The 288358-nt window shown below is 32.6% G+C and overlaps 1 protein-coding gene, 1 long non-coding RNA gene and 1 other non-coding gene across 6 annotated transcripts; 2 read left to right on the top strand and 1 right to left on the bottom strand.

Moving 5' to 3' along the window:
- Nucleotides 1–12752: 12752 nt before the first annotated feature.
- On the top strand, nucleotides 12753–52002 carry LOC143258587 (uncharacterized). 4 transcript variants are annotated; one of them, XR_013032398.1, is made up of 3 exons: nucleotides 12753–12889; nucleotides 49047–49134; nucleotides 51805–52002. It is a non-coding gene; the product is annotated as an uncharacterized LOC143258587 (long non-coding RNA). The 4 variants fall into 4 exon arrangements; XR_013032397.1 differs by lacking the exon at nucleotides 12753–12889 and adding an exon at nucleotides 45253–45396; XR_013032399.1 differs by lacking the exons at nucleotides 49047–49134; nucleotides 51805–52002 and adding an exon at nucleotides 25238–25376 and having other exon boundaries at nucleotides 12756–12889.
- Nucleotides 42749–42869, bottom strand: TRNAL-CAA (transfer RNA leucine (anticodon CAA)). Its single transcript has 2 exons — nucleotides 42832–42869; nucleotides 42749–42794 (listed from the first exon to the last, which is right to left on the bottom strand). It is a non-coding gene; the product is annotated as a tRNA-Leu (tRNA).
- Nucleotides 52003–69296: 17294 nt separating the features above from the next.
- Nucleotides 69297–264027, top strand: LOC143258590 (dystrophin-like). Its single transcript, XM_076517774.1, is given in 73 exon segments — nucleotides 69297–69459; nucleotides 92493–92554; nucleotides 93974–94066; nucleotides 95369–95446; nucleotides 98500–98592; nucleotides 100417–100508; nucleotides 105591–105671; nucleotides 106228–106343; nucleotides 107338–107459; nucleotides 109051–109221; nucleotides 110522–110703; nucleotides 112670–112814; nucleotides 116486–116576; nucleotides 117191–117429; nucleotides 119615–119797; nucleotides 121430–121546; nucleotides 122156–122341; nucleotides 123644–123731; nucleotides 125628–125875; nucleotides 126360–126519; nucleotides 127063–127235; nucleotides 129917–130132; nucleotides 132043–132156; nucleotides 134730–134873; nucleotides 135402–135581; nucleotides 138620–138833; nucleotides 139126–139229; nucleotides 139749–139901; nucleotides 142389–142550; nucleotides 144693–144821; nucleotides 147068–147241; nucleotides 149072–149227; nucleotides 149516–149680; nucleotides 151206–151388; nucleotides 154527–154682; nucleotides 160579–160737; nucleotides 163112–163348; nucleotides 165596–165901; nucleotides 167351–167734; nucleotides 168558–168730; nucleotides 169699–169849; nucleotides 172893–173068; nucleotides 174460–174607; nucleotides 177132–177242; nucleotides 179394–179558; nucleotides 182412–182673; nucleotides 186260–186393; nucleotides 201982–202096; nucleotides 221403–221614; nucleotides 223480–223634; nucleotides 223890–224079; nucleotides 236625–236797; nucleotides 237950–238218; nucleotides 238800–238975; nucleotides 240364–240498; nucleotides 242449–242674; nucleotides 243395–243455; nucleotides 245920–245981; nucleotides 246817–246891; nucleotides 247721–247925; nucleotides 249883–249971; nucleotides 251312–251391; nucleotides 251946–252023; nucleotides 253014–253180; nucleotides 253973–254088; nucleotides 254750–254931; nucleotides 254933–254955; nucleotides 255192–255239; nucleotides 255423–255492; nucleotides 255855–255946; nucleotides 256544–256778; nucleotides 257390–257531; nucleotides 261049–264027. Coding segments are annotated over 73 exon segments (11028 nt in total). The 5' UTR covers nucleotides 69297–69311; the 3' UTR covers nucleotides 261177–264027.
- Nucleotides 264028–288358: the final 24331 nt, after the last annotated feature.

The raw sequence follows: 288358 nt of genomic DNA, 5'->3' as shown, positions 1-288358 counted from the left end.
ATCTCTCATTACAATTTTCATACACCATTTTGTCAGGCATCGCCAAATTCTTAGTGTAAGCGAATTGTGAATGTGGATTTTTGGGGCATGTGTACATTACAATGGTAACGGTCATATCTCAATATTCGAGTAGAAAATAATAACTCACAAGCAGGTGATTGGTGCTGTTGGTTAGAGACGTTCCGTTTATATATCAGTTCGACATTAGAAACGGTTATGCCAAAAAAAAAAACTTCTTTTAGTCCGCTGGTTTGCGTACTGAACTGTAAATTTCAGGGTTCCATATTTCGTTACCACCAAACAACAACAAATAAAATCACGCTTTACACTTTGGAACAGTGTGTGTGTGTTATAAAAGTGACAGTAAAATTCCACTATTTTGGTCTGACAACAGCAGCCTCGGAGTTGGTGGTAGATGATGTTGACTGACTGCCTTCCCTCTGGTCTATCATTTCAAAATTAGGGATGGCTAATATAGTTAATCCTTGTGCAACTTTGCGCAAAATTCAACAAACAAATAAAGATTTGTGTAGCTTCTGTACAAGAGAAGTTTAAAAAAATATATTCCATTGTATCTCCAAACAGAAAATTACGGCAGAACTTCTACATCTGACGTCATACAGACATAGTTATATTCATGTTTCATAGAAAATGGCTGTATAGTTTTCATATTGGAAGTCATATCAGGACTGCACGTTTCTTGTGTCACAAAAAATGGAAACATAACTTTCGTATCCTAAGTCACGCGAATGTATCGTCCTTCTGTCTAATACTTCTCAGAAATACAAAGCTACAACATTATCGATTCACTTTCTCTAAAAATGGCTGTGTTCTGTAAATACATGAAAAGAGAGAACAAAACACATTGATTTAAAGGTAAAAGTATCATATTATGCATATTACTAAAGCACCAGATAATATAAAACTTTCACTTTTTATTGTTTTGGACTGTGGTAATGCACATTTAAAATATAAATTTAAACTGGCTTAAAATTAGTTCTATAAGTTCAGAGAAAACCTGCTATTAAAATTGTGATTTTATTTATAGAATTGGCAAATGTTTTACGAAAATATTTGCGAATATTTTACATTTAATTAATGAGACTGTTTTTCCATTATGTAATAGTATTAGTAATAATACTGAACAACAGATGGCATGGCAATTTGTTTTTGGTTTTCACATCTTCCAACTTTCTGTGATACCAGTTATGTAATATTTTTTAAATTAATGAAATGGTAAATAAAGCTGTACAGTGTTTAATTTTTTATTACTTGTACAGAAACGTCTTTCATTTCTATGTTCAACACCAACATGGTAAACGTAAGAAAATCGTTTAAAAGTGTCCCTTTTGTAGGATTATTCAGTTTCTCAATTTTCATGTACTTTGAGTTTATTTGAAGTTAAGCTACACAATGAACTCTCTGTCTCTATCTATCACGAGTATCAAAATCAGGTTTATAGCGTTGTAAATCCGTAAACATGCTGCTGTATCACTGGAGAGCAATATTTCTGGCAAAGTTTTGTTTGTGTTGAAACATTTCTTGGAGAAATGCGCATAGAAGTGTTTGTTTGTTTTTTATCATAAAAAGAACTCAAATGATTTTTTAAAAGCATAGTTTTTAACGAAGTTGTTTTATATTTTTCGAACAGACGAGTGTACAGATGAAACGTTCTTGTGTGTTTTTACACGTAAACCGAAGGTCGTATTTTATATGCCAATCATTTATGAAGAATTCAGGGGCGTGACCTTAGCTTTGAATTAATATAATACTTTTAGTCTGCTTATTACGCGTTGCTTTCTTAAAACAAATTAAAGAATTAAAACTAGAATAACCTGCTACATATTTATTGGTTTAAAGTTTGTCCATGTATTTAGTAAACAAGTTAACATAATATTAGTTGTGAATGTTTGTTTATGTGTATCGCGCACGTGTCTTCACTGGATAGTGTTAGGTCAAAAGAGTTAGTAGTCGTTTTCAAGGACGTTCTAAACGAATATGTGGCTGTCCAATTAGTAATTTATATAAATAAATGAACATATTTTCTGCCTCTGTAACGCGGAAGTCATGTTCTAAAGTAGAGTAGGCCTAAGTAAAAGAACTTTATACGAGCAATCGGTGTAAAAAAAAAGTGAAACATCACAACGTAACATCACTTGAGAAACATAACTTGACGAAACAAAATTCTATTTCAATAAATTACTTTATTTTCTTAAAGTGGTTCGAATCTTATTTAAGGATTTTTCTAAACAGTTTCAATAAATATGTACAAAGATATACATATATAATAAAGAACTAGAAACTATGTATTCAGTATAATTTTGTCTCTCTTAGCCAAGGTGAGCTAAGGTTGGGAATTAAATATAGCAAAACGTTGTGAAAAATTGCTGACATAGACAATAATTAAAACAGACATACACCGCAAAATGTAGTGGTAAAAATAAATTAAGCAGAATGCAGCCTTCTAAACACAAAAATACGTGAAGTAAGGAATTATGTACAGTATTGGATCTCCATAAGCTATTTCAAGACAAAACTTCACTAGTTAGCACTACAGAAACAAAAACAAAAACATTGTAAATCCACATACTAATTTCAAATATTAAATAATCCTCATTATATATAATATAAAAAATAAAACAAGAAACAGATACATACAGTACTGTGCAAAGTGTTAGGTCAAGAGAATATTTAGTCATTCTTTCCATTTTATAGAACTAGTTCTCCCATGCCATTACAGAATATAAATTTCAACACTATAGTAATGCTCCACTAATCCTCGTTGACAACTGAATGAACCAGAGTAAGAATACTTATAATTCATTGGAATTCCCATAACTTTATACCAAGGGTATGTCATAAAGGTTCTGGTTGAATGAACATACTGATCAAAGTTATGGTCGGAACTGTCATGGTACCCTGTGCAGTGTCTTAATTATATAGAAAGAAGCTAGCACATGGTACTGGTACATGCAAGATGAAATCAGTTTAATAGAACTCCACAAATCAACTTTGATAAAAGCAGTGTGTAACACTATATATCGAGTTTTCTTGTCATGCCATGGCCCCAAAACCGTGAAGAATTGACAGTGGAGCAGAAAGTTTGTATAGAAGTCTTATGTAACTGATTGGGCCCTCCGACAAATTGCTGTAGACTTGAAATTCTCTTCAAACACTATCAAGTATACCCTAGATCATGAGATCAAGACAGATAAATTTTAAATTAGAAAAGAAAGAGACAGAACACTTAAACTCAATTATACTGATGTTAATTATCTTTGTTTATGCAGCCTTCGGAACAGAAGGAAGACTGCTACTGATCTCAAACATGTGATAAACAACCATGTATCAAACGACAGAAAAGTGTCCAGATCTACAGTATCAAGACGACTCAATGAGAGTAAAATATTTGGACATGCAGCAGTTAAAAAAATCTTTACTTCAATATTGAAATGTTGTCAAGAGTCTGAAATATGGTAAAATGTACAAAAACTTGACTGCTGTTGACTTAAAAAGGATGTTATGGACAGAAAAATCCAATTTTGAAATATATGGTTCAAAGCGTAGGTTGTATATGTCAGGTGGAAGAAAGGTAAAAGATACTTAACTCAATGCATATCACTTACTATTAAGTATGTGGGGGTGTAACGTGATGGTTTGGGGGTCTTTTCTGTTGAGGCGACAGGATATATAAGATATTTGGAAAATGGATGGAATAATGAACCAACGGAAATGTCAGCAGATACTGATCATTCATAGCAAACCCAGAGGTTTATGTATTATTTGTAAAGGATTCTACTACCAAGAAGATAATGACCCCTAACACTCATCCAACCTATGTAGAAATTACTTAGCTAAGAAAGAAGCTGCTGGAGCCGTTCAAATGATCAGTGGCCCCCACAGATCCCCAATCTTAACCCAATAGAGCAGACTTTGATAAATAAATGAAAAGTTACTTCCAAAGAAACTTTATAGGATTGTATTAGAGAGAGATTTGGAGTAGAATATTAAAGGGCAATTTGATTAAGTATGTTTCAACAATGCCTGAAAGACTGTCTGAAGTTATTAAAGCAAAAGAAAGATACACATAAAATATTAACTGTTTGCTGCCACCGAGTTTCTGTTGTACTGAATATGAAGATTAACACAATGTTAATGTTTTAATTATGATTTACTTTCAATTGTTCTTTAAAAGTAACCTGAAACCTAATTTTTGGCTTTGTCCTAGCACTTTTGCACAGTACTGTATATAGTTTAACCAACATTAAAATAATAAAATATAATTTACTGATAAAACGCATAAAAACTTGATGTATGATTCATGCACTTCTCCATTCCTTGTCCCTAGATGAAAACCCCCCGCTAGTACAGTGGTATGTCTACGGATTTACAACGCTAAACTCAGGGGTTCGATTCCCCTGCGTGGGCTCAGCAGATAGCCAGTTTTCAACCTTTTCGCAGTTAAAAACTTTCCAAGTAAATCCACAAAGCTCGTGAAGACGATACTTTCATAAACGTGTCTTGTTTTGATCCAAATCACGCTACATGCTTCTAACAATAACTTCTATTTACATTTTAATACTGTGTGAAAGCTATGGTATGTAATAAAAATAAATTAAACACTATGTGGCAGCACTGCAGACTTTTTCTAACACGCGTAGCGAAAGTATCACAGGTTATTAATTGCAACTCTTCGAACAAGGCCCAGAATGTTGGGGGAATTTCTTTAGCTTTTCGGGGACCACTTGTATATTATATGATCCTGTTTGTTTTTAAAAATCAAAACCTTTGAATTCTCGAAATTAACTATGATAAGGTGTTTTTGTGTTTGACAGTCGAACAGGATAATTGGCTACTGTGCCTTTGATAATCTCGATTTTATAAACTTATACTAACTAATTACATGTTATCTCTCCTGCTCTATCATTTCATTTATTATTTTCAATGTTACTGTTTTATAGATGGAATATATTCAATCAAGAATTATATCGGTAGATTTGCTATACTTTATCTCATAGGTCTTAAATCAGAGGATTCTAAATTGAATCACCTAGATGTTTTGTTTGTTTTTTGAATTTCGCGCAAAACTACACTAAGGCTATCTGTACTAGCCGTCCCTAATTTAGCAGTGTAAGACTAGAGGGAAGGCAGCTGGTCATCACCACCGACCGCCAACTCTTGGGCTACTCTTTTACCAACAAACAGTAGGATTGACCGTCAAATTATAACGCCCCCACGGCTGAAAGGGCGAGCATTTTTGGTGCGACAGGGATTCGAACCCGCGACCTCTAATTACTAGTCGAACGACTTAACCCACCTGGCCTTGCCAGGCCTCACCTAGACGTAAAGCTCTCTTCGCCTAAAAGACATTTCGTCTACTTTTAACACTGAAGATTTGCTCTAACAGGATGAAAAGATTCAAACATATTTTAGAATGTCTTTATATGTCAACTGAAATAAATTCGGGATTTTGAAAACGACTTCCTATCATATTTTGGTTTTACTATGAGATATGAGAAAACAAGTTTATGTTGGCTTCTTTGGAGATGTTTACTAAATAAATTCAAGAAAAACGATTTTCAGTTGTCATTTTTGTATTTACCAAGTAAATCAACAGGATCAAAGTTGCCTTCTGGCGTTTTGTTTTTAGGGTTTACCAAATATATCCAAAAGAAAGACTCCTTATTGTTTTTTAGGTGTTAAACTTGTAATGCAAGTGTTGGTTAGGGTTGTAGCAACACATAAATAAAATATGAAATATTTGACAAACTTTCATATATATTCTGGTATTTAATCATTTCTTTCAAGTTATAATAACATAACAATAATACATTATCATTCACTTTTAGTATAATTTTATATAAGAAAAAGATATGAAAATCATTTACCACAGTTATTAAGCAATTATTCGATACTTTCCGAAACGTGAAACTTAAAACAATATATATCTCTACACGTGGAAACTGTGCCCTCATTCCACGCTATTAGTAATGGAACAGAAAGTTAAATATAATGAAACGTCAGAATAAGCCCTCCTTTCGGGGAAACGTTACTGGTATTATTCTTTTTTAAGAACGCTGTAAAACGAAACTGGTCGACAAACAACACGATTACTGTGTGCTACGGTTCACGCACAAACGTCTTGTTGAAATTTATACATATAAAATTATATTATGTAACTTGAAAACACAACGAATATTTAAATAAACGAAATTTTAAGTTGAAAAGTGCAAATTGTCTGTGCTGTTGTAAGACACTCTAACTTAAGTTTACATCGCCTATAACTTTGTCATAATTCAGAAAAGTGTGGAATAACACAGTGTTTGTACAGAACGTTTTGCTTTCTCATTTGTACTATATAGGTGTAAATTAAAGATATTCGTCTTTAACGTATAGTGAAAGTTAAAGATATTCATTTTTAACCGTATAGATGCAAGTTAAACATATATACGTATATATATATTAGTTTGTTATAACCAAAAAACAAGCCGAAACAAAAATTAAAAACGCTGCCTTGATTAAAAGGATCCCAGGGTACAAACCATAAAACCCCAAGGATACATTTTGTATCCTACATTATAGCTTGCATTCTGAGATCCTTTTAATTAAAGCAGCGTTTTTTTAATTTTTGTTTCGGCTTGTTCTTTTGGTTATAACAAACTATTACAATTAGTCAGAGGTTTGGATTTGTTGTTTTTAACGCAGTCCTTCCTCCTCATTTCGTTTGATTTTACTTAACTATATCAGTATTAATATTCTCTAAATATATTACAGTGAGATGATTCATCAAGTCTGGCCTGCTAGGTCTAACTAATGTTTTCAAAACGTCGTCTTGTCCCACCCACACTTGCGAAAGGTTCGTCACCGTGTTCTCAAGCTCCTTGAAATAAAGCAAAGAAAAAAATACCAAAAACGAACAAAAAACATGTAATGTCAAACAACTGTGTCGTTACTATGAACAAAACATTTATTTATACCACAAGATCTGTTTCCACCCTCATGGTCAGAGAACTTGCTAAGTAGCTTAAGGACCAATATTCACAATAATAAAGGTGTAGTAGTTTGATTTGGTGTTGTTTCATGTTAAGCTCAAAGCGACACAATAGGCTATCTGTGCTCTGTCCATCACATGTATGGAAATCCGATTTTTGCTTTAAATAATTTTACCCCTATCATATTGCTGTTGAAGTGCTCAGCCTGTCGTCGTACTATGTTAACTAATCTGAAGTATATAACGTTCCTGTTGAAGTTCTCAGCCTGTCGTCGTACTATGTTAACTAATCTGAAGTATATAACGTTCCTGTTGAATTTCTCAGCCTGTCGTCGTACTATGTTAACTAATCTGAAGTATATAACGTTCCTGTTGAAGTTCTCAGCCTGTCGTCGTACTATGTTAACTAATCTGAAGTATATAACGTTCCTGTTGAATTTCTCAGCCTGTCGTCGTACTATGTTAACTAATCTGAAGTATATAACGTTCCTGTTGAAGTTCTCAGCCTGTCGTCGTACTATGTTAACTAATCTGAAGTATATAACGTTCCTGTTGAAGTGCTCAGCCTGTCGTCGTGCTATGTTAACTAATCTGAAGTATATAACGTTCCTGTTGAAGTGCTCAGCCTGTTCTCGTACTATGTTAACTAATCTGAAGTATATAACGTTCCTGTTGAATTTCTCAGCCTGTCGTCGTACTATGTTAACTAATCTGAAGTATATAACGTTCCTGTTGAAGTTCTCAGCCTGTTCTCATACTATATTAACTAATCTGAAGTATATAACATTCCTGTTAAGTTCTCAGCCTGTCGTCCAACTGTGTTAACTAATCTGAAGTACATAACGTTGCTGTTGTGAAGTGCTCAGCCTGTCGTCGTACTATGTTAACTAATCTGAAGTATATAACGTTCCTGTTGAATTTCTCAGCCTGACGTCGTACTATGTTAACTAATCTGAAGTATATAACGTTCCTGTTGAAGTTCTCAGCCTGTCGTCGTACTATGTTAACTAATCTGAAGTATATAACGTTCCTGTTGAAGTTCTCAGCCTGTTCTCGTACTATGTTAACTAATCTGAAGTATATAACATTCCTGTTGAAGTTCTCAGTCTGTCGTCGTACTTTGTTAACTAATCTGAAGTATATAACGTTCCTGTTGAATTTATCAGCCTGTCGTCGTACTATGTTAACTAATCTGAAGTATATAACGTTCTTGTTGAAGTTCTCAGCCTGTCGTCGTACTATGTTAACTAATCTGAAGTATATAACGTTCCTGTTGAATTTCTCAGCCTGTCGTCGTACTATGTTAACTAATCTGAAGTATATAACGTTCCTGTTGAAGTTCTCAGCCTGTCGTCGTACTATATTAACTAATCTGAAGTATATAACGTTCCTGTTGAATTTCTCAGCCTGTCGTCGTACTATGTTAACTAATCTGAAGTATATAACGTTCCTGTTGAAGTTCTCAGCCTGTTCTCGTACTATGTTAACTAATCTGAAGTATATAACATTCCTGTTAAGTTCTCAGCCTGTCGTCCTACTGTGTTAACTAATCTGAAGTACATAACGTTGCTGTTGTGAAGTTCTCAGCCTGTCGTCATACTGTGTTAACTAATCTGAAGTACATAACGTTGCTGTTGTGAAGTTCTCAGCCTGTCGTCCTACTGTGTTAACTAATCTGAAGTACATAACGTTGCTGTTGTGAAGTTCTCAGCCTGTCGTCGTACTATGTTAACTAATCTGAAGTATATAACGTTCCTGTTGAATTTCTCAGCCTGTCGTCGTACTATGTTAACTAATCTGAAGTATATAACGTTCCTGTTGAAGTTCTCAGCCTGTCGTCGTACTATGTTAACTAATCTGAAGTATATAACGTTCCTGTTGAAGTTCTCAGCCTGTTCTCGTACTATGTTAACTAATCTGAAGTATATAACATTCCTGTTAAGTTCTCAGCCTGTCGTCCTACTGTGTTAACTAATCTGAAGTATATAACGTTCCTGTTGAATTTCTCAGCCTGTCGTCGTACTATGTTAACTAATCTGAAGTATATAACGTTCCTGTTGAAGTTCTCAGCCTGTTCGTCGTACTATGTTAACTAATCTGAAGTATATAACGTTGCTGTTGTAAGTTCTCAGCCTGTCGTCATACTGTGTTAACTAATCTGAAGTATATAACGTTGCTGTTGTGAAGTTCTCAGCCTGTCGTCATACTGTGTTAACTAATCTGAAGTACATAACGTTGCTGTTGTGAAGTTCTCAGCCTGTCGTCCTACTGTGTTAACTAATCTGAAGTACATAACGTTGCTGTTGTGAAGTTCTCAGCCTGTCGTCGTACTATGTTAACTAATCTGAAGTATATAACGTTCCTGTTGAAGTTCTCAGCCTGTCGTCGTACTATGTTAACTAATCTGAAGTATATAACGTTCCTGTTGAAGTTCTCAGCCTGTCGTCGTACTATGTTAACTAATCTGAAGTATATAACGTTCCTGTTGAAGTTCTCAGCCTGTTCTCGTACTATGTTAACTAATCTGAAGTATATAACATTCCTGTTAAGTTCTCAGCCTGTTCTCGTACTATGTTAACTAATCTGAAGTATATAACATTCCTGTTAAGTTCTCAGCCTGTCGTTCTACTGTGTTAACTAATCTGAAGTGCATAACGTTGCTGTTGTGAAGTTCTCAGCCTGTCGTCATACTGTGTTAACTAATCTGAAGTACATAACGTTGCTGTTGTGAAGTTCTCAGCCTGTCGTCCTACTGTGTTAACTAATCTGAAGTACATAACGTTGCTGTTGTGAAGTTCTCAGCCTGTCGTCCTACTGTGTTAACTAATTTGAAGTACATAACGTTGCTGTTGTGAAGTTCTCAGCCTGTCGTCGTACTGTGTTAACTAATATGAAGTATATAATTGCTGTTGAATATATCCGTTAGTCGTTGTATTGGGTTTGTTAATTCATCTAAACTATATTTAACATGTTTCGCATCACAATAAATTTTGAATTTATAACATTCAAAGTAATATAAATATGATATTGGCTTTCATTACCGATGTAAAAATGATTACATAGATTCTGTTGTTTTGGACAACAAAAATTAACATATACTTAATAAGATGTTAAATTGTATTTTAACGTTTCAACATACTGTAATTTAACACTTACTACAATTTTATGTTTATGATAAAAATCACATTAACTGAAAATGTCTTTTTTAAAGCATTCGTCTTAATTTATTCTTTTTGGATGAAAAATAAGAAGCGTGTAGAAATAACGTTTCAGATCTGTATTTTTGCTTCTCATAAGTTACTGCCCAAAGGAGCTTTCGTATAATACCAGAACTCTTGTCTTTCAGGCTATAATTATCGAATGAAATGCAAAATATTCTTTGAAATACAATTTGTATATGCAGCATACTACTTTAAAAATTAGTGTTTCTTCCTATTTTAATAAGCAGTAATAATAGCTCTTTTTTTTCGATTGTCAAATCGACATAAATGTTGAAAATAAAAACCAGTGTTAAACAAAGAATACCACTGTTTTCAGTTACACACTAGGCCTTTAATATTTTCTTTATTTCAGACATCATTGTGCTATGGCTTTGACGATACTATGGCAACATAAATACAATGGTAACAGTTAATTTCGGTGTTATCAAACATTGAGGGCGAAAGGCAAATCCAACTGTGATGGTGATTCATTTTTCAGCACAGGTTAAGGTAAACGTGTGACTTTATGTAACTCTGTGGCTATGAGTCAGGGTACTGTCAATGATCTTCGTATAGTTACCGATGTTTTAGGATGAAACCATGTTTCTTGCTCTTATTTTGTTTTAGGGTTACGCGTGAAAATGATTCCAACGATAGTTTAACCACACTAGCGTTGTTTAACATTGCACGGGTTTCATTATTTTATACAGTGCCTACGTTATATCGATTCCTGGATATTTTGCTGTTAAACATGCAAATATACAGTATGCTACTTGGGCTGTGACATTTCAAGGATCGGACCTCGAATCTTAGAGTTATAAACTTGGAAAAAAAAAATCAAACCGCTAAATCAAAGGAAGATATACCTTTGTCAGGATTTTAAACCGTTTAATACGTCCATCGTGGAAATAAAAAATAACTAATCTTTGTTTATTCGAGCATCACTTTTTAGTTAGATTAATCGTGTATCTATGAATTTTGTATCTTACTCAACAAACAATCTAACCTTTCTCACATAAAACTAGTCATATATTAGATATGGTTTTGTAAACTTTCTATGTGTGTGTGTATATATATATACATATATTGACACTAACCTTAGTTCATAAGAGTTCAATCGACCGTTGTTATTCCAGCAGTATGGTCGTGTGCACTGTTTCCCGTACGCGCATGACGTCATTTGTATATTATAGTAACATAATCCCGCTATAGAATTTACAGTGAATAAATACGTTTCGAAAGTTTAAAATTTTGTGTGTGTCATGAGGCATCGTGAATATAAATTAAAAACAAAAATGTCATACGTAACAACCCTCTGAAGGTTCAAAACTAAGAACAGATCATGTATCATATGTAACAACCCTCTGAAGGTTTAAAACTAAGAACAGATGATGTATTTTTTATTATTTCAAGAATTCGGCTTGATAAACAAAATGGTATCTAAGCCTTTACGTCACACACGTGTGAGGCACGTGGTGTATTTACATTCCGATCCTTCTTTCTTGACTTCCCACAGATTAGGTTTTACTAAACCATGTGCACTGTCATCGTGTGTATGTCTTGTTGGAGACACAATGTAACTAAGCGTATAAAAACTTTAACTATACATTCATAGATATATATTTAGTTTAATTCCTTTGCTCAAGAAATATAGAAAAAACATTTGTTCAAAAAGATACTGAATATAATAATAAGTATTTACATGAAAAACAACAACTAGTTAATAAAGACATGTATAATCTAGTATGAAATATGGCACACACATAGTGAAAAAAGTCAAAAGTGTGGATTTTGATAAACTAAAAATATGGACTTTCTAACACATCGAGTAAAAACAAAGGAAATTTTGGTTATTTGTGAAAAAGATGATAATATTATTACAGTAAGAATACCAAACCATATGTATGATTATTACAGTAAGAATACCAAACCATATATATGATTATTACAGTAAGAATACCAATCCATATGTATGATTATTACAGTAAAAATACCAAACCATATGTATGAGACACTTATTTATTCATCTTGGAATTATTGCTTTTAGACTTATTGTTTGTATAAAACTAGTTGTTTCTAGGGTCGATGCACAAGAAAGAGACAAGGAGTTATTTACATCCCTAAATTGTAGCTAAAATCACAAGAAATATAAGACGTTGTGTTATTCAGTGTTAAACAGTGGAAAATACGACTGTTTATTCTCTCTCTACATTTATCAAATGATTATATTAATTGACAAACAGTATACAATTTTTAAACACCATCGTTTCAAGAAACCCTAAAATAACCACTTGCCCCTTACAATGAGACCCTAGAACCGCCTCTAGTTATTTTTTTAGAACGACGGTGACTCTTCGAAATCAGCTTTCATCACACTTACGAGTGCTAATTTGTTTTCAGCGCCATCTATATTTGTGTTTACTTCCAGCAGCGAACGCGGTATCAGGCATGCACGACCCTCGAAATGCTAAAAACATCCCACGGGGGAGCCGCACACGCTCGCCCACAGTCTCGAATTAAGTGTTTTCACTGTCCATTCCTGACGGCATAACTGCGCGAATGATGTGAGAAATGCACAACCGAACTGGCTGGAGCAAGTATCAGAGGATTTATTCTGGCGATCAACGTTTCAAGCTTCCGAAACCGGACAACCGGGTTACACTGTAACGACAGAAAATGAACCAGAAGGAGGATGAATGTAAGTCTTTGTATGATTGAAGAAAGTATTGTCAAACATTTGCAGGTCGAATACAAAGTACTTTAGCTCTTCTTCAGCTTGTATAGGGAGTATTTAGAATATTAGTTGAAACAGCTACAGTGCGTTTCAAACAAACTAAAACAGATATTTCTCTTCTGGCACCACGGGGCATCCGAATGGGAATTGTGTTCAACTATACTGTCTCTTTTTATTTCCTCCGTTCTTTCTCCCGAAGGAGAGTTCTAATTTAGGACTTACGTCTGTCAGACTGTGTTCTGCTATAAGCATGACTCAAGTTATTTTCTTTGTTGTTCTCAGCTTTCTCGTAGTATTTGTGTTTTAAAGCTCGTTCGTGAGTCGTCGCAAACCGTGTACGGTTAGTTGTATAAAATTAAAAACTAGACTTACGTGAGATAAGCCTACCATCAAGGGGAAAAAAATCTCTCGTTATGAGACATAAAACTGTTCCATACCAGTAAATAATATAACAATAATATACTTCATGTAAACATGTATGAGGACTCCTGAGTTCTAATAACAAAATTATATTCTACTTTTTAATTACAAATCTAATAATTTCTCTCTGTTGTACAAGCACTAGCGTGAACGCAATAAGGAAACGCAATTTTAAAGAGAACAATATGGAATTTTATGAAACATTACGAACATTTATTATCAGTTAATACTCGTGGAGCTATCATTTACTTATATAAATGAAGTAATATTAAATACATTCAAAATTGTTACAAACAATCGTTTTAAAATTAATGTAAGATCTGTTGGCAAGTTTTATGCTAAGGTTATGTAATACATGTATAAGTTTTACTTGCTTTCTTTTAGCGTAGCAAAGCTACACAATGGGATTGTGCGCTCTGTCCAATGCGGGAAATCGAACCCCACACGTTAGTGTTGCAGTTTTGCGAACTTACCTCTGAAACACCAGGTAGACATGCAGAATACATAAATGTAATAGGTTCTACATGGTGATGACTTTTTTAAACGACTAACCTCAAATTACGATAAACGTTGAATAAACGTTCATGAATATTCTGAGAAAGGTCCAGTACTCAGTCTGTCTAAGTAACCTATATATATATATAATGTTTTTCACCACGTTGTTGCACTTGGTGAATATCAGTCGTTCTTATTCTTGACTTTTGTCGACAATATATTGTAGCAGAGCTTCAAGTATTCCCTCTCCTTTTTTGAACTTCATGTGTTCCCCTCTCCTTTTTGAGCTTCAAGTATTCCCCTCCTCTTTTTTGAGCTTCATGTGTTCCCCTCCTCTCTTTTAAGCTTCAAGTATTCCCCTCCCCTTTTTTGAGCTTCATTTATTTCCCCTTTTTGAACTTCATGTGTTCCCCTCCTCTTTTTTAAGCTTCAAGTATTCCCCTCTCCCTTTTGAGCTTCAAGTATTCCCTCTCTCCTTTTTGAGCTTCATGTGTTCCCCCTTTTTGAGCTTCAAGTATTCCCCTCTCCTTTTTTGAGCTTCATGTGTTCCCCCTTTTTGAGCTTCAAGTATTCCCCTCCTCCTTTTTTGAGCTTCATGTGTTCCACTCCTTTTTTTTTCCTGCACCCAACTCATAAAGCATTTAAAAATAAACTAAAATAAGACAATCGTTGTTTTTATTTTATTACAAGTTACAGATTTTTACAGTATGGAAGAGTATTTGTTATAACAGGTACGACGTTTCGTTCACTGGTGCGATCATTCTCAAGTAGTCAAGTTTTAACACCAAGGGAGATGTTAAGTACAGCTCTTACTACACAGGGGAACAGTTATATCTATAGATAAATATACTGGTAAACAAGCATGTGTAGCTATGGTAGTGACCTTCTGGTATCGATAAAACCATGGTATATATGTTTATTGTTTGAGTTATAAATGAGTGGCAAATTTTTCATTATTTGTTGTTTTTTTTGTTTTCAATACGATCCTGGACCAAACTTGCCTGGTTTACGGATTGGAAGGTCCAAGATTCAAATCAGTGACATATCGTTGAAGATTGATGCATAGTGAAAGCCAATCAAATCTCACCATTCAGTTACGAGAAGTTGCTTGGACAGAGTATACTGCTGACTCATTGCTCTCTGATCGACAGCTCAAAACTAGATATGGTTATACCTGGACTTTGCAACCTTTCATCTAGCTCAAAACTAAATATGGTTATACCTGGACTTTGCAACCTTTCATCTAGCTCAAAACTAAATATGGTTATATCTGGACCGTGCAACTTTTTATCTGGCTCAAAACTAAATATGGTTATACCTGAACCATGCAACTTTTAATCTGGCTCAAAACTAAATATGGTTATACCTGAACCATGCAACTTTTAATCTGGCTCAAAACTAAATACGGTTATACCTGGACCTTGCAACTTTTCATTTGGTTTAAAATTAGATATGATTATAACTGGACCTGCAGCTTTTCATCAGGCTGTTTAACCTCTACGTCACATCATTTGCAGAAGGTTCGAAAATCCCACATACAAATAAAACGATGTATTAGCTTTAAATTTAGAAGAAAATCAAACGACCTTAGTCCTCCTGAGGGATATAAAACAAACAAACTTTCTATTTCAGATAACGTTTCGAAATTACTCTTCATCAGGACTAGTTGTATAGGAACTGTTCTTGTACTATTAACTCTGATGACGCAGCAATAAGGAATCGTTGACTAAAAGAAAGTATAATAGTATAAATATTTTTTTGCTTGTTTTAGAATTCCGCGCAAAGCTACACAAGGGCTATCTGCGCTAGCCGTCCCTAATTTAGCAGTGTAAGATTAGAGGGAAGGCAGCTAGTCATCACCACTCATCGCCAACTCTTGGGCTACTCTTTTACCAACTGATAGCGGGATTGACCAACACACTGTAACGCCCCCACAGCTGAAAGGGCGAGCGTGTTTGGTGTGGCAGGAATTCGAACTCACGACCCTCGGATGACGAGTCGAGTGCCTTAACCACCTGGCCATGTCGGGTTAATATAAGATATAAAATATAATAATATAAGATACAAAGATATAAGATATAAAATATAATAGTATAAGATACGAAGATATAAGATATAAAGTATAATAGTATAAGATATGAAGATATAAGATATAAAGTATAATAGTACAAGATATAAAGATATAAGTTATAAAGTATAATTGTATAAGGTATAAAGTATAATATAATTGTATATGGCTCCCCAGTGGCACTGCGGTATGTCTGGGAACTTACACAGCAAGAAACCGAGTTTCTATACCCTGGTGGCCAGAGTACAGATACCCCATTGTGTAACGTTGTGTTTAATTCCAAACATAGTTATTTATTATCTGGAGAATAAGGATCTTTTTATCTTCTTCTTCTCATTTTAGCGCCAAAATGCTTAAATACCTTCAGTGTGTACTATAAATCACGTATAAACTTTATTAAGCTTTCAAATACCAGAAGAATGTTGGACGGAGCTAACAAGTACGTCAATTGCACATCTTTTATCTGCTCTTTCTTTTTAATTCTGCAGCATTAATTCACGCGACCATAAAGTTCATTTTATAAACGTTCATATCAAGGTTTTCTGGGTATGTAATAAAAAACCCTTCTATTATGTTAGGAAAAAAAACTTGATAGTTTCTCTCGGGTTAAAAAACTCTTAACTGAAAACAAGAGTGAACTTCAATTGAAAATACTGACTGCGTTCTGCGCAAGCGCAAGGTCATTCTTTTACTGCCTTCATTTAGAACAGAAAGTGTATCTGTCTAGGAGTTTGTGTCTCTCTGTCTCACCAGTAGAATCATTCCACGCGCATAAACGAGTGGATCAAAAACAAAACCATCCTCGGAGTTAAATGATGACCGAATATTTCAGACGATATAATTATGTCGCTGTGATAACTCCGTGTAAGGAAAGTTTGTTTTTCTTTCGTTGGTTTTTAATTTCACCCAAAGCTACACGAGGGCTATTTAGGCTAGTCGTCCCTAATTTAGCAGTGTAAGAGTAGAGGGAAGGCCGCTAGTTATCACTACCCCACGCCAACTCTTGGGCTATTCTTTTACCAACGAATAGTGAAATTGGCCGTCACATCATAACACCCTCACAGCTGAGAGGGCGAGCATGGTCGGTGTGAGGACGATTCGAACCTGCGATGCTAATATTGAGAATCGAGCTCCCAAATCACCTGGCCATGCTGGGCCTATGTAAGGAAAGTCTCGCCGTAAACACATTTTTTTGTTGTTGTTGTTGTTGAACTGTCAAACTATCGATTTAATTATTTACCGTTCACTTTGGGTTAAACACTATTATTATATCGAGTGTTATTATGTTTTTGTCTGTTACAGCACACAGTGTAAAGAAACACCAACCACCATCACCCCCAATGTTAATGTAAGAGGTCAAAGCTTTAAACCTTGTGTTGGTTACGTCTTTTATTGGGGGAGGATCGCAATTTCGTCATAACGTTACTTAAATTTAAAAGTAATTTATATTAACTATAAATAAACCTGATTAAGTTTTTAATGTTTTTAAACATCTTAAAACTCCGACCTTAATATGTCGTAATCTAAACACCTTAACAATTCAACCCTATATTTTTGTAATTTAAATATTTTTCTCTAACGTAAATATTTTTCTCTAACGTAAAATCTCAGCCGCCTTGGCTAGCCCAAGTGGTTAAGACACTCGAATAGCTTTGCGCAAAATTCAAAACAAACCAAACTCTTTAAATGGTAATCTGAGGGTTGCGGGTTCGAATCCCCGTCACACCAAACACTTTCGCCCTTTCAGCCATGAGGGCGTTATAATGTGACGGTCAATTCCACTATTTGTTGGTAAAAGAGTAGCACAAGACTTGGCGGTGGGTGGTGATGACTAGCTGCCTTTCCTCTAGTCTTACACTGCTAAATTAGGGACGGCTAGCACAGATAGCCTTCATGTCGCTTTGCGCAAAATTCAAAAAACAAAAATAAACCCTCTAATGTAAGCATGTTTCCTAAAATCAAACATTTTTAATCCTGACCTTTCGAGTTAAACCCTTTCTCGTGATTTAAATCTTACCACGTTGTCTAAATATAACGATTAATAATTCCTCTCAGGAATTATGACGGCATTTTAAACACTAATTCCTGATCCTGTGATCTAAACTCCATGAACTAAATAAATACCTTAACTAATGAATCTATGACCTAAACACCATCCCCATGATTCATGACTCTCAAGCCCGTAGGCAGAATGTTTTAAAGAGAAATTCTCATTTGTGAAATCAAAAGCCAATACGTATTATTCGAAGTACAACCAGCATGAAATGGGGATCTGGGGGACACACCCCCTGAAAATATGTAAAAAAAAATAGGTGCTGTGACATTAAATGTGGAAGCAATTTTCCTTGAAATATAATATAATTGCATGACTGTTCACGTAAAATCCACAAACAACATCCAGTGAAAAGTTAACAAATATTTATACGTACGTTTGACTTGTTTTAAAATCATATTTTAAAACAAGTGGCCTGCATTGGTGTTTGTGTATTGTTGGATTCACAGCAGGCTTAATTACTACGAATCAAGTCTGTGTTTCTATCCTGTTTATTTGTCTTTTCTCAAGTGTGGAAGATATAATAATTGAAACTTCTCACTCTCAGACTGTAGTTAGAAGGTTCATTAAACCATATAGCTCCTCTCAAGATTGCCTATCTTAAAATAATAACGGTTAACACGTCTTATCGTCACCTCTTAGCCAACGATATAACGGTACAGTTATTATCATCAACTCTTAGCATAGGATATAATAGAACACTTCTTAACGTTACGTCTTAGCCTAAGATAAAACATAACAACTTTCATTGTCACGCCTGAGCCTAACATATGTAGTGTAAATTCTCGTCCACTTTTGGTGAGGTAATATCTTCTTATGTCCACCACCGAAGGTGGACAGTGGTTATGTTTCTCCCCTGTGTGTCTATATGTTTGCTTGTGTGTATGTGCATTCATCAGCAAGATTTCTCAGAAACGGCTGAATGGATTTGAAAGGGAATTGGTATACGTTTGCACTATGATTCAATTTAGAAGTGATTAGTTTTTGGATGGTCAGGGATCAAAGATCAGGTTCATAACAAGGTCACGGAAAACGCATCTATTAATATAAGAGATCGATTTTACACAATATTTTTTCTCCATAGCACAACTGGAAATGATTGGATTTTGATAAGCCATGGTGGACATATGTACATTATTATTTCCTATTGTCCTAACAAAAATTTTGTGTGCCTAGACAATAGATATACGGACACATTTTTCTTTTTTTTTTGGGTAGAATATGATCAAAGTTACGTGTTGGAAGTATGCACTGTATTGAGCGCCCTCTTGTTGTTGTTTTGCTTTTCGTTTACATCACGTTTCGCTCAAACAGATGTAGTAGTTATGTCTGATAGTTGGAAGTAAACATATAGCCCTTATTATTTGACATATTTGCTAGTTTGTTTTTCATGAACAAATAGAATGTTTCGAAAAACTCGGGAAAATAATAAACTGATGGATCATATACAAGTTTGTAACTTAATACCAAACAAGATTAATTAACACCATCGTACATTTTATTATTATGCTCTTCCTTTAATAGTATGATTAATATCAAATTTCGAAACCAACGGACGATATGCCATCCATATTTGGAAATGTTGGACCGACAGGGATAACCTACTTCTCACTGACATCTTGATTTCGAACAAACCATCGAAGCTCTAATTTTATTACAGTATATTTTAGCGATGCTATATCCTGAGTTCCCGAGAACCACAACTGTCCCTTGTACTCTGATTTCTGGCCCGTAACACTCGTTAATATATGAGAACAGTTTAGCAACGGGAGTTTTTGTTTTTATTTTTGAATTCATTGAATGAATATATACAATAAACTACCTACTGGCAAGGATGCATTTCCCTCCCGTAGCATTCTTGTTATTGAACAACGTTATTCAATCAAACCCAACTCCCAGGGGTGCAGTGGTATGTCTGCGGACTTCTACTGCTGGGTTTCGATACCCGTGATGGGCAGAGCAAATAAAGCCCTTTGTGCAGTTTTGTGATTAATAAAAGACAACAACAACTTCATTTATACCTCTAATACCCCCCTTTCTCAATCACTGTCTACCTATTCATAATAATGAAGCGGTTCTCGACAAAACACAATTAGAAACTGGAGAGTGATATGATTTTTGTTGCAACGGACAAAATAACTGTTATTGTTATGAGTTTCAAATTATCTAGAAACCGACAACGCCTCAATCTGTCACGCACAAAAGTTAAATGTAAAATTGAATGTATTAAACAATATCTATCCCCATAAAAAACTCACGAGTTGCTGGTTTCTTTCATCTCATTGAGCTAATCTGATTCGATGTAGAATGGTTTAGAAATGTAATAATCTGCTGGTTATGATAACAGTGTTCTTATGTAAAGAGAAGAAACATATAATTTCTAGTCTTATAACACTGACATTTGGTACGTGACTCTCAGCCAGTTTAAAGGCTTTTATGAGTTAAATATAAACATCGATAATGCCGAGGAACCCACTTGAAGTACATATACATATATAGCAGAGACGACTGATATGGGTATTTACAATTTGTATTTAAAACACAAAACAAGTAACTACGTTTCGACCTCCTTAAACCGATGGTGGCCGAAGAAAGTCGAAACGTTGCTACTCGTTTTATATTTATATATAAAAGCTTTAATTATTTATATCAGCCGTCTATACTTAGTATATAAATATAAATATGTTCTCACCCAGCTCGCTAACCCTACTTAAACACTTACTACCTTATCAACTGTTACTACATGAGGTAACTGACTCTTAAGTGTCCATATTTATTTTTATGCATGATTTGTTCAAGCATAAATGTTATATCAATAAAGGTTAAAAAGATAGTTTATCACTTTTAAGCCTAAACTTAGAAAAGGCGAATGATTCACTTTGGAAAAGTCAAAATTTGCGAAAACTGATGTTTTGTTATAATCAATCCTGGTAATAAAATATGATTTTTACTGATGACTTATTTTAAACTCTTTTTTCATATATTAAACCTTTTAAGATTTAGCAAAGTTCATGAATTTCAGTTCGACATACTTGTGCGTATAAGCAAAGGAAACTAAAGGTGTGGCTATTGCTTTCCGACGGTTCTGTCAACAAGAGGAAATGTCAAAAACTTCAAACTATAATGAGTAAAAAATTCAAATTATGTTCTAAAATGTTTACAAAAACTACAACCTACTTACTGATCTAGAAAGTGAAGAATCATTTTAAGAAAGTATTAGCCTAACTTTGGTGGTGCAGTGTCTACATGAAACACTCATCTTTGAAAACGCGCAAGTTGATAGATTTGTTTGTTTGTTTTTTCATTTCGCGCAAAGCTACACGAAGGCTATCTGCACAGCCATCTCTAATTTAGCAGTGTAAGACTAGAGGGAAGGCAGCTAGTCATCACCACCCATCGCCAATTCTTGGGTTACTCTTTTACCAACTAACAGTGGGATTGACTGTCATATTATAACGCCCCCACAGCTGAAAGGCCGAGCATGTTTGGTGCGACAGGGATTCGAACCCGCCACCCTCAGATTACGAGTCGAACGCCTTAGCACACCTGGCCATGCTAGCCCAAATTAACAGAAGTGAGAGAGATTGTAAAATTCATGTAACCATCAGTCGAAAAGAGAAATAACAAACTACGTTACTATTCAAGAGATTGAGCTCGTGCTTTAGAGATGAGTGATTTGAGGAATTGGGAAAACACTGTTCATTAACGATTTATTGGTGATTTTGAGGAAGAACAAACTGCTGATGAAACACTATCATAGCCAAAAGAGATCAGTATATTGATTTAATCACATATAAATATTTACTGTTATAATATCATACTGCTTGAGAAACACACAATAGGCTAAGACGGTTGTGTGTGTAATTTTTTTTTTCTTTCATCATGATTGAGAATATGTGATAAATGTGTTTGTTTGTCTTATGAGTGTTAATACTGTCATGTTAAATGTGATTTATGTTTGTCTCTGGTCAGGGGCGGTCTTAGTCTTATGAAGCCATGGGCAGAATTCAGTAAATGGGGCCCATAACGATAAGAAAACTCAGAAATAGACTAAAAAGCATAGCATCTGGCCTTTCCTTGTATGAGACCCCAGATAAATGTATAGTTTGCCCAACAAATAAGACAGGTTATGTCTCTAGTGAGTAAAATAGAAGATTTAAAAAAACAGACTGAGTGTCGATTTATTTGTAATGTTCGAAATATCCACCATCCCAACTTTCGTTCAGAGCAACATTCTTTGTGATTAGGAGTCGAATAAAATGGTTGTACTGATTATGAGAAAAAAGCTCGATTTTATTTCACAAAGTTTAGACAAAAAGGGAAAGTCTGTGACTGTAGTTTCCAAAGTTAATGTGTTTTCATGGCTGTTATAGATTACTCTACATAAAGTCCTATCTACAACGGTAGTAGTAACTTCTTTGTAGAACTTATTTTCATAGAAGATGGAGGTTGATCTTTTCAGAGGTTGGCACATTTTCCTTTAATATCCTTAACTGCCGCTTGAACTGAGCGTTACAAGCTTCCTTTTATTACTCAGTGCTTTGTTTCTTTATTAATTTTGTGTAACACTGCTAAATTAGGGATGGCTAGAGGGAAGGTCGCTAATCATCACCATCCACCGCCAACGCTTTGGTTACTCTTTTACCAACTAATAGTAGGATTGATCGTAAATTATAACGCTCCCCCGGCTGAAAGATGGAATGTGTTTGGTATGACGGAGATTCGAATCTGCGATCCTTAAACTGTGAATAGAGCGCCCTAACCACGTGGCCATGCCGGACCACACTCAGTGTACTATTATATCACAATCTCCATTTTAGAAACAAGCTGATTATTGTATAAAGGTATAACGTTAGATATTAAAGATATTCAGAAAGTAGCTAAGTAGATTTCGAACTACAGCCTGTTTTCCATGGGATAGAGGTAAGTTTACAGATTTACAACACTAAAATGGGGAATTTAATTACCCTCGGTGGACATAGCAGATAGCCCAATGCGGTTTTGCTATAAAAATAACAAAATACAAACTATACTCTTGTTACTATATGACTGTGTTTGTCAGCTAGATGTCAGACCACAAAATAACAAAATACAAACTATACTCTTGTTACTATATGACTGTGTTTGTCAGCTAGATGTCAGACCACAAAATAACAAAATACAAACTATACTCTTGTTACTATATGACTGTCTTTGCCAGCTAGATGTCAGACCGCAAAATAACAAAATACAAACTATACTCTTGTTACTATATGACTGTGTTTGTCAGCTAGATGTCAGACCACAAAATAACAAAATACAAACTATACTCTTGTTACTATATGACTGTGTTTGTCAGCTAGATGTCAGACCACAAAATAACAAAATACAAACTATACTCTTGTTACTATATGACTGTGTTTGTCAGCTAGATGTCAGACCACAAAATAACAAAATACAAACTATACTCTTGTTACTATATGACTGTGTTTGTCAGCTAGATGTCAGACCACAAAATAACAAAATACAAACTATACTCTTGTTAATATATGACTGTGTTTGTCAGCTAGATGTCAGACCACAAAATAACAAAATACAAACTATACTCTAGTTACTATATGACTGTGTTTGTCAGCTAGATGTCAGACCACAAAATAACAAAATACAAACTATACTCTTGTTACTATATGACTGTGTTTGTCAGCTAGATGTCAGACCACAAAATAACAAAATACAAACTATACTCTTGTTACTATATGACTGTGTTTGTCAGCTAGATGTCAGACCACAAAATAACAAAATACAAACTATACTCTTGTTACTATATGACTGTGTTTGTCAGCTAGATGTCAGACCACAAAATAACAAAATACAAACTATACTCTTGTTACTATATGACTGTGTTTGTCAGCTAGATGTCAGACCACAAAATAACAAAATACAAACTATACTCTTGTTACTATATGACTGTGTTTGTCAGCTAGATGTCAGACCACAAAATAACAAAATACAAACTATACTCGTGTTACTATATGACTGTGTTTGTCAGCTAGATGTCAGACCACAAAATAACAAAATACAAACTATACTCGTGTTACTATATGACTGTGTTTGTCAGCTAGATGTCAGACCACAAAATAACAAAATACAAACTATACTCTTGTTACTATATGACTGTGTTTGTCAGCTAGATGTCAGACCACAAAATAACAAAATACAAACTATACTCTTGTTACTATATGACTGTCTTTGCCAGCTAGATGTCAGACCACAAAATAACAAAATACAAACTATACTCTTGTTACTATATGACTGTGTTTGTCAGCTAGATGTCAGACCACAAAATAACAAAATACAAACTATACTCTTGTTACTATATGACTGTGTTTGTCAGCTAGATGTCAGACCACAAAATAACAAAATACAAACTATACTCTTGTTACTATATGACTGTGTTTGTCAGCTAGATGTCAGACCACAAAATAACAAAATACAAACTATACTCTTGTTACTATATGACTGTGTTTGTCAGCCAGATGTCAGACCACAAAATAACAAAATACAAACTATACTCTTGTTACTATATGACTGTGTTTGTCAGCTAGATGTCAGACCACAAAATAACAAAATACAAACTATACTCTTGTTACTATATGACTGTGTTTGTCAGCTAGATGTCAGACCACAAAATAACAAAATACAAACTATACTCTTGTTACTATATGACTGTGTTTGTCAGCTAGATGTCAGACCACAAAATTGTTATTATTAACCTACCCACGACCCGCAAAATATTTGTGGTAATGCTCATACCCTTAGCTTGAAATTTTTCTTGTTCTGTTGTTTTCACGCCTGCCATTGAAGCTACGCTTTCTTGTGCGTATTACGTTGCAATAAATTAACATTTTCGAACCTTCTGTGTTTGCGTTACTTAAAGTTCCTCTGAAACTGAAGTTCTTAATATTGGCTAAGATTATATTCTTTTTTATCTATTTTTCATTCGCTCACAAGAGACACCTGCGAGCATTAAGTATAAAATGAAGTATTTTAAAAACTGAATTAAAATCTGATTGACTTGATCTATTTGTTCCGGAATTTGCCCGTAAAGCTTCGCGTACCCCGTCCATAATTTTGAACTGTGGAAAGACAACTAGTCAACATCGACCACCGGTGGCTTTTTCTACTGCTGTTTGGCCTAATAGTGAGATTTGACTGTCACCCTTATAACGCAACCACGACTGTAAAATGCGGAATGCAACTGCACTCGCCATTAATTTTTGTTATTGTTGTTTTGCAGTAAAGGGACACGAACCAGGGATACTCAACTAACACTGGGCCACGCTCAGTACCTGGATAAAGAAAGTGTAGGCACTTATCTGCTCATCTACCGAAACAAGAACTCTCGTTTTCCTTCCATAATTCATCATAAAAGCGGGTTTATCTGTGCGGCATCCCTCGCTTGGCACTAATCTTAACTCCACATAACACAGCAGCTGGTACCGCTTCCAAGAATAATTACGTCCTTGAAGACAAAAGTTCGCTGTTAAGCCTAAAGAGATCTACTGTTTTATACTGCTGTTTTATTCTATGTGAACATGATCTGAGAAAATAAACGTTGCGTTCATTCGTTGACGGACGAACGCAATCGTAGAAAGCACCAGATAAACACAGCAAGAGAAATATGTTTGTATCAGGTTTTCTTAATCACGTATGATTGAAATATACTTCATAATATATTTTAAATAGACATATTATAGCCTATTTCCTGTCTACTCTGTTTTCATGTATTTTATTCTAGTTTATTTCTGTGCATGAAAAGTTCAAAGTACTGGTTTCTTTTGTTAGCACATGTTTGGAGGTGCTTTAACTCCGAGTTTAATGTTAATATACATTTTTACTTCCTCTGAAAAGGACGTGCTTTGCAGTTTTTCTAACTAAGAAAACCCTTACTTAGGTTTACTACTGGTTTATTTCAAACTTCCTCAATTTTATTTTCATTATTTTTAAATGTACGAAGGTTGATGTGCTATATTAGTGTTGAAACATCATCACTTTTATGTTGCTTCATCCGGTTACGCTCTGTCTGATGACCATGCGTCTTGGCATTAACGTTGCAGCGTAGTTTTCATTGTAAAAGGCTCCACTGTAGTTTACCAGGCCTGAAACATACCCTTCTCTCTATTGCTTTTCATAATCCACATAGTGTATAAGGACGACAGATTCCCAGAGCCTGTTTAAAAAGTCCTTTCTCACAAAATCCAACTTGACTGGTAAGTCTTTGAATGAAAATACCATAAATACTCATTTCACTCTATAGCTGCTTGAGTTACGCAACACTTGCGCAGATATGTTGTTTAATAAAATTGTGGATACGTGGCTTGTGTCGCTTTCCAAGAGAAAGATATATTTTGATTATGTTGTAACATTTGCCACTGACCTTTGTGTTCGTGGATTTCCACTTGTTACAAGCCATACTTTACTTGACATAGTTGAAATACGACTCGTTGCAAGTATCTTTATGAGTGGTCTTGATACCCCACGTTGATCCGTATTCATTTGTTTTTAATACCATTAAATGCAAGAAATGTTCTCGTCTACTTAATTATGGATATTTTATCTGAACACTTCTTTATTGTCTGAGCCTATAAATATTTTGCCTCAAAAACAACTTATTTTCAGTGGTATCTCACTACCAACAAGTCAATCAAGAGCACCAAAGTACAGTTATAATATATCCCATTCCACGATTGTGGTATTCACGTGACTTGCTAAGTTACAAATTAAGAATTGTTTTAATGTAACGTACTCAACCATCTATATCTCCTAAAATGCTTTATTATTTTATTTTAATAATATTTGTCTACTTTGTTGTTGTTTTTCAAAAGACTATTACAATTTAGAAAATCCTTCACTTGTAAATCAATAACAGATTACTGTTACACAGTTTGAGGTTAAATACGAGGTGAGTTTTAACAAGTTTAGCTACATATTATAAGGCTTAAATGTGGCAGTTTAACTAATTCTTCACAGTATTTCGAACTAGTAATGCAAAAAATACATATACCATTTTATAAGTGAACGCAAACATTTTATACATTACCATTAATTACAAAATGCAAGTTCCGGTTTCCCAACAAAGCTTTAACAAAGATAACTTAGAGAATGCGAACTCATTGTTTGTAATATATACTTGAAAATGTTTTTTCAATAATTCCTAAACAGACAAAAAAAATTAAGAAGCATTATCCCACAATAATACTTTTGTAATTAATATTTTGAAGTTTTCAGTTGTGTTTGCTGTAATAATAATTAATAGTTAGTTAGTTTTGAAATTAAGCACAAAACTACACAATGGGTGGCCCCTGCTAGTACAGTGGTAAGTCTAGGGATTTAAAACGCTAAAATCAGGGGTTCGAACCCCTCGGTGGGCTAAGCAGATAGCCCGATGTGGCTTTGCTATAAGAAAAACACACACACACACACACAATGGGCTATCTGTGCTCCGCCCACAACAAGTATCGAAACCTGGTTTCTAGCGTTGTAAGTCTGCAGGCGTACTGCTGTGCTAATACTTAATGGCTCTAAAAACAAATAACACGAGTAGACAAAGTTTTTCATGATTCATTTTTAAAGTGTTAATAGGTCCGAAAAGAGACCCTAGCATGACCTAGTGGATATGTGGATATGGTGCTGGACGCTTTGTCAAATATTCTCGTATTTTCAGTTGTGAGGACGTTATTTTGTGACAGTCAATCCCACTTTTCGTTGATAAAGAACGGCTTAAGAGTTGGCGATGGGTGATGTTGACCGTATTCCTTCCATTTAGTTTATCAATTTGAAATTAGGGAAAGCCCTAGTGGCACCTTGCATAAAACTCTGAAACGAACGCAACAGAGCAAGATAAGATTTATATATAAGACATATGGGAGAAATACTAGTTCTTGTTGGCCCGACATGGCCTAAGATAGGAGTGTTAACGGAAAACGCATAAAGATAGGATCGTACATGAATACATATCTGTTGTTGTTCAGTTTATATTTATTGCTTTATATATCTATTATATACCTGCATAATTTTATTATACAGGTATATAATAGATATATAATAAATAAATGGATTTGCACTGAATTGAATATCTCTTCTTTAACACTTCTTATACAAATGGCAACTGTCAAAAGACACTCATTCTGTAATGATCTTTTCATGCGTTAAATGAAATGACAAGGAATTGTGGCATCCAATGGGAAAAATCACCGCGTTTACTTAGTGAATCGGAGCGTTCTGTTGTGCTGGATACACCAATTGCATCGAAATTCAAACATTTTTGCCAACAATGCATTACAGTCAGTATGTTTAATTAAAAACAAACGCAGTGCAATTTTCCTTATTGAAATAATACATTGTAAACGGTTTTAAACGGTCCATTTGATAATCACATTGCTTTTAAGCTATAGAAAAGAAAATTTGGGGAGATGTATATTTCTTATTAAAATTAACAAATCTCACTATTCGGTTCATCAAGAGTAACCCTGATATTTGTGGTGTGATTTATTAACCAGTTTCCTTCCTTCTAATCTACTGATTTAAAATTAGGGATGGTTATTCACAGATATGACTTAGATGTGACTTAGCTCGAATATTTTGAACTAAGTAAGTCATTACTTAGAAAAAACGAAAAGAATTTTAATCAATACCAACATGAAAAGTTACCAAAAATCTGAAGAAAAAAACACATTTTTTTTTGTATGGTTACTCTCAACTGAATTGTATGGACATTCTTATTACTAAAACTATTCAAGTTCCCCACTGGTACAGCGGTAAGTCTACGGATTTACAACGCTAAAATCAGCGGTTCGATGTCTCCTCGGTAGACTCAGCAGATAGCCCGATGTGGCTTTGCTATAAATAAACACACAAATTATTCAGTTTGTTTCATACCGAATGATGTACTTTAGACTAAAGGTAAATGTTTTTTTACTTACCAATGTATTTCATACTATACAGCTGTATCGCTATATCAATAACTCACTTCTTTTCCAATACATATAACAACGTTATACAAAACTTTTGTACGCTTTACATGAAAAAATACAACCAGTTAACCCAGTGTAGAGTCCCCGGATTCTATTTTATAATTGCAGAACGAAATATCTTGTTTAATGTGGGTATTGCTTATGTTCAGTTTGTGTTTCAAAATTGAACATTTCGTGTGATGTGGAGATCGTCTGTAAAATAAGGGCCGTCCTTTAATAAAATAGTATTTACACTGTTTGATGCCACACGTAAATTGTGTAACAGTTTGTAACTGTAAAATAAGGACCGTCCTTTAGTAAAATGGTATTTATAATGTCTGATGCCACACGTAAATTGTGTAGCATTTTGTAACAAGGTGATTTAGCGAATGCTATGCGTGAAGTCATCGTATTTTTGCACACGTGTTTTATATTTTGTTCCTGCCAATGGAAAACAGTTCGTTTTCTATTTATGCTTGTTTACAAAAAATGGATAAATTGGAATGAAAGATTAGCTATTAAAATTTTTATTTCAGAAAATGTTTAAAAATTGACTTTAACACACATTTTCAATATTTAATGTTGAACAGATTAGATTGAACTAACAGTTTTAAGATGTAACGAGGAATGGGAAAAATTAGAAAAGTTTTGAGACGAAATCGAAGAAAAGAGCACTTTGTCCTTTGAACTTCACACAAGAACTAATTCTGTTTAACAGCAAATATAAATCGTCTCTTTCAGAAAGGAATTATCACGTGACACGCAGAGCTAAATGCACGTGCTCTGTTCTTTGAGATCAGGACAGCTTTGACATGTCAAACATTCAAACAGTCATTCATGTCAAGCACACAGAAGTGTTATATATATATAAAATATTCTATAGTGTTAAAACAAACATAAAAAGTGTGTATATCTAGAACACTTTATACCATCTTTTGTTTTTTAATTTTAAAGAAACAACCTCAGAAAATTAGTGGTATAATATATATAGTACGAGCAAATACAACTAAAAAAAACTATAGGAAGTGAGAATAGCAGAATTTATCTTATTGTGAAATGTATATGAGAAAGTTTATGCACACACAGCGCCGTCTATGAAAGTTAAAGTTAAACCTTTCCTCACGAACTTGATGTGATGTACAGAAATAGAAATTTAAAATTTGCAGTCTGCCGGTAGGACAGCGGAAAGTTGATGGACTCATAACGTTAAAGTCCGGGATTTGATTCCCCGCAGTGGATGCAGAAGCTAATTCAATGTGTTGATCAAATAAACAAGCAATTAAAATTTTCAACTTAAGAGTAACTATAGATGTTCAAACAGAGTTTCATTTATTGTGGGTAACCGAATTTGGAAAGTCAGTTGCTCTTAATGTAATAGAATAAAAGTAAAATACAAATAATTAATATAATAAAAGCTATCAGGCTGATTATTAAAACAAACCATTTAATGTTTAAGAAAGATGTATGTCTTATACATGACGCTTTAGGCCTAATGATAATTAAATATCTTTATAGGTAACGTATCGTAAACTTAAAGGTACGAGAGTAATATATTTTTAACGTGGTTTAGTTGTTTATCTCCCACTAAATAGGTAAGAAACGTCTAAGCGATCGACTAGGTAAAAGGTAGGTAAGTAGTCAGTGACACCTTCCTATATATTTTGGGCTCCCCTGGTTTAGTGGAATAACGGAATTTGACTGTCAATCTTACAGAGTACCACTGGCCTCAAAGTGCAAAAAGTGTTTTTGAGATAGTGAGCCTCAAACCATGAGTCCTCTGATTCATATTCGAGGTATACTTACTATTAGGCAATGCACAAACTTACTGTTATGACAAACGAATAGTAATAGGCTGATTAACCGAGTAATTGCGTGTGTATTCATGATTCCTAAAAATCGCATATTTTTCAATGGAAAGCTGTGGGCTCGAGACTGACACCCACAAGAGTTTAAACGTCTCTGTTGTCGGAAATATATTGATAACACATAACCATCTTTAACAACACTCACTAAGTTTCCTGAAAGTCACTTTGGAACGTTACTAGAATCATAGACATTTATTATTGGACGCTTTAATTACTAATAATGATGGGCAGTTTAAATAAAACATTTATAGGTTTGTATTTCAACATTACAAGCTTCGTTTCAAATATATTTAAAGAAAAGTTGGTCAAAAATCACAATTCATTTTTCGTATGAAACATCTGGCGAATGAGTTTTTACATGAATAATTTAATAACATCAAAGAATTCATATGTAAAAATGATTTTCCGATTTTCCATTTTTAAGAATTTAAAGAAGCGAAGTGTTAGTATACTATGTACAGTTAACATGCCATAATGTCGTTTCGTCGTCAGTCTACCCTACTCGAATAAATATTCTTTAATCGTCAAAAATCAGTTGAAAAATATCATTCGAAGGGTGTATCCGTAGATACAGCTAAGATGTGTGTTTAAATCCAATTGTCGCCTAGAGCTGTTCAAGGAGAAGAGACGGATACTTATTCCAGTTATGGAGCAGCACAGCTTTAAGGCTTCTGTATGAGCTACCAATCAAGAGGCGCCACTCGTTCGGGTTGCAGGCAATTCCAATTGCCTCGCACAGACCGGATGCAATATGGCAGAAGAGCCCATCTTGACGAGTGAAGAAGCTTGAAAAATGTCGGTGACGCTTCCTCTGACTTGCAACTTGCACACTTTCATCCAACAAATCCCACTCCTTGAGCCAACATGTTAAAAGCTTGGCATTCGACTTTGTTAGACCAAGAACTCTAATCAAGTCATCAAGGTCTCTTTGGTTGGTGTAGTATGAGTTTCTATCACCAGCTATACCTCTGAAGTTATAATCTGGATCTTCATCGTCTACCTCCTCTTCTGATTTGCTGCTCTCTTCTGAAGATGGCTGCTTTCTCTCTGGCAGAGTGGGTACAGAGAGCTCAGGGCAGTTTGGCACTGGGACGATGAACGATGGAAGGTCCAGATACATGATTGCAGATGCATTTTTGCCAGCCCGACGTTTGGAAGGACTCACCATGCAGAAGTAGCAATTGCTTGAGTGGTCAGTGGGTTCACGCCAAATTCTTGGAACTTCCTGACTCTCTTTTCCCTTTGTACCTCCTGCAAAAAGCGCAAAATAAAATTATTATTATGAAGAATAAATTAATTTCATTCACAACTAATGTGTAAGACATTCATGCAAAATATTTTATATGTGATATTTTTTCTATACTATTGGAAATTGAAAAATAAATTAAAAGATGTTTAAATTTTAAAAGGTCTAAAAGTTGTATAATATAAAATATTACTATTCAAGCAAGAAAAAATTGTCCGTCTCACCTTCTACAGTTGTTTTCCAGTGCTCGCAGGTAAAATGAGGTGCCTAGGGTTTGTCTTGATCCCCGACAGGCATGCCGAAATATGCCTTGTAGACTTTATACATTTTAGCAGATGTTGTCGCAGGATGCATTTTCACTCTTGTCTTGATAAATTGGCCACATACATAGTAGAATGCGTCTTGGAGAATGCTTGCAGCTTCTTGATGCCATCTTTAATAAAATCAGATAGGTCTGTATGTTCACTTAGGCAGCTAAAGCTGAACTGAAGTTGTGAGTAGTGAGCCCCTGTATAAATATTACTATGGAAAGTTCTAGAAAATTCTAAAAGGTTCTTGAAAATTCTCGTAAGTTCTACAACATTCTAGAAAGTTCTTGAAAATTCTTGTAAGTTCGAGAAAATTCTCTATTAGCTACTAACCACTGAATCTACCTGGAATGTTATGGAAAATTGGTAAATTTAAAAATTTCATTACCCAGGTCACAAAAGCAAAGTTTGAAGAGAAAAATAGGTCTTTTCCATTGCATAGGCAATTGGGAAATAACACTTTCTGCCCAGGAACAAGAAAAAGTTAACATTTTTGTTACATAGTGTTACCACTGAAATAAAACGGATTTATTACAGTGAATGTAAAACCAGATAATCAAAGGAACAATACTATAAAGAGATATCAGTTATGTTTGACGTCATCGTCTATAATCAATTCTGTGAAAATAATGGACAAAACGTTTTATCAAGATTTGTTGTGTGTGTAAAGTTTACATAAAATATCTATCTGCTACGATGTTGAGGAAGACAAAAGCACGTGCACAGTGCAGGAAAACAAATATATGAATGTTTTATTTTAATGACAAAAAATGGATAATTTTATGCACATTTTATCTACGTACTATAGAAAAGTTATTTATTACAGAACACGGTAGCCGTATTCGTTTTAAATGTACTTCATTACAACTTTCTATTCACTGTTATCATCCCTAAAAAAAAGGTTTTCTTGTAATTTCAGTGTAAAAAATTGTTCTTAAATCAGAGTTCTAGTTTTAACTCGTTGTCTAATACATCGATACGATTACGTAATCTTACTGTTACAGAGTTCAGTAACCCTATACTTACGTGTACTGTTTGATCTGAATGAATGGAACCTCTGTCGTGAACAGAGTATTCACTCGTCAGTATAATAAAACTGTCGTTTGCCTAACGATATCAGTGACAGTGGTGCTATCCAACTGATTAAACAATGTATTCTAATCATCATAAATAGTACAGTTTGAGCATTACAGTTAATTAGGTATGCTCATTACTAGGTGTCTATATATATATATATATACGATTAGTTGAGAACCGTGTAGTTAGATCGCTTTGATCGGAAGTTACACCCGATGAAAGATCAGTTTCAATTTGTCATATGAAAGTTTAGACTAAGCCATAATAAAGTAAACTTTTAGTGGAGTGGAAGGTGTACAGTATTTGTAAATGGCTTATATAAATAGTATTCAAACCACTGTTGTGTTTTATGTATTCCAGCCAACCTGATGAGCTCTGAATTAAGCAAAAGGCACTGTCCACTATGATAGAGCAAGTACATATAATTTAAAATAGTAATTGTTAAAGCAATGCTAATTACATGAAACCAAAATTGAAAATTAACTGCTCTGTTTATTATTCCACAATTTTAAAGGTAAGTTGAGGAAATGGACAGCAAGATATACAGGTAATGAAAGTATCGTATGTAAAAAGACATCAATCAGACGCATCAATCAGAAGTAAATCACTTAAATTTGTCGATATTTCGACATTTTATTAGATTATACAATTCGATAAATTTGTTTCATATAATTCACGTGTTTGTATATCTATATGTATATCGGATGTTCAGTTCAGGTTTGCAGAGTAACATTGTCTCACTTTTAAAACAAATTGTGAAACTAGAATATTATTAGACTATAAAACAAAATTTTTCCTCTACTGCCTACGGTGAAAATATATATGGATCAAACCGTTTACAACCCAGTTTTCAACTGTAATTGGTTTTCCAGCCATCACATTATTGAATTGTACAATTGTAGGATAGTTTCTTTTATGGGTATCTATTACTATATAATATAGTTATAGAAAAGTCTCTTTTAAGAGACCAATGGTGGATGGTATGGTTGGAGGACAGTTTCTTTTAGGTGTACCATTACTAGATGTTATAGTTTTAGAAATGTTTTGGAAAGAATTGTTGATAAAAACATTTCAGTTATGTATTTATTCGCTCTATCGAATCAGATTTAGGTGGAAACTATACCCGCGCCTGATAAGTAACACGTTACAACTGAAATTATTGTTGCAATATTTATTCAAAAGAACTAAATTAACTCAGTTCAATCTGAAAGTAGTACAATATCCTGAAATATCTAAACATGAATTTTTAACTAAATCTCAGTTCACCCTGAGCAAGAAATAACTTTTAATCACGTTTATTGTTCCAACAAATGTTACGTTTCAAGTGGTGTAGAAAGCGGAGGGGATGAACACTTTTATGTCTGTCCAAATATAAATATGCATTAAGAAAATCACTCTCAGGAAAACTGGAAAATGGATAAAATCTAATCCAGAATCCAAAAGCTTTTAGGATCCTAAGACGAGCCTTGGACCCTGGGCATAATGGCCTTGCATCTTTTCTCTTTCTACAAGAATCTTCCTTATGAGGAAGTAAATTGAAGATCTGGATTCTTTGAAACCAGCTTAAAGATACCTTGGCAGAGTGTTTGTGCATTAAATATTTTAAGAGACAAAATCACCCTGGTGTGCTTTATATGATCGGAAACTTTCTGGGCCATACGAAAACGTAATTGCTAAAACGAAGAACAAGCATCACATCTCAGGAATTACACTTCAAGAATCGCTCATCCTATCTTTCAACTTCTATTTTAAGTGATTAATAGCTCAATTAATTCATTTCGTATTCGTAATCCGAGGGTCTCGGATTCGAATCCCCGTCACACCAAACATGCTCGCCCTTTCAGCTGTGGGGGCGTTATAATTTGACTGTCAATCCCACTATTCTTTGGTAAAAGAGTAGCCCAAGAATTAGCGGTGGGTGGTGATAGCTAGCTGCCTTCTCTCTAGTCTTACACTGCTAAATTATGAACGGCTAGCGCAGATAGTCCTCGTGTAGCTTTGCGCGAAATTTAAAAAACAACAACAATCTTTTCGTATCACCTGGGTACACTTCTTTCCCTTCTGATAAAGTTTTTACGTAGTTTCTGGGTACGACTTTCAGTACGTTTTGAAAATATTCAGTCCATTCAGCGACTCGTGGGATCATAGCCGTTAAAGTGGTTAAAGCTCAATGAAGTTTTAGCCAGAACTCACACCCAATACGTGAGATAATACAACAAAAACCTTTAAACAGCCTAGCATGACAAGAGTGTATAGTGGATTTTCCGTTTAAAAGCGTTTTTTGTAAACGTTCACAAACTAGTGAACGTCGTTAATTTATCATTTGGGGGGGGGGATTATTTCAGTCAGTGATTCTTACTTGGCTTGATATGATGTAAACACAAAAGTACATGATTTTACTTTACAGATTTTGTCTCGCATACTGTTAAGTACCAGATCCATCTATGGGCAGTTGAAGTTCCACTTGTATTAACATAAAACATCTAAAAATACCATCTGTAGCCTGCAGATTAGAAACTTAAGCAAGACACTTGCCATCCGAACATAAGTGCTCTCATGTAGAGAATCGAATTACGTGAAAACATTGTGATGGTGGTGTTGTCCGACGTTACAGTCAACAACAACTTGATAACCTTGAGTCTGATGGCGTACTAAACCAACAGCAAACGGAAATACAGACTAGTCTTCAACGGTGTTTACGAACCGACGAGTGACGAAGATATTTAGGCTTAATAATTCACGAGTCTCATGGTATAACGTGATGGTTCTCAATCTGTGGTTCGAAGACCATTGGTAGTGCGAAGTCTCCTTTCAGATGGTCCCTGAAAAATCTCCATATTTATGGAAAGGGACCAGCAGTATAACTAAAACGTTTCCGACGAAATAAATAATAATTTTAAAAAGCATAATCCAGTTTGGGAACCAGTGGCCTAGCTTGATGAAATACGAGCTATTTCGTAAATTGAAAAACCTCTCAAAAGTTTAAAATCTATAACATTATCCGAGTGATAGTGGAGTTTCTCATCTCATATTGAAATAATACAAAAATATGTAGTTTGGTTCAAGAGACGCTTATTTGGAAAATGCTAACGAATTATCCTGCAACACTATATATTGAATATATATCAATAGTAAGTGCAAGATATTAAAAGCCATTAACAAATCTAACCTATATAACGTAATACTGAATAATTTAATATAGAAATACATATTATCCTCTATGACAATAAGTTGACAACCTGGATCGTTAAATGGTAGCACGACATTCATATATATAGAGGAAAACCTTTTGAAAACAATACATCAGAGTAGTCGGTTGCTGAAAATTAATTTTATCTTGAACACTTTTTAACACCGTATTGAAACAACTCTTAAAGAACGTGATTTCATAACTTCAGATCAGTGATGTTTGGCTTTTAAAATGTAAACTTTAGGTCGTACAAAAATGGTGCTGCAGAAATGTTTGGTTTTGTTCATTAGGTGGCGCCACAAAACGATAATATTGAAATACCCAGTTCATAAAATTAGACCGGCTTCACGCACACAAAAATTGAAATATTTAATTGAAGAAAAAAAATACGAAAAAAACCTTGAAATGAGCATATTAGTTTCAGTTGGACAATGTCTCAAATACTTAACCTAAATCAGAACTCCCTTGCATCAAAGCCTTGTTTTAGCCACTAGGTTGCATTTCATGTAAAGAAATATCCAAAGGCCACATTTCTCCAATTAAAGATTTGATAACCTATATACACAAAATACTAAAGTTTATAAGTAAAAAATAAATTCTGAATGTTGCTTTTATGTTCTTTTAGGGTTTGTTTGTTTCTTTCTTTGTTCGAAATTAAGCACAAAGTTCCAAAATGGGCTATCTGTGCTCTGCCCATCACAGGTATTGAAACCCCCAATTTTAGCGATATGACTTTGTAAACATACCATTGAGTCATGGCTGGAGTTGTATGATAAGTAGTTTAGTAAATAATTAGCTCAAATAATGTGTATGTTATTTCAGGTCTACAAAAAACTACATATACGCACTATGTCCATATCTTAGAGTGGGCTTAATTGTTAACGTGCTACACTATGAATATGAGGGTCAACTATTCGCGTTCCCATGCCATAAAGTATCGCTCCGCACTTCGAAGCCATAAATGTATTAAACGAGTGAAGATCAAATTTCATAATTCTATTAAGGTAGCCTTGCAGATGGTGGTGAATGGTGTTGACTAGCTGCCTACCATCAAATCTATCAGTTCAGAATTAGGAACTATTAACACATATAGCCGTTGTGTAAGCTTGCACGAATATTCCAAACAAAGAAAACTATGTTTCAGAGCTGAAAAAAATCCACAATATCAATACAATAAATTTTATGTAGATAAAAGCATTGTTTTCCCTATGGATAAATCTTTGCGTTTAAGAAATCAACTCTTCTAAAAATATAGTTGCCAAATGGACGTCCGCAGAAAGAGGAGAAATGAGAAAAATGAGAAACTTAAATCTTTCTTTATTTATTCACCATATGTATATGAATTTATAAATTTATTATTATTATCATTCAGTTTTAATTTCACACCATTTCCCTCCTGAAAAAATATTTCTGCAGATACCAATGATTTGCCATGTAATAAAATTCCATTTTAACATTTTATTTGTTCCTCGAAGCTGAAATAATCCTGAGACACTAGTTGATGGAGATCAGTATGAGTCTTGATGTGATAAATCTCTCTCTCTGGGGATTGGGGTATCATATTTACCCTCGAGAGTCAGGTGCTCTTTGACCTCTTCCTCCTGGTAAATCTCTGGAGCTTTGTTTGTTTGTTTAGAATTTCGTGCAAAGCTACACGAGGGCTATCTGCGTTAGCCATCCCTAATTTAGCAGTGTAAGACTAGAGAGAAGGCAGCTAATCTTCACCACCCACTGCCACCTTTTGCGTTACTCTCTTATCAACGAATAGTGGGATTGACCGTCACATTACAATGCACCAACGGCTAAAAGGACGAACATGTTTGTAGGGGTGGGGATTTGAACCCGTGACCCTCGGATTGAGGGTCGAGTGCCTTAACCACCTGGCCATCTCTGTAGCAGTTTCCAAAATGATCTTTACTAGGGGTAAATTGTATATGCATTAAGAAAACCACAGCCGCTAAATATTCTGTAATAACCAACTTCGTGAGAAAGCAATTCTTGCCTCGTGACCCTTGACTGCTATTCTAAAGAGTGTTCTCTTATGTCCACATACAACTGAAAAAAAAACAATAAAACATGAGCGTTTTGTTATTATTATTTAATCAACATGTTTTTAATATATTTCTTATTTAAAAGTGTAATTGTTACGCTAAGTTCTGAAGCATATAATCAATCTTACATTAAAACAATATTAATATTAATTTCAAAAATGACGTAGCTGCGTCATTTATTTTTAATGTTTAAATTCCTCGTGGTATGAGTAATACTTGTTTCAGGCTACGTGTAAACTACTGTTTCTTATTGGATACTCTGAGACCCTCACCTGGTCGAATAGCTAGGAATAGAAATCCTTCAAAAATGACGTCATTTCTTTTCAAGCAAGGATAGACACAAACGCAGATGTAGCATGTCGACCTGCTGCAGGTGCAGTATGTTCACGTACCACGTGAACAACGTTATTTCCTTTTCGAACAGATTAGTCTCAACACTGGATTCGTTGCGTGAATAATAGACTCTTTTTATGTTTGTTTATTTTTTTTATTACTGCTCTTTCAAGCATATACGTTTCAGTAGTTAAAATATAACCAAATAAATGAAAAGCAAATTAACAAACAAGTTGGCTTAAAGAATAACAGTACGGAAGAGTTTAAGAAGCACAAAAATGGGTTCATTCTCTGGTCTACCAGACTTCGCGCCAGAGAGGGGAGAGGGGTGTTAAGCGTTACGCTTGGTTACCTATATGTACATTTATATACAACGTTTCAGGTCCAGTTGAAAGCTATCGTATTCACATTAATAAAACAGTTGTGACTGAGGTCTAGAACAGGTGGGAAACAACAGCAGGATAGCAATTGATTGGTTAGGTTTTCATCTTGACACCGGAAGTAAACAAACTGAGGATTTTCCGAACTGTTTCTTTGTATCTCTGTTCGATAGTACACTGGATATTAGTAGCTAACGATAGTTGTTTGTATTTTGCTCAATCTCTGTCATTTTCTGTCCAGTTTCTTCTACACGTGTATTAATGGACCGAATTGAGCAGGTACACGTGTGTCCTTAGATTTCCTTGCACTTTGGTATGTGTTGTGTTTTCTTACAGTAAAGCCACATCGGGTTACTTGCTGTGTCCACCGAGGGGAATCGAACCCCTGAATTTAGCGTTGTAAATACGTAGACTGCACTTTCGTAAATAATTTTACTTTTTTAAAGTAAATTCAAAGTAAAATATTACCGTAACAGCAAGTTTTCTCGGTGAATGTAATGAAATCAATATCATCTTTATCTAAGTTATGCCATTCGGTTATTAATTCCAAACTCTGTTTGCATGTCTTGAAGAACGAAGACCGACCTAAAAATTACTCATAGAACTTTTATTAGCGTTCTGTTTAGTACTGAGGAAACCCATTGGATATTCCTGTTGTTTAAAGTGACGTGTCACTCCCAGTTTCAGTTATGTCACTTGCAGCAACTCTAAAATATCGGCGACGAAAAGGTAAGTGTTACGTTTCGCAGCATGCTTACGTATCCCTTGTTTACATCAGCGTCTTCTACTAAGTTTTACCTTCAGAGTTTAAAAGTTTGATAAAATATTATGCTATTTTTTCTGATCCCCGTAAGTAACTATATGCGTCGGAAATCATAAGTTCCTTCCGCAGTTGCGTCTTTTTGTTCGTATCTTTTTAGTTCGAAAACTAATTGATTAGTTTTTAATTAAACTTAGCAAATTAGCGATTCTCAATCCGTGTAAAAAATTTGATACCTCTTTAAATTGTGGAAACGCAGTGATTAGTTTGGTTCAGAGATAATATTCATCCATCGTACACAAAACATATATTTATTTATTTTTTCAATGATATCTCTCAGCATCAGCTTGTTATATATTTTCGAAATACGATAACTACTCGATTTTCATTGTGTATTGTAGGACGTGCCTTAGTGGTCAATGTACTGGGCTATAAATCCGAGGGTTCGCGGCCGGTTGCCTCAAAATCGCTCTCTGTACTTGGAGCCATATGTGCGTTATAAGAGTGATAGTTAAATCCCACTGTTCGATTACAATAGCCCTAAAGTGTGTGGTGAAGTGTTGTTGATTAGCCGCCAGAAAGGTACAAAGTGTTGCGTGAATTATGCAAACTAAAATCTGTGATCGAGAAACGTTGGGATGGTTTATTTTTGTGTTTTCGAGCGGCCAGAATAAACAGTAGTTTATAAATCATTTTCATTACAAAGGTGTTCCTCCATATTTGATAATAAAACATATTATAGGTTGAGGTAAAATACAAGGTTTATAGATGTCACATCAAGGTCTCGCTTTGATACAGAAAACTAATGAAAAGTAGAGCTAGGCTGAGCCAATTCTTACCAACGATATTTCAGATTATTTGTACCTAAAAACTATGAACGTTTGGGGTTCCACTCTCAACCGTCACTACCATTCCGACCCCTATTTGATTATTATTAACTGTACTGTGTGTTCTGTTATTCATCTCAAAGTTGCAAAAAAAAAACAATAATTAGCTTATTAAAATTTTTTCTTTCCTTCTTTTAAGTCTGAAAAGCTTCTTCAGTTCAAACACCTCAAGTTATAACCATCATGACTATAGTACTTACATTTTTTGCCTTTTCATCCTTTATTCTGGGTAAGGCATGCCTACAAAAGTTTTCCAGTTACCGGTCGGCCAAAACTGATCCTCATGTGACTCCATGGATAATTTTTTCTGGAATGGGGTGAATTTTATTTGTTTAACATAATTTTTGCTGTTTTGTTAATTGATTGTGTGGTGTTTGGGCTCACGAATATGTGTATGATGTGTGGAATAACAGACATGAGGTGTTGTTTAACTATTTATATTAAAAGTATGAAACCGTCTGTGCTGTTCTGGAGGTTTTTTGTACTGTTATATGAAATCTAAGAATGTATTTTAACTGCTTCGTATTTCTTTCGGATTCAACTAAGTTTGTTGGTTGACTTTCTGTGAACTGGTTTTTGTTATACATTTGAAGCGTTAGATCGTTTGTTGGTGTTGGCGTTTCTTGATGTAGTAGTTGTAATCGCGCTGCCTATGTATGTGTAAATGTACGTTGTTGTTTATACGGGCATATTGTGTGTTACAAGTAATTGTATAGTGGTGTTGTTTTGTTGGTGCTAATTCAAGATTGTGTGTATTTTTTTCAGTATGCTTTGAGTTATTGTGTAAATTGCAGGTACTAGTTTAGTATGCTTTGAGTTACTGTGTAAATTGTAGGTTCTAGTTTAGTATGCTTTGAGTTACTGTGACCATTGCAGGTTCTAGTTTAGTATGATTTGAGTTACTGTGTAGATTGTAGATTGTAGTTTAGTATGCTTTGAATTACTGTGTAGATTGTAGGTTATAGTTTAGTATGCTTTGAGTTATTGTGAGCATTGTAGGTTCTATTTTAGTATGCTTTAAGTTACTGTGAACATTGTAGGTTGTAGTTTAGTATGCTCTGGGTTACTATAAATATTGTAGGTGCTAATTTCGTTTGCTTTTAATTACTTTATACATTGTAGGTTATAGTTTGATGACCTTATATTTAGGATATTCATTATTAGTTTTGTGTTGCTGGTGGTCATTACAATGTAGTGAATTATGATGATCTCCATCACAACCCATACATTGTGTGAGAGATTTACACACTGCAGTAACGTGATAATATCATTGACGGTTGTAAAACTGGGTTACGACCCAAAATTTCTAATACCATATACTACACGAGAGCCATCTGAGCTACTCGTCCCTAAATTAGCAGTGAACGACTACAGGGAAGGAAGCTAGTCAGTAGTACTCACCGCCAACTCTTGGGCTACTCCTTCACCAACGAATAGTGGGATTTAACGTCACGCTATAATACACAACAGCTCAAAGGGCGAGCATATTCGATATGAGGGGGATTCGAACCCGTCGTATTCAAGTTGCAACTCGAGTGCCCTAATCGTCAGGCCCACCAGATATGCGATGCATGCTTTAAAGTAAATATGTTGTTAACTTTGGCTGTTAATTAACACTTTTAACACTTCGATGGCGAATAGAAACAAAATTTACACGTACCATTGTGCACAAAAAGGGAAGAGAAGTACGCAAAAGTATTGTCAGAAGTGGGATTCGAACCCACGCCTCCATCCGGAGACTAGAATACGCAATATCGTTATAATAACGGAAGGTTTTCATACCTTGAGTCTGGCGCCTTAGACCGCTCGGCCATTCTGACCTTGGAAAATAATGTTTTAAATTTCGTATCTAAATAAAATAAACATAATTATCTTTCCTCTTGTTTCTCCTTTTTTTATCTTTTCACAAATTTGTCGCTTTTATAGAGCTCTACAACCAATAATAAAATGTCACATTTGCTTTGAATACAAGCCCACACGAGCAACGTTATTGAACAAAAACTGCCCAAATTTCACCGAACTATTTGCGCAAAGACACGTGACCTATCTGTCTAAAAGTTTTACTGCAGTTTCACCTGAGAGTGAAACTGGACAGTTTTCAGTTATTTCTTATTCGGATTGAAGACAACTGATTTAGAGTATCAAAACCATAGAGTGAAAGGAATGGCAGATACATGAGAATTCGTTAGGCCAAGCAAACTAGATTACTAGCTTCTGGTTCGAGTTTTCAAAAGAATCATACGGTCATTATACATTGTCAGCTTCGAAGCATAAATTCGCTAAATTTAATGAAACTGTCCTTATTTAAGAGTGTTTAGCGTCACATGATATTAACTGAATAAAACATATGGCGATATGATGGTCTTAACAATGTAATATGAAGCGGAAATTAAACGATTTGTTTTATCATTTTCGATACGAAGTACCCCCTCATGTGTTATGTCTAAATTATTTCCAAATCACACATTTTATTTTCTATGTTTATGCTGCTGTTAATGTTGTGCGTGTTGTTTTTTTTTGCGAAATATTACTAACTAATTAATTACTATAATTGTAAGAAAGGCAGCAGGGGAAAAAAAGTTTCGGTTTCCAGTTTTTGGTCAGAAGGTTTGATTTTGTTTTTGAATTTCGCGCAAAGCTAGACGAGGGCTACTTGCGCTAGTTGTCCATAATTTTGCAGTGTAAGACTAGAGGAAAGGTAACTAGTCATCGCTACCCACCGCCAACTCTTGGGCCACTCTTTAACCAATGAATAGTGGGATTGACCATCACATATAACGCCCCACGGCTGAAAGGGTGAGCATGGTTGGTTTTGTAATTTGAAAACGACGATGATAAAAATCATATTTACAAATCAAGAGAAACAGCGGCTGTTGTTTACACGACTAAGAAAGAATAGACCAAAGTATGAAGCAAGAAATAGGGCAATGTTCATTAATAAAATTCAATACATGAGAAAGTATGTGCGTGTTTTCTTATAGGGAAGTCATGTCGAGCTATCTGCTGTGTCCACCGAGGGAAATCGAACCCCTGATTTTAGCGCTGTAAATCCATAGACTTACCGCTGTACCAGCGGGAGAGATGAATTTTCTGCATATATTACTCAGAATCAGGGATAACCGATGAATATTTTTCTTAATTTTTGTTAATGAATTTGAATTCTTCCGTGCCATTTCAATGTTGTGAAATGTAAATATGCTGCAGTATTATACTGCCAATACCAGATGATTATTATTATTGAAATATTGTAACAGTATATGTACCTCATTACTATATATACATCCTCAGAATTAAATTACCACAATATCAACGAAACAGCATATACAGAAGTTAAGAACTTGTTGAGAATATCTCAGTGTTTCAGTCTAGTTGTTTGACGAATTTGAAAATTAAATGCAATTCTCACTCACGAAATTAGGGTCAGTGACGTTTTTCCTTGAACGGGCAGTTAACTCAGTTTGCTCCGTTTGTTTGTTTTTTTCGAAATACCATTCTGTTGAGGAAACGAGAGCCACCTTGTAGCGGTCTCGTTATTATTCTATGCATGAAATCCGCGGCTTTTGTACTTTTAGCATCTACGTTGAATGCTCCCAGGTGATTGGCCGAGTATTACGTGATACGTACACTCCGAATGGGTTAGTTATTCTTGGAGTGTATAAAACAAACAAACACTTATATGACAGGTCAATTTTATTAGGCTTATGTTTGTTTCTTCTGATGAGGAACGGTCATGGCCCGTTTTAGTGCTTCGTTAATCCTAAAATTATCGCTGAGATTCTAGTAGATAGCTTTGACTTTATAAAATGCACTTATCTCAACTACTTGTGTGCAAACTGTTTGTGGGTCCATGACTTTTGTTGGTTTTGATTAGCTAAATTTTGAAGAAAATAAAGATAAACATCAGAATAAGGTCACAGCATGTTTGGTGGATTGTTTAGTGACGTACGGTACATAAATCTTATTGCCCACTTCTCGTTTTTTGATCTATACGCTTATCCTATCTACCTCTTAAAGTGTACACCTTACATTAGCATTTGAATATCTGTATTATTACCAGTTACAAAGTTATTCTAAGCCTGGGGAGTTAAAAAAATGCTGGTATTACAGCGTCATATGTACAGTGACCTGTTCTTGTTTATTTATTTGTTATTTAATACTAAGTAACTTACACATTTCATTCTGGGTTGTGTAGAGGGGCTTGGATTACTTACTGTCTAGTATCGAAACGTTTCCTGTAGGCTTAGGTTTAGGCCTATGAGCGACGTAACCTTCGGCCTGGAAGACGCAGGGTAAATTTTTGAGACTTATTCTGGGGAAAAAATGGCGTCTTCGATGCCGGGAAATACGGTAAGTTACTTCATCGTTATAATCACTGTTGCTATTGTACTTTGCTTACCTGTTTTAACTTAAATAACTCATAATTTGTATAGTATTATGTACAGGCCTGGCATGGGCTGGTGGTTAGGGCGCTCGACTCGTAATCAGAGGGTCGCGGGTTCCAATCCCCGTCACACCAAGCATACTAGCCCTTTCAGCTGTGGGTGCATTATAATGTGACGGTCAATCCCACTATTCGTTGGTAAAAGAGTAGTCCAAGAGTTGGCGGTGGGTGGTGATGACTAGCTGCCTTCCCTCTAGTCTTACACTGCTAAATTAGGGACAGCTTGCACAGATAGCCCTCGTGTAGCTTTGCGCAAAATTAAAAAAAAAAACAAGCAAAAAAACAAAATATTATGTACAAGTACCTTTTATATTTGCTTGTCGCTTCTTAAAGTGTAACGTTCAGTAACGACGTATACAATTTAAGTACCGTTCTTTAATGTAATACTTATCGTGAACTTTATCATGTACGTAAAAGTTAACTTCAGCGTGTATCTTTAAAACATTATTTGTGTAGAATATTATAGTAGGCGTAGACTTTATCTGCGAGAACAGTACGTTTTGTACTTATTAAAACCTTTTGGTGTGTTAACAGTACTGTAATATTTCAGGTTTTTCAAATAAAAAACATGCATCTCTTGAGGAATATTTTTGTCTAATTGTGAAACATCAATCAGATCATTTGACCTACTTAAGACACACATGTACAAACTTGATTTTGTACCTAAATTATCTTCGCATGTTGCAGGTGTTCCTAGTTCGTTCTTGACTGGTTCTTCTTAATTGTTCATCATTCGTGATACCATTGTATGAGGTGCTGCTCATGGTGTTTCTGATTTTGTTGAACAGAAAACGCACCTGCACGGAACTCATTTAACTGTGAATAAAATAAATCGTAATGAACTTGTAAGTTATGATTAGACATTGTAAAACACAATACTTGATGATTATTTCCCAACAACCTGTACGTTTATTATACACGTGTGAAGAATGACACGAAACGTCTTGCTGTATCACGCACTGCGCCGCGACCTCAACTTCGATTATTATTTTTAATATTAAGATATAATAAAAAAAATTATAAATTGCGCGTGCTCTGTAGCTAGTTGCAACAATGATGGTAAGCTACCCTATATAAAACACATTACTACACAACTTACGCAGCTGTTTAAAGTTTACTTTACTTTTATCAAAATAATTAATTTTTGAAGTAATCCCTCTATATTTCAAGGTGAAAGACGTGAGGCATGTTCCTTATTTTGAAACTGAGAACATTTTTTACAAGAAAATCCTTTTAAAAAATCATAATTTCATTATGATAAAAGGTGATTTTTAATATTTTAAAAGGAAAGTAAACATTTATTTGTGAAAAGGGAGCTCTCATAAAACAGTAAGTGTGCCTAAGATAATAGTACTTTGTATATGGCTCAATGGATTTGAATTTATATAAATCGTGCATAGTCACAGATACGGCAGTGCTATCTAGTGATGACTAGACATCACGAACACCATACACGTTTATATCAAGAAATATATTGGCTTAATTTCCATACAGCAACAAATATTGTATTGTTTCTCTTCAATACCTTAAAACCAGTATGTACTTTGGGACGTGTTTTCCCAAACTTAACCAGGAGCGTAACTAGAGTGTTATAAGTATGACAGTGAAAATTGAATACTTAGACTTATTCTGCTTATACGTTTATTTGACCAAACTGGGTAACCTTTAATAGCTGATAGGAGTCCAGGCGAGTCCTCTCCCCCAGCTAAGAGCCTAATACTTTTCCACTGAGTTTGTGTATAAATATCATTCGGTTAATTCCTTTCAGATACATTATCCATGGAAGTCAAAAGTAATATAGAAACAGAATGAAACGATACCATGCAGCATATATTATTGTGTGAGAAACAGTATTAAGATTTATTTCGTGTTGTGTAAGTTTGGCGGGTTCAATTACCATTTATAAAACAAAACTCATATTAAAATACAAAATATCTATAAACACTGCTTATACGTTTAACTCATTAACTTAAAAAAAAAACGTTTGTTTGTAATTAAGCACAAAGCTACACAATGGGCTATCTGTGCTCTGCCCATCACAGGTCTCAAAATGCGGTTTATAGCGTTATAAGTTCGCAGAAAGTTAAGAAATAACAATAAGAGTTTTCTCTTAATTTCTTAGTTACAATATATTAGAAAATATTAAAGAGTAAATGTTTAGCATTGAAATTTTATTCTAATTTTAAGACGAATTATAGTTCGTAAACTAACTTTTTTTCATAAATAAAGCACTAATAAAACGTAGAAACATGTACCTGGGTACCTTTTAAATGAGATATATTATGCAAAATATATTATTTAGGTTTAAATTACGTAGCTATTTTAGAAATACGCCAGCTCACTGTGACACCTTGTTTATTAAAATACACTCGCATCATGTACTCTAACTACAATATTCACCAAAGTTGTTCTAAAATTTATAAATCGCCACTTATTATTATCCAAGAAAATTATAGATAAGAGTAGGTTACACCAGTTTCATTTATTTTTATTTTAGTTAAAACAATACGTCTTTGTTTACTGAAGACGATTTTGTTGTCTTTTAATGTTTTATACCATGGAAATTAAATCCGAAATAATTTATAAACTCACATGTGCACATGCGTTTGATTAAATTCTTTCCTAGAACAGTAATACGATAGTGTTGTACTTGAGTTTATTGGAGCCCACTTTTGACCTTACTGTTTGTTTGCTTGTTTTTGTTTCTGAGTTTCGCGCAAAGCTACACAAGAGCTATCTGCGCTAGCCGTTCCTAAGTTAGTAGGGTGATACTAAAGAGAAGGCAGCTAGTCATCACCACCCACCGCCAACTCTTGGACTACTCTTTAACCAAGGAATAGTGGGATTGTTCGTCCATTTATAACGCCCATACGGCTGAAAGGCCGAGCATGTTTGGTGTGACGATGATTCGAACCCACGACCTTCAGATTACGAGTCTAGCACCCTAACCACCTGGCCATGCCGGCCATTAACCTCAGTATAACAAGTGAAACAAACTTCGTCAGCCATAAAAAAATATGAAATGATCTCATGGGGATATACTAGTATGTTAATATTATAATTTTTGAATACATAAGTTGAAAACTTAAGTTCCACTAAAATCATATACTACTTCTTTTATGAGTATTCTTACATCTATCTCGTAACTGCCATTCATATAATACGGTTATTTTAGATCTATACTGTAAGAATAGAAACTAATTTAGTATTGGTACTAAAATATTTCCGGTAGATAGCAGCACAAAATACAATATATTAATTAGACAAAACACATTGAAAGGATACAGACAGATTAATAAAACTGGATCAGTAAAAATCTTTTTTCATATCACCTTGAAAAAACTGGATCAGTAAATATCCTTGTTAATATGAGTACATCTAGATGCTTATCAAACCTAAGAGAGTTCATATACTGCGAAACATATAATTACCAAATCGGGCAAGAAATTAAAGTTAGAAATTTGAATATGTTTAAAAAGTGCCTAAAGTGTCACTTCAACCTTCTCTTGTACAGATTTAATGAGCCTCTTGATGTCTAACCGTTTCCTGTTTTTAGATACTTACGTTGACATGTCAACATTCTGAAAGACGTGCGAGTTCTACTCTTAAGAAAAATATAGAAGACAACTATTCAACTGCAATAGGTGATCTTTTTCATAATTTTATTGTTTATAGCGACTTCGTCGGCATTTCTTATAATTTTTTGATTCAAAAGTGTGAATCTGTCATTTAAACATCAAACTTTTGTTTTCAAAGCATTTTTAAAGATGGCGTGATTCGAATAACCGCTTTTGTTAGCAATAAAAAATTATCAAAGCTGGTTAATAAACTCTGCAGTATTTTATACCTCCCTCCCCCGACTTTGTGATTAGTTTTTATTTTCATTTGTGATTGATTGATTTTAATTAAATTTCTCAATAATTCTAAAATAAACAAATAGCTGAACTTGCATATCCCAACTCTTATATCTTAAAAAGAAACCGTGTGGACAGTTAGTAGGAGTTAAACAGTTTGAGGTCAAAAATTCAAGCTGGAAGCACTCTGTGCTCTGTGTCTGTTTATCGGTATTTAGGTCTTTTTCGTGGACCTGTGAGGATCAGGTACAATCTTGACCTCTTTCTCCACTCCATGTTCTTTGAGGTTCGTTTTTACGGTTTGGTCATTAAGAACTTGAAAGTCTCAGGTCTTCTAATTCTATTTATCGGTATTTACTTCCTTTTTGTGAGGTTGGGAGGATCAGGTACAGTCTTGACCTCTTCCTTCCCTTGACCTCCTCTGCGGTGACACATATTTCGGTTTGAATTTCGCGCAAAGCTATATGACGGCTGTCTGCGTTAGCTATATCTAATTTAGCAGTGAAAGACTAGGAAGAAGGCAGCTAGTCATCACCACCCACCGTTAATTCTTGGGCTACTCTTTAACCAACGAATAATGGGATTAACTAGCACGTTTAAAATCGTAATGTGCCATTCCATGTGTTATTTCAATAAGAAAAATTGCACTGTGTTTGTTTTTAAGTAAACCAGACTGACTGTAATGCACTGTTGGTAAAAATGTTCGAGTTTCAATGCAGTTGATACATCCAGTACAACAGAACGTCGCGGTGATTTTTCTCGCTGGATGCCACCCTTCCTTGTCATTACACTGAACGCAAGAAAAGTCCATTATCGAAATGAGTGCTTTTTGACAGTTGCCATTTCTATAAGTGTTAAAGAAAAGATATTCAATTCAATGCAAGTTAATTTATTCGACATTGTATAATAAAAGTATGCATGAATATAATACTGACAAGAAAAATATAAACAGAACAACGATGAATATATTTATATATTCGTGCACATTCCTCTCTTTATGCGTTTTTCTGTTTTCGAAATATTTCCTTCAATCAGTCGAAGGAGGAAGTCCTGTTTTTTTTCTGTGTGTGAAATTCTCTCATAAAACAAACAGTTTTGTATCTAAATAAGTTTTTTCTGAAACTGATTGCTCAGTGCACACAAAGACAGATAGATCGGTGTTGATATCTATATGAACTTTTTAGAATTGCAAGAAATTATAGTTTTATTGTAATACATTTTTGGAAAAAAATATAACTTTGGCATTTATTTCTACAGTTAACAGTTAACTGACACCTGGCTATTATATAAATATATATAGATTATTCTGAGAAAACCAGTGTCATAGAAGAATCATCTTTGGTTTCACGTTAACGTCTTCTTGAAATGAATATTTTCTTGGATCGATGGCTGGAAGTCAAGGTTTCCAAAGACACTACCTTCTTTTGTTATTGAAATCAAATTTTATGGTCGCTCACAAGCTTTGCAGGAAGCTTATCTTTATTTCTATATTGTATATTGTGTTTCTTTCACAGTTGACTTTACATATCTGTACCATAAGTATACTTGCATATTTTTCGATATAGTTTTACCGTTATTACACTGACATATTTTACCATAATTTACATTGTATGTTCTTACTACTAATATAATTGCATGCTCTTTCGAAGCAATATTTTCCCTATCTGCTTGGGTCACTATTTCACTTACATGTTTTACCATCATTATCATCATGTTTTGGTGTCACTATTATCTTTACTTACAAATATAAGCTCAACACTAAGGAATATTTATTGATACTAGCAAAATAAAGTTCTCCATGATGGGAAACGGAGGCGAAAAACGCTTTTATTACGCGATGTCCAACCCTAAGTTTGCAAAATTTTTATCCTATGTGCATGAAAATTTGCAATAGGAGTCACGATTTTTTTGTGTTTCGCCTCCGTTTCCCATCATGGAGAACTTTATTTTGCTAGTATCAATAAATTCCATTACACTGTGATGTTTGTATAACTGGTAACTGACTTCCTCAAATCAAGAGCCCCCTGCTAGTACAGCGGTAAGTCTACGGACTTACAACGCTAAAATCAGGGGTTTGATTTTAACCATTTTAAATGGTTAACCATTTTTATTTCTTACTTATATAAATGGTTTAATAAAATATTTATTTCTGGTTGACTGTCTTCGTGTTGATTGTTATTATGCAGAATTGGAGCATTCACTGCAAAAGTGTCAAATCTATTAGAAATATTTTGTTCTAGTGCACTCTGTAGTGTTAGTTATTTTCTTACAAAGTAGAAATGAAATATTCATTCTAAATGTGAGAAGTTGGAAAACATGAAAATCGATTGAGAAATAAACACAATTATGATAGCAGATCTTCTCAGCCTTTTTGTCAATAAATATCTCTCCCGCGAAATAAATAATGTAGTTTACTTTTCTCTTAATTTCTATAATCTATATATCTAATTTCATTACCAGGACAGATGCGATCATGCAACATGTGTACTTGGGAACATTTGCAGGACACGATTTCCAGAATGACATTTGGAAAAGGATAATCGGTTATCTATCTGATGCTTACGCCATTATTATTATCCAGCAATCAACCAGTCTCTACAAACCCTGTATTTGAAGGTGATGCCTCAAACTATGATGCTATAATGCATATTGATAACTTTCCATTTGAACATGTTATTGAAGGCGGACTTCAGAAAGTAGTAACAGCACAGATTTCACATTGCTTTTCTTGATACTGAATAGCTAGAAGCAAAGCTATTTGACCTCCTCGATTGATGACTTCAGTGCACACATTCAACACGTGAATAGTTGTATCTTCATGAACCTTTATTGATGGCTCAACTAAAACAAAATTTACCGCCCCGTTTTTAGAATCAGTCAAAAGCTTCAGAGCACCCAATTATTTCTCGTCTACCAATAGTAGTGAGAATGTCATATACTATAATGTGTAAACCCCACCAAGCTGTATTTACTCCTATTTCTGCTTAGAACTTTTGATGTCAAAAACCTGATCCTTATTCTTGTACCAGATCTGATTAATATCCTTGCATCTACATCTTTCTGGAAAGCATGAGAAAGTATCAAAAGATCAATATCTGTTGCGATAATGAGTGTAGTTAAAGTTAATGTTGCATGAAGAAGGATGAAGGTGTTTGCCTCTTCCTACCTATGTCTGGTTATTCTGGTGCAACTTTCTTTATATGTGGTGTAAAGAACCTTGTCTTCAAGTCTATGTCTTTCAGCCTTTTTACAATAAACTTTATCAGCCTAGTTTTGCCACTATCAGACTTTCTGACCGAGTACAATATTATTGAAAACAACACTTGTTGCTGATCTCCTACTTGTTCTCTGTGCATTTGTATAGTATTACTCAGTATTTATCAAAGGCTAAATCGAGTTTGAAACTTTAACAAATGTACTGTTATCCACTTTATGAAAAGAATTAATTCTACCAGTGTAGTAGTAGATTATATGAAACATAACCTGCTGACACGATTCCCTTTCTTAAGTTCTCTTGCTTGCAAGTGCAACTTTTTTTCGGCTTCTCATGGTACCACCACAGTTAGCTAAAGTCAATGGCACAAGGCCAAAAGGACGTTTTAGGACGTTCCTCATGTGCTGATTCTGCTTGTAACAATAAGAACCATATGTCCAAACAGTTTATGATCTGCTCTCAGTACTGTTTCCTTTTGTCCCCCGCTGGTACAGCGTTAAGTCTACAGATTTACAACGCTAAAATCAGGAGTTCGATTCTCCTCGGTGGGCTCAGCAGATAGCTTGATGTGGCTTTGCTATAAGAAAAACACACAAACACACATTATTTCCTTGTTAATTGGATTTGTATTTTTATACTTTTTAATATTGGAAAACGTCTTCAGATAAGAGGAGAGTTACAACCTCGAACCTGTTTTAACCTCGAACCAGTTTTTCTTGAAATCGTTATAAACATTTTATCCCTTTTCGGAGACACAAATATTTTCAGCAACAGGACTTGCTGATAAATTCATAAGATTTGTCGAGACAAATTGGTTTTTCCCTCTCTTCTCCATGATGTCAATCAGAGACTGGACTTTTGCCTTATATTTTCGAACGTGTGAGCTGTTAAGCTCAATGTGTGCAGTTAATAGACACTTCAAAAATTTCACTCGGATGTTTGAAATTCATTCCTCTGTGTTTTGTAGTGATATTATATCTTCTCACAGCTGTAGGGCCCGGCATGGCCACGTGGTTACGACGTTTGACTCGCAACGTGAGGGTCGCGTGTTCGAATCCCCGTCCCATTAAACATTCTCGCCCTTTTAGCAGTGGAAGCGTTATAAAGTTTCGGTCAATCTCACTATTCGTTGGTACAAGAGATTAATTGTTACATGTTTCCTTAACACAATAAACATCTGCTCAGCTCCTTTTAGCTATATTTATATGTGGAGGTATTTATTAATATTTTCAAATATCTTCAGACTAATCCAAGTCTAGGGGACTACGTTATAGTGATACTTCTTCTCTAGTAGCTAAGCCTATTAAAATAACGACTGATACCAAAAAGTATGATTAATTGTGTCTAATAAAGTTATAAAATTACTACTGAAATTTTAAGCCATATAGTGACATTGGTGGTCAATCATCGACTATTATTACTATTGACTTACTATAAAACATTCGTGTAAGATATAATTAATATATCTATTGCTTCAAAACATTGCTATCAAAATCATTATTTGAACTCCAAATTGTAGATGCACAAAATTTAACTACTATTATGTAATGTTAAGCAATGTCTCAACATTTTTATACGTGAATATATTAAAGAATGCTGTATTTATAAACTGTCTTTTAGTTGAAATAAGTAAAAAATATCAAAAGTAAAAATCTAAAACTAAATTAGTTTTTAACCCAATTCAAAAAATAAAAATGTTATACGAAAATATAGTAACAGTGTGAGGGATATTGTATTCACTATAAAATAAATATCACCAATCTATGAAAAACAGTCAGCAACTTATAACTGAATATAATTAATGCAATAGAACTAGTTTCCAGGTTATAACTGGACATCATCAATCCAAAAGACAGGACTTGCAAATCATAATCTAACTTAATTAATCTAAGAAACAAATCGAGAGTTGTGAATAAATTCTACCCTTTTCAGTAAAACAGCTGGCATGTAAAACATGACATATTTGTGTCATCACTTCATTATTTCGCTTTGGAATTATCATTTTCTGAAATTATTAAATAGATTTCTTTAAACCTTTTAATGTCTTAATGCACTAATATCTCGTTTTTATCTTCTGAATCATATGCAATGAAGCTGTTGTTAAATGTTACTTCAGTATTTTAATTTATTTTATCTTCGTGACGTATAACCAGATGAACTAAAAAATGGTGAAACGAAACTGTGCAAACCCCGCGTCATGTTTTGCTGGAAAGAAAAGGAAGAATTCTGTATCATTAAGTAGCCACCGTCCAGTTTATTTATAATAAAATTTATGTTAATCCTTGAAAATGTCAACGTACAGCTCGTTGAGTAAACTTTAGGAAATGTTAACGTGTAACTAGTTATGCTCACTCTGGATTAAAACACAAGACAGCACATTTTACAATTTATATTACAGAAGTACAATACCATTCTTTCTTACATGCATGCTGTACTTATTGATTTTCTCACAGCACTTAAGATTAATCAAACAGATCCTACTCATGCAGGTGAAAAGAGTGTAATAGCGCTTTTAAATTGCACCAATGTATAGACGATGTTATTACTAATAACGTATCTAAGTAAAACTTTCCATCACGCTAGAGCGCGAACTACAAAGGTTTCATTCCTTTTCCCCTGTGTTGGTTTCTGTCTCAGTCCCCTGCTACCTATAAAGAGGATTAATCAAGTATATACTCAAGATACAGATAACGAATCAAATATACCCTCCTGACTATAAGAAATAATCACACGGGTACTTCTTACTTACAAGATTAACCAAATATACCTTCTTTACTAAAATAACTCGTTAAATATACCCTCCTTGTTATAAGAACTCATCTACTATACTCTCTTTACTATAAGGACTCATAAAATAAATCCTTCTTACTGTAAAGACTTATCAAGTATACCCCTTCTTACTTACAGAATTAATTAAATATACCCTTCTTACTTATAGGATTAATCAGATAGACGAGTCCTTACAATAAGGACTCATCAAATAGACCCTCTTTACTATAATGATTTATCAAGTATAACCTCCTTACTGTAAGGACTCATAAGATATACCCTCCTTACTGTAAGGACTCATAAGATATACCCTCCTTACTTATAGGATTAATCAGATAGATCCTCCTTAGAATAAGGGGTCACCAAATAGACCCTCCTTATTATAAGGACTCATCAAATACATCCGTCTTACTTGTAGGATTAATCAAATATACCCTTCTTACTACAAGGACTCATCAAATAGACCCTCCTTACTATAATAATTTATCAAACATAACCTCCTTACTATAAGGACTCATCAGATATATTCTCCTTACTTATAGGATTAATCAAATTGACCCTACTTACTATAAGGACTCATTAAATAAATCTCCTTTACTTACAAGAGTAATCAAATAGATCATTTGCCTCACAGGGTCAATCATACAGAATCCTACTCACTGAAAAGATTAATCTAATATTTTTCATCGTGTACTGGAGTAATTAAATGGATAGTCACTACATACTGGGTTAATAAAGTACACAACACCTAGACACATACACAAAAGATTAATCAAATAGCCCCCCCCTTCACATTTAATGTTTTTTATCAGACACAAATATATATATTTTAATGACAGTACTGCAACCACGGAAATACCTAATAGCATCGACCATAGTGTGGCCTATAAGTTAACTTATGAAATGACAATTAATTCCACTGTTCAGCTAAGAGTAGCCACTACAGGCGGCGAGTGTTGCCGACTAGTTGCTTTCCATCTGATCTGCAATTCAAGCTAGGGACGGCTAAGCCTGTACCACATGACGTATTGCATGTACAAATCGTTCAGGTGAATAAACAAATATACAATGACATCCATTTTTCGTTAAAATTCTACGGAGTTCATTCGAATGGGTTTTATTCGATTTGCACTTGTTTTAATAATTTTGAAATATGCACATTCATAATTAGTGAACAGATCACAGCATTAACCTAATTATTGTCGACATTTATCTGCAATAATTCAGTGGTCAAAGTCACTAGGAAAAATAATTCTAGATTTATTTTCAGGATCTTAGCTTTAGCTCATCAAACCCCCTCTATCTGCTTTATTAGTGCTCTAATTAAACAAAGCTTTAATTTAAAAACCAAAGTCATATTATAATACTTTTATATTAGTTAAGGTCGTTAATTAACTGAAAACACAGCAAGCTCTTCAATCATAGTATATAAAACAAAAATCAACGTAGAAGTTAATAATTTTATTAGTGATATAGTTAATAAGATATACAACTACAGACACATGTGACGTAAAATATAGTATATTTAATGTAACTCATTCTAAATGTCTTACTTCTAGATTTATTACTGGAATGTTTAATAAAAATAAAGAGATTAATTCCAAGCAATAAAATGTAGCACTCAAAAAAATAACAATGATAGAGGTTGCGCCATCTACTGATTCATACTATAACTATTTTATATATTTAATAGTATTTATTTTGTAGAATCACAAGTATACGCATACATATATGCAAATTGTCAACTGAAAAATATTGTATTTTGAAGATATAGCTAATCCATGAGTTTTTTTTTACAATGACGTACAAATTAATCAGCATTTGCTTTCATCACAGCTGAATAAGCTTACATATTGTTAACATATAACTGATAATAACAGTGAAGATGTGGAAACTTATGTGTTTGTTTTTGTCATGCGTTATTTTCTATCTGTATTTTACTCAGGACTCGAACCTTTATTTTCGCATCGTAATAAGCCTAGTTAATGAAAAAAATAATACGTTTTTATGAATGCAACTAATCTTACTTACATCATTTGAAGAACCTTGAAAGTCTGTTGTGTTAACGTAAAAGAAAAAAAAAACACATTTTAAGGTTGTGAAATAAATACACGAAGACGGACAATATTACACGAAAACAAAAACATATAACATCTATCGCAGTTTCGTAAAATTGAATATATTCTTACAATGTTAGCTAGTGTTTCTGTACAAATAAACACAAACTAAAAAGCAGTGTATCATAAACTGTACTTGAACAATTAAAGTATTTTACTAAGATTTTGTTAAAAACATCTCTGCTGGTATTACTAAAATAACAGCAAAAGTGTTTTGTTTTGTTTTCAAATAAATAAAATAATCGTCCCTGTATAATTCTGTGGTGTATTTGATGCAATAATACTCCCACCATTATTAATACAACCGTGATTATCAACAGTATAACTGTCGAAAATGACGTATGCAGTTGATCCTGCAATGTGTAGCTTAAAAATCGTTCAGCAGTCTTTGGCAGTATTCTCTCCTCCATTACGACATAACCAAATAAAATACCCTTCACTCCCACCAATGAGCTGGCTGTAGAATAACATAATTTAACATAATGTCCTCGTACATCCATTCTTGAGAAATGTCAAAATTGAAACCAAACACTTGAGAAATGTGAACATTTAAACCCGGCCTCTATTTTTCAGGGATCGTAGTTTCTTCTCTCAAACTCGTATATCTTCAAAAATGCTTTTGATGACCAAAGCTTATGTGTAACCTTATTCATTCAGCAATGGACGCCGCATCGGATAACATCAAGTTGTTATTCCGCGCCACGATTTCTTTAAGAGACTAAGACTAGTTTCGATTCATCATAATCTCGACACTTTCAGGGTGATTTTGCTCAGCCGAAATCAAATTACTTATAGTTGTAGGGTCAGAAAACGAAAGTAATTATTCGGCACCCCACAGCTCGCTCAAAGGAAGCAAGTATTGGGGTTAGGTGGATATATTCTGAAAGGAGTTTTATAAGTCTCCTTGTACGTTTGTACAAATGGTTATCAATAATAATGGCACAGCCATAAATAGTACCAGTAATAATACAAAGGGAGAAAATAACTACACGCTAAATACGTCACCGATACTAACAAAACAATGGCAACAATAATAAAGCGCAAAGTGAGCGAAAATTTTGTAAGGCCTATTTAAAAATCATTAACATGCATCTTTTAAACGAATAAACGGTGACATTTTTTTTTCAGAATTCCTATGAAGCAAATTAAGAACGTAGTCTCGACTCGTAATCCGAGGGTCAAAGGTTCGAATCCCTGTCGCACCAAAAATGCTCACCCTTTCAGCCGTGGGAGCGTTATAATGTTACGGTCAATCCTATTATTCGTTGGTAAAAGAATAGCCCAAGAGTTGGCGGTGGGTGGTGATGACTAGCTTCCTACCCTCTAATTTTACACTGCTAAATTAGGGACAACTAGCGCAGATAGTCCTCGTGTAGCTTTGCGCGAAATTCAAAACAAATCAAAAACTAAAATATGATTATATATGTAAAAACGGATCGTTCGGGTTGAGAAAATTTTTAACGTATAGAACGAACAACGTTTCGACCTTCTTCGGTCATCGTTGTTCGCTCCTCTACGTAAAAACCTTTCTCAATCCAACCAAGCCGTTTTTACATATATATTTTTCTCTACAAATGGGTTTTCTCGACATCACTGATTAAAAGATAATTCATTTTCATAATACTGTGCTACTCCCTCTAATTTGTTTTATTTATTTTGCAAGCAATATGTTTTTCACTGTCTGGTATTCAGATAATTTATGTTGCATGTATTCTGAGAAAGGAGCAATAAGAAATCGAAGTAATGGTTGTTTAAAATACTAAAATGTGACGGCCATTTGTAATTTACTATGAAGTTTGTGAGAGTGATTTATGATGTTTATGTAGTATCATAATAGAAAGCGATTTTAAACTATCATATTAATTTTTAGTGTGTAACGTAGGAGGTAAAAATAACAGACGTTTGAGATGTGTGATACATTGACTTACGCTCTTATTATGGTATGTGTTGGAGAGAGAATTTAGCGTAGGAGATGTTTCGTTTATTTCTTCAACAGCATCCGGATTAAGGAAGACAAATTACTTCTGTTATCTTACCACCAACGTTATCAAACGTAAAATATAGCTTCTGGCTTTTAAATCTTCGCGCCTTTCTGTTCAAGCTTTTACTTATCAATGTTACAAATGTATTCATCATTTGCTGCGGGAAAACAGACCGATATCAAAACAATAAGGCCTGGTATGACCGTGTAGTTGAGGCGCTGGACTCGTAATCTGAGAGTCGCGGGTTCGAATCCCCGTAATACTAAGCATGTGGAAGTTATAAAGTTACGGCCAATCCCACTATTTGTTAGTAAAAAAGTAGCTCAATAGTTGGCGGTGGGTGGTGATGACTAGCTGCCTTTTCTCTTGTCTTACACTACTAAATTATAGACGGCTAGCTCAGATAGCCCTCGTGTAGCTTTGCATGAAATTCAAAAACAATAAAATAGATAGCTCTATTTTAAAAGGAATATCCATGAGTAAATGTATTGTGGAGAATCAGTACAAGTTTGGAATTGCATCTCAACCAACGTCAACAGTGCACAAGAAAGGGATGGCAACCTGACTGCAGCTAAGTACAGTTACATACTTATTCATCATACCAGTCTCTCAAGAACACGGATTATTAGGCAAGACAATGATCGTAAGCATAAAGCAAATCTGATCAAAGAATATACTTATGGCAAAACATCTGATAAAACTCAGCTATGCAAGGCGTTAGTAAAATCTTAATATGAACATTCTTGATGTATTTTATCTATGATGTTAGAACAACACATAGTTTCAAGAGTCTTGATAGAAATAAAAAAAAACCTATAACCCGAGCACTTTTGAAAGGTGGACCTTTCTTCTTCAGGCAAAAAATGTATTTGATCCTGTACCAGAAGCGAGCAATGGAAATTAGTACATTTTGACAAAGAGATACTCTTTTACATTGTTTTTATTGTACATTTGATATACAAGACGATAACTTGAAACGATGACAAGCCTTTAATTACTAAGTTTGTCTCGCCATGTGAGATGCTCTAAAACTTTATTCATGGACAGGTTATGCTAATGCTTCTCGAACGTTTCAGCTCAGAGCACTCTTCTAATGTCCAAAACCTTTTGCGGTACATGTAAATAAGACCTTATGGCAGGTCTAATGCCTCCTGTTTTCAGAAATTACTGCAATACACTGTATCAGGGATAAAATAAATCAAATTTTAAATTAAAAAACTATTAAATTCTTAATAAATTTAATTTACGTTAATAAATAGAAATTACTTAATAATTACTAAAATTCCTTAGCATACAGTTTGGGAAGCACTAAATTCATCTAAAAGGCATCATCGAGAAACCAACCAGTAACCAAAATGTATAACGTTAGAGCTGATATGGTCAAAAGATGTAGATATAAAAAATAACACACACACACACACACATGTATATATAAACAATATTGTAAGTAATAATGAAAACAAGAAATAAGATGAGAATAAAGCCCGAATATGGGATTTTTCTTCCCCTATTGTATGAAAATTAATTGCACTAGAATGCAGTCACGTGTTAATAGTTTACCTTGTGATTGGCCATAATCTAACCAATCAGAAAATGCCGCACCAGAATAATGCCTGAGAAACCTCAGACATTCATGCCATTTCCAGCAGTAGTATAGTGATCCTCTCTTATCGCCCAAGATAGAAATTACACGTGACAAAATTTTGGCATGTGACAGATTTAAGCGAAATTTCATGTTTCGATAAGAGCTGTAAGAAGACTCTGAATTGAGTACATGAAATTAGTGATATTAATAATAGTTGCGAATATAATTGTTAAGTAATAGAAGGTGTGCTATTTATGTTATACACAACAATTCAGAACAAATACTGCCAATAATACAACTGTAAGTATTGGTATGAATGTTCTATCTAGAACAGTAAGATATATATCAGCATTAAGAGGTTGTGCAACTACTAGAAATATCACTGCTTAAGAGAAAAATAAGTATACTATAAAACAGGATTAGAGTTTTTGATCTCATTTAAACTGTGGGATGAGAAAAGCTGGTGGAGGGTGCTTTTTTACAGATAAATCTAAATTCAAATTGTTTGGTAACAATGGACAATTTCTTAAATGTTAGAGAGGAGAACAATTTTACGGTCTCCATATAATGTCTAAAGTGAATAATGCAAGGAAAAGCAGTACAAATACAGACTTCAATTCAAACAGTGGTGTGAGAAATCGGCACAAAATTGATGGCACCTTGACTGTTGATAGGTACAATTTAATTCGTACACATTATTTTATTTACTTAGAAACAAGACTTGTGTTGCATGGATTTATTTTTCAGCAAGATAGTTATTTCATGCAGGTGGTAAATGTGGAGAAACGATATCTGCAGGAGAAAAAGAGGCTTATCCAACATCAAAAAATACAACTTAACCTACACAGAGTTCTGATTTAAATACCATTAAGGCTTTATGGGCTTGTTTGGAAACTGAGAAAGTCGACCAGCAAATAAACAACTTACCTCAACTGTGGGTAGTAAAACAAAAGGTAAAGGACAATTTTTCACAATCACATAGTAGAAAAAAAAAGAGAGGTTTACAGATTTTATTAAAGCAAATACAAAGCAGTGTATATTGTACAAGTTATTCTCTTTTCCTTTGTATTTTCTGTTATAATATATTGTATTAATGCCAAAATAATCACGTAGTTGCATTATTTATGTGTAGTACCTGTGCATCTCCATAATTATTTTCAATATTGTATATCTTTAAACTGATTTAGCAACGGATTTTCCCATATGTAGTTAAACGTAAAATAAACAATGTATCGCATTCAAAGGATGCCATGCCGAGCTGATGATTGTATATTGCTGGAGAGATACCACGCTGAGAGAAGTGTATATTGCTGGAGAGATACCACGCTGAGAGAAGTGTATATTGGTAATCTTCAGAAGTTACCAAATCACTGAAAGATCTTTCAAACAAAGAACGTAAAAACAGTTTTTATTTGACTGATAATACGATACCTTATCTTGAGTACAAGACAGCTAAAAAAATACGTATGATAGAGAACAGACCCAAATTTTCGAATACAACAGAAACTTAGTAGTATAAATCCTGAATAGATAGAGCTTGTATAATGCCACTTCTTAGAATAATAATAATAATGATACACTGGTAAACTATATAAATAAATTTTAAAGTAATGAAAGTGGGCCAACGGTGCCTGACTTTGAATCTGAAGTTCCATGGCTCGCGTTCTATTACCGTGAGAAAAAAAAAATCGGACTGCGAATTCTGGAGCGGTCTATACATTGAAAGAGTAGCAGTAAAATCCCACAAATATCTGTCGTTTAGCTTTTCTGTGCAATTCAACCAACATACAAACTGAAGAAAGTGAATTATTATTGTGATTTGAGATCATACGACTTTCGAATGAGATAGCTGTTAAAGATTGTTTGTTTATTTTGAATTTCGCGCAAAGCTACTCGAGGGCTATCTGAGCTAGCCGTCCCTAATTTGGCAGTGTAAGACTAGAAGGAAAGCAGCTAGTCATCACCACCCACCGCCAACTCTTGGGCTACTCTTTTACCAAGTGTGATTGATTGTAACATTATAACACCACACGGCTGAAAGGGTGAACATGTTTGGTGTGGCGGGGATTCGAATCCACAACCCTCAGATTACGAGTCGAGCGCCTTAACTACCTAGCCATAACGAGCCAAGTTGTTAAAGAATGTGGTAAAAGTTGAGTGACTGAGGTACTATTGTTGTCTCAGAATGTGGCGGCACGAAACAATATCAATTTTGTCCAGCCACGTCATCAGAATCAATATTTTACCGAAGTGAAACTTGGTTTCAAGTTATAACTTCCAATTATATATCTATGTGTGTTTGTTTGTTTGTCTATGAGTGAGTGAAGAAAGCTAGAAAAATATATGTATTTATTTGCGAATGAGTGACGAAAGCCAAAAAAAAAATGCGTATTTGTCTGAATAAATGCCGGAAGCCAAAACAAGTGTGTCTGTGTGTGAGTGAATGATAAAATCCCCCCCTCCAAAAAAAAAAAAAAACAAAAAAACAGAAAACGAAAACATGGTCTCGGTATCCTAGCAACCAGTTATGGTCGTGGCTTTGTATAAATATGCATAGCTATAAAGTTATAATGGTTTAGGGAAAATCGTGTGCGTTTTTGATAATAAATAATTTATAGTACACATTTCAAACTCCGAAGGCTGGGAAACAACCGGCCTGATATTTATAATGAAAATAACGTTGGGCGTTTGTCAAATTATCTTCGATTTCTGACTTTTTATAAATATTAACCTTATAACATTACTTATATGACTGTAAGTTCGGTAATACGGAATTCACTCGCTGTATTTATGTTACTTTTATAATTCAACTGCAAAGGGGTTTTGATTTTAAAGTAGATAATATAGTTTTTAATTCACAGGTATGGGTAAATCTTCCCCGAAATCATTATATCAATCTTAGCGAAGACTTTACAAGTAAGCTTAAAATGTTTTAATAAACTTTCACCACGTGGATATGTGGAGGGTCGTGGGTTTGAATATCTATCCCACCCAACATGCTCATCTTTATAACAGCGGGGACATTATAATGTTACAGTCAATCCTTCTATTTGTTATTAAAAGAGGAGCCCAAGAGTTGGGGCTGTGAAGTGATGACTAGTTTCCTTATTTCGTTGCTGAATTGGAGATGAATTATGCAGACAGCCCTCGTGTAGCTTTGTGCGAAAATCGAACGAATTTTAAATTCACACTAAATAGGTGTGTCATTTGTTGCCAGTGATTAAACTGGAACAACGTGCGCTGTATGCGCACAAGCAAGAAGAAAAACAAGGCTTTGTGAAATACCAGTGACGTTGTATATATTCTGCTGCAAAACACCCTTTTCACATCTCATTTGGTTTGCACACTCGTTTGATTTTAGTATCTACACTTACTGCCGGAGCATGTTTCACCTCGGGTCACTGACCTTATTCTTCAAGAACCCCTCCCCCAAAAAATTAAACAAAAAAGAAAGTTCATAGCAGCACATTTTTTTCAAATTTGAAATATTGATTTGTTTTCAGTCCCAAAAGGAAACGGGTGAAATCCCCATGACAAGTTGCTTGTACACCTCACACTTACTTTTTCAACGGGTGAAATCCCCATGACAAGTTGCTTGTACACCTAACACTTTTTCAACGGGTGAAATCCCCATGACAAGTTGCTTGTACACCTAACACTTACTTTTTCAACGGGTGAAATCCCCATGACAAGTTGCTTGTACACCTGACACTTACTTTTTCAACGGGTGAAATCCCCATGACAAGTTGCTTGTACACCTAACACTTACTTTTTCAACGGGTGAAATCCCCATGACAAGTTGCTTGTACACCTGACACTTACTTTTTCAACGGGTGAAATCCCCATGACAAGTTGCTTGTACACCTGACACTTACTTTTTCACCTCTATTTTACTATTACCCTACAAGGATTATAGTTAACGTTCTGACAGGCAGTTTCATGAAATCCATTATGAAAAAGGGAGAGGTTAGTCTAAAGGAACACTACATAACACCAAACCAAATGTCATCGTATCGACAACACAAGTGTTTATTTATATGAATAAGAATGGATTTTCTATAGTATGAACATTTGTTTCAAGTTCGATTTCAAACTCAGTCTTACTGCATCACGCATTTTATATGTATATATATGAGTTGCTTATAAGCAGATATGCCAATCGATAACAGGGTAAATAATGTTCACATAACCGAGTATAGGGTAACTAATGATAGTGTGTATGTGGTTTTTTATAGCAAAGCCACATCAACCTATCTACTGTACCCACCGAAAAGAAATGAATTCATAATTTTAACGTTGTAAGTCCATAACTTTACCTCTGTCCCACTAGGAGACTCTTAATGATAGTCACTCCGTCCGGTGTGCTAACATTAAAATAAATTAGTACAAATGATAGAACTTTCAGTGTTACTAAGACATTCTGAAACAATAATAGTTACGTTATCCATCCATTTTTTGTTTAAATTTATGTCCATCACACCACACATGTTCGCCCTTTCAGCCGAGGGAGCATTATAATGTACGGTCAATCCCACTATTCGTTGGTAAAAGAGTAGCTCAAGGGTTGGCGGTGGGTGGTGATGCCTTTCCTAGCTGCCTTTCCTCTAGTCTTACACTGCAAAATTAGGGACGGCTAGCGCAGATAGCCCTCGAGTAGCTTTGCTCGAAATTCAAAGCAAACCAAACCAAAATTCATGTATTTATTTTGGAGACTACTAAGTTGCCAAATAAATGTTAGCAACACCTAAAATATTTTTTATAATGTGATCTTTTATGATTTCGGTAAAGTGAAAACTAATCCAATGTTTAATCAAGGTTACCAGCTTAGTTCCAGTTACTATTTAATGACCTACAATACATTACAGTTAGTTGCTAGTATTTCCGTTTTGAGATGCCATCTCAGTAACCGGAAATGCTTACTATCAGAATAGAAAGTAAAATAACCAAATTTCTGAACTTTATACTCAAACGAACGTGAATAACATGCTGAACTTTCTCTCAGTTATAAAAGAGTCCAAAATACTGAGGAAACTTTAATCATAAAGTAAACATATTGAAAAACTTTTAAAAACGAAAATAAATCAAAATTCCACCAAGTGACAGCGCATAAAACAGTTACCAAAAGGTATCCAAGCATGAAACTGCATTTTTAGAAATAATTATTACTTAGGATGAAAACATTTTTAAAACTCATTAAAACTCCGTAGATTACTTAAACTTTTCAAACTTTTTTTTTTGAATAACAAGTAACATTTCAACATTTTGTCACAAATTCAAGTTAGATCATTTCTGATGCTTTCTCGGAAATATAATTTTTTAAAGCGCGGACCACAGATTGTTAGTGTGTTTCGGGTATTCGTTCAAAACCACACAAGAGATAGCTGCGTTTGCAGACCTTAATTTTGAACTGATATTCTAGAGGGAAGGCAGTTAATCAACGTATACAATATCAACGCTTTAGCTATTATAATCGAATAGTGGGATGCAACTGTCACATTTATAACTCGCCGACAGCTCGAAACTATGGAGCGCGATTTTACAACAACAGGACGCAAACCATGAGCCTAGGAATTAACAGTCTTGCATGCTAACTGCTAAGAGTCACGCTCGACCCACGAGCCATAGGAGGTATATTTGACTCCTCATCCACTTCATATTTGAGATGAAGCACTATCGTAACTAAAAAATAAAGGGTGCCACAAAAAGTAATTGGGCCCCTACATTTATTTCCCTATACTTTTAATTGCGATTCGAACCCACTTTTGGCTCGGGTATCCTCGCAATTGCGGAGGGCGCGGAGGCATAATTACACCGCTGAACTGAAGCCAGTGTTTTTCTTCAGTTCCTTCTATTATGTTTTTCTAGTTAAAATTTGTTTATTGTTAAACATAAAGGTATACAATAGCTTTTCTATGGTGTGTATACAATTTTTAGCATTATAAAATTCAAAATTAGCGCTAGCCGTCCCTAATTTAGCAGTGTAAGACTAGAGGGAAGGCTGTTAGCCATCACCACCCACCGCCAACTCTTGGGCTACTCTTTTACCAACGAATAGTGGGATTGACCGTAACATTATAACACCGTCACGGCTGAAAGGGCGAGCATGTTTGGTGCGACGGGGATTCGAACCTGCGATCCTCAGATTAAGAGTCGAACGCCTTAATCCATCTGGCCATGCCGAGGCTAGGGAACTTAGTTACAGACAAGTGGGAATATTCAGCTAGAGGCAAGAAGTTAACAAATAAATCGAGGATTATTATTAGAGAGACAAATTCTTATGTGAATTGTAGTACTGGGTTTTGAAATAACGTTTATTGCTTTTCAAATTAATAACTAACTTTACCTTGTGTTTATAGAGCAATAGTGTTGGAATTATACCTTCATTTAAAACTGTATATTATTAAAACTAGTGATATTATTCATTATAAAAATAAACTAATTATAATCATGCATAGCATATTTTCTAATTTTGAGTTTAATAATTTCATAAATTTTGACTAGAAATTTTAGGCCATTGCATAATTTGACCTTCACCATATAACACAACGTATATTACTTATTTAAATATAATTTTGTTAAAAAAAAACCTCCTCCTCCCACTAGCTCAGCTATAAGTTTGGTGCTTACTTCCTCAAAACTGGTTTTTTTAGTCGTTTTGGGCGCAGTACTTTAGCCCTTTATGTAGCCATGTGCTTACTTGATTATCATTCGCTTCGATTTTCCTTTATGAGTATGTTTAAAATTTTGTACCCAGGAGGGTCATGTACAAAAAGACCTCTTCCTCCAATGCTTACTTGAAAAACAAACAAACAGTATTTACGAATCTGGCGATCTTTCTCTTTATTTTGAGATTTGACGTATTTCCTTTCGTTAAACTGGGAGAATTTATTTGTTGTTGTTTTTTTCATGATTATTGACAGGAAACATAATTTCGAGTGTAATAATTGTCAAATTATTATTGTTGATAGGCTTATAAGCCGGCTTCAGTACTGCAAACTATATGCAATTTTTATTAAACTGTAAATTTATTAACAGATGTTTCTGTGTACTTTGATGTAATAGCTCCTAAATCAATCATATCACGTGATTTCAGCTTGTGCAGGCGTGGCGCCATCAAGTAGTATTAAATTGCAAACACGACTTTTCTCACTCAAGCGGACGAGTTATATAAATGATTTGAAACAACAACAATTTAAAATCTGAAAATAAATATATAATAATGTGTAAAAAAATTATTATTTTGGAGGGTATTTTACACCAAGAAAATTAAATGTCTTATCATAAAATTTAATTTTAACGTCAATACAGTGAATTTCTCTTTAGGTCTGTCCCAGTTCTAAAGAATGACTTCAATTGTTAAAGATTTTACAAAAATGTAAGATTTGCAGTATAATGAGGTCGTACGTTTTAGAAATTATCAATCTTAATCCAACAGCTTGCAAGCCTCCACTAATAAATGTTTTATTAGGATGTAGGTCTGCGTTAGGGGTCGTCAGATACCAGTTTTGTAAACACTTTTCGTTTATCTGTGATCCGTTTTGCTTTTTGGTTGAGTAAATTATTTGGGTATGAACACTTAACATTCGCTATGGACCTCCGTTGTATAGAATCGTAACAACGTGACTGGTTATAACAATATTCAATAAGATAAAAGTTTCGTGCTACTGGTATCTAGTTTTGCATATAATTTTTTGATGCCTAATATCCTTGGAGAAATCTGATGGTATACAATTATTATAATTCAAAGTGGTGGTTAAACTGTATTCGTGATTTTGTATTTATTTAGATCATTACAGGCACATTTTTTCTCACCCATACAATCAACAACATCGTATACTTCTCAGGCATAAGTGACACTATGAAACCACATATTACAGAACGCATAAATACTGAACATATGTTCATACATTTATTTTTTCACCGGATGTCTCGCATTGAGTCTAATAAAAAGTGTAGCGTTTGTGTGATGTAATTTTTAAGTGTACTCATGATACTCCAATAACGGCATGTGACATGTGAGTCAGATAAGAATTTTTGTAAAGATGGTTTTTACAAATAAGAAACTTGTAAACAGAAGTTTCATCTTGTGGAATTGTGGGATAGCTTCATTTCCCACCTCGCTCCCGAGTTTGACCTGTAGTATAGTAGTATGAGTGCATTTGAGATCTGTGGTACACTGAATAACGTGAATGGATGTACTACACCCAGTGAACTTTGAATAAAATGGATGTCGTATTCCTTGGTGAGTCCAAAAATTAAGAAAACTACTCATACTTATTTCTAAATTAATGTTGTAAATAATGCTGAAAGAAGTTTCTGGCTTGTGCATTCTTCACTCCGGTAAACGGAAGGTTTACGGAAACGTGTCTTCCTTTGCAGTCTATTCCGATCGGCGTGGACATTGGCTTAAATTGAGGTTAACAGTAGCAGTCAGAGGGTACAAATTTGGTAGTGATACTCTTTTTAGTTACATAAAAATTATTCCTAAAGTAGAGTTAATTTTAAGTGTTAACTTTTAGAACATTTTTCATAAGTTCCCTTTCTATGACAGGAGAAGCAAAGTTCAAACACCTAAATTGTTTTTTTCTGAACTAGTTGGTTAGTATTACTACAGGGTGTTCGGAAAGTCACTGTGCACTTATATATTTATTAACAGACATGTTTCAATATAGAATACAGGAGGTAAGTATGAATGACAATTATAAACAATGTTGAAAGTGAACCCCGTTGGCATCAGTACAGGCCTGGATCCTTCTTATTTTGTTTCTAAACACTGCTCTCAGTTGTTGGTTTGAAATGGACTGAATAAATTATGATTACAAAACTGCACAGTGACTTTCTGAACACCCTGTATTATTAATAGTAGTACTCACTAGTATTACTCTCCTTTTGAACTTTTTTTTTTTTACAGTTTGATAATGACTAACAGTAATGAAATGACTATTAATAACTATTATGTATGCTTTCTGGTGTTACTAGTGAAAGCATTATCACAATATCAACATCAAAATGCCATAATTAATAATACTGTATTATTTCTTACTCATTTCTTAAGATACTTTCATCTTTCAGTTTAATGGATGTGACAGTCAGTATCAGCAGTCATCTCTACAATTATTAAAAAACCTAGCTGTTGCTTTCACTGTGTTAATGATTTTATCATCTGGTAATAAAACTTGTATTTCTTTTTAGTGTTGGAAGTCATATAGAAAGAAATTGTACAGATACATTTGTACATTTGCAATAAAGCAAAAATTTCACTTTTAAAAAAGGGTTCTTGAATTTCAGGTTTAAGGATGGGGAGAAGTCTGTTTGGAATCTGAGCACTGGTAGCATAATTAAAAAAAGCATTTATTTCTGAACACTAGATTGGGCTGAGAGTCTTGGGTTAAATTTCAGGCAGCAGTCAGGGCAGATTCATAACAATTTGATTCATCATACTGGCATCAGTTAATGGTCATACTTCTCGTGAGGGCTATCTGAACCAAATAATGGCTGTGCACGTGCTTGGCTTGGCAGTTTACTTCATATGTTGTCTGCTTAAAAGTGTTATGTGGAAGAGATATGCTGGTATGTAGTTATTGGTTTGAGATTCAATGTTCTCATAAGTGTTTCAGTTACTTAAGATAGCAGGTTGTGATGGAGGCTTGAGAAGTATGTATTTGTGGTATTGATATGCTGGAATATTTTGCAGTTGTTACTGTCATAATGTATTTCAATACATTGCATATGTTGGCTAAAGAACAAGTTTGTTTTAATTTCTTCTCAGGACATAAGTCTGATAACATATTTGATAAAAAAAAGTTTCAGAGCACTGGTGTGAGCTGAGAATCTCAAGTTCAGACCTCAATCCTGATATAACATGCTTAACAGGTTATTCATTGGAGTTGTATAAATGAATATTGAATTAAGAGAAAGAAACTGTGTAAATATTTGGTTAAAAAGTGCTTTAACCTTTTTTTTATTAATTAGAAAGGAGTTCACCATGTTTTAAGCACACTAACAATTTAGCCACTTGTGTTAGGCATAAAAGTGGTAAGATATTTCCTATTTTGCTAGTATGTTTTATGTTTTTATTTCTTTTTGCTGGTGAAAGTAGTTATACAGCAAGAAGATCTTCCATTTGCAGTAAAATATTTTTAAATTTTGTTTGAAAAATGTTTTGATATTTATTAAAGAATTACATCTGTAGTGGCCAGTGTGCATGTGATAGCATTAGTCATTACCTCTAAAGCATGCATGTTACATAAAACTATTGTTTTATAGTGTTAGACATGAAATTGGGACAATTTTTCTCCTTTTCCTTTGTAGTTTGTAGAGATAGAAACTTCATACAGTATTGGTTAAGTGAAAGAAAGCAAAAATTTATTATTAAATGGAATCCAATTAAACTGGACTGTTGCTGCTAATGGAATTTCTCATGGATTAGTGTATGAACATTTACTAATACTTAATAACAGTAATGATATTAATAGGGAACTACTAATGAATTAGTAAAGTCTGTGGTTGACAAACTCTTGGGTATTTCTAGCTCTATTTATGATTTTCAGGAACAACATAATGACTTGGATCATTGGATTAGGCTTTAGCAAATAACAATTATAGTAAGTTCAAAAAAATGCATTTAGCTTATTGGAAGTTGTCACTTCTGTAGTTTAAAAAAGGTAGTGATGGTTTACTGAAAGAGAGGTTTTTAAGTGTATACTTTTCTCAAGGTTGGGTATGTAACAGTTTTGAAGAGTCGAATATTCTTTGTTGTTTGTATGTTATAATCTTAAGTATACTTCTTTTATCGTGCAAAATAAATATATAATTCATAATAATCATATAAACAGTATAGTTGGATAAACTTGGCAAATTTATTATAAAATTGTGAATTCATTACAAATGTTTATATTTAACAAAACTGAAATGTCTTTTGTAAGGCATAGCTTTACCCTTCTGTATGCATCTGAATAAAGTTTCCTCAAGTGCTATTTTTTTCCCAGTCTGTGTCTACATTTAGTCCAGAAAGTCTTATAATGTTATAAATAGAGTATTATGTTCCCTCTCTACTTTATAAACAAGTTTGTTTGATAATGTTTATTATTGCAGTAAACGTATAAAGACTGAAACAGAATGCAACATTCAAAACTTAATAACACTTAAAAAACTTTTATAGACAAGTGTGGTATTTGGTTATACAGATACCTTGTGCACACCTATACAAAAGTCATCTTGGAATAAGTAATGGAATACAGCACATCATCGGGCAAACTGTTATTTTTTAAAGGCCAAGTTGAAATTTTAGTGCCGAGAGTTTAAACATATTCCTCTAATATTCATATTTGCATGACCATTAGGGGCAATACATGTATATTTTGAAAGAACAGATTTAAACTTCCTTTTATACAAAGTTGTTTAAGTTTAAACTTGAAGAATGGTTTGTCTAATGAAGTGATATATGTTTGTAGTTTAGATTAATTTTTTTGATTAAGTTTATAGATGCATAAGTTAATTTTAGTTTGTATAATTGTTTTATTTGCCTGTTTAATTAAGAAGTTGCATGATGTCACTGGTGTGTGTATATATATTTCTAATAAAAAAATCAAAGCTTTCCAGATGCTGTAAATGAAGCTTTACCAGTCTTACATAATATTAAAATAACGTTTGTTTTTACTCTTCGATTTATAATTTCACCATACAATACTGTCAATGATCATGGACAGTTGCTAGTTGTTACATGTAAACCCTTTTTTGTTTTGTTTTTCTCTACACAACACTGGTGTCTCTCTTACCCAAAATCTATGCTGTTAGCTCTTTCAAAATTTCCATAATTCAAGTGCATCACTTTACTTTCTATTCTTAAATCTTTTTATGTTTTTCAAAATTATCAAATTGAAGCTGTCCACATCCAACCTAGATAAAAGTTCACCATTTAATTTCCATTCTTTACATTTTGTTCCCTGCTGGGACAGCAGTAATTCTATGGATTTACAACACTAAATTCAGGGGTTTGATTCCCATTGGTGTACACAGCAGATAGCTATGTGTGGCTTTGCTATAAGAAAAATACACAAACTCTCTACATTTTAGTTTCATCAAAAAAATTGGAAATTTTAGCATCCAAATTTATGAAACCTTAACTGATCAATACTGTGAGAATGCGAGTTATATTGTAAGAGAAGTTGAACATAAGTGACAATATTATTTACAAGGGCTTCAGTAGACTAAAAGGATAAAAGATTGTAAAATATTGAAGTGATAATGGTGAGTTCTCTGTATAATTGTGAGACTAATTTTCAACTTTTCTTTAGTTTTCAGTGGTAGGAAAAGTGGAAATGTTATTGGACAGTCAACATTATTTCACTCGCAGTAATTTATTCCTCGCTAATCTTTTAACATTCTTTGAAGAGGTTACCTTTCAAGTAAATGAGGAGTAATTTTGTTGATTTGGTATACCTGGGTTTTCAGAAACCATTGGATAAGGTGCTACATTGAATAGAAAACTGACTGGATGAAAATATAGATGAATTTTATTTAAACTGTATTAATGTTTAAAGTTTGGTACCTTGAGATTCAATGTAAGGACCTGAGCTCTTTTGGTACACATTAGTGACATGTATGTAAAATGGTAAATAAGTAATTTAAATTTGTATAAGGTTTGATGAAAAAAAAGGATCTTAATGTTCTAGTTTTTAAGTCTCTTAAGTCATTCAGTATTCTGTTGCTAGTGGTCGGGCAAATAGGATTTTAGGTTGCATCTACAGAAGTATTGAATACAAGTCTAAAAAGGTTATAATTCCAAAACACATTTACTGTCTGCTGACACTATATCTATTTCTCAATTACCAGAGTTTTCACTGTTTGCTCATCTAAGCATTAAGAATGCTTGCTCCAGTATACTCAATTTAAATGCCTTAGGTAAATTCTAATTAGCAAATTTCTCCACCATCTTCAATGAATCCTCTATCTAGATACTGTATATGATCCCCTCATTCAGATAATGTAACTACTTTTTCTCAACAAAGTATTCAGCATGGGTTTCTATCAACAGGAGTGTTGTGATTATTTACTATTTATGTTGTGGATTTGAACACAATTGACATTTATACAGATATCTTTTTGTTTATATTTAAAGTTAAGCAACAAAAACAAAACTTGTTTGCTGATGGGTATGAATTCCCAAGTAGAACAGAGGTATTTTCTTCCACCTCTGCTATCTAGTATTTGTCAACATCCAGAAGAGAAGCAAATTACCTGGTAACAACAGTTAAGAATTTAGACTTGCTTTTCCAAGCTCCTTGTTTTACCAGGTTAGCCTCATCAGAGGATCATTTTGATCAGCCACATACAGCCCTTTTTCTTCAGTTGTTTACCTAGGTTTATGAAGTTTTCGGAGTCTTTCCTATTGCATTTGCCTATATTCCTTTCTTGTTAGCTGAAAGGATGGTAAGTGACTGTTTGGTTTTTCCTGTTCTTCATGATATTGCTGTTTATGCTGGGAGATTTGCTTTTTAGTTATGTGATGGAACAGCTATGCATGTTCCTGGTTTATTGCTGCCAGAAAGAGGCTTCTTTAGATTCTTAATGGATGGATCCACTTTTGGACCTGTGAGGGTCTAGATTAGGCAGATCACTGTTTTTTCTGAATTTGTTTTACTCTCACGACTTTCTTTGGTATTTATCTTCAACTTTTTTCTGAAGCTTGTCGATGTTCCCCTCATTCTTGATGATGAGAAATCCACTTGGAAGTAAAAATGTAATTCAGAATGGTTGGTATGTGTATTAACACTTTTATTAATAAAGCAGAGAACAATGTTTTGACCTTCCTAGGTCCTTTTCAGGTTAACAGAGAGAGAGTTTACAACTGACTGTTGCTGGGTGCAGGTCTTAGAGATGCATTCTCGAGTATTTTGTATTTTTTTTAATAATACACACCTTGGTTGGCACTCTCTTGCCCTACCTTCCCGCTCAAAGCTGGTTTATGTCTCAGAAGTGATTACATTAACTGAATGAGGTGCTTATGTATAGTACCTAAATAGAGGGTGCATTGGAGTTAGTGGAGAAACTTGCAAACTAGAATTTGCCTAAGGCATTCAAGTGGTGTATAAAAGGTTGGAGCAAGTATTCTCAATGCTTAAATGGGAAGAGAGTAGAAACACAGGTGATTTAGAAGTAGTTATAGTGTCAGTGAAGGTAAATATTATTGAAAATACATTTTCAGTTGAGGAAAATGTTAAATTTCATTACACAGATCATTGGTTACATAACATTTGGAGTAATGTTTTCAGCCTTTGGCTTCTTACCTCATAAATGATATCTCATTATTGGAAGGGGTTCAGGGGAGGGCTACTAGAATTATTCTTAGGATGGAAAAAATCCAACAAAGGCAGATTAAGACCTCTGAAATTTTGTTTTGAAAAGAAAAAGTAGGGACCTGATTGCAGTGTTTAAGATTTTTATGGAAACTGATAGCATTGAAGTATCGTCTTTTTTCATACTTAATGGTGAGACTAACAAGACCAGGAGGCATGGTGACTGTGTAGTCAAAATTGAATGAATAAACAAGTTCATAGATTTATACTAGATGGATGCAATCTCAAATGAAGAGTTTAAAGGGTACATCTTGGGGATGGTTTGATGGACTAACTGCCCCTGATGGCTTGCTCTCATTTTAAATACAAAAAACAGAAATACTTAAAATCAATATTTTAGTGTACAGCTTATTGCATTAGCTGGATGTCAAGATAATTTTTACTAACTTGAAGCTTTTAATGTGTTTAATGAGTCAGGAATATAATACAATAATATATAATAAGAAGACTGAATACCCATTCTCTCAAAAAACTCTGTTCCCAAAACCACTATTGATATATAAATATGCAGGCTCTGCAACTAACACTATACATGCATACAAAAAACAACACATAGGAGATGATAAACATTCTATACATGCATACAAAGAACAACACATAGGAGATGATGATATACAGTCTATACATGCATACAAAAAACAACACATAGGAGATGATAAACATTCTATACATGCATACAAAGAACAACACATAGGAGATGATAAATATTCTATACATGCATACAAAAAACAACACATAGGAGATGATGATATACATTCTATACATGCATACAAAAAACAACACATAGGAGATGATGATATACATTCTATACATGCATACAAAGATAACATAGGAGATGATATACATTCTATACATGCATACAAAAAACAACACATAGGAGATGATGATATACATTCTATACATGCATACAAAAAACAACACATAGGAGATGATGATATACATTCTATACATGCATACAAAGATAACAGGAGATGATATACATTCTATACATGCATACAAAAAACAACACATAGGAGATGATGATATACATTCTATACATGCATACAAAGATAACATAGGAGATGATGATATACATTCTATACATGCATACAAAAAACAACACATAGGAGATGATGATATACATTCTATACATGCATACAAAAAACAACACAGGAGATGATGATATACATTCTATACATGCATACAAAGATAACATAGGAGATGATGATATACATTCTATACATGCATACAAAAAACAACACATAGGAGATGATGATATACATTCTATACATGCATACAAAAAACAACACATAGGAGATGATGATATACATTCTATACATGCATACAAAAAACAACACATAGGAGATGATGATATACATTCTATACATGCATACAAAAACAACACATAGGAGATGATGATATACATTCTATACATGCATACAAAAAACAACACATAGGAGATGATAAACATTCTATACATGCATACAAAAAACAACACATAGGAGATGATGATATACATTCTATACATGCATACAAAAAACAACACATAGGAGATGATGATATACATTCTATACATGCATACAAAGATAACATAGGAGATGATGATATACATTCTATACATGCATACAAAAAAACAACACATAGGAGATGATGATATACATTCTATACATGCATACAAAAAGATAACATAGGAGATGATATACATTCTATACATGCATACAAAAAACAACACATAGGAGATGATGATATACATTCTATACATGCATACAAAGATAACATAGGAGATGATGATATACATTCTATACATGCATACAAAAAACAACACATAGGAGATGATGATATACATTCTATACATGCATACAAAAAACAACACAGGAGATGATGATATACATTCTATACATGCATACAAAGATAACATAGGAGATGATGATATACATTCTATACATGCATACAAAAAACAACACATAGGAGATGATGATATACATTCTATACATGCATACAAAAACAACACATAGGAGATGATGATAAACATTCTATACATGCATACAAAAAATAACACATAGGAGATGATGATATACATTCTATACATGCATACAAAAACAACACATAGGAGATGATGATAAACATTAACCATTCATTCATGAGAAATTCCAATCTATTAAGCAATATTCTTTGGTACTTTTTGTTATTAAATTTTACAAATTTAACCAAACAATCAATTTAATATTTCAACTGTTAAGAAAAACAACTTGCATTTTCAGACTATCAAGCCTTCAGGGTAACAGCCCCTGACATTAATGGACTGTCAGGGGAGTTATAAATATAACTTTTGACAGAGGAGAAGCCATCTTCAGCTGAGACAATTATATTTTTTCTAACTTTCTGGTTGGATTTTAGAATGGATCACCTTCAGATGTGATGAATGCAGGAAATGTAAGAGAGTTTAAGGAAAAGCTTGATAGATATTAGGTCCTAGGACTTCAGAATTTTATTGTTATAGTATAAATAATTTTGTTTTCATTGGCAAAAGTGTGTAGATTCATTAGGTTCCTATTTTGATTAATAAACCTGCTGCTCTGTTGTTGAATCATTTCCAAGTGCTTGAAAACATGGTAGTCAGAGGGCAGGTCTGTAGAGTAAGTAGGGAGTAATCTGTTAAGCTTCTGGAGCATCCTTTGAGCAACATGTGGCCAAGTATTATCATAAGCGCAAGATTGGCCCTCTGTAACTGACTTGTGTTGGCATTTATTTATACACCTTTCAATGCATGTCTTCCAATTATTGATAACAACCTTCGCAGTGATATTTTACATCATTAACTGTAAGGGTTTGAAATATTGGAAACAAAGTTTCAGAAAACAATAAAAGCACTAAAGAATAGAAAAAAGCTTTAGTTTTTAAATGGTATATATGAAGTAAAAAAAAAGACAGGTTTTTACCCTATAAATGACTAAACTTTTATTTTAATATAAAAATCTGCCATTATTTTTCAAACAACCTGATATTTGAATGATAACAGCTGCCTTTTGAGCTTTTTATTATTATTGATGATGAACTGGCTTAAATGGATGAAAAGCCTATGTTATAAATAAGTGTTTCTGAACCAAGTGTAATGAGTTATGAACTATTAGGCATTTGCTTGAGCATAAATAAAAGAAGCTCTTATTGTATTAAAGTATTTTTGTGATTAAAAAAACAACTGTTTTTGGTACATAGTTACTCTGTGAATCTCAGGTTATATTAGTGTAATTTTGGAATGTTGTGATGTTAAACAGTAAACCACATGAACAAATTTTATTTGTTTTACAAACACTGAATATTCTACACAGATTTTTAAAAATAAACATAGTTTGTATGGTAATCTGTCTCTTAAAACTGAATACAAGTTCTGCAGAGATTATTTTATTGGTTTTCTTGAACTTTTTAGTATGTCAGGAAATTGTATTCTTTTTAACTTAAAAATAAAACAACTAATTAATGAAACTGTATTTTAACTAAGCATTTAATATTAAATTAGGGCAGGCTACTGAGAGAGAAACCAAAATTCATTATAATAATGAATATATAACTAATTAAACAACTGTGCTTGGGACTTTTTTTTTTGGTTGTTGTTTTTGTTGTCTTTGAAATACATGGAAGAAAAACAAGAGCCATTATTGAAAAGAATAAGAATTAGTATTAAAAGCAAAAATTTTTAACAATTTTGTCAGTAATGTTATTTAAAACAGTACAATAGTTTAATTAATCAGTTTCATAATATTTGCAACATTATGGTTTCCTCTATGTATATAATGATAGCTTAATTTCAAAACAAAATTTCCTAAGGTTTTCTCTGTGGTATTTTAACTTATCCACAGTTTTGGTGTCAATGAAAACAATGTCACTGATTTCAGGTATCAGACTGGTTAAAATTGTAGGGTAACAGGAAGATCTGTTATAAATCTTAACAGAGAATTTGTGATTATTAAACCTTCATCTAAAGGTAATTTGGGTTGGTCCAATGTATAGGTGATTGCATTTTTTATTTTTTTTCTGTAGTGTTTAGGATATGTTTTGAGTTTGACAAGAGATTTTGTTTGCTTAACTGTTATTTTTGTAGTGTTAATCAGGGATAGTACTTATGGTTTTATAAACCTACAAGTCTTGCATCAAAGTTTATTACAGGGATGATATTCATTCTGTAGCATGGTAAACTTAACTTTTCCATGAACATGAATACATTTAAGGCTTTTGTTTTTTCTAAAGGAAATAACAGTAATTACAGGAAATATTTTCTGTAGACAATAATTTTTTAACAATTCATGAAGCATTTTATCAGTTTTGGATAATTTGTGATATCTAGAAATACTTTGTAGATTTTTTTGGGTTCAAGAACGTAAACGTGTGAAAATTTTCAGCTTTTTTGGTTTATTCTTTTATTTCAGGAACTTTAGGACCTGTTTTCTTTCATGTCCTAATTGTGTTTTTTAATCATTACAGATCATTTTCATGCTAAAGGTTTGACTTGAAGTGAAATTTTGTTTGATGTGGACTGGATGACAGTTTTGTTAGTGGAGATATTGTGATCTGTATGTTAGTTTTTAGTACAAGTCAGTTTGTCAGAAGGCATCATAAAAATTTTATATGTATGGATAATATTTATTGGGAATTATTTATTGGTGAAAGAAAAAACAAATGTGGCTAACAACTTTGTTTAACTCAGGTTTGTGGATGGCATTTAAGACGGCAGAAATTTTAAGTATTGAGTGTTGGAATGTTAGTGTACAGGTGTTAAATGAGTAGTGTCTATGATATATGAAGCAAATATGTGGAGAATATCTTTTATTTTGTAATAAATACAAGCAGATAACTTGTGGGTAGACATTAGTATTTGAAATAATAGAAAGAACAGGGATTATTGGTTTTGGAAAGTGAGTGAAATCTCCCTGTGCAGACTTGGTTGGTTATTAAATATTTGAAAGCTTTCTTCTCTATTTAGTTAATTTGAGGGATCTGTTTTAGTTTGTCAGTGATGGTCTTTGTAAATTCATTATTTGGGTCATATATAAGATTTTTGTATAAAGTTGTGTTACCTGGTTGTTGGAAAGCTTAATTTCTTTTTGTTTTTTATCAAGTGGAACAATACCCCACTGTTACCAGAAGGTTTTGTAATAATGTTCCTGTCACTTTTTAAGGCCTAAAGATCTGTTTGTTTTTTATGGTTGAGACTATTATGTGTACACTTGGGTGATTTCAATAACTATATCTTGTCTTTCTCAATACTTTAATGTAGATTTGTTGGTGTGATTTTATATGGGTGGAAAGTGTCCACATAATTTTTCTTTAAAACTGGATGCTTGTTTCTGATGTAAAAAGGACAATTTTTTTCCTAAAAGAATTGTTGTAGTCGAAATTCTCAGGGAAATCATTGGGCCAGAAATAAATTCTGCATCATTAACAACATTTGAGAAAAATTACGTAAAAGTTTAATAATTATAGAATGCTTTGAAGTACAGTGTTGTGGATGAGTTATGATACATGCATTTGTGAAGTTATTAGCTTCTTAGCAAAACAGTCAGATAAGTGATGTGTTTCAGTTTATTAGAAAGATGGGTATACTTGTACTAGTAATTTCAGAGTTTAAAGGCATTTGTGCTATTTTTGAATGATGACTAGCATTTGACAGTTAATCATATAATTTATTGACTTGTGCATTCATTAATACCACGTAAAATAACTGATTACTAAAAATTAAGTTAAATCAATTGGGGTCACAAATTATATAGTAATCAAAATTTGTATGGGTTTCCAGTTCTTACTGTATTTGATTATTCCAATTATCTGAGTCTCATGTGAGAATAATTAATTAGTTGAATGTAATTGAGTGATGAGCCCAATAATTAATTGATTATCAAATTTCACTAGCCCCCCACTAGTGCAGCAGTAAGTCTACAGATTTACATTGCTAAAATCAAGGGTTTGATTTCCCTTGGTGGGCTCAGCAGATAGCCCGATGTGGCTTTTCTATAAGAAAACACACAAATTACACTAATTACCAAGCTCTAGTTTTGATGGATTTAAGGTATAGGTTCCTCTAATTACAGTGGTTTAATAAGTGTAGAAGTTTTGGAACATGACTTAATAATGAAAGTATAGAGTCATGGAAGTAGGAAAGCAGTAGGAATATGTTATAGTTGAATAGTGTTACTAGTGGAAGTGTAAAGAACTGAGAAATTAGAATAATTGATGAGTGAAGTATTTATTGGAGAGTCAGACACAACAGTGGAAGCAGAGGATCTACGAACCTAGAACCAATGGAGGACTAAGATTGCTCTGAATGAGAAATGGAGGAGAATGGAAGTTATTGGATTTAACAGCAAGATTTGTGTTTATCTGATAAAAAGAAATAGATATGTTAGCTGAAAGTAGAGTGTAAAGAGAGAGAGAGAGATGAGGAAGGATATCATGGAAGATGAAGTGATTACAGTTTGAGGCTAAAGCAGAATTAGCAGATTAGTTTAAGTTAGTCGTATCTCACATATCCATAGATTGTACCTATCCAACAAGTGTTAAAATTATTTTAAAATAGCAAAATTAGTGCTTCACCAAAACAAACAATTCTGAGCCAAGCATGGCCCAGTTGTTAGCTTACCAGACTGTGGATCTGAGGTTTTAGCCCTGTTACCTTAGAAAAGAAACAAAAGCATGATCTATGCTTTAGAGTAGTGGAAGCCTTATAAAAGTGATGGTTATATCATATTGTTTAGTCTAACTAGATTATTCCACAAGTTGATGGTAGATTGTGTTGACCAAATGAGGTAGGACTAATACATAGTAGTTTTGTTTGAAATTCAACAAACAAGCAAACATCTCCATAAATTCATATCAAACAGTAAGATTTTAAAAAGAAAGTCTGAATATAGTATTTTAAGCTTGTGATGTCGAGAAAACCCACTTGTAGAGAAATATATATGTAAAAACGGTTTGTGAACCTGATGATGACCGAAGAAGGTCGAAACGTTGTTCACTCCTCTGCGTAAAAAATTTTCTCAACCCAAACGAGCTGTTTTTACATATATATTTTAATAAAAATAGTTCCACAGATCATAAATGTAAGCTTTTATTATACTAAGTGCAAAGCATATATAAGGAGTTACATTAAAATGACAATCTCCTTTACTCATTCTGCAAATTATTTTAAATGCATCTACCATTCTCCCAAATATTTGCTTTTATAATTAGACTCCTAATTATCATCACAGATTTAGCTTTATATTTTATCAGTCATCTAAATCTGAAACTACCACCACTCACAATTTGGATACTAGTTACACAGTTAAAGAAATATGCACCTGTTATGTAAGCCTACCTTCAAGGACATTTCTTACAGAAAAACGAGTTGATTTGTGACTAAAACATTTCAAATTCACCCTACTCTAATCACTTGCACATGGTAGGAACTACTTATGTTGAGAAAAACATTATGCACTCTATATATTCCCCTCTGAGGGAAAACTAAAGTAAAGGAGAACATATAAAGGAGTTCATGCAATTTCATATTCTGTGATTTTTTTAACTGAAAATGCAATTAACTCTTATCCTTTCAGTTATTGATAACAAGTATCTTGACTGTTGTATTTAACAATATAACTAAATGACAATTTGGGTATATACACTAGATATATGCATAAAGGAAATCAACTGCGAAAAAAAAGAAAATTTTATAACAAGCTCCAAAAGTGTATCTTAGAACAGCTGGTATTGGTATTAACACTTTTATTGATAAGCAGAGAACAATATTAACCTGAAGATGAACTAGGAAGGTTGAAACATTGTTCTCTGATTATCAATAAAAGTGTTAACACCCATACCAGCCGTTCTAAGATACACTTTTGGAGCTTGTTATAAAATTTTCTTTTTTTTAGCAGTTTTAGGTATAACAAACTTTAGAAAAATTATATTTGTAGCCAACATTATATCTTTACTAAGCACTTCAGAATTTCAGAATTATAATTTTATCAGGTTTAGGAACTCAATATTTCAGAAACTTCTCAAGTTTTCTCCCAAAAGAATTAGTTCTTTAATATAAGTATAACATTCCCACCCTTAAAAAAATTGGTGAACTTGGAAATTTGTTGCCTTCTTCAGCATAAGCAGCATATGACTTGGTTAGGCAGTTAGGTTGTGCTGCCACACAACAACCAATTAAATAGTGCAATATTAATTATTCCAGTCACGCACGTCCTCATGAATGACGAGGAGTTTCAATATGTTAATCTTAATGATCGGAGAATGCAATAGGCCTAAAGGCCAAATAACCAGCTGGTAACATTTTAAAGTGATCTAATGATTCAAGAGAATTGATGGTCTAAACATGTACCCCCCTACCACCACCAAAAAACCAAAAAAAAACATATACTATGATATATGTTATAACATATGATAGCACATATACTCATGCTACATTGATACTGGTGCATATGAAATATTCATTCTGAACGTGGATTGAACAAATTAGAGGCAACGATGTTCTGGACACTTTTTTCTTTTTTAGTGAATAAAAATATAAAATCCCTTCAAGTCAAATTTGATGTTTTTAAATTAGGAAACTTTCATATATTTCATGGTCTAACAGAGAATCTGTTTTATGTCCTTGATATTATAATAATTTGCCATTTTTGCAAATGATTGTTATAAATGTGCAATTCATTTTGATGACATTATATTTGTTTGGGAATTTAGTTCCTTTACTTTTCCACTTATAGAAAGTATTTTAGTTGACTGACACTTAGAAGCAAGATAATCTTAAAACTAGCAATAAGCTCAAGCAAAATTAAATACAAGTTTCCTGTAAACATTCTGATGAAAGCATTTCACATGCTTGCTACAAAGAAGCCATTTTTACCATGAACTTTTCAAGCATGTTGCTATTCAAATAAAACATGTGTACACCATAAATGGTACTGTGTTGATTAATTGGAGGAACCCAAATCCAATAAATTTCAATGTCTGTTGCCTCAATTTTTTTTTTTTTTTGTGTGTATTGAAATTAAGATTAGCTAGGAGCTGTATGATGTCTTAGTGAATTATTTTGTTAGCTGGGTGTATGAACTTAGCAAGGTTTATCAGGTGTGAGAGAAATTTCCAGAATGAACAAAGTAATATTAAGTTCTTTTGGAACAGATTTAAAGATAACCTTTTGTAAACCATATCAAAATTGACAAGATTCAACAGTATTTCTAAAACTCTTTCTTCTAGCAAATAAATTGAGAAAATGTTAAAAATTCCTAATGTAGCCATAAGAAAAGAATGAAATTGAAATCAATTTTTGATGCCCAAGGAAAACAAGTTAATATTATAAATTGAATTAATTGCTGAAAAGTACACATCTAGATAGCAATAGTTATGTTGGATGATAAAGCTACAGTAACCGTGCAAAAAAGAGAAGTTGCTATTGCTCTTACTATGATTTTCAATGCTTCAAAGTTAGTTGAGATGCTGCAACTTGTCACAGTAAACTGAATAGAAGCCAAACAAAATAAGAATGAAACTTGTATCGGGTATTGTACACCTACCATGAATAACTCAAATGATTCACTTGCCAAAAGAACAAAATCATATGGCATCCATTCAGTAGCAGGTTTTTATACATATTATGTATTGATTTACTTTTAACGTAACTGTTTCTTGTAAATTGTGTGATATTATAGTCACTGTTATACTGCAATGTTCAGTTTATGTCTGAATACTGTTTAAATATTGCATATTTTTAATCAGTGTTTGTTTGATCTATGATTATTTTATCTTCGACACTAGAATTTTCATAATTTAAGGTTTATTTACTCTTGTAGAATCTGTGAACATAAGAATGTTTAGGTAACTGATTTTATTTCTTAAAACATAAGATCTGTAATATTTTGACTCTTTTCATGCTTGTTTAGATCAAGAGAGTTCTTGTTAACTCATTTTGTAAGTTTTTAAAGAAGTCTCCTTTAATATGCATAAATATTGTAAAGATCAGTAAATTTTCAAGGGACATTGGTTACCCTTTATCTTTGGAGAAATATAGTTAAAACTGCATATGCAATGAAAATATCAAAATTTAATAACAGTTTGAACAATTGCCAAGTTTTTTTATATTTTTATTTAAAGTAGGATGACATTTCAGACTAGTACTTTTTGTCAGATTGTACAACATCCAACCAGCATGTGAGCTGTATGGTTTTACAAAGAGCACTAGCTTGAAACATAATCCTTCTTTAAATAAAACTATAAAAAACCTTGGTGATTGTTCAACCTATTATTTAATTTTTTTACCCTTTATCTTTGAACATTGAAATATAAGTTTGAACATCATGCAGGGCAATATTCTTGGTGATAACATTCCTTTGAAACTTTATTTTTTAAATATTTTTTTATTTTGAGGTTTCTTTGTGATCACAAACTTAAGAAAAATATCCTTAAGTTTACTAGAAAGAATGAAACATAATTATTCATCAACTTATAATGTGATTATTTTGTTTGACTGTATTTACTCTTTATTTGAGTGTATTTTGCAACTTTACAGTTCCTATTCATGAATGTGGTTTTGATATTGGTATTACTAATAACAATACCAGAATGAATTGTGCATATTTACGGTAACACCAGTGACTGTCAGAGTGCCTACAGTTGTCCTTACAGTATTGGATTTTAACATCAAATAATATAATATTTTGGGACAATATTGGACTTGCTGGTCCATATCAGCTGTCCTATTCCCTAAAGAAAAACTATTATTAAAAAAAAATCTGAAATCCAGCTCTTATCATTCATATACTTATCAAGCGTTCTCTCAAGCTTACATAGACATTGCCTTCCAAAAGCCAAACCATTTGTTAGAAAAATAACAATGTCTTAGCTGAAGATGACACCTTTTCTTCCAAAATTTATATTTGTGTACTGCAGTCCTACTATTCTTACTGTTAAGTATGAAGATTTGTCCCCTACTCCTATTGTAACTGCTAAGTATGAAAAGAGATGATACAACAATACCATCAATTCCCTTTATAATCTTAAATATCTGCAATACCATTTCTAATTCTTTTTTAAGAGAAAAAGGTTTGAGAGATTTCAGCCTCTACTTGTATGAAAACCCCTCCATTCCAGACACCACTCTAGTAATCTTTATCTTTTTTCAATACTTCAATGTCTTTCCTAAGGTGAGGTGCACAAGATTGAACATAGTATTCCAAATGTGGCCTAACCAGTGACCTATGCAATGAAATTATAACACCTTTAGCCTTGTATTTAATATTTCTGTAGATATAACCTAAAATTCTACTTGCCACACCACTAGCAACAGCACACTGCTTTGGATGGCTTAAGTGACTGGTCAACCATTACACCAAAATCATTTTTCTTCATGACACTGTTAAGGTCATTCCCATCCAAATTATTCTTATAATTCAAATTATGATAAGTCGTGACTTACGAAAAATATATTAAGTGACTGGCATGTCCAATTCTTAACCTCCTTCTAAACCCTTGGGAAAATATTCTGGCCTAGGAGCCTCAATGTTTTTCTTTTAACTTCCCAGTTTTTATCTTAATAAGCTCTGAAATAATGCAGTCATCTTGTTTCCACCTATCAGCTGTGGAATACTGCTTAAATCTTCATTAGTAAAAACTGAAGAAAAGCCTCCCAATGACACACTCAAATGTCTGCAGACTTTCAGAGCTAAAAACTGAGTTTCAATGCCCATGGTGGATAGACCACAGATAGCCCATTGTGTAGTTTTGTGCTTAATTCAAAACAACAACAACAACAACAACAACAACTAAAGAAAAAGCAAAATTTAATTACCCAGCCAGCTTGACATGGGCAGGTGATTAGGACACTTGTAATTTGAGGGTCATGGGTTCCAATCCCTATCTCATCAAATATGCTCACCCTTTAAGCTGTGTGGACTTTATAAAGTAATGGTCAATCTTGGTATTCACTGGTAAAAGAGTAGCCCAAGTGTTAGTGGTGGGTGGTGATGACTAGTTACCTTCCTCCTAATTCTTTCAGTGCTAAATGTACGTTTGATTAGTGGCACTATAATTAAAGGACAACCACGAAGATTGTGATGGCTTTCACACGTTTAATTACATTTTCTAATGGCGTATGGCTTGGCCGGTAAGTTTAATTAAAAGCGGTTACTGGATTAGTACCATAATAAACACGTACTTGTAAAAAACTAAATGTTAATTAGTGGAAAGATTCTCTATAAATTGAGCCAATATGCAGCGAATTCATCAGATCTCAGAATGGCTTCTTCGCAGGCCAAACACCCCTTAGATAGTGAAAGTTGTCTAATGCCTCCATCAAAAAAATCCAAATCTGAAACTGACAGTTCACAATCATTCCAAGAAAAATGGTTGAATGAATTTAACTGGCTCTAATATATAAAGCCTCTACAAAGCAAATGTTTTGCACATTGTGCATTAAAGTACAGAACTCAAACACTTTCACAACTGGTTGTGCAGTGATGAAAAAAGACAACCTAACCAAGCATCAGAAAACAAAAGGTATTTATTGACTGAGTAAATGTTGAGACTTATTTGGATAGTTAAACTTATAAAATTATAAAATATAATAAAAAAAATATGCCCATGTCAATTTATTTCCTAATACTTTAGCAGTGTTATTACATTAAAAAGATGTTGTGATGCATGATGCATGCAATTTGATAAATGATAAATTCATTGAAATAAAATGTATGATAAGAACTTAGTTGTCATTTATTTTTTGACTGTCTTATCGTATGTGACTGGCTGGAGGGTTGGATACGGATCAAACCTATCTGGCTAACACACTGGCTAAAATTGGCTACCAAAAATCATTTGGCTAATAGCCTGGCTACATAAAAATATAGTCCAGGGTAAGCTCTGCATCCTTTTTCATGTTCTAATTTCCTGTTTTGCCAACTTTCTTATCTTTTGGGATCTTCTAAGGCTCCTGTCATACGAGTCAATTTAGCTTTAAAATTTTTTCACATGCAATTGGTGTCTCCAAATAACTCGGCTATCAAAATGATAATAGAGAATTCTTGTTTGATCCCTTCAAAATTTGCTTTTTTGAAATTTGTAATCAAAATATCATGCAGAAAAACATTGAACCTTATAGAGCAATGATCATTTGCACTCAGATATTCCCCAGTTTTTAATCTTCTTGATCATTGCTGTATTTTATTTTAACAATTAATCTAAAATAGCATTGTTTCCAGAAGATGCTTTGACTAATTGATAAGGAAGACCTTCTTGAACAGTTTCCAGAACCTTTCTTTGTCATGGTTTGACTCTAGTATTTTCCAGTCTGTATGCCTGAATTTTAAACTATGGCCTTATTACAAGTTTCATTTCATTGTCTTTAACAAATTCCAACTAAAAGCCTTTTATTTTTATTTTATATACTAATAGAAACCCAAATGGATTCAATATCTATTTTAGTATCTTTGATATCCTCACTTTAACAGGATGTAATTCACATATAAAGTCACTCATTCCCTTCTGTTTAATACTCTATTGTCATTAAATAATCTGTATCTCTATTTCAAAGAAATCCATCATCAAACTCATCTACATTTAGCCATGTTTCTGTTATTCCCATTATATCAAAATTCTCCATTGCCACCAGTGTTCTAAAGTCATCTGTTTTACTTCTAGTGTTACAGTAGTAATAATTATGCCTACACTTAGAACTGCTTCTACACTAATTTCTTTTGCTACTCTTTTCTTTGCTTCTTATTCCTTTTGCATGTAGATCATCTTGGTCCTCATCACTGTCTAGTCATGTTTTGAAACTTCCCTTACAACTGAGTTATTAGCTCTAGCAAACAAGCCAGCCTCTATCCTATTTAAGTGTAAAAAATCCTTTCTTCCATTCAGTTGGTCTCACAATTCCAACCAGCCAATCTGCTCATTTTTACATGTTAACCTAGGCATAACATTTAGCCCTTATGACTTACTTTTAACTCCATCACTATAATTAATTCTGGGCAGTATCTTTGACAAAATTAACTTATGACTTTTTTCTTTAAATGTGTTTATCAGTCCTTTGTACTTATTAACTTGTTCTTCTGACCTTCATTTCCCTACATTATTAACTTCTGCGTGCACAACCAAAATTATATCTCTGCTAGCTCTCTTTCTTATATCTGCCACCTGTTTCCCTAAAGAGCATAATCTAATTCTTTTCTCCCTGTGTACTCCACAGACTATCCTATCTTATTGCCTTGTCAAGGAATTGCCTATAATTATAATCTCCATATCATATACATCTGTCTTTGGCCCTTTTCTTTTTCCTCCCTCCAGTAGTTTTTCAGCTACATGAGCCAAGGGCTTAAATCTGTTGCTGACTAGAATAGGCCTATTACAATTAAATCCACTACTTGTAGCCCTGTTAGTATTCTTTCTAACTCCCTGAAGGTCACCATTAACTGATGCATCCTTTGCATGTAAAAGCTTAAGCTCTTGTTGAAATGCTGTTGCCATTTCCCACAGTTCACCATTCTCTTTATCTATTGCCTTTACTTTAATTGGGACAGTCTCCAACTTCTTCAACCTACACTGTACATACAAATTGGGTATTTGCACTGCTAGCCTCCTTAAAAGTTCATACCAGTCTATAGTTCCTAAATACAACCCACTCATTTTACCTATTGTACTTCACAAACTGTGAATGCTTTATGTCCAACACTAGTCTTAACCATTGTGTTTGTAATTAGAAATAAATACTCTATACTAAATGTAAATACCAGTTGCCTATTGCCAGCATTGTTATTCTTAAGCCTGAACAGAAATATCTATTATCACCTAAAAAAATTCTGAAATTTTTTAATGTTTTATAAGACTAGTCTGTACAACTGTAACTACTGCCTGTGAACTGTAATATTGTACACTGGTTAGCTGTCTTCTCAGATAACTTAACAGTTATACTGTATATTTTTATTGTAAGTTTCCTATGATGTAACCACATAATATCACAAAATGTACCTTAGTATAACAATTCTGACAGGGTTAAGAAATCGTAACTGATATTTTTCAATAATTTTATATAAAATAATGACATTTTTTTATGGATTGTAATTCATGTATCACCTAATGAAGCATATTCCATTGTAGATAACAAAATCAGCCCGGCATGGCCAAGTGTGTTAAGGCATTCGACTCATAATCCGAGGGTTGCGGGTTCGAATCCCAGTCGCACCAAACATGCTTGCCCTTTCAGTCGTAGGGTGTTATAATGTGATGGTCAATTCCACTATTTGTTGGTAAAAGAGTAGCCCAAGAGTTGGAGGTGGGTGGTGATGACTTGCTGCCTTCCCTCTAGTCTTACACTGCTAAATTAGGGATGGTTAGTTCAGATAGCCCTCGAGTAGCTTTGTGTGAAATTCAAAACAAACAAAGAAACAAGATAACAAAAATATAAAACACATCAAACCTGGTGTTGGTTATTTGTTGGTATGAACAGCTATACTTGAGAAGGTCTAAGCCATGTGATGTAGTTTAACACACCATGATTTCTTCTGCAGGAGTGTAATAGTTGTGACAATATGTTCTGGTCTTTGGTTGAGAGTAACAGCATAGCCAGTTGGTGATGCTGACATATTGCCCTTTTTATTGTTAGTAATTCTAAATTAGTGATGGCTTTGCGTAAATATTAGCTTGTTTAGCCTCTTGTGTAAGGTGTCATTATGGTTGAAAATATCAAATGAAATATCCCAATAAGATTACATTTTGAAGAATATATCAGTAATAGGTTTAATTTCCTTCACAATATATACACAGACACAAACACAGTCTGTCATATAACTGATTAATAAATATTTGTGACATTATCTACAGTGTCTTGTGATGAAATTCTTATTAACAAGTTTTATAAACATTCTCTAAATATCTAATGATAATAAGCAGCTCAAAACTGGTCAAGTAATTTAATGGTGTGAAAATGTATTCTGGCATTCTAGTTTGAGAAGTCAGCATAGTTTAAATACCAGATGATAAACAGTCAGAAAAATTCTTACTTTGGTAACATTGGAGGATATTGTGGGTACTTATTAGTCTATTGAAAATACTGGTTGATAATATGTTCAAGGCTTTTATCTCGTAGGTTTGTCTGCCTTACAACAAATCTGAGAGTGATGTCATTTTCAGGCTGTCATCTATTCTTCACTTCACCACTCAGTGATCTACATATTCTACATTATATTTTGCTATTATTTTAACTATTTTCTACTATTTTAACTGCATACATTACAGAATATTGTTTTATTCTTGAAGGATACTTGATTCTATTTAATGTAATCAAACTAATATTATCTTCATTGGCTGGGTAATCAGCCTTGAATATTTTGCACATTAGTATACTTTCAGTACTAAACACATTGTATTCAAACTAAGTATGTTTGAAAACCCTAATGTAGAGAGCAAGGCATATTTACGTCTACTGTGAGATAGTTGGCTGAATGCCATACTGTCCCCTAATGTTGGATGAAAGGGGCTTTTTAAAAAACTCATCAGCTTTTCATATATGTATACATATAGCACTTTACCTAGTTAGTTGGGACAATGAAATGCACAGCACTCTTTTTTAAATCTAGAATCATAAGTTCACTTGCTCATGGAAAACTTGGAAACTGTTGTTAAAAAAAAAATCAAAGAACAATGTAAAACCTGTAAAATCATTATCATTTATGTATTTGTTCAAAACCACTATCAGTATTGTTAGTGAGACTGTTTTATCATCATAATCCAGGTGTGGTGTAGCTGTATCTTTAAAACACAAATATAGTGTATTGTGTGATAAGACCAACTACTTAGGCTATTTAAGATGTATATGTTTAATGCATTTTAAATAAAATATACAGATAAAATCAAGTGAGGAATGATACAACATGTATTTATCATGTGAAGTTTTGAGGAAATCTAATTTATTTTGAGAGATAAAAGTAAAGGTTGCTGTTGCTTAGCAAAAAATTTACATATAACTTACATTCTGCACATTGTTTTGTGCTATATAACAATTTTAGCTGTTTTTTCCTGTGGGTTATCCATTTATCTTCTCCTCTAAGTATACATGTCTGAAGACTTTTAACTTGTTTAACAGCATGTAAAAGCCTGTAATTGTATCTCATCTTTCAGATGAACGAGAGGATGTACAGAAGAAAACCTTCACCAAATGGCTTAATTCCCAGTTATCAAAAGTGAGTAAACAGCTGTATTTTGTATTAATAAAGATAAAGTAGTTAAACAACACTAGTTTCCTACCACTAATGAATTGTTTTTTTTTTTAAATCAGCACTGTTGTGCTTTAAAGAGTTTTTTTAACCAACACAATCTCATCTTTGCACACACATTTTGGTTGTTTTCATAGAAATTGAAAAATTGATAATTGCTTATGTGAAATTTCTTCATAAAATTCATGTTAAAATTGGTTATCATATATTTAGCTTTCGATGTTGAAGTACAGTGCATGGTACAGAAGTTGTGTATAAATTGATAGTTTGCATTGCCATCGATCCTCTATTTGTTTTATTTTCTTTTTGAGAAAATAATTTCAAAACAGGAGTTTAGTTACCTTTTAATAAGAAGTTACAAAATAATAAATAAACATATGAAAAACTATTTGCTTAAATACTTATGGACTACTCAGCATCCTTTAAGCATTACCTTAAATTTCAAGTTTTGTGTGCAAATTGTCTTCTGTTTCTGTTTTGAAAATTTAGTGGCTATTTATATAAATAGAATATTTTAAATAGAAAATTTAATCAATTTAATGTTGAAAATATTGAGAAATTTTTTTCTCTCTCTGTTAATAGTGTTTGCTTGTTGAAAATTAATCTTTGGCTCTTTGCCAAGTTACTATACCCGCTTGTTCTTAATGTATGCATTTTATGATTAAGGGTGAAATGGGCGTTTCAAAAGTAACAAATTTTAATAAGGGTGGCATTCTTTACATTGATGACATTTTTTACAGTATTTTTACTTCCATAACTTTAGTCATGCTTGCTTTACTTCTGACCAAGTATACTGAATGGAAATTTATTGTACTTGTGATTATAAAACAAATTTAAAAATAAATTTTTGAGTTTGTGACATTTCAAGTAACTAAAAAGTAAGCTAGGAAGCAGTGGTAAATTACAAGATTAAAGTCTGAGTTAAAGAAGATAAGTAAGGTTTTACTTTAACTTCAGAATGGTTAATTGCTATACTCAATTCAGAAAGATGAGATGCATTTGAAAGTTATTTTACTTATCTTCACCCTTTCAGTTTGTGAGCTTCTATTTTAAATTTACTTAGTATGCTAAGCTCTAAAGTACAGTACAGATTTTGGTACAACACTGTTGACTGAAAAATTTATTTCTTTGTAAAACTAGTGTTTCTCAAATCTTTTCTCCTTTGTAACACAATTTATCTCACCTTCTTCCCAAGAAACATTCAACTCATATAAACCATGATATAAATATACATCTAATACTGACAATGATAAACTTTGCAAGGAAAAAAAAAAGACTATTTTTTGATGCTTCTGTCCTCTTCTCACAAATTACAATTGCATCTTTACGGTTTAAAAAACCACTGTTGTACATAGTCATACATATCTGATGTTTAAATATATACAGGCTAACCAACCTATAATCAGAGATTTGTTTGTGGATCTGAGAGATGGGACACGACTTTTAGCTCTTTTGGAAGTACTTTGTCATAGAGAATTGGTAAGTAATAATACATAAAAGTTTGGTAGTTTGAATTAATGGCAGCTTATGTGTCTGATTCGTTCGTATTAATATAAATTAAGCTCTATGGGTATATTTTATAGAGTTATTCCTTACACTAATGAAAACTGGATAGTACTACTAATAGTAGTAATAATTTTATTACTATCAAATGCCTTATATATATATATTTTTACATTCAAATAAAGTTTCCAACCTTCAACCTTAATTTAACCAATACATTGGTTAGTGTATTGTCACTGGAATGAAACATTTATTATAGTTTAAATAGTTATAGGTGATTAATACAAAATAGTATATAATTAATAAATGTAGTATATCATAGTTCTATAAGTATTGTGACTAATAGAACTGTATTAGGGTGTTACTTTAGTATACTATAGTTCCTTTGTGTTGGCTTATAAGTATTATGACTAAGAGAACTATATTAGGGTGTTAATACTCATGCAATTTTAACCAAATTTTTTTTTTCTCATAAACACAACAAGGGTGAATTATGAAGAAATAAAGAATGTTAATGAATATTATGCAGTTGTAGATTGTAATTGTTTCTTATAAATTCATGTTCACACAAAAAGTACAGATAACATTAGTTGTGAAGGATGAGAAGAACAGTTTTAGGGCTAAATGCAGAATTAAAAATTTAAGGTATTATGATGTTTGAAGAGAAGTTTTATTTCTCTAAAACAGCAAAAATCATTACTTGTACATTTTGTTTGTCTATAAATAATTTAAACAAAAATTTTATTGTTATTTTTAGTAAACTTGTTTATTTCCTATCACACAAAAATTCTGCTAATTTTAGACTGTGGGTTATTCTTCAGTTCAATTTTTATCACATACACTCTTTGTTTTAATAAGGCATTAAATTAAATTATAGGTTTCATTAAAATTAATAGAGTATTTTAAATCACATACAAAAGTATGTACTAAAATTGAAATTTTTATTTCTTGTCATTAATTAACTGTTGGACTTGTAATTTTCAGATTTATATATCAACATATAACATTAAAAAACTCTAACTCCTAATCCACAAAGTTAATAGTAGTAAAATTCTGTTGTAAGCATCATCCTTGAATAATGAAAATTTTATTTGGTTGTCAATGAAGTATTTTTTTAATTCAATCTTAGACATGTGGATTTTCATATGGAAGTAATTAAACAAGTTTCACATTATAATTTGTATATCTTAAAAATAGTACATTTTAATCTTTCTGTATTTGATTATTTGATATTAATTACTTTTTGTGCAGTTTTATAATTCATTTAAAATTTTACAGAGAAGAGAGAGAGGTAGATTACGTGTACATCACTTGAACAATGTTGGCCGTGCCTTACAAGTGCTAGAAGAAAATGGTGTATGTAAACTCTTATTTCCGTTGTTTTTTTATAGAAATATTGGTAACCGTGTGTTAACTTTTATAGAGTCTGTCAAGGTTCAGTGTCTGAAGGTACCTTAAAATCCTTCATTTGGTTTGAGATGTTCTGTGATTTAAAAAGCATGCCACAGAACAGTATAAACTTCTTTACAATAACTACATTTAAATTTCTAAGCAACATTTACCCATTGTAGTGTTGAAATCAAATTTTTAACTTTAAAAAAACCTTTTATGCATAATTGAGGTTTCAAGATGGATTTCAACAAAATTTGTGAACATAAAGATTTTGAAATATTCAGTGTATTTGTCTTTACAATTTAAAACCATTGCAATATTATTCTTAGAGGTAATTAATTTACATCAAGCACTAGTGGTGTCAGTACTTCATAGGTATTTTTTTCCATAATCTTACCAATAAAGTTTTCAGAAAAACTTCTTTGGATAATTCTTCACATACTCAAGACCTGGATGGAATGACAGATTTTTCTTATTTTAACAACTGTATGAACCAAAATATTTTTTGATAACAGATGCAAAATTTCTGTAATTAATATTCAGACCTGAAAAGTTTGTTTATCGTAATAAGTTAATGATAGGTTTGTCTCATGATTTAAAATATTAAGGTCTAAAAGTAATAATGCAGAATCTGGAAAAGTAGAAAACTATATCATCTTAACGTTTGTGGGAGTGTAGAACTGGGAATATAAACATCTATCTGTACTCATCATGCTTGGGAATGTAGAAAACTTTTTTTATATAGTTTAATGCTTTCTGAATGAAGCCTGTATTATTCTGTTTGAACTTTTGCACATAATTCTAAATTCATATGATACTTCTTGTTTGAGTAGAAGGAGTTATTTTTTCAAATTTCAAAACAGTTGAATAACTGCGTATGGTCTGCTGTTCTAAAATTATTTCAATTTTTAGTCTTAAGGAATAAAAAGTAGCAATGCTCTTTCAGTTTACATAAAAAAAGGGTAAAAGAAATAACATTTATCTACTGAATTAATGTGTAGGGTTCTGGAAAATATGGTGTGTGTGTTGGGGTTCTGCTTTTGTCCAAATGTATTTCAATGTACTTTTTGCCTCCCCCATAGAATTAAGTTTTGATCCTGTTTAGTTAAATTCATGTAAATAATTTTTTTCATAAGTTTGGTTTTGGAACTATGGTAATGTGTTTTGTTTTGTTTTTAATAAAGTAAAACTTTTCCCTGCAGAAATATTTACATTTCCAAAAATTAAATTATTTTTATACAATAATAAAAACAATCACTGGCTTTATTATATTTAATGTGCTCAGACAGTTAACATTTTATTATTTATTCTAATGTACCTTTCTTTTTACACATTATAAAATTTAATGTATTTTGAGACATCTTGACTTAAATTTCTTATAAACTATTTAAGTATTAACAGGGAATTAGAATGTTATAAAATCTCTTTACCTCTATCCTGGAGATTTTTGGAAAAGACTTTATTGTTAATTATGCTAGTCATTTTGTCTTATTTTGGTCAACAATCCATTTCTAAGCATCCAATCCTAATAAATTAAATTTGGTATCTGTTACATTTGAAAGATTTTTAACTATCGACAATTACTAGTGGTTTATGAATTAAACAAAAACTTGTAAATCTTCAAAGATTTCAAAGCTTAAATGTAAATTAAGCATAACAGTTTACCATGTAAATCTATCAGTTTTTCTCCTGGTGTTAAAAGTCTCTCTCTATCATCTATCTCTGTCCAGTTTTTTTGGATACCAGGTCATGTTGGTATTTGTGGGAATGAGCTAGCTGACAGAGCATCAAAGTCCATCTGCTCTGGCTCTATCACCACCATCCCTATTCCATACATGGACTATGGTCCAGTCATCAAAACCCAACTGTACACCAGTTGGCAGTCAAACTGGAATGAGCAACGAAATAATAAACTTTTTCAAATCAAGTTTTCTTTAGCTCTTTGGCCATCTTGTTTCTGTAAAGATTGAAGGGAGGAAGTTGTTTTAGCTAGGCAATGCATTGGTCACAGTTTTTTACCACTTCCTTTTATCTGGTACTGATGCACCAGTGTGTGGTCTGTGTGGCACTCAGGTCACAATCATACATATTTTATTATCACACCATTGTTGCAACCAAGAACGACAAGGCTATTTTAAACATATTTTTATGGTAGGTTTGCCCTTGACATTAGCCAATGCCGTAAGTGATACTGGCTGCCTCACTCATGTTTTTACATTTTTAAGAGCCATTGAACTTTTTAACTTAATTTAAGGATTTTATTGGACTATACACTGTTTTAGCATGATTTCTTTTACACATTTTAATTTTATTTTGACCTGAACCCAGGACTGGAAAGGCCAACTTCAGGTGACTGACAGCAAGTTTGAACTTAATGCCTGTCTTCCTGGTTGGTCTTAATTTTACATATTTTATGTATTTTTACCTTAATTTCCATATACCATTATAGTATACTACATCTTGTTTAGCACAGATAGCTTAGTTGCTTTGTGCCAATAAACATGAAATACCTACCTACCTGGTATTAAAATTTACCATGCATCCATCTAGATTTCTCCTGACATTTAGCAAATAAGGTTTTAAGCTTATGGGTTTTACTCTTGCCCATCTACTCATTTTATTACAATAATGAATCACAAGGCTTTGCTCGTGTGATTATTGTTTCATTAATAAAAATGTGTAATGTAATACTAGAGATGATCCTACTATATAAAATGTGTAATGAAATACTATATAAAATAAATTAAAATGCTGGTACTTAATTCTGTAATTTTAAAGTATTAGAAAATAAATAAAGTTGCATTTGTGAAGAACCCTGTATATAATTTGCAAGTATGACAAGTTATGCTCAATACACTTGTATCAGTTTATGTTTGCCATATAAGACTGAGAAAATAATATTTTCAAGCTAGTTAAGTGATGATGAAATGTTTCATTCAGAGTCTCTTAACTGTCTTCAACTATCTAATTAAAATTTCTTATAGTAACTTAATAATATAGCAGGATTTTTTTTTCAGATAAAACTTGTAAATATTAGTACCAATGATATTGTGGATGGCAACCCAAAACTGACACTAGGACTTGTGTGGAGCATTATATTACACTGGCAGGTGGGTTTTCAGAAGGCAGTGAGTGAAAACTGACCAGTATGTCTTTATTTCTAGGTCATCATTATACTATCTCAGTGATCAAGCATGTTACAACTGTATTCTATGTGCAGTCTAATATAATTGGTTTAATGAAATACTCAATATATAAGCTATAAGCTAATGTGAATTGTAAACTGGAATATGTGTAAGTAGAAGAGTTGTTTTTCTAATTATTGATTATAATAAACATGATAAAAATATTACATTACTAGTTTTACATAAAATACTTTGACACTAATGTTTAAGAAAACAAATTTGGTGCTTTTTAATTGAAGGCGAGAAGGTATTTCCACATGCTGGATTTGATCCAAGGTGAATGCTCTGCCAACTAATCTATAGGGTTATCACACTAGCTATTGTTAGTAAGGTATTTTTGACAACTTTTTTTAAACCACCACATTCTTCCCCTCTCAGCCAAGGCATATCCTCATGTTTTATCTGTGGGTTATAAAATGTCCACTAGTTGCATACCAACATTTTATTGAGTGGTATTTCAACTGTTACCTTTTATATACCAGTGAACAGCTGTAAGAACTTTGGTTGATGGTTAACCCTCTTGCATTTGTTATTGAATCACTTTTTTTTTAACAGTTTCAACTACAAATAATATTTCCCCTTCTTTTCATTTATTTGTTTATAAGCTGTTTAAATAATAGATATATACATATAGCTCATGATTACTTTGCAAATTATTTTAGCTGTGAATTTATTTTAGCTTGATTTGTGTTGAGTAAAGTTGTTGCTTTTAACAGTTTTTTGATTCTTTTAACTTATTTAAGCTCAGTTATAAAGTCATAAATTGTTATAGTTTGGGTACATTTTGCTCTAGTGACTAATATTTTTCAATAAGGTTTATTGCCTCCTCTCACATAAATACCTATTCTCATTCAGTGCCACCCTCTTTATGCTTTTTTTTTTCGTATGCTGCATGCCTTGAGCTCACACATACTTTATAATCGACTGGTTCAAATGTGTCTTGTGTGACAACCCTCCACCAGTATGAATGTGACATACTTACCTGATGCACGTGACTTCCTCAATTAATTCTACCAAACCATGATTGTGATCTTCCACCGTAACAAAGTATTCTAAGTAAAGAGCTTAAAAATCATATAGTTAAGTGTGCTGAAATGTACCAGAAAGCAACTACTATTTGTAACCCTCGAATGGCAGTCATCATCAATTGGTGCTGTTACCTGCAACATTCCAGCTGTTTAATTGTTGAAGCTTAAAAAAGTCACCCTCACATAAATTGAGGAGAAATTCTGTGTACGTTGTTAACGTTTCTTGCTGCATTATGCTGCAGTGCTTATTTCATACATGTTTTTATGAATTGTTCCATAGAATCTATGGAATAGACTAATCTCCATGCCTCATACCTCTACTCTGGTGTATTTGCTCATTCTGCACGTAATACATCCAAGTGAATTCCAAAGTTTTTCTGGTGGTTAAATTTTGTGTAGATTACATGACATGGCTATCAGTCAGACTTTTATTCAACTTTACATGTTAGAATAATATAATATTTTAATAAAATTGAATTGAAAGATAATTTCCAGTTTTTTGTAATATGATAATAATTTTTTTGGTATGAACAAGCTCTTCTCTGTACATTTTAAAGATCATTGTAGATTTGAAATTTAAAGTTTATTAAGCAAATGTACTTATTAAACTTTTTTATTTTTTTATCATTTAGAGGACTATTTGTACTACTAATAAATACTCTTCTTTTCTATACAGAAAGCAAAAAAATTAAGCCCACTTAGAAATATATTTTTGTGATAGGTCCATGGAGTTTTGAAAAATGCCAGTCATGAAATTCACCAAACAAACCTAGAAAAGACATTATTAGCATGGTGCAGAGATGCTACCAAGGGGTAAGTCCAGTTTTTGTACCTATAGATCAGGAATACTTTATATACATCAAAGTAATTTTATATGCATCACTTGTGTATCTTCCATTCCTTTCAGGAAGGAGATAAACATGCAGGATATAAGTTTGATACCATGTAACAGATTTCAAGTCGTACATAGCATCTCGGCTAGAAAGTCAATAGAAGGAGAACATATATTCACAAGTGAAAATTAACTGAAGCTAGTTGTATTCACCCTGTAGTGGACAATAGTAAATTTAAGGATCTATAACACTGAAATCCAGAGTTTAATTCCCTGCAATATATTGAGTACAGGTAGCCCTTTATGTAGTTTTGCACTGGAAAAAATTGCTTCCATTCATTTACACTTTCTTTTTGTAAAACATTTCTAATTTTTATTATATTGAAAGAAAGATAAAACTTAATTATGAACAAATAGGAACTTAGTATCAGGCTGTTACATATGAAATTTCAGATATTTAAAGGAAAATGTGAAACAAGTACATCTTTTTGTTGTTTAATTTATTTAATTACAGTTAGCTCCCTTACACTCAATACACATCTGCAAACAAGTTGTAAGTTTATTAAATACTTTCCTAAAGAATTGGATATCCTTTGAGGCAATGAAATTTTTAAAGGCACTTTTAATTGACCTTTGGTTTGCAAACTTTTTTATTCTTCCTATAAAAAATGTCCAAATGTTTAAAAAAAGTTATAATCTCCAGGGGAAGACCTGGTGAATATGGTGGATGGAGTAAAGTTTCATAGTAAACTTCGATTACTTTTTGGACAATAACATCTGAGACATGAGGTTGGGCATTGTCATGAAGCAGTGTGGGTTCACTGCTATTGATTATTGCTGGATGTTTGTGACAACTTTTAATGCATAATTTCAAGTTCACAACAGCACTTAAAATTAAGAATGAATAATGGATTACTTCTGCTGATAAACACCAAATACTAACCATCAGCTTCTTAAGAGTGAAGAGCTAATTTTTGACATATGTTTTGGTGTTTTTTCATAATGAAGCCAATCCCAAATCATCATCGATTTTTGTAAAGAATTCATTTTTCATTGCAGATGACAATTCTGTGGAGAAAGGGTCATTCTTGTTGTGAGAGAGGAACAAATTTTATCTCTTGTTTAATGGTTTTTAATCAATTTGTGAGGTACCCATTTATCATGTCTTTTCACTTTCCAAGTTGCTTCAAGATGTTGAGAAACTATTGAATAATGAACATTTATGTTTGTTGGCAAGTTCTTTCATGATTTGGCAGTTATATATTGTAGTTAAGGCCTTCAATTCTTCCTCATTAATGACGGTTTGAAGGTGGCCCGAGGTTTATTTTCAAGGCTTATGTCACTAGAGAGAAATCTTCTAAACCAATGCTGTGCACTTATTAACTGTGCTATCACCAAATGCATGACTAATATTATGAGCTGCTGTCACTGCATTGTGACTAAGCTTGAACTGATACAAGAAAATTACAGAAATATCAATTTTACCCATGGTGGCAAAAATCAATATAAATATACTCTTCAAAAAAAGAAACGCAAAAGGCAAAATATGAGACAAATTGTTAACAAGTTTATTCTGGGTAGTTCTGTATGACATGTGTGAAACTTTGCACATTCACTGCTGAACATCCAAAGTCTGCAAAGGCGAAGTCCACGCTCACTAGGTGGAGTTTAACGTCACTCAACATCAATAACAAGTATGCCCCCCGTGAGCATCAATAACTGCTTGGCATCTCCTGCCCATGGAAGCGATTAGATGACGAATCACATCCTGTGGAATGGCTGTCCACTCAGCCTGCAAAGCTGCTGCAAGCTGAGGTAGAGTCTGCGGTTGAGGTTGTCGCTATTGCAGACGTTGGTCCAACTCATCCCAAAGATGTTCGATGGGGTTTAAATCTGGTGATCTGGAGGGCCAGGGAAGAACGTTGATGTTGTGGTGTCTCAAGAAGACAGTGGTGAGTCGGGCTGTGTGAGGACGGGCGTTGTCATGTTGAAAACGTCGTTGACGTTCACCATGATGAGTTGCACATGGGGCCTAAGAATCTCGTCGACGTATTATTGAGCCGTAAGATTCCCTCAAATGTGCAAAAGGTCTGTTCTGGCATTGTAGGCGATGGCAGCCCACATCATGATGCTGCCACCACCATATCTGTCAACATCCTACACACAGTTTGCTGCAAAATGTTCACCTCGGCAACGGTAAACACGGGTCCTTCCATCCTGCCTACGAAGCATAAACGTGATTCATCTCTGAACCAAACATGCCTCCATCGTCGATGAGGCCATAACCGATGTGCCCGAGTCCACTGCAGCCGTGCTTGACGATGTTGCTGGGTGAGGATGACGCCTCTGACTGGACGTCGAGGTCGGATTCCTACATCTTGTAGACGGTTGCGTACGGTTTGATCAGAAATCCTACACAGCCCTGGTATGGTTGAGGCAGTAGACATCACTGTGGTGGTTCTATCCCGAAGGTGACGTAACCGGATGTAGCGATCTTGTGCGGGCGTGGTCACACGAGGTCTGCCAGATCATGGACTGTCACAAGTTGATCCATGTTGTTATTGATGATTCCATAGCCTTGTGATGGTGCTTGGGTGGACATTCACAGCTCTGGCAACATCTGATCAAGATTCGCCTGCTTCCAAGCGACCAAGCATGAGTTTTGGCGAAAAATCCGATGTTTTCCTCCGTTTTCAAAGTGCACAATTTTTATTGTCATTTTGGTCTGACAATCAGTGCCTTAACATGTGTAACATCACATACTCTGAGTTTGTAACATTATTACATATATTTCTCTTTAAAATAACAAAAATATCCCTTTTGCATTTCTTGTTTTGAAGAGTATATGATTTAGTTTCTGAAGTAAGAAAAATAAACTTGAAATGAACCAGACAGTATGCTATATTATTCTATAAATTTACAATAATGCTTCTCTTTCAGTTACAAAAAAGTGAGTTTCAAAGTTAGACATGAAAATCTGATATTTCATATGCAACATCATGAAATATTTTAATACAACATTCAATGTATATAAGAGATAAGTGTGTGTAATTTTCTTGTAACTCCATCATCTTTTCCTATAAGTTGGATGAATTTTATTAAGGACTGTCATATATCAGTGTAAATCAAGCTATGTTAACAAAGTCATGAGATTCGAGCCATTTTGTTTAAAACTTGGTGTATAAATGACAACAATAAAATCCACACATTGCTTGTGAAGCAGATTAAACACATTCATCTCAATAATAAAGGAAAAGCTGTGATATTCTTATAGTTCAGGTGTTGATATAACAAAGACCTTGAGTTTTGAATTCCAAGTAAATCTTGCTTATAACGAGAATAATGTGAGAATAACTAATTTTTTAAGTGCTGTAAAGTGATTTTGTTTGTAATTTATGGTGTCTGTAACTGTTGATAACCTCTTGCAATATGGTTTATTATTTAAGAAGAGTCAGGCAATGTTTTTTACACCACCTGTATGGAAAATTATTACATATATTCACTAGTACTGATAATTAGTTTTGTCTGTGTAGTGAAACAACTTATAAGGACATGTGCTGAAATAAACTTGTTTGAAATTCAAAACATGGTATTTAAGCACCGAAAAACTTTCTTACTATCAAATCAATAGTAGTGTTCAAATGCACCTGTGCTCGACTGAAGGAGAGTGACCTCTAAAGTGCGTTATAGTTTACGGCAAATGTACAATATTCACACTTCTAACCACGTGGTTTTTTTTTTTGACACAATAAGCAAAAGTTCGGTTGCAGGGAAGCATGAACTTGAAAGAAAAATGGAGTTATGAAACAGAATTACACTTGTTTTATGTGCATATATAAGCATGAAATTCTAGTTAAAAAAAAACTTGTTTATTGTTTAGGTTTACTTAGAACTATTATTTTCAGTCTTGTATGTTCCTTGAAACCACGAGGAAAGTATGTGATTATTAAAAAATTAAAAACAGACAAGATTTAAATTGCATGGATGGTAAAAAGGTTTTACAGATTTTAAAATAACATACTAAGAAAATTTCAAATCTGTTACAACTATAAATATTGTAATAATATCTTAAAAATACCATTTCCAAATGTAATTTTTAAAGATATTAATGATTATAATACAAAAAAAAAAATTTATGAAAGTTCTTATGAAGTTTCAAACAAGTTCATCCACTAGTTTTAATTTTGGAACAAATAACAGCAAAACTTGCATTGGCTACCAAGAAGGATCATAGCCAGTAGTGGTCAGGTTAATGGGAAATATCAGATTTACCCATAGTAACTGTTGTTACCTTCATTGGTAATTTTCATTTACATTTGGGGGTTGCCATAATCTCTAGGTATTACGTGACTTATCACTGAAGGACAGTAACTGTTGGCATTGCACAATGTGCAGTATTACAACCATTCCTCCACAGGCAGAACAGGTGTGATATCAACAGAATGGCAAGGAACAAATACAGCTAGACTGAAATGAACTTAATGACTTTCTAAACCATGTATTGTGTGAAAACTGCACATATGTAAAATGAATGAAATTTTTTGAAAAATTATCCATTGATGTGAGAAGTTAGTATGGTGTGCCTGCATACTGTTAAACTCAGTCAATTTCCCCACTATCTAAAAGGTAATAAATAAAAATATTTTATTTTTAAATTTAAATTCATTGTAAATATTCTTGAACATGTAAAAGTTGTGTGATATAATTATACAGGTATTAGGAGAGAGTTTTAAGGAATGAAAGGATATTTATTATTGTTGTTCTCATTTCAAATCTTAATTGTCTTTTGCTATGGAAGTTATAAAAAACTGTAGTAAATACATGTGTTTTTTTAAAAATAAAGTTAAGTATTTTAAAACATTTAACACTTTATAGTACTTTTTCAGTATTTATATATAGCTCAGTTATAGTGTAATGCAATATTTTGTGTTCAGTCTTTGAAATTCAAGGGATATATTAAATTATAATATTTCTTGATATCTAATGAAAGCTTATCAGTGTCTTTTAAGATAATAGCTACATCATTGTTGTTTCATTTTTTTTTTTTACTATTTATTTAACAGTTACAGTGGTGTAGACATCAGAAACTTCACAACAAGTTGGAGTGATGGATTAGCATTCAATGCTTTAATTCACAAATTTAGGTAAAGTAATTAAAGATTGAAAAGTATAATACTTCATAAATATGTCTTATGTAATCTTTTCTTATGAAATAATGTAAGATTTAGTAAATGTGACTTACAATCAGCATACATGTGCTTACAAGGTGACAAGTTAAAAGTTTTTAAATAATATTTGGATCTTTTAAAAAAAAACATTTGAAGTTGATCTGGTAATGAAAATCTGTGTTACAGTAAGACAAGTAAAATACTTGAGTACACATATTTGTGTGTGTTTGGGTTTTTGTCCATGAAAAATTATATCAAGATAATTTATCTTAATAAACAAAAAACCTTTTAATTCTAAGGATTCTAAAGCAATAACATTTCTATCTATAGAGTCTAGATTTTTCCTATCAACGGAACGTAATGATTTGTACATCAATCACTCCTGTCAATATGTCAAATTTAAGTCAATTTCAAAGAGTATTTTTGTAACACGTAGATGGAAATAATAATGTTTTTAAATTGGTTAAATAAATATTTGCATCAGTTCATATAGCTCATGTATATATATGTATGTATTGTTAATATTTTATAGACCAAACCTTTTTGACTATGGAGGTTTGATGAGAAAAGATATCATCACCAGATTAGAACATGCCTTTCACATAGCACATCAGTATTTGGGAATTGATAAACTTTTAGACCCTGAAGGTAGGTTTAATGAGAAAAAACATGTGAAAACCTGAAAATATTTTTGTTAAACTTCATTTGGTTTTTTGTTCAAGGTTATATTCTTGTGATGCTTTATTATATACAAATCAAATTCAAGGTTAGTCTGAATCTGAGTTAACAGTATGATAAGGTACCATGGTAACTGGCACAAAGGTTAATAAGATATAATAACAAAATTTATTTACTAGATGTACTACTAGGTCTTTCAAATATATAAGATACTTTTTTATTTCATTGGGGTACAGTTATTTGATACTGTATTTTAAGAGCATTATATCTAGGATTTTCTGAAAAGTTATTTCATGTAATGCAAGATTAGGTAGACTAAATAAAATTTTGAAAAAAAAAATTATTACGTCTTTTCTTCTTTTTTGAAATTCATTGTTTCATGACCTGGTTAGATTGTAATTGAATGTTGTTTTAATCCTTCAGTTTGAAAACGTATTTGGTGAAAATTTTATTTTAAAAAGTTTCAACCTTTCCTGAGACATGCTTTAAATACAGAATATACCAAGTCATACTTTTATACTCTATCATATGAATTTCCTACCCTCTCTCTCTTTTTTTTTAAATCGAGATTTCTATGTAGCACATTGACTTTCACCTTATGTTGTTTTATTTTGTGATGAACTTTTCGAATAAGCTTTTATATTTAAACCAAGGAAGCCTTCAGGACCATCATCAGAAGTTTATAAATGTGTAATGTTATATTCCTTATTAATTTCTCGAATATTATCGGTGTAGTTTCTTAAATACAGACTTTACTCAGATACAGTTGTAGTTCATGTGAATTATTTGTTCTTCAAAGTAGTCCATTTCTAATACATTTTGTTCTCACTTACCATTTTTTGTTTGATTTATATTCATAGAATATTCAGATTTGCATTACAATTTTTTCCCTTACTTATTCAAAATCAGGGTATAAATTATGTAGCAAATTATGTTTCAATTAATATTTATTTTTTTTTCACAGATGTGAACACTACACGGCCAGACAAAAAATCTGTGATGATGTATGTAATGTGCTTTTTTCAAGCATTACCCCATGAAAACATTCCATTTAGGAGACTTGAATCAGTGGATTTGTCTGATTCTGTAAGTATTATATTGTTTATGTAGTCTGGTTAGATGCTAATAATTAAAAAAAATTATGGATTTCATGTTATTAGATCATTGCTATATGAAATTTAAAAGATGTTGAAGCTTTAAGTAAAGATTTTAATTGGTATTTTAATATATTTAAAAAGTAGAAGGATTTATCAGTGTAAATGTGATCAAACAAATATTTAGTACTTATTAACAGTCACCTTGTGACATGTAAACTTCTTACAAATATACCAGAAGTTGCACAACACAATTTTTATAATACAAATTAAAGTTTTGCATCCAGTTTGCAAGCAGATTTCTGATTTGATCATATCAAAAGTCAATAATATATTTATCATTTAATTCTAATTCTTGATTCTTGCTTTTCTTGAGGGATGATCTTACAAATTTTATATTCTAAAAGCCTTTCAACAGAATACAAACATTTTGCATCCATTTTTGATTGCATATTTTAATTTTCTTTGTCTTGGTTTATTAAATTAGCTAACATGTTTGTAAACAGTTTTATGAGGCTCAGTTTTATTATTTTTTTGTAATATTATTTTTTGAGGGATCAAAATACTTTTCTGTAATAAAATTGTTGTTAAACATGAAGCAGGTATTGAAACCTAATTTTTATGTTAGCCCTCAGACTTGCTGCTGAGGTAATGGGGGGGGTATTTCTTAAGAAGAATTTTAAATACATATAGGGGAAAGAAATTATGTTAATAACACAATAATTCACTGATATTATTTCATGATAAATATAAAGTTATGGGTTAAATTGTAAGTTTAAAACTATAGTTGTATTATAATAATTTTAATTTTATGAAGCTGGATTTTTTAAACCTAGAATTAGTTATTATGATTTATTTTTCACTGATATTAAATTCCAGCTGATATTTGTTTAAACCAGTGACCTTAGGTGTCACCCCTGACATTGATACATGGTGAGAGAGGGGATGTATATAATTTGAACGTTAGACATTTCTACACAAGTTTTATTGATTGATATCAGTGTGCTAAGTGTAATATTTGTACAATACAGTCAGGTTATCCATGACCAAAACTGTGTTGGTGTGTGAGATAAGAGATGAGCTCTAGAAAGTGCCAACAAATAATCTCTATTTGCCTTCCTGACTTACCTCCTGGTCAGTGAGGATTGTCCTGGGTCTGACCACCACAACCCCATTGCCCACTCATGACAACTTATGTTACATGTCTAAAATAAAAAAAAGAAAGATAGAAACATATGAATTAATTCTTGGCATTCTTATTACAGAACTGAGAAAAAAATAACTATAAAATTAAAGTGTAAGTGGTTTTGTGATATCAAAAGAGTTGAGAGTGGTGGTGGTTATAGGGCTTAATTTATTAAATCTCTAAATGACAGTATTTAGTTAAATACTCATATATAACACTTTCTACTTTAGGCCCCCCACTCTTTCCATTTCTAAAACAAACATTCTTGAACAAAATCAAATGTTCAGTTGGGTAAGTTTTTTAAAAGAGTAAGCTAGATAACTTGGTCATTTCATGCCATAAATGTTATCAGGCTATGTCAATAAATCTCTCCCAAAACTTTTATATTTCATTGGAGGAGTCATCACTTCGTGGACGTCCAAGCTTCTGTGAGAGTGATGTGTCAACCTATCAGTCAAGTTTAGAGGATGTTTTAACTTGGCTGCTAGAGGCTGAAGAACGTCTTAGTCAAGAACGCCCAGTTGAAGGATCCGTTGAGGAGGTTAAGTCTTTATTCCACTCTCACGAAGTAAGTGAAAGAGGTGTAAAATTTTGCACTTCAACAAAGTAATTGTTGAAACTCTTTTACTTTCTTAAAAAATTGTTGAACTTCCCAGAAACGTTCTCTCACAGAGAATGAATATGTATCAGTAAAATTTCATTTAAACAAAAAGATAATTTAAATGTTTGCTCCAATAGTCATTAGGTGACTAGTCTGTTATAATCTTTTGCATTAACTAGCTATTAACCTCTTGTTTACATCAGCTAGTATATCATTTAGCAACTAGTACATAAGTATTTTTATCACTAGCTCTTCTTTTACTCTCTTGTTTGCATCAGCTAGTCTGTCATCAAATGGTTAGTCTATAATTGTTTGCTATCCCAAGCTGTTTTGATACAATTAGTTGATGCATCCAGTGTTTTTAATAATGCACACAATTTTATTGTAAATAAAATACATAAGTATTTTTATCACCAGCTCTTCTTTTAGTCTCTTGTTTGCATCAGCTAGTCTGTCATCAAATGATTAGTCCATAATTGTTTGTTATCACAAGCTGTTTTGATACAATTAGTTGATGCATCCAGTGTTTTTAATAATGCACACAATTTTATTGTAAATAAAAGCAACTATAAAACTAAAACATTCAGTATGTAATATTGTAATAATTAATTTAATTATTACAATTAATAATTTAATAATTAAATGTAATAATTTTTACATTTCCTTTACTTTACAAATACATTATTGTGCATTTTTAAAAATGTTGGAGTTGTCAGTTGATTTTATTATACCCATACCCAAGAAATGTCAGTGGATTATATATTAGACTAGCTGATTTGTTTGTCTCTTAGTTACATCAGCTAGTTTGTCATCAAGTAACTAGTCTTTTGTCTTCACTAGCTAATCTGAGTCTCTTGGCTGCGTCATATTGCCTAAATTTAAGTTTGTAATCCATTAGTTTTTTTGTTACCATTGGCGAGTTAACACTTGTTAACATCAACTAGTCCACTATCTTTTGTTAGATCTAGTGTATCTTCAAGTGGCTAACTCAGTTATCTTTTGTTTCTAATGATCAGTCTTATCCCCAAATACTATCCCATGATTAAATATGATGCTCCAAATAGAGCCATTCCCAAATAACTAACTTATTAATCTAGAATATATCTTCATGACTATCCAGGTAGGCTTTTTCTTCTTTTTTTTTCAAAAACTAACTTCAGGTAAAATTTCAGAATTAGAATATCTTGAAGTCAGGCTGAAAATAATAATTTGTTTGAATTGAAATTTCCAATAAACAGTATTGCTCTTTATTTACTTTCCATCCCAGGAATTCATGCTTGAACTAACTCAGCATCAAATAAATATTGGGGAGGTATTACAAGAAGGTCAACGAATTATTAGTAAAGGAAGAGTCACAACTGAAGAACGAGAGGAAATTCAAACCCAGATGGAACTTTTGAACAGTCGTTGGGAAGATCTTCGAATAAAGGCCATGGATCGACAAAGCAAGTGAGTATTTATTTGGATAATAAAATCAAATTAACAAAAAAGCCAACAAAACTCAAATTTGCATTAAACACTACAACCCATGTATAATTTTAATATAATATAATGTTTAGAGACAAGGGACCTGTTGGTCCATCTCATCTGTCTCATCCTCTGAGTCAAACTAAACCTATTAGAAAAAAATTAAAGCTAGACCTTATCATTCACATATTTAACAAGCTTTTTATAAACTCAGTCAATATACTGCCTCCACAACATCAAAGGCAATCACCCAATTTGAAAAATAAAATTGTCTTAGTTGAAAATCGCTTCTACCTTGCATAAATTTATATTTGTGTCCCATAGTTCTATAATTTTCACTGTTAAGTATGATAAATGTTGATACAATAACATTTTTATTTTCTTTTACAATCTTAAACATTCAATTAGATCCCCTCTAAATATTCTTTTTTCAAGAGAAAACAATTTTAAGGATCTTAATGTCTCTGCATATGACAGCTCCTAAGTATCATTTTAGTAACCTTTTTCTGACCACATATCCAACAATTCAATGTTTTTCCTAAAATGAGGAGGCCTTGACTGAACATGATGCTCCAAATAGGCCATCAAGCCTTTTAAAATTTCACGCATGGAAGATAGGAAACAAAATTTTTTTAGGTTTTATACATACAGTTGAATAACCAAAAAATCATAAATAACTACACTGATACCATAAAATTTCACTATAGTTTATTAAGCTTAGTAACTAATTTCTTTATAGTTTATCAAATATGAAATTTTGAGCACACTAAAGACACAACCTACCTCCTTGAAAACTTGGATTAGAAGAACATGAAAACCTTTTCAAAGATTAAAATGGTGGGTAAAAAACTATTCTGTGGACATTCTAAGCTGTTGATTAGTTATTCACGTGTCATATACTCTAGTAAGAGTATATAAGGGACAATATGAAAAAATGGAAGGAGTTGAATGGTGTCCACCATATTTGATTTGGTATATAAGCCATATCTATAGAAAGATATGAGGTTATTATTTTATCTTCAAGCTTGTCAATATTATTGATTTGAGTTCCCAATTTGTACAAAATTGTATACTTAGTATTCTGACATCACAAACACCTAATTTTAAATAGCACTGCATTTAACATAGCATGTGACTCACTAAAATCTAAATTAAGAAATTAACTCGTATATAATGTGAAAGTTTTAATTATATTATACAATTTGATTCCAAACTTAGTAGTGCAATAACACTGAATGCAAGTCAACAAATGTGATAACATGACCATTGAACCATGACCTGTTGTGAAAGGGTTAAATTGTTTAAAATAATTGTTTTTTGAAAGTGATAATGTGCTGAAATTAAATATAATCTTTGGTATGGGTATAGCCATTTGGACTGTGTGCTGTTTGTTAGCTTAACTTTTACTACCTTATTGTTTATGTATATGTAAGATGTCTAAAAGTCAGTAAGGCTATTTGAAACAGTTGAGGTAAACTACATAATGTGGATAAGGGAAAGTACATTTACTAGTGTCTGGAAATATTACTTTTAAAGCCTTTTCTTGCTGTCATCATTTTTTACCAGTGTGTCCATATTAATATTGATAATGAATATTGTAAGACGTAACATTTCTCCGGGAAGTGTCAGAACTTATGTACTTGTATTGTAATGATATCTTACACTTGAAGATTAGTTGCTCATTTATTGCTCTACATCCACATTTTCAGAAAGCCACATAGGTAGCAGACAGCAAGAGATGAGGTCAAAGGTCATGATGGAAGTGGAGAACCAGTGATTAAATGTAGAAATTATCTTGATCTTACTATAGTTTTTTTGTTGTTTTTTTTTCAGAAGGCTCAAGTAACTTAGTGCAAGGTGGATTAGCTGTTATGTGGAAATTTCATCCAAACATAAATAAAAATCATTTACTCAAATAGTTGTATATTAATTTAACTTTATTTTGTAGGCTTCATGAAACACTTATGGAACTACAACAGCAACAACTCAATAGCTTACGCCGATGGCTTACTGAAATGGAAGACAAGATTAGCCGGCTTGGCCCAGTGGGTCCAGATCTACCTGCTGTATATAGACAAATTGAACAACACCAGGTATTGTCCAATATTATTTCATTTATCACTGCAGTAACTTACTTTATAAATTTACAAATGTTAATTAATAAGAGACTAAAATTTTCCTATATTAGATGATATGACAATTTTATTCTGTTGGTAAAAATTGAAAATTCTGTCATGTTTTTTATTTACAGAATTAAGTGATCAAATGTTTTATTCAGAGAGACTTGTTTTATGTTTATGAAATGTACTGTTTCCAGATATCAGTTTTGTCTGTGAATTTTAGTTTGCTAAAGACGTTTTTCAGTGGAATCCTGTTCTAAAGAGAAGAAAGAGGCTGTTTTAGTGAAAAAAAAAAAACATTTAAGGGTCTGCCTTACTGGTTTATTAATATTAATGCCTTTCAGTTATATTATGGTTAAGCATGCATATAATACATGTCAATCAGATATTTGTGTAATAATGATAACTTCCATGTGACCTACTTCAACCAATCAAGAATGTTTATGCTCATCACCATGGAGATGAGTTTTCCAACATAATGCCATTGTACTGTGGGAAAGGTCAGTTGCTAGAGTGCTCAGTCTAAATGACAGTTACATTACAGTGAAAGACGGTGTTTATGAACTTTAAGCTTAATTGGTTAGTGTATGGTAGAAGAAAAAGAATCAGAGGCCTTAGCTTATTAACAGATAGTATATATGAGCTTTTAACAACTTTAAACATTAGTTAATAATTTAAATATATGTGTGTGTGCACTCATATATACAAATCTATACATGAGTGTGTGTAAGAAAAATTAAACAGAATAGGTGGCACATATTTTACCTGTAGAATAATCAGTCTATATCAAAAATAAAGGTATAAACACACACACAAACTTGAATGGTATTTTTGTAAACCTTAGAGCTTAATGTAGGTTTAGAATGCTTTACAGAAAGGGTTGTGTTTTATCTTGTAACAAAAAGTTAGAGATTTGTTTTTGAGGGACCTAGTCTCATGTTCATGTTACATATTATTAGTTGTCAGGACATCCTTAGGTAAAATATTACATTATAACTGTTTTTAGAATTTGGAATGCTGATTATCATTCCATAATTACTGTATATTTACATGAAATGTGGCAAGCTTTTACTAAAATGTTCAAATCTATTTACAAAAAAAAAAAGTCAAGTATGTTACAAAAGTACCTGTAATATATCTGTGAATTGATGGAATAAGTCTGACCAAGACTCTGACAAATTGGGTGTTCATGTGAAGAACAGAAATTCTTTTGACAGTTATAAAGTTTGCACGCTGTATTTGTATAAACTCTTAAAACCTCTGAAATCCATATATACATTTGAGTTTAGTATTCCTGTGTGTCTGTTGTATACTCTTCTCTACTATAAACTATTGCTAAAACAAAAATGTTGGGTAAAACAGATAGCTGGTAACTGGGACATCAAATACCTAATACCATATTGAGTGACACTTTGATGTCCACCCATGCACAAAAGGTTAAAATATGTAATAGCAAGTAATAAATGTCCTTTCACCCTAATGATGTTACCATTCATACACTTATTATAAATATTATAATACAAATATTATAAAAAATTTTAAAGGCTATTGTATTTAGAACTACTTGAAACCCCCAATGATGCTTCAAGATATGTGGTTAACATGCAAGATCACCTACAAAAGTTTTAATATTTTCAGAATGAGACCCAAAACTCAAGTGCTTTCGATTAGTTGATTATTATTCTTCAGGAGAGTAAAGGGCTATGTTTAATGAGTGTGATGATATATATAGGCTTGGATGTTGATGTCACATAAACCAGATGTTCAATATTAATTGGCCTTGAGAACAAGCCATATCATAATCTAGAGTTGTTTGTGTCAGGTTTAGTTTTGTATCAAAGGGGCGTGAAAGTTCATAATAATTATAAGAATTGTTAACTAATTTTTATAAAGATAAAATTAAAATAAACGATAGAAATAAAATTAAAATTAAATAAGAGCAAGAGGTGGTGGGAAATAGAGAAAATAATAATGTGGCTCAATATACAGGAAGTTAAACCAATATATATGTAGAGAAAGATTTTAAAGGAAAAATAATACTAATAATATAAAATAAGTTTAATCATGAATTTAGCTTTGAAAATATTTTCAGAGACTTGTAAAAATCAACAATGCTGGGATAGAGATTGATACTATTTTGTGTTAGAGTATTTAACAGTGCTATCCAATAAGCTTCTTTAATTTCCCTGTTTCTTTTAGATGTACAATTTGTCTCTATACCCATAAGTTTAATGCCTTCGGTGGAGTGTCCAGGCATGTTAAAATGTTTTGTGACTGAAAGTTCTTTGTTTATTGTTAATTTATGGTTATTAAAACGCTCCTGTATAGTTGTTCGGTTATTGCTGTTATTGATTTGCTAGCATATTGAATGTTGTACTCATTAGCTACATTGGATGTGATATTAGTGTAATAAAAAGGGAAAATATAGTTTTTAAATATTATAGATTTTTTTTATTATTATTTAACTAGCAGCACATAGAAAAGTTCAATATTTACAGTAGGTTTACACTGCTGATATAAATTTTGTTAACATTTTGCATCTTAATTTATATATTTTATGAAACTGAAATGATTATAAAGTTGAAGAATGTTTGTGTTTATTACTTAATAGAAAGAAATAGAAACCTTATAACCCAAGTGCTTTTGAAAGGTGGACCTTTCTTCTGGGGCAAACTGGGTGTTTATTTCTTGATTTTAGAGTAGTGAAAAATTTTAACTATAAATCATAGTAGTGCCAGAAAACATAAGAAAACTACCACTTTTCCATCTTTACAAATTTCTAAAGCTTGATAAGTATAAAGCCTTTGCTTTGTAATTACTGTGTAAATTATTCACAGTTTCATCTTGCTCATTTTATAACTTTCATACCTGTTAGCTAAAGGCATATTGCATCTATAACAGTAACTGCACCAACAAGTAAGAGTGACATTACCTTATAATTAGAAAGTTCTGTAAAAACTTCTAACATTTCTGGTCATATCTGATTTTATTTTTAAGTGGTAAAGTTAATCTAAACTTGTAGTTCTTTGGTAGTCATATTTCTATGACTATCAACATATGGGATTGTGTGACAAGCAAAGGATAAACTGCTGGGAAGTTTAAGGCTTAGCCATGCTTGCTGATTTTATAAAAATATTTAAATATTCATAGGTGCATATTGCATGTGTATAAAATTTGGTTATGCAAAATGTATAAAAATAAACAACAAATTGTTAATGTAATAAAAAGGTAACATTAAGGGAACAACTAAAAATACACAATGTTAACATTTGTTCTAAGATGGGAATTCTTTTAAATACAATACAAGACTTTAAAAGAAAGTGCATCTTTTTTATCCTTACTCTCAAGATCTTTCTCCTTTCTATGGATCCTATACTGTGATTTGTAACAAGAGACTGTAGGTCATTATGTTATCTTAACAATAATTTTTCATTGGTTTCTAGTAGTTAATAAGTATGAAGCAGAAAAGGAACTAATGTTTTTTACACAATTAATTTTGCTGAACATGGTCTTGACAGTGTGTGGTAATCTCATCTAATACCACAAATTGAGAAGAATTAATGAGTAAGTTGTTTGTTTGTTTGTTTGTCTTTACAAAACCTTTAGGAACATTTTGAATTTTAATATTTTCTTCTGTGATGTAGAAGCTACAAAATGACACTGAACAGCAACAAGAAATGGTCAACTCACTCTCAAACATGGTAGTTGTTGTAGATGAAAATAATGCTGACAGTGGTAAGTGGTTCATATATATTTCAAAGTGTAAAAGCATATATCCTTTGTTGTTACTTATATTCCATATTCTGGTGTTAAAAAAAGATACCAAATGTAATAGGATGTGAGAAATCTGTTTTAACTGTACTTATGAGAATAATGAAATCTTAATATCTTAATTCTTTTAAGCAACAATACATTGTAGTGAAATTGCTAATTCTATTTGGCCATAATGTTATTTATTTTAAGTGCATGCAGTCCCAATTTTCAGTCAATATATTAATTAAGAGAGTTTTCATAAAGTTTTTCCAGTAAAAACATAAGTTTGATACAAGAACATCACAGTTCAATTTAAGGCTAGTAATTATTAGCCTAATGTTGCATTGAAGTTATGCTTAGATGTAACTTTTCTAATGGTTTTATGAAATTCTTTGATTGGTATTATTGGTAGTGTATCAGATATTACAATTTGGTACTAACTTTTACAGTTTCAAAAAGATAGTTTGTAATTGAGAGGACACAACCATGTCACACTTTATTTTTTTAACCCTAAATCCAAATTTAAAATATTCTCAAAATTGTTTCAGAGGAAACATCTAAAAGACACACAAATTTATTTAGTTTTTATCTTGTAGCCTATTTAGATTTAGAAGACCAACTTGCTGCATTGGGTGAACGTTGGGCACATGTGTGTCAGTGGGTGGAGGACCGAGGCTCACTGCTACAAGTAGTTGCTCCTGCATGGAGACAGCTGGAAGAGGAAGAAGCTTGCTTTAAACAATGGCTTCATCTTAAAGAACTTCAACTTTCAGAAATGGAAAAATCTAATTTCACAGATAGCTATGGGATATTAGAATCAGTAAAGCAACTTCAGGTAATAATAAAAAACTGTTCAGAGATAAATAGAAAAGGTAACTCCTTTCAGTCAATAAAATCTGAGTTTGCTGTCATATTATAACCAATGTGGCCCACGCTGTTATTGATTTTATTCTTACTTTACTTATTGATTATTTTATTGTATATTAGTGAAATAACAATGTACTTTAAAAAAATGTTTCCAAAATATTTAAGAGATAGGACATTTTTATCCTTATAAATTTTAAGATTGAAGTGTTACTTATAAATTTCCTAGCTATAAGATATTAGAATCAGTAAAGCAACTTCAGGTAACAATAAAAAACTGTTCAGAGATAAATAGAAAAAGTAACTCCTTTCAGTCAATAAAATCTGAGTTTGCTGTCATATTATAACCAATGTGGCCCACGCTGTTATTGATTTTATTCTTACTTTACTTATTGATTATTTCATTGTATATTAGTGAAATAACAATGTACTTTAAAAAAATGTTTCCAAAACATTTAAGAGATAGGACATTTTTATCCTTATAAATTTTAAGATTGAAGTGTTACTTATAAATTTCCTAGCTATGGGATATTAGAATCAGTAAAGCAACTTCAGGTAACAATAAAAAACTGTTCAGAGATAAATAGAAAAGGTAACTCCTTTCAGTCAATAAAATCTGAGTTTCTGTCATATTATAACCAATGTGGCCCACGCTGTTATTGATTTTATTCTTACTTTACTTATTGATTATTTTATTGGATATTAGTGAAATAACAATGTACTTTAAAAAAATGTTTCCAAAACATTTAAGAGATAGGACATTTTTATCCTTATAAATTTTAAGATTGAAGTGTTACTTATAAATTTGTAGGCTGGTGTAAAGTCTTGAATAAGTGATGAGGTATTGTAATATCATAGAAAATATTTGCATGTGTGCCATAACTTGTTGTTTACATTATGTTTTAATGTAGTGATTTATGTTGTTGTTTTTTCCTCCATCCCTGAGTAATGGCTATTTGCAGTCCCAAAATTTAATGGACTACTTTGTACAATATTAACTTTATAAACTACATTTTAATACACTGCAAAAAAATATATACTTTAAGAACCATAATTTCAATTTTTTCCCAACCATCTAGAGTACCACTGCTCAAGTGCATCTTTCCTCATTCCATTTAATTCTGTTCTTTTTCTTCAGTTTTATATGACTAGCAAATAAAATTGTACTGGACTTATCCAGTAGTGAAAAAAATCTTCAGTTTTATTGTCAGTATCACATAAGAAACCAATGTTCATATAAATAAAACATGTATACTCTTCTGACACTTAATATTTTAACTCTAAGGCTATGGGTTGAACCCATCTGGCTAGTTCTTATGTGGAGAATGATACACAGTTTATGAATACTTTCAATAACTCTGGGGCTTTTTTAACATATCTTCACAACAGTTGATAATAGAAATCGCCTATTTCTAGATCAAATTGTCACAAGCGATGAAAAGTAGATACTTTACGACAACAGAAAACAATCTGCACATTGGTTCAACTGTGAAAAGGCTCTAAAACACTTTCCAAAACCAAAGTTGCACCAGCAGAAGATTATGGTCACTGTGTAGTGGGTTGTGGTGAGTATTATCCATTACAGCTTGCTCAGCCTGGGTCAGAATATAACTGCAGGGTTTAATGTACAGAAAGTTTCATGAGAAAATGCCAGCATTAGTCAATCAAAGAGGACCCACCTTGCTTCATGATCACGCTCAGCCACACATTGCTCAAATGATGCTCCAGAAGCTCAGTGAATTTGGCTTCAAACCATTCTCTCATCCTCCTTACTCCCCAGACCTGTCACCCTCCAACTACTACTTGTTCAAGCATTTGGACAACTTATTACAGGTCAAAAGATTCAACAACAGAGCAGCAGCAGAGAATGCCTTTAAAGAATTTTTTTAGTTTTAGGACTTCAGAGTTTTATTGTCATGACAAAAATAATCTTGTTTCTCATTGGCAAAAGTGTGTAGATTCACTAAGTTCCTATTTTGATTAATAAATTTGCTTTTTAATTTTTTTATTTCTTATTAAAGTAAAATTTAAAATCCACCATCATTTTTCAAACAACCTAAAAAAGTATTTGTCAGCTGCTCTATAAAATAGAAAACTTGATTAATGATGAAATAAATATATTAATGATTATTGTAAATACATGTTACCTTTTTCAGGAGTTTGAACCAGAAATGGAGACGCAAAACAAGAACTTGAGTTACCTAACAGAACAGACACAGAGAATTGTTGGCAAGATAGAGCGGGGATCTTTTGCAGCCAGAGAATTGAACCTGAAGATCAGCCAGCTGACAGATCGGTGGGATAATCTGATTCAACGCATTGAGAACCTTAGCAGAAAGGTTAGGGCCAGTGATAGTGTGCTTCAGATATCAAGCTTTCATAAGACACTGCTTACATTCAAATTTGTTGTTTTTGAATTGTTATAATGGAATTAGGTTATACTTAAAAACATAGTAAATTCTTTCAAGTTTCTTGTAAAACTACAGGGTCTACAATTATTATTATAGTGTTGTTCAGGCAGTGTTACAATTTTTCTTTATATTGAGTTTGAATGTTATAAAAGAAAAACTGTACTAGCTTGATCTCAGTGTATATATTCAAGGAACTTGTAAATCAAATTCAAACACTTTTTATCATGCAATGAATTTATTAAACAAATATTTTGTCAGATGTGCTCATGCAATTATTCAGGCAACTAAACATTTATTGGCAATTACTGTTTAGTTACACTGTTTACAAATAAAATAAGTGTATTTTCTCATCCTTCTTGGTCTAATATCATATGTGAACACACTTGAGGAAATAATGAACACAAGTTTAGAAGTGTTCTGTATTGTTGATTTAAGTTTTTGTATTGGAGGATCTTTAATTTTTCATTTTTCCACATTTATTTCTGTACTTAATATTTTAATGTTTTCTATGTTTGTATCTTGTTTGAGATAGTGTTCAAAAACATTGGAGGGTGTTTTTATGGTTCATTACTTCTAGTATCTGTTTTTCATGTTGTTTCTTCAATACAGAAATCATGGCAGTTGTTGCATTGTATATTATAAATAATGTTAGTAGTATGTTTGCCAGAGTAGTTTTTACATTACATATATTTTAGTTTGCTTCTTGATGTTTGGATGAATTAAGTGTTTACTGAAATGGTACATGTGGTTATAAATTTCTTCCAAATTTCAGTTGTTTTGTTGCTGATATCGTGGAGGTAAAGATATACAGCAGTGTAGTGTTTTGTTGTTAGTTGTTTCATTGGTTTTCAGATTGTTGATTGGCTATCCATTGTGTTGTTGGTTGTGTTGTTTTTTTTTTGTGTGTGTATTTTGTAGGAAACTTCATCATTTAAGTTATCAGACAAGCAATAATAATATTGCTGTGTTTATTAAGTTTTTTTAGTGTGTTAAGTTTTTGTTTTATATTGTGTTTCAAGTTGCAGGAAATGTGCAGTCCAATACAAGTGATTTTTCTGAGGATTTATGTCTTAAACTGTGTATCTATTCTTGTGATATCAAGGTTCAGAAATGTTACGTTTTTTGGTATTCACTCCAGAACTTAATTTTTGAGTGTGTAGAGTTAATGTAGCAGAAAATTTATGCATGTGCTATAGATATGAATCTGCTAAATGCATCATCTACATATTTTACCATTATAGACCACACACACACACACTTTAAGTGGATTCCTTATCATCATGAATAATCCAATAAATCCAGTTTTCTAAAGAAACCTAAAAAGTGATATGAAGTGGTAAACTTGTACAATACTCTAGATGCAATTCTGAGGTCATGTAACATTAACATCACTGAAATATAAAACCAACATTGTATAGAAAGCTAAATGGTGATGTAAGATGATAGGTTATGTAAAGCACCATGTGTCATATATGTTGTTATGTTGTACTCTGTATGAAGAAAAACATTTTTAAACTTGGAAGAAACATGAAATTCTGAGTTAAACTTTGGTGTTTTTAGCTTTCACATTCAGGTGTAGAACAGAAAGTACGACAACAAGCAGAAAAACAAGCGAAGTCAGTTGGACAATACAGACGAGAAACAAGAACTATACAAACAAATTTGACAGGTTCTTTGGTAGGTTATAAAGAAGTCTATATTTGATTAACATTTTTTAACTTAGAAATATTAGAAAATATATTTTACAAGCCTGAAGAATGAATTCTTCTGAAAACCAAAAACCTTTTTTTTTTAATTCAAGCTAAAGATATTTGCTATGCTTGGGAGTCTTTCTGGCTATTTTTTAGTTTTCGTAAGTGGGAGTTTTAAAAACAAATGTAATGTGAATTTTTTTGCTATTTTTTTAATTGATTCATTAGATGAAAATTACTTTTAAGCATTAAAGTCTGTTAAATTCTTATTCTTATTAAGAGTAATAATGTGTTGTTTATCTTCTGCACTGTTACACAAATATCAATTTGTACAGTATTTTTGCCTTTTGTACTATATGTTTTTAAAATATATTAGCTTATTTTATAGCATCTTATTATCACTTTATTTAATAAAAAAAATGTAAACTCTTTTTAAACATTAATTTTGGTAAATTGGAATAGTGTCATATAATATATAAATTCATTTATATATAGTTAAATAGAAGTTATGTTCTAACTGTTTCACACTGACAGTATCTTTTAGCTGTGCAGTAGTATATAGTTTCACATCACATTTATTACTATTAATTCCCAGGTAACTCAGTCCACTGCAGGAGGTATCAAAAAGAGGCGATTAGATAGTTGGCAGATACAGGAATGGTATCGTAATTTGGATGCAATAAATAGTTGGTTAGAAAGAATTGAATGTACATTGTCTAATGGACAAGGTGGGAAAAGGTGGGATAACTCATCTTTACCAGATCAGCAAATTTTGCTTGAGGTTTGTTTCTGTTATACACAAACAAAACTTTTGTATTTATAAATCTTATAAATATTTATTTTATTATACATTTTTATATTAAATTAATAGAATAACATCTTTGATAGTAAGAAACTTGCTCTGATTTTATGGTATTTCTCTAATACTGCAAAACACTAGTAGTTTCTTTACGTTGAATTTAAATTGTCACATAGCAATTATATCAGTTTAACTTTGTACATTAAGTTTGTTTTTTTATGTTGATTATAATGGAATTCATTATCAACTACTCTTAACAGTACACAGTGTGAAAGTATACTATACTGATCTTTGAATAAGTTAGTTTTTATGCTAGGTTATATATATTCAGAAAATAAAAAAAAAAACTTCAGAAAATTATTTTGTTTTAATACATAATTTCCATATAATTCTTACCCTACATGCACTGTCAGGCTTATATCTAATTTTAAATTTACAAGATATTTCCAAGGAGTTGTTGGAAATTCAAACAACAAAAATTGTTAAATGTTTTAAGAAAAGAAAATACTCATATCATTTATTAGTTCCAGTTGGCATTGTTGAATGCTTAAAAATATTTACTGAGTGTAGAATTTCTAAACCACTGAACAGTATTGTGGGTTGAATAAGTGATGAATAAGAATAAAGAAACTCACTTTTAAGGTCTTTATCTGTTTACTAGTCCTTGAGCAAAAACATTCTTAAAAATTAGCTTGTTGTTAGATAACATTTTAATAGCACATCCTTTAATAAAACCCTTCTATAAATTAAAGTAGTCTATAAAATAGAAGAAATAAGATAATTTTAAAGTTATGGTTTTTAGTGACATTAGTTTTATTAAATATTTTTTTTATCTAGTTGTACCTTGTCATGTTGTAAAGGAGATTATTTTATCATTCATATCTCCTCCCTTTTAATAAATATTGATTTTTTGGATACATCCGTTTTTTTAAACAAGTGAAAGAATGAGTCAAGTGAATACATGTAATGCTGAGTACACATTAAAATAATGTGTGTTGTGGCAATTATTTATTATTTCCATTGATGAAAAATATATTAAAACATTTATTAAAACACTACTAATTCTATCTTCATCACTTGCTTCCCTTTAAGAGATCATTTTCACCCCACTCCCCCAACAGGGAGTGTGCCCCCCTCTTTAGGAAGTGCTGATTTAATGTATCAAAGTTAATGCTGGTTGATAAAAGTGAATACATTATCAAAAATATTTGTTGTTCAATTTCAGATTCACAATAACTCAGTCATTAAGAATTTTTAAAGTTTATATTTATTGTACTGTTATAGGAGGTTGAAGCTGATGTAGGAACTCATAAGGAGGAAGTTAGACAGGTTTTATCTCAGGGGCATCAAGTTATGGAAGACTTAAAATCAAGTAATTATATGAATAGTCTTGTATTAAAATTTAAAGCTAATGTGTTAATTCTTATAAGGCCATGATAAAGTGAAAAATTACTGGTATTTTATCTGTTTGGAATATCATCATCATCATCATTCATTGAAGTAATTATGGTAAATGAACACTTTTAATTTCACTTTGAACCATGTATTAATTGTAGTATGAATTTAAAAAAAACTGGAGTCAAACAAGAATATCTCGGAAACCCTAAAAAAATTTCGGTTAATAAACAACAAATGTCGATATATATTTTTAAGATTTTACCTCAGTCTAAAAGAGAATAAAAAGAAACATGTATAAATAAAAATTACAACAAATACTAACTGAATTCTACTTACTGTTACCTTAAAATAAAGAATGACAACAAATATTCTCATTTTATTTCATTTACTTTCTTATAAACTATTAGCAACACACTTTATTTTATTAGTGGAAAGTGTATTATCTATGCTGTGTTTGCTATTTAAAATTGCTTGTTGATCTGGTTCTGTAATCTCTTGTATATGCGAGAACCCTTGGAGAGAATGCAAAACCTGTAAAACTTCTCAAGTGAAACAAATATATTTATATGACTGCAATACATTATTGCAACTGCTCTTGAATTTGAAAACTTTTCCAGCTATATTTTACCTAAATATTTTATACCATTTTAATTTAAAATGAAAGATAAAGTTGCTGTTTGGTATATGTTTTAGTCTGAGCTAGATTGTAACAATTTAGTTAACTACTGAAGTCATATGGCTGTTTGTAGTGTTGTTGGTTATCAACTTTTGTCACAAGGTAATTGATGGCATCCATTATTTTAGCAAGAAAGTCTCTAAGTACCTGATTTGTTAAAGTATTTTCTACAGAACCATAATTTGGCAGAATCACGACTGACAGCCTTAATGATTTTCAAGAAGGATATAGGCCATTTGTGGCTGTTCATGCAAGTGCTCCACAAATTTTCCATTTTGCTGTATTGTCCACTGGAAATTTTTTAATATTGTAATTTGAAAGTGACTAAGTTTTCTGTTATTTTAAATTTTAACTTTGGCAGCATTATAGCGAGTTTTAGGGTAAAATTTTGTGGCATGGTTTGGACATATTTTTCAACCTGATGTCCATACAAATGTCTGAATGATGATTTCTATAGTCACTGACTTTTTTATTTTATCTGCTATTATTACCTTAATGTCAAAATATGCACTTTTCACTTTGTTGAAACTGTGTAATTCCATTTACTTTCCTAATTCTGACCAGTTTTTCCAACATTTGTGTTTAGAGCTGTTGGATTTTAATGAATGACAGGCACACGTACTGCAAAACTTGTTTCTTGTGCCTGTAGTCTCGCCAATTCCAGCATTAGCTGATGAGATTTTTCTTGTTCGTACAATCAAATCACGTGCAGAGTTTGCTGAAGATATTTTACTCATTTCTTTTTCCTACACTTCCATCTTGGCCAGATTAGGCTAGATAAAATTTTCTTGTTTCTCTTCCACACAACTGCAAGAGTTAGCTGAAGAGGGTTTTTTGTTGTTGTTGTTTGTTTGTTTTTTCATTTCCACATTTGATCCATTCCAGAGTTAGCAGAAAAAGACAGACCACTGTTTTGCAGAAACACATAATATATTCTTCCAAAAACAAACCACGTGATTATGATTTTGAATCCTTATTTCTCGGTTTGATATTGCAACACAATGTACCTGCCAATAATTTCAAGGTTTTAACTTTTGGCACATCAGTTGTTTAATTATTGAGAGTAAAGTGTGGCAGCTTTTTTTCTGATCATGTGAACTCCAGTATTTTAAAATAAAGTCTGATATTAATAATAAAACTTCTGTCAAAATTATAAGTTTTAACTTGATACTCGGTGTCATCGCTTTCACTTAGGTGGAGAAAACACGGAAAAGATGCAGAGTGTACTGCAAGAAGTGCAACGAAGATGGGAAGATGTCCAGGAAAAGATGGAAATGCAAAGAAGGAGGATTGAAGGATTAGCTGAAGCAGCACAGATACAGTCTGAATTAGATGTGCTGGAAGAGATGTTGGAGTCACACAGGAAGTGGTTGGAAAAGGCTGAGATCACTCTCCGTCATGGACAAATGGAGGAATTGCGAAGGATAGCAGATCAGTGTAAAGTGAGTACCTGAAATATTTTCTTTTGTAAATACCAAAATCTGAGAGAATGAGTTTTGTTTAAATATGAGTACTGATGTTTCCATTTTAAAACAGATCGTGATAGTTGTTTGGAAATTACATAGCTACACATACAACCATATGTGAGGGAACACACATACCAAATATCATTGCACATTTTTATGTATATCAGATATTTTAATACAATTTGAATATCGTAAAGCTCATTTTATTTACAAATAAAACTTGTAATTTTAATAATGTATGCTCATGCTTGTACATAAATTTAATGAATAGTTTTAGGTTGTTATTATAAAATGGGACTTCAATTTCCTGTAAAATTTTCCAAATCCTTATCTGTTGTCAACAAGATGATGAAAGCTAACTGACTCTATAAATTCAACAAACAGCTAAATTTAGTTAAGTATCTGTCATATGGTATTAATTTCTCAGTAGTGTGTTGTACCTGTTGTATTTTATCTATAGATAAGAATCAAGTCATTGCAAGGTCAGGAAGAAAAGGCTTCACAACTAAGAAAGCAGGCCAGAGGGTTACAGAACCAGCCTTTCATGCCTGCCACATTACCTGTTACACAACAGCTTGATCGGCTTGTTCATCGATGGGATGATATCAGTTATCGAATGGGTAAGTTTAGAGTTGTCACTTGAAAACAACATTTGTGGTGCTGGTTCTTCTCTGTCATTGTTTGTAAAGTTTTTTTTTTGTTACTGATATAAAGTAAATGGTAAGAAAAATTTGCAGAGTTTTTGATGCAATTAGAATATGTATAAGTTTGTAATAATTCTGATGCAAATGTAGATTTATTCTTACAGATAAGCTATGATATAGATAATATAAATCAAATTATGCATGTATCATTTAATAGTATTTCTGTAAAGACATTTCTGAAGTTAATGGAAATGGTATATTTGAAGACTCAGTTTTATTAAACAACTACACATTCAGCTAATTAGTTAAAAATCTGTAATTTGTTGTGTTTTTTTTTGTGTGATTCAAATTTTATAGTGCTAAGTCACAAGTATGAACCCACATCTCAGAAAGAAGGCTTAATCTTTCTTTCTTACATGTATGGGGAATACTTAATGGCAATTTGGCTTTATATTCATTATTTTTCAATGTAAAATTGCTCATTAAATTTGAGTATTTACAAATACATAAATCTCACAGGGGAACTGGAACGGAGAGTAAGTAATAGTGTAAATCACTCACCACCACCCAAGTTTCTAGAGGCAGTGGAAGCCTTAGAAAGTTGGCTGATGAGTGTACAGCAAGCTCTGACATCAGAACAGTTTCATGTGACTGACATAGAAAAGTTAGAGGATCAACTTCAGAAGTACAGGGTAAAAAATCTTTATTTACAACTTTAGCTCTTTATTATTGTCCATTATAATAAAAATGAAACGTTATTGTGTATTTTTAGCAACAGGTGTAATTTTATTTCTACTTTTAGTTACAATTTAGTAAGTGACTTCAAAAGGTTTACACATTTTGTGTTAATAATTGTGTTAATAAAGTTTTTTCAATTTTTGTTAGTAGATGGAATGTGTTTTGAAAGAAATGGGCCATTGTTTGAGCAATTTTACAATTTTTATATAAAGAATACATAAAAATATTTTCTAAATTAAATGAAATTCAGAGGGTTTAATACATAGATTTAATGAAGAGAGTCATTATCTCTTGAATAAACAGCAGATGACTGACTAATTATGCAGTGAATGTGATTACTCCACTGATGTTTCACACAACAAAGAATTTACATATTGTTAACATTTCACAACCCAATTAAGTGTTTTAATGTGCCATATATTATAAAAACAGTTTTGTAAATAACTAAAGAAGTGGCTGAAGTGCTATAAGAATCAGTTGATTAACTCTCTCATGATGGGTCAAAGGTCATGTCATGTTTGTTAACTTGCATTCAAAATTTTATTGAACTATTATCTGTATTTATGTCAATAAGTTTGAAATCAAATTGTAGATAATTCAAATTTTAGTATTATGCATTAATTTCTTAATTTAAAAGTAAATATTTAAATAAATGCCTAAACATTTATTTTGGTATGTCACATGGTATGTTGAATGCAACGCTGTTTAGAGTTAGGTGTTTGTGATGTCAAAATACAAAGTCTATCGTTTTGTACAAATTAGGGACTCAAATTACTAATATTGACAACTAGAATATAGAATAAGAACCTCATATCTTTTTATTTTGCTGAGATATGGCTTATGTACTGAAACACAGTAGACCTGTTCAGCTCTTTCCATTTTTAGAAATGGTCCCTTATTTTACTATATTTAAAAAAAAATCATTTTCATAACTAATTTTTAATAGTAATAATCTATATACATATGTATAATGTCAAATAGTTTAAATGTTAATGTATGATACAAAATACTAGTTCACTAAAATACAGCCAAGACCATGTCAGTTTTATATTATTGTGCACCTTGTCAATGCATGTTATGTAATGTTAACTAGGCATGACTAGTAAGTCAGTATAATAAAAAAAATAATAATAAATTTTTAACATTATGAAACTTAAGCTACTTAGACTAAACATTTGTATTTTCATGTTATAATATATAATCATTCTAGCAAAAAAAACCATAATTTATATTTATTTCCTACCTTTTTTATAGGGGTTAAAAGGTTAAGTGACAGACCCAACATAGGTTATATAAAATAACATAAGATATAAAGTCTTACAAAAAATAAATGTTTGATATGTAAGTAGGAGGTTATAGAGATTATGCAAATAATATTTGAACCTTTTGGGATGAAGAATAGATTTTTAATTATGACATGAAATCACTTTAGACTTGGACTAGTAACCAAACTGATTTGATATCTTCACAAACAAATCTTTATTAATGTGCATAGCTAAGCAAAGAACAACATTATCATAAAATAAACAGCAAATCAAAGATACTTAATTTTAATTACAGTTTTATAATATGCATTTTGTTCATTTAAATTTTATAAAAAATAGATGTATTATATGCAGATTTTAGGACATGTAAGTGATTCTCTATAATTGAAGTGTAAACCCCATACAAGAAGAAAAACACATACCAAACTGTATTGACAACCCATCGAAGAAACAATTCTTCAAGATCCTATGAGAACACAGAATAAGAGAGATTTACATACTCTTGAAATCATTACAGTAAAACTAAGAAAATCAGTGATCAGTAATTGAGAAAAAGTTCTTTGACTGTTCCTGAAACTATAGTTACATTTATAATAATTTTTTTAAAAAGTGTAAAAGTTATAAATGCATCAAATTGTTAGTGAAAATTATTAAATGTTTGAGCTTCCATTATAATAGAAATACAACAGTAGCATGTGTAGAAACATCCACTTTGTTTTGAGTATCAAAACTATAGGTTTCAAATTCAGCATAAAGTAAAGTAACATATATCAAAACTGTTAAATCAGTGTGTAATCAGTGTGAGATGATACTAAAGTTTTGTAATATGTCAACATATTAAAACTACAGTGTTTCACTTTAATGGTGTATCTCTTGACTTGACACTTATCATATGTTCATAAGATGACAACTACATTTACTATAATTTTGAATATTGGAACTAGCTCAGTCAGTCTGAAATGATATTTTCTTAGTATTATTAGACTTCAAAAAGCTAATAAGATTAGTTGCAAGAACATTTTTAATCATGACATGATGTATCAGAATGTAGAGCTATTAAGTTCTCATAATGTTTAACAATTTAGTATCATATAACATTTTGTTAATCTGGTCATCATTCTCTGAATCATGCATATACTGGAAGCTTGGGTTTTGTTTACATCAACAACATTTGCACAATATTGTAAAATAACCATCGTTTACATCAACAAGAATGAGAATACCATACAAATTTTTATTGGTTCATTTAGATTGTACAAATTTTGTAAAAGTGAATCATAGAGCCAGATAGAAAACTAAAAAGAATATTTTATGCTGTCACTATATTCTGAATTATTCTTGTCATGAAATGTTTTTGTGTGGTTTTGAAGGAACTGCAGACCACTGTTGAAGAAGAAGAGTCAAATCTTCAGTACATGAACAATACAGCTGAAGAACTGTTATCTGGACAACCTGAAGCCCCTTGGCTTGCTGATCTAGAGCGCCAGCTAAGAGATTTGAATGCATACTGGAATGATGTCTGTACGCTACTGGATGAACGACAAGATCGAATAGAAAGAACAATAGCCCAACTGAAACAGTTTCAGGTTTATAAATTTTTATTTCCATGGCTTCTAAAAATGCTTTTAAATATTTGAGATTTTTTTAAAACTAATAAAAGTTCAATCTTATACATTGTTGTGATTTTCACTAGTTTATTTCTAATTTTTAAAGGAATTATTGTAACATAAATTACTTTTGGGTTACAGTGGACAATTCATATTCAAAGTGCATGAAAACTTATAATTTCATTAATTTAGTGAAACCATTTGATAAAAGTTATAATAAATACAATATACAGTTAGACATATTTGCATTGTTTTTGCTTGTTTGTTTGTGTGTTGTTGTTTTGTTTTGTTTTTTTTATAAAAACTTATAAAAGGTTGTAAAATACTAATTTCTGAAATAGTTTAAATAGTTCATAATTCACTGGAGAGTTTATTTTCCCCATGAATACGAGAAAATAGAAAGTAACCTAGACATTAATCAAACCATATATCATTTCTTACACTGATAATCATTTCAATACAGTAGAAAAGGACAATAAATGTTTGCTATAAATCTAAGAGAAATATGTCCAGTGAACTGAAAATTGTAATAAAATAATACAAAGTTTTATACTGCAAGTTGAAATATTTTCAGGTTTTTGTTTTGTTTTTCCAAAAAACATATATGAAAAGAAAATCTACAGATATTGCTTTTCTCTTCTATAAGAATTAGTTTCATAATTTCATCATGAAACACAAATTGTGTTGTAGTACTCATTCCAAGATTTTTTCAAATCAGTCAAAACCAAGATATTTATTCTTATTGGTGATATAAAGTAATTGTGCAGGATTAAGAATATGAAAGCTGATAGCTGAAACACCTCTAGGAAGTAGGCCTTCAGAAAGTACATTTTAAAGAAAGTGTTTTAGTTTCTAGATTTTACTTTAGAAACCACAGTTATGTTTTTATTCCTTTAACAGAGTTTTGATTATGACATGTAGCTTTGTATATATTATTCTGAATTGATAAAGGAGGAACCAAACTGTTTTAAAATTATTGATTTAAAAAAAACACTTGGGAATTGAGCTCTTAGAATTTTTTTATTTATTTATTTAAGAACCAGTTAATGTTCTTCTTAATTTCTTATAAATATTCTAATTAATTTTTGTAATTACAGTCCATGTTGCTGATGCTAGACTGGGCTTGCATTTCTTTGCCCTGTTGTTAGTGTCAAACAATGATTAAGAAATCTTGATATTCACTTCTTTATTTGCAAAATGTAATTCTCTCTTATTTACATTAGGAACTTGGTGTTAGAAAATGATAGAGTAATAACGATAATTGAATAGAGGAGAAATAAATTTACTAATAAATAAAAAAAAAACAACAAACCATTAGACTGCTGAACAGATGTCTCCCTATAATCTATGATTTAAAAACTATGGAAGTTGCCACACTACTTGGATTATACACTGACATGCATACCATGAGAAGGACTACAGAATTGGAGGGAGAAGAGAATGTTGTGTTAAAAAACTTGTAGCATGTAAACATAACCATAATGTAATATATAAATAAGATTTATTTCATCAATTTCGCTCCTTTCACGGACTACAATGTGCAACTTTACTGAAACGTTTTCAGTTAATTCTTGTCCTGGAATCTAAAGATATTTAAGTTAAGTATAGTGTTGATAGTTGTTACTTTTTTATGAAAAATTCAGTTAGTCTGTGAAACACTTTTTTTTAAAAAGCTCTACTATTATTGTAGCATTTCCTCCTGTATTGGAAAGTTCAGTTTTTATCATATTTATCTCCATTGATCTTATTTTAAATCAAGAAAAAATTATTTTGGCTAAAAATAAAATTATGTGCAGGAACAGTGAAGCCAATTAGAGCAGCTTATAGCTATTGAAGAATCAAATGAAAAAATAACATTACACGTTTTGGAATTTCATTCCTTAATCCAGGAAGAAACGGATGGTTTAACCAGCTGGATGCTTGATGTTGATCTGTTTCTTCATGCAGAAGAGGCAGCTATTGGAGATGTTGAGACTCTACAAGCTCAATTGGAACAGAGTAATGTAAGGTGTTTTTTTCTTCTTTGTTTTACAGGCTGTTTATGTTCTTTTAAAGAGAGAATTTGTGTTTTGCCATATGGATTTGATTACACTGCACAACAAAGTTTTTGCTTCTTGAACACTGTTGGGTGTTTCTTATAGATTTTTGGCTGCTGATCATGAAAATCACATCCAAATTTGCCCATCACGTACCATTTCATCGAAATCTTTAGTTTTGCTACAGTGGAAAAACGATATCAGGGCAACTGGAATCTATCAATGTTTGCTGACTACTGTTGGGCACTGCAACATGACGCACCAGACATTGAATACAAACGAAAATCAGGAGCAAAACACTTTTAATTATGTTGAACTTAATAGCATAATAGAAACATAAACGTAATTAAATATATTATTGCCGGTAAACAGCTGTCTATTTCTCAGAGTTCCTACGTGATGAAGCAAAACCAAAACTATAGTTGTGCATATCCACCAGGTACCTGGCACAATCAGCAAAAACTTTTCAAAAAAATTGTTGTGCAGTGTTATTGATCTTACTGAAATATAACTTTATTTCTGGTTAATAAAATATTTTGTAATAAGCCATATTTAATAACTACACCATTCTTCGATCAAAATGCCTGCTTTCTTTCTTCCTAATTAATATTGATTTGTAAATAAAAACTGTACGTTATATTTGCAAAATATATTTAATCAAGTAGTTACAGACACAGAGACTTTATTTCATTATTGTATAATTGGTTAACTTTAAAATTTTTCATTAATGATGTGGAAAATGGTGTTAAGGTATCATCTCTAAGTATGCCAGATAGTTTTTGTGTTAAGTAAGCTATACCTATACTTGAAATAATTTGTTGTATTTTATGCCTGAAAAATATCTTGTTGTATCAGTCTATGAACATGCAAATAAAAACACAGTAAGTACTAGTTTACTTTGTTTTTTGTTAACTTGTTTAGTTGGTCGTGAACTCCACCCACATTTTTGGAACTAGCAAGACCATACTTGACAGGCAAGCTTGGTGTAACTTATCGGTATTCTTTTCTGTATGGATCTCAGGGGAACCATTATTGAAACTGTACTTACACACTTTTCTCAAGTTTACAGGACCAAATTTAGCATGTGTGCTCAGGCACATGAGCAAGTGTCCTAATGAGGTGCTTTTACCCCCCTTGAAGCAGCTACTGTAGTAATTAGGGTATTGGAGGAGCTTGATTGGTACATTTGGTTTATTTTTAAGTTATGAGGGAGTTTTATAATTCTGCAGCATAACATGGGTATTTTATTCTAGTACATATGATCGTACTAATCTGCAGAATTTGAAAAGTCTTAACAACCTATAGCAAACAGCAAACTAGTTCAAAGTTTGTAAATAGAAAAAATAATTATTTTCTGCAACTTTTTTTATTTACTGTTCTATTTTAAGAAAAGTAACTGAAATTTACAAGGTTATTTCAAATAATAACAATAATGTATATACACAATGTATTTAAACTGAAATGTGACTGTATTGTACAATATATTTTTTGTCTGCTAAAACACGCCCAAGACAGGTCACTTTGTAAACATCAGTTTTATATTCTAGGATACAGTAACATGGATGCAGATGTACCATATCATTTTAACTCCTCTATTGCTAGCCAGACATAACTGAAAGGTTAATATAATGAAAATAATAAATATTTAATGTTATAAGATTTAAGCTATTTAAACTAAACATTAGAATTTTTATGCTCTAATTTGTAGTCAATTGTAGAATGAAGAAAATGTAACTTATATTCATTTCCAAATTTGAATGATAGTTACAATATAGTTCATATCTACTAAGCTTGTACAGAGATTCAGTAGGAAAAATATTAGATAAAATAGTGTTTTTTTAAGAAATGATTGATAATTATCTGAAGTTTATAATGATATTTGTCTGTGAAATTTGAAAATGTTCTGATGTGATGTATAAAAGTATTTTTAATCTTAAAACTAAAATCACTGCATGTTTAATAGTTAACATGCAAAACAAAAATAGCACAAGAAAAAGATTGCTTTAAAACTATTAAAATTTAGTAAATTAATTTTGTATTTTATGTATGAAAGCCTTGTAATGTTTACTTATAATCTTCCAATTTTCATGAACATATTCTTACTAATTTAAAATTTATAGCATAAAAAATATAACAAGCACAAAATAGTTACTAGGCCAGTACCAGGAACCAAGTCTGTACTGAAAAGATTAACTAGTGTAAAATTCATTTTGATTTAAATCATGGTAAAGAAATAAACTCAAATTTTATGAAAAGTATTTTGCTCGGGTTGTTGGATAGTCTAAGTTATTTCAGTATTAAGTTTGAAGAATTACATGCATTAGTAAGTTTTGTTACATAATGGTTCAACTGAAATGACTTAGCAAAGTTTTATTGAAGATGTTGATTTGTCGAGGTTTAAAAAGTATATTAAATCACCCAACACATGCAAAGTGTTAAAATCATGTAAATATCATAGGAGCTTTTTTTGTGATTTTATGTGCTCATTTTATACTTCATAGAAAATTTAAAAGATAAAATTACTTTTTCTTCACATGTAGGCTTTACAAGATGATATTAAGACTATTCAACCTAATGTGGACAACATCAATTCAACAGGCAGAGAGCTTTTACAGAATGCAGAAGTTTCTTTCAGCAACAGACTCAAAGACAGACTCTCTCAGTTGAATGAAAAGTGGAACACTGTAAGATAATAATTGTGATTTATTATGCATAGAATTGTGTATTCATAACCATTATGTGTGTAGTACTGTACACAGCATGTATAACTTTTTAACCAGTTTAAGGCTGTTGAAGTTGTTTATGTATAAAGGAAAATATGTTTTAGAAAATTTGGTACTGTATTTACTGTTATTTTTATTTAAAATTCAGTCCTAAAGCCAGAAAAAATCTTTTACAAATATAATTAAAGAAATAGAAACAGAACAAAGAAAATAGTACAATGGTTGAACCCAGAGAGAAAATTCTAAAGAAAAATTAATTTATCTACATTTACCAGCATGCCAATAATATTGGGAACATCAAACAAGCTTGTACAAGATGATAGAAAACAAAGCATCTGTATAATTTCACAGCATGATAGACTCAGCATATCATTATCTTTAATTTGCTTTAAACCATTTTAAATATATACTTACTGCATGGCAACAGTTTTACAATAGTTTTGAGTACTTAAGTTTCATCTGAAAACTTCTTTTTTCATTTTTTATAAGGTACTACGACTTGCACAGTCAAAAAACACCAGTTTAGAAGAAGCTCTGAAAAAAAGCCAAACTGCAGTTTCTGGTATTTCAGAGTTTGAGAAATGGCTTGTCTCTGTTGAATCTGAGATGCCAAGTGATGAATCAATCACTACCTCAGTTGAGTTACAAACTAGGACAAAGAAGTTTCAGGTAATTTTTTATGTATATGTGTATGATTAGTTTTTAAAAACTTTGTATATTATCTATCTAACTTATGTTGGTTAATTCACAACTTTTGAGAGTAAACATGCATACAGTATTTTATGTAATGAATCATTTTATGTTTCTTTCATAATTTAAAATATTTTGAGTGGTGTAAAGCCTTTGGAAATAGGATTATATGTAGTGTATTTGATCCTTGACTTAATATTTTGTAAATGTTGTTCAATATGGATGAATCAACTGTTTTTAAAAATTTTACTCCTGTTACGTGTATTTACTAAAGCATTTTTGTGAAATATTATGTATGTTTGTACTAACATATAAATGATATAGATACCAAAGATGTTCAAGTACCTTGATATCTGGATCTGGATTAATTAGGCGTTTTACTGGATGTTTTTTAAACTTCTACAAAAGTATTGGAAAATTATTCAGGATCATTTTAAGACTGCTATTTACATGTAAACCAAAAACCATATATTCATCCCTTATTTAATATACTGTTGCTGAATTTATGATGTTGTAACTACATGCACTCTGGTTGTTTATAAATACTGTAGATCCATTTGGTGGTAGTGTGTATATGAACATGTTTAGTGATATTTTAAAGCACACTGTTAGGAGTTGATATCTGATTCCCATAAACACACTTATATAAGACAGTTAGCCAGTTAAAGAGAGGTTAAGTACGTGGCTGTAAAGAAAGCATAACTGGAAAGCTACCTCATAAGTCTCATAACCACTTCTGGCAACAAAGTCTGTGGTATATTATTTTGAATTTTATGTTAAAGCACATAGTTTTTAAATTGTTCTGCTATTAATTGTGAGAATGCTTTACTGTGGTTATAGAAAATATGTAAATTAATGCATTTTATAAGTTTTTAGTGATGTTTTGTGAAATTAAATGTTACTTAAATTAAGCTTGAAAACAGATAAAAAGTAATTTCCGTGTTTTTAATAAACATCATATTACAGATGGATATGAAATCCAAGAAAATGCATTAATCTGAAATCTTAATAGTTTTTACTGTAACATCAAATTGCATGGACTGTTTTTGAGCATCCAGGCCACAATATTAGGTTTATTTTATTATTCTAAGTTTATTTATTAAATTTGTTTTAATTTGATTCTTTTACGTGTACATGACACACTATGAAATATGGTCAGTCATAACCTAACTTTCAAAACAAATAAAAAAAGATGAAGAATAAGTTTTAGAACTTTCAAACCAATTAAAGTTATCATTTGAAAAATAGGATACAAGTTGAATTCCTAGATACTTTAAATCATATTTTAAAACACTGAAGACATTTTTATTGATTTACAAGAAAACAGTTTTAAATTAAATGCTGATTCAGAGCTTCAGAAACACTATGTATTTTTTTTAAAATGAAACTTCTTATTACTTATTGTAAAATTTTAAATAAATAAATAAATATATATAGACAAATGTATATTTAATTACTGATTGTTTTCTTCCCCTTAATGCTTGAGGAATTGTAATTGGTGAGTGTCTTATAAGGTGTTTAAATAGTATATAATATAATTAATGTTACAGTTAATTAATATTACATAAAAATCAAAATAATGTGTAGTATAATAAATGTGTAATTACTGATTGTTTTCTTCCCTCTTAATGCTTAAGGGGTCATTACTGATAAATGTCACACAAAGTGTTTAAACTGTTTCATATGTTGTAGTGAAATATTGTGTGAAGAATGTGATGTGGAAGTTGTTTTCTATACTTTTTTATTGTTGTTTTTGAAGCAAACTAACTAGTGAAATACAAGTTCTTTATTCATTATGTATGTAGGAGTGTGTGTTTATATATTATGATTTTAGTTGTGCAAACACAACAGTAGTTGTTGAGTTGTTTAAAAGAACTTTTTGCATTGACTTTTGTTTTATTATAAATAGCAATGAGAAAGACATAAGCAAGATAAGAGTGTAATATTACTTGAAATATGTTCAATGATCAAAAATACACAAATGGGGTAGGTTTTTTACTACCACTTGTACAGCAGTTTATATTTTTTTGAGTAATAATATCCTAAATTTCTCTATTTTTAATCACATTTATAATGAATGTGACCAAAAACTTGTTACTTAATTAGTTTGTCTTTTAAAACATTATTCAAATCACTCCTAATTATAGTTTAATGAAAAAGTATTAAAACTTATTGTAGACTTGACTGTATTTTTAAGTGAGTTTTTTTTAATCACAATATAAAAAAACCTAGAGAAATCAGAATATCTGAAAATAACAATTAAGGAAATCTCTTCAGATTACATGACCATGTTTGTATTCAAGGTATTATAAACTGATAATGTCAAAGGTTTTCCACCACATTTCATGAAATTATTTGGTGAGAAAGAAATGTGTTACATTTATATATTTGATCATAAAAGATGTTGAATCAACTGGCTTTTGTTGAAAGATAAATTTGTCAATGCGTATGTTAGAAGGAATGAAGGAGAAATTTCATGAGTTGTAAATATTTTTGTAACAATAGTTTTAGCTGCTTTGAAAAAATTATTAGTTAATCTTGTATATTTAAAAATAATGTTTAATAATTATTTTATTCATAATGTAAGAGATAGAAATGGAGGTTATCTTAACACTCCTACGAAAAGTGGGGCCTAATAGGCCCCAGAGCAACTTGAAAGGTTATTAATATTAGGCTAATAATTTTGTATTTAAATGAAATTGCCATTTAAATCCATTAATGAATGGATTAACGAGATTCCCACTGTCCCTATCTACTATCTAGCGAAACCACAGCCAGGGGAACGGGCTTGGAGAAATCAGGACTAGAAATGTCTTTTCGTAGGAGTGTTAACTAAAAGGTTTTGGTTTCCAAGATTCTTGAAAGCTTTAAAAAAATATATATTTTTTCTTCATTTTTATAGTGTGATTATGATTGTAATATATTTTTAGTCATGACTTAATTTATTAGTTAATCTTCTTTCAGTGGAACAAAGGCTTATGAAAAGTGAATTTTATTTGTTAATGCTCCTTTTCCAGTTGATAAAGGACAAATTAGATGCGAAAGCTTCAGACTATCGTCGTCTGAAAACTGTCATTAATGATATGCTTGCTAGAGGTAGGACAACAAGATTGGAAGAACTCTTATCACGGTTATCGATTTTTAACACACGTCTGACTGAGATGACAAAGAAAGCCCAGGATTCTTTTTCAGCTTTAAAAAAGGCAACAGGAAAATATGCAGAATTCAGAAGTAAGTGAAAAATTTATACATATTTTGAGAGTTAAAAGTTAGTTTACTCGTATTAAAGTGTGTTTGATAAACACATAATATTATAACAGAATTGCTTTATCAGTTTAGTAGATTTTATTTCAGCTGAGAGGTGTGGGAAAGTTTAGTAGTGTTTAAAAAAGTGCAATTCCAATGAGTCCAAAGATGTAACAAAATTTAAAATATTAATAATCCTGGAATGTTCTATTTAAATATTAATTCAGTTTATTTAAGAATGATGTATTTTTTCTGCATTGATGCTAAATTCTAACAGGTCTGATGATGACTGAGAAAGATTGGTTGGATCGTCTGGAAAGAAAGTTGAAACGTTCACCAGAGTCAGCAGCTGATGCTGAGGAAATTTCTGAAAATCTAGATGTATGAAATATTTTAATTTTAGTAAGAATAATAATACAGGTTTATACCTTTTTTGCATATATTATTCTTATATTAAAAGTAATCAAATAATAGGATTATATGAACAGTTAGAAAAAGGGTACATTTTTTGTTATTTAGTAGTGAGAGCATTAATGTTGAAATAAAAGAGAACTAAATAATTTTCTTTCATGAAAGTGTACCACCAATTTTTTAATAATGTGTGGTAATGTATGTTTTTTGTAATAGAAAGCTCTTTCCAGCAAGAATTGTGAAATTATTTTAATCAAAACTCTTGCTCATTGATTACAAATTTTTATTTCTTTAAAATTGAGAATCACATATGCTGTGAGTTTCATGTTTTTCACTAACTGTGTATCAATGTATGAAGTATTCAATTTTCTGGGTTTTTTACGTTTTATTTTGTTTGTTGTAATTATTAAATACTCGTAATGGATTTTACTGTCATGTGCACTTTTTACACCTTTATATTTTAATATTAAAAAGAAATTTATTTGGTAGGATTTGGAAAACTTCCTTCGTCATCACCCTCCTGATCGTATACAAACTATTCAAAATATTGCTCAGACTCTTATAGATCAGAATATCATGGCTGCTCTGCTGCAGGAGGAAATTGATCTAATTACAAAGCGTTGGAACACCTTAACTCATCAGGTGATGAATAGTGAACCATTTTTCTCAGATTCATTATTTTTGTTACTTCTCAGTAATTTTTTTTAGTTGTTTCTTTTGATTTCCTGAAAATATGAACAAAGCATTAATTTAGCAATTAGATTGTTGCAGGGCTTAACATATCTAACAAGAAAAGATGTCTTGAGTTCAGGATTGATTTAACTCTTTGGACCCAGGTATTCTTTACTGGGCATGACACAAAGTTTTAGTGTCTTACATTAAAAAAAGTTAAACTGTTTTTTGTTTATGTTAAACAAATTAGTATAGCATAAAACTGAACTAATAATACTTATTTTAATGGTATATAAGTTTTAAGTTCTTAATAGTATAAGGAAATGTTTTAAATGCTGAACCTCTTCTAATGTCGCACATTAACACATTTTCACTACACACCTTCTCTATTTTATCCACTAACCATTCAAAATGTACGAAATTAAACATAAATTGCTTCATATAGAATTATTATTAATTAGACACACCATAACTTTTATAGCCTTCAATTTTTTTTAGTTATAGTGCTATAAATAAAAAATAACAAGCCTCCTGCCACACCTACTTGTGACATCCTCTCTTTGAGGTTTTGTTAATAGTTCTCTTTTACATTTAGTTATATAATACCTATAACCAGTAGAAATCAGGATTTCTATCTGTTAAATGATGTATTATGTCACATTGTGGTTCTATTAAATAATCATCAGTTTCACGTATAATACAACTTTTGTTCCCAAGAGAATCACAATAGATAGCATGGATGAATTTTTAATGGCTCTTGTTGCATAGTTAGAAACACAGATAAATTTTGAGAGTTAGGGAAAATTGTCTTCTTTTTGCATGTTATCATTTTATGTTCTTTGGTGCAATGTTTAATTAAATAAAAATGTTTCAAAGAACTACTACCATTAGTATACAATATGTAGGCTTAAATGTCCTCAATAATTGACGGCAAGAAAAAAATTTGGTAAAGTAATATATTTGTTTTTCATGTTTATTTTTTTTATTATAAAAGTAACTAAAATGTAGAAGTAAGGATCTTTTTAGGAAAGTTAAGATTAGATTAAGTAAAATAAATAATAATAAAAATGGTTCACATAGCACACGTGAGCTGCATTTCCCCCGAGTGACTTACAACTTCTTGTGGCATGGTTCAAAGGACAATAAAACAACAAAAGTTAATTATCATTAGATGACTACTGTTATGAGCATAAAGCTACTTAGGATAAATTAATCTAGTTTCATGTTACAATCTGAAATCATTTTAGAAAGAAAAATAAAGGATTTTTGATCTATTTGGAATTTTTTTGAGTTCTGTGGTCAGTTGATTAAATTGAACAATTCCGTTTTGCGTTAGAGTAGAGAAAATAACAGATTAAGTATAAAGTTTTACTGGAAAAAACATTTTAAATGTATTTAGGAGGTGAAAAGAATCACACAAAGGAAATCTGAGATTTTTGAGATGAGAAAATGTATTTTTAATCTTAACATGAAATTTACTTTGCACATGGTTTACTCAAAACAAATGCTTAATGTATTCATGGACAAATCTTTCAGTTTATTAAAGATATTTCACTAAAAATATAATTTTTTTAATGTGAAAAATTTGTTAATTAAAAGATATACACATTGTATTGAAAGTTAGAAGTATTAAATCTATAGAGATTTTAAAGGAGTACAAAGAGGTCATTACATTGGTCAGTTTGACTAAGCCCATGTTGAGAGAGTTAAAACTAAATTCAAAAACATTATAATGATATTTAAGTAGTGAATATAATGTTAGGAAAAGATTAGCAACTTGTAACTGATAAACTTCCTTTTTCTAAATGTTATCCAAACTTATAAAAATTTATTAGTTGAAGCTGTTCCACAAGTAGTATGGAATTTAGTTACTTATTATAACTGTGATTGTGAGGACAAAGAGAAGAATATAAAAAAGATTCATTAGTGTATTTGTATATCTTAAATTATTTACATATTTATTTGTATATAATTATCTAATTATCATAGGGAACTTTGATTTAAAAATGTATACAGAAAATTCAAGAATATTGTTGGTAGGATAATTGTCATATTAACTGGCTGTTTTTGAGTGCATTCATAAGCAAAATGAACTATATTACATGTGTTAAAGTAGTGTTAGAATTAAAATAAAACAATTTGTTATAATACTTTCTATCAATTTTGGTGATGTATGAATTGGTGGTTAATATATTATATGGAATCTAATATTATCAGGGTGGTGAGGGAAGCTCATTTGTGTTGGAAGTGGTAATTTTAAAATTCTTGTTAAGAAAATGATATGTTACTCGATGTTTTGATACACAGAAAAAGATCTACTGATTGTAGATAATTATGTTTTTTTCAGTGTAAAATAATATTTTATATTCATACTTGCTGAAAAGTTTTCAGAATGTTTTATTTCATTGTTAATAATGAAAAACAGTAGAAGAATAACATATTTCATTGGTTTTTCAGGGAAGAGAGCATCAGCAAGTTCTGGAGAGTAGAATTGCTCAGGCTCAGCAGTGTGAATGTCAGGTTTTAGCAGTTCAAGGTTGGATCACACACATGGACACTGTGTTGCAAAATAGGCTAGACAGTGACATTTTAGCCCAGGATGTGCCAGAGGAAAATGCTGTGAGTAGTACTTTGAATATTTTTTGTGCTTTAAAGTAACATATTAGTAGTTTGAGACTTGATGAGATCATTGGGAAAAATATTTTAGTCTTTAATTAAGCAGTTATACAGAGATTTAATGTGTAAAAAATGTATGTTTTCTCTTTGTTTTTTTATATCAAGAACAGCTTTTTCTCATAACAACTAAATTAACATGTGATAAAGTAAAAGTCTTAAACTTATTAGGACTGAAAAGCTTTTGAGTTTTATAAATTCAAAGATAGTAGCATGTAGCTCTCTCTCCCTCATGTGATCATACAGCTTGTGAAAAAGAGTCTTATACCTGGCCTTGTGGTAAAGGTACTTGACTTGCAATCTGTGACTCATGGGTTCAAATCCCTGTCACACTGAACATACTCACCCTTTCAGCCATGGGGCATTAAAATCTGATGGTCAGTCTCACTATTCATTGGTAAAATATTTGAGGTAAATCTTGTATGTATATGGAATTATGCATGAAACTGCAGTAACTCATTGTAAATGGTTTAGAAAGTATAACTTGTATATGAACTAAAGATGAAAGAAAGAAGTGTACTTTACATATTACTAAATGTTTAAATATGCTTAATTTTGCTACTGTATTTATTGAATTTCTTGTCAAACAATGAATAGTTTTGCAAGAATATAAACATTATATTTTCTGTTACTATTTTTAAGGTAAAAGATATTATTGGGAAAGGGCAGATTCCATACTCAACATCGTACATTTATCATAAATCTACTTTATATAAACATTGTTTACTTAATCTCTCTCTAACATGGTGATTTGTTACATAAAGCAAGTAGTGGCGTGTGATTTGCTTTTCCTTCAGTTTGATGGTGTAAGATTTATAGGGGGATACCAATGTGATGTTGAATTTTTGTTTCAATATTGATTTATTTCTTATTTTACAAACGTTTTGTAAAGTGAAACTTTTCATAATTACTTTTCAAAATACAAAAGGATTTAAAATTCGGTAGGTAAAAACCAAACTACTTGTAAAAGATGGCATGGCTTCTTTCAAGAATTCAGCCAAAGCTTACTTTTAATGTGCATTTATACTCTTAAGTATTTTAACCTTTAGTTAAAAAAAAAAACAGCTGGATATTGTCAGATGAGAAGATTAATAAAGGTTAATAATATCATTAAGCTGAATGATATAGAACAATTCACTAGTTATGAAATGATAGGTAATCTACCCATGTAAATGGATATACTTGTGTCTAACATTATGATAGGTTGTAAAAACAAATTCAAGAAACATCACGAGGAAATTATGTAGTAGATAAAATAAGTATTTGACAAAAGTGCAAATTATCATAAAATAAATAGGTACCAAATTTTTCTTATAAGGTTACTTACAGTCTAAAATCAAATGTTTTTAAAAAGACAAACCAATGTAAGTCTTGGACAGAAGCTGAAATCCCACTTGTATTACAGAATAGACTAGTTATTTTGATATCACTAAAACTATTACGTTACCTTAAAATATGCTGTAAAATGTTTTCCATAAAGTTGTCAGTCTTCACAGAAGGTCACTTCAGGCAACAGGTCTACCTGAAGAAGAACTGATTCATAATGAACTGAATGAAAAATTAAAATTTATATATAAAAGAAAGTTGCCTGAAACATCACTAAAGAGACATACTCTTGTATTGGCTGAGTGTGTCCTAGTGTTTAGATTGACAAACTGTAAATCACAACCAATGATGTTTTTCATCCCATTACTGCAAACTCACACACTGCACTTTAGAGCTGTGGATGCATTTCATGGTGGTCAAATACTACTATTTTATTAGAGTAACCAAAGGTGGCAGTTGATGCTGTTAATTAAATGTTGTATATCTACTCTCTTGTTTCAGAACTAGGGATGACTAGTATAGGTAGCCATTTTTGTAGCTTTGCACAGATATCTAGAACAAATTTGTATTTTCTTTTTATACTGATTAAAGTATACTTTGTAAGTATTCAAATATGCCTAAATAATAAAGGCTGTTTGTTGAAAATGGAAAGATTAATGATGATAATTAATAGTTCTGGTACAGTACAAGTAGATTAAAAAGGAAGCCTTGAAATATTTCATAACCTGTCATTTGACTGTTAGCTTCAAATGTTTTTTGCAGCAACTACAAGCTGAATTTACTGAGCATGAGGCAACCATCAAAAGGTTAGAAAAAGAAGTAGAACAGTACAGACACCAAGGACGTCACGAAGCTTCCAATCGCTTAGAAGAACAGTTACGATTAGTGAAAGTTTGTGGCAATGTCTTTATCACTTCTATAATTGAATGCTTTGAGTTGTATTTTGATACTCTGTACTTTTCTATGAGATACAGATTTTAGTTTCAGTTTTCTAAAACTTAGAGTTACACAATGCACAATAATTTATAAATTAAACATGTTAAAAGTTTTGAAACTTTTATATTTCTCTGAATGAAGTAATTAAAGCAAATTATGATGTATAAACATAGTAATGTTATTTATTTTATGTTTTCTTACAGGAAAAGTCAGCATAACTAATGTGTTTGTATCAACCTACATGACCTATTTATATATAAATAATTTAAAATAGAGTAAGATATATTTGTTTCAACTTACTAAGCCTGTCATTGTATCAATTTACCTGGTGTGTTATCATTCAACAAAACATAAAATAGACTGAGATATCAATGTATTGTATTAATTTGCCAGGCCAATTAAATTATTAATTAAACACTGGTAAAGTACTGACTACTAAGGAAATCAAATTAATTTCATATACATACTGATATCTTCTCCCAAAATAAACATCAGAAATTACATAGTTGTATAATCACAAAGATTAGCAAAAAGGTTTGTATCAGAGCTAATCCTATGTTTATTGAACAGAAGTAAATTTTCCCTGAACTACTATCCATAAAATAGTTACAATTACGTATAAAACAAGTATCTGCAAAAATATTTATTTTTAAGTAACAGTCCTTGAAAAAATACTAATGTAAGGTGTGATGTCATAGCATCATCTGTTCTTCTTTGTACAGACTGAGGTAATGAATAAAAATTAAATAAATAAATAATTCACTGATGCACACCACTTTTGAAAGTAATTTAATTGAGAAAGATGAAAGAAATTACAATATTTTACATACAATTGTTGTTTGTCTAGAATTTCATAATCAACCAAAAACATCTTGGAGTTTTGTTCACTGTAGCTAGCTTTCTCAAGTGTAAGCAGGACATAGAAATTAATCTCACAATGATAACAATAAAAAAGAGCTTTTATTTTTTAATCACTAAAAACATTGAATTTCTCAGATTCATTAAAGAACAACTCCATATTTTCATAGATTTTAAAAGTACCTTATTGAATAATTCAGAAAATTATGAAAATAAATTTCAGTTTTTTTCTTTTTTTAGTGCTTTTATGAATACAGGGCATGGGTTTCATTGGAATATGCAGAACAAAATCGTAAAATATAAACATCACACCATACCTCTGATATCAGTTCAGTGTAGATCTTTTTATATAAGATCTCTCTTCTTATCCTAATTAAAAAATGATTATATACTTTGAAGTTAACCTAAGACTGTATGTTTGTTACTTAGAGAATGCTTTTTGTGGGCAACTCCTGCTTTGTTTCTATTGGTGACAATGTTTTCAGCTCAATGCTAAGTCTTCTTTCAGGTGTAAAGAGTTGTTTTCTCTATGTATTTTCTGGTGCTTGGAACGTACTTCTGCTAGAGAGTTCCTTTGTTTTTCATAGTAACTGTGAAGTAGGTTTGAGGTGCAGAGGTCTTTATTTTGTTGGATTTTCATTGGTTCATTTGTTGCTGTGTTATCCTTGTTTTTTGTTTGTTTGTTTTTCCTGGTTTCAGTAGATGTTTCTAAATTCTTCTGTCATTTGATTTCTAATTTTCTTTGAGACCTAGAGTTCTCTCATTTTCACGAGTTTAAATGTGAAAATATAAAACTGTAGATAAGGAACAAGAATAGAATTTCAGGAAAATTAAAAGATGCTACAAGAATAAAAATGGAATAGCCAAAACTCAGATGAGATAATGAATTAAAAAGTAGTGGAATTTGGAACTATTTACAAAAAAATATAATAATAAAAAGCAGGACTAACACACCTCCATATCAACAAATGTAAGAAAAACAGCAAAACCAAGAAGCTTTCAACTAAAATTTAACTTAAGGTATAATGAGAAAACAAGTCTTCAAACCTAAAGTTCTCAACATGGAGCTCAAAAACACCCAGAACAAGACAGAAGCTGCCTTAGAAATAAAAGGTGTTATGTATTTGATGTTTTTATGGATAGTCCTTTTTTACAGATATATATAAATAGTAGTTAGTTAATCATCAGAGTTTTCTGACGAAAATCAGTATGCTTTACCATAATCAGTGTGGATTCATCTTAGACATGATGTCTTAACTGCTCTGCAAGTAACTTCTTAATTACAAAATCGTGCGTCACTTATAGAAGTTTTTTTTCTTTTCTTTTTTTTTTCTATTTACAAGAAACGATTTGCAGAGCTGAGTACCAAATTTTGCAAGTTCCAGAAACCTTCAGATTTTGAGCCAAAGCTAGGGCGAGTTGTTCGGATGCTGGATGAAGTGGAGCAAGGCCTTCATCTGTTAGAAGTAACAACTGATGACCCTGAAACTTTGCAAGACAAAATGGACAATTGTATGGTAAGTAACTAAAAGTGTTATGAAGGTAAATGAAATAGTAATAAAGAATAAGATGAATATGTCAAGTTTTGTGCACATGATATGTGTTAGGCTAAAATTCTTCTATAATAGGTCTCTGTGACTTGTTGGTGATACATTTTACAGTAAATGAGCAACACAAACTCCTTGTTTATAAAATAATTTGTATGCGTATATATTTGACACAAGTTAAATGTATGCACAAAAATTCTTTACACTATAAAGATCATAATTGTATCTTAAATACTATACAGTTCTCTTGTTTTTGTCAGAATTCCATGTAAACCAGTTCAATTACTTTAGAATTCAGTTGACAAGCTAAAATACTTTTCACTGTGGGTTTCATATATATAAAATGTAATCTGACCAAAGGCATACCATGTGACACACAAAAAATTAATATTTAAAATTTTCTTTTTAAGATTTACTTTTAAATTAAGAAATTAATTTATAATGTATAATTATATATTATGTATAAAGTTGATGCCAACTTTATTGACATAAATTATTAAAATAGTAATTTAATAAAATATTGAATGTGAGTTTACGAATATGATGACATGCTCTCTGATCCCTTGTATATAAAGAGTTAATGATCAATTGTAAAGGTTAAAATCTATCTCATTATTTTCATATAAGGCATAGTCTGGTAGCTAGGATGCTCGAATCATAATCTGTGGGTTTGTTATTAAACCCCACTGCCACACATTATTTCCCTTTCAGCCATAGGGGCATTATAAAGTAATGGGTAATCCAGTTATTTGATAGTAAAGAGTAACCCAAGAATTGGCAATGGCTGATGTTAACTACTTACCAACCTTCTAGCTTATCAATTCATAATTAAGGGCATCTAGCATAGGTGGTACTTGAGTAGCTTTATGTTAAATTCAAAAAGCAAATCAAACTTTATCTGGTTATAAATTTCAAATCATAGTTATGCATTAACTCAAGAAGATATCTGGAACAGAAGAAGTTTTTGTATTTATGTGATGATAAACTTTCTTAAGTGATTATTGAAATTTAAACACATGGCACATATTCTGTTATTTCATATAACTTGCAAGTCATGAAATTATCATCCAAACAACTGAAGAAACAAACCAAAAATGCAGTTAGTTTTGATTTCAGATGTTAATGCTATTTTCAGATAACACAGGCCTGTGAGTTTTAAAGTTCATAAAATTTGTTTTGGTTTTTAATTATTCCATTATTCAGCTATGCAGATTTCGAAAATAATATTCATTTCTTTCTATCATGTGAGGATTTTTTACAGACTAGGAAGAAAACGTTTTTACTTGTTATATTTCTTAATGGAAATAGAAACAAACTGATGAAAAGGGAAGAAAATTGATGCCAAAGAAATGTGTGTTTTTGTGAAATTGTTTTTTAAGTCTCAAAACTATGTGTTGTGGTTTTTCTTTTATATGTTGCATTATGATGTTTTGAGAAAAATCTTTACTCACTGGAGAAAAATGGATATTTTCTATTTGGCATACAGCTATTACTGTAGAACATATAAAAAGGTCAATACAATAAAACCATTGCAGACCTGTGTTGTTATCAACTATTCTCCAACTGGTGCTGTTTTCAAGTGTTAAAACTGCATTTGAAAGATTCATTTTTGTCATTGACATTTTGTTTTTACACATTTAAAATTAATTATCTTGTTGATGCACATTGCATCTAAAAACTTGTGCTGTTTCTACTTGTAAAGAAAAGTATTGTACAATACTATTTCCAAATTTGAAAAGATCAGTATAACATTGATTCTCTTACCAAAGTTTCAGCCATGTTCTCTGTTTTTGTTGTTAGCACTTTTACAAACTCTTGAGTGACATCAAAACAGAAGTAGAATTGGTCATAAGACTAGGTAGACAGATAGTGGAAAACCAGCAAACTGAGAGCCCTAGGGAACTCAGTCAACGTTTGGATAGCTTGAAAAGTCGATACAACCAACTAGGTGCTAAGGTAAGTACTTTGTTAGCAACCATTTACTATCATATTTATAGAATAAACAGGTATATAATGTGCAGGAGACACAAAAAAATATTATTAATTAGCATTTCAGAGCATATTTAACTTTCATATACTTTTTTGATTAATATTTTTTTCATATTGAGGATAATTAACTGTAGCAAAGGGAATATATAAATTGGCTAGAAAAAAACGTTTTCAGTCTAACTTAATTGTGTATTTTTTGTGTAACAAATTTTATGTTAAATTTAAATGTATTGTAAGTTTGATACTTTTCCGAAGGTTACAGAAAGCAAGTCCGTGTTAGAAAAAGCCCTGAAAATAAGCCAAAAACTAAAGAAAGAAATGAGCATTCTTCAGGAATGGCTAGACAAAACTGGCACTGACCTGGAGCAGAGAAGAAGTAGAAGTTCTTTGGATCTCAATAAGGAATCATTATTTGTAAAAGTAAGATATTTTTTCTTTGATAGATTGTTTAGGCAGGGTATTCATGATGAAACTTTATAGAATGGACAGCAACTGCCTGTTGTGGAGACACAAGTGTAGAGGACAACGTTTTGACAGGAGGAAGACTTTTGAAATGTTGTCCTCTACACTTGTGTCTCCACAACAGGCAGTTGCTGTCCATTCTACAAAATTTCATCAAGATATTCTTTATTCCATATTTTTATATTTTGAAAAAATAAAGTTTAGATTTTTAAGTACACTAAAATCACTTATGAAAAAACATGGAAAAATATGTTGCCAGAAAAATATGAAGTTTAATCTGTTTCTACATTTCATAAATTTTCATATTGACATAATCTGCAAGATCTCAAAACTCATTAAAGATTCTTATACATTTAAAAAACTTGAAATTAATATTCATACAAAAGAAAACAAAAAATTAACTATATTTAAATATAAATTGATGAATACTTAAGAAGTAACCAAACAGAATTATCACCTTGGATCATGTAAAAAAAAAACATTGTAACAATAACACTTATTAAAAAACAAGAAGGTCCTTTATATTAGTCCTTACTTTGTTTTAAGGAGCTGTAGTTAACTAAATACAAATTTTCTGTGCTTAATAGCATTGATCAACTTTTTTTTTTTAATAACAGTATCTGTAGATATCCAAAAATGTATAACATTCATAGAGAATTATGACAGTATTCATTTGTTTATATGCTAAATAGTAAATCTGGAACATAAGTATAAAAAGATATAAAAATCAATCTCAGTTGTTTGCTGTAATTTTTAAGAGACTGTAAGTTGGGTGGTTTCTAACAATCTGGTCTTATAGGAGTTAAAATGTGAAGTTATAAGTAAATTAGTTGAACAGTAAAATGAAGATTAATTGTTTTTGCTGGAATATTTAGGTTGCTGTAATTTGGATTCTTTTTGACAATCTAGTTATGTAGGAGTTAAGATGTGAAGTAGAAGTAAATTACTTGGACAGTAAAATGAAGACTGATTGTTTTTGCTATAATTTTTAAGTTGCTATAATTCAGATGATTTTAACAGTCTCGTCATATAGGAATTAAAATGTGAAATAGAAGTAAATCATGTGAACAGTAAAATAAAGATTGGTTGTTTTGCTGTAATTCAGATTGTTTCTGTTATGAAAATCAATCTCAATAATTTTGCTCTTTTTTTTTTTAAGAGACTGTATGTTGGATTGTTTCTGACAGCCTAGTCATGTGAGAGTTCAAAATGGAAAGTAGAAATAAATACATTAGATGGTAAATTGGAAACATAGTAACTTTCATCATAGAAAAAAACTGTATTAATAATAATAAATTTGTTTTGGTGGTTTCAATTTGTCGAGTTATAATTTTTATCACAATAAAAAGGTGGTATATAATTGAGAAGAAAGAGAAAATAAAACCAGTGTTGTTTTCAAAAAACAGACTAACTTGAATTGTGAAACTTAAAAGCATAGATTTTATTCCTAGTATCTAAACCAAGACAATTGTATGTTCGTTAGCAAACGTTGCAGGAAATGGACAAGCGGCATGCAATGTTATCTTCTGTTTGTGACTTGACTGACACTCTAGTGGGAATAGCTCAACCTCCTGGTCTTCCTGAGCTTACAGATAGCATAGCTGAGGTTAAAAAGCAGTGGACCACTCTCAAGAGAAAGTTAAGAGACCGTCAGAAAGAAGTGGAGGTTAATGCTTTGAATTTTCTGTACACATATAAATATTTCCTCAGGTTTAAATGTATCATGACTTTAAGGAATTATTCTTATATAAACTAAACATAATTTGCTGATTTAAGTTTTTTGGTGTCTCAATTATTTTTTTGATGTTGCTTTTTTTTCAAACTTCAGTTTTTATGTATGTTTAAAAGGTATTGTTGCAGAAAAGAGTACTAATGTGTGCATGAATGTGGCTGCTATATCTATCTTTTACCTGGGCATGACCTAGTGAATTGTATGCTGGGCTGTAAAGGCAGGGACCCATGGATTTTACACTGTTGCTGCAATATTGCACTTTTCACTTTTGGGCTGTGATGATCAAGTCTCAGTTCTCAACTAGAGTAGCCTACAGGAGTTGGCTGTTGATTAGCTGCCTTCTAGTCCATCAGTTCAGACTTGGGGATGGTTAGTGCAGTTAGTCCTTATGTAGGTTTGGGTGAATGTCTAAAACAAACTACACCTTGTGCAATCGTATAAATCATGGATAGGCAGTATTTAATCTGTAACCAAGTGTAGGCCACCAGGAGATCTTACCTGGCTTCTTAGTACTCTGAGAACATAAAAAAATCACATTCCAGGTCAATCACCAACATCTGTACTTCGTATTCCTTAAATTGGTGCATATTTTTCTAAGTTCATTGGGGCACAAACAAAGCACTGTCATATTTGCCTGTTCTGGTCACTCTGCTTTTGCTCCCTTCTGTTAAGTCGTACAATATTTCCATTTCTGACTGTAAGCTGGATTGTTTCTGAAAGCCTAGTCTTATAAGAGTTCTTACAATGCTAAAATCAGGGGTTCTATTCCCCTCAGTGGGCTCAGCAGATAGCTCGATATGGCTTTGCTATAAGAAAGCACTTATAAGAGTTCAAATGGGAAAGTAGAAATAAATACATTGGACAGTAAAATGGAGACATAATAATTTCCATCACAAACATTTGCTGGTGCTTATACTGTTAAGTCATATAATATTTCCATTTCTCTTCAGTGTTAGGCTACATATTGGTCACAGTTTTTTTAACTCACCACATCCTTTTATCTGGTACTGATGCACCAATGTGTGGTCTGTGTGGCACTCAGGTCACAATCGTACATATTTAATTATCATGCTGTCGTTACAACCAAGAACGATGATACCATTTTAAACATATTTTTACGGTAGGTTTACCCTTGACATCAGCCAATGTCATAGGTGATACTGCCCACCTCACTCATATTTTTACATTTTTAAGAGCCATTGAACTTTTTAACTTAATTTAAGGATTTTATTGGACTATACACTGTTTTAGCATGATTTCTTTTACATATTTACATTTTATTTTGACCTGAACCCAGGACTGGAAAGGCCAACTTCAGGTGACTGACAGCAAGTTTGAATTTAATGTCTCAGCCTTCCTGGCAGGTCTTAATTTTACATATTTTAACCTTAATTTCCATATATCATTATAGTATACTACATCTTGTTTGGCACAGATAGCCTAGCAAATTTATACCCATAACAATTTACACAAAATGGGCATTACAGTTATAACTAATTCTTCTTTTTCATATTCATGAATTTTAGTGGTTTGTTGCATGTATTTTCAAAACATGTTTTCTTAACATGTATAATAACTTTTGTTACTTGTATTCTCAGAAACAACTTTCTTGGTTCTTATACTAAGTATTGTCACTTGTATTCTTCAGAAACAACTTTCTTTGTGCTTATACCAGGTATTGTTACTTGTATTCTTCATGAACAACTTTCTTGGTGCTTATACCAGGTATTTTCACTTGTATTCTTCATGAACAACTTTCTTGGTGCTTATACCAAGTATTGTTACTTGTATTCTTCATGAACAACTTTCTTGGTGCTTATACCAGGTATTTTCACTTGTATTCTTCATGAACAACTTTCTTGGTGCTTATACCAGGTATTTTCACTTGTATTCTTCAGAAACAACTTTCGTGGTGCTTATACAAGGTATTGTTACTTGTATTCTTCAGAATCTATTTTATTTTTGCTTATAATGATTATTGATTCTTTTATCCTTCTTGTTTTATTTTCCCAGTCCTTATACAGACTGTATTATTAAACATATCAGGATCTGTTACTTGTCTTGACACTGAGAGTGTTTTTACAAATACCCATCAGACTGCTTTCCTGGTCCTCATACTGACTAATTCTTACTTGTATAACTCAGAATATGCTTTCTAGTACATAGAATGGCAATTTATTTTTTACAGTTATCAGAACCTTCCACTTCATTGCTTGTTCTTATTAGCAGTTCTTGTATCTTTGAGGACTCACTTTCTTTAGATTCTATAAGGGTATGTATGCACACACATGCTAATTCTGATTAATTTTTTGTGCATTCTAATGTTGATCTAAAATTTTTTCAAATCAAATGACAGTGCTTCACAGAACTTCTAGGCTATTAATAAAAGTTGGATAATAACATGGTTTGCATTAGTTTTAAGACAAATAGACAAACGTTATTGGATGTTTTAACATCTGATAAATAAATTGGGATTTTGGGCCAGGTACTGGCACTAACCACTCAAATTTGAAGCGTTAATATGTTTTGAAAAATCCATTTTAATGCTGAGTTCTAAAAATTATGAATGGGTCTCTCTCTCTCTCTCTCACTCACTCACTCACACACACACAAAACATGCAAAGTGTGTGTTTTTCGTACTGTTGTTGTACATTAATGGTTCTGCATTAAGGTTCTTTTTACATTTTGTATAATTTTTTATGCATTTTGAAAGTTTTAGTTAGAAAATTGGAGGATTAAATTTTATTAATAGAGAAAAAAAATCCTTTGTACTAATTTAAGTGTGAAGTTTATAAACAAGATAGTAGTTTCTTTTTAAGTAGTGAGCATAAAAACAAACCTATAAATCTCTTTTGATGTTTGTCAGAAATTTAATTACAATTATGGTGAAGGATCTTGCAAGAAGATTATAGGTTAATGTTTGTCATAAGCTTACTTTTGAATAAATTAAGAAAATGGTTTTGTGACAAATCCAACACTGTTTCTGGATTTTTATAGATGTGTTTTGTAAATATTCATGCAAATAGTTCATAATATTATTGCTTATAACTCATATTTGATTTTGTAACTCAGGAGACCGATCAAGAAGGATCTGTAAGACTACAAGAATTTATGAGTTCATTAGAGAGAGTTAAGTCTTGGCTTGTTAGTGCAGAAACTGAACTTGATTCCTTAGAGAAACTCTCACCTGAAACTAAGTTTGGTCATTCACATACACAAAGGCTAAAAGTGAGTTTTTAATTTTCGTTTGTTTGAATGTTTGAAGAAAAATTAATAATAATTTTGATATAAGGAGTGACACAGTAAAATTTTATTATTATATTTCTAAAGAGTGATATACAGAATATAAATGTAAGTTCTGAATTAACTCTTTCACCCCAAGTATCCTTCATTACACATGACAGAAAGTTTGTCTTACATTTTAAATTTTATTAAACAGTTTTTGTTATACCAATTAGTATAGCACATAAGCTAATAATCCATATTTTAACAGCATATGAGTTTTAAATTTGTAACTGTACAAAGCAATATGTAAATAAATCCTGAATTTCCTTTAGTGTGGTATGTGACATGTTTTCTCTGGACACTGTTGTCTCTTATTTATCCACAGTCTCTTGAAAAAGTACAAAATTAAATTACTCGCCATAGAATTGCTGTTGCTCAGAAAAACCATAATTTTTATATCCTTCAATTTTGTTTTGTTATAGAGCTATTGAATAGTAAATCAGACTCCTTCTAGCACGTCTACATCTTACATCCTCTCTTTCAGGATTTATTTATAGTTTTCTTTTATGTTTAATTATGTATTACATATAATGGAGAAAAAGTCAAGGTTTTGGTTGGTGAAATGATGTGTTTTTTTACATTGTGTTCTGAACAGAGAATAGTCAGTTTCACTCAGAGTACAAGCAACGTTCATTTGACTAGCTTTGATGAATTTGTAACGGTTCTTGCCCCATAGTTAGGAAGCCAAAATAAGTTAGGGAAATTGTCTACTTTTTGCATGTTATTAGACTATGTTCTTTAGTGCATTATTTAGTGCATTACTACCATTAGTATAAAATAGTAAGCTTGCATGTCCTTGACAATCAACAAGAAAAAAAACGTGTAAGTAATTTTTTTCTTGATTTTCATAATTATTCTTTATTTATTATTATACAAGTAACTAAAATGTAAAATTAGGGATATTTGTAGATAAGTTAATATTAGATTAGGTATAATAAATAATAATGATATAATGAAAATGTTTCATAAGCCATGCTTGTGAGCAGCATGTAAGTAATGTAATTCAGTAGTTTAACATGAGCTGCAAATGCCCCAAGTGATTTACAACTCATAATACCATGGATAGTAATTAGATATGGTTCAAAGAACAATAGAACAGATGTGTATTGTTACAAGCGTAAAGTTACTTATGATAAACAAATGTATTTCAAGTTACAATTTGAAGTCATTCTAGAAAGAAAAAGGGATAATTTAGATTTATTTGTATGTGTGTGCGTGTGTGTTTTTAGCAGTTACAAGGTTGGTCAAATTGGCCAATCCCTGTTTTGAGATAAGGTAAAAAAAAATAATAGATAAAATGTAGTTGTACTGAAAAAAAAAACATTTGAAATGTATATTTAGGAGATTACACAATGCAAATTTGAGATTTTTGAGATGAAAAGTATTTTTAATCTTAACAAGAAAATTACTTTTTGCACAGTGTATTCAAAACAAATACTCAGTATATTCTTGGACAAATCCTTATATGAGTTTATTAAAAATACTTCAGAAAATATTATATTTTATACATGAAAGACTTGTAATGTTAACTGAAACACTGTCAAATTTTGTAAAGATATACACGCTATATTGAAAGTTAGAAGAGTTAAATCTATAAAGACTATAAATGAGTACAAAGAGGTCACATGGTCATTCAAATTGACCAAGCCCACAATGAGAGAGTTAAGCTGTAACTTTTATTTAACGTGAATAAAATATTGGCCTGGGAGAATAATGAGAAGTGTATTTTCTCATTTTGAAGTGGAGGAAGTGTTAGTGTAAAGTGTGTCTTTCATGAAGTGTAGAAGAGTGTTTAGAGTGAGCTTTGTCACTTCTCAGTGATCTGCAAGTGTATCATTTTTTGATGGACTAGAGGACTATGTAGTGTGTAATATAAGACAATTAGAAAAACCCAAGCACTTTCCTAAGGTAAACCTTTGATCATCAGGAAAAACTGGAAATTAATTAAATAGTGTGAGACTTTATTGTGATCTGAAGGCGTAGTAATTGTATCATTTTATAGTAATAAAGTGTGAAATTCATGGGAGGTGTGGCACTTCATAGTATTGCCAAAGAACATTTAATCTGAAATTTGCCACTTCTTGATGACTTTGAGAATATTTCTTGAGGAGTGTGTCATTTTATAGTATTGTGAAAGAGTACATAATGGAAAATGCCTCTCCTCATGGAAATCTGAGGGAATATTTAGTGTGATGTTCATGTGTTATGCTGTCTTGGAAGAATAAGTGTGATAGTGACCAGCCAGAAGTATTTAATGTGAAGCTTTTCATTTCAGCATGACCAGGGGAATATTCTATGTGAAGGAGGGCTGTGGTATCATTAGCACAGGTGGACTACAAACTAATAAACTGTGTGCTATGTTAGTATATTTCATCTCCCTAATTTGACCAATTACGTATATAGAAGTTTTCTTTATGTTACTACTACTTGTGTTTTTTCAGGATTCTAACTGGTTGGGATAGTACTGTTTTTGATTTTGATTAATAGAGAAGTTTCATATTACTGCTAAGCCTTTTCTTCCTACTGCACTAAATGTGTTTAATCCTTTCACAATGGGCTCAGTATAATATACATGAGTTCATATTCACTTTTGCACTTAAATATATATATATATATAGTATAACTTTTGATGTAGCATGTGTATCGTCACAAGTCTTGGTAGATTCAGTAAAGATTACAAGTTTTTGGTACACAATAAATCAGGTTTTTAATGAAGTATTTTCACTAAAGATTTATTTTAGTAGTGCAAAATATTCTTTGTCCCAGAAATCTCAAATATTATTTTTGTAATCTCTAGAATCTCATAAATTCACTTCAAACATTTGTTTTCAGTAAGACTTTATATTTTGTTTGTAATTTTCTCTATCTAACTATGTGAGGTCTGTCAATTTGACTGACCTCATAACCATTATAGAAAAATTAAGATGTAAATATAATTTATGATTTTTTCATGCTCAAACGACTACAAATTAATGCAAAATTAAAAATTATTTTTCTAAGTAGCTTAACTCTCATAACATTGTATATTTTTATTTCTTTTTTAATATATTGACCTTCGAGTTATACGTGACTAACATTACACAACTTGCATTGATGCAGCACAAGTGCACTCATGTTAGTTACCATATTCAGTAATCTAAAACTGACCTTTAGTCTTTGCAAATTTACCCAGTCTTGGGTGTGTTTTAGTGGTCTAGTAACTTGTAATGTATATAGTCACATTTCAATTATTATACATTATATGTGTATGTAGATTATTACTATTTAGAAATAAGTTAAACTTATTTTTCTTAAAATATAGAACAATAAATGAAGCAAATAATTATCTCTTCTAGCTACAACTTTCAAACTTGGTTGGTGCTAGATCTAGGTTGCTAAGCTTTTTAAGATTTTTGCGTGTGGAGGATATGAAACAAAATATTTTTTTTAGGTTTCATATATATAGTTGAATAACCAAAAAATCATGAATTACTATATCAATACCACTGAATTCCACTATAATTTATCAAGCTTAGTAACTGAGCTGTATTTAGGTCTACAAAAGTATGAAACTTCGAGCAAATTAAAGACACAACCTACCTCCTTCAAATCTTGATTCAAGAAAATATGGTAGCCTTTTAACAGATTAAAATGGCTGAGAAAACCATTAGTAGGACATTCTAAATTATTAATTGGTTATTTGCAATTCATATGTTGAAGTAAGTGTACATAAGGGACCATTTCGAAAAATGGAAAGAGGAGAATGGGGGCCAATGTGTTTAATTTGGTACATAAGAGATATCTTAGGAAATTAAAATAATATAAATTTCTTAATTTATATCCTAGTTTGTCAATGTTGATAATTTGATTTTGTAATTCATACTAAATAATAGGCTCTGTATTTTGACAACATAAACATCTAATATGTACAGGTGCTGCATTTATCATACTATATAACACAAAAAATTGTTTAGGTATGTTTTTAATATTGACTTTTACTGAAAAGTTAAACAATGTATAATATGTAAATTTGAATTATAATCTACATTTTGATACCAAACTTAATGACATAAATTAATAAAATAATAGTTGAATAACACTTTGAATGCAAGGCAACAAATGCAATGACAAGGCTTTTGATCTGGGACTGATTTCAAAAGGGTTAACTGGTACCTTATTGATTTTCTGCACATTACAGAGACACCAGATATGTTTTAGCCTTATTTGCATTAAATGATTAACTACTATTTTCATATAAATCAATGAAATTTGTATCAGTAATAAGTATAAGAAAGAATATGTACCCTAATAATTTAAAACAGACCAAATAAAATGTTTGAAAAGTGTCATAACATCAGACATATTGTATATTTTGCAAAGAATACATAATAAATTAACCATGTGACTCCAAAGTCTTGTATCTTTTTGGTTAAATCTTACAGTGCAAGTTGTGACTCTTTTGGTGGGCCATACTTGTTGAATCTGAGGCTTGCCAGTTAGAACAAGCACTAAGTTAATGAATTTGTAAACAATTGTCACAAACTACAAGGTAGACAGATATTTAGTTTTTATAAGTCATTTAATGTGTTGTCAAAAAGTGAAGTTTTATCAGGTATGATTTTCAGAAATTTGACGTTCATGTCAGTACACTTAATTTTTTTGATGTTGCATTTCATTTACAGGTCTTAATCAGTAGTTCATGTTTGGGAGATAAAGAAGTGAAACAAGTATATATTAATTTTTGACAAATTGATTTGTTCTTATCTAATGTTTTGGTTTTATGTTGAATTGTCTAGAAGCACTCTGGAGTAAAAATATTAGTTTCATTTGATGATATTTTAAGTATCTGTCTCCCAAGGAGAACCTTATAGTTTAGTTAAGAGCATTTTGAAACCTAACATCCTGTAAGTAGTTATTTTACCCCCACTTGTTTCTTCCAATCTTGAATATAGCTAATTTTCTAATCCACCCCTAGCTTATGAAGTGACTCTATATCCCTAGTGTGAAATGTATCACATAATGGTGAACTACTGGTCAAGAAAATTTAGTTGAGGTGCACTTTGTGTTTGGGCCCGGCATGGCCAAGCGTGTTAAGGCGTGTGACTCATAATCTGAGGGTCACAGGTTCGCATCCCCATCGCACCTAACGTGCTCGCCCTTTCCGCCGTGGCGGCATTATAATGTGATGGTTAATCCCACTATTCGTTGGTAAAAGAGTAGCCCAAGATTTGGCGGTGGGTGGTAATGACTAGCTGCCTTCCTTCTAGTCTTACACTGCTAAATTAGGGATGGCTAGCACAGATAGCCCTCGAGTAGCTTTGTGCGAAATTCAAGCAAAAACAAACCTTTCACTGTGACCTAATAGTAATATAGTAGAATATTTAATGAGAAATGTGTTGCTTCATGGTTGTCTGAAATGTTTTCTTTGAAGTGTTATTTTGTGTTATTATGGATAAATATTTCTTTTAAAATGTCATCTCACAAGTACATGTGATGCAGGAAGCATTATTTATTAACCTATCCAAAGTGAAAGGTGTATTTGTACTGTTTCAGAAAATATTTTATTTTAGACCATTCAAAAATGTGAAAAAGTAAAAAGAATTGATATATGTTAACAGTTATTGCTTTTACTGAATCTTTGTGCCAACTGGATTTAAAGAGTGTAAAACTGTGCTCTTATTGTTCCTCATAGCTTCATATTTAAAATATGTTTTTTGTAAAATGCTGTTTATACTTGCATAAAGTTTATAAGCATGCTACATTCATTACTGTAGAACTTCAACTTTATGTAAGAAATCATGCTTGGTTTTTAAAAATACAAGATCCAATTAATGTTTGTTTCTTCTCTAATCATGGGTAGACTTTGCATTCAGAATTAGTTGACATGAGTAGCAAGGTTGATGACCTACGAGATGATGCTCTTGAGCTCATTCGAGTGGGAGACAGGTACCAACAAACTGTGGAACCTGAGCTGACACACCTGAATCAACGTTGGGACACTGTTTCAGACAGAATTAAGGTACTTTTTCGTTTTAAAATGTCAAATACTCATTCAGGGTGTTTAGTTATTTTCATACTTGAAGTGCTCTACACATTTTAATTACAATAGATATGTAAATTTCTTTTTGTCCAAATTATCGGGTATTATAGCACATATGACTTGATAAAATATTTCACATTGCTTTAAAGAAAGTTGGACATTTTAAAACTATGGATTAGTAACACAAGTGAAAATGGATAAATTTGAACCATGTCATTTTGCCATGGCTATAATCGGGTATTATAGCACATATGACTTGATAAAATATTTCACATTGCTTTAAAGAAAGTTGGACATTTTAAAACTATGGATTAGTAACACAAGTGAAAATGGATAAATTTGAACCATGTCATTTTGCCACAGTATGTGCTTTGCTGACAATAGAGATGTATTACCATTTCCAGATTCATATATAAAATTACTATTAAAACTATTTTTATTAAAAATGGTGTAAGAAAGATGCAATGACAAAATATATTGATCATTCTTTTGCTGATTATTCCACATCGGGTTAGAAATTCTGTTAGAGCTTTCCTGATAGAGAAGAGTTTCAAGTTGTTATGTCTTACACATAAGAATATAGCTTTCCTAATAGAGAAGAGTTTCAAGTTGTTATGTCTTACACGTAAGAATATTGTTATTTTATTGCAAGTGAATGTTATTATAAAGTGTAAAACATAATTATGTAAAAGAAGCATGTCCAACTTGTAACTTTCTTTCAGGGATTACCTTTTAAAAATACGTGAAGAAAAGCTATGAAGGGTCAATTTTTGTAGATAATAACATAGTTACTATTGCACATTCATAATATTCAGAGTCTACTCTGTTTATAATTGTGTAATTGATAACAGAGTTACTATTTTACTTGAAGGCAATTTCATTCAATTTGATTGAATTGAGGAATTTGTTTTTGTTTGATGTAAAAATTTTAATTTAAAACTATTATAAATGCAATGAGTGATTTCTTTTTATGTAAAGAAGCATGATATTGAATCAAGTCATGTATGTGTATTTTTAGAGAAACTGGACAATGTTATGTGGACCTTAAAAATTTTAGACATGATGTATCAGAATGTTAAATATGAATATAATAAATTCAGTTATATGTGTGTGTGTTTGTGTATGTGATTACAGCAAAATGATGCCACAGATATGAAGCATGATGTGTGTGTGTATTTGATTTGTGACAAATTCTCAATCTTTTAAAAATATATTGTTGCCAAAATTGGACTTGCAGCCAGATGACTGTATCAGTACTTTTATGGAAGGATATTTGTGTAGCAAGATAAAATGACACACATTCAAAAATACAGAATTTCAAACCAGAGAATCTTTATTTTTACACACACAAACAAAAATTAAAAATGTTTTTGATAGAGCATTTGAAACAGCAGTAGACTCCAAAACCCCACCTCAAGCCAATCTACAGAGTGAAATCTGTGATTATAAAAGAGAAACTTCTAAACCATTGAGATAAAGCAGAAGAAATGTTATTGTACCAAAGAGGCTGACATTCCAAAATTTGATAATGTTACAGCCATAATTTAAAATCAATTTTCTTGAGAAAAATGGTGGCTAAAGAATTTAGAATAACATTAATTATATTCACCCACTTATCTGTCAAATAAAATGATGCAACTTCAATAAACATTTCTACCTTTTACTGTGATAGCCAACATCCATACAATGTAGATCTTCCAAAATAACTATTCCAAAATGTATGATTTAAGGTTGATCTTATTATCCTTTCATAAAATTGTAATTTTTGGCATTAGTGCTTAAATAAGGCAGTCAGATTAAACATGATATAGAGTGGAGGAAAGAGACTCAGTACTCTACAAGATTATTTTTAAAAAATGTGATTAACGTCAGTATGTGTGCATTTAAGTATACGTGATTACAAAATGACCATGAGTTCTGTGAGTGCGGTAAACATGTGCTGTCCTTTATGTGTGATAATATCTCAGTTTATATTGAAACTAGCCACTAACAGCCATAATATCCCTAAGTTATTTCCGAAGAAAAAATTGGATTTGTAGTTTCTCTTTGAAATATTTATGATTTTGTTAAAAATTCATCTTAGTAATATCATCTATGAAAGTAAAGACATAAGAATAAAATTGTCTGTTCCCAAAAGTAACATCCATAATTTCCCAATTAATGATTTTTCAGGGCCTGTCAGAACAGTATTACATCTGGATATAGGCCCAGTTTTAGGCTTGCTTAATTAATTTGGATGTTACTACATGTACATGCCTATATTGATCCCACACTCTTTAATTTTAATACTATGCATAGGAAGTCAATTTTAAATATTACTGTATTTATGTGACTTCTGAATAATTATTACAAGCAAAAACAGCAAGGCCGAACAGAGGTGGTAATTGAAGTTCAGAGAAGTATGGTAACAGAACTTCGGGCTTCTCCTGTACAGCTATCATCTTCTGAACCAGGATCTCCTCGACTGGAAGATTTTATAGTAAAACTTGATGACACTTTGAAATCTATTGATAATTTGGACAAAAAATTTAAAGATGGCTATCATCTTCAGTCTCCTGATGTGACACGAGAAATAGATGAAATAGAAAAGGTATGTTAAGATCTTCCTTTGACATGATGATGTGAAATTAGTAAAAATATTGCACTTTTTCTATAGTAGTTAAATTGACACAGTATTTTAGGTAATATTCTATTTTACTTAGATGTTGTTAGATTAAAAATGTTCTGTAAATTATTTTTGTATGATTTTAAAATCCAAATAAAACTATTGACTAATATTGATATGTGGAACATATTTTCACCACTGTAATACTTATGAATGCACTTAAAATTAATAAACTGTAGATTACTGCTATAGATGGTATAAATTGTTTTATTAAAGACCACAAAAACAGGTGTCACAAAGAGATAACCTGTTCAGATTCATCATCAGATTAAGAAGGTGATTTAAAAACTAATTATTAAAGTAATTATGAACAGATTTTGAAACAATAAAAATATATTAAAATACAGAGTTTTAAGGGACATTGTAGTTTAATGTAGGGTTCAAATAAAACTATAGTATGATCATCAAAATACAAAGAAGCAGAAAGTGCATTATACACAGCCATATTTGGTGAAAGTTAGAGTAGTTTTTTAACATGTCCTTTGGTTTTGGTTTAATGTGGGTTTGTTCACTTGTGAGAGCCTTTTTAATTTTTTATTCATTTATGTTGGCTTGTCTGGTATTGTAGTGTTTTCTATAGATATATTTATCTGAGTAACAATGTTCATTTGGACCTAGTTTCTGTTTTTGTAGCTGTTTTTACTTATGTGAAACTCGTAACAGTTGTCAAATTGCATTTTATAGATGTAGTAAAGACTAACAGTTTTTTAAACAGAGATTAAGTAAGAAAAACAAAACAAATTTACAAAAATACAAAGTTAATTACCCAACTAGTTTAGATGCACCACATACTTAAAAATTAGGTGGGTAATTAGCTTTATATTTCTTAGGTTTGTGTTGTTTATCATACTTAATTTGTGCTTAAAAAGCTGTCAGTATTTATAACGACTAAATGGTTACTATAATGTTGTGTTGGATGGGAAGTTTATTTTTCCAAATGTTATTTTTTTTAGTGATTTCTCTCACGTGAGGTATGCAGCAGTGTATTGTTTTGTTATTGGTTGTTTCGTTTGATTTTGCATTAGTGGTTGGGTTTGTATTGTGATTCTGATAAACGTTTATTTGTATAATATTTTTTACAGTTTTGGGGGGGGGATTTTTCAAGTTAAAGTATTTTGTTAAGGTTGTTAGGTGAACAGAGCTTTCTAGGTGTATTAAATATTTTTTCTAGTGTTTTAGCTTTTTGTTTTGTTTCATGTTCAGAAACTCAGAAGATATACAGCTGTTGTTGTTGTTTTTTTCTGTGAATATTATTTTGAAATGAGTATCATGTCTTGTGATACTGAAGTTAATAGTTGCCACTTATTCATCTTTTTTCTGTGGTAAATTTAATGGTGGGGAAGATCTACTATGGTCCAGTCCAGCACACAAAAAGAAAACAGTGATAAAGAGTGTTGAAAGTGGTTTATATCTGATAAGATGCCACTTATTTTATATGTATATTCATTGATACTCATGGTTACAGTGGCATATACTGGTCTGAATTTGTTAGTGTCTTATAAGTTACCATCCATTTTGCCAAGAAATCAATTGGGATTCATGATTACAGTGGTATTTCCTTTATTATTTTAATGTTATCTTGTTTGAGATAATAGATACATTTATACATGGTAGATGTATCAATGAACTCAGTAGGAATATCATATGTTGATATGTATAAAAACACTTTCATTAAACATAATAGATTTGTACAGCAGAAGTTCACAAATCTTGAAAGAAGTGTTGTCAAATATGTTTATGTATGTACAAATACACTAACTGAACTTGGTAGGTATTTTGGTTAATATGTTGATGCATAAAAAACAAAAAACAACATTAAACTGAACAGAAATATTCTGTTGAGTTTTACTAAACTTGATAAGAGTATTATTTAATGTGTTGCCTTTTACAAAAGACTTCAGTAACGTTATACGATATTTCATCATGTCTCAGAGTGTAGAGTCTTGTGGTAACAACATTTTTTGTGCATCTGTACATAAAATTATTAATATCCATTGTAAGTTTGTATTCCAAGCATCTTAAGTAAGAGTTTTTGGATTTTTCCTGACATTTGATAAATAATGCATACACATTATTTAACTGTAATTTTAATACTAATAAGTTGTTTTTGTTGTTTTGTTTTTTCAACAAAATATTTTTAAATGTACACAAAACTCTTGGTAATCATTTCAGCAAAACAGAGAAGGTATTGGAAATATGGACTCTCGAGTAGTACAAGTTAGCACAGAAGGGGATAAGATGCTTCATCGGATTGGTCCATCAGAATCTTCTCAAGTACTTCAGATAAAGAAGAAATTGGAAGGAATTTCTAAAAATTGGAGGATGGTTAAGAGAGAAGGAAATGCTCAGCAACAGAAGCTAAGGGAGTTGAGGTCAAACTGGCAGAAGTTGGAAGAAGAGCGTGATAGAGTACTTGCCCAACTTGTTAGTCTTCTTCAAAACTTAGAACAAGCTAGAAACAGTCAGCAACAACAGAAAGTGAGAATCAGTTACTATAGCTTAAAAAATTATTTGTAAGTAATTACAATCATGATGATGAGAATTAAAGTATTAGTTTTGAATTTTTTTCTAACAGAATGTGGTATCACAACTTATGCATATTTGTATGCAAAATTTAAAGACAAAACTCATGTCTAAAACAGAATTTTTTTTTATATATAATAAATATTTTGTATAGTTTTGGCTAAAATAACTTTTAAGACCATGCTTACAACTCGTTTCTTGTCACTAAAAAGTGTTGCATGTAATTCAAGTTCTTTCTTTGTTTTGTTTTAGACTGTTTCAATAAACACTCCAATATGTAACATTAAAAGACTTGCGTGTTTCAGAAATATAAGCTATCAGAGTAGAAATCTTTAAAATTCTATGAAGGATATTTAAAATTCAAACTTTGTAAAAAGGTTCTGATTTCCTGAAACAATTTTCTGTCAATACATAAGACTTAACTAAAGTGTTTGATGTACACATCAACAATAAGTGAAATGCAGTCAGTTTCACCTGTTTTGGATTATCTGGGGTGTTTCCAACAGTATGAACTAAATAATTCTATACTGATATCGTTTTTCTGAAATATGATTACCAAATTTTTATCTACTTATAAATCTAAGTATTTTGTACAAACTATTATCAGAATTTAGCTTATTATTAAGGAAACTTAATTTTTCAACATTAATTGAAACAATGTGTGATAAATATGGAGCAGTTCACAATCTAGGTAGACTTAGTACATGTATTAGTAGATGGTGATCAACATAGTTTTCCTCTCAGAACACAACAGCAGTGGTTGTGCTAATCAACCTAATGTTGTTTTATAATTAATATAATGAAGTAATTTTTAAAACATTCTTATAATTATTCCCATTGTTAATTATTTTCTAAAAAAAATTACAGAACCACAAAAGTAACAGGCAAGTCCTGTAATATTTAAAACTTTAAATGTATTTTTCTTAAATTATATTTTACTAATTGTAATATCTAATAATTTATTCAGTTGTACCTGACATATCAGATTAAAAAATTCTAAGTAAACATCTAAGTTATATTAACAAAGGAAAAATTATAAAGAAGTTTTTGCTGTCCTGCATTTTAAATATTCTATTTTTTTAGTGGGGCATAACCTGTAATTAAAAATAAGATTTTTCAGCTGAGGTTCCAGTAATTATAGTTTTGTATAAGTGTCATTAATCCTTTCATTTGATATACAGCTATAGGTAGGTTAATACAGTTATCTTGTTTATTAGTAGTCTTATGTTTATTACCAAGTTGAATATGGTGTTATTCAAATATTAAATGGCATAAAATTATTAAAGTAGACTTTTCAGATTTTCTGAACTTGTTTCTAGTAAATGTTATTAAGTTGCTGATTTTTAAAGTATCATAACTTAGATAATACTACAACATATTTTACATGCCTTGTCCTACCTTCAGGCTGTACAAGAACAAGCTGGTAAAGTAGGCCAAGAGGTGGCAGCACTACAACAACGAGCCAAAGTACTACAGGAGCAAGGAGTACCACACAGTGCTCTACAGTTTCTGCTCCAACGACTAGTTCAGCTGTGGCTTCAGGCTGAAGCCCAGCTTAGCACTCTGCAGAAACCAGAGTTTCCACACACCAAAACTGTGGTTACTCAGACAGAAAAGAGTCCAAGCACTGAAATTAATAATTCTAGAACTGAAAATGTTTCTTCAAATTTCATAGGAAAGGTTGAAAAGTTAAGAGAAGCTATTGCCTCTGTTAACCGACAACTTCATCAGCCAGAACTTGTTGGTAAAGATTTTGAAGAGTTTATCAAGCAGGAGAGTGAATTAAAGGTGCAATGCAATGTTCTGTGATTTTTTTATTACACTTTAAAATAATAATTGTATTGATTACAAATGGTTTATTGTCATTTGAATCTCATTATTGGGCCAATAATGATGTTTCTAATGCCAAAATAACAATTTTAGTGTATAGTTCATTTATATTTCAGAAACTGAACTTGTTTATTGTAGCAGTTTTTGACAAAATTTATATACCTTTATCTAAATAGAAACCTTTTCAAGTAAATAAATATTAGTTTCCAAGACCAATGGTTACTGTAAAGATGACCTAAGAAGGTTGAAATGTTGTTTTTTACTTTATTTTAATTAAAGTTTTTAATACACTTACCTGATGTCTTGAGAATGCATTTTTACTTCAAGTTGGTTTCTTGTCATCATGAGTTTTGGAGACAGTTTTTATCACTTAATATTATCAGATTTTAAACTATTTGATATATTATAGATGAGGGAAATTAAATATTAGCAACTTTATTACATGCTTTTAAAAGTTAAGATATTGTATAATTTAGAGTCGGTCTAGACTAAAAGACGTTAGCATAGTTGTATTTTAATTAGACCTTTCACCATGTACTAAAGCTCATTACCTCTGTGTTCAAGTAATTTGTAAGAAAATATATTAAATACTTAAATATTATTGTAATTGAAAGAAGTCAAAAGTCGGAGATTGAAATGGATACTCATAAGTGGTATGTTAGTCTGACTTTAAATGCTCTTGGTTATTTCTAAAACATCTAGACGTAATTCTGCCTGCACAGTCAACTTAAGTCAAAAGTGGAGTATCCACTTTATATTTGTTTGCCTTTAAATATTGCAGGTTGTGAAAGGTGCCTTAGAATCACTGAAACCCAACCTTGAATCAGTGAAAACAGAAGGTCAAGCACTGGTTAAAAAGAAGTCTGGAACAGAAAGCCAACAACTTTCCAGGGTGCTGGACAAACTTTCTGAGGAATGGACAAAAGTGAAGCAAGCATATAGTGAAAGACATAAGTGAGATTGGATTTCTATATTTTAATAAAACACAACTTGAGTTGATTTGTTAAGAAAACAAATAGTTCATTTTTCATATTCATTTTAACTTCTAGAAAAATTCAAATCTAAAGGAATATGTTAAAAATACATCTATCGGGTATTGGTCAGAAAAAAACAAGTAGGTTCAAGAAGTCTTAGTATAAAGTGATGAAAACTCTGTAACTTGTGTTTTTCACAAGGTCCATCTTTTGAAAACACTCAGATTATATGGATTTATATAATAGTTTTATATCAGGTGTTAGTTATAGTTGAAAAAAAATTAATTGGTACATGAATCATTATAAATAAATATAGTGAGGGAATAAATTCATCCTTTTATTTCAAAAAATATTTATTACTACATTTTTTAAAATATGTTTTATTGTGTTTACAAACCTTTACAAATATGTCGAAATACTTTCTCATAAAGTCCACTTTCCCTTTTTCTGCAAATTATTACCTGAACAATGAAACTAATGGGTGTCATGCTTCTTGTAACACCAATAGATATATAACATGTGTTCATCATAGATTTCAACTTAAGTAACAAAACCTTAAAAGTGAAAGAAGTTGAATAATAATTTTTGTAATTTTTAAAAAATAGCCAAACTATCACAACAATATCCATGTGGATAATGTTAATTACATTTCACTATACTTAGATTTCAAAAACTTTTATCAGATTTGGATTGTTTTCACTATATTATGTTATTTTATTCACAACTATACATTACATTATAATCTCTTATCTTAAAAGGAGATTTTTCATAAGGTTTGATAAAACATTAAATTAATTTTAGGTAATATAGTTGAACTACACTATTATTGACATTGCCAACTGATGTTAAACACATCTTATAAAATTTTGCTGAGTTATTTTGGTTTCTTAAGTACTTTTTGGTAGTTTCCATTACCTAATACAATTTTTTCTATTTCTATATTTTTAGTCGTTGGCTCAAAGCGAGAGATGTGTGGCAAAAATTTGATGGCAACTTGCGTACTCTAAGTAATTGGCTGTCTGAAACCGAAGCCATCCTTGTGCGTACAAGACTCCCTAGTGGTGATCTTGACTTTGAAAATGCTCGGAGGCACCAAGAGGTACCTAATCACCAGTGTAGACTGTTTATAATTGTAGCATTTCTTATAAGGGGTAGCACTTATTAAAAGAAAATCTGCATATTTCACATACACAAAACGATGCACATGCGTATTTGTGAAATATCTGTGTGTATATCCTACACTTTCTTTAGTTAATTACATATGCCCTGTGGTCACTAAACCTAACTAAACTTACCTGATGTTTTATAGAATAAAATTTCTGTTGTTTTCAGACAGGTTGTTTAGCATCAAAATGTAAGCATGGATGGACAAAAAGATTGTCCAAAATCCAAAAGTTAAATATTACCACATACAGCATCTTACACAGTTGCACTCTTTTTGTGTTTCAGAATGTTAAGTATTTGCAGTATGTAATTTTTAAAACCTAAGTGCATTCTTTGGTTTCTTTACAGTATTTACTTCTGTATATTTAAACTATTCTCATATACTTACTTTCTTTCTGTGGATTGAAATGCACTTTCAGATTTTCAGATTTGTGTGGATATTATTATATATATAATTACACAGTCCTACAATTTGATACTTCATAAACGTTGTTTTGGTATTAATAACAGATTTTCCATAATTCAGCTGTGCAAATTGTAAAAATGATATTCATTTTTTTCAAACATGTAAGAGGTTTCTACAAATTGTGGAGAAAAAGTTTAGAACTAAATATGATATGAAAGCAGTGCTTTCTTCCTAGAACTAAATGTGATATGAAAGCAATGCTTTCTTCCTAGAACTAAATGTGATATGAAAGCAGTGCTTTCTTCCTAGAACTAAATGTGATATGAAAGCAGTGCTTTCTTCCTAGGGCTAGATGTGATATGAAAGCAGTTCATTCTTCCTAGAACTAAATGTGATATGAAAGCAGTTCTTCCTAGAACTAAATGTGATATGAAAGCAGTTCTTTCTGACTAGAACTAAATGTGATATGAAAGCAGTTCTTCCTAGAACTAAATGTGATATGAAAGCAGTTCTTTCTGACTAGAACTAAATGTGATATGAAAGCAGTTTTTTCTGACTAGAACTAAATGTGATATGAAAGCAGTTCTTTCTTCCCAGAACTAAATGTGATAGGAAAGCAGTTCTTTCTTCCTAGAACTAAATGTGATATGAAAGCAGTGCTTTCTTCCTAGAACTAAATGTGATATGAAAGCAGTGCTTTCTTCCTAGGGCTAGATGTGATATGAAAGCAGTTCATTCTTCCTAGAACTAAATGTGATATGAAAGCAGTTCTTCCTAGAACTAAATGTGATATGAAAGCAGTTCTTTCTGACTAGAACTAAATGTGATATGAAAGCAGTTCTTCCTAGAACTAAATGTGATATGAAAGCAGTTCTTTCTGACTAGAACTAAATGTGATATGAAAGCAGTTTTTTCTGACTAGAACTAAATGTGATATGAAAGCAGTTCTTTCTTCCCAGAACTAAATGTGATAGGAAAGCAGTTCTTTCTTCCTAGAACTAAATGTGATATGAAAGCAGTTCTTTCTTCCCAGAACTAAATGTGATAGGAAAGCAGTTCTTTCTTCCTAGAACTAAATGTGATATGAAAGCAGTTCTTTCTTCCTAGAACTAAATGTGATATGAAAGCAGTGCTTTCTGACTAGAACTAAATGTGATATGAAAGCAGTGCTTTCTGACTAGAACTAAATGTGATATGAAAGCAGTGCTTTCTGACTAGAACTAAATGTGATATGAAAGCAGTTCTTTCTGACTAGAACTAAATGTGATATGAAAACAGTTCTGACTAGAACTAAATGTGATATGAAAGCAGTTCTTTCTGACTAGAACTAAATGTGATATGAAAGCAGTTTTTTTTTACTAGAACTAAATATGATAGGAAAGCAGTTCTTTCTTCCTAGAACTAAATGTGATATGAAAGCAGTTCTTTCTTCCTAGAACTAAATGTGATATGAAAGCAGTTCTTTCTTCCTAGAACTAAATGTGATATGAAAGCAGTTCTTTCTTCCTAGAACTAAATGTGATATGAAAGCAGTTCTTTCTGACTAGAACTAAATGTGATATGAAAGCAGTTCTTTCTGACTAGAGCTAAATGTGATATGAAAGCAGTTCTTTCTTCCTAGAACTAAATGTGACATGAAAGCAGGTCTTTCTTCCTAGAGCTAGATGTGACATGAAAGCAGTTCTTTCTTCCTAGAACTAAATGTGATATGAAAGCAGTTCTTTCTGACTAGAACTAAATGTGATATGAAAGCAGTTCTTTCTGACTAGAACTAAATGTGATATGAAAGCAGTTCTTTCTTCCTAGAGCTAGATGTGGTATGAAAGCAGTGCTTTCTTCCTAGAGCTAGATGCGATATGAAAGCAGTTATTTCTTCCTAGAGCTAGATGTGATATGAAAGCAGTTCTTTCTTCCTAGAGCTAGATGTGATATGAAAGCAGTTCTTTCTTCCTAGAACTAAATGTGATATGAAAGCAGTTCTTTCTTGCTAAAACTAAATGTGATATGAAAGCAGTGCTTTCTTTCTAAAACTAAATGTGATATGAAAGCAGTGCTTTCTTTCTAAAACTAAATGTGATATGAAAGCAGTGCTTTCTTGCTAAAACTAAATGTGATATGAAAGCAGTGCTTTCTTGCTAAAACTAAATGTGATATGAAAGCAGTGCTTTCTTTCTAGAACTAAATGTGATATGAAAGCAGTTTTTTCTTCCTAGAACTAAATGTGATATGAAAGCAGTTCTTTCTTCCTAGAACTAAATGATATGAAAGCAGTGCTTTCTTCCTAGAACTAAATGTGATATGAAAGCAGTATTTTCTTCCCAGAGCTAGATGTAAAAGAAAAGAAATCCCCTCTTTCTGGAATTAAATGTGATATAAAAGCAATAATTTCTTCCTAGAACTAATTTTGATATAATGGCAGTTCTTTCTTCCTAGAGCTGAATGTGATGTCAAATTCAGTCTTATACTGGAGATGAAATGTTTGTAGAAATGTATTTTGAGCTGCATGTTATCTGAAAGGAATATTTTCTTCCCAGAGCTAAATATTATGTTAAGTTTGTTTTTTCTTTTTCAGAGTTTACAACAACAAGTCACAGAAAAGATGGCCCTTCTGGAATTGGTTACAACTACTGGTCGTCGAGTGGCTGAACAGTGCTCTCCACCAGATGCTGTCTTGTTGCAAGAGCAGTTAGACTCAATCAACCGACGCTGGAAGAGTTTAGTGACTGATCTTGCTTCACGCAGAGAAAAGTTAGTGTCACTTCCAGAACACAACTAATATAGTTTTCACCCTTACTCTATTCTAAAAAGTGCTAAGGAATATTTAGTGGGAAAAAAATGGTTAACAACTCTACATTAATTGTAAATCATAGTGGGAAGAAATGCATAAAGATGATTCATCTGCTTTTTAGGTAACACTTATAAAGTCTAAGCATAAGAAGTGTATTCATACAATCTTCATTTATGTACACTTACATATATCTAAGGAAAATGCAATATGAACAGAAGTGAACTATAAAAAATTTTTGGCAATGTCCATGTACACAGGACACTGAGTATGCTATATTAAAAACATTTTGAATATGCAAATCAGAAAATCATGTGACAACCAAGGCCTCTATAAAGTACGGTGTGAAGTGGCATTTATCAGAACATTTTGACAGTGTTTGGTGTTTCATAGATAGTAAGATACTGCCATAAATTATCTGTTGTTGGAGAAAGTGTGTAACAGTCCTTTCCAGTCCAAAATATTAATATAAAGATGTGTTCACATTGGGAATTGAGAATATTTAAGACGTTGATATCACTTGTACTTTATAGCATTGGAAAGCAAAGGAAGATGGATTAACTTGGAGTATCAGAAGAATTCAAAAAGATATATACTACAAGTCATACTCTGGTTGGGGTAAGCAGTGTGTGTAGTGTTTTGTAACTGATGAAGACTCATAAAAACAAAGGTCAATGGCAAAAACTATTCACAATGTAGTTTAGAAGGACCTCCATCTGGAAAATGTGACATAAATTACATGTACACATGTTGCTTCCACAGCATATCTATTCAATTGTTACATACTTCAAACAGCTGTAAAATAAAATAGGTATTCCTTCTATTTCATAAGAAGACATTAAAAGCACAGGAAGCAACCTTGGTGGATTTCTGTGTTATTAGTTTGTTGAATTGACCTGGAAACTGTTATCTTTATGTATTAGATAAATTATGGAAAACCTGAATAGAGGAGAAATGTGCTTAGAACACAATAGCTTTATAGTAAGGCCTTTTGCAATGAAAACTTTTGGCCTTCATATAGAACATGACCATACATGTCAAAATAGGCTATAATGAAGTTATAAAACCATCTTTATATAAGTACTTAACCACTGTAATCTGTTGTTGTCAGCAGGTTTTAGAATCAATGGACTTGGAACATCATATTAGTATTTTAGAATAGCTGTTGGTAATTAAGATTTGTGAAAGTCAAAAAAACTTTTCAATTTTTTTTTTTGGGGGGGGTTCTGGGTATGAACAGAAAGTCAAACAAATACTGTATAATTTTAATATTAATGTATCATCACAATCTTTAGTATTGTAGACCAGTTTCAGCTAATAAAATGTAGTATATTAAATTTGTTCTTTGTTGCAGATTAGAAAAAGACAGTAGTCAGCTTGCTGAAGTGAAAGAAGAAATGTTGGATTTAATTTTTTGGTTGGATGAGACAGAAACACTCATGTGTGGTACACCATATCCAACTGACATACCTGGCATTAAAGAAACTATAGAAAATCTCAAGGTTTGTACAAAAATAAATGTGATGGCCAAAGAATGACTCTTAACTTCTAGTAAAATGATGATTTTATGTTTCATTAAACTATTTTCTTTCAGTATTATGAATGTAATGATACCTGCTCACTCTACAATATTACTGACACAAAAATAGTATGTTGATCATACAATACAAAACTTAGTAATGCAAAAATAATAAATTTTTCAAAGATAAAAATGTGTTGCTGTCTGAGTAAATTGTAAATAACTTTTTCAGCTGCTACTCTATCAGAATTTAAACTTCCTCTATTCATTCCTAAATTAATGTACATAAGTTTTTATTAGAAACGTTATATAAAAATGTAACTAGACTTCTATTACTGACTCTAGTATAACAGGTTTGTGTTTCAGTTGTACTCAAACCCCTTTATATCAGTTTACTCACAAAATTTGTGTAAGATTTGTTTTCACTTTCAAACAATTTCTAGTTCTAGTAGCTTTAGAATTTGCTGAAATTCAGAAATAAAGCAATATAAATCTAGGTTTGTGCTTACTGTTTAAAGTCACTGCAAATATGTTATGCTCATATGAAATATTACATCATGAAAATGACTATTAACAAGAAGGTATGGGCTGGACATGGCCAAGTGAATAGTATGATGGACTGTGAATTTATGATCCATTGCTGGAAAACCTCATTCTATGCTTTTGGACAGTGGAGGAGTATAAGAGTGACAGTCCAACCTAACTATTCAATTAGATTACTCCAAAAGTTGATGGTTGATGCTGTTTACTTGCTGTCTTCCCTCTAATCTTTTATTTCAAAAATAAATAGATGTTAATTCTCACCCTGAAATGATGAATCATGGTATTGGGTGAAAGGCTTTGTCAGCACTGAATAAGGTGGATGCATGTGTTTGACATATTTTAATATAGGTTTTTAGAAGTTCAAAATTATAGATGGCTAGCACAGGTAGTTCTAACGTAATTTTGCATGAATATTTAAACAAACAAAGGGATGATACTGTGATATGCTATCAATAGAAGAAAATTTTAAATCTGACATAAATTTTTCTGTAAATGACACAACATCAACTCACTTTCACTTGCCAACAAACACGTATGATGTATTTGGCTTAATAATAATCCCATCCACTTTATTAATAAAAGCAACAAATTTCACAGTTCATCAAGAACTCTCAAGCTGTCATTCCCATATCATACATGCTTTATGCACTGAGACCCCTAATACTGCTGGTACTCCCACCAGTTTACAACTAAACTTCAACCAAGTGACAGTAATTTAATAAAAAGTTCACTTATTGCCAGTAATTGTGTGTTTAAATAACAAATACAAACTAGAAACATCTGCAGAAAACTTAAAGCTGTTAGCAAAGCTACAGCTGACACTATCTCATTGGTTTCAAACTTTCTAGTCAATAGAACAGTTAAAATTAACAAAAACATTTCGCATTACTGGACTGGTGATGCAAGGATCTGTTTGTAGGCCACTGTTGTATATCATATTTGTTAATTATACCCCATTCCCCAGTTTAACATATACATATCAATCTTAATATGCCAATAACACAGCAGTCTGGAGCATATCAATCTAGAAACCCACTCATAGCAATGATCTGCATCCAAAAGTTACTGAATTTAATTCTTAAGTAATGATATGAGTGGTGAGTGATACTATAAAAAAAAAAAAAAAAAACACACACACACAAGCAGTAACCTTCTTAAAAGTGCTGAAGAAATATTTGAAAACTCACATAAATCAAACTTAAATTAGGAGATATCATACCTAAATAAAAATGAGTAACAACATCAAATTTCTTGGTATCATCACTGAAACCCATCTAGCATATTCATAGCATGTACGACACAATTAGTAAATGTATCAACTACATAGGGCTCATTCCAGCCAAGCACAACATCGCTTAAAATACACAAAATATTTGTACACCAACTTAATGCAATGTAGCTGTCAAATAACCTATAATGTGTCAGAAAATAACCTTAAAAAACTAAAGTACAATGAAACAAAACAGTAAGATTAGCCCTAATAAGTTTGAAACTAATATTAGAATAATTCCACCATCTTATCAATAGGCAGTATGAGTGCATGTTTGGATCTGTCCAACCCTTCCCTGCTCACCACCGACAGCTGCTAGTAAAGAAGATCATCATGTCCTCTCTGACCTTCATGGCTTTCTCTCAAAAACTTCCCGTTAATGTTTCTAAACATTATTATAGTCACTGTAGCTAATTATTCTCACATGGGGTTAAAGGGGAACAGTTGTTCTCGAGCACCCCTGTTGGATACAAGAGCAGATGACTATCACATTGTTTTCTCTTCCTTCAATCTAAATCCCTTTCACAGTTAGCTGTCCCATCAAAATGGAAAGTGGGATTCAGTTTTTTTTTATTTACAAGTATTTAATAATAGGTTAATAGTTTAACATCGTGAAGTTTGAGGTCATGAATGTAAGATATATATCATAACCTAGAGAAGTAAGAATAATTGGCATTTCAAATTAATATTACAGAGAATAGAAGAAGAAATAGGACCAAGAAGAACAAGCATGATGTCAGTTCTGTTGGCTCGTACACTACTTCGACCAGATGATGTTGATAAAGCAGAAGAGAGGTTTCATAAGGTACATAGTACTGGTACTCTTCCATTGAGTCAGCATTAGTTTTTTTGTTGCATGTGTAACTTGTGTGAAAATTATAAACAATATTTACCAAATGTAAAGTTACATTTGCATGTGTTTCAATTTCTCTTTTAATTAAAATTTTAGCCTCTTTTAATCTAGTATAGAAAAAAATTTTATTTGTAACAGATAAATAATCAAATACGAGTTGAAAAGGTACAATAAGTTTTTTTTTCTTTTACCATTTGATAGCCTAAAATTTAATAGCTTTGCTTATCTGATGAGCATTATACATAAAAATGAACTGTATTTATTGAAAGCTAAATGCAGCCACTAATCTTGTTTGGTTTTTTTGTAGAAATGCTCCTAAATTATGCCCAAGTTTGTTTGTTTTTTGTCAACTTAAAAGGTACAAAAAATCCTTAGAATTGCTAGGAAACATGATAATAATAATAGACTTTCCCAGCAGATAGGAGACAGTTAAAAGTTATCAAAGGAAAGAATAATTTGTCATAAAGGGTTAATTAGATGACGGATAAATCCACTTTTGTGCACCTTCATTAGATCTCAAAATAGTTTCATTAGAAAAGTTGGCCACATTAAGAATATTCAGTCATTTTAATTTCTTTCTGTAAAACATGTGCTGTTAATAACATAAAGCCATTAGCTTAAAGACGATTAGATATGAATACATTACTTTGATACTTAAGTTTTTCACTTTGTATCTGCCTCCCTCTTTAACATCTGCAACTTGAAGAGCAGTCAATAGATCACATACGTTTTCCACATAGCATTAATTACATTCAGCTTTGGAGAAAGAAAAAAAAAAAACAGAAAATGGGTCTCTGTGTTTAATATTAACAACAGACATACTATTTTTGGTAGGACAATGAGTAATACTATTCTACGTAAGTCCATCAAGTTTTATCAAAATTTGATCATTTTTGACTGAGTTAAGGAGCAGAAATTGTGAAAACTTTGTCCCCATGTTAACAGATAGGGATTTTTTTATTTTATTACCTTGCTGTGACCTTGAATCCCTGACTGTCGAAAATTTAATCCTTTCTATGTTGGGTCATAGTCCAAATGTATACCAATGTTTGTTCAAATCCATTTAGTCATTTTTGAAAAATCTTGCTGACAAATGCACAAATAAACATGGATGAAAATAACTGCTGTCTACCTTTGGTAACAGAGATAATAAAATTGAGCTTTATATCACTGTTATTGCAGATGTCAGTTCTTGTTAATAAATAATTAAAAACAACTACTCACTATTTTATAGACTTAGTATATTATTATCATTACGTTTCTCACATTTTGAATTTTGAAATTGTAACTAAATCTTTTGTTTGTCCATATGAATGTTACATTTATATTAATTATTATGTAATTATGCTATAAACAACAGTGTATTCACTGTAACAATATATTTGTAGGTATTATCCTTTTTTTTTTATATGTATAAATTCTCATTATTGTGTAAGTAACAAGACCAACCATATCAACATCTTTTACAATACAGTTATGTATATGTAATGACAAAACTGAAATCAGCTTAAAATGACCAGAATAATTAAAGTGTTTGTAAGGAAAGCAATGATGTCCCTATCATTCAGCATACATAAAATGTATTTTAGGAAAAATGAACCCATTCAGACACTAGGTGTATCACATATATCATGATCAATAGGTTAAAGAAGGCTTAATACTTTTGAGTTTATTAACCGTGGGACTAACGTTTGTTGTATGATATTGTAGAATTTGATAAAATTATTAGTTGATTCGTAATGTGCTTTGTTTGCATAATAAGATTTTAATAGCACTTCTACAACCATACAATATTAAAAGAACTGTATATAAAAAATAACTTTTAACAACTCCATGTCATTGAACTTTTACTTATGATAAATAGCTTACTTCATAAATGTGATTTCAAGTTTGTTTTTGTAGAGAAAAGGTTTTATATGAATTGTGTATTACACTATCGTTATGTGACTATATAAATTTAATTTCAAACCAGGTTACTTCACAATTTTAGCATATTTCTAAGGTTGTTTTTTATAGTTTAGGTACAATTCAAAACTAAATAATTACTGAAACAAATCTTCCTATCCATTGCAGTTTTTGTTGTTGATTTTATCATTTGTTTAGGTGTCAACAGAAGTGCCAGAACTGAGACATAAACTTGAGACTCATTTGAGTAATTTGACACTGTTCTTAGAACAACTTGAAGCAGAAAGGTTGTGGATCTTAGAAACTAAAAATACACTGGAGAAGTATGAGAAAGAGATTGCACCTCCTCCTTTGGAAACGACAGTATGTTTGATTGCAGTTTTCCTAAATAATTAATAATATCACATCACTGTAGTTCCTACAGGGCAGAATTATTTCAGTACTAATAAGTAGAACTAGAAGACGTATTTTTTACAGTGTATTGATTACTGAGTATGTGTTGTTGTTTTTTGAGACTGTTGGCCTCTGTTTGATTTTTGTCCTTTTAATAATTTTTCTTATGCAGTTTGATATGTAAAATGCTTGTACCCAATACAGTTTTGCTTTATTTTGTTCGAGCAGTTAGATGTAAGTAATTTTGATTGTACAAGTTACACAAAAAAGGTGTATACTACAAAATAATTACTTGAAATTTCTTCATTTAAACAAAGGTTTCTCTCTAACTGGAAAAAACAAACATTGTGGTCCTGACATTTAAGTTTTAATAAATACTGTTGTAATGTGTGTAGTAGTTAATTGGGGCTTAAAGAAAATAAGCAAAACAAGAAATCCATATCAAGTTCCAAAAATTCCATTAGAGAGAATGCTTTGTATATAAAAATTGTAAAATATGTCTTTTATAGTTTCATTGAATTCACTTTGAGATGCAAAACAAATTAAACATTTAATTATGAAACCAAGAAACATTTTTTGAGGAAAAAAAAAATATATATATATATATACATATGCAGGTACAGTTTTAAAGGACTGAAAGAATATAGTGGTTTGTCCAGAGTTAAAAAAAGAAAAGGGAAAGTCTTTAGCACTTTTTTTTTAAAGTAACAAAATGTTTTAAAATCTATCATCAAGTATTTCTTGCTGACCCTACAGATCTCATTTTTTCTTCATCCTTGTGTTAATTTTTTTCCATTTGTTTAATCCATCATCACTAGCAAAGCATAACATTAAATGAGTAGCTGATGTTTACCAATCCTAAATAGACATATTAGTTTGTCAGTTTTCTCTACATTCAATTATTGTGGCAATACTTTGCATCCACACCATTTTGTCAGAACATTTTTTTTTATGATATTTTCAGTTTAATGTCTCATATGTAACATACTTAATCACATGTAATTCAGCAAAAATTTATGAATTATAAAGAATGGTTGTCACTCTTCAGTAAACTGCCATCTTTAGGGCCTAACATGGCCTGGTGGTTAGGGTGCTTGACTTGCAATCTGCAAATCATGTGTTTGAGTCCCTATTCCACCAAACATGCTTGCTATTTCAGCCTTGGGGGCATTATAATGTTATAGTTAATCCCTAAAAAGAGTAAAAGAGTAGCCCAAGAGTTGGTGGTGATGACTAGTTGCTTTACCTCTAGTCTTACACTGCTAAATTAAGGACAGGCAGCACAAATAGCCCTTGTGTAGCTTTGTGCAAAATCCAAAGAACAAACAAACAAGCCATCTGTAGATATATAATAGTACTTAAATCTCATAATTTTATAGGAGTGTGTAGTTAATTGTTGTCAGCTGTGTCCTACAGCATTGGAACTTTTTTGTGGTTCACTTAAAACAAAGTATGTTTTGTTTTATCTTTTAAACATATCAAGTCCAATATTCCCAGTTTTTAAATCAGATCTGGGGAAGCTCTTAAAGAGAATCTATCTGTACTGCTGATTTTTCAGTGTACTTTACCCATTTAATTGATAACTTTAAAAGAAGGCTTTAGCATAGTCTCTCAGCTTACCACTTCAAGCAAGTGGTTAACTATAACTTTGTTTAATTCATTATATTTATGGAAATAATTTTAAGTAATGGTTTGATGTATGTCTGTATTTTAAAGTGTAAGCATATCAAAAAGTCCAACTTTCACTTCAGAGAAATACATTTTACTGAATTGTATTTAGAAAGTTCCAAAAATGTGATACCATGTTTTTCTTAGAAGTTCATAGTGGCTGGTTTACAGTTTAATTAATCATTCATTTTTATGTTTGGAGCTCCAGTTTATCCTAATGAAGATGTTTGGAGAAGCTATTTAATGTCATTAAAGCAAGATACTGAAATAACATGACATTTTTAATATATTAATGTTATAATTTGTACTATTTCTTGTGTTGTGACTGATGTTTTGCACATCTACTAATATACATAAGTTATCCAAATTGTTTTAAGGTAATAGCTGAACTAGTTTTGATGATATTTAATAGAGAGAAGCTCCAGTGGAATACCACTGAGGTTCAATTTAAATGAATAAGACATTGAACAAATTTTTCAAGTTCAACAGCTATATCAATTTTTCTTTGCAATTCTGATGCCAAATTAAAGTGGTTATAATACCTTTCTTGATTATTGATGTTTAATAGATTTGTACAGGGAGTGGTACACTCACATAACCACAAACTCATGAATCTAACATAACAAAAATAGCATGTAAGTCAAAAGTACATTTTCTAGTTGTTTACTCTAATAAATAGAATTTCTTTAAAGGGTAAACCAGGAAGTTTTCATCAGTGTTTTATTTAAGTAAAAACATCAAGGAGAATTGGATAAATTGCCTGAGATGCTGTATACAGTATTATAAGTCATAACACTAAAAAAAAGCTTTCCCTTAAGATGCATTATACATATGAATTAATCATATGATGTTTTGTTAAGCTATATATTTGTTTTATAAAGTGAAACATTTAGTTATTAATTCTTGATGATGAGAAACCCACTTGAAATAAAAATGTATCTTGGAATGCCTGGTATGGGTATTAACACTTTTACTAATAAAGCAGAAAACGTTTTAACCTTCTTAGGCCATCTCCAGGTTTTTCTGAATATACTTAACACAATGAAGTATTTTAAGTTCACAATTCACCTTGATAACATTGCAAAATTTACTTTTTTAAAAACTATCCTACCTCTTTATTTGACTTAAATACTACAAGTTTTACTTTTGATCCAGGTTGATCCTGATATCATCCAGACTCATGCTGTAGCATTCACCCAGTTAGAGGAGAGCTATAGACAATTGGAAAAAAACAGTCAGGCCTTGCCTGCAGCTGTACGTGATGACCTGCAAACTGTCAGAGAAGACTGGGCTGCTATACAAGAAATGATAAGACCTTTGGTTGATGTGAATCTAGATCAGAATTTAACTCCTAGTAGAAAGGCATCAACTTCATCTACATTCAGTGCCACCGGAAAACCACTTGTTTCAGCAGAAGGTAAATGTTTGTGCATTTATTATTTCTGAGGTACATTCTATGTATTTGTCACAAGGCAACATTCTGTTTCATCTGACTGTGCATCTCTTACCATCAAAGAAACATTATCAAAATGCATATGTCTGATTTTTTTTACATATTTTAGTACCATGTGTTTTCAATAAACATACTTTCAAAATTAGTCATAATAACTACACCTATTTTCTACTTCATGTTCCACAAGGATGTTTTATTTTAGTGCAGAAATATATCAACTTCATCCAGTAAGGTAAAACTTAAAATGATAACACAGAACACTACAATAGGTACATACTTGTAACTGTTAAAAGCAATATTGCAAATATGCACTCTTTCACTACTTCTTATATACTTGTAGCAGATATTGGTCACACAGTGGTTTTTACTTAGTAGTACATAAAACTCTAAACTCTGTATAGTTCTAATTTCATTACTTATTTATAGGTTTTTAAAACCTCAAAAAATGGAATCATGATTCAGATATTTTAGGGGAACATAAGATTTTTTGTAAACCTTAAAATGCTGGAGTACACAGATGCTTCAATGGTATCAGTTGGAACCAACATTTACATTTTATAATATCAGTAACATCAAAACAACTACATTTTTCGATGTGTATTATGACACATCAGTTATATTAGATTAATAGATACTGTTTGATATTGCAAGTTAATACTGTTGACATTTTGAAAACTTTGTTGTGGCAGTCAATCATAAGTTAAATTTAGTAGCATGCTAACAAAATATTTGTGTAAATGAAGCTAATACATCCATTTAAGAGATAGTTGGAATGATATATATTTTTTTTTCTGTAATTTTTTTAAGTTTGGTGTTTACAAGATACATTTATTTTATACTAAAAGTGAACTGCTGGATTTGCCATGTGCACGTAGTGACTAAATCATTTCCATATGGTACCAACTGATATAATTTATTAATGTTGCTTTTACTTAATTTAAAATGAATGAGATCACATCTTAAGAACAACAAGAATAAAGATATAAATGTAACTTATTAAAATTGGTGAGTGTTATAGTCAAGGTCCAATAGTTTTGATATTGGTGGGATATTTTTTTTTATCAGTTATCCCTCCTAGTTTTCCACACATCTGTGTACAATATGAAAGTGTGTATAATTATCCTTCTCAGTGCTTTATGTACATATGTGCAATGTTTGTATCATGACACTTTCTACTCATACATACAAGTATTTTAGCATAAGGGATAGAGAAAATTGGAAACTCTTACTAAAATTAACCCCCATATTGTAATTTTAATACTATTTACCATCAGGTAATTTTTCAATAAAATAGATCTTTAGTCTGCATTTTGCTTTAGTTTGACACAAAAAGTCAGTATTGCTTTTTGTACTCATTATGTGTCTGTGTGAGATGATGGTATTCATGATTGTCCTGCCTAATGTTTTCTTGTATCTGTGTTACTTGATGGTACTCATTGTCTTTTCTAATATTTCTTATGTCTGTGTAAGATGATGGTACTCATTTTGTGTGTGTGCTAGCTGATGGTACTCATGATTGTCCTGTGTAGTGTTTCTTGTGTCTCTGTGAGATAATGGTACTCATGATTTTCCTGTCTAATGTTTCTTGAGTGGTCCCCTAGAAGGACAGATGTAAGTCTATGGTTTTACAATGTCAGAATCAAGGGTTTGATTCCCCTTGGTGTTGACATAGCAGATAGCTTAATGTAGCTTTGCTATTAAACACACATTCACAGAGGTTTCATTTGTCTCTGAGATATTGATGTACCCATGGTTATTCTTCCTGATGCTTTTAGCATCTGAGGAAGATGGTTGTGCTTGTTATTATCCTCCCTGATGTTTTATGGACTACATTAAGTAATAGTGGTCATGGTAATCCTTCCTAATGGTTGTGTATGTGTGTGTGTGATCAAGTGCTCTTTTTTGTCCTGTCTTTTTCACATATGTGTGTGAAATTTTATTTCACCTCATAATTTTATGTAATGTTCCATGTGATGTGTTGAATATGTGAAACTATAGTCCACAACTGATGTTTCAGCCATTCAAGCAATGCCTTAGACCTATACACATTGTGTCATCCAACTAAAGGTCTCTTGTGAAGCAGATGAGTATATAATATTTGTGGGGTTTTTTACTCTGTTTTTCTCAGTGTATAAACAATAAATAATTTAGTCATGTCAGTAAATTAAGAGATTACATATAATTATTTAATGATTATGTTGTTGATTTCTTTACTTTTACCCAAAAGTAAATCTGAAAATACAGTCAGATACGTAGGGATACAAGTGATATTTTCTATTTTACTATTAAGGAAAAAGAGAAGAAATCTGTAGCATACATGCAGAATCATTAAAGTGTTGGTTCAGGTATAACATCCAAACATAAATCAGGTACAATGTCATAATATTACTAGCATACACACATTAGTTTGGTTAAAGATATGGGGAACTGAAAAGGACTTTTAAAAACCCATAAATATTAGATAAATGTTACCATTATTGAGGACATGATTCTCTCTTTGGTTTGCTGACACAAACTGTGGATATGTAAAACTGCAGTCTGCAGCAGAAGATGTAGCAAATTTTTAAAAAATGGAACAAGCTTGAAGGTCAGAGATTATATTTTATGTTTCAGCTTTCCTGAAAAGAAAAGAAATTTGTAACACAATTACTAATTAGTTGACCTTCTGTATAAAACACAATAAGAAATTAGAAATGATGTTGTGTTATTCACACATTCAAATTAACTTAGGTTACTATACAATAACTTACAAGATTCAAATCTCAGATATTATATATAAATCTTCTTTATAAAAGGTTTGTATTTTCTTGGTGTAATGGATCAAGGTTTCTTTATGAGCCTTAAACATGTGAAACTGCAATCCATTAAAGTTACATACCTAGAAATGTTTGTATCTACATTGCAGGTTAATGTGTGTAAACTTATACTGTACTTAGTATTAGCATGTGGATTCTAGTTTTTATTTTGTTTTTCACAACCAGAAAAATAGTAATCCATATGTTTTTACTCATACTAGTCACAAAGCTCCTTAAAACTAAGCAAAGAAATTTGGTTTTACCCAAGTGAGGGCACTTGTGACTTACATTTTTTTACTTTCTAATTTTTTGTTAAGAAATACATAAGATTACTTTTATCTCTGATTGTTTACTTAATGTCTGTTTTCCCACATTCAGTTGTTGTTGTTTTGGTTTTTGTTTTTATATAATAAAAAGCCCATTTTTCTCTAACAGTTTCATTCTATCATGCATGTCATATCTAAATATCAACTTCACTATGTTTGCTTGCATTTTTTAGTCCATTTTAGAATTGTTTTTCTTCTCTTTAAGAGCATCCTTTCACTTTCTGTTCAAGTCCAGAAATCAACTGTATTTTTTTTTCTTTTATTCTCACATTTCTGTTATTTGTAAAGTTTTTTTAATTTTTTTACCATATGAATGAATATCACTTCCAACTTAAGTGTGTAGACATATAGCAATAGTAACGTTGATGTTTATGGCAAGTGTAATATCTTTTTGTTTTGAAGAGTATCAATGAGAATCTTTCTTAACAGGATTTCAACGAGACTTGGATAGTTTAGCAAGACATCTTCAAGACTGGTTAACAACACAGGATTTGAGCTTAAGAGCTCAAGTGGTGGATGTTATTGACGAACAAGGAGTTGAAACAGCTATTGAAAGAGTTGAGGTAAATTCATTTTTATTTTGACTAAGTATAACTGTTGCCTGAATTTTCAAATTATTGTCTTTAAAATCTTAATCACTAAGAATAGAAACTTAAGGCCACCAATGGATTTTATCTCATTTTTCTTACTATACTGATAGTGTAGAACATCCATGGGCAGTACTCTTGTTTTTTCTTAAACTAATCCTATAAATTCCACAAAGGAATTATACTTTGTTAAACTGCTCATATTATTCAAACTTGAAAAGATGTACAGTTGTTTTTCTTCTCTTGATAAATATCTGGACTCTGTCTTTGTAGCAACGAACAGGACGTAATACAAAACCAGTATTAATCCTTAGAAGAAAAAAAAAAGGAGCACAATATACATTTAATGGAAGATATGTTTACAGTAAAACTGGAAGCTAAGACTGGCATTGTTAAAATTGGATCTCTTGCAAGTTATAATAAAAAGGACTGAGTCAGTTGTTAAAAAAGACATTGTGAAAGACTTAACCAACTGCAAGAATGCATTAACAAAGTTTATTATCAAAATCCATAAAAAAAGCACAAAGCTTGTTCTTAAAAAAAAATAATATTAAATTATACTGACTTAAAAACAAAGAATTGGTGTGTTACCACAATGTGGTTGGTAACAGTGAACTATCTGAAAGTTAAGAATTACTGGACATTTCATAGAGATAGAATTGAACTCCTTACTATAATGCAGTCAGAATATATCTATCTGGATTTGGTGCCACTTGAGATACATCAAGAGATATTAATGTGTTATGTGGACCTTTAATTATTGAGTCTGGCTTACTGTTATTACATCAAAATAAATCTGTGTAACCGTACTTGGACATCAATAGTTAACAACATTCGGATCCACTGTACGTGTGAAAACTAAATGAACGTTGTGGTTTCTTTCTGAAATAGGAAACGGCTTAAAACTGCTCTTAGATTGAGAAATTGTTATTTGTTAAATGAATTTTTAAAGACTATACAAGAATTTAATATCTCAAAAAGCGGGTAAAAATTATACATAATTTCTCTAAGTTTGTAAACTTACGTTTCAGTTTTGTAAAAAGTAGAGAAATATCAATATGTACACATGTGCGAGAGGCTTGGAAAGACAAAGTTTTGAAGGTGTCCTTGGAAAGAGGACTATAGTATGTGTGGAGGTTTCCAAACTCGAGGCTTCCAGACTGAGAACTCCCACCCGCAGAATCCATAAAAATAGAGCCACTCAGATTAAGTCTAATGTCACTGCTTATGTTGTTATAATGATGTCAGCATTGGTTTCAGAGATGATATTTGCGTGGGAGGTAAGACATAGTTTGTGACATTCGTTGAGTTTCTTTCATAAATAAGAAATAGGATGTGAAATGTAGCGCTTCTTTCTGTTGATTGGTAGCTTGGAAGAAATGTTCCCGCTAATCTCATGAGAGGATTATTGCCTTACCAAGTACTTTCTAATAGTAAGGGGTACTTATAAGTCACTCTACAAATACTCTATAGCTTCACTGATCTCACTGAAAATATCTGGATGTGTTCGTGTTATATTAAAAAATTTTTTGTTAAATCGTAGATTTTTTCGAAACCTCAGAATTGACCAAAATCATTCAAAGTTTTAATTATCGCTGTGAAAATATAGTGGCTTGAGAATAAATGCATAACAAACAAACTATGCATTTATCTATGCCTTCTTGTAATATGTTCCTTTATGTAGATTTAAAGCACTGGTTGCATAAGGAATACTATTACATTATGTATTTTGTAAAAATAAACAAACGTAATCTAGTAGTGTTGTACTCTCACGTAGCGGAGAATAAGTGGGTCTCTATGGCAACCACTAGCTCGGCTTACAGCCATCGAGGATGTAGGAGGCCCGAGCAACGCAAGCTCAAAACTTCTTCTAGGTCGTAACGCCCTCATGTGAGGGGCTATCTGCTCATCATTGATTTCTGTTAGTTTCATTATTTCTATTGGTTTTTAATACCGCAATTGAAGTTTCTGAACTTACGAGTTCAAATTGTTTCTCGCCATTAATACAGACAGTTGGTAACCGCCGTACAGCCTGGTCGGTAGTCACTGTTTTAAAGTAGGCTGTTCGGCTCTGCTTTATTAGCTCATGGCACAAGTTTGATGATGCTTTATTAAACTTTATTAAAACTTCACATAAAGCTCATCCGTGCTTCTACACCTACGATGTCTCTGGCTGTTTAATCTTCGCAGGCAATTTACGGTTTAACGAAGTTTCAAGGCAGTAACCCGCCCATCACTGGGCAACCGGTCGTCGTCTGCAACAGGACCAAGTAAGCAACCACTATATTAATACTGGACTATTGTTGTTTTCTTATTTGTGTGTTATTCTCTGTCAGGTTTAAACCTGTATGACGAGAATAGATAAACCTTTGTTTATTAAGAATAATTTTTTTTTTCTTATTGTAAGTTTACATACGAATTAAGAACTTATTTCAAAAGCATTTGTCACACACACAGTGGCGGCGCCACTGCACACACACACACACTCAAAAAAAGTTTTTCTTTGTAATTATTCTAGTAATCTTAAATCAGTTACATCTGGATAAAAGTTTAATTTCATAATAAACCTCGGAGAATCGATACAACTCCAGACCAGATGACGTTCTTGATTTGTTAAAGTTTGAGAACCTTGAAGCACTTCGTGTGTTTTGACAAATATAAATCCAGAGAGAAAGTTCTTTGCTAACCTTCAACGTGTAAACTTTAGTTGCAACCCGCTCAAGAGAAAGTGCAAGTTAAATAAACAGAACGTTTCGAAGAGTTTAATTTTCGCAGTTTCGTTTACGTGAGTTAATGTTTTTGTCAATGGAAGAAAGATAATATTTTAGTTTTTGGCTGACGAGAGAAGTTGTAATGGTGTTAGCATGTCAGACAGAAGTAGAAATACTGTAGTTTAACTGTGCGTAGCCTGCCTGTTAATTATCTGGTAACAGAAAACAGTCCAAGAATAAGCAATAAAAATGAATGGATGACGAGATGCTTTCATTTACAAAAAAAATACTTTAGAAATGTTTAAGTAGAGACTGGAAGTGATTGTGACTGTATGACGCAGAAAACTTATGAAATCAATTATCAAAGAACTCGTTAAGTCACTATTCAGTGTATTGTGCCATTACATAACATTCTAGTTTCTTTAGTTCAAATGAGATAGGATATCGGAATTTTTAAATAATAAAAAAAGCTTATTGAAGCAGGTTTGAAACTGACAGAGTACAGTAGTACAGAGATGGAAAATTGATTGTAAAATAACTGTAACGTTCCATAGAGCTATGTAATTGTCCAAAAAAACAACATACGGTGTGCGTTTCTCTGTAAGCCTCGGGGGTGGTGGGAAATAGTGCACGTGTGTCTCTCACTGGCCCCGTAAATATATGTCTTCTGGAGATAAATATCGGTAGTCAGTTTTCATAGTGGAAGTCCGTTTCAAGTAATATTAGATGAACGTGAACACATTGTATCTGCATGTTATCTTCATAGTTCAAACTTATCTTCGCGAAATTCGTAGGCTAAAAGTTCTCTGTTTAGACGTGTGTGTGGTGTATTTATGGTAAGTTTTTATTTCCAGTGTTATAAGTTTTATAAATCATAATTAAATTGAAGAAACGCTTGATCTGTGGGCTAAACTGCTTGTCAAAACACTTTAAATTAGTTAGGTTTAGATAGATAGGTATCAAATTGTTTATCAAGAAGAAAAACATTTAAACGAGCCAAAACACTACCAGATATTATGAAAAACTAGGGAAGGTAAAATGTTCGAAGAATATAACTATAGTTGTAGAATATGTATTGATACAATTACTCAATTTATTATGTACATTGTCCGAATTACAGGGTGTTCTGAAAGCCATTGTGCAGTTTTGTAATCATATACATATATAAGTGTACAGTGACTTTCCGAACACCCTGTAGTATTTAATGGAGGCGTTAGAACCAGGGATGTTGGAGCACCTCCAAGTTTTACATATTTGACTTGTATAGCAATTGTAAATTATATTATTACATTAATTTTCTATGGGGGGCGTGCCCCCAGACCCTTCTAGATTGATCATTTCCTTATACCTTCAATCTCTCATTGTAAAATCTGCACGTCTAACCGAGCATCCCACCTCACTTTGGAACTCCTTCCTTCGCCACTGTTAAACATAGTTGACAGCTATACATTTAGAAAATCAGTAAACGCATTCATAAACCCGTAACACAGCAATATGTCTACATGAAAATGTTAATTTACTTTAAGCCATAAAACAAGCAATTACTGTCAGCGCTGAAGATTCCAGACTTCTGAAACTTTGTGTAATTTGTTTTCTACAATGAAATCGAGATATAAATTAGAATCGCCTCAAAATTAAAACTATGGGCTCTAATTTATGACCATCTTATATTCAGAGAAAAAATCTCTACTCTTTGTTAATTTCATTAAGTAAAATGTATAATTACAGCCTAAATTATTCTGATGGTTCCACTTGTAAAATTTTGTTAGGGATAACAAAATTATCATTTTGTAATATATAATGCTTGTAAAAAAGATCACAGGTAATGATGATAATAATAATGGTCTTAAGGGCTTATGTTAAAATTTGGAATTCTATCCCCGCGCTGAACACAGAGCAAATAACCTATTGCGCATCATCGTTTAAGCTTAACAAATAAACCATCTCATCTTACTTTTATATCATATTTTATAGCACTAAAGGCTTCCAAACGATCAGCGCACTTATGAAAAAAAGAAATAAAAAATTCATTTTTGTTTGAGATTACATTTACCTTCTAGTAACCGTGGGACTGAGGTATTTTAGTACTTGTGAAACGTTCTGCTTACAAATGGTTGTACTGATGTTTTACGTTGTTCTACGAACATCAAATCTACAACAGTTAATACCTAGTGGTTCAGTTTTCAGTAAGGTATTGTCGGTTATTTTTCTTTATTTTTACTTTAACATTAGTGGTTAAAGTTTAATATATTTAATTTTATTATCTTTAACATTTATTATACTTACTTTTATCACAGACATTTTGTTTTACATTGTTAGCAAAATACATTATTTTAGGGTTAACGTTAGCCTCCTAAGCTCATCGAAATTCAACAGTGAGGTTTCTAACTGAAGAAATAATGCCTTCCAAATATTTTTGTGAACGCCTTTACTAAACTGACAGAGCAGGGTTATTATTAATTATACAGGTCTAAAAACATTACAATTAGGCCTATTGTATTTTTACCACTACTTTCTTTATTCAGAGACATTCACGTCATAACAGCTGTTGTAACAAGTGGCTTATTTAAATAACGTTTAGAGCATTACTGTGTCCTAACTGACCTAATGGGGTATGTATTAAAAGAAACACATAGTCGACAACGAATATGACGGGCATAGTGTAGTTGAAACACTATAATACACTATTCGTAACCCTAAGCGACCAACCGAATAAGGAATGATTTGTTTGTAAAAGTAATAGGCTAAATTCTAATAACTTACGACAAATATAATTAATACATTGTGAACTTTGTAAGTAAAAACGTAAATTTAATTAACTACACTCATTATCAAGTTGACTCGTAGTTTCGCTATTAGTGGACGACTTGCTATGGCTAGAAATAAATATTAGTAATTAATAATTGTAAGTATGTTTATGTTACATTTGAAAATATTGGCGACCCAGCGCGTTAAAACAGTGCAAGTTTATTTGGTATGCACTTCTAAATTATTAACATATTACTTAAAACGGAGCCCGGCCTGGCCAGGAGGTAATGGCTCTCGACTCGTAATCCGAGGGTTGCAAGTTCGAATCCCGTCACACCAAACAAGCTTTCCCCTTTTACCCATGGGGCCATTATAATGTAACGGCCAATCCCACTATTCGTCGGTAAAAGAGTTAGCAGTGGGTGTAATGACTATTTGCCTTCCTTCTAGTTTTACACTGCTAAATTAGGGACAACTAGCGCAGATAGCCGTCGTGTAGCTTTGGTCGAACTTCATAACAAACAGTGACTGAAAACGAGGAGTAAGAATGCACTAGACAGCAATAGTCGTCGTATTTGCCAAACATTGGACTTTATGGTGATATATGTTAACACATGGAAAAGGTAAATATACATGGTAACCATTCGCATATGTTTATGAAACATGAAGTTACTGAAGTTATGTGAGTAAAATACAGTTACCTCCCAATCCTTTGAACTGTTTGGCAGTCCATTTACGGGTGGTTACAGCGCACTCTGGCGGTTTGGTAAGACAGTGTTGGTGATTATTGAATGTTCGAATCTCATTTTACTGATTTGTTAGGGGACGTGTTGTGTGAAAAATTCATTATAGAGTAGTTCATGAATCAAATTAAATTGTAGTTTCTGCAGTTTTTATAATCATGTTTATATACGAATACAACACACAGTTGTCTTGAACTATATATAACAAGAGGCCTTCCAAAGATTGAATTAACGTATTGTCAAACAAAATCTATAATGACAGTAAAGAAGTTAACTCTTGTACTAGACTATTATCGTCCACCGTTGTTCATAGAATGTCATTTATAGTTTCGTTTCTGTTACGTACGTTACGTTACAAATGTAACATACCAACAGCGTTCGTAAAATCGAAACGTGACATACATTAAGATTCTCCTCTAGCTGACTTTTCTTACAAACTATAAACTGGTTCGTGTACACCAACCAGGATCCGAATGAGAGGAAACAGGGCAAAGTCCATTTCGAAAGCTTCGCATACTATAAATGGGAAAATTGCATAGTAGGTGAGAGAAAGTTCCTCCGCTCATAAAACCTGCAGTGTGAAATTTTTAGATGGGAAGGACTTTTCTCACGTAATGTACTCCTGAAGCAACGGAATAAGTGATGTCAAGAGGAGAAACTTTTGACCAATTGATTAACATTTTGTAAAATTTTACAAGTGTAGTTTACAGATGGAAAACAAGAACAGAGATAAACAGAAATATAAAGATATATGAAGTGGCAAAGTATTCTAATTAACTCGCAAGTTACCAATGTGTTCACACTGATCTAGTCCACGTGTTACAACACTCAATGTAACGAATTGGTTAATAAAAATGTGAGAAAAATCGCACAGTTTTATGGAAATTGCACAGGGGGTCCCATTGGTAATTAGTGTTATTAATTGCAGACTTGATGATGTGCCTGTTGCATTTTTTGTGTAACTTGTATTTTGTCAAGGGCTCTATAGCCCACGAGTAACTTTGTGCAAAAATAGTTTAGAAAAACGAGTGTAAAAAACCGATGTAGTCGTATGGACTGAATCGGTAGGTAATTTGAGATTGAAAATATTTTACTAACTTTACACATCTTGTGTAAGTTTTTTGCACCAAATTATATTACAATAAACACTGCAATCAAAATTTTGCATTTTGGAATTGAACCTGTAAAATTAATAAAGTATGTGATTCGTGGGTGTTGTACAGGAAACCTCGCGTAAAAAATGAAATTTCAAAATATGCTACTTGTAGAAGCAAGAAAAGGTATAATGTAATGAATTACCCTGTATGTTACCGGCTAAAAATAGAAAATATGTCACCGTAGTTTGTAGTACGTTTCTGACGTTATGGAATATCTCACTTTAATAAAATACTTGAAGATAGTCGCGTGCCGCGTGCTTTGACTGTTAAAACCACAAAATTCTACAGCATAAGCCGTAAACGTGCAAAACATGGTAGGAATTTGATTCGAATAGTTTTTTGTTATTTTCAATTATATATTCTCCATAGAAAGCACTGGCATCAATGAATAGTTCAAATAAGAACTTCTGTTTATGAATTGGATTCATAAATGTAAATTTTAGATGAATATATGAGAATTTTTCTTAAACGCATTTTGCACTTTTTGTGTGTTCCTGTGTACGTGACAGAAATAACAAAAACTTACCACAACACTCGTTTTAAATTACGATTAGGGTTTTAAATAAAACAAAAAAACGGCCTTGCATGATTAGGTGGCTAGAGCGCTTGACTGGTAATTATGGATCGCGGGTTCGAATTCCTGTCGTACCAAACATGGTCGTTTTTTCATGCGTGGGGGCGTTATAATATAACGGTCAGTCCCACTATTCGTTGGTAAAGAGAGTTGCCCAAGAGTTTGCGGCGGGTGGCGATGACTAGCTGCCTTCCCTCTAGTCTTACAATGCTAAATTAGGGACGGCTATCGTAGATAGCCCTCGTGTAACTTTGCGCGAAATTAAAAAACAAACAAACAAAAGAAAGAAATGTTTAAAGTTTGCGTAAAAACAGTAATGTTTATTAGTGTCAACTGATAAAATATTTTTATAATGCAATACCATTCTGTAATTAAAGTCTGTTTCTTCGCGCCTGATCTTCGTGACGACACTTGTGTTCGATAAAGGTACGAGTACGTATCTATAGGTGGAAAAGCACACACAGCAACAACTTTCAATACATTTGCAGAAGTAAGTATATATTGATCAGCAGCGTCATCGAAATAACAACTCTTGCTCGTCTTTGTTGAACCGGAATAGAGATGTGCATAATTACCTTTTATCTTTGAGTAAGGGGTTTATTTTAACATTTCGTGCAGTTTGTTTCAGAGTGAACATGTATTTACGTAACACTCAAATTCCACTCTGAAAGTATTGCTGTATTTTTTGTTGGCCTTGTTGCTTGCTGTTGATAAATATTTCATAATAAAAAGTAAATTCTTTCTGTTGCTATATATAGAATCTACCATCACCACTAAAATGTAGAAACAAAAATATTCGGGAAAACTCTCTAAACAATTTTCAGATGGATTTAAATTAATTCTCTAAATTAAACTATCTTTGGATTGCGTGAGTTGATGGATTGTGCAGTAGCCGTTATGTTATCTTCAGTTCTAAAATATCAGATTTCGTCTTCCACTAAAAACAGCAATAAGGTTAGGTTAAGATTTATTTCTGTGAATAGATTCACACGATTTGGTTCGTGTTATATGTTTAACAAGCGGTAGAAACTATATTGTTTTAGGGTGTTTGCATATGTAATCGCATGACAGACGAAACAAGTAGCAATGCTGCTTGTTTTTTAACAAAGGTTTTTTTGACGTGATGTGATAGGTTATTCTTAACGGTTGAAGCAAATTTATCAAATAGCAAGTGCCTCTGTATAGAACTAAAACCCACTTTAAACATACCTTTTTGCGTCTGGAACTTTAATACTGTTATGTGTGCATGTGTTTAGTTAGATCGTAATAAACACTTCACATAGAAATGCCCGGCATGACCAGGTGGTTAAGGCATTCGACTCGTAATCCAAAGCTCGCGGGTTCGAATCCCCGTCACACCAAACATGCTCGCCCTTTCAGCCGTGAGGGCGTTTTAGTGTACGGTCAATCCCACTATTCATTGATAAAAGAGTAGCCCAAAAGTTGGCAGTGGGTGGTGATGACTTGCTGCCTTTCTTGTAGTCTTACACTGCTAAATTAGGGACGGCTAGCGCAGATACCTCTCGTGTATCTTTGCGCGAAATTAAAAAAAAAATACAACAATAAAACAATCATATAGAATTTGGATTATTGGTAACCGCAAAATGCCCTTTGGAGATTTTAACCATAATATTTTTCTCAAGTTATTGTAGACTTATATTAGCATATAATTAACGAAATTGTATGAAACGTGTTGGCAAATAACGTAACTTGGTTTGTTTTTCTTAAATAATGATAACTATTAAATGAAGCCCTATATCTGGGCGCGGGTTGGTCCTGTTGTGGAATTTTGAATTTCGTAGCTGGCTAGGCAGGCTAGAATCAATATGATATTACCAAATATTTCGTGCTTCGTAAGAATGACAGTCAATCCCGTCTTATGGATGGTAGGGTACCTTGGACTGGATTCCTTTTCTATCGTCAATAACTCAAATTCGTAGACAGCAATAGATAGTTTTACCACAAGTACAACTATTCCAGGGCCAGTTAGGGTGTTGCTGTCTGTCTGCTTTCTCATTATTCTGGTATTGTTCAAATTAGGAACAGCCATACCGTGAAACTTAGAGGTATCTGACTCTGGCTGTTTAACATATGTCCACAAAGTGACGTTCAGGTTGAAAATTTCCAAGTTGTTTTGTTTTTTTTCACAAAAGTTTAGTGAAAGTAGTTTTATTTTGACGATATATGTAACGAATTCGTATTTGACCGTTTCAAACATTTTAAAATCAAATTCTTTGTTAGACCTATTTCAGAATATTAGTGTTGAAATGATATTTTTAAGATGTTAATTCGTATTCTCTCCCCCCCGCGTTGGCCCAGCGGAAAACTTGGGGACTCGTAACGCTAAAATCGAGGTTTTATCCCTGGAGTGGGAATAGCACAAATAGTCAGTTGTTTAGATTTTCACTCAACAAAACAAACTATTAAGCCTTTGTAATAGTGTTTATGAAACATATATAACAATATTTTTATCGTAAATACGCTCTCTGGAATCTTCCCCCCCCCTCTCACACGACCACATTTGTACATCACTAGTTTTTCCTCCATATTCTCTAGATATCTCATTGTAGGAAATATCTAAAATTCTATATTTTTGTGTTAACCTTTTATCATATTCAGACGGCTGTTGTAAAGTCTGTACATGGATAAAACAGGAAACTACGTAACACGAGTTCTTCGATGGCGAATACCAAATTTATTTCTGAGTGCAGTTATCAAATATATTCAATTTGATAGTGGGTACAGTAGCTCATGTGCTTACAAGGTATTCAGAATAAAAGTTGTTGTAATTTAACTTGATCGAAGTTGAACATGTCACGCTCTGAAGGAGCCAGCGTTGTAAGCTGATTCGCTCGGAAATTCGTAAAGGAAACGGCATTTTGAACGATGCTAATTTTAATTTAGGCATGAAGCGTGCTTTTGGAAAGAATGCCATGAGCAATACATAAGTTGAATAAAATAAGAACATTCAACGTTTAAAAATGCACAATGATCTATCCTCTAAGTTAAAATATAAAGTTGAAAACTACATGTTTCGGTTGAAAAGATTACACCATCTTCATATCAGAAGAAACACGGGAAACTTCATTTTTTTTTTTATACCATCAAGTGCACGTGTAAAATTTGCACGTTATAAAGTGCTAGCTAAAAAATAAATTATATAATAAATTATCGTGAATTTTTAAACATTGAATACTCATCTTTTTTTTTTTTATCTTTTCGTGAAATCTGTGCACAAGAATTGGCATCAGTTGAAGTTGAGTAGCAGTGGTGGATACAGGATTTTTTGGTGGGGGGATGATCGATTAAGTAACAATGACTTAAACCCGACCACAAGTAAACTTTTCCTTGTTACTGCAACGTAATTTTCATGAAATTAGTTTAGAAACAAAGAAAATAAACATATATGACTATGAACTCTCATTTATTGATTTTATTCTAAAATATCAAGTTACAAGTAATCGTGTGATTTAGTATAGTGCTGCACAACATAGTGCATGTGACAATGAACTTTCATATATTCCTAAATAACGTGTTACAAGTAAACATACAGCAAAGATTCTAATTGAGATGATTAGTACTTTATATTTCTGATTTCCCATTAACCTACATAATTTTGGTATGGCCAGTGGGGGATACATCCAACCCCCCTTCCTCTGTATCCATCCCTGTTGGGTAGAGAGGTATGTCTATCTGCGTGCCAGCAGGTCCTTCATTGGAAACCTTTTGCCCTCACTCCCAGTAGCCTCTGACTTTCAAGATTAAATTTTCTACATTATGAATCCTGTTGAAATGTTAATGTTAAGTTTCTCCTCCACCTCTGTTGTTTGCCCCATTTATTCCCTCGTCTTCTCACAAATTATAAAAAAAAAAAAAATTATACAAACGCCACTAGTTGTGTTGGATACGTACTGTGGAACAATATCGTACAGGGATGAGTGTATTATATTTTGAATATGCAAGTTACGTAACAACCGCAGTCGAAATTAAAGTCGCGATGGAACGTCATATATCACAAACACGTTTTAACATTGCTTGGCGTTTTTTAGGTTGTGATACCATCAAGAACTCATCACTGTCAGGTATAGAACAGCACTATTTCCTAATGCAAAATATTCATATATACAGATAATAAAGATATGTGCATATTGAGGATTTAGAAGTTCGAATACGGGGGTTAAACCCTCTACTTCATTACATTGGAAAACAAAGAAATATGGATCATTTGACACCAGGACAATGAATAAAGATACCTACAATAATTATATAATTTATATAGTAAGCGAAGTCCGGCGTCTTGTAAGATGCAAGAAACCACGAACAAAAAGTTCAGTGCTAGAATCAGTTCACGTACCCATACAACAGTATGAAACATAATCAAGAAGGATATCCGTTTGAAAACTTCACAAACAGGGCATGGATTTGCCAAGATAAGACTTCAAGACATGACCAAGCAGCTAGAGATTGAAATTGGTATTCATATCAATTCATAAGAAGACACAGTGAAGAAGTCGCCGGACGCATTGTCTATGAATTTCTGTGCGATCGGACTATTGAAAGGATTCTGCTAAACCGCCGTCATCGTACACTAGATGGATTGTGGAAAGGCCTCTGGTATGATTAGTATGACTTGGACATTACAATCTTTTCGGTGGAAACTACGTTGCAGGGCTATTTACAAGATGCATGGTCGTCAGGTAAATCATGACCGGATGTGACGAAGTTAACTGTAAACGGGGTGAAGCTCCAAAATCGTTTTAATATAACTTATTAAACCCTCTGTAAACGTTGAAAGTAAGCATGCATGACACACTCTGTCAGCCAGAAATAATGCTATGAACAGTATGGAAGTCTAATATGTCATGTTGAGTTAGAAACAACGCTGTGGAGAAAGTAGAAGGTAGTGCTAACTGAGCATGGCGCGTGTTCTTACAAATAACACTGTAAACAATGTGGAAGTTGTTCACAATATGTGCCATTTTGTGGAAACAAAGTGTTGAACAATATCTTGAGTTGAAGATAATTATGACGGATGTAGTGGGTACAATGAGCTTTGTGCGCGACAAACCATGAACATTTTAAAAATAGAAGAAAAAACCGTTGCATGTTCAAGGTGACCTTTCAAAATGATATTTTTAAATCTCGTATATTTCACGTGTAATTAGAAAAAAAACGTTATTTTTATTGTATTTTTTAGTAAAATTAAAATCTCTCCAGTCTGTTAATGTAGAAAACTCGATCGGTTACTAAGTGCTCTGAACTTGTTATCATACTCTTCAGCGGCTCCGCTGATTTTCTGAGTTAGTAGATGACAGGGAAGAGAGAATCGTTAAATCTGCATTACAAACCATTCATAACTACAGTACGTTAAAGAATGGCAGTCCGCGCATGTAGTCAGTAATATCTAATGAAATAGTCATCAAATTTAATCCCCGTATATGGAAAGAATTATTAATATTTATAGAGTTGTTGATAGATGGTAGACTATTCTTTATTAATATTAAACTCGCAAAGAATTAGGGTGAGGGATATGTAAAATTGATACAGTAGACTTATCTGGACCAAGGGTGGTCATTATTACAAAATCGTTTTTTGAACATATGTATTTACAAAATTGTTGATACAAATAAAAATAATTTAAGGCATAAACAAGAAATTATTCCATTTAGCTGTGTAATTTGAACTCTAAACTTCTGGTCAGTTACCACTACTAAGGGCACAAATTGTAAGTTATTAACGGCTGTTTCGTGGAAGACCTGTTTGTTTCCTCCCAGCTAAATTTACGTTTTTAATTTTCAAAATTTGATCCAGATAATCCGCGTGTTCTACCGTAATTTATATGATAAATCTATATCGGAAGGGCATATCAACATATCATGTCTAGTTCCACTGAAAAGAGGAAAGAAATGGGAATTATATTTTATCTAATCATGTCGTCCTTGGTGGTACTGAAATCGAGGCCACTTCTTGAAGCACAAGTGGACAGTATAATTTTCACGAGTCTGCGTTGTCAGCACTCGGGATTCTGTGGTACAAGTTTGGTATTGTCATTCTTTATAAATCGCGTGATAGGACTTTGATCAATGTGTACTCGAATTTAAAATTTAGAATATTATGGATAGCCCCACATTCTCTGCAACTGACATGACCCTTGTATGAGAGCTACGTTAGTAAAACGACACCAAAATAATTAAAGAGACGTAACGTCAGCTATGATGTATATTAGTTAAATATTAATATGTTTTTGTTGTTCTCTTATCGCTCGGAAAAACAGTGTTTTAAAACCAACGTTTCACATAATGTTGTAGCATAACGCTTTTAAGTAATTTAAATAAAAAGGAACTTGACGTCTCGTTTGTTAATTTCGAAGCTGAAGTGTTTTTGAAGAGATCTTAGAGTTACATAGAACTTGTGAAGTTTAACAACATTTCGCTTCTTTCCTGACGACATAAAGTTTACATGTATTTTCTCTATTGGTGGCGCCATCTGCATAAGTTACATCTTTCAGATATAACATTTCGTTTCAAAAAACACACCACGTCATAATAAAAACTAAGCAAATTATTTTCTAACGAGAGATAATGTTTGACGGTATACAAGTAAGTATTTATCAAAATTAATCCATTATTGATAAAATTAACATGTTTTTAGTGTGTTTTTTAATCATGAGTTAAATATTTTTGGCTTGCGATTAAGAAATAATTGGTTCTAAGAAACGAAAACTCTGATCTGTAGTTGTAAGATAAACCAGTTTTGTTTCTATTAAGTTATTTTTTGTCACAAGTAAAGTATTTTCGTCTGGTGTTTATTAAGTAATAAGCCCTAGAAAAAGCCTAACTGGTAGGGATAAGATTAATCTGATATCTTCTTTACAAGCAAAAACATCCATATTAACAAGTACGTCTAAAACGACGCCTAGTAGCAATAAAATTAATCTGATTTTTTTACTTTTTATCACGACCACAGTTGTCTAGCGATTAATACGTAAACAGTAGACTTCTGTGAACCCACGGGCTAGTAGTAATATTAAATAATTGTTTTTCTTGCATTTCTTTCTTTGTGACCAAAAAATAACCGTGGGCAGTTACAAAGAAAGTAAAATGTCAGTTGTTAGTAAAAAGGTTAAGAGACCCTAGAAATGTATCTTTCAGTTGTATCGAGTACTGCGTTTTTTTATGTAAAAGTTTAAGTTATCCCACTATCCAAATCGCACCAAATATGCTCATCCTTTCAGTCATGAAGGCAATATAAGATGACAGTCAATCCCACTATTTGTTGGTAAAAGAGTAGCCCAAGAGTTGTCAGTGGGTGGTGATGACTAGTTTCCTTACCTCTAGCCTTACACTGCTAAATTAATTATGGCTAGTACAGATAGCCCTTGTGTAGATTTGTGCAAAATTCAAAAAAAGAAACAAACAAACAATTGGCAGTGTGGTCTTTTGATTATTGTTAATAATAGGTTAAAGTTTACAGTCCACTCTTTTGCTGAGACCTCATGAGTAACCAAGACTAGGTACTATACCGTGGTGAAGCTTGTGTGTTTTTCTTTGTTCATTTGTTTGTTTTTGTTGTTGTTTTTTCATTAGCTGATCACTCGATGTCTAATGAATTGCTTCATCTTACGCTTTCAGAAGTTTCTGTTGGATTACAGCCATAAGGACTTTCATCTGAAGAAGCTACAGACAGCTGTTGACCAGCAGAAACAGTCAACTAACGACAAAATAAACGAAGAGTTGGAAAGAAAAGGTAAAGCACTTCACTTTTTCTGTTGTTTTAAGACCTACTTAATAAACAGGTTAGTCGTTAAGTGTGTGTAGAAATTTTTAGTCTGAACCGTAGTAATTGAACATAAATGTTTAAGGCTTAAAAAAACAAGTTCTCAAAAATACATACTGAAGTTTCTATGCAGTCAGTTAAGCTATATTAATATAATAACACTGGCTGTTCTATGTACATGCAGCCACTTCACAGAATGTGAATGAACACTCACTAAAATTGGTATGAAAGTTTTAGATCCATAAGGAGTTAGATACAAATTTTCAGTTTTGCTGGTTTTATGGGCATTTTTTACGGTTTTTACCTCCACCCCCCACCCAAATAGATGGATCTTCACCAAATACATTTTGTTTTACACTTTTATGGGTGTTTTTTGTTTGTTGTTGTGTGTTTTTTTGCAATTATAATAAGGAAAACAATGTTTCATGTTCTAAGATAACATTTCATTAATCGTGGATTTACATAACTTCCATCCAAGGGATGGGTACTGTAGCTAGTTATACTTTTTTTTTTTAAGCCATGAAACAATCTCATGAAAATGTATTGTTGTCCTTGTTACTTATATTGTACATTGCAAAACTGTTGCTTCCAACAAAATTAATTGCATTGGATATGTTGTATACCATTCAAAAATTGATGATTGAGATAATGCATTCTGAGTTAGAAGTTAACAGCATGAAGTTAGAATGATATTTAATATTCGTAGCAATTATTAACATGTCATATATCTGTTCATATTGCAAAGATTTTTGACATCCACAATGAAAATGCAACATTCTGAAGACGTTTGATAGCCGAATTTTATTATTTCCAGCTCTACAGTTACTTTTATGGAGTCCATAGAAATATATATAATTAAATATAAGATTCTTATATGGATATCCATCTGAACAGTACAGTTTGGCAATATCTAATTGCTTGCTTGTTTTAGCATAAAACTGATGTCACTCCTTTGACAGGTAGCTAGCTGTTTGGAAAAACATTGATGCTGTGAATGTATTAATCTGACTTCAGACCAGTTTAAAGTTTAATCTCCAAATGTCCTCTCAGATAGACAGTAGAATCATATTTCACCATGGCTAGGTGATTAAGACACTCGAATCATAATCTGAGGGTTGCAGGTTTGAATCCCCATCACACCAAACATGTTTGCTGTTTCAGCCATGAGGGTGTTATAATATTATGGTCAATGCCACTATTCATTGGTAAAAAGTACCCCAATAATTGGCACTGGGTGGTGGTGACTAGCTGCCCTCCCTCTCGTCTTACACTGCTAAATTAGGGATGGCTAGTGCAAATAGCCCTCATGTAACTTTGTGCAAAATTCAAAACAAACAGTAGAATCATTTAATTTGACACAAGATCACTTAAAGATTTCTTTGTTGCCATGTTTTCTATGAGCTAGGTGGGTAATAAATATAACATAATTATATGAATTATACCTGTTTATCCAGACATAGGGAAAATAACAAACTCTTTTGGTGGGCAAACTTGATCTAATATAGTAACATATTGATAGATAAATAGAGGTGAGCACTTATTGATTTACTTTATATTGAGCTAGTTTTTGATTTATTATTTCTACGTTCATAATTCTTACAGAATTATGAAGTACCATAGGAAGTGTCTTTAATTCTCATAAATGATTTATAACAATAAGTAGTTTCAAGTGCCAGAACCAGAAAGGAGAGAATTGTAGATAAAAAGCAAATCATGTTTGTGAAGATCAAAGTCAAGTTAATGAAAAGAAACCAGTTCTTCTGAGATCAGTGCAGCTACTAACCTACTGCAGGAATCACTGAATGCAGCAGTGAATTACACACTTCATTGTTTGATTCACATAATGATTTTTCTTTAAATGGAAAGCATGATTCCTCAGTCTGCTTTGGATGTTTGCTGTGCTATCTAGTTTTTACCACTCTCACATGACTGAGAAAAATAATGTGTGTAAGTGAGTATATTACAAATAATGCAATGTGTTTTTCGTAATCTTAACTGTTAGCTTGATGTAAGAAACGTAAGTGTGAACCATTTCTAAAACAATCATATTCATAGTTGTGGTTGGGATAGGTAGGACATATGGATAAGAGCTGATGAAAAGAAAATACTAGCTAGAATTCTAGATATCTTACTACAGCTAATCAATCTATATTTCATTAATGTATTGTAGCATCACATTCAACTTTTTGAAAGTACAAAAGGATTACAATTGCCTCTTCTCTCAGAAATACAATCCTTTTGTATTTTTGAAAAGTTGATTGTGATTCTATAATAAGTTAACCAAATATAGATTGATTTAAGCACAAGAAAGTTGAGTTTTTATTAATACTGTCCATGCCACGTGAAGTGCTTTGAAGATTCCAAGTTGTGTTGGATAATCTCCTTTTATTGAACATTAAATTTCACCATTTGGGGAACAAACCTCTCATAGGGAATAGGTGGACTTCCGTTTGTAGAAAGGTAATAAGTGTCGTTGAGTTTGACCAAGAACATGACATTGTCAATGATAATAACCATACAGTTTAGTACTTCCTTGTTAACTCACTCTGTGCGGTTTCTAATGCAGGTATACAAACAATAACGACAGCAAGTCTTTAGATAGGTGAAACAGAGTGAGATATTAGTTTTAAAATAGGCGAGGCACACGTATTTCGTAATATCTTATTGTTTGGTTAAAAATATTAGTACTGAACTCAACATAGTCAAAGTCAATTAAGTTGAATGCAAAATATTTCTAACAAGCAAATGTATCCGTCCCCAGTGACGTAAAAATAAGTTAATATATTCATTTAAGTGATTTCATGGACTTTAAAAAGGTTAACTGTGTTACTCTTAGTTTTACCAAGAGCCAAAGCTCTCTACTACATTATACCACCCACCTTGAAAAGTAATTTCAATCATGTTAAGAGCTGCTGATAAATAACATACAGTAAATCTACACTTTTATTCTTTAAGTTACGTCACATTTTGAAATTAAAGTATAGTGTGATTAATTCCTAACAGTTTTGTGTAGAATATCCTGTTTGTAAAATAAAATTTGGAATCAACATTATTCATGACTGTTTTCCCGCCCTTTCAGAAGTGAAGACCCGGCATGGCCAGGTGGTGAAGGCGCTCGAATCGTAATCTGAGGGTCGCGGGTTCGAATTCCCGTCGCAGATAACTCTCGTGTAGCTTTGCGCGAAATTCAAAAACAAACAATCAAAACTAAATGTTGAGCCTTGCCTTGTGCACAGTTTTTCAAACAGGAGACAAATGAACGCTTGAACAGACGCCATACTTTTCAATATGTATAAGTTAACGTTAGTTGATATCTTATGTAAGCGCAAAATTTAGTCTTATAATTATTTTGTGTTTTTCAATTGCGATGCTGTAAAGCTGGTGTTTAACAGATTTAGAGGCATAATGCCATTCGGTATATGAACAGGATTTATGGCGTTACGCCGTAAAGTTATGTATATTCGAATACGATTGGCCTTTGTTTGTTTGAAACAGTGGTTCTCAATCAAACTTCAGGAATTTTCGCCGTTTACATGAGTATAAATTGTAAAAACCGCAATCTTGAAAAGATAATACTACCTGTTGTTATTTATCGTCATGTTATTGATTTTATTAAACAGCAACAGTTTCCCAAGATTTCGCTTTCATAATCCGTATCATTTTTGTTAAGCCTAGACGTGTTCTTCATCTTAATTTTAAAAATAAAACTAGCAATCTGAGCAATTTTAAAACCAGGTAAAATACCCCTCATCTTTCCATTTATATCCTGTACTTTACTCCACCAAACATGTTCGGTCTTTCAGCCGTGCTGGCGTTATAATGTGATGGTCAATTCCACGATTAGTTGGTAAAAGAGTTGGCGGTGGGTGGTAATGACTAGCTACCTTCCCTCTAGTCTTACACTGTTCAATTAGGGACAATAGCGCAAATACCCCTCGTGTAGCTTTGCGCGAAAATTCGAAACAAGCGAACAAACTAATAATCTACTCAGTTTGCTCAAGTATTAATATTACTCTACAACCCAGATCTTTCTGTGAGCAGAAATGTGTAAAATTCCATTAATTACTGAAAAGAAAAAGAAAACGTCCATACTCAAATTTCTAGTAATTACTTAGGATCTTTGTGATTTAGTTTTAAAATCAATACAACATATCTAATTGGGATTGTGTTTCATGTGGGTTGATGATGAAGCATCAGGCAGGTAACTTTGTAATATATGTGTTGAAAAATTTACCTTCGAGAAAGCTTGTAATTACGTACTATACAGTTGATACTTCTATATCAGGTTCATAAGCTGAAACCTTCGCTCCACGTGGTTTTCTAGATCAGTGGTATCGTTTATTAAAATTTACTATTTGAAAGTGGATTAAACCAAATATATATATATAAACAAATTATTTATAAATCGTATGTGTATGTTTTTATAGCAAAGCCGAGGCTATCTGCCGAGGGGAATCGAACTCATGATTTTAGCGTTATGAATCCGTAGACTTACCGCTGTACTAGCGAGGGGGGAGCATTTATAAATCAACTCTTAATCATTGATTTGTGTTAGATAATTATGACTCTAGAATAATGTTGAATTTTTGTTTACTAGAGCATTCCCCAAACTTGTTATCCGCCCTCTCTTTAGTACATGTGGTTTCTTGTGCCCAACCTTCATTTTAAATGAGTGAAAGAGTGAGTGAAATGACTAAATATAACGCACGGATACATATTAGAATACTCTATATGTTGCAGTAATTACTTATTATTTTCATTAATAAAAATTTGTATTAAAACGTTTAATTTCGCGTAATTGCAATATTGATTCTAGTTGTTCCATTCCTTTCCCTCAGATCATTTACGCTCCCACGGTCGGCGCCCCACACTTTGGCTAGCGTGTTTTACGAAACAAGTGAAGTATAGTCGTGAAAGATCCAGGAATGCTATTATCTGGCATCCTATGAAAGAATGTAGATTTTTAAAACTCGCACAGGAACTGTGGATGTTTGCTCTTGTGCTGCACGTGTTAATAAAACAAATCAATCCGTGTTTGTTTGTTTTTTAGTAACATTCTCGACCACTGTATTTACAACAGTGTTTCCACAAAGTTTCCCAAACTATCAAATCAACTAAAAATGCAACTTCTTACACTTATTTTCAACACCAGCACTGTTAGTGCCCGTGCTCTTGAGTGTTTGTCTCAAATGGACTTACTGATTATCTTAAGTTAAATCCAATAATTTGAAATAGTCACAGTTCCATGTCCTAAGTTAGACCTTAGCGGTTTTTAAAAGATTTAACTAAATTATGTATAATACTCACAGTTCCATATCCTCAGTAGGCCTAGCGGTTTTTAAAAAAATTAGTTAAAATATATTCAAATAGTCACAGTTTAATGTCCATTGTGGACCTGTTGTGTTTGAAAAGATTTAATTAAAATATTTAGTTAATAAATTAGTTAAAATAGTCGTAGTTCTATGCTTTTAGTAGATCTAGAGGTTTTCGAAAGGTTTAATTAAAGTTTGTGGAATACTCACAGTTCCATGTTTATTGTGAACCTGTTGAGTTTCATAAGATGTAATTAAAATATGTGAAATGGTCACAGTTTCGTGAATATATTGACTTTTCAAAAGGTTTAATGAAACTAGGTGCAGACTGATTTTCCTCATCAGATAATCAGTGGTTTACGTCTAAACTTATGGAATAATGTCAAGCTAGTCGGATACGAACAAACAAGTATTGAACTAAAGCTTTTTGCTATCATTAAGATGGTATTAGGGATGATTACTAATGACATAATCCGATGTATTCCAAAATGTCTGGATATGTTGACGAAACAAAACGAATGTAGTTGTCGTAGTTGATTTTTTCTACTCTGTTCTAACTCATTATTGGAAATGCGATCAATCATGGTCGTAAAATAAAATCTAAATATGTGAATTGTTTTTTAATTTCTTGTAGAATTTGTAAACTCAAAATATCCTTGTTTTAATATTTCTTCGGAAATTTTGTTTCTCAAAAGACGGGAATTCTGAACGCTACCAAAAACAGAACTGTATAAACTGAATTGAAGGATGAAAATCTCAAGTGTATATGAACTCAACTTTTTATGCTATTGTAACGTTAAACTTGTCTATATCCTTATTGCAAAGAAACAGTTTAGTGTACCATACTTATTGACAAGAAACAGTTTCGTGTACCATACTTATTGACAAGAAACAGTTTAGTGTACCATACTTATTGACAAGAAACAAACTTACAGTTTACCACACTTATTGAGAAAAATAGCCATAAATGTTTGTACTGTATGTTTGTACGTTACATTCAGTATAAGGTTTTGTAGAAAAAAAACAAAAACGGACGTTTAACCTACAACTTTTAAATGTTTACATTCAAATATTTAAATGACAAAAACTGTCAGTTAACCTGTATCTCCTCGATCCATTTTATTTTACATCTATGTGTTGGTTTCTTTTATAAAAGACGGGTAAAGCTTCTCCGGTTATTATCTGAACTTTTACCCCATCTTGTACATTCCATTTTATTAGAAACATTTAGACGTGGTTTAGTGTTACACTTGTTCAATGTGTTTTTACTCGCATGCGTTTTCACTGGTTTGTACAGAACATCGATAACACTATGTAACACAAATTTTGTTCCTGGATAGTATGTGTTATTTCTTAATTGTTTATGTTATAAAAGTACATAAAATGGCCATTATTCCCTTTAAACTTTGCTTCTGTGACCTGAATAATGAAATTTACAAATCCTATTTTGTTTATGTAAAAACGAGCAAATTTGCACATTTTCATTAACATAAGGTCTGAATAAAACAACATATGAATCATGATGTACATGTATTTATACCAAAGTTATACAAAAATGTTTAGAAGTGAGTAGTTTTTCGAGATTTTCGACTGTAATGTAAATCATTTTCACGTATCAGCCCCCGAATATAGTCTTCCATCATGTTTTCGTTATACGCTCCTAGGTCACAAAAGCAAAGTTTGAAGAGAAAAATAGGTCTTTTCCATTTACTTTAGGCATAAGCAATTGAGAAATAACACTTTCTGCCAAGGAACAAGGAAAAGTAAAAATTTTGTTACATAGTGTAATTCGATATGCAAAGTAATGAAATGACAAAATACGTAAAGAATTATTAAATATTTTCCAGTATCTCAATTTTATTATATCCTTAATGTCTCTAATGATCAGAATTTTGTGCACAGTTTTCAAAGAGGCTTGAAAATATATTTGGAATCTAGTGGTCAGACAGAGTGCGTTTCAATGTGAATAGAATTTTGAAAAACATCGCAAACTTTGGTATTCCATTAGTGACGTGTTAGCTTTTCACACAAGAGTACTGCTTAGTTTTTGTTAGCGTTAAACCTAAAATCGTGAGGTCTTCATTAGTGTTACTTCTTTAATTGTAATTGAATATTTGTAAGCTGTAAAAATTTCTTACGTCCGTAAGTGTAACTAAAGGTTTATCATAATCAGTTTTCTCTAAAACGTTATTGCGTGATTAACGTTTCTGGCTACCAGTCTTAGGGTCCAAAGTTCGATATATGATGCTGCTCAGCAAGCTTCATGCTATCAGAAGTGGGCACATTACAGAGGTTTAGGCTGAGAATCGTACAAAGCCCTTGTGGCGGCAAGTCTTGCTTTGTGGTTGCCTTTCTTCTGATTAGTAGTTCATAATTATTTGAGCTCTAGGAATCTTTGATTTTGGACATTAGCCTAGATATGAAATAGCTGTCATTCAATTTGAAAATGTTTTGATATTTTCAGTGAGTATATTACAGCACAGATAATCAATTGTGTAGTTTTTGTCAAGGTTGAAAAATTGCTATTCCTTTATCATTGCTTAATTCACTAATATAGAAAATATTTTTAAAAAAAGTTATGTAGCTAAAACAATTATGTTGTGTTTGTTTTCCATCGTACATCTTACTTACCCTTCCATTTTTCGCCCGTTGTCTTGGGGGCGTATATTTGATTACTGTACTAAGTAGTTTTACTAGTTCCCTGTAGATCGCCTTCTGAATTAAAAATTCTTGTCCACTAAAACAAAGTATTAGAACGTTCACCCAAAGACATATTCATACGCCCTCTAGTAGCTTACCACGAGTATGAGGGCATATAACTTTTAATAGCGGCAAGGGGCAGAGCACAAATAGCCCGTTAACTGCAAGCAAATCCATATTTCTGTTGATACAAGCTTTTATGGACATAGAATTGTACCTCTTTTACATATGTAATCTAGACTCGTTCACGTTGAATTATAAATTTTTTTTAAGGGTTCAGTTAGTGCGCAGGCGCATTTGAAGTCAGTCTAGGTGAAGATGCTTGAGAATGGATTTTTAATTATTAATTAGAAAATTATCAAATAATCAACTTTTTGTACACTCACTGCCAGTCTTATAGCAAGTATAGAGATTTGGTTTAAGGGTGCTTTGTTATGTCATAATTACGCGAGTACCAAGAGCCTTCGAATGCACGCGTTACTGCGTTTACGTTCAATAACGCGATCCTTTTAAAAGAATCTGAACGCTAACAACTTTATACTATTGGAATTACAACAACTAAGCTTGTCTGTTCACTAGAAACAGTTTTGATTTTTGGTTCATTATTAAAATTACAGCTCACTGTACTTAATTGTATATTTTTGTTATTTAAACATTATTACTTCCTTCTTGAGTTCGTGCCGTCTCGGTATACAAGCTTTTTTTGAGTTCGATTTTCCAATGCGAGTTCCGCAGTTTGGTTGTGTGAATATAATATCCTGGCCATAAGCACCTCGCCCAGTGTTAGAAGCGACTCGTGCCGTGTGAAATGCGTACGGTGCAGGAGCCTGGATCGTATCTTTCGCTAGTTTTTTATTACATTAATTTTTAAAAACTATTCTCTCTCTCTCTCTCTCTTGCAAGTTTCTTCTTTGTATCTTTTGACAAGTTTTCTTGGATTATTTTCTCACCTTTACTCAAAGGAGGTAGGAATTCAATTATCAGTTTTACAAAAGCGTCAAACGGAGTCATTAATTTATTACAATACACAACGGATTCAAAGCTGCTTCGTGTAGCTGAAACTAGTTAGTGTTAGATAGAAAACAAAATCGTAATTTAAATTTAAAAGCCAATGTAAGATTACTATAAACTGACTTTATTTTATATGTAAGTGAACTAATTTGTGATTTTTTAATCATGAAGGATTCTATAATCCAGTATTTTATGATCACAGCTGTTTAAATCATTATTTTTTTTATATCGTTACAACGTTGCAAAACATTGTAAACAACTACATACCGTTGCAGTAACAAGTAAAATCGTATATCTGTGCGTGTTTTTATAGTGTTCCAGTGGTATTTGGAATTTGAAGGCTGTTTATGTGTAGTAACGAAACCACATTTAGAAAACACTAAATATATTTAGCTTGTCAAATTTTATGAACAACTCACGCGTTCTAGAAACCGTTGGGTAATTGGTTGTATAGATGGGGTAACACGCATCATTTGAGGTGTCTGTAATGAAAAACTTATAGAACAGAGTAACGAACAGTAAGTAATGTTACATCAAATAGAAAGAAAATGTTAAAACAGCCTTTGACAATAAGCAGATAGTAATTTAAAGCATGAAGCTTATGTTTTTATCAAACATAACTACTTATTTTCTGTGTTATATATCTTGTGGATAAAAAGGTTTGATTTTTGGTTTAAAAAAACTTATTTATTATCATTTGTCAGATGAACGATATAAAAAGACAGAGTTTAAGTTGAATAATATCGTTAGATCCACCCCCACCTTTCTAGCCAAAGTAACGGTAATAGCTCTGTGAAATATTACGTAATATATCATTGGCTGTAGTTTCACTTAAACGTGACTTGTGTAAATACGTGTGCTAAATGACCAAGCAGAGACTCACTACACCCACTGCCAGATGAGATTTGTCTGTTTAAAGTAAATAACGAGATTGACTGTCACTTTTGTAACACATTTACCGTTGAAAATGCTCAGCAGTGTGGTATGTCGAACTCTTCGTTCTACTACCCAGCAAGTCAACAGTTAGATCACGCTCGACCCGCTACTAACAATGATACCCATGATAAATTAAATAATCGATGTTTAATATGTGTGTGTGTGTTAGCATTATTTCACATTTTAAAACAAGTATTAGCGAAGTAAAAAAACGTTTTGTTAAAATTGTAATTAATGAAGCGAGAAAAAATCACATTAAATGATTTTATGAGTTGCTACACGAAATTAAATACGATGTTAGGACATCAAGATCTTTCAGGCTGTAACCTAAGTGTATTGGAAATCATTAAATATATTTTGTTATCGTTTTAAATCAATGCTGCTATTTTGTTATTTTCATGCATGCATATGTTGATGTATCACGTGACTTAAGTATGTTCACAACGTACCAGGGTTATCATTGTATTGCTAATAGAGTTTTTCGTCTGGTGAAACCAGAGTCCCTTTTGTATCTTACAAAATGTAGTCTGTGGTGTTAGGATCAACAAGCTTCTCATGAAACTAAAAAGTTCGAAACATTTACAGTAACTAGAGGAGAAGTGTAGGAAGCAAATTTAAAAATGGGGTGGAAAGGTTTATTTGACCAAGTGAAATGTGCACCCATCACAACTGAATTAAATTGTATGTATTTTTACGAAGACAAGTTAAAGAGTGGGGAGAAGTCCCCTCCCCCCGGCTTCCTACACCACTACAGAATGTTGGTTTATGATCTAGTGCAAGTTCACTTTTATGTTCGTTAATTTTCTGCCTTATACTAGTGGAATTATCACGTGTAAATAGACATACTTTTTAATTCAGATTCACTGAGTGTGCACTGACTTGTTGTACCAGTGTATCTTAACTTGTTGTAGCAGTGTATCTTAAGTGTGGGTATTAAAACATTTATTAGAATAAAGTAAAGAACAACGTTTCGACTTTCTTAAGTCATCTTCAGGTTTACAAAAAGAGTTTACAACTGACCGTTGACGGGCACATGTCTTAGGGGCGAGAGTATACACGTTTACACTTCTAGACAGGATTAAGGTTTCAAGGTCATGAGTAAAAGTCTAGGTGAAAGAATAATTGATTAATTAAAAACCTGTTTGCCTTTATTTTATCCTTTTCTCTCTCTCTTGTAGTATTGGAAGCTCTGACCTATGTATTATAGATTGTGGTATTATTAACTTTCTAAGCATACGTTTGGTAATAAAATAGAATCACTGGACAGTATGAAGGGCATTCTGGACCTGAAGGTAAAAGTAAAACTATGATCATTAAGAATAGTTAACAGATTTTCCAGTTTTGGAATTAACTTTCAATAACCCGTGTGTTTTAGTGTCTGTTATATAAACTTGGTCGAAATCCATCCATCCAATCTTGAGATATCCATAAAACCGGGACGAATGGATGGATGGACAATGCCAAACAGTATGCCTCGCACTGTTTCGCAACGGGGGCATAAAAAGAAAAAGGTTCAAACGCATAACGACCACACTTGTTATTGGCAGGTTCCCCGTCACTCGTATGGATCACCCGATCGCTCAGAAATTCATATTTATAGCAGAGACGGCTGATATATGGTATTTGGTATTTAAAAATATATAAAAACTCGATACAAGCGAGTGACAATGTTTCAACCTGCTTAGGTCATAATTAGGTTAAAAACGACTTTGAAAAGTTGACCGTCATTGAGCACGTGTTCTGGGGATGACACTAATATATGTATATGGCTGTAGAGGGCATTGTGTGTGTGTATATATATATATATATATATATATATATGTATTGTGTTGCATACTATTGGTAGACAACAGTATAGTGCCACACGATATTCCATTTAAGCGAATAATTATGAAAATAATTATTTACAGGTATGAAAGTGTTCCTTTGTGCTGGTTCATTATAAGTGTAAGTTCTTGTATTAGAAAAGTTTCTCTGTCTATTATTTTCCATGGTTGTATCATTTTATTTGAGTTGTAGTGTTCAAAAACACTACAAAAAGGATGTTTCTTTTTTGTCTGTGTGTGTTCAGTGAACCTGGTTTCCATTTCTCGGTTAGTCACTCTGATGCAAAATTCATGGCAGCTGTTATATTGTATTTTATAACTTGTGTTTATCAGTATATATTTCACGTGGTGTAAATATTATTTTGGTACCTAGGTTTTGGATGAATTTAATGTTTACTGGAATATTATATTTTCACTGTAATTTTGTTTTTTTTTCAAATGTTTTTGTCACTGACGTCTGGAATGTAAGGTGTGGAACAATTTCGTGTTTTGTGTTTGGTTAATTGTACATTATGTTATAAGTTAAGGTTTCTCTCTACAGTTTTTGTAGGAAATTTATTTACGTTGATTAAGTATCGTTTTTGTTTGTTGACTTCGTCATTAAGGTTGTCCGGTGAGAAAGTATTGTACTGTGTATATTAGGTTTTTATTGTGTTGAGTTTTTTTTTTTTTTTTTTTCAATTAACCAATACTATGGAGTGGAATGTAGATTCCAGTATGAATTAGTTTCCTGTGGATTTTTGTTTTAAACTCTGTATACGTTATGGTGATGTTGAGGTTTAGAAATGTTAGTTGCTTGTTGTCTTTGTCTTATTAATTGGATAACTTAATATTTGGGTGTATGAAGTTAATGTAGTTGATGAAGCTAAGTATGTGTTTTGGAGATATGAATCCGGCAAAGGTATTACCTAGATACGTGTTCTAATATAGTGGTGGGTGTAAAGCTGAATTGACAGCTTGAGTTACATGAACTTGTGAGCTTCGATTGGTGACACCGAATTGCCCGTGCTTAAACCATTTCTATATAGTTTTGGTTGTTGAATTTTTTGAGGTTGCAGATTCTAGAAGAGTTCTTTAGTCGGTTCTCAAGGTTATGCATCAGTAGGTTGAGGTCTTTAATGTAAAGTTATAAATTTATTTTGCAAGCTTTTCTGATTGGAACTTCGTTGGAGAAGACTACGTCGAAGCAAGCCATTAATTAAGGCTGATCGAGAGAGATCTTTGAAGTCTGCCGCTGTTACATTTGTGGAAAATTCCCACGGCATGTATCTACGACGGTGAACAAAGTTCAGATAGCCCATTATATGGAGTTACTCTAAAACAACGCACTTTTAGCTAACTCCCCCAACTTATCTTTTTTTCTTTTTTACCAAACCGTAGTTGTAGTAGCTTTTCTATATTTTTGTAATTATTTAAGTATTTATGAAGTTAAGTGAACTGCGCGCATGTTAATAAAAAAAACTCAAGGTAGAACTTGCAATCTTTTAAGTAATGTTCTCTTTAGTGAATACATACATACATGAAACAAAATATCGGTGTTTATATGCTTGTTTGCCGCATTCGCTTCACAGGTCACACTTTCCTCGCGTGAAGGTACGCCAAACGACAATTTTCATTGTTGCACACGTGTGCCGTCTGTCGGGCAAACCAGTAAATTTATAATTACATTTCACAAATAAATTCTACGCAGACTTAACATTTTTTTGTTTAGTTTGAGTTAACATTTGATTTAGAATATAGCATTTAGTTATATATATCATTAACTAAACACCTTTTTAATGCATTATATATTTAACCTCACACACAAAAGAAATTTATGCAGAATTATAATATTGCGTGTGAAAAAGCAAACATTCGACCTAGTCTATAAAATAAAATTGTGTCATACAATAGACTATATTAAAAGAATAAAGCTAAAATTATAATACTTATTGTGTACAATGGTTGAAGTCAAGTCAGCGTAACTGGTAGAGCGCTTGAATAAGTTGAATCTGGAAATTTTATCTTTATTATTAGCATCATAATAGATAGGCCTATTTAATTATAGATTATTAATTGTACATCTACTAATACATCATATATTTAACCTCACAAACAAAAGAAATGTATACCAATTAGAATGCTTTGTGTGAAAAAACAGTCACTAGGCCTAGCCTATAAAATAAAACCTTAAAGTAGATTGCGTGAAAAGAGTAAGGCTTACATTGTAATTCTTGATATGTAAAATGAGTTTAAAGTTAAGTCCACGAGTATATTTTATTGTACTTTTGTTTCCTCCTGACGATTCGATACCTGGAATTGGATTTTTTTCTTTTCATACATTATATAGTGCAATATTTCATTCTATCGTAATGTGAATATGGTACCACATTCATAAAAATGTATTAAATTTATATTAAAGCAAATTCAACATAATATTACATAAATATTTACGTTGAAATTTTAATATTTGAGAAGGGATGATAGAGGATGGGGTAATAGAACTAGGCTTATCCTATTCGTCAGAACGATTACTCGCACATGTACAAGATAATATGGCCCGGCATGGCCAAGCGTGTTAAGGCGTTCGACTTGTAATCCGAGGGTCGCGGGTTCGAATATCCGTGACACCAAACATGCTCGCTCTTTTAGCCGTGGGGGCGTTATAATGTGACGGTCAATCCCACTAATTGTTGGTGAAAGAGTAGCCCAAGAGTTGGCGGTGGGTAGTGATGACTAGCTGCCTTCCCTCTAGTCTTACACTGCTAAATTAGGGACGGCTAGCGCAGATAGCCCTCGAGTAGCTTTGCGCGAAATTCAAAACAAACAAGATAATATTCTCCACAAGGATCTAATTACACTGCACAACAAAGTTTTTGCTTCTTGAACACTTTTGGATATTCCTTATAGATTTTTGGATGCTGATCACAAAAATCACATCCAAATTTGCCCATCACGTACCGTTTCATCGAAATATTCAGTTTTGCTACAATGGAAAAACGATATCAGGGCAACTGGAATTCGTCAATGCTTGCTGACTGCTGTTGGACACTACAACGTGATGCACCGTACATTGAATGCAAACGAAAATTAGGAACAAAACACTTTAAATTATGTTGAACTTAATAGCGTCTTAGAAACATAAACGCAATTAAATACATTATTGCCGGTAAACAGTTAACTGTCTATTTCTTTGAGTTCCTACGTGATGAAGCAAAAATAAAACTATATTTGTGCATACCCACCAGGTACCTGTCACAATCAGCAAAAACTTTTCAGGAAGCAAAAATTTTCAAAAAAAAAATTGTTGTGCAGTGTTATCCTTGCCCGTGAAGGAAAAAAAAACTTTTATAAGGAATCCCTGGTTTAAAACAAATGCGTAGTTTATTTTTAAAATCAAACGTAAAGTTGTTTTTTCATAAATTCACAGAATAATTTTTACTTATTGAAATGTGGGACATGATTTTTTTTTAGAAATATGCTAATAATTAAATTAATGTGTATTAATTCTGAAATATCCATAATACAAGAAATTGTATTTTTTTTTATTCAATTGTTAACGTACGCCATATTGTACTTTGCAAAAGTTGTAAAATATAAATGTTCTGTGTAATTCTCCAGTAGCTATGTACGTATATATGGCCAGCTAACGTTTCCCAGAACGAGCAGACTTAGCAGACAGACTCGGGGCAGCCCGGAAGATGTCTTTACCCATATGGTGTAGCCCCCTTCCAAGATTACTCGATCATTAGAGTATGTTGTTTTTTTTCGTGACCACTGAATCTCAATCTTGCCTCTGCTGAATATTGGGAACTCCATATCTGAAACTGTTCATAGTCTTCACCATAAGTAAGTTGGGCCAAACTTGTTACATTTGCTCAGTTACCACGGGTGAGTGTTCCAACCCTTTTTCTTTCAGATATGGATTCTATGGGATAGCTAGAAGTAATTAGGCACAATAGAGAAGTTTGACTGCTACATTCTAGCATCTATGAATCGTGATGGGTGTCTTGGAGCCCCACAGCAGAATGCAATTTTTGAAAGTTATCCTAAATCAAGAATTGTAATTTGCAACATTTTATTATTTTTGCTTTTACCTATTAATTTAAGCATTCTCTTTGTTGTTGTATAATCACATATTATTTTACTCTTCTTTGATCGGTAACAAGCAGGGTTTGGTGACCAAGGTTTGAGTGTTTTCAATTTGTATAAACAGCATTTTATGCGAAGCGCGGGCTTAAACGGTTAAGTCAGAGGCCCTTAGAATTAAATATAGTTATACCTAATTTAGGAAAGTAACTGGGCAGCATTACTTGCAGCTTATTATTTAGCTAACCCTAACCGAATAGCTTATTGACGTCATATATCTAACACCTACATGACTCTTATTATTTGGCTAACCCTAATCGAATAGCTTATTGACGTCATATATATAACACCCCCACCCCTCCTGTTATTTGGCTAACTCTAATCGAGAACCTTATTAACGTCACACATATAACACCCTCACACCTCTTATTATTTGGCTAACTCTAACCCAATAGCCTATTGAGTGTTACATGTATAATGCCCCACAGTTGAAAGTACCAAACTTGTTCGGTGGCATATTGCAACTCGAACTCTGGACCTACCGAAACGCAGTCTACTCTTGTGATCGGTAAGCCTCGTCTGGCCCAAAGGTGAGAAATCACACACTGCAAATTACTCTCTATCCTTTCACTAAATTCGATATAAACTAAATAAAACAAAAATAGTAATTTAGTAACGTAATTTATGTTCTGTAAGTGGTTGAAGTTTTCAAAGGAAAAAAAAATATGTTTAACATTCTTTATATGTACACCATGATGTTTTTTATATAATTTCATAACGAACTTCATTAGAGAACCAGTATTCCCCTGTGGTTTGTTGTTTGGTTCTTTCGTCACCTTCTGTACAGAAATATCTAGAGCAAACTTTGGCCGATTGTTACGCTAGTAAATAGATCTACATTGTGTGACTATGATAAATATAAGCGTAAGGATACTATGTAAGTTTACAACAAACTTTTTTAACGTATTTACTAACTGCTGTATTGTATGTAGCCCATTGAACCAGAAGATCTGTTTACAGCTGAGCTGTATTATTAAGACCTTGTGTGAACAGTTGTCTGCAACACAAATCTGTTCAGTTAGATGTTTCGAGTTAGCATGGATGAACGCTTTATATCACATAGGCGGAAAGAAAATATTCGGGCATTAAAATTGTCGCACAGACAGTACCTAACTTGCTGCTTAATATTGTAGCAAAACTTTACGTTTTTTGGAAGACGTAATGTTTTTACTCGTACAATACCCTATGAAGTTACACGTGGATGGCTGTATGCTTAGTTGGAACATTACGTCAAATCACCAATTTTGGAATCCTCCCAAGAAGCGAGTAAAGCGAATAGGCGTAATTTTATGATAATTCAATCTGTAGATGTTGTTTACATGTGGACAAACATAACTAAACATATTTCAAGATGTAATAGTTTGCAGAATGAGCGTTCGATTTAGTATCTTCTGAACGTAGTTGTTTACATACATATGTTGATCAAAGCTATAGGATAGTTTATCGTTTATAAATAGTTTAGCATAATAATAATAACTATCGATCATAGTAGGTTATGTACTTGAATGAAACAAAAAATAAACCTGGACCTCTGTATAAATAATTAAAAATACTTTTCTTTCGTTTTTATCCGTAAAGTTTTTGATGCATTTGTATGGTGTGAATGCATTTTACAAGCTTGATGGGAATATAGTAATAATTCGTTATATCTTTCATAAGAAAACAACATCAGGCTTATTATATTTTAACCAGTACACACTTTAAATAATCTTTTAGTGATTTTTTTTAAGAATTAGGAAGGTGTGTAATAATAGTATTTAAACTACACGATATTCACCGTATCCATCGTCAGCTTCCAATTCTTGAAAGATACTAAGGTACTAGATTAAGAATGCAGAATTTAATAATATGTCTAACGCTAAAGCATTATTACAAGTGTCGTTAATTTAAATTTTATTGATCCATCATTTGGTTACCCTCACTGTTGGTCCAGCATGGACAAATAAAGAATATAGTGTTAAAAATACAATAGGCCTAATACTAATGTTTTATAACAAGTATAATTAATAATAATCTTGCTTAGAAAAGGCGTTCACACTAAAATATTTGGAAGGTGTTTTTCCTTCAGTTCAGAACCTCATTGCTGAAGTTCTGCGAGCTTAGGAGACTTGCGTTCGGTCAGATGGTTCGGGCGCTTAACTCGTAATCTGTGGATCACGAGTTCGCATCCCCGTCACACTAAACATACTCGCCCTTTCAACCTTTGCTGAATTAGGGACGGCAAGCGCAGATATTCCTTGTGTAACTTTGCGTAAAATTCAAAAACAAACAAAACCCTCAGTGTTAACGATATTTTTAGTATAATTCCAGTAATGTAACACAATATTCAACTAGCTTAGCAAAGCAGTTTTTATCATGAAAGTGTAATGATAAACAACAAATAAAAAATAATTACATTGACTTATAATTGGTAATGTAGTTGATTTGTGCAAAGTCTTCATGGCAGTCAGAACGTGTGGAAGATGTTTGTCCCTTGATCTTCACTTTAACTGTTTTCTTAACGTTATTTGTCGTCTATTTTTATGCTAGCTTCTAAAACAAATTTTACTGGCAATGTGCATGTTGTTTATACATGTGGTCGAGTTAAACTGAGTCCTAACAAAAGCACTTTGAAAACTTGTGTGATTATCAGGTATAACTTTCTTTCGAACATGATCCGAACGAACTGTTTATTTGCCCGACATTTCTATTTAGCTTTCATCGTAGTAAATCATTTTAAATCAACAGGTGCTCTACGGTTTTAAACTGACATTAAAACTACCCCAAATCCCGAAATTTCATCTAGACTTTATCCACCTACAGTAATTTTTAGTGTGTGTGATCTTCTCGAGAGTGTTTTAATATTAAAGATGTGTATACTCAAAGTACCACCAGGTTTTTAGTAATTACTGTAAAGCATTCTGTCTGAAGAAGTCTGAGACGTAATATTGAACTTTTTCTTGGCGTTATTGTTTTTTCTGAAACTTGAGTCATTCTTACATACAAAAGGAGTTCTTGACACAGAGTTATTTTTTAAAAAATGACAGTACTAACTATTTGACTAATATCAACTTATAATGTGCTATTATCAGTATTTGAAGGATTCTATTCTTATGCGTTTTTTTCTTTTTACACATAAACATTCGGTATTGTATTATAGCTGCGTATGTAGTGGTTTCTATTGTTGATTGTAATATCGACCGACTCGGAACACTGTTTACACGTTTGTAAGCGAATAATCTACGAAAAGAAGAAATGGCTTGGCTGTTTAAGATAAGAATGTGTAGCCTAATTTTCAACCTCCATGTGCATCGTCAGCGTGATTGTTTTCTAATCATTCGAGTGAACGTTGGATACTGATGTTAGGACTGTTTTTCCATCTAGTCGAACAACTGAGACAGGACTGGGAAGACGCAAGAGAAAGAGCGATGCAACGAAAGAAAAAGCTGGAAGGAATATCTGCTGATGGGCGAAGTTTTGAGGAAAAAAGGCGCGAAGTAGAAGCGTGGCTTGGACGTGCTGAATGTAGACTAGAAAAGCTGCCACCTGTCGGACAAACTCTAGACGTTTTGGAGGTTCAGTTGAAGGAACAGAGAGTAGGTGAAATGTAGATAATGTGACATGACTGAACTATAATCGTGTATTTCGTTTTTCAATTTTATATAAAGATGAAACTCGGGTTTTCAGCGCATGGAATGTTATACTTACATTTTCTGTTCTTAATAGTATTGTGAGATTTAAAATGTAATTTAAACATTGTTTTCAGGTAAAGGATAGCATTGTAAAAACGTATTTCTTCTAATTACGTGATGATGACAAAATTGATCTAAAAAACTAAATCATAAAGAATTAAATGAAGCATGTAAAAATTTGTATTTTCAGAATTGAATCCTGAAAAATTATACTTCAAAATTTTAATGAAAAAGTAAAATTAGCGTGTACTTTAAAATTTGGTATTGCCTAACAGAATAATTATATTTGAAACACAATCATAATACAAGTAGTGGATTTTGAAAATTAATTATATCTCAACAAGCAGACTTTAGAAATTCGAGTATTTGACATGCTGGTTAATTCTACATGCGATTTTTTTCTTCAGTGTTTAACATGAAGGAAAAACAAAGGAGCCATTTTAATGTTGTTATACATTTGGAAAAAGTATTCGATGCTTGCTATCCTTATAATATAACACATTTCTACCTAGAATTTCCAGTTGTTTAGATAAGGTTACATGAAAGAAACGTTTGAGTATATCACAGTATACACTGTTAGTATCTTGCGATATTACATTATATACTCCATTCTAGAAGGATTAGGGGAGCAGTGTTTTGCTACATGTTCCTGTTCTTGAGTGGTCCAGCATAGACAGGTGGTTAGGACGCTCGACTTACAATCTGAGGTTCGTGGGTTCGAATCCCCGTCACACCAAACATGCTCGCCCTTTCAACCGTGGGGTCGTTATAATGTAACGGTCAATCCCATTATTCATTGGTAAAAGAGTATCAAAAGAATTGGCGGTGGGTGGTGATGACTAGCTGCCTTCCCTTTAGTCTTACACTGCTAAATTAGGGTTTGTTTTTGTTTTGTTTATTTTGAATTTCGCGTAAAGCTACACGAGGGTTATCTGCGCTAGCTGTCCCTAATTTAGCAGTGTAAGACTAGAGGGAAAGCAACTAATCATCACCCGCCGCCAACTATTGGGCTACTCTTTTACCAATGAATAGTGGGATTGACCGTAACTTATAACGACCTTACGGTTGAAAGGGCGAGCATGTTTGGTGTGACGGGTATTCGAACCCGCGACTCTTGGATTACGAGTTGAGTCTCTTAGCCATCTGACCATGCCGGGCCTAATTTAGGGACGGTTAGCGCAAATAGCCCTCGTGTATCTTTGCGCAAAATTCAAAAAAAAAGAAACAAAACTGTTCTTGAGTTGCTTATGTTACAGTAAGAGGCTACAAAGACTTTGACTCCTCTGTGTGCCAGTTTGAGTACTGTTAAGCTGTAGGGTTTACAGGGAATATTTTTGATCCACTCATTTTATAGCGAATTTTTAATTATTTGAATATCTGTTTTAATATTACCGGAGTACATATGTTTAGAGTATTTATAACGCTGTACAACGTTTTATAAAAGAGTGCAATAGAAGTCCTAGGAAAACACTATGTATAGTTTAGTATTAAAAGGCAACGGTTGTCAGCATTGAATTCTACGACTGGGTGAGGCGGAGAATAATCATAATAATTACTTTAATAATTGTATTAAGTGACTACACCTCAGTTTTTAGATGGAAATTAGCTAACAGTTGGTTATTTGGAAACTACGTGTTTCGAAACGTGGTAAAACGTTTCAAGATATATATCAACTCTAGAAATAATTTAAATTTGTTGCCCGTGTAGGTGTTTGTTATTCAGGTATGAATGTGATGTGTTTTCATAGTCAAACTTCTCGTAATTTGTAGCTTCTTCGGCACGAAGTGCACCAGTGGAGGTCGACCATAGAAAGCCTGAATAGACATGCACAGAAATTGACAACAGATTATCCACGTGATGATTCGAGCAAAGCACGGCTTGCAGCAGATCAGGCTTACCAGCGCTACACTAAACTTTGCCATAGGTAAGTTGCGAAGCCGCGTCCATTATATAGAATTATAAAATGGCCTTATACCTCAGTGTTATTAAAGTTCATACAACTACTTAGTGTAATGTTTCTTTTTCAAATTATACATTTACAGAATAATTAACGTCAGATATTGAACATTAGTAACACTTTTATAAAGAAAATTAGGGCTCAATATGCCCCACTCTTACATTATGAAAGTTAATGGTTTAAGTAAAAGTCGTATACAAGTTTTTAATGATTTGTTTCTAGTATTCAGAGTCGTGGCAAAGCCCTCCAGAATGCCCTTATATCTCTACAACAGCTGGATAAAGCTTTGGACGGATTTTTAGCATGGCTCTCTGAAGCAGAATCCACACTGGAGATGCTAGAGTCCGACATCAGCCGAGTTGGGCCTCAGAAAGATGACCAAAACATAACCAGTTGGCTTGAACAAGTGAAGGTCAGTTCGTTGTCATTTTGCGGTTAAATACCAACCATTGAAAACATTTTAAATGTGTCGTCTGCGATGCTTCACCGAACTTTGACTACTCCATAGACTTCCCATTATTGCTGTTCGTTTCTTCTTATCCCACACGTTTCTAGCAGAAAAAAAAAAAAAAGAGTTTAAAAAGCCCTAAGTGGTCTCTTTTGTTTATTTATTTTTCCACGTTTCTTAGGAGCAAGAAACGTCTTGAGATGCACATGGACGTTCATGATTATCGTGGCTGTAATGTCGTTAATATTGTATCTAAGGGCACTGTTCAGTTGACATGTAAGGCATACAGTTGTGGCAACGTTTAGTTTACACTGACAGGTCTTAAAAGTAGCCACAACTTTGGTATCAGTTATAGTGTCGTTTTTCAGCATCTTCCTCCTGTTCATCATAACCTCCCTTAAGGACATCAATTACCTCTTGTTCTGTTTCTTAGTTTCCTGTTAGTAACGTGACGAAGTTTTTGAATTTATTGTGGTGTAAGAGACTTTGGGATCAACTATACTACCAGCATGTTTTTGTTTCTCTAAGAATAGTGGATGTGCTGTACGTGAGCCTTCCAGCCATCTGTTTGATTAGAACTGGTATCCAAGCGATACGTGACGCGAGTGTAGCCATCTTGACTTGGGGTTTCTAACTAGTAGTTTTTAAATCCACATCAACAGACGTTAGTAGGGTAAACTTTGAACAATTTTATTATAACACGATTACGGCTTAGTAGTTAAGAAGGAGAGTATAGAAAAATAGAACAGTCGACACGTGCAAGTTAAAATTATTAAAGTGTGCTATGTTTTACACAAGTTGTACTTAGAAAAGTCAATATTTATCAGAAGTTAAAGGTAATTATATTTCCTGTTGGCACTGAGAACACACGACCTGCTTCAGGCTCGAGAATATTAGCGTACTGTTTATGTAGTTATTTTCGTGAAGAAACGAAAAAGGAAATTAATAACGGATTAAACGGGATTTACGCAGTTCGTTCTAGTGGCGTGACGGCTGCGAAAAGAACAGTATATTAAATTAGCTACATTCATTACCAGGTTGACGCTTAGCCATGATTAGTGTAAGTGATCTAAGTTTATCAGAAGTTAACATTAACTTGTGTACACTCCGAACTGTTGTTGTCCGTAGCGATGAAAATGGTTAGTGAAACTGACAATTGTCTAGTCAAACCAAAGATTGATTGCGTTTCGGTTTTTGGTAGTAACGGATGCAAAAAGTGACCAGCATAATAATATTTTTGGTTGTTTTTTAAATCGGGTGTTATGGGTAATATACAGTAGTCTGCCTCAGTTTTTTTGAAACTTTATAAAGTTTCAAACTCAATTAAAGGTGGGTGGTAGTAGAGTTGCCTGTGGGTTGAAACTGTAGATAAAGAGGGGTTCCATTCCTCCCCTGTAGACAAAGTGCAGCTGGCCTGTTATGTAGCATTGTGTTAAAAATAAAACTAAACAAACAGACAACTTAGTTCTGCAACGTTTCGTTCTTCAGAATTTACTTAGTTTATAATTGCAATTTTTTAAAGATGTGTCTACGTGTAATAATACTAGAGGTCGTTGTATTTGTTATGAGTACATCTTGTTCAGCCCCCCCACTGGCACAGTGGCATGTTTGCGGACTTACACACTAAAAACCGGGTTTCGATACTCGTCGTGGGCAGAGCACAGATAGCTCATTGTGTAGCTTTGTGCTTAATTCTAAACAACAAACATTTTGTTCAAGTTTTGTTAAGGTGTGACCATGTCGTGGGAACTTCTACGGTTTGTTAGACAAGGCTATCAACAACAGTTTTTACCCTAGAAATATTAAGGACTAAATGACGAAAAATGTCGACTGTTATTGTTACTTCAAAACAAATCAATAAACACACTGAGCACGTGAATTTATTTTGTCAGAAACGTTTTAAAAATTTAATAGTGTTTTACCAAAATTATAGCTTTGAATGTTGGTGCCTTCCCGTGGGTCAGTAACAAGTTTCCTGACTTCTAACCCTAAAATCGAGAGTTCGATTCTCAAAGTGTAACAGAAGTTCATTTTATGCTAAAAACAAAATAATAAGTTGTTACAGCTTCACGTCACGCTCTGAGCCACAAATATAGAACATATCTGTATAATCAAATGTATTGTGTGTATTTCATGAAAATTGGCGCTCTTTCTAATGGCTTATAGGTAGGTCTGAACTTTACGACGCAAAAGAAAATCGGGTGTTAATACGCGTGGTGGGCACCATTGTGTAGCTTTGTACGTGACAACAAACAAAATCAGCACACCTCCAAGCGACAAAGCCAGCAGATAGTCTCTGAACTTTACGACGTGAAAAAAATCGGTTTGATATCCAGGACGAGCACCACACAAGTAGCCCATTGTGTAGCTGTGCTCTTGACAACAAATAAAATCAATACAGTGAATCTCCATGTTATACGCTGCTAATCTCATCATCATAGCCACGGTTTTCATAATTTTGACAGATACTTAGGTTACCAGCCTAACGTGTATAGATGAAATAGAAATACAGCATTCCCTCAACTGGCACAGCGGTATGGTTGCAGTTATAACGACGGAATCCGAATTTCGATACCAGTGAAGGAGAGGGCACATATAGCCCATAGTGTACCTTTGTGCTTAATTACAAACAAACAAAATGCGTCATAGCTATTGTTTTTTTCCAGCGATAAAAGGTATCTGTTTAAATTCACAAGCTAGGTTTCACTTTTCACGAATAAATGTTGGAAAAATAATTTGGTATATAAGAAATGCCAGAGTTGGCCATAAACATCTAGTAAGACGATGAAATTCGTATAAACTATGTATTATTTTCACTTATTGAAATTTATTCATTATTCTGAAGTTATTACTAGTTTTTCCAAAAGGGGGGCCAAAGGGTAGTGGTCTCCTGTTTTATAACCACTCGCACCAGTATACAGTAGCATGTTGTCAGTCAATCAGTTGACACTAAAATGACATGACATAAAGGACGCTTAACGTTGGAATTTGTACTGTCATGACTCCAACAAAACGTGCGCACACCACGAGGAGAATTATGTACTCTGCAGGGCTACAACACTATGACACATGAACTTCAAAAGCAAAATATAACATTGATTACTCTCAGCTGTTGTTGCTGTTTTTCTTGCTCTTGAAAGAGAACACTCTCGGGACCCTTGCAGGAGGACATCTAGTATTTTACTATATTATTGTGAACGCATGTTTATAATTTTAACTAAGTTGAACAGTAAAGTTTTCAAAATAAAGTCCAAATTATTCAACGTTTTAAACGTCTGTCAGTAAAACAAAATTTATTTTTCATTTCCTTGTGTCAGAATATTATTGATACGTTTAACAACTGGGATATAATTTTCTCGTCTATTGAAAAGCCTATGCAACTAGAAAGGAAACGCACAACCCCATCATCCGAGTCCCGTCCTGTTTGCATGACCAAGTGGTTAGGGTACTTGACTCGTAATCTGAGGGTCGCGGGTTCGAATCCCCGTCACACCAAACATGCCATTGAAGTATTATAATATTACGGTCAATCCCACTATTCGATGGTAAAAGAGTAGCTCAATAGTTAGCGGTGGGTGGTGATGACTAGCTGCCTTCCCTTTAGTCTTACACTGCTAAATTAGGGACAGCTAGCGCAGATAGCTCTCGTGTAGCTATGCGCGAAATTCAAAAACAAACAAACCATCCTGTTTATCAAGTCCAGTATTAAAAGATGTAAGCGGTTACGTTTTATTTGAACGAGTCAGTGAGACCGTAAATAGCTTGACGTTCTTAACTTTCACTCGTAAAAAAGGCTAGTTTCAGCTGCATGGCTGTCACATGTTATTTATCAAGTTCGGTATCAAAAGAAATATAAGAGGTTATGATTTGTTTGAGTGAATGGTACGACCACGCTTAACTTGACGTGTCTAACTCTGCTTTTTAAGGCCAACTGCCCAGCTTGTTTCAAAGACTGCACAATTTTTGGTAGACAAAAAATTACCGTCAATATACATGGAATATAAAACTATAAGTTCGTGTCTAGTCACTATATCTATCAGAACTCGACACGTCATAGTAGTTCATGTGCTGGGCTACGGAGTTGAGGATCCAAGGCCCTCGCTGTAAAACCCCTGAATAACGGCTTCACACTGTTATATCGATGCGTTATAAGTGTGATAGTCTGTTCTTCTATTGAGTTCAACGCCCTTGTGGCAGTGGGTACTACTAACTAGCTACCTTCCTTCTGATAAGTGGTGAATCTGGTGCGTTTGGTACTGGCTGTCATTGAAGTTATCATTGAATTTTATAAGTATTTGTTTGAGTTACTTCAATTTTTAAAGTGTATGTTGCATATTGATACCACACAGTTCCTTGTTTATGAATATTTAATTCATTAACGGCCCTCTAGCTGTTATTTCACCCTGCAAGTAAAATTATTTTGACAGACTCGGTCATGGCTAGCTGTATGCCCTACACAGATCTATGTCGTGTTTATAATTTCAACTTTCCGAATAAAGTTCATATTTTAATTGGACAGTTTAAAACATGCAGAATCACCCCTTATATTTCTTTGTATTATCCGAGCAATCCCTGTGAACCAGTACACGATGTATTAGAATAAAGATTTTGGCGCACATATGTATTGACAAATATGAGCATGCCTACAGATAGGTGTATTAAGTTAACAGAGAAAGAAAGTTGACCAGTAGAATGAATAATAGATCGGTACAGCCATACAAGTAAGTAGAAATACATATATATTGTCTTTGTAAGTACTGAAATAACAAATAGTGAAATCGGTAAGTGATAAATACATAATATTGGCTGATAAATAACATGTATGTAAATATCATATACGAAAGTAGAGATTGTTTTTATAGTGACAAGGTCTGATACACGAACAGCTATACCAACAGACAAGTAGACAGACGAGCTGCTAAATTAAAGTATATAGAATAATAACGTAAAGAGAATATATTGGGAAACGTGCAGTGATAAAACACGTGAGTTAATTGATTTCATCTGGCCAGATGACATCCTGACAGTCGCAATAAAGTTCAGTCTTTAAGAGTGTATAGAATATAAAAGATTCGATTTGATCAGTCTCAGATATCTGTGGTGCTTTCACTGTATCATATTATTATATATCTCGTGGTAACTACGTAACAAGGGAAAGCTACTTTTATCGAGTATTCTGAAGCATTCATTTAATGTTAGATCGTCAGAAACGGTTTATTTTCTTGTTGCGTAAGGGCGAACATGTACACGTGGTAGTCTCAAATAAACGCACGCGGTTCCTCTTTCCCGCTGTTCAATCATTGTGACTCGATTTGCACTTTAGAAAATAAACGTTATTTATAGTGACCACTTTTGAAGGGAGAGGGGGGGAGTTAACAGTAACAGCATCAGTTGGCAGACCCTCTTCATGAGAGTTAGCTGAAGCATTTTAAAACTGCATCGTGCGTTCGTGTATTAGACCCGTGACCGTCCTGCTCGAAGGATCTTATCAGAAGTTTATATATATATATATATAGCAGAAGAGGTGGACGTTGGGGAAAGGTTTGTGAAGTACATAGTATAACTAGGATGTTACTGAGGCAGACACTAGAGTTAAGACTTAATATGTTACTGAGGATGGATGGGGTTCCAGAACTTATCACGGACCCTCTAGACATGTTTAGGCGCAGAAGCAGATGAGGAAAGCTTGTGGTAATAAATGTATGTATACAGTGAAACTTGCAAAATACAACATACAAGTTGAGGAAAAGTAAACCTTTGAGAAAACTGAAAGGACAGAAATATCATAGTTTCCTCTTCCATATTCAAACTTACAAGTAACTGCAGAGCGTCAAGTTGGGGACTCATGGAAACCGATGTGGACCACATGTGAAAATAAACAGGGTTCTCTGTTTCTCGTGGTGTGTAGTGCTGTGAAACGGCAAGTATTGTAGCAGCGAAGTTCTATTAAGAAGAGTGCGGGCACGTATGAAAAATGAAACAGCATAACGCTGTGAAAGAAAGTTGTATGTATGACCTGGACATGCATACAAAAAACAGAGAAAATTTTTATACCTAGAAGAGGCGTGGAATGACCGATAGCAATGAGAGTAAACCCGTTCCATAGTAGCTTATGTCCGATGTAATTAAATCGGGCATATTTTACAAATCATATATATATATATATATATAACACCTGGTTATATATACATAGCCACTATGATGCATTTAAAATTCGCCCTTGAAAATATTCTTCACGGAATAGAAAAGGTATGTAAATGTGGATGTTAGGATGGTTTTAGGGTGTTGTCTTTCGGTGTTGTTCAATTTGCGTGAAGCGGATTTCCTGTGTGGTATGTGTGTATAGAACATTACGTTTTCTCTATTCTTTCCTTATTTTTCTATTTATTTGATAAGTTGGTAAGTATACTGAAATATTGTACCCAGTTTAACAACCAATCTACTGACTTACCTTGTAAGTATCTGACTGGTTTGTTAGCGGAAAACTAGTAAGTATCAGACAAGATGGTAAGTTAGTATGAAGCAGCCCTCCCCAAGTTTGAATTCAGATTCTAAATCCGTTTGAGTGATTTGTTATGATGGGGAGTTTGGACATCTTTAGTTTTGGATAAGTAACTCTGAGGTGTGATCGGATGCGTACCAAAATTTAGTGGATGCACAAGGGTCAAGATTTGTCATCACACTGCGAAAAAATAAACCGGATATTTTGCCATTCTGGATCTATGGAGGATTTTCTGAGTTTTTGGAGGTGAAGTTTGGTGTTATCTATTATAAACGCATGCAATTTCGAAAATGAGTGGCATAGGGGGAGTGTATGCAATATCTCCAGTGGTCTTCTTTTCCCGACGAGATCTAGTTGTTTTAAGAACTTCCTAGATGAAACAAGTTCCATTTAGTTTTAGATTGGAAATGCAATTTGAAACGTTGCTGCTATCTTCCATACAGACCGTAGTTTCGGAAGAACAAATTGAGAGGATATTGGTAGTTTAGATACGAAAGTTAATCCGCTGATGAAATGGTCGTGAATTTTTTTATTTATTTTTCTTTACTGTAGTCCATCTTCGTCTTTAAGGTCTGATCTTGCAGAAAATCCAAACACCCTTTCTAATTTTAATCTCTGTAGAAAACACTGGAAAACCTTCTTTGCAAGTTCGCGAATTGATCAATTATATATCTATACGAGAACAAAATGCAAGAAATTTGTTGTAAATAATTGAATAACGGAATTCACGTATGATACTCTGGAGCTTCGTTTAAAGATGATAAAAAGTAATGTAACTGTAACATCATGGCGATATGTTCTCTAGTTTTAAAGCTCACTCTGAATATGTTTCAGAAGTTGGTAGTGAGGAGTATTTTTTGCAGTTGCAATGATTATAGTACGACAAACAAACTGTTGGTGGGCTTTTTGTGATTAGGTGCCTTTTGTGTTTTCACTACCTAGGAATAAGAATATTTTTTTACAATAGTTAATAAGTTCTTGCATTCTAAAGAATTACATTTCCGTGAAAGGGAGATACTCTCGTTAATAATAGTTTAGTATGTCGCATTATATACGATTACACTTCTTTAGAATGAAGATGCTACCGTTATTGCTATCTTCGCATTCTATAGAATTATATCTGGTGTGTATGGAGTGAAAAATGATTATATTTTATGATGAAGATAGGAAAAAATACTGGTGTATATGGAGTGAGAAGTGATTATATTTTATGATGAAGATAGGACAAAATACTGGTATATATGGAGTGAGAAGTGATTATATTTTATGATGAAGATAGGACAAAATACTGGTGTATATGGAGTGAGAAGTGATTATATTTTATGATGAAGATAGGACAAAATACTGGTGTATATGGAGTGAGAAGTGATTATATTTTATGATGAAGATAGGACAAAATACTGGTGTATATGGGTGAGAAGTGATTATATTTTATGATGAAGATAGGACAAAATACTGGTGTATATGGAGTGAGAAGTGATTATATTTTATGATGAAGATAGGACAAAATACTGGTGTATATGGAGTGAGAAGTGATTATATTTTATGATGAAGATAGGACAAAATACTGGTGTATATGGAGTGAGAAGTGATTATATTTTATGATGAAGATAGGACAAAATACTGGTGTATATGGAGTAGGAAGTGATTATATTTTATGATGAAGATAGGACAAAATACTGGTGTATATGGAGTAGGAAGTGATTATATTTTATGATGAAGATAGGACAAAATACTGGTGTATATGGAATGAGAAGTGATTATATTTTATGATGAAGATAGGACAAAATACTGGTGTATATGGAGTGAGAAGTGATTATATTTTATGATGAAGATAGGACAAAATACTGGTGTATATGGAGTAGGAAGTGATTATATTTTATGATGAAGATAGGACAAAATACTGGTGTATATGGAGTGAGAAGTGATTATATTTTATGATGAAGATAGGACAAAATACTGGTGTATATGGAGTGAGAAGTGATTATATTTTATGATGAAGATAGGACAAAATACTGGTGTATGTGGAGTAGGAAGTGATTATATTTTATGATGAAGATAGGACAAAATACTGGTGTATATGGAGTGAAAAGTGATTATATTTTATGATGAAGATAGGACAAAATACTGGTGTATGTGGAGTAGGAAGTGATTATATTTTATGATGAAGATAGGACAAAATACTGGTGTATGTGGAGTAGGAAATGATTATATTTTATGAAGATAGGACAAAAATACTGGTGTATATGGAGTGAGAAGTGATTATATTCTATGATGAATATACGACAATACTGGTGTACAGTGGAGCGCCGTTAAGCCGCGGTATTTGGGGGGGTTAACCTGCTTAACCGCGGCTTAAACCTTTGTGACAGAAAAGCCGAAGCCGCCAACAGCTCCGCCGAGGAGCCTCATCCGGGCTTTTGCGTGATCATTATAATATTAATGTATAGACTATTCAGATACAATTGACAAGTGCCGTTTTAACACAAACGACCAATGCATTGCGATGGTTCGCTTTTCCCTGTAAAATTTCTTCTTCCCGTGTTACATGCAGGCCGCCATTTTAAATCTCGTGGTAGCGATATTGCGCAGTTGCATCAATTATTAAATTTTTAATACCGAATTTATTAACTGGCAGTTAAACAATAAGAAAAAAACAAATAAAATACATTTCAAACCATTTTATTTCACATTTTTTAATGATTTAATACATCAAAAATTTTGGGACAAGACTTGCTACAGCGGCTTAAGCGATTTTGCGGTTTACTGGTCCGCGGCTTAATGGCGCTCCACTGTATATGGAGTGAGGAGTAATTATATTTTATGAATATACGACACAGTACTAGTGAATAAGGAGTGAGGAGTGATTATATTCTATGATGAATATGTGACAATACTGGTGTATATTGAGTGAGAAGTAATTATATTTTATGAATATACGACACAATACTGGTGTATATGGAATTAAGAGTGATTACATTTTATGAAGATGTGACACAGTGCATGTGTATATGGAGTGATTTTATTTTATGGTGAAGATACAACGCTACTGTATATGAAGTGAAAAGTGATTGTTTTATGAAGATACGACACAATGTTGAAGTATATGGAGTGAGAATGATTATATTTTATGAATATACGACACAATATTGGAGTATATGGAGTGAGAATGGTTATATTTTAAGAAGATACGACACAGTACTGAAGTATATGATTGTTCGTGTAGATACTTGTATTTTGAATGCACTCCAGTTTTTGGTTTCACTGGTAACATTCTTTCCTACGTGTTTGAATGTTTATAATTGCTATTTTAGAGACGAAAATTCAAATTATATGCCCCGGGCCTATCTGTTAAATAAGTGTTTATACCCTTATATCCCTCCTCTGTTTCTCTTTCTCTCAGTTTGGAAAAGTAAACTATAATCAACAGATGTGGATCGAGTTATTATGTAATAATATTCACTCTAAAATAAAAGTGTGACCACTCGTTTATTTCGTTAGTAAAATATAGCTTCACGGATGAATGAAACGCAAACATGACTTGGCGTAGTTTTATTTTAATGTTAGCCATGACCACCAATAGTTGTTGTGCACTACTGAAGGAATGTGTTAAACATGTTACCACGATAATTAGCACATTATGCTACATTTTCTGTGGATTCAATATTTCTTCCAACATTTTGGACACTTCTCTTGTTTTGTTAACTAATATCTTCTTGTCATTTGGAACTTGGCAGTGCTACGTTCTAGTCTGTGAAACACGAAACATTTCAATAGGGTTAGGTACAGGTCCGTCTTTCAGCGAGACTGGCGTGCATCGTCTGATTATCTGATTTCAATAGGGTTAGGTACAGGTCCCTCTTTCAGCGAGACTGGCGTGCATCGTCTGATCATCTGGTGTTTTTCTGGGATCGGGTTACAAACGGTGGGCGGAACAGAAGACCACTGTTGCGTTGCATGGTATGTGTCGTCACATACATTTTTACGTTATTCTAATATCGTGCACATTATTATTCTGTCGTCAGTACACAATATATTGCAGAAAAATAGTTACTGTAATAATTTTCTTTCTATGCAGTACCGAACATTTTGTTGTAAAATTCACATCACAACTAAGTTCTTGCTGCTCTAAAAGAAGAAATATCGCTGTCATTTTGGGTAAGTCTAATGTAGTGAGTGTGAGACGGCCATGTGTCTAACAGCTCTATCCGTCTTCTCTTAGTTTGTGAAGCTATACCAAAAACGCTGCTTATTTGTAAAATGAAAAAAAAACAACTTTCGCTTGCTAATAGTTAGATGAAAAGTTCATTTTTCACTATTTTATTCATAAAAACATTTTATTTCAAAGCAAATAGTTGTGATTTTTGTTTTGTGCATGGCATGAAAAAAATTAGTTTCTGTAATTCTATAGTTAAGACGAACCATTGGTTCATAATTGGATATTACTATGACAAGGGGCTGTTTTTTTTGCTTTATCATACAGAACAGTGCATTTAATAGTAAAGGTGTGTTGTTGTGCGTGTTGTTATTACAAAAAATATACGAGTGAAGAGTGTATAATAAATGTGTCATACAAACAACATCTGGTATATCCATGGCTCTGTGGCTCAGCTGAGATACAACAGAGAGTAATGGTTGATATGCACTTTGTTACCAAACTACTATATAACGTTATTTGTGAACTGGAATTAGTTAGTGAATCATAATTTTTTGTTTATTTAATTTAAATTACGACAAATCAGAAATAGGGCAAGGATTATTTAACATTGTACTATTTATTTATTTATTTTAGTGCCATATTTATTATTATTTTGTCGAACTAACGTTCTCTTTATTCAGAAGTATTGGCAAACCAGTAAATGTTCTACTATTTTATATGATTGACGTGATATAGAAGTACATATTATCAACAATAGAAACCAACTGTATTGTTTTCCTGAGGCAATAAAATCTTGCATTCGCATGTTATGCCTGACCTCATATCAGTGTCTGTTACTTACCTTCATTAGCTATGTTTGTCGGAGTAGCAGGTGTTGTGACTGCCTCCGCTTACATGTGAAATGTCTGGTTTTACACTTGTAGCCATCTGGCCGTTCTGGTTTACTGTACACTGTATATTCCTAGAAATGAATATTGATACGTATGATAGATTTCTTTTAAACCCACTACGTCAGGCTTTTGCTTGCTGGGTGAAGGAAGCCAAAATTACATAGGAGGCACTAAAGTACACGTGAGAACTGAACATGGTAATTTTATAGGGAACAGGGTATATGAACCCCAGAAAATGTTCTCTGTATACTTTCAATGAAGAAGTTTTTAAAATATGTATTACAAAACATGAACATACGAGTTATTTTATTTATCCTCATTTGTCAAAGAGGATCAACCCCCTTCTCTAGCTGTAACAAGACATGTTAATGTTTCAATCAATCAGTCACTTATTTTCATTTTGCTTGTCACTCAGCTGTGATAGGGCAGTTACTGAATCATGATGAGGCTAGGTTGTTAGCTTATACAACATTAGATTAACATAAGGTATTCATGGGACTAGGTTGTCAGCTCGTGGAACATTAGATCAACATATGGTATTCATGGGGCTAGTTTGTCAGCTCGTAGAACATTAGATTAACATATGGTATTCATGGGGCTAGTTTGTCAGCTCGTAGAACATTAGATTAACATATGGTATTCATGGGACTAGGTTGTCAGCTCGTGGAACATTAGATCAACATAAGGTATTCATGGGGCTAGGTTTTCAGCTTGTAGAACGTTAGATTAACATAAGGTATCCACAAATAAAAAATGTTGATTTCAGTCTAACTGAAAATTTACAATAGAGTATTGTAAACTTAGATACATGCACATATGAGCAAACATGAAATGAAAGAAACAAGAAAATCGTGAGTTGTTTGTGTCAAGAAAAATAATTAAGTTGTTTGTTTCTTCAGTTCTTTGTCACCAGATATGAGTGTATATAAGAAGAGTAGATTCTCACTTTAAATCTTAGGAACTCCAACAAGAAATAGAGTCCCAGCGAGATCTTCATGTCACTTTAAATGAACGAAGTAGTCACTTACTTAAGAGTCTCAAGTGTCAAGATGATGCACTGCTGCTGCAAAGAAAGCTCGAAGAGATGAACCAGCGATGGAATCAACTCCGCCTCAAGACTGCCTCGATCAGGTAAATTTCATTATTTCGCATTATATGGCCTTTATTGCTTTAGAACTAGTGTATAGTGGTTTGATTTTGTTAATGTAGGCTTCATACAACTTAGTCCTTAAATAAAAGGAAAAATCAACCAGATTGGAACACACAAACACACTTTTAACATCTTTTTATACTTTTGTCTAGTTGCTCAATAACTAAAGGGCATAAAAGTATCGATCTTGCATAATTTGCCTTTCTACATGTGTCTTTAGTTCTGTTTTAATGCAAATGCATCTTACAATTGTTAAAATACTCTCAAAGGTTGGTTGTGAAGGTACTAGTAGTTCCTGTTTCAAGATCTTCTGCAGTATAACTAGTACACACAAGCTTTACATTTCAAAACCAAAATTAACTTTTGACTTAGTCTTAGCTCAAATAATCCTTAAATTTAAATTTATCCATATATTGCATGTTTCTGGTTGATGCTGTCCATGTACTGCATGTGTCTAGTTGATGTTATCCATGCACTGCATGTTTCTAATTGGTACTATCCATGCACTGCATCTTTCTGGTTGATTCCAGAGATCTCGGAGTCCTTGAAACAACTTCACCCTCTTGACAGCAGCCCTGTTGATGTTACTGATTTATTAAATGCGACTGACTTGTGTGTAATGTTAGCAACAAGATGGTACACTCTACACATGATTGTTTGACAGCAAAGCAGGAAATACTTATTGTTGTATTAATTGTTTAAAATTGGAATTCTCTATTTATTTATAGTGCTAATATTATAGTGATGAACCTCTTTTATTTACAGTCAGGTAAGTAAGTTGTAAAGCTATTGTTCCATATTTAAAGTTGAATATTGTTTTAAATACTCTTTTGTTTTCTGTGCTAACTAAACACCTGTTGTCACAACTTAGTACTAAATGTTGAATCATTCTTCCCTGATTATTGTACATTTTATCACTAAATATTTTCATTATCTATTGTCAATAGGACATTTTTCCATATTTTTTTATAATCTTTTTCTTTTACAACTATGCTTGTGTAAAAATAAATAATATTTTATGAATTCTGTTAGTTGCATTTGTTTTTCTTATAAATTGTTGTTTTCTTGATATTTTTTCCTTTAGATATTTGTACTATTCTGATGTTAATATAACTTTGTTTTGTATCATCCAGAAATCAGTTAGAGAGTCATTCAGAGCAGTGGAATCAACTATTACTGTCATTAAGGGAACTCACAGAATGGGTGATCAAGAAAGACACCGAACTTGCTGCTCAGCCACCTCTGGGTGGTGACATTGCCAGTGTAACTAAACAACAGGACGAGCACAAGGCCTTTTGCAGACAGTTGGACGACAAACGTCCTGTAATTGAAAGCAACCTTCTGGCTGGAAGACAGTATCTGGCAAAAGAGCCACAGTTTTCAGACACCAGTGATTCTGAAGGTATATCATTTTTAGTGCAGTATTATTTTTATCTCTACATGTTATGTAGACTTTTCATCAACTATTCAGTAATTTTTCATCAAAATAAGTAAAAAAGCATTTACTTTTTTTAGAAATTAGTGGATCTACTTACTCTGAAGGTGGCCCTGTAAATCTGAGGGCTTTTAAAGCTAAAAATTGGTTTTTGGTACTTGCATTGAGATCAGTCCAGGTAGCCCATTGTTTATCCTTCTGCTTCGTAACAAACAATTTATTCTTGAGGAATTCTGATTTTAAAAATGAATCGATTAATGACTGAATGCATTACTCACTGTTAACATACTCCCTCTTATCTACATTCATCATATACAAAATTCTAGCACCCAGTTTTCATTTGGCATTTCAATGAGTACTGCACAGTATGCACAAGGGAGTCATAATTTAAATAACTGAAGACTAGTTTTAACTGTTGGCAGGTTCTGAAAACTGGAGAGATTAATGAAGAAAAACTTATAAAAGGTGTCTCATTTGACTATAATTAGGGAAACTTGCCAGTATGCATGTAACTTTATATTGAAGTTAAATATTTAAATTTATATTAGGCACTTTGCCCAAGGATCCAGACCTCATTGACAGTAGAGGATATCGAAGTGCTGAAGAACAGGCCAGGGAAATTAATCAGAGTATTCGAAGAGAAGTGAGAAAGCTGGCTGAAAAATGGAGTTCTCTCGTAACTCGCTCAGAACAAAGACAAAAACGAATTGAGGAAGTTTTTTCAGTGAGTATTCTAGATTGTAGGTGTACAGCTTCATTATCAATTTCAAACATCTCTAGAGAACTAAAAATATTTCCTTTGTGATATGTTATTTGGTTATACCTTTCAGCCATATCTTGAGCTTGTTTATTCCTTTCAACCATTTAATGAGTGTTAAAAGTATCTCTCTCTCTGTGATATAGTATTTCAATATATTTTTCAGCCACATCTTGAAAATGAAAAATATTCTACCTTATGGTATAGTACATGACTTCACCTTTAGAGTGTTTTTATAAAAAATACTCTACTTTGTGGTATAGTTGTCTGGCTTCACCTTTCCAAACATGTTTTATGCTATAAGCATCTAACTTTTGAGATAATACACCAGAGGATAGGATTTTTCTATTTCATGATACAAGTTGAAATTCCCATTTTCAACGTATTGGAAAGAGTCAAAGTTCATCATTACTAAAATTTAATAGTATGAATTAACGGAGAAACTGTCTCTATCTTAAAACATTAATTTCTGATAACTAAAGTACATTTCTATATGGCTTTAAGTTGCTTTAAAAGTATTTACCTAGTTCAGAAATTTAGGAAGTATCTGTATTTTAGTACCAGTAGTTTTAAGAGATTATTTATAAATGTGTGTAAAGAGAGAAATCTGGTAGTGTCGTCATCAGGGTTAATTCATATGCCTTTTGTACTTTGTGGTATGTGTGTGTCTTGATTTACCTTATGGTTACTGAAAGTTGTAGCTGGTATGTGTGTGTCTTGATTTACTTTATGGTTACTGAAAGTTGTAGCTGGTATGTGTGTGTCTTGATTTACCTTATGGTTACTGAAAGTTGTAGCTGGTATGTGTGTGTCTTGATTTACCTTATGGTTACTGAAAGCTGTAGCTGGTATGTGTGTGTCTTGATTTACCTTATGGTTACTGAAATTTGTAGCTGGTATGTGTGTGTCTTGATTTACCTTGTGGTTACTGAAATTTGTATCTGGTATGTGCCTGTCTTGATTTACCTTATGGTTACTGAAAGCTGTAGCTGGTATGTGCGTGTCTTGATTTACCTTATGGTTACTGAAAGCTGTAGCTGGTATGTGTGTGTCTTGATTTACCTTATGGTTACTGAAAGTTGTAGCTGGTATGTGTGTGTCTTGATTTACCTTATGGTTACTGAAAGTTGTAGCTGGTATGTGTGTGTCTTGATTTACCATATGGTGACTGAAAGCTGTAGCTGGTATGTGTGTGTCTTGATTTACCTTATGGTTACTGAAAGTTGTAGCTGGTATGTGTGTGTCTTGATTTACCTTATGGTTACTGAAAGTTGTAGCTGTTAACTCATGAACACTTTGAAATTTCTACATTCAGTCATTTCATGGATACTTACAAAAAGCAACTAAAATTTCAGAAGATGCAGTCTCTTCAGAAGGGAATGAATGAACTGAATAGCCAACTTCAAACAGCAGAAACAGAGAAATCAGACTGGACACCAGTAGCAGATCTTGCAGGGGACCAAATAACTGAACAGTTGGATGAGTTGAAGGTTTGAAACTTCCAGACCATAGGTTGTTAATTAATAATACTTCTCAGTTTGGCCATCAACTAATAATGATTAGTAGTCTGACTTTATTTTAAGGATAAAAATTTAACATTGTGGCTAGCCTTACATAAGGTTTTAACTCAACAGCTGAATGTATAATATTGTAATTGTTAACATGAATTTATAAACCATGTTTTTATTTATAATATATTTCACATTTAAAAATATTACACATATATTAACATATAGTTCCTGATAATATTTTCAATTTTTCGATTACATCTAACTTTTCGAAATTTACACCTTACTTTCCTTCAACATAAATAATATGAAAGAATGGCAATGGCAGAAAGCTTCAATAACTTTGTCATAACAAACACATGGCAAATGAGTTTGGTGGCAATATTTTGATTACTTGAGTAGTTAAGATAACTTTAAACCTTAACTTAAGTAGTTGAGATAACTGTAAACCTTAATTTGATTTAGTTGATTATTATTTCATGACAGTCAATGTATTCAAAATTTCAATTATTCATTTGTTGGAATAATAAAAAATACTAACTTTGCTTAATTGATTTGATCACAGATGCAATTAATGAATTAGTTTAAGTATAATTTGCTTATGGATAATTTATTAAATTGTCCAGCTCTATTTGAGAAACTATCTTATTCTCTCTTGTCATGACAACATCTCAACTTCTGTGCAGCATAATAATCAGAAAATTTAACAAAAAAAAAGTTGTTGTTTTTTCCCATCTATAGAAAGTTCTTACGATCACCTAATTCTGTATAAAGCTTCTCTGATTAATAAATAATTATTTTGTTGTTTAAAATTTATATTAATTTTACTAGGTATAATCAAGTATTCAAGGCTTATTCCATAATTTAAAATTTTGTAATGGTAATAATATGCTGTATAAAAACCTTAAATTAGACTGTTGTTTAAAAATAACTTAATATTAAAAACTTTTTTTCTTTGTATTATAGGCCAGAGTCCTGTAATCATACTTAATATAAGGCTAAATCAAATACTGATATATCTATCCCATGTCCACTTTTTGCAGCAAAACACAAAATGTATAATTTAAAAGCTACTTCTATAGCTAGGATATGTTTTATTCTCATAATCAAAAACACAAAATATTTTTATTCTGCCAAAGCAGTTTTTCCCTTTAATATCACTTCAGTATCTAAGTAACTCACCATATATAAATGCCAGAATTTTTATATGATTTTCAGATTGTAGCATTGATTTTGGAAGTTAAGTATCACACAGACATATTCATAATATGTTTTACTGTTGAAAGTGTTTGATGTTTTACATCCTTACCTAATTAGTTTAAGATGTGTTATAACAAATATTATTTGAGTGTGAGGTTAGTCACTTTGTTTGGTACATTCAGCTAACTTATCTTGAATAACTATAATATGATGCACCATTACTTGAAACACCTCACCTTCTTTTTTAACATGTAGGAGCACTACTTAGTTTGAATGTTTTCAATAGATAGGAACGCTACTTAGTTTGAATGTTTTTAATAGATAGGAATGTTACTTAGTTTGAATGTTTTTAATAGATAGGAATGTTACTTAGTTTGAATATTTTTAATAGATAGGAACACTACTTAGTTTGAATGTTTTTAATAGATAGGAACGCTACTTAGTTTGAATGTTTTTAATAGATAGGAATGTTACTTAGTTTGAATGTTTTTAATAGATAGGAATGTCACTTAGTTTGAATATTTTTAATAGATAGGAATGCTACTTAGTTTGAATATTTTCAATAGATAGGAATGCTACTTAGTTTGAATGTTTTTAATAGATAGGAATGCTACTTAGTTTGAAAGTTTTATTTGTTAACAGTATTGATTTTTGAAATGGTATACTTTCTTTGTATTCATGCTAATGTAAACTATTTAAAGTAAATAAAACATTAATGATTCATGTGTACAGGATTTCAAGAAGAAGATGGAATCTCTTCACAGTGTAGCTAGTGCAATGAACAAATCTTCAATTCGTTTCACAGACAGTAACCTTCCACTCTCTAGTGCCAACCTCAGTCGACTCGAGGACCTCAACGCAAAACTTCGACAGTTGCAGGCAGCCGTTGATGATCGACAGAAACAGCTTGAAGAAGCTCATGTAGATAGGGGTTCAGCTCAACAGAAATACCTTAATGGTAATAATCACCCTTACATTAGTTTATACATTATTGTATAAATTAACCTGTGCTTTCTTTTTTTGTATTTAAAGAGAAAGATAAATCGGTAATTTTATAAATTAGGAATCAATAACACATTTAATGAGCTTTGTTTAATTTAATTTTGTTATTTTTTTACAGATGTAAATGCAAACTTTAGTTTAAACTATACAGATTCAATGTATATGTAAAACCTACTTTATTTAATTTTGTTTTTCATTCATCCACTTTCAAATCTGTACCCTTAATTATTCTTTCAAATAATTATTTTGGCTCATTACTTCTTTGATGATTAAAGAAAAATGGAGATTAATTAGAAATCTGTTTCAAATATCTATAAATAATATTTATATAATTTCTTTTTTATTTTAAGACCATTATCTTAAAAATAAGCTACTTCCACATTTCCCTTGGTTAACATTTTTAAATTTGAAACACAATTTTACATTTTTCTGGAAGAATTATATTCACCAGTGCATAGAATAAACTAGTCTATCAAAAACATATATATAAATATATTTATATATTCATGGTGATATTTATTCATATTTTAATGATTTAATGACTTGAAAAGAATATATCTTAGAAATAATTCTGTTCATTTCTAAAATGATGTGATACGAGTAACGGAAAATTAAAATAGAAAAGTGACTGTGTGATAGTTTTTAATTTATTTTTATGAGGATTTTTTAATTTCAGCATCTGTGGATGCTCCCTGGGAACGTGGAGTTGCAGTAAATAAAGTGCCTTATTATATCAAGTAAGTTACATAATATTATTAAAACCTTTATGTTTCCAGCCAAGTTAATATGACGTGACAGTTGTATGCTATCGGTCGTACTTAATAGATGTGACAAACACTTCTTACCAAAAATATTACTCCTAATCAGTGTTATAAATAGATAATGACCAAACTGTTTGTATTTTCAGTTATATTACAAGTGTATAATTATATGTCACGTAAACACTGCAGTGCCATGGCATTACATGTAAATGTTGCAGTTTAACAAAATTACATCTAAACAATAATGTAAGCCAGATGTTGTTAGTTTTAGAATTGGCATTACACTTGTTAATATTATCTCTTCTTGTTAATATTGCAGTAGATGCTAAGCACTATTTTCTTTAATTTGTGTTTCAGTGACATGGTAGTTAAACAGTGCATAATATTGGATGATAACTTTTTAGTTTGTTAAGAAGAAAGATAAACTGTCATTCATATAGAGCAACACATGTAGAACATCATCAACTGCTTGTTAGGATAATAAATAAAATCTGTCATGCAAGTATAATTAAAAGAACCAAAAATTCTCATAATCAAATATTATAATGTTAAATATGATAGCACCTACTAAACCTAGCGTAAACATGGAAGAATAACATCTAAATATTATCGTGACAAACAAATTATCTCACAAATTACACAGTATGAACAAGATCTCTATAAAGAATCATATAAATAATCTAACAAGACAGAAAACATTGAAATAAAATATTTCTGAAATATCTTTATATGTTGTTAGTCAGTGTTGTAATCACACATCTCAGAATGGCTGTTATGGGTTTTAACACTTTTATTGATAAGGAGAGAACAATGTTTCAACCTTCCTAGGTCATTTTCAGGTTAAGAAAGAGCGAGTTTGAATGTGACTGTTGACGGACACGTGTCTTAGGAGAGAGAGTATAAACAGGTTACTAGATTGTAGAGGGCGTTGCAGGTGGGTGTTAGGTTGTTAATTAGTATAGGTAGAAATGTGTTCCTTCATATTGGTTTAATTTTGGTTTTAGTTGCTGTATAAGTAGGGCTTCTTTGATTTTGTGTTTGTTTATATTTGTTTCCCTACTTAATATCTGGGTGTTTTATATGGTTATGTTGTGTTTATTTGATTTGAAGTGTTTAAAAACGTGTGAAGGTGTTTTTTGTGTTCTTTGAATATAGTTTCCATTTTTCTGCTTGTTTTTCCAATATAGAAGTTGTGGCAGTTGTGCATTGTATTTTATAAATTATGTTGGTGTTGTGTTTGTCAGTGTAGTTTTTACATAGTATAAACTTCAGTTTTGTACCTGGTTTTTGAATAGATTTGGCATTTACTGGAATGTTGTATTTTGTTACAAGTGTTTTCCAAATGTTGGTTATTTTTTTGCTGATGTTGGGAACATACGGTGTGTAGCAGTGTAAGGTTTTGTAGTTTGTGGTATTTTGGGATTTATTGTTGCTGGTCTAGATGTGTGCATATAATTTTTTCCATGGTTTTTTCAGGAAATTTATTGATGTTGATGAAGTGTTGTTTCATTTTGTTGATTTCATCATCAATTTTATCGGGTGAGCATAGTTTTGTGGCTCTGTTTATTTGGTTTCTTAATATGTTGAGTTTTTGTTTTGTTACATGTGCTGAGTCCCAGGGAATGTATAGTCTAGTATGGGTGATTTTTCTGTGGATTTATGTTTTGAATATGTATCAGTTCTAGTGATTTTGAGGTTAAGAAATGCTGTTTGGTTAGTTTTTTACGGTTCACAAGTGAACTTAATGTTGGGGTGTATTGAGTTAACGTCATTGAAAAAATTAAGTGTATGTTCTGTAGATATGAATCCAGCAATTGTATCATCAACATACCTGCACCAGTGTTGTGGTAGGTGTAAGGCTGAATTGAACTGCTTGTGATTCAATTTCTGTCATAAAAATGTTGCTAGAACTGGTGACATGGAATTCCCCATACTTAGGCCATTTATTTGTAGGTAGTTTTAGTTATTGAACATAAAATTAGTTTTGGTGGTAGTGAATTATATAAGGATTGTTAATTGGTTGCTGGGGATGTGTATCAATGGGTTTGAGTCTTGGATATAAAGTTCTAAGGCTATCTTGCAGGCTTCAGTTGCTGGGATTTCTGTGAAGAGGGAGATTACATCAAAACTGGCTATTAAGGCTTTATGATTTAGATGATTAAGAATATATTTAAAGTTAAAAGTCTTTGAAAAAGGAGCTGGCTAAAGTTACATGTTTAGAAAATGCCCACGCTGTATATTTACCGAGGTTATAGTTAAATGATTCATAGGTCGACATTATGGGTCATAGTGGACAATCAGCCATTCTGAGATATATTTTTATTTCAAGTGGGTTTCTTGTCATCAAGAGTGTTGTGGTCATATAAGTTTAAAATTGTTATTCTGTTTTTCGTTGTTTTTTTATGTCTGTTAAACCTAAAGGTATTTTTTTTCTATACAGTCATGCCACTGAAACCACAACTTGGGAACATCCAAAACTGACAGATCTTCTTGATTCACTATGTAAGTTTATGCTGAAGAACCATTATTTGTCTTAAAGTAAAAAAAGTCTTTTTTAACTGGTTCTGAAATGGCCTATTAGCTATGGTATTTGACTCATAATCTGGGGGTTGTAGGTTTAAATTCCACCATGAAGCATGCTCCCCTTTCAGACATGAAGATGTTTAGTATGACAGTTAATCCTGCTATATGATTAGGGGTAGCCCATGAGTTGGCAGTGGATGGTGTTGACTAGCTGCCTTTCTTCTAATCTACAACTTCTAAATTATGGAATGTTAATTTATGTAGCCTTTGAGTAGCTTTACACAAAATTCAACAAACACATTTATAGTCGAGTTTCTTCAGCTTTGTGTTTTTACAATTTCATGTCTTATAATTTAAAAAAAATTCAAATTGTAATAGAAGTTAATTAGTGTATAATGAAATTAATATGAAAAATAAATGAATATTTAAATTTTCTTTCATAATATTATTGTTATTTGGTTAATTAATTAACTATTTTTACTTAAATACTGGTAAGAACTTGGATGATTTTGTTATACTTGCATTTATTTTGCAACCAAGAAAAATTATTGAAATTAAAATTATACACTAACTTTATAAAGTCTTTTTGTTCTTTTTCTCAAAATTATAATTTATGAATAAGTCATGTTTTTTGGAATTAATAAGTGGTCTTGGTCACTATCTTTTTGAGTCAAATAAATAACAAACAACTTCTTAAAGAAGAAATTTCAGAAAAAAAGTGTTGCACAAGTTATGTATTTTATTCCTAAGATATCTTATTTGTATCATTTTTAACCACACATATATATACTATCTGTGTTTTTTTCTTCTTTAGCTGAATTCAATGATGTGAAGTTTTCAGCTTATAGAACAGCCATGAAGTTACGTGCAGTTCAGAGAAGACTATGCTGTAAGTGTACATAGTTGTTGCCATCTTTATTACTTTCTTGGCAGTTTAATAACAGTTCCTTTGGAAGATTTTTTTACATAGACTGAGAAATTATCATAAAAACGTTTATTGAAACATTGTAACTGTAGAAATATTTCTCAAACATTTTGCCAATTTAAAACAAATAATATACAAAAAAACTTGTTGATTTCTCAACAGCTAGCAGCTTAAATGGGAACTGCTTGAAACAAAGAACCACAATATAGTTCACTGTACCATTTCTTGATATATCAAAATCAGCATTCAGTGCAAGTAATATAGTAAGTGTACAAAGTAAACATGCCACCAGGTTTTCTATGTTTTTCTCAACTAATCCAGTAAACTTGTGTAAGGTTTCTACATTGGTGCACAATATTTATAGGTATGAATATATTTGAGCTACATAGTTATTTCCTTGAACACTAAAGTATGTTTTAACAAAAACACCATAAACTAATGAATTTTATTTTACAGGTTACTTACAAATTGTATTAAGTTTTTCACTTAATTATAAAAAGTAGAAACAATGCACTACAGGTTTTTTCATCTAAATAACAGTTCATTAGTGTAAATCTCATTTATAAATGTACTTGTATCATTTGATGTGTGGAATGAATTACATATAAATAAGTTTTATATTGTAATATTTTATCACTTTTGTCCAAAGTTCTTATCTATAAAGTATTACAAGAAACTATAATAATGTAATTTTTTATGCTCATAACAATTTGATCCTCAAATATGTTTCCAGACAGTGATTCCTACCTATTTCTCTTGAAATAACTGGTAATTGGTGTGTTTTATCTTTTAGTGGATCTTGTTCATCTCAACAATATAATCAGTGCATTTGACCATCATGGCCTGAGAGCACAAAATGACAAGTTAATCACTGTTCCTGAAATCCTCACATGTCTAGCCACTGTTTATGACAGTGTATCAAGTGAACACTCTTCATTAATGCAAAAGCCACTCTGTATGGATCTCTGTCTTAACTTGTTACTCAGTCTCTATGACAAGTAAGTTGATCAGCCACTGGAAAAATGTTTTATATGTATCTTAAATAGTATTTGCTGAGTGTTTTGTCAAATCAAATGACAAATGCTAATGTTCATTTGCTTAAGTTAAGTTCTGATGCTCCAGCATAATTTATTTCTTCTTAATAGATCTTTGTTCTTTAATGATTTTATATTCATTATCAAAATTATGTCACAGTTCAGTTTATTGTTAACAGGTTTCTCATTCTTTACTAGAAATGAGTTAATATGTCACCATTCAGTTTATTGTTAACAGGTTTCTCATTCTTTACTAGAAATGAGTTAATATGTCACAGTTTGTTGTTAACAGGTTTCTCATTTAACTAGAAATGAGTTAATATGTCACAGTTCAGGTTATTCCAGCTATTTTTTTTTTTTTGATGAATATATATTTGTTTTGAATATTGAAAAAGTTTTCTTAAACAATTTCCACATTTGCTCAGTGTCTCCAGATATCTCAGCTGCCCATTTCACAACAGAAAATTTTTGTTGCATTTTTTTTTAATTTGCTTTTTTGAAATTTGGAGTCAAAATATGATTATTCATAATTTCCAAATGCAGCAAAATATCAAACCTAATACAGCAATGATCACTTATACATGGGTGTTCTCCAGTTTCCACTGTCAGAGTTCAGTTTGCTGTTAATAGGTTTCTCTTTCTTTACTAGAAGTGAGTTTATATTCCACAATTCAGTTTGTTGTCAAGAAATTTATCATTCTGGTTCTAGATAAGTTTCTCATATGTTAATATAAGTGGGTTGGCATGTCACAAGTATAGTTTTCCATTCTAAAGTATGTGTATATTTGTTTAGAAACTATTCCTTCTGAGTTTCACATATGAATTTCCTTTATGTTTGCTATTTAATTGCTACAACATTTTGTCTCCATCATATTATGGTATAGGATGTAGTATTGTTGATAAAATTTACCTTTGCAAATAACTACATGCAATGATTGTCAATATCAAATAAAGAAAGTGATATAAGGAGTAACTTATGGTTTTGTGGGAAAGTGACTGTCCAGAGGTCTTGTAGAGATGAATATTTTAGGACGTTTAGAAAACATCAGAAAAACTTTGGGTATTCTTTTCATCCCTGAAAAAGTTTTCATGTTAAATTTTGTCTGTTCAAAAGCTACAGAAATTTTCTCCTATGACAACAAATTAGATATGCTTAGTTAAGTGTAGTTGATATACAATAGTTGATGACAAAATATTGGAATTTCTCATATCCTTTATTTATTGAATATCATTAACTTTATTGTATTCAAACAACACAAGTAAAGAAAACAACTTATTATTTTTTTAAAAAGAAAATGTATTTATCAGATATAAATTTATTTCAACCAAAACTTTGCAAAAATCAGAATGGCTTACTTGACATAGGTTGTGGTAACATCATTTCGAAAGGTCAGGTTCTAGTCACTGGTCAAATATTGAAAGTTTGAGAGAAGAAAAAATTTGTATAATGTTTTTTTCTTGAAACTATATCTCGCAACAAATGTTTGGTAATTTCACAACCTAAAAAGTGGTAAAAATGCCATATATTAGAGTATTTTTGAGAGTATTTAACAGTCTACATGCCATTACTCAGATTATGATTACATGATATTGATTTCCCTCATGTTATACTTTTATTTTGATTTCTCTAGTAACACTTTGTAAGCTTCAGGACTTGTGAAACTAAAATGCAGTATTCAATCACAAGTAATGATTGATGTTAGAATTAATTAAAAATATATGAAATGTTTCTGAAGTCATGATGCAATGAGAGTAGTTATTGTCCTTTCTTTAAGAACAGGTAAGATTTATCAAACATTAGGGAATCTTTATTGTAAAATTGTGTTTTTGTTATAGAAATCCTATTTTACTGCAAAACTTTACCTTTTAATAAAACAATACTTTAGTTTTTGTGTTTCTCATTATATCTTAAAATCTTTAGCACCTCCAGAATAGGACATCTTCGTATCTTGTCTTTCAAAGTGGGTATTGTCCTTTTATGTAGAGGTACACTGGAAAACAAATTTAGATGTAAGTATTTATTTTCATTAAAAATGCTAGATATTTTTATCTGATTTGAAATGAATATTTTTGTTATCAGATTGCTTTATATTATCACATCCTCTAGAACTTAATTACTTTTATAAATATAATAAGAGTTCTGTAATTTTCCCAGAGTATGCTTATTAGAATAATATTCAGAGCCTTAAAGATAAATGTTTTTCATAATTATGAAAGTTTTAGTTTTTCAAACTGCATCATAAAATAATGTGTGTTTGTCTGTGTATAAATTTTCAAAAAATGTAGCAACGTATACTAGTAAGACTAAATCTTTCAAGTAAGAAACTGCAAATATTAAATAAAAATGTAGATGAGCCTGAAAGACCACTAAAGAGTTGTGTTAAATAGCTAATTCATACTACATTAATTGTATACACTTCCAAAACCTCAAAGGAACATTCCTAATAATTGTATGATTTTTGTGAATAATTATTTTGCTAATTGATAAACTTACAACCATGAATGGTAGGTAACCATAAACGAAACATTATTTACACATTTCTTAAACCAAAAATTGAGAAATTATTATGTATACATTTTAAATTTAAATAACTTAATATTAGAGGTTGACCAATCATTAAATTTCTAATGATTTAAATAGCTGGAGATAAAATATTTTAAACTGAATTACTTCTTGAATTACTTTAAATTTCTAAATGTACTGAATATCAAAGAGACAAGGAGATTTCATAAAAATGTCCACAACATTACATAAATAGCATGTGTTGTAATGGTTGTATGTCTTTAGTCATTTTAAACTAAATGAGTTTGAATCTTATAAAATAATTAATTTTACATGAGCACCTGTTCGAAATACAACTATATGATCAGCAGTACAACATCATGTTCCGTCATCTATCAGTGCTTAAATAAAATAACCTTAAATTTCATTACAAACATTTTTAGTTTTTAATAACTAATACATTTTTTACAAAAGAAAACAATTACACTTAGAAATCTTCCTGGGGTGTATTAAAATTTTTCATTAAATTATTACTGGAATATATTCATATCACATTCACGAAAAGTAAGCAAATTTTGTTGTGTAGGTATTGAAATTTTATGTTCATTGATTTCAAAAAATTTTGAGAAAGTTAGTCCGTTAATATGTTGTTAATGGTATACGGCCTCATAATCTGTTTATGGATTCCATTATTAAAACTTTTACTTACATAGTTCTAAAACTATTCATATTTTCTTTAGATTTCCTAAAATAATAGTTCTGTTGCACTTCTGAAATTTTTTTGATATGTTTTAGAAGATTTTAAGAAGTTCTCCTGTTGAGTGATTGTACTTTTTTATCACTATAGATCTCTTTCGTTTAATTGCTGATGTTAAAGGATCTGTGGATGAGAGAAAACTTGGTCTTCTGCTGTATGACTGTATGCAGGTATTTACTAAGTTTCATTTTTGCAATTCTCATATTACATACATTTGTTTAGTCCACAAAGGTTGACTATTCTTGAAATTAAGTTTATGTTGATATGTCTTCTACTGGGACACCAATAAGTTTCTGGATTTACAATGCTAAAATCTGGGATTCGATTCCCTGTGGTGGTCAAAGCAGCTTGTCTAGTGTGGCTTTTCTCTAAAAGAAATTATGTTGTTGTTGTTTTTTTTATATAAGCTCTTAGAATTCAACATTTGAAGATTTGCTTTCATAATGATATAAATAAGATAATCATAAAACTTATTTAAATTTCAATAAATTATCTTCTTAAAATGTTTATAAAAATGTGTGTGTATTTGGTATGCAAAGGTAAATGTTACATGTATATCTGTTGTATAACATGTAATTAATTACTGTGTGTAGAATTGATGTGTAACATAAAAATACAATGTGGATTTGGTATGTAGCATGTAAATACCATATATCAAATTGGTGTGTAACATGTAAATACTGTATATAGATTTGGCATTAACATGCTACGTTTTTTTTTATAGATTCCAAGGGCATTAGGTGAAATAGCAGCATTTGGAGGAAGTAACATTGAACCAAGTGTCAGAAGCTGCTTTGAAAAAGTACATTTTTATAGAATAGAATTTGTTGTTTTGCTCTTCATGGGTCTGAAAGTAACTGAAATTGTGAACCATCAGTACCTTAATATAGAACTCTAGAACACATAATTAAACTTTTACCATTTTCTCTCCCATTGTGTGTTCTAAGAAGTATACAAATGTTGCAGTAACTAATAGTTTGATCATTTTTAGAAGTTTTACACAGAGTTATGTCTCTGGTAACTAAATTTGTGTGTGTGTGTGTGTGTTCTATAACTTGTATATAATGTTGTGTTGTATAAAATCAGTAATTTGATATGTATGCAACCTTGAAAATACAAGGTAGATGAATTGTATAGACTTATAAAGTTAGGCAATTAAGTAGGTTTAAAATTTATTTTAAAACAAAAGTTAGAACACATTTTACTTGAGTCTAGATGGTAGATAATACACAGTAGAAGAAACAACAGCTGGAGTGCAGCATTTTGAAACTTCATATAAACCCTTATGTGGCTCACTAATCTTTATAATGCTTGTATGTACTCATCATTCTGTTATTATTATGTGATGTAGTCAAAACTGATTCTAAAGCAGATAAACTTTGTGAAAACAAGTACTAAACAGAAGCTAAAATACAGAAATATTTATTGGTATATTAAAAAATAATAAGTTATTTAATTGAGCAATTGATGTGCTCACCTACATCTATAGAAAAATAAACAAATATTGAAATATTTTGCTGGACTGAAGGTGTGGGAAAATGAAGACTGGTTTGCTCATAAAATCAGAGAAATACTCCATTATGTAAAAAAAAAAAAAAAAAAGCTTGACTAACCATGAAAGTAGTAGAATATATGTACATATTTAACTGGTTTGAAATTTAAACAACACATTTTGATGTTAGTCCAATTTACAAAGAATGAAATAAAAACAAAAAACTTCTTAATAATATTTATATGGCTAGTACAATTAAATGTAGATTAAGTCAAGGTTTTGAATTTTTTGTTTTCACAGGGTGGCAAGAAGAAAGAAATTCAGGTAATTCATTTTTTGGCATGGCTACAACAGGAGCCTCAGTCCTTAGTATGGCTACCTGTTCTTCACAGACTTGCTGCAGCTGAGACAGCTAAGCACCAAGCTAAATGTAACATTTGTAAACAATATCCCATTGTCGGCTTCAGGTGAGAATTTTGTTATCATTTTGTTCTATCATGATATTTTCTATGTTGTTATTATCACTATATGTAACTCTTCTTATTACCTGGGTCTAGATGAGTAAAATACTTGGTGTTTTTGTAAAATACAAGAAACGTTTACTTCACAAGTACAAACACTTTTGTTATTGATCAAGTCAGAGTCAAAAAGAAAGTACAAGAGATTCCTAATTAAGTTTAACATCTACTAGAGAAGTCTTTTAAACACATTGTGCCTAATAGTCCTGTTGTGTGGTCCAGCTAATATTATTATTTCTTACTTATAGATCTTACTATCTTAGAGAATAGGTGGCTGCACTGCTAACGTACTGTTTCTTATTATTTGCAACAGAAATTTCTTTTGAAGAAGATTTTTGGTGTTTTCTTTATCGTGTTTTGGTACTGATAGTCACAGGTCATTTTTTAAATGTGTACAGTATATGGAAGATAAAGTTATAGAATAAATATATTTGAAAATAAAAATAAAAACAGATAATGTCCAACAGAAATGGAAAATCGGATTTGAGACTAAGATTTAAGTCAAACAAGTTATACAGGAAATGTTAAAAATAGCATTACTTTCCCACTGTGAAACTAAGAAAACAACCATCACCTTTGGTTCTTGTTTCACATAGTTTTATTTTTTATCTTCAAATTAAAAGTTCATTATAGCATTCATCTGTTAAGAACATGTTTCATTGCTGAGATTTTCAATTTTATGATCTTATTAAACGTTGAGTATAGTATAGACTCCTGAGGTTATATGACTTTCTGCTTTAGGTATCGATGCTTGAAATGTTTCAACTTTGATATCTGTCAGAGTTGTTTCTTCTCTGCAAGAAAATCAAAGACTCACAAGTTAACTCATCCGGTTCAAGAATATTGCACAACGGTAAATAGTTGATAAACAGTCAGAATATGGTGTATTTTAACAAAATTATAAAGGTTATCCACTTTTTATTCATAAGACTTTATTTTTATCTCCAAATGTGTCAGGTGTACAAATACAGCAAAAATAATTTTTATATTAATTTGTGAAGTAAGAAATCTGTAAAAGAAAAACATAGTGATGGGTTAATTTTGTAGTTAGTCACAACATGGAACTGATATCTTGTTATTAGCTTTTGACATCAGGTATAGTATATTGGTAAATATTTTGTTATTTACTGAAGAAGTCAAACATAGCATAAAGAGATATCTGGTTATTTTTTTAAATCAGGTGTGTTATGTCTGGTTATGTAAAGTAAGGCATAGACTTTGAACATGGCTTGAATGGGTAATAAAGAAGCCTTATTACAAGTATAATATATTAACATATGTACAGTATTTTATAATAAAGTTTCCTTTGTTACCCACTCAAAACATCTTGAAACTTTAGTATCTCATAGTGAATTCCTCGTTATTAAACTCAGGCATATTGTATAAATGATATCTTCGTTGATTGTCAGTTCTGTAAATGAGACTTGGGCATGGGAAACAGAAAATTACCCAAAGATTTTTTCAAATTTAGATAATTGTGACAACCTGTGAATTTATATGAATTACCATATAGACAACCTCGGGGAGAAGATGTACGAGACTTTACGAGAGTTGTACGCAATAAACTAAAGTCCAAGCATTACTTCAAGAAGCACCCGAGATTGGGTTACCTGCCAGTCCAGACAGTCTTGGAAGGAGACGACTTGGAAAGTCCTGCTCCATCTCCTCAGCACACATTATCATCACAAGAAATGCATTCCCCGGCTGGAATTGTATGCCAGCAGGTGAGTGAAAACGTGGAATTGTGAATACTAGCATAAATAATATCATTAATAGCTCACTGTAATTTAGTCTAAACAGTAAGATTTACATAAGTACAGTATTTTACACTTATAAATATGAATCCAGGATACAGGAAACAAGAACTTAATATGAAATTAGAGTTGTGTGAAAGTTACAACTTTTCAATACTTCACTTTTCTTATTGGTTAGGATTTTTATGAATACTTGTCTATTACAGATTAGCTGAAGTTGAACTTAGGGGTAGGAACAATTCAACACCTGATTCGTAAGTTGAATTTTCTGTATTTCTCGTAAAGTTATATATCTACCACTTAAAGGGTTAGGGTTTATTTAGATAAGTCCTTTTGTGTAGTACACAGTAAATAATTGAACACTGTATGTATATTGAAAAAGTAATAGCTTGTAGAACAAGAAATTGATTCAGTTTTTGATGTGTAATGTGTCACAGAAGTGAAGACGAGCATCAGCTGATTGTCCAGTATTGTCAAACGTTAAGTGGAGAGAACTCCTTACCTGTGGTAAGCAACTTTCATTCATTGATACTACAAAACTTTTAGTGTGTTATTAGCAGTAGAAGCTACAAATGTTTAAGATGTTGGTATTTATTTGACTCATTATGAATTTTATTACCAACAGTGGAACTACAAATATTTGATCTGTATAAATTTGGTTCTTAATGGCAACATTCTTTCTTATTTTGAAATTTTACTTTGGTCTCAAGTCTTAGTTCACTTAAATCTGTTAAGTTTAATAAATGTTCACTTATAATTAGCATAAAAGTTAGTTAATTTGAAAAATATTATCACTAGGTGGAAGATTTTTTTCCATATCACTTTGTTAGTCTTTTTTTTGTTAATAATTCTCAGCTTTTATTTTGAAGCCTTGTAGTCCAGCCCAGATAATGGCAGTCATTGATTCTGATCAAAAAGAAGAACTAGAAGCTATGATACAAGAACTTGAAGAGGAAAATAAGTATGTGTGTATACAATATAATAAGTATGTTGTATGGTCTTGAAATATATCCACTAAGATTTACAGGTTACAGTACCTGTAAAATATGGATGAAGTGTTGTAATATGAGAGTAATGTAAAGATTGTATCATTACTGCAAACTTGTGGAAAGTGTGAATAGTTTTTGTTTTTTGTATTAATTAGTATATTAATTACCTTCTGTAATATGAGATGAACCTGACTTTCTTTTTTTTCACACCAAAAAAATTTTTTTGAACCCATTAAAATGATCTTGTTTTATTATTTGAACTTGGACAGTATAAACTTTGTCCTATTTTGTTACAAATGTCAGATGTCTGTTGCTTCACTGATTGTCTTTCTGTGAAATATGTTCCTCTAATATGATTTCCTGTTCTTAGTATTTGTTCTGAAGACTAGTGAATAATATTTTTAAGAAAACTTAGAAAAAACAACTTGGATATGTTTAAAATATTTTCAGCTTTTGACCTGACATCAGAGTTCATCATTGTATTGTGTGTCTCAAAACGGCTGGTATCGTTGTATTCTTACATCAAATTAACAACTATTGGTTAGAACCTGAAGTTTTGATATTTTCAGGCATCTTCAGGCTGAATATGACCTGCTGAGGAAATCAAGAACAGGACTCTCACTCCCTGTTACTGCTACTGAGGAACAGAATGGTCAAGCTTTGAGTAGAGATGATGAATTGATAGCTGAAGCCAAGCTGTTGCGACAGCATGAAGGAAGGCTTGAAGCAAGGATGCAAATATTGGAGGACCACAATCGACAATTAGAAGCTCAACTTCAGCGACTTAGACAGCTGTTAGATGAAGTGAGAACACTAAACCCTTTGTTGGACATTAATAATTTGGCATGTTTTTGTTTTGTTTTTTTAGCTGTTATTTTAATTAAACAAATAAATTAAGCTCCTAATAATTTATTTATAAGATAGGTATTATCATTTTACTTGTCTGTAATATAATTTGTATTAACTGCTAAAAAAAAAATGGGTTTACTGATCATCAGCTGCTTATCCAGAAAAGGCCAACTCCAATAAAAACTGGTTCTTTCATTTAAAAGTTACATTCTATAAATGTTTTAATCAATAAATTTAAAAACAATGGATTTAAACATAATTTTTCAATGTGTTTGGAGGAATATATATAGTTAGGGCAAAGCAAGTAATGATGAAAGATATTAAAATGGATTAACATAACAGCCTAGTAGTTAGTGTGTCAGATTAGTGTAGTTTGCTTCCCACTGCTGAAAAATTCTCACTTCACAATGTTTGGAAGCTTTTTTATAAAAGTAATGCTCAAATTAAACTATTCAATTAGAGCAGCCCAAGAATTAATGATGAGTGCAATTGGCTGAACTTTGTATAAATATCCCAAGTATATAGTCTGTTTCACAATGCTTTTTTTTTTGCTTTTTTTTTCTTAGCCTCAGCCTGGAACTCTTAAGAGCTCTAAGTCGGCTTCTGGCCAAACCACTCCATATTCCACACCACAGCCTTCTCTCACTCGTGATAAATGTCTACCATCAGATCCAAGTTCACCAAAAAATGGACAGATTTGTGAAACAGGTGAAAACCTTACAAAAGACATTGCATGAAACTTTTACGTTTACTAATTTCATTGTGTTTTTCCAAATCTAATTTTCCAAACTATTAAAAGTGTAAACTGGTCGAATTTGTCATTTTATGTTGTTGAATAGTTGATAATCTGTTTTAAATCAAACTTTTATTATGAAAGCAGAATTATAGTTAAAATTCCCCAGATGATGCATGATGGATTTTGAAGTTAGCATAGGCTGTAAACAGTTACGGTACATGTATACATCACATTAATAACTTTTAAGTTGATATCAGTATAGAATTTTTGTTTTTGAAAAGAGCATAAAATACATTAATTTAATTTTATAATAATGGCTGCTTCAATTGATGTATGAGCATGATTTTTCATAGTAAATGTAACTGAGACCTTTGATAAATTTTTTGATATTTTTGTAAGATCTTTTTTAAAAGCATGTTCTTTCTACCCAATATTCTGTTAATGTAGATAATAATCTCTGTATTATACATGTTGGAATGGAGAAAATGAATTATGATGGTATTAGATTACTGATGATTCCATCTCGTATTTAAGCCATAGTTTTTAGTGACTTTTTACGGTCTTTATTGTGTACAAAATGGCTTCAGCATATTATATTCATGATGTATGTTATACTTTGTGTAACATTTCAGCTATAATGCGTTTTTTTCATTATTTGGATTTTGAAATAAACAGATTTTTATCTGCATCTAAGTATGGTTTCATTAATAACGTTCGTTCTTACCTCTCTTACAAATCTCAAAAATATTCATTTTCATGCTCTAGCTTGAACCAGCAACTGAATACCAAATAAACCTCAGACGTTTAATGAGTTGTTGTTTTTTTACCAATAAATCATATGGTTGTTTCTTAAAGTTTTAACAGCTGAGCTTAAGAGAAACTGAACATATGTGCTGTTTTCACTCACCAGTTTTTGATGTTCATTAAAAGAACTGCAGCTATGGATTAGATAATATAAAGTTATGTTTGTGATTAATTTTGTTTTTAACAGTTACTAATCCAGTGTGTGAACTCTTACAGTAGATACCATTCATATATTGCTACCTTTCCATAACTTAATATTGTATTGATTATTTGTACACAATGATGAATATGATATTTATACACACACACATTCCATTAATATTAAATCATTTCATGGAACTATACCTGGACTTGTTCGACTGACATGGTTTATCGGTTAATTTGTATTTTTTTACTTATCTAACTTTAACGTTTTTACCTAAAATTAATTTATGTAGCTACAAAAACAAATGTGCTTGGTAAAATTTTTTGAAAGATCAATATGGGAAGCCAATGTTAATTACAGATGATTTTGAAATTGGTCCTGAGTATTCATAAAATAATAATATTGCTTTTACTCATATTTGAAATAGAAAAACTGTAAAAATATTGAAGGTTTATTTTGTAACTGAAATAAATATGTTTAACTTAATGAAAAACTTCCAAGACATTAGTAACTTCTTTGAGTTTACTTTATTTCAAAATATCTACTTGCCAACTTTTATTTATTTCATATTCAATAATTACTGCCTTTAGGAATTTTTACTGATGAAAAGTTTACTGCATTGAAAGGTTTCTTTTTTTACTGAATCCTGTGCTGTTGGACACAACTCAGTCATAAAAACATTTAGAATATTCATATAAATGAAACCTGACAAGTGTTACTTGGTAGCTTAGCATTAATAATGAGTCTTAATTATTGACTTAATAACACATTTAAGGTTTTTCATTTACCAACAGTTCAAGTTTAACTCTTTTAGTTTGCTCCTTGCTAAAGTCTGCTGTGTTTTGAAAAGCATCCTCATAAAAAAATTAGTAATAAAAAACTGTTTTAAACACAACAATTGTCATATAAGGTGCATAGAAAAGATACATCACTGCTTCTTTTATTTTGTACTGTTGATGTGTAGCAATTTACCTAATAGTAAATAAAATGTTAGTACTACTGATATCCTTATTATTTGCATGGATTGCATTGTGTAAGTAGTAAATGTGATTGAAATCTAGTAGACATCTTTAAAAGAAAACACACCCACATAAAAATGTCTATAAGTGGAGTACAGATACAATATTGAAATGCTTTTTTCAGAATGATTTTAAACCAACATGTCAGTCCTAATTTGGTTTGGCAGTAGAACAGTAAAGTGGTTGATGGTTTTCTCTTTGTGAATTGCTTCAAATTCCTTAAGGAACATCAGAGCAGTAATGTTGCAAAGTTCCCGTCACACGGTCTTGTCAGACGCTAGTTGCCCACACCTACATTATGCTTTGGGCATATTTTGTTTGACATGTAAAGCTGTGATCATTCTGCAACTAGTGCTCTTTCAACATGAGTCTTTATTGTGTGAAGGTAGCTGCTCTTTATACTCTCGTAATTAATACACTTGCTCTTTATGTATATTTAATTAAAGTCAGTTCAAATTCTTACTGAAGTTAGCAAGTTTTGTTTTTCAACCACTATACACATTGTATACAAGTCATTAATTGCTTCATCCTGAAGTTATTTGTACAACTGTGTTGTCATGTATTTAGTGTAAGCATGCACTGGAATTTAAAATCCAAGACACAATGATTAGTTTGCCGGGTAATAAACCTGGGAATCCATTGTTCGTTTTCCATGACCACAAAGAAACAGTAACATTTCTGCTTCACTTTTTGGGACCATAAGGATGGAGTTAAATCAAACTGTTCAATCAGACAATAGATGATGATGAGTATTGTCTTCCCTCTAGGAACAGATAACCAAAAAAAATTCATCTTTTACAAAAAATGCTTCACAATTTAAAAGCGTTGTAATACTAAAGATTTTTATCAACATAATTTACCCTTTATAATCATATCTTAATTCTGATATTATTGATAAACCTAAACTACCTGTAGGTGGTATTTATCAAGAATGGAATAGTAACCAGTTACTAAGTGATGAGGATACATTGCAAAAGTATCCAGAACAATAAAAAATGTACATTAACTCTCCAAGTTTGATTTTATTTGTATAGTATGATAAAATAATAATTAAGTTTAGCTCTTTGACAATAAAAAGTTTAAATATTTTTGTGATTAACAATATAAATATTTATTCATCAAACTTTATAAAAGCAGGACTTTGTTTTTTAAATGTTGTCTTAAATTCTCATATAACCATATTGAAAATATCAAATAATAAATGTTAAATGATTTCACTGCTCCAGCCTTCTGTCTCATTTTGGATTTTGTGCTAATACCTTTGTCAGTCTTGCCAAAGCCTTTAAAAGAATAATATAATGTTTCTAAGAGTAACTTAAAAATATTGTTGCTATTATCATTATTACTAGTTTTGGTGTAAAGTATAACAACCAGTTTAAAAAATACTTTGTACTTATTTTAATTTCTTTTTAGTCATTTACAAATTGACAATAATTAATCAAACCAACAGCCAAACTTTTTTTTTCCAGTTCTAGTTCTGCATCAATGTTGCACTGAAATCCCTTTGTGTTAATATTACAGCAGCTCAGTCTGCAGCTGTTGGCAACCTGTTCCACATGGCAGGAAATCTAGGGAAGGCAGTAGGAACCCTGGTTAATGTAATGACTGATGATGAAGAGGGAAGTGGCTCTGATCATGAGAAACATTGACAAGAAAGGTTTTTGTTGTCGTTTTCTTTGAGTGCATTTACTTGATGGAGTCCAACAAAAAATACTCCATACTTGTGAAAACAATTTTTAAAATCATTTTGGAACCAGGACTAATGCTTAATAGTGCTGTTGTACAAGATAGGGTTTGAAGTGTTGTGAATGATTCAGTGGAACACAAGAACAAAATATGATTTTGTTACACTTGCCAGTCTTATGTTACCCTGTTGACACTGTGAACCAACGCTCATGACATTTATGATGTCATAAATATTTCAAATACTGTTTTCATCACGTGTCTTATTATTAGCTAGTGTTGAGAAATACAACTATTCTTTAAGAAAAACAGGTCTGTGCAAAGTTTTGGCTTTTTCATAACTTTTAACCTATTGATTATAAAAGACAAAATTATGGCTCACTAACTTGTGTAAATGATACCAATGAATTTTAAAAACAAAACGTTTTTCTTCTGAATTATGTCCAGTAAAATGTGTTTGATTAGAAAGACTAAAATTTTGCATTGAAAACTTTCTTTAATAACTGTGTTTGAAACAAATATTAATGTATTGGTATTCATTTTTCTTTATAATACCCAGATATGAAGATACGTTCTGAATATAAAGTGGCAGAGAGAAGGAAAAATCAGTTTGCTACACAATGCGAGTTAAAACAGCAAAGACAACTGTAATAATCAAGTATTCATTTCAAATTATTGTTTTTAATATAATGAAACAATACCTTTGCTTCAAAAAAACCCATATTTACAAAACAGGTACTGTGTTTGAAGTACATTTTCAGTATGTATTCTTTATTTACACACGTGATAAGTAGACCTTGTTAAGTTAGGAATTCAAAATATTTATTTCATGTTTTGGCCATTATTATTAATACTTCCTTTAGTAAAAACGAGTATCTTGAATGGCTAAGACTGTTGATTTCCTTTTTAAAAAACAGAGGGACATCCTGTTATTTATCTGTTAGGGATATTTTGGTCATTCTCACTAAAAACAAGTTTGAAAAAGCCATTATTTTGAATCATTTAAGCAAACACATGGCAATGTGTGTGTGCGCGTGCTTCATGTCATTGGTATTTTTTTTCTCTTTATAAGTGATGTACTATTCGTTGTGTGCCAGTCAGTCACAAGGTTTGCATATTGAAACTCAAGAAAGATGATTCGTTGCTGTTGAAACTCGTTCTAAAGTGATATTTTTATAGTATTAAGAGAATAATTAGAAATAAGTGAACGTTACACAGCTCCAAAAGCTAAATTAAAATGTTGAATTATTGCTGTAGTATTTTTCATATTGTAACTTCTATAACTTTTTTATGAGAAACTTCATTCTTATACCAGAAACTGCTTGCTTGCTTTTTTTATTTTTAATGGTGAATAAAACTTTAAACCTGCTAATGAAAACTGATATTTTTACTGTTAAAACTATCATTAATAATAAACTTAACAAAACTTACTTGGTTGATTATCTGTTGTTTAAAACAGTATGGAGAATTATTGTGTAAAACTTAAACATAAATCATCTAAAGCCTTTTTAGTATATAATCTTCAACTTAAGCAAACCTATGGAGAAATTCAAAGTTCTAATAACATGTTACTTAGATCCGGTTTGTAATATCTATCATTAGGACTAAATATTTTTTTTTTTCAGGGCTTGTTAGTATGCCGGCACGTAGATCTAAGGTTTCATTATTCCCGTCGCCACCAAAATAAAATTGCACTCTGCACTTCGGGGTCATATGTGTGCATAATAAGAGTGATAGTCAAATCCCTCTATTCGATTAGAGGGAGCTTTCATCTCGTGGCGATAGGTGATGTTGACTAGCTGGCTTCTCTCTAGTCTATCACTTCGAAGTTAGGACCAGTTAGCTCAGATAGCTCTCGAGTATTTTTGCTCAAAATTCAACAACAGACGTATTTTTTCTGATGAAACGTTTCTGGAAAAACGGAATCCAGATTCAGTTATGCATACCACAGTGTCTTGAAAGAAAAAAATCTTTACGACTGAATTTATTTTTTGGAGATAACTAGGGATTGTTATCATTTCTCTGTACGTACGTACAGCTAAAAATATTTTGTAAATGCGAAACTAAGATTGTGTGAGAAATATTTTTTCTACAAACTATGGATGAAATGGAAGATGAATTTTCGTATGTATAACTTGTTTTTGTAGGATGTTTTTTTAAATAAAGAAAACAATAGAAATCAAATATCTGCGGTCACGAAAAGTTGGATTTTTAGAAAATGTTTACCCCAGGTTAATGTATGTGATCAGTATTTTACTTTTGCGAAATTTGTCTTTCCATTGAATAAAAGTGTCTGTTGATATTGGGATCTTGATTGTTAAGAATATTTTACCAAATCATGTTTTGTTGTTTGTAGTAAAAGTTAGCAGCTAAACCGATTTTAATGGTGATAATATAAACTTTGTTTTTTTCTGGAATTGTCAAAAAACACTGGCTATCAATTCTTTACGAGAGACATATTGGATCTCTGGCACTAGTTTTTGAGAAGCACCAATTGTTGTTCAAAAAGAGAATAAAAATAACGATATAAATAAGCCAATTGCTCGTTTTTCATGTATATGGCTATTTTCAGAAATGTTGCTACACGTGATACTTTTATAAGTCATTGTTATGCTAAAATCTAGTATTTGTAAGGCAAGACTGGTTCGAAATGTACGTATGTTAACGCTAGTGTGTCATCCTCATTCTTCTATGATATCATGAACATATCACGTACAAGGTTTTTATGTGTGTTATGAAAGCTTTTGTCCAAATGCCTCTAAAGCGTGTAGACAATTTTTGTCAAGAGCAATAAAGAAATAAATAAAATTTTATAGAGCATAAATGTGTTTTTTATTCGTCATAGTCTTGCACCTCTGTTTAACAGTGGAATTTTATAAATACGGATGTAACACCATCTGTCGTCCGAATTAACAACTGATTACGATTTCAGCGACTTGTCTAATTGCTAACAATCTGTTTTTGATGCATGCGGCTGGCCATCACACATAAATACATTGTAAAACTTCGTACATGTCAACAAACTTTCACTACCGCACCGAAAAGGCGAAAGCCATCTGTGTATAGTCATTGATTTAGGGCGCTCGACTCGGGTTCGAATCTCCATCAGTGAACATGTCTGCTCTTTCAGCGGTGGAGGCGTTAAAAGTTACGATCAATCTTACTATTCGTTGGTAAAAGACTTGGTGGTGAGTGGTATTGACTAGCTTCCTTCCCTCTGGTCTATCACTGCAAAATTATGAACGGCTAGCGGAGATAGCCCTCGTGTAGCTTTGCGCAAAATTCAAAACAAGGAAAGAAACTAAGGGTAATGGTCACATCTACAGTAATTCAAATGGTAATAAGAGTTTGCTTAATATGTCACGACACATAAATATTGTACATAACAGATATAGTTTGACTTTCGCAAACTATATACGTAACATCGCATTAATAACGATATTTCATAGTTTCAAATATGTTTACATAGTAACGAAGTGTGAGATTTTATAGTACTTTTAGAAATTTACCCAAAGTCTGCATGACGTCTAATAAACATTCTGTCTTCAAGGCTTGCATAGAATTACAACATTTTAAACATGCAGAGGAGGGTGTTGTTTAAGTTCACTTTTTCATGATGGTATAAAGGTTATTTATAATTAATTCCTCATCATTGACAAGTTTCTAGTTTCACAAGCACGCGGTATATAGAAGTTGAATACATTATTCTAAAAATAACTTGGATCCTACACATGTCTGATCATGCTTTGTCTGACGACCGTGGATACTGACAATAACCCTGTCACGTCTAAAGCACACCAACGCCTGTTTTCTATAATCCATCTACTCTCCGAGGATATATATATATATATATGTGCGTTGCGTCAGGCGACTTAGCTGGTATGTCTCTTGTGAAATAGCATGAGTATCAGTTTCATTCTCCAGCTGCTTGAGTGTGCGAAGGTTGAACGAATATTTTGTGGAAGTATCTTGTACACATGAACTGTGCCGCTTTCCCAGGCAGAAATCCTTCACTTTGATACATACTATTCCTGTGGGCCCCTCGGTGTGGATTTCTGTACGTGGTGAAGGGACCTCCCAGGGAAGGTTCTGTTCTGTCTGGTTACCTTTTCTGGGATCTAAACATCCACCCACGTGTTTGCCGTGCATAGCGACCCGTGAAGGGGAGGAGAGGATTCTGATGGTTGAGGGTCCAACCCAAACACACCACTTTGACCTTGAATTCCTATAGACGGGGCGGCCTTTGGGTGGCCCCTTGGGTCAATCGGCTGGTCCACTTGGGCTAAAATCAACCAAGTACCAGTGTTGGAAGTTCTCAACGGGTGTTGTGGACATAGTGCCTGATGCTGGTGTTTGGGTATAGTGCTCACGAAACCCTGGCGTTGCTGCATTATCCTTGCATGACATTGTAGTGCGTCCCCTCGTAGGGCTCCATGGTGGGTGGGGTCAGTGGGTACCGAAATTTTTCTTTTTTTCTATGGATCCTCCTTCAAAAAATTTAAATAAAATAGTGAACAAACAGTCAATAGGTAAGCAACCACGTCTTGAAGACTCTGAGCAGCAATCTTCAACATCTGTAACACACGTACCTCATTTTCTTATATTACATTCTCTTTTGGAAATACCTTTAGGGCAATTGTCCTCCTTTTTGTATTCAGAAGGGACTAGAGGGTCTTGCTGACTCTCCAAAGTCAGTAAAGAAGCTTCGATCTGGAGACATATTAGTTGAAACATCCAAAACTCACCACAGTAAACTCCTCTTAAATTCAACGGCAATTGAGGATATACCTATTGAGGTTACCCCTCATGCTACCTTGAATTCATCACGAGGAGTTATTGTTGAGAGGGATTTGAAGAATGTCCCCAAGTCAGAGATTCTTGCTGGTCTCTCCACTCAAGGAGTTTCTGCAGTGAGGGGCATCTCCACTCGCAAAGATGGAGTTACACTGCCAACAAATACCCTTGTTTTGACATTTACATCATCACGTGCACCTGCAAACATCAAGGCAGGTTATCTAATTTGCAGGGTACAGCCATACATTACAAACCCTCTCCGATGTTTCCAGTGTCAGAGGTACGGCCACTCAAAGACATCATGTCGTGGTTCCCTGACATTGCTCGTTGCGGTGGCAAGGACCACGATGCCTATGACTGTGACATGAACCCACATTGCGTAAACTGCAATGGTTCTCACCCCTCTTACTTTCATTCTTGCTCAAAATGGTTGGAGGAAAAAGAGGTGCAGCGTTTGAAAACGACACATAACATTAGTTATCCTGAGGCTCGGAAATTGCTGTCCACAACTCCATCTCGGACATATGCTGCTGCACTTCATTCCACAACTACAGTGGGAGTGCAGACAGATCTCTCTGTGCCTCCAAGAGAATCGTTTTCAAAATAAATGAAAAGCCTTTTGACCTCCATGGTTAAAAAAGGTTGATGAATCGACTTCCACACCCATCTCTGTTCCTCCCATACCTTCCAACAAACCTCAAGATCCACATCCTTTAGTTTCAAATACAGGCATTTCTTCTGATATATCTTTTCCTCCCACCCCAAGAGACAATTATTCGTTCGCGTCCTCAGTCACTGGAATCCCCTTCCAACAATAAAGACCTGCCCAATCGACCCAGGGCAGGATCCATGGAGGTTGATAGGCCTCCTCCGACTAAGGACAGTGAGGAAAAAAGACATGGTCGTAAACAGAAGGGTTCTCCAGCCAATTCGCCTACCCGTCATTAAAAATGGCCACCTTGATACAATGGAACTGTCGAGGTTTACGTTCTAATCTGGATGATATCAAAACACTGATTTCTTCCTACCATCCTGTATGTCTTTCCTTACAACAAATATTTCTAAAACCTGCTGATACAGTCACCATTCGGCAGTGTTCTCTGTACAGAAACGACAAGCTGTGTGATGGACGAGTACAAGGAGAGGTGGCACTATTGGTTGATCAGCATGTGTAAACCTTTGTTTACTTTTACAAATTTTACCACATTTACTTGATGAACCCTGTCTTTGTCACTCAACACACCCTTGGAGGTCATAGCCATCCGTGTTTCTTTGGGTCGTACCATCACTGTTTGTTCTCTCTACCTGTCCCCTGGAGAGACATATGATCGATGAGACCTTGATGCTCTCATTGAACAGTTGTCATCTCCCTTTCTAATCCTGGGGAACTTTAATGGACATCATCCCCTCTGGGGAAGTGCTGTTATTGATGGGAGGGGTCGCTCTGTAGAGCATATGCTCTCTGATCACAATCTTTCTCTTTTCATTACTGGTTCTTTCACTTTTTCATGCACCTAGTCAGTCCTTTACTGCTATTGATCTCTCAGTTTGCTCCCCTTCATTATTCTCCCATTTTTAATGGAGGGTTGACAATTATCCACTAGGCAGTGATCATTTTCCTATACTTTTGAGAGAGACTGTCCGTGGTTGATGCCACCCTACCCGCGTGCCCTGGTGAAAGCTGGATTAGGCAGACTGGTCCACTTTCACTGCTCTCGCAGAATTTGATCCTGCCATCGTGAATCAGCCATCAATAGACGACTGTGTAGCAGCGGTAACTGGCTGTATTATACAAGCAGCTACTCAGTGTATTCCTAAAATCTCGACACGTTTTCTACGATATCCTCGTCCGTGTTGGAATCCTGCTTGCCACTTAGCACGGAAGGCTCAAAAACGGGCCTGAGATACTTTTTGTAGATATCCCACACTTTCGAACCGCGTTGCTTTCCAACGGGTCCGTGCACATGCTAGGTGGGTAAGACGTCAAAGCCAGAATGAATTTTGGATTAAGATCACAACTAGCATATCTTCTACCACCAGTTCCAGGGTCATATGGGACAGGATTTGAAAGGTCAGTGGGCACTACAATTCTATCCCCCTCTCGATCTTACTCTCTGATGGTCACGGGGTGGCTGATGTCCGGAGCACCGCTGATACTCTACGTGAAAGCTTTTGCCGGGTATCTAGCACTTCTGCTTCTTTCTCCATCTTTTTGGCCATCAAGACTCGGGCAGAGCGTTCACCTCTTTCCTTTCGAACTGACTGTCTCTTTGACTATAATTGTCCATTTACACTGGTGGAACTGAAAATGACCCTTCATTGGTCTGGCAGTACATCTGTTGGACCAGATGATGTACACTATGACAAGCTTGACCATCTATCTCCTGCTTCTCTTGATGTCCTTCTAATTGTCTTCAACCGAATCTGGCAGGAGAATGTTTTTCCTGATGCCTGGCGCCAGGCTATTATTTTACCTTTCTCTAAGCCAGGGAAAGATCCCAAGATTCCTTCAAACTACCGTCCAATTGCTTTGACGAGCTGTCTCTGTAAGACCTTAGAAAGGATGGTTAATGCTCGTCTTGTTTGGTTCCTCGAATCAAACAACCTCCTCTCGCCCACCCAGTGTGGGTTCCGACGACAGCACTCCACCACAGACCACCTAATTCGACTTGAAACATCAATCAGAGAAGCCTTTCTCAAACGCCAACATCTTGTATCAATATTCTTTGACATTGAGAAGGCTTATGACACAACATGGAGGTATGGCGTTTTGTGAGACCTCCATACATATGGGTTACATGGCCATTTACCCATGTTTATTAAAAATTTTTAATGGACAGGAGATTCCAAGTTCGTGTGGGTTCGACACTTTCCCGTTCTTTTGTACAGGAACTTGGAGTCCCTCAGGGCTGTGTTTTGAGTGTCACACTTTTTAGTATAAAGACAAATGCCATCACTGAACAACGCCCTCTCACTATTGCGAATGGGCTGTATGTCGACGACTTTCACATCTCATGTCAGTCGTCGAACATCAGATATATTGAGCGACAACTACAAACTGCCCTCAATCGTGTACTGAAGTAGACTATAGCGAACGGCTTCAATTTCTCTCTCTCTAAAACCGTTTACATGCACTTTTGCCGACAACAGGGTATTCACCCTGAACCTGAACTTGATATCGGTGAAGTTTCGCTGCCAGTGGTCCCTGAGACCAGGTTTTTGGGGCTTATCTTTGATCGCAAGCTGACCTTTATACCACACTTAAAGCAGCTACGGGTCAAATGCACAAGAGCACTGAACATCCTCCGTGTCCTCTCTACTACCTGATGGGGAGCAGATCGATGTTATATGTTAAAGGTATATCGTGCTCTTATTCGATCAAAACTCGACTATGGATCAATGGTCTATGGCTCTGCCAGACTCTCGGCCTTAAAGATGCTAGATCCCATTCATCACCAAGGACTTCGACTCTGCACTGGGGCTTTCCGCACCTCTCCAGTTCAAAACTTATATGTTGAATTTCATGAACTTTCTCTGCACCTTCGCCGTTTGCAACTATCTTTATTATATTCTTCGGAACTTCGTTCCTTACCAAAGCATCCCACCTGGGGATGTGTTTTCCTTCCTCAGTGGGCTGTACTTTTTCAGAACAGACGATCTGCCATTGCTTCGTTTGGCCTTCGCATCCAGGCACAATTGGATGACTTGGGTCTGTCTTTGGATAACATTGCAGATTCCACAGGTCAAGGGGCCTGGCATGGCCAAGCGTGTAAGGCGTGCGACTCGTAATCTGAGGGTCGCGGGTTCGCGCCCGCGTCGCGCTAAACATGCTCGCCCTCCCAGCCGTGGGGTTGTATAATGTGACGGTCAATCCCACTATTCGTTGGTAAAAGAGTAGCCCAAGAGTTGGCGGTGGGTGGTGATGACTAGCTGCCTTCCCTCTAGTCTTACACTGCTAAATTAGGGACGGCTAGCACAGATAGCCCTCGAGTAGCTTTGTGCGAAATTCCAAAACAAACAAACAATCCACAGGTCAGCCCATCCCACCATGGCTTATTACAGCCTCCAAATGTGACCTTTCTTTCAGTCATCTGAAAAAGGCAGATACAACAGATTGGAAGTACCGTCATTCATTTAATGAACATTTTTCAAACAATCATTCCGTTCCCATTTATACAGATGGTTCCAAATCAGGTAATTCAGTGGGCTCTGCTATGGTTTGCTGCGGTTCGGTGGTTGCGCGTAGAATCCCCCTCTACAGCTTCTGTGTTCACTGCTGAACTGTATGCCATATCTCTTGCCCTGGATCATATTGAAGCTTAGCATTACTCCAACTGCACTATTTATACTGACTCGCTTAGTTCTATACTGGCCCTGGAATCGCTACACGTTGGCTCACACTTTGTTCTCGCTGATATTCAAAACCGACTGGCCCATTTCTCATTCACTGCTACTTCTATCCAGTTTTTTCTGGATACCAGGCCATGTTGGTATTCGCGGGAACGAGCTTGTAGACACGGCAGCTAAATCTATCTGCTCCGGCACTATCACCACTGTGCCTATTTCGTACATGGACTATGGTCTTGTATTCAAAGCTCGGCTCCGTGCCAGCTGGCAGTCCACTTGGAGTGAGCAACGCGACAACAAGCTTCTTCAAATAAAACCCTATATTGGACTTTGGCCATCTAGCTTCCGTAAGGTTCGGAAGGAGGAAGTTCTTCTAACTAGACTACGCATTGGTCACAGTTTTTAACTCATCGTTTTCTTTTATCTGGAACTGATGCACCAGTGTGTAGTTTGTGTAACATTCAAATCACTATTAGCCACATTTTACTTTCTTGCCATCGTTACGATTCTCAACGATGGCACTATTTTAAACATGTTTTTCCCAAGGTTTATCTGTAACATTGAACAGTGTTATTGGTGATGGTGACACTGTCCACTTTGATAAAGTTTTTAGTTTTTTTAATGGCCATTAATATTTTTAATCTCATTTAAGTGTTGGATATTTATTCATTACACCTTTTTTTGATTACGGTTCCCTTTTCACAGTTTCAGTTTCTCTAGTTCAATTTGACATTGGACAATGGCCAGAACATTAAATAACTCGACACCAGGACTGGAAAGGCCAACTTCATGTGACTAACGCTGGTGTTTGAACTATCCGTTTGAACTACCCGTTAGTCGTCCTGGCGAGTTGTTATTCCAATTTTGCTGCATGTCTTTTAAACGTTTATTACTTAACCCTTTGGTACTGGCCATAATGACACATAACCCGGAACCAGGACCGGAAAGACCAACTTCAGGTGACTGACGGTGGTTCTGGTACTTGCCTGTTAGTCTTCCTGGCGGGTTATGATCATTACCATTCTGCTACAGAAGTTCTTTACAACTTTATAGATTGGATGTCAACATCGGTTTTATGCAATTTTCTGTTTTTAATTGCTGTTTTGTTTTTACCTTCGTTTACTTTTACAAATTTTACTACATTTACTTTACTTTTACCTTTTTTACTGAACATTTGGTTACTAATTATTACGATTTTGCTATATGTCTTTTAAAACTTCTATTATTTTACATTTTGATAATGGCTGCTATGACACATAACCCGGAACCAGGACTGGAAAGGCCAACTTCAGGTGACTGACGGTGGTTCTTGTACTTACCTGTTAGTCTTTCTGGCGGGTTATGATCATTACCATTTTGCTAGAGTAAGTACTTTACAACTTCTTTTACTCTGCTTTCTTTCTTAACATTGTAAACTATGTGTCAACATTGGTTTTATGCTTTTTCTGATTTTCAATGATGTTTTGTTTTACATTCATTTCCTTTTATGTATTTTACTACATTTAATTTATTTTTACCTTTTTACCGGACGTTTGGAGCAGATAGCCTAGCTGCTTTGTGCCATAAAACACTAAATCTATCAATTGCTGTGGGTCACTTTTGCTACTAGCCTTTGTATTTAAAGATTACTTACACCTTTCAAAATATGCCGAAATTTTACCGTGGCTTGGGTATGACTTATTGCAGATCTTTGTATGGATGGTCCTGGTACCCCAAGTTGCTTCAACACTTTTATTTTACAATGCATTAAATGCAAGGCATATCTACGTTTCGGGAATTTTAAATCCACGATTTAAGCACACCTTTTATGATTTAAATGTATGAATATTTTGCGCCGGATTTGACTTACGTATTTTTATCCTTCCCAAAAGTGATCAGTTTTCGTTGGCTTCATACTGTCTACGTCCAACTAAACAATGTCAGAATTTAATTATAATACAGATGGTTCCATCATGAGCTTATTTCATTGATGATTGACACGTAGCTTCCACATTAAACAAATTCAAGAGAACATTCTTAGTCCTCAGTTTGGCTATGTGTAAGGCGGGTTTATACCTTGTAGGAATAATTTATTACGACTATATTTAGATTTGTAGCATCATTATAACGTCAACAACAATCAAACAATGGTTAGGACAAAAGTAAAACTGTATTGTGCATGTGTTAGCCTGTTCAATAATCAGGGGCCATATATTTCCATATAAAATATTTCGTTACCCTTCCGTGATGACGAGAAAACCCACTTATAGCGAAAATTATATATTTAAAAACGACTGGTATGGATAGAGAAAGTTCGCTCCTCTTTTACTGCTTTCTCTACCCATACCAGTCGTTTTTAAATATATATTCTCGTTACCTTTGTTATTATCTCCCAGTGGCACAGCGGTATGTATGAGGAATCATACCGCTAGAAACCGGGTTTTGACACCCGTGGTGGACAGATCAAGCACAGATGGATCATTTGGAATTAAGAACAAAGCTACAGTCATTTGTGCTTGACCTGCTCACCATCGGTATCGAAACCCGGTTTCTAGCGGTGTGATTCCTCGTGCATATCGCTGTGCCACTGAAACCGGAGCTTGAAAGCCCGCATTCAATCATGAAACTATCTTTCATGACCCCCCATTGAATAGGTTACAACTATACCTGGTTTTCCTTGATGACGAGAAACCCACTTGAAATAAAAATGTATCTCAGAACGACTGATATGGATATTAACACTTTTACTAATAAAGCAGTGAATAACGTTTCGACCTTCCAAGGTCATCTTCAGGTTAACAAAACCTGTATACCTGGTTTTCGATCCACAGCTACGTATCGCGGGTTCATCTCTCAGCCTTTCAACCATAAGGGCGTTATATCATGACAGTCAATGTAATTTGCCTTCGAAAAAGAATAGCCTAAGAATTGATCGTCGGTGGCGTTGACTAGCTAACTTCCATCTTCTCTATTACTTCGAAATTAGGAACTACTATCACAAAGAGTCCTCGAGTAGTAAATTCAACAAAAATTGTTGGTATATTTTCCGAAGCTATTCATCGGTCCTTTACTACCATCGTTAATTATAAATTATTTTCACCAACCGACAAAATAAATGTTTTCGCCTGTTAAATGAATAACTCGGCAGTGACAAAATGATTTTTTTTTAGATGTTTAGTCGAGTTGATAAAAGAAAAATATGATTACAATTAAAGTATATACGGTATTTTCTCTACCCATACCAGCCTTTTTTACATATATATTTTTCTCTACAAGTGGGTTTTCTCGTCATCACGGAAATTATATACAGCATTATTTTTTAAACCGTAAAAGATGTGTCGAAAAAAAATGGGGAATTAGGTCTCGTTTGGTGATTCGTGTTAAATTTTGTCAAACTTACCATTAGAAAAAAAAGATTGGAATATATTAATTTTAATCTGAATTAATCAAAAAGGAATAAAGTATTTTTCTGACTCGCGAATTTAAGGAGACTATTTACATTCACGTTTATTGTTATTGGTAAGCACAAAACTTACAAAATTGTCTATCTGTGTTCTTCCTACCACGAGTATCGAGACCCGGTTTTTAGATATATGAGCCCTTAGACTTGCAGCTCAGCAACTGGAGGTAGCATTGCGCGAGATATTCAAACATAAAAAGCTAAAACGCTTAGCATTACTGTTCAGTCTCATTAGATGGGGCCTTATGACGTCAGAAAGCGAGTTTCGATACCCATGATTGTCCCATGGGTTATCTATTTACACAGATAGCCCATTGCGTAGCTTTATGCTTACCTATAAGACCCGGCATGGCCACTTGGTTAAGGAGCTCGACTCGCAATCTATGGGTTGCGGGTTTGAACCCCCATCCTACCAAAATGCCCTTTCAGCCGTGGGAGCGTTATTATGTGACGGTCAATCCCATTATTCGTTGATAAAACAGAAATCCAAGATTTGGTAATGGATAGTAATGACTAGCTGCTTTCCTTCCAGTTTTTTATTGCTATCTTAGGGACGCTAACGAAGATAACCCTCGTGTAGCTTTGCGCGAAATTTAAAACAAACCAAATTGATAAGAGGACCCGTGAACAAAAGATGTGTTGGAAGGAGAGCGTGGAATTTGAAAATGAAAGCTGCGCTCAAAACTTCGACATCAATATTTCCAATAACAATTATGTAATTATTAATTTTTAGTAAGTTATTACTGTGAGTCCCCAGGTGGCTCAGCAGTAAGGCTGAGGACTTAAAATGTTAAAAATCGTGTTTCGATACCTTATTGTGTAGCTTTGTATATAACAACAAATGCTGGTGTGGTTGTATTGAAAGCTGTTTGAACTTTATAATCACTGCTGATAGTTGGAGATTTTATGTTCTTTAAAATTTTATTATCTTACCTCTGCCCCCTTTACATTGGCTCAGCGGTAAAACTGAAGGCTTATAATATTAAAATCAGGGTTTCACAACGCAGATAGCCCACTGTGTAGCTTTGTGATTAATAACAAAGAAATTTCTACCTTTTAAAACTGTCTCAAACTATATCTAAGATGAGTGTATGAAAATAAGTTCGGTAGATCTTAATGTAAGAGGAAACAGTTGTATATCAGTGTCAAAATATAGTATAACTTATAATCACATTTTAAAATGTGTACTTAAGACGATGCAAGTATGTAGAATTCGAAGATGGTTCCTAACTAGAACTGTGAAAGATATTCATTTACATACAAAAAGAGTGCAGTCCAGCTGTCTGGAAACCTCGTGAACAGAGTAAACGAATGAATTTCTAGGCCTCTTTTTAACTGTTGTAAGTTCTCCCATTGGTTCAAGTTACACTCTTTGATTTGTTTAACAAGATGGGCTTTTTCCAGTACTAACTGTAGCAGATAATTCATTAATTTATTGCGTGTGTATATATATATATATTCCTTTTACAAAGTTAACTTGAAAGAAATACACAAATTTATCACTTTTTCATTCTTGAATAGGTTTTTAAATACCTAAATCAATTCCATTACCATGTAACCTTATTCAGGTAGAACATAATTACCAACTAAAGTGCCAACCAATATGTAATATTACGAATATACGAAGCATAACATTGATACCTGAAACGGTCACCATGACAGGTATTATATATTCACCAATCTCACATTTGTGATTCTCAGGTGTAATTTTTCCTACATGTGATCAATTATTTACTTTTACGTCCCTCACATTTCTTGTTTACACTTTAATCACTACGAAAAACAAGCTTGGAAGGCAATGTTTATTTTATTCCAGTCTTATGCCTTGAATTGTCTGATCTTGTACGTGGTTTTGGCCTTGTCCACACGTTAAGTTGGCTTATTGGCTATCATCTATATCGTTTCTTAAGTCTGAAGGCCTTTCCTCGCAGTATCAACATCCAAGTTAAAGAGTTTTATTTCTATTTATTTGTTTTATTTTCTTTAAGCCTTAAAGGTGTATTTCTTATTGTTCTTAGTTACATTATCTTCTAACTTTTTTTTAAAGTTAACGACACTTGTAAATTTCCCAAACTTGCTAAAAGAGTTTCCTTAATAGTGGAAGATGCTAAGAGAGTTTCCATAATAGTGGAAGACTAACTGAGGCTTCTGAAAAGTTTCACATTAAGAAACATAGAAACAAGAGTCTGCTTACATTTCTACGTTTCAGAATTAACAATAAGAAGAAACGTTCACTCATACGACAGGGACAACTACATTTTTGCACTACCCATTGAAAAGTACAAAACTGACAACAAAAACAAAAAACTTAAAATGGTCATTTTATAAGAACAACATTGAATTCAGACCTTTGTAAATTTGTGTACACTTAGATATAGTGTAAACAAGAAAGGTTATTTTTAAATATACTGAATATGACACTACTCAGACACTGACATAAAATAATTTTTTAAAGATATCTACATACCCAGAGCTTGTTATTGAACTCTATAATCCAAAGTTTAGTTATATCCTTTCCTCTCTTACTGTGAAGGTTTTGTTACCCAAGCTATATTATTACTTACTTCGAGATTCCCCCGCTGCTACAGCGGTAAGTCTATGGATTTACAACGTTAAAATTAAGGCTTCGATTCCCGTCAGTGGACTTAGCAGATAGTCCAATGTGGCTTCGCACACTTTTTAATTTTGACTTCTTAAGAATATGACGATTTACTCTATCATTAGGCTTATAATTCATCAAATACTGTTTTCGTAATTTTATCCGTATTACAATCATAGCTGGTGACCACAGTATCAAATAAATGCAACTTTTAACGCTCTTCCCCGGGCCCGGCATGGCCAGGTGACTAAGACACTTGACAGCGTAATCTGAGGGTCAGGGGTTCGAGTCCCCATCACACCTAACATGCTCGCCCTTTCAGTCGTGGGGGCGTTTCAATGTTACGATTATTTCCACTATTCGTAGGTAAAAGAGTAGCCCAAGAGTTGGCTGTGGGTCGTGATGACTAGCTGCCTTCCCACTAGTCTTGCACTGCTAAATTAGTGACGGCTAGCGCAGATAGCCCTCGTGTCGCTTTGCGGGAAATTCAAGTTAGATTTTCTAACTAAAGTGTGTTTTTTATTTATTCTTTCTTTCATTAATAATGTTACTTAATATATTGTATATTATTACGTTTAAGTTGTCGCTAATTATTAAACTTGCAATATCAAAAATGATTTCGTTGTTAACGTTAAAAACTGTATTTAGAACCAACCTAAATCTAATCTAGCCAAACCTTGTGAGATATTATTGGATTTACGGCCAAAGAAATATATTTAACAGTCAGGGCATCAAACTGGTGAAACAGCATTCTAGCTAATAACGACCTGTATCTCTAAAGTGTAATTTATTAGCTTAATATTTCGCTATTACAGCTTCGTTAGGAGCTATCTATATCCTACCACTTCACTTATTCAATTTAATCTAAATCTTATTTCACGTTTATAAAAATGTCTTATAAAAAACTCCAGTTTGCATTAAAGAAAGTTAAGAATAATAATAATGCATTCTAGTCTTTATAAGTAGAAATGTAATAACATATTTTTTTAACTATATACTGTTAGGCAGGATACTTTTTAATTTAGCTCTAACACATAGACTACTCTGATCGGGAGTTATTACTATTTGTGCAAACTCAGTTTCAGATAAATTCACAATTTTTTCATAATATTTAATGATTGAATCCTCTTACAGACTATACATATTCACTATTGGGGGATAGGGAACAATTTCATTCTACAGTTTTTTTAATCGGTTATTGAAAGTAAGTTCTAATTGTAACAGTGATAGATGAAGATTGATCATTCTACAATCTGTTATTGTAACAGTGATAGATGGAGAATGATCATTCTACAGTCTGTTATTGTAACAGTGATACATGGAGAATAATCATTCTACAATCTGTTATTGTAACAGTGATAGATGAAGATTGATCATTCTACAATCTGTTATTGTAACAGTGATAGATGGAGAATGATCATTTTACAATCTGTTATTGTAACAGTGATAGATTAAGATTGATCATTCTACAATCTGTTATTGTAACAGTGATAGATGAAGATTGATCATTCTACAATCTGTTATTGTAACAGTGATAGATGGAGAATGATCATTCTACAGTCTGTTATTGTAACAGTGATAGATGGAGAATAATCATTCTACAATCTGTTATTGTAACAGTGATAGATGAAGAATGATCATTCTACAATCTGTTATTGTAACAGTGATAGATGAAGATTGATCATTCTACAATCTGTTATTGTAACAGTGATAGATGGAGAATAATCATTCTACAATCTGATATTGTAACAGTGATAGATGAAGATTGATCATTCTACAATCTGTTATTGGAACAGTGATAGATGGAGATTGATCATTCTACAATCTGTTGTTGTGACAGTGATAGATGAAGACTGATCATTTTACAATCTGTTATTGTAACAGTGATAGATTAAGATTGATCATTCTACAATCTGTTATTGTAACAGTGATAGATGAAGATTGATCATTCTACAATCTGTTATTTTAACAGTGATAGATGAAGATTGATCATTCTACAGTCTGTTATTGTCTGATTATTGTCATTCTACAACTGTTATTGTAACAATGACAGATGGAGAATGATCATTCTACAATCTGTTATTGTAACAGTGATAGATGAAGATTGATCATTCTACAATCTGTTATTGTAACAGTGATAGATGGAGATTGATCATTCTACAATCTGTTATTGTAACAGTGATAGATGGAGATTGATCATTCTACAATCTGTTATTGTGACAGTGATAGATGAAGGCTGATCATTTTACAATCTGTTATTGTAACAGTGATATATGAAGATTGATCATTCTACAATCTGTTATTGTAACAGTGATAGACGAAGATTGATCATTCTACAATCTGTTATTGGAAAATTGCATTCGAAGCTCATCTTTGACCTGGAGTTGCAGAGCTAAATATGGTTGGACTGGGGGATTAGGCAATTATATTACCCGGTGGGCACGTTCATTTGACGCATCTTAGAAATTGTGTAGCCAGTATACATCTTGTCATATTTCGAGGGCTGCCAATCTGCCCCTGAAGTCAGAAGTTAACATTAACTTTGTTTAAAGTTATCGTTTTCGACATAATTCATTGTCTGGTTCAAGGTTGTATTTTAAAGAGCCACCCTGGTATATAACTTGTGAATAATGGTATTGCTGATTACCATAAATAAGTATTATGAGCTGTCTTTATGATGGTTACGAGAAAATCAAAAATTAAATTCTGGTTTTTAAAAAATAATATTCTAAATCCTCCGTACGTAACAAGACAGATGGTTTGTTTTGAATTTCACGCAAAGCTACGCGAGGGCTATCTGCGCTAGCATTCCCTAATTTAGCAGAGTACGACTAGAGAGAAGGCAGCTAGTCACACCACTCACCGCCAACTCTTGGACTACTCTTTCACCAACGAATAGTGAGACTGATCGTAACAATATAACGCCCCCACGGCTGAAAGGGTGAGCGTGTTTGGTGTGACGGAGATTCGAACCCGTGATCCTCAGATTATGAATCAAGCGCTCTAACCACCCGGCATGGCCAGCTGAAAGATGGCACTGTTCCTTTGAGAATAATTTTGATTTTGTTTTGAATATCGTTCCAATCCATACATCTGCTATCTGTGCTGGTCGTCCATAATTTAAAAGTGATATACTAGAGGGAAGGCAACTAGCCAATCCCACCCACCACTAACTCTTGGGGTACTTCTTTACCAATAAATGGTTGAATTTACCAACACATTATAACGCCCTCACGGCTGAAAGACCGAACATGTTCAGTGATGGGGATTCGAACCCGTGGCCCTCAGATTACAAGTCGATCGCATCAACTACCAAGTCACGTTCCTTAAAGCACATCAAATAGGAATTTAAATTTTACACCTAAGGGAAAACCACATTAAACACTTACATGCATCATGTGCATAGAAAGGAATGAGATTAGACTCTCGAAAGTGACCGAAACCTTATTATAGAATTATTGGGGAGATGCTTGCTCAATGACGTGCATGTTGGAGTGGCTGGATGAGCTTAAACCCCTTCATTTCTATTCTTTTGCCTCAACTGTGTGAAAAGTGTCCCTTTTTTTTGCCAGTGAGTCCCTACTCTTTTAATTTCCTCTAACGTCACCGTCCACAATCTTGGCTCCCACCCTGTGATTCAGCCGTGGGGGTAATATATTATGACGATTAATCTTACTTTTCGTAAGTATAAGAGTTGACGATAGGTGGTGTTTACTAGCTACCTTCCCTATCAGCTATTATTTCTAAATTAGGGACGGCTAGCGTAAATAGCCCTCGAGCGGCTTAGTGCAACATTGAAACAAAGAAACACGTTTGTTCCCCTTCTTGTGCACGCCCCTGACAGGGACTTATCTTAAACCCTAGAAAATTTGTAAATATAAAATGTTTTTGTTTCTGGCACTTATACTCATAACCATACGGACGTATTACAAAAGTTATTATTAATTCACAAGGAATGAGCACTTGGTATGAGATTAAGTATTGTTTAATTTCAAGCTATTTTGGAACCAAACTATGATATATTAGTAAACTATTTCATTAAGTTATATTTTACGATAATTTTTGGACGGAGTTAAATATGAAAACATAGATACGTTACAAATGAGTTTAAATCAGACAAATCTAGCCGATTGTATGCACGCCTCCTGTCATTATTATTTATTTAATTTTGCATTTCTAAGTCCTATTTTTCCCTTATTTATCTTTATTTTGGATTACGCATGTGTGACTCCAAACTTGTACAGTAAGAATTACATTTCGTATCTATTTCCAATTTCTCCAAAGTCTTTTAAAACCAGTTCATTCGTTAAGTATGTAAACAAATGTTATACGAAGTTCAGAGGATGTGCGGCGCCATCTTATGTTGAAGCCAAGAATCTAACAGACTTCTGGCAAACAACTTTGTTCACATCTTTGTTCTTTTCCTTAAATAAGTTTGTTATTATACTGATACGTATCTCACAGTCTAATAATGAACATTCTAAGATATCCGAATAACTAGAAGTCGCTATTTCTAAGAAAGTGTCGCCTTACTTAAAGTGTTTCCAAGAGCACAAAACAAAAGCTGTTTTCATTTTGAACTGAAATAGTTAAAATTACAATGAAGCGGGTGTATTACACGAAACATAGTTAGTCAATAAACTGCATCATAAGTCATACATTGTTGATATATATGGAAATAGTTTCATTGGATGAACAAATAAGAAATATATAATACCACTGATTAGTGAAAATTTCAAACTCCGTGTCACAGAAGTACTCTGCCGCTGTCTGACTGAAAGTGTCATGTTTAACATCAACTTTTTCTTGGCTTCAAGCGCTATCAGATTATGCCTATTTTTTTGTTTTGAAATTAAACACAAAGCTAAATCATGGGCTATCTTTTTTCTGCCCACCACAGATATCAAAACTCTGTTTCTAGCGTTGTTAAGTCCGCAGACATACCACTGGGGTACCTATCTGATTTTACCGTTGTCAATAACTACATACCATGTTCGCAATCCCTTATGTTATTACTTCGAAACTACGACTATTGATGTTTTAAAATAAATAAAAAAGAAATTAGTTATTTTTGTTGTTGTTCACAATGCTGCGCAATAAGACGTCTGTGTTGTGGTCACTTCGAGGATCGAACCACAAGTTTTAACGTTATAAGCTTTCAAGTTTATAGCTGAGCTGACGGGAATGGGGAAACAAAATAAAAGGAATTAGACGGAAGTTATGGGTGGAATCGACTTTGATCTTAAAACGTTTCAGCTTTTTTGTTGTATTTAATAAGCTCAGACTTCCTCAGGTTCATAAACGACACAACTTGTTGGAGATGTGTCTCTATTTCTTGTACTGGTAAGAAATACCTGTCAGGTCCGGCATTGTCAGGTGGTTAAGGGGCTCGACTCGTAATCTGAAGGTCACGGGCTCGAATCCTCATCACCCCAAACATGCTCGCCCCTTCAGCTGTGTGAGAGTTATAATGTGACGGTCAATCCCACTATTCGTTGGTAAAAGAATAGCCAAGAGTTGGCGGTGAGTGGTGATGACCAGCTGCCTTCCCTCTAGTCTTACACTGCTAAATTAGGGACGGCTAGCGCAGATAGCCCTCGTGTAGCTTTGCGCGAAATTAAAAAATAAACAATACCTGTCAGCGTTAAATTTGCGTGTGAGACTCCAGTGGTAATAATGTATTCTCAAAATGGCTTGTATGGGTATCAAAACTTTAATTAAAATAAAGTGCAGAATAATGTTTCGACCTTCTTAGGTCAAATTCAGGTTAACAAAGAAAGGTTAATCAAAAGGTCGAAACGTTGTTTTGTACCTTATTTTAATTAAAGTTTTAACACCCATACCAGCCGTCTGGAGAATACATTTTTAATTCAAGTGTGTTTCTCGTCATCACGAACGAACTCCAGAGGTATAGTGCTAAATTTAGAGTGTTGGAGCTCTATCAACATTTCTCAAGCGTGTGACGTCATCGTCGGGATAAATATCTCATATTTGAAACCTAATTTCCATTTTCGTAAGTTCAATAAATTAAAAAATAAAAAACATGCAGTACCAATTATTTAGATACTATTTAAATTCATTAGTGTTAAATTGAATGTTTCTGACGAATTAGGGACGGCTAGTGCAGATAGCCCTCGTGTAGCTTTGCGAGAAATTAAAAAAAAAAAAAAATAGTTATCTACTTCATAGTTGTTATCACGATTCATGGGCACTATTAAATTTAGCTTGTGTGAACCTCAACGCAAATACTGTTACATGCTATCATCACAAAATGTTTATTTTAACACCAGTTTTTAAATCCCCAAAGTTGTTTGTTTTGTGTGTTTTTTCCGAATCATTTAATTACAAGTGAATAACCTGTAAAGAGGCGACATCATAAAAATACTTTCCCAGATTTCACATCACTAAAAATAAAGGAATAATAAGAAAGACAACTTAGGAATAAACAGCAGAAAAACGAGTTTATATATATTATTTATTTACGCAATTAAAATATGCCTCTGATATGTAAGGCGTGCGACTCGTAATCCGAGGGTCGCGGGTTCGCGCCCACGTCGCGTTAAACATGCTCGCTCTTTTAGCCGTGGGGGCGTTATAATGTGACGGTCAATCCCACTATTCATTGGCACAAGAGTAGCCCAAGAGTTGGCGGTAGGTGGTGATGACTAGCTGCCTTCCCTCTAGTCTTACACTGCTAAATTAGGGACGGCTAGCACAGATAGCCCTCGAGTAGCTTTGTGCGAAATTTCAAAAACAAACAAACAAACAAGCCTCTGATATGTAATAACAGGAAGTGACGTTTAAGAAAAACATATAGAGGAAGTGATGTCCGGTATCTAGAACGAAATGTGGTGTCATTCGAAGAACCACGTTAAAAAAGATTCAAATCATCTTCAAAAATACAAGTATAGAATATGTATTGTGTTCTAATCAACATCTATAAGAAAGTAGTTCTTCAAAGACATTTTGCAGTCAACAACTTAACATTTCATTACGTACGTAATTAAGACATCAAAGTTCAAACTACACACAACTATTATGTGCAGATAAAACAAAGATTGAACTTTAAGGAAATTTTATGGTCATGAGAATTTTAGGCAAAGGTGTATGAAACATATTTGGGTATTATGATGTGGGAACCACTAGCACAAGTACTTATCTTACTGGTTGAATAAACTCCATTCCAAACCCCTTCTAGCCTTTTGAAAAACCCTACAATAGTTAACAATAATAATTAAAACCACCATGAAATTTTGCAAGTAATAACTAACTTCATACTTCAGGAGTAGGCGATACTGTCGAAATTGTTCCATATTATTAAATAGAAGCGATGTGAAAATATCATGAATCTTTACTCATATATATGCAAAAACGGCTCGTTTGGGTTGAGAAAATATTTTACATAAAAGAGCGAACAACGTTTCGACCTTCTTCGGTCATCGTCAGGTTCACAAAGAAGTGGTTCCCACATCATAATACCCAAATATGTTTCATATACCTTTGCCTTTCTTTGTGAACCTGACGATGACCGAAGAAGGTCGAAACGTTGTTCGCTCTTCTATGTAAAATATTTTCTCAACCCAAACGAGCCGTTTTTGCATATATATTTCTCTACAAGTGGGTTTTCTCGACATCACTGAATCTTTACTCAATATTCAGAGAACAAAATGATCTAAAACATTCTGCCTTGCTGAGTATTAAGAAAGAAAGAAAGAGTTGATGATACAAAAATTACAGTATACACCCCCCCCCCAAAGTTATGACGCTAATCCGAACTAAATTTCATAAGATAAATTGAAATGAGACACCAGCTTGTATACGGCAGCTCTGTTTAAATTACACAGCAAAAATGGAAGAAAATACGTGTTGATAGCATAAAAAAAGAAACACCTACGCCAGGTTGATGTCATGATATAATTAGGCTGAGAAAAATTTTATGAATATTGATTATTAAATTTTCCAATCTTCCAAACTTAACTTCCTGACCAAGATGTAATAGTTATTAGAAAAGCATCATGTAACCAAAACACCACTTCTTTTGCAAAAGCTTTTGAAAGATTGAATCTGATAATTCGGTATTACCAACGTTACTGGTTTTTTTTTATGTATGTATATATTATATGGTGAAAACAGTGGTGATCTTTAGCTATTTGGTTAAAAACTTTATAAATCCTTTAAATATTAAGGGTAACAAAAAGTAATAAAATAGATTTTCAAATATTTGAAACACTGGGCCATCGAATGAAATTCTAATTTCTTATATCAACTCCAGAAGAAAAGAACTGCGCTGTATATTATTCTCCAAGTGTAAAAGTATAGAACAAACAGAGAGCCACAAAACTCAATACAACGTAGGAGTTTCTTAGCTAAACTGTTGCATTGTATAGGCAGTTAATACAGGTTAGCGAAGGATATACGACCAAACATTTCAACCTATTTAATACCGTCAGAGCGAGCAAATCTCTTGCTCAGAAACTAACTTTTCAATGTCCATTTTTCAGACTTTTATGACAATTTTGAGACCTCTTTAGTTAATTAATTGATAAAAATGTCAGGGTAATCTGCAGGCTTTCAAATGTTTAATCCTTTTGTCCCCCACTTACCCAAAAGTTTGATTCTGTATACACTTAAGAACAGTCTAGGGGGGGGGGGGTAATAAGTGAAACATTACCCCCTTCCCATGAAAACTAAAATAACCTGATAATAAAGAACTAGATAACTTTATAAAATCAGTTTATTTTATTTATTGTGGCACAGTGGTATGTCTGTGGATTTATGCCGCTAGAAACCAGGTTTCGATACCTGTGGTGGGCAGAGCACAGATAGCCCTTTGTGTAGCTTTGTTCTTAACTACAAACCGCAACAATTTTATTTATTTAATGAATTACCAGTTTTACGAATTTGCCCTCTGCGCTGTAAAGATACAGCACAATCCAATGTCAGGATATATGTAGCATTTTCACTCTTGAAATATTTTAAAACTACGGCTCATGGACTTCTAAGTTATATATATATATATATCAGTGACGCTGCTGGATACAGCTGCGAACTATGCAAAGCTTGAAATCTCTTTCTTTTAACTCTTAACAGACACAGTTTCAATGTCCCGGCTATATTCTGTGTATCCAGGGGATCAATTTGCTGTCGTTATTAATTTAAATAAAATCGCCCTTAACACCAAAATGTTCTTTAAACAAGTATGATTATGTAAATTTGGATTATTTAGTGATGTGACCCTTGACATAGCATGAAGAATAATTTAATAAAGATCAATTTTATATACGTTGAAGCAAGGGCGTAGCCAGGGAGGTTTGGGGTTAAACCCCCCCCCCCATGGACCCAAACTTTTTAGACAAGTTCAGTTGCCACCTGTGAAGTTTCATAAAGATCCGTGATTGCATGGCAGATAATTTCACACACAACAAATGGTCAAATAAAAATTTCTGATTGAACACTCTTTTAATACAGCAAGTTTTGTCAGAACTAGAGAAATACAATCGAATATCTATAAAAAGGCTCAAACGCCTGTTCGTTCTTGCCAGGACATCTACAACACGGTGATTGTATAATGAGGCCAGGCCATTCAATCGATTTTCAGTGGTGGTATTTCTCAAATACGTTTTGAGTCTTCTTAGAGTTGAAAACGAACGCTCCACTGAGCTCGTTGACACAGGCAGCGTGGAAAATACTTTCAACAGTCTAGAAATGACTGGGAACATTTCTACATTTCACATTGCATATGCATCTATGACATTTTTTGGTCTGTTGTTCGCAAGTGATTTGTACCAAACCCTAAGTTCATCTACTGCAGCTAGTGAGGTGCTTTCAATGTCAGCCTTGTATATATTGACCAACTCTTTAATTTGGTCGCATTGTTGTGCTGTAGGCTCTGACCGTTCTGTGGTAGATCCTGATGGTACTAGACACATGAAGTTTGTAAGGAGAGTTTTGTGACTGGACAGACGGTCACATATTTGTGAAAGAAAGTGATCAACAAATGGTACAAATACAACAATACGAAAGTACTCCTCAGGGCTAGTGGTTCGTGGGTTAACACGGTACATCTGTCTTTTAGCCTGCCTTGGCATTATGATGTCAATTTGAAGCTCACTACCCAGAGTTTGAGCCTCACAGAAAATGTTGCTAAATTCATTCACAGTATTATTTCTGAGTAAACGGATTAAATCTTTCACTATTTCTGCGTGATGCATCGCAGCACCGAAATCAATGTTCTGTTGCTGCAGTGAGTTGCACAGAGGTAAACTAAAGGAAAACAATTTAGCAATGGTAAGTAGAGTGATGATGAATTCTGGCTGTGTTATAGAACACAACAATTGATTGGCTTGCATGGCAGGATCTCTGTCTTGCCAACCTGATATGGTCTCAAGGGCATCTGCAACTGCATGGATTAATTGTAGAAAAACAATGACTGAGTCATGCCTCTCAACCCACCGGGTGGGGCAGAGACCTTTCAGACATTTTTTTTTTTCGATTCAGGTGCTTTATTCTCCACCGAAAGAGCCAAAACGTACTTTCGTTTGGGTGTATTGAGAAAGTTTTCAATGCTAGAAATTACTCTCATACAATTTCGCACAGGAACTTCTTTACAAGCATCAGAAATTGCCAAGTTTATGGAATGGGTACTGCAGTGTACATAGAGTGCAAGTGGGAATTTATCAGTTATGTGTCTCTGGACACCAATGAATTTCCCACTCATAGAGGCAGCACTGTCGTACCCTTGTCCTCGCAGGTAAGCCATGTCAATACCATATTTTGTCAGATTGGTTACGATAACATCAGCCAAGTTTCTCCCTGTTACATCATAAACAGGTATAAATTGCAAAAAATCTTCTCTCATTGCAACAGAGTTGTCATTAGCATGCAAATATCTAACACACAGCGAAAACTGTTCAATGCCTGAAATATCTGTTGTTTCATCAGCTAATATTGAGAAGCACTTTGCAGTATTAACCCTGTTGACCAAAGCATCAAGAACATGAGTATTACAGGCACTGATTATTTCATTTTGAATTTGAGGACTCAAATATGTAGCATTCCTCTTTGTACTCTTAAGGCTTGCTGAAAGCTTGACATCACCTTTTGCCCTGTAGCGTCAAATTTCCCGAAAATTCCCATCATTATTGATGGGCTCCTCATCAGTTTTACCAACAAACATTGGACCAGAATTATATTTTCCCCTCAAAGCTAAACCCTGTCTCCCACACGGCAATACAGTATCAATAATAGGCTTTAAATATTGCCGGTTCTGTTCAATTTCTTTCTTGTAAGTTGCATGAAGCTGCAAGTGCACAGATGAACTTGTGTTTACGACCTGTAGAAAATTTTTAGCTTTTCTTTGCTGTCTTGGTGGTACTGTTTCAATTCATGTGCCTTGAAGTCTTCAACAACCTTCTTCCAGTTTGTGTATGGAAATTTCACTAGTTGTCCCAATTTCTGGCTTCCAACCAGCACCATCAGAAGAAAAAGACATTAGTACTTGCAGAAAGCACCGTTTGCATGTTGACTGTAGAGTAGCCATCTCCACTGTGAAAACCAACGATGCTGAAACGCAGCTTTCTTGGACCACACTGGGAGAAAACATAATCACTCCCTGGCTTCCAGTTATCCTCAAGGAGGCATTTTTTGGTTTCAGCGTTTATCTAAAAGAGACAGAAAGACATAGTTCTAATTAAGTTATTTTGCACATAGGAAAGTTTGTTATGAGAGTGTAATAACCTCGAAGAGAAAGGCTTAGGGCTGTACTTCACAGAGCAGGCCTAACATCCTGTGACTGTCGGCCTACAATCACTATCTGCAATGAATATTCAGTCTAAAACTCATCAGAGTGTTTGTATGATTTTTAATACAAAATAATATAATGAGGAGTCAACTTACCTGTTTACCAATGCTGACATCATCAGAAATGTAATTTCCAATGTTCCAGACTGGACCTGAGGTGGTAGTAGTAG

The sequence above is a fragment of the Tachypleus tridentatus genome, chromosome 8, assembly GCF_004210375.1.
Source record: "Tachypleus tridentatus isolate NWPU-2018 chromosome 8, ASM421037v1, whole genome shotgun sequence".
Lineage (NCBI taxonomy): Eukaryota > Metazoa > Arthropoda > Merostomata > Xiphosura > Limulidae > Tachypleus > Tachypleus tridentatus.
Note: the sequence above shows the minus strand (reverse complement) of the source record. Positions and strands in the feature narration are given on the sequence as shown.